This window comes from Macrotis lagotis, chromosome 4, assembly GCF_037893015.1.
Source record: "Macrotis lagotis isolate mMagLag1 chromosome 4, bilby.v1.9.chrom.fasta, whole genome shotgun sequence".
Lineage (NCBI taxonomy): Eukaryota > Metazoa > Chordata > Mammalia > Peramelemorphia > Peramelidae > Macrotis > Macrotis lagotis.
In genome coordinates, this window is record NC_133661.1 from 206522714 (window position 1) to 206796742 (window position 274029).

The 274029-nt window shown below is 38.6% G+C and overlaps 3 protein-coding genes, 1 long non-coding RNA gene and 3 pseudogenes across 15 annotated transcripts; 5 read left to right on the forward strand and 2 right to left on the reverse strand.

Annotated features, from left to right (window-relative positions):
- Positions 1-7162: 7162 nt before the first annotated feature.
- On the forward strand, positions 7163-7989 carry LOC141520288 (very-long-chain (3R)-3-hydroxyacyl-CoA dehydratase 2-like; annotated as a pseudogene).
- A 32605-nt stretch (positions 7990-40594) lies between these two features.
- LOC141522849 (small ribosomal subunit protein eS19-like) lies at positions 40595-58940 on the forward strand (annotated as a pseudogene).
- A 2126-nt stretch (positions 58941-61066) lies between these two features.
- LOC141522154 (sodium/nucleoside cotransporter 2-like) lies at positions 61067-114007 on the forward strand. 8 transcript variants are annotated; one of them, XM_074235320.1, is made up of 23 exons: positions 61067-61208; positions 67661-67755; positions 68074-68160; positions 69564-69656; positions 74514-74719; positions 77783-77919; positions 83416-83505; positions 83611-83699; positions 86090-86181; positions 92250-92433; positions 93513-93654; positions 94915-95028; positions 95835-95912; positions 98406-98486; positions 99567-99647; positions 103192-103317; positions 103842-103972; positions 104496-104664; positions 105015-105212; positions 106133-106214; positions 108953-109051; positions 109281-109395; positions 112533-114007. In XM_074235320.1, the coding sequence occupies exons 7-23, from the start codon at positions 83425-83427 to the stop codon at positions 112645-112647; spliced, it is 1977 nt and encodes a 658-aa protein (XP_074091421.1). In that variant the 5' UTR covers positions 61067-61208; positions 67661-67755; positions 68074-68160; positions 69564-69656; positions 74514-74719; positions 77783-77919; positions 83416-83424; the 3' UTR covers positions 112648-114007. The 8 variants fall into 8 exon arrangements, with proteins under 8 accessions (XP_074091421.1, XP_074091422.1, XP_074091423.1 ...); XM_074235321.1 differs by having other exon boundaries at positions 67664-67755; XM_074235322.1 differs by lacking the exon at positions 74514-74719.
- LOC141522156 (uncharacterized) lies at positions 97434-115483 on the reverse strand. 2 transcript variants are annotated; one of them, XR_012478138.1, is made up of 3 exons: positions 115444-115483; positions 106105-106316; positions 97434-105168 (listed from the first exon to the last, which is right to left on the reverse strand). It is a non-coding gene; the product is annotated as an uncharacterized LOC141522156 (long non-coding RNA). The 2 variants fall into 2 exon arrangements; XR_012478139.1 differs by having other exon boundaries at positions 106105-106248; positions 115444-115474.
- A 12380-nt stretch (positions 115484-127863) lies between these two features.
- LOC141522157 (sodium/nucleoside cotransporter 2-like) lies at positions 127864-156461 on the forward strand (annotated as a pseudogene).
- Positions 156462-158461: 2000 nt separating this feature from the next.
- On the reverse strand, positions 158462-179973 carry GATM (glycine amidinotransferase). Its single transcript, XM_074235328.1, has 9 exons — positions 179867-179973; positions 179426-179641; positions 172191-172386; positions 169221-169411; positions 167823-167960; positions 167543-167707; positions 164351-164414; positions 163648-163764; positions 158462-159673 (listed from the first exon to the last, which is right to left on the reverse strand). The coding sequence occupies exons 1-9, from the start codon at positions 179933-179935 to the stop codon at positions 159561-159563; spliced, it is 1269 nt and encodes a 422-aa protein (XP_074091429.1). The 5' UTR covers positions 179936-179973; the 3' UTR covers positions 158462-159560.
- A 67942-nt stretch (positions 179974-247915) lies between these two features.
- On the forward strand, positions 247916-264223 carry AFG2B (AFG2 AAA ATPase homolog B). 4 transcript variants are annotated; one of them, XM_074235329.1, is made up of 8 exons: positions 247916-249044; positions 250656-250841; positions 256141-256299; positions 257946-258155; positions 258268-258495; positions 260184-260318; positions 262926-263051; positions 263994-264223. In XM_074235329.1, exons 1-8 carry the CDS (start codon positions 247932-247934, stop codon positions 264156-264158), a joined length of 2322 nt encoding a protein of 773 aa, XP_074091430.1. In that variant the 5' UTR covers positions 247916-247931; the 3' UTR covers positions 264159-264223. The 4 variants fall into 4 exon arrangements, with proteins under 4 accessions (XP_074091430.1, XP_074091431.1, XP_074091432.1 ...); XM_074235330.1 differs by having other exon boundaries at positions 260190-260318; XM_074235331.1 differs by lacking the exon at positions 263994-264223 and having other exon boundaries at positions 262931-263045.
- Positions 264224-274029: the final 9806 nt, after the last annotated feature.

The window sequence follows — 274029 nt, forward strand, 5'->3', positions numbered from 1 at the left end:
TTTTGCTTTAGGTCATAATGTCCCCCTCTCCATCCCCTTTTGTCTCAGTAGATAGTCTTGCATCCATTTTAGTTTTTTAAAAAATCAATATCATACATCATGAGTTTCCTTTTCTTTCCTTACTACCTACCTCAAAATCCCTTTGTATCTTCACCCTTCCTTTCCTTTCTCCTACTTTTTCTGAACAGGGGGAAAAAAAAAGTTGGCTTTCTCCTTGTCAAGGATATTCCTTACCTGTGCCTTCAATCTTCTCTCCTCCCAACCATTCCAGAAGCTCTACCCATAGGTATGTGATTCTCCCCTCCTATCTCTCTTGGTTCCTTCCATGCTGCTTACAAACATGCTCCCATCTGTTCCATCCTAAGAAAATCTTCTCTTTACCTGTTATCCCTTCAAGTCTCTCACTGCCACCATCCTAGTTAAAGCCATAATTATGTCTCTTCTAAATTATTCTAATAGTCTCCAAAATGATTTCCCTGCCTCAGGTATCTTCTCTCTACAATTCATCATCTACAGGGCTGCCAGAATAGAGGTTTCACCCTCTCCTTATCAATATTCAAAAAGATCTATGATTTTGTTGATTAGAATAATCTACCCAAATATAAACAAAACAAAATAAGCCATGTCACTCCCTTGCTCCTGATCAATGACTTCAGAAATGGAAATTAAGGCTCTTCATAATTTTGGCTCCATCATCTTTCCAGTTTTATTTCATTATCCTCTTAATGAAATCTATGTTCCAAACAAACTGAACATATTTTCCAGCAATTCCCCAAACTGGAAACTCCCTCACTTACCTCTCTGTTACCCTTACTCTGCCTCTCAGAATACTTGTTTTCTCTTCTAGCATCACTGGACTCAGGGGCCACCTCTTTCTTGAAGCATTGCTTGGTCTCCCTACCCCACACATATTACCAATGCTATCTATTTCCTAAAATTGCTTTATAATGTATTTATCTGTGCTTATGTTGTATCCCCCTCCCCAGAATAAAAATTCCCTGAGGACAAGATGGTATTTTTTAAGTAGGTATTATCTTTTTTTTCTATTAATTAATTAATTTTTATTTTTGTACAAATGATTTTTTATACTTTACTAAAATATTCTTGTTTAAGAGTAAACATAATACCCCCCTCTCCCCCCCAAAATAAAGACCCTCATGAGAAATAAAGTAAAGGAAAGAGAAAAAAAGGTGCTTCAGTCTGTGTTCCAACACCACCAGCTCTGTCTCAGGTGGATCACATTCTTTATGAAAAGTCCATCACAAAAACTACTTCCATATTTTTCACCATTGCTGTTGCTGATCACAGCTCCCTCCATTCGTACTTCCCCACTACTGTATTTTTTCTCTCCTTTAACTCTGTACCTTTTCTAAAATGTTCTGTGGGGTAGCTGAGTGGCACATTGGACTTATCACCCACCCTGGGGTCAAGAGGCCCAGAGCCCACATACCACCCCTAAGGCCCAGCAACCACCCAGCCCAGTGGTCCAGGACAGGCCATCCAATCCCAGCCCCTTGCAAGAAGTAGAAAAAGAAAATGTGTTATATCTGACCACTCTCCCCCTACAATCCACCTTTTCCTCCTTCACTCACAATCCCCCTTCCCCCTGTCCTGCTTCTCTCTTTTTTACTCTAGATGTCTATACCCCATTGAGTGTATATGCTGTTTACTCTCTGAGCCACCTCTAATGAGAGCTAAGGTTTCCTCATTCCCCCTCGCCTTTCCCCCTTCCATATCATTGCAATAAAAAAAATCTTTTTATATGAAATATCTTAGCCTATTCTACCTCTCCTTTCTCTTACTCCCATTACATTTCCCTTTTAGCCATTGACTCCATTTTTACAATATATCTTCAAATTCAGCTCTCTCCTGTGCTTCATTTATAAAAACTCCTTCTATCTGCTTCTACCTTCTACCAGGGGAATTTCAATTGTTCCTGTTGAAACAGCAAGAGCTGAACAGAAAGTTTGACCTTCAAATACAGGACTCAGGTGAAGCATAGAGAATGGAGAAGGGTCAAATCTGAGGGACTTAATTATGATGAACTGCATGTATTCCTGCATAGAAAAATGATACTGATAATATTCATATAAAACTTCTCATTTGCCTTGCAAAAACATAAAAAAAAAGAACCACATCCAAATGCGAAAAAAATCTAGATAGGAAAAAAAGACGTAATTAATCGGGCAACTATTTTTTTTAGGTTTTTTGCAAGGCAATGGGGTTAAGTGGCTTGCCCAAGGCCACACAGCTATTAAGGGTCTGAGGCTGGATTTGAACTCACCTACTCCTGACTCCAGAGTCAGTGCTTTATCCAATTCACCACCTAGCCACCCCTAAAGGCAACTATTTTTTTAAAGATGGTAAACTTTGGTCTGCATTTAAATGCCAAAGTTCTTTCTCTGGATATGAATTATATTCTCCATCACAAATTTTTTAGTATTATCTTTAATTATTGTTCTGGAAAAATGACCAAGTTCATCATAGTTGATCATTTTAAGTCATGTTGTTGTTAGTCTGTATAATGTTCTTCTGGTTCTTTTTACTTTACTCAGCATTGGTTCATGCAAGTATTATTTCTATGCAATTCTGAAGTCCCATCCCTCTTGATTTCTAATAGAACAATAGTGTTCCATTTGAAGCAGAGAGATATACACAGGATAAAGGTAAAAGGCTGGAGCAAAATATATTATGCTTCAGTGGAAGTAAAAAAATCAGGGGTAGTGAGCCTGATCTCAGACAAAAGAAAAGCAAAAATAGAACTTATTAAAAGGGATTTAAAAAGCAACAAAAGCAATGAAGTTACATAATTATTAAACAACCTAGTGGTATAGTATGCAAATTCTTAGAAAAATGAATGAATTAATTCCAAGGAAACATAGATAGCAAAACTTTAATAATGGGGGACCTCAACCTTCTCTCTCAGAACTAGATAAATTTAATCACAAAAGGTGAATAAAATCTCAGAAAACTTAGATATGATAGACTTCTGGAGAAGTCACCTTTATCAAAATTGATCAGATGCTAGGGGATAAAAATCTTACTATCAAATTCAGAGAGGCATAAATAATAAATGTATACTTTTCAGATCATGATACAATAAAAATTACATGTAATAAAGAGCCATGGAAAGAAAACCAAAAATTAATTGGAAACTAAATAACAATTTTAAAGAACAATTGATTCCAACAACAAATCACAGAAATAATCATTTCATCCAAGAAAACGATGAGACATCATACTAAAATTTGTGGGATGCAGCCAAAGCAGTTTTGGGGAACAAATTTATATCTCTAAATGCTTATATAAATAAAATAGAGAAAGAAGAAATCAAAAATTTGGTATGCAACTAAAAAAAGCTAGAAAAAGAACCATTGATGCAAAATTCTTAAATAAAATTTTAGCAAAGAGATTATAGCAAGTTATTACTAGGATAATACAAAATGAATCAGGTAGGATTTATACCAAGTAGGCAGGCATGGTTCAATATTGGGAAAACACTCAACATAATTACACATATCAATAACAAAACCAATGAAATCATATGATTATATCAATAGATTCTGAAAAAGTCTCTGACAAAATATAACATCCATTGCTATTAAAAACAATAGAGTATAGGAATAAGCAGAGTTTTCCTTAAAATAATAAGCAGTATTATCCAAAATCTTCAACAAATATTATATGTAATGGGGATAAAAGGAACATTCCAATAAGATCAGGGGTGAAACAAGGATGCCCATTATCACCATTACTATTCCATATAGTATTAGAAACGTTAGCTTTAGTAATAAGAGAAGTAAAAGAAATTGAAGGAATCAGAATTGGCTATGAGAAAGCCAAGCTTTTACTACTCGCAGATGATACAACGGACACTGAGAACATCATCTAAAAAATTACTTGAAATGCTTAAATTCAGCAAAGTAGCAAGATATAAAATAAAACTATATAGATCATCAGAATTTCAATATATGAATAACAAAGCCCAAGAGCAAGAGATAGAAAAATTCCATTTAAAGTAACTCAGACAACATTAAATACTTGGGAGTCTATCTCGCATGACAAACCCAGAAACTGTATGAACACAATTCCATACTAATAAAGTGAGATCTAAACAATTCGAGTTAATAAAAATGGCAATTCTACTCAAATTAATACTTATTCAATGCCATTCCAATCCAATTCAATAACTATTTTACCAAGCTAGAAAAGATAGTAATAAAATTCATATGGAGCAACAAAAGGTCAAGAATATCAAGAGAACTGATGAAAAAAAGTATAAAGAGGGGTAGCTAAGGTGGCACAGTGGATAGAACACCAGCCCTGGAGTCAGGAAGACTTGAGTTAAATCCAACCTCAGACACTTAATAATTGCATAGCTGTGTGACCTTGGGCAAATCACTTGACCTATTGCCTTAAATAAATAAAAATTTTTAAAAAAAGAAAAATGTGTAAAGGAAGGTGACATAGCTCTAACAGATCTAAAACTATATTATAAAGAGGCAATTATCAAAACTGCCAGGTACTGGTTAAGAAATAGAGATCAGTAGATTAGGATAGGTTCAAAAAAAAAGTAGTAAATGGCTAGAGTTATCCACTGCTTGAGAAATCTGAAGACATTAATTTCTGGGATAAGACCTCAGTATCTGACAAAAAATTGTTGGGAACCTGTAAAATAGTATGGCATAGACCTAACATCCTATACCTTATACCAAAATAAGATCAAAACGGGTACAGGATTTAGACATAAAGGATAATACCATAGACCAATTTACAGATCAAGAAATACTCTATTTGTCAGATCTATGGAAAGGGTAGAAATTTATGACCAAACGAGAAATAGAGTATATTATAAATAACAAAATGGATGATTTTGACTATATTAAATTAAAAAGGGTTTGCACTAATAAAAACAATGCTGCCAATATTAGAAGGAAAACAGAAAGCTGAAAAACTATTTTCTCAGCTAGGAGAACTGACAAAGGTCTCATTTCTAAAATATATTGAGAATTGAATCAAATTTATAAGGTTACAAGTCATTGTCCAATTGGTAAATGGTCAATTGATATGTACAGGCAGTTTTCAGATGAAAAAATTAAAGTTATATATAATCATATGAGAAATTGCTCCAAATTATTACTGATTAGAGAAATGCAAATTAAAACAATATGAGGTTACAACTCATACCTATCAGATTGGCTAAGATGATAAAAAAGGATAACAATAAATATTGGAGAGGTTGTAGGAAGACTGGGATATTAATGGATTGTTGGTAGAGGTGGGAACTGATCCAGCCATTCTGGAGAGTAATATGGAACTAAGCCCAAAGAACAATAAAACTGATCATACCCTTTGACCCAGCAATACCAGTACTAGGCCTATATTCAAAGAAATGATTTAAAAATGGGAAATTTTCACATGTTCCTAAATATTTGTAGCAGCTTTTTTTTAGTGGCAAAGAATTGGAAGTTGGGGGGATGCTCAACAATTGGAAAATGACTAGATAAATTATGGTATATGAATGTGTTATGGAGTACTATTGTTCTATAAGAAATCATGAATGAAGGGCAGCTAGATGGTGCAGTGGATAGAGCACCGGCCCTGGAGCCAAAAGGATCTGAGTTCAGATTCGACCTCAGACACTTAATAATTACCTAGCTGTGTGACCCTGGGCAAGTCTCTTAACCCCATTGCTGCAAAAAAAAATCATGAATGATCAGATTATAGAGAATCATGGAACAAATTTCAGGAACTGATACTGAGCAAAGGGAACAGAACCAAGAGAACATTGTACAGATTAACAACATTGTGAGTTGATCAACCTTTTTTTTATAGTTTTGTTTATTTAAAGCAATGGGATTAAATGACTTGTCCAAGGTCACACAGCTAGGCAATTAAGCATCTGAAGCTGGATTGAACTCAGGTCCTCCTGATTCCAGAGCCAATGCTCTACTGGGCCACCTAGCTACAGCCTTTTTCTTTTTTTTAGTTGATTAGCCTTGATGGAGGGAACTCCTCTCAGCAGTTCAGAGAGCTAGGGCAAGACTAGGAGACCTGCTAGGGACAATGCTATCCCTATTCAGGGGCGGGGGGGGGGGGGGGGGGGGGGGGGGGGGGAACAAAACAAAGCAAAACAAAAAACCCTAGAGAATCTTAATGAGCACTACATTCATTTTTTTAATAATTTCTCCTATGTTTTTCTTTTCTATCTCATGGTTTTCTTTCTTTTCCCTTAATCCTAATTCCTCATACAGAAAATGACTAAATTGTAAACATGTTAAATACAAATGTGTATGTACAATATTCACCAATATTTACCACTGAGGGGAGGGAGTTGGGAAGGGAAGGTGAAAGGAAATTATATAACTTAAAAATATGCATATGCATTTTGATGAACATTGAAAAACTTTCATAACATGTAATTAGAAAAATAAAATATCAATTAAAAACTTAAAAAATAATCATGCTCCATTACATTCATATAATATAATTTGTTCAGCCATTACCCAATTGATGGGCATTTCTTCAATTTCCAGTCCTTTGGTACTATGAAAAGAGCTGCAATAAATGTTTTTGTACATGTGGTTTTTGTCATCTCTTTGAGATACAGACCTTGTAGTGGTATTGCTCGATCAAAGGATATGCATAGTTTTATCACCCTTTGAGGAAAATTCCTAATTGCTCTCCGGAAAGGTTGGATCAGTTCGCAATTCCACCAACACGGGGCAGCTAGGTGATACAGTAAATAGAACACTGGCCCCAGAGTAAGAGGGACTTGAGTTCAAATCTAGCCTCAGACACAATAATTACCTAGCTGTGTGACCTTGGGCAAGTCATTTAACCCCATTGCCTTGCAAAAAATTCAAAGCAAAATAAAACAAAACAACTTCACCAACAATACATTAGTGTCACAGTTTTCCCACATCCCCTCCAACATTGATCATTTTCCTTTTTAGTCATCTTGACTAATCTGATAGGTTTGAAGTGGTACCGCAGAGATATTTCAATTTGCCTTTCTCTTATCAATAATGAGTTAGAGGCCACCTGTCTCTGGGCCGGCCATGCTCGGTGGCATGTTCTCACCACCCTTGACAGCTGGCAATCGGCGCTTTGGACATGGCAGTGGCGGCGGCGAAGCCAGCGGGCCTCAGGAGAAGAAGGGGCCGGGGCCCCTGGCCACCGAGTACCTGGTCATCTACAATGTCGTGATGACCGCGGGGTGGCTTGTTATTGCAGTTGGTCTGGTCAGAGCATATTTGGCTAAAGGTAGCTATCATAGCCTTTATTATTCAATTGAAAAGCCTTTGAAATTCTTCCAGATGGGAGCCCTCTTAGAGATTTTACACTGTACTATAGGAATTGTTCCTTCTTCTGTAGTCCTGACTTCTTTCCAGGTGATGTCAAGAGTTTTTCTAATATCGGCAGTAACACACAGTGTCAAAGAGGTACAGAGTGTAGACAGTGTTCTTCTGTTTGTGATTGCCTGGACAATCACTGAGATTATTCGTTACTAAACCATCTGCCTTATATCATCAAATGGGCCAGGTACACGCTTTTCATTGTACTGTACCCAATGGGAATGTCAGGAAAGTTACTCACAATATATGCTGCTTTACCCTTCGTCAGACCAGCCAGCTTATATTCCATTAGCTTACCTAACAAATATAATTTCTCTTTGACTACTATGCATTCCTTATTCTGATTATGATCTCTTATATTTCACATGAGGAAACTGAAACTCAGAGAAGCCAAGTGAATTGGCCAAAATCACTATGTGGACTTGAACTCAGGTGTTCTGACCCTAAGTCCAGGGGGTCCTCCTCCTCTCCTATACTGCCTCTTTTAAAAAAAAATAGATCTGATTGTATCAATTCTGTTTTCCCCAAACCCCAGTTTTTCCCAGCTATACTTGCATATGATACACCAGAGAAGGAAGGTACTTTCTCATCCTGAGGAACACAAGAAATATGAGTGATTCCTGCTCTTCCCCAAAACTCTCCACAGATCAAAAATGCTGCAGACTTTTTGGAGTTCCCAACATGTTTCATAGAGAAGAATAAGCAAGGACTATTTTTAAATACTAAAAAAAAAAAAAAAAAAAAAAAAAAATGGTGGCCAGTGGACCTGGGATGTGCAGAGTTACTATATGAAACACACTGGAATATCTTGTTGGCATGCTTTTTTCAACCAGAAATTGCAAAAATGTAAGGAGGGATAGGGGATGACATGCTTTAAGTAGCTTCCCCTCTCTTCATGTATCTGCTAAATATTCTTCATACTAAATGCTTGAGAGTATAGTCCAAGTGATAAAAGTTGTACCAAATGAAAAAAAAATAATGAGTTAGAGTACTTTTATATGATTATAGATAATTTTAATTTCTTCAACTAAGAATTGCCTATTCATATCTTTTGACTAATCACTTGGAGAATGATTTGCATTCTTATAAATTTGATTCAATTCTCTATAGTTTAGAAATGAGTCCTTTGTCAGAAACACTAATTGTAAAAGAGTGGGATTAGTTTTATTTGTGGAAAAACTTCAATTTAAGGTAGTCAAAATTAGACATTTTGACTTTTATAATGTCCCCTGGCTCTTCTGTGGTCATAAACCGTTCCCCTCTTCATAGATCTGACAGATAACCTTATTTTCCTACTTGGTTTATGATAATACGTTTTTATGTCTAAATCCTATACCAATTTTAACCTTATCTTGATATGTGGTGCAAATACTGGTTTATGCCTAGTTTCTGCCATTCCAGTTTTCCCAACAGTGTTTTTATCAAAGCAAGAGTTCTTATGCCAGAAGATAAAGTCTTTGGGTTTATCAAATGTAGATTACCATAGTCATTTACTACTGTTTCTTTTGTACCTAATGTATTCCAATGATCTACATCTCTATTTCTTAGCCAGTACCAGACAATTTTGATGAAAGATATTTTATTATATAATTTTAGATCTGGTATGATTAGGCTGCCTTCCTCTGCATTTTTTCCATTAATTCCCTTAATATTCTTGTCCTTTTGCTCCTCCACGTGAAATGTGGACAGTCCCTGCCTACAAGGAGCTTATAGTCTAATGGGGATAGACAACATGCAAGCAAATATAGACAAGCAAAGTTTATGCAACATAAATAGAAATAAGTGAAAGAGGGGAAGCACAGATTGTAAGTACCTCCATTAGATTATAAACCCCTTGAGGGCTGTCTGCTGTCAATTTGTACCTTAGCAGAGGCAGGCACTTAATTCATGTTGATTGATATTGATGGTAGCAGCTAGGTTAGTAGATAGAATCTGGAGGAGCCAAGTTTGAATTTTGCCTCAGACACTTAACTGTGTGACTCTGGGCAAGTCACTTAATGTCATTATGTCACCGTTTTCTCATATGAAAAAATAAGGCATTTCTACAGGTTTTTCTTCCTCTAAATCTATTATCCTTTGAACTTGAGTTTGCAGAGAACATAAGTATCTTGCCTAAAGACACACAGTAAGGGAATCAGCATTCAAACTGCAGATCCTGGGTTTTGTTGCCAATTGTAGAAGAAAAAAGTATCACTTCATAGCTAGATCTCTCCAATTTTCTATTGTCATTTCAGTCCTGATGGATTATTTATGACATCACCAGGAACTTCTATTCTGTAAAAATTCATGTTCATTATTGTTTTCATGATTCTATCTATCTGTCTCATCTACCATCCCCTTTTCCTTTTGCCTTCAGTCTTCCCAAAATCAAGGGGTCCTGTTTTCTCATGTGGTCAAATTATTTAAACTTTGGCATCAATATTTTTTCTTCCAGTATATATGTTGTGGCTTGCTTCAACTTGGGGCCCACAGTGATGACCTCCCTCCCAGAGGGAAGCTGAGAATAAGGAGTCAAGCTACCACTGCCTTATGCCTCCAGCTCAAATTTATTACTGCTTAGCTTCTACATATATACTGTTAGGTCTTTCGGGGTGGAACAAAGAAAATGAGGGAATGGGGGTGCACAAGCAGTGTACATGTAGTGTCTTGCATTCCAGGATAAAGGGGTATGTTGGGGGGAGGTGGTAAAATACAGTTGTGTCCTGTGCCCTTGGGCTGTGGGGCGGAATGTCTAGCTCCCAAGGACTCCGGCGCACCTTATCTCTCAGGGCAGCATGCCAGCTCCTGAGACTGTCCAGGTGGCGGTTTACTTGGAAATGATTGGTGTCATGACTGTTAGAATAGCCTGTGTTTCCATATGTATATATATATATATATATATATATATATATAGCTTTATTTAATTTAAGTATTGATTGATTTGATTTTCTTGCTATCCAAGGACTCTCAAAATCTTCTCCAGGGGCAGCTAGGTGGTGCAGTGGATACAGCAATGGCCCAGGAGTCAGGAGGACCTGAATTCAAATCTAACCTCAGACCCTTAATAATTGCTTAGTTGTGTGACTATGAGTAAGTCACTTAACTCCATTGCCTTAAATGAATCAATTTTTTAAAAAAATCTTCTCCAGCAAACAATTTGAAAACATTCAATCTGTAGTGCCCAGCTTTTCTTATAGTCCATTCCTATAACCATACATCTCTACTGGAAAAACCACAGCTTCAACTCTACTGACCTTTGTTAGAGAAGTTTCTGCTTTTTAATTTGCTGTTCAGATTTGCCATAGCAAGTCATTTTATTTCATGGCTGTAGTCATCATCGGCAGTGATCTTTGAGCTCCAGAATATGAAATATGACACCACTTCCATTTCTTCTCCATTTGTTGGGAAATGATGTGACTAGTTGCCAGGATCTTAATTTTTTGGATGTTAAGCTTCAAGTCAACTTTTACACTCTCTTCTTTTACCCTCATCAAGAGGCTTCTTAAGTCTTCACTCTCTACCATCAGAGTGGTATTGTCAGCATATCTGAGATTGTAGCTATTGGTCCTGTCCACTTTAATTCTGGTATATACTTCATTCTGTCTGGCATTTCACAGAATGTACTCTGAAATTTAGCTCAGAGGAAAGACTAATAATCCACTGTCTGACCACTCTTGAAGTCTTACAGTTTGGAAAAATCAGAGCTCACTCTATTGGAATGGCCCCCAAGAATCAGGAGCCTTTTCCCTCATTCCAGAATGTAGGAATTTATTCAGAAAAGAGTTATGTTAATAGAGGACTCTGGAGAGTAGGAGAAGTGAATGCCTTGGGTCAGTTAGAAGAGAGACATGAAGAATTTGTTGTGTGGTGCTAATTGGGATTTGTACCACCTGTCTTATGGGACTGCTGAGAGGAAAGCATTGAAAGCATTGAAAGCATTTGAGCATTATATAAGTGTGACTTTTGCCAAAAGTCTTTTGTCAGAGTCAGAAGTTCTTAATGATGAATGCCAGTGATTACTTCCCTAAGAATTGTGAAAGGCAATTTGTAAATCTTAAACTGCTATAGAAATGAATTATTTTACTGAGGCCATGGGAATAGGACTAAACTTTAAGAACAGGGCAGAGTGATCAGGTCATAACATTGTAGTTTAGTGTGTCAGATAACCACTAATTTTGAGCATTTCTCTTTTCCTTGACTCCTACTTGATAAATTTACCCATGAGGGTGTTACTGAGGTTTCTCTGGGCCTCCAGTCTTAAAAAGGGAATAGCTTCATTCTCATCTTCCCTTCATAGGATACCTAAGACCTTCATCTTTAACCAGTATCCTCTCCAATCAGAATAATAAGCATCACCTTCCTTCTAGTTTTCTGGTCCTGTAACTGCGGTATTATCTTTCATTTAAAGTTATATAAAAGAAATTCAAAAATAAACATATGGAGCCATAAAATGAATAACAGAGGAACAGAAATAAAGAGGGAGGAGGAGGAATTTCTAGCTGGGGACAAAGTATCCACAAGTGGGATAATGGCATTCTATCCTTAAATCTCCCAGTAATTTCTTTCTATTTCTAATTTCTTTCTATTTCTAATTTCTATTAACTTCTTTTTCTTTGAAAAACCTAACAGTAATTTTGCCTGTTATCCAAGGAGGAAAAAAGGATTAATTGATTAAAGTACAAGGGAGTCATCTGAAAAATGAAATTTGGCCTCTTCTTTTTGGAGAGATGAGATTTCTTTAGGATTTCATCTCTTCCATTTGCTAAGAGGGGAAATATAGGAAGAAGCATTAGAGAAAAGTTCTGGTTTCTTGTGGACTGAGTCAGGGAGATTGTGTCCATCAGATGGCGACAAAGCATTAGAGGTTGTTTTGAAGAGATGTCCTCTGAAATCCATCACTGAAAGTTTTTTTCTATTTAAAAAAAAAGAATATTCATGTCCATCTCTGAAAAAAACTTGAGGTAGGAAATAAGATCAATTTAGACTACAATCTCTACAGTCAAGATATCTTACCTTTGAGCTCTGCTCTGTCTGTCTACCTCCAATAAAGCTCAATCCAAACATTCCTCAGACAATCAACAACCTGGAAAAGAAAGTAAGAAATGTGAGCTATATACCCATTGAAGGTGAGGAGATAGTTCTTGGAGGGAAAAAAGGGTTAGGCAGTTCTGCCAATTGACAACCCACATTTAGTTTAGCAACAACATGGTCAGCCACTGGGGGACAATAGTTGCCACATTATCTAGGAGGAGGAGGACTATTTCAGGTCAAAAAATAGAAAAGGTCAAGCTGCCTTGGCTCACTAGTGGCATTGACTTGCTAGTAACCCCTATGGTTCCAGATTGGGCAAGATGAGGACATCGATCTTTAAAAAGAAGAAGAAGGGGTGGCTAGGTGGCACAGTGGATAAAGCACCGGCCCTGGAGTCAGGGAGGAGGAGGAGGAGGAAGAGGAGGAGGAGGAGGAGGAGGAGGAGGAGGAGGAGGAGGAGGAGGAGGAGGAGGAGGAGGAGGAGGAAGAAGGACTCCTTTTAGATTGTGGGAGTTGATTATTTGGGATCCTCAAGTGCTATGTCAAATGAACACAGTTTTTTCCTAAAACAAGGAGCACAAAATAATACCTTCTAATGTACCTGCGTTAGCTGGGATGCTGTTTGGTCCTGAGTCAGATGGATGTTACTCTGATGTTCTGCTCGATGTTCCTTTTGGTTCAACCAGAATCAATTTGAAGCTTTCTATCAGAAAATTTTCCTTTTATCCCATGAGTCACTCCACTTCTATTGAATGAGAATAGATTCTGCTAAAAGTCACACAACAACAATCCTCTTCTGAGTATGAAAGTGGATGATAATAGTCAAGGATTGTTTCTACAGTGTGTATTTTACATTCTTCTCCAAAGCAAGATATTTCTACAAAGTTCATGTCCAATTGTTTTGGTGGATCCTGCTGGGATAATGTGTATAGATGAGACACTAAATATAGTACTTCCAAAATTCAGGAAAAAATAGAGATTAAAAACACCAGCAGAGGGTGGCTAGGTGGCGCAGTGGATAGAGCACCGGCCCTGGAGTCAGGAGTACCTGAGCTCAAATCCAGCCTCAGACACTTAATAATTACCTAGCTGTGTGGCCTAACCCCATTGCCTTGCAAAAAAAAAAAAAAACATCAGCAGAGTCATTTCTCAAAGATTACTCCCTCCAGCTCCATTCTCTCTTGAGATCCTTTTGGTGAAGTTTCCATGACCTTCCTATACATCCTTCCTTGATGGATTGATGATTGGTGAGAGAAAAATTTTCTTTCTGAAAATTCTCTGTCATTTTATATTCTCTGTTCTTAGACTCATTCTGAAGCATTCTTCTGACCTTTTCTGGAGATCACTATTATTTCTTGTACTAATTACTCACAGGAAAGATTTAAATGAAAAAATAAATGAACAACCAATATTTATTGAACACCTATCAGTTTCAGTGAAGTTTGTCGTGTACTGACAGTATTTCTTCCAAGTAACTATTATTGCTGCCTTTGCCTATTGATTCTGAATGTACTGTACAGATTTTGAAAGACATAGCTTTTTTCTTATTTTTTTATTTTAGGGTTTTTTTTGCAAGGCAAATGGGGTTAGGCCACACAGCTAGGTAATTATTAAGTGTCTGAGACCGCATTTGAACTCAGGTACTCCTGACTCCAGGGCCGGTGCTCTATCCACTGTGCCACCTAGCCGCCCCTAGACAAAGCTGTTTTAAAACTCTCTATTCAAATAAGGAGGTATGACAATGACCAGAGCCATTGGTTTTGTCTTACTTATGATTATCACTTCCTTTACATTTGGAATTCTCCTATAATTTTCAATTCTTTCTGTAGTCTAACCTGAAAAAATCTCAATATTAGATCCCTTCCTCCATTTCTTAAAAAGAATTCAGTTAGTATTGATCATACAACCCTAGTGAAATAAGAATTAAATAGCCTTCTGGAATTTATAATTCAAAAAAGATTCTTCATTCAAATTCCCTCATGTAATACTTTACCATCTCTCACATTGACTTATAGAAGCATATACATTTGACAATATGTGAACTACTCCCATCCCTTGTGATAAGTTTTTATGGTATCTTCCTCAAGAGACAGTAGCTTCTATTTTCTAAAAGTTAAGGTCTCTCAGTATATTTTTTCACACATCATCTTCTAAAGTACTACTTCTGTCAAAATGAAGAGAAGTAAATTAATTGCTCCTTACAAACATTTCAATGTTACCTCTAACTTAGGAATTAATTTTATGTTTTCCCTGTTTTTATTGTGTTTAATTCTTGGATAAATCTGCAAGTTTCTTTATGCATGTCTCCTTGGTGAACTGGAGGAGTCTCCTGGGAAGGTAGTAGCTATTATAGTTTCTGTCTGAACAGTCAAATCTTTCAGAGACTAGTTATAATGGATTATGAAATAGTCTTTTTTCTTCACACATATTCATTGTCTTCCAGCAAATAGGTGGCCTCTGTTGGATAAAAGAGAACCTGTCAGGGAAGAAATTATAGCTGCCTTTTTTGAATACCTAACTCTTCCATTTTCCCTCTTATTAGATTATGCTGACTTCTTGTTGGCTGCTTGAGTCCTGGATTTATAGAGGATTCTGGCCTTGTTCATCATCAATTCTGTGATGTTCTTCTTCCTGTTCTATCAGTCTATTATTTAATAGACTCTTTGGGGAAAAGTCTTGAGGTATCTCAAGTTCTTTGGAAAATCCCACCTGAACTATTGTCTTAAATGGTGAGTAAAAATAGAATTGGGAACTTCTGCCCTGGTAATAGCATGAATGTAGAGCCTATGAGCAAAGTCCATTGTGTGTATGTGGAAATTCTCAGGCCAGTGTTTTTTTAGAGAGAAATTGGGAATTATTCTTGGGTTTGTTACAAACTCCAATGAACAAAATTCCTTAACATAATTGGTTTGCATATGATTATCTGTAGGATCAACTGGAGGGGTCTAATGTTATTTTCATGTAAAGGCAGCAAAAGTTAAAATAACATTGTCAGTTCAATGTTTATAAACAAACATAAATGATAATCTACTCTATCACCTGTTTTGTAGTTGAAATCCTAAATTCTAGTCTGACTCAGCAAGTCTTTGAACCATTGAAACATTTGATTCAACTCAACACATCTGTTGCAGTGATGTTGACTCAAAACTAATTTTTAATTTAAACCTAAGCATGATGATTTAGGAAGATAATTCTGCTATTAAAATCAACCCATATACTTCAAAGCTAAATAATAATTGTTTTGGACTGTTTATTGCTCTTTATAATAAGAAATCACTGTCTGATTTTGATTCCTGGTAAAATTTTAGATCATATGAAAAGATGTGGAGTAGACAAGAGTATGGTTAGGTAGATACAAAACTGGTTAAATATCTAAACATAATGAACTGGATTGTATTGTCTACACTTGTTTACATAAAAGTATTCATTAATAGTTTGATGTCAGAGCAGCTAGATGGTGCAGTGGATAGAGCATTTTTTATCATAAGTCCATCTGAGAAATTGCTTCAACATTTTTTTTCCTACAGTTGCTATTGCTAATTGTATTTCCCTCAATCCTATTCTCTCCAACCCCCGTTTTTTCTATTTTCTCTCTCCTTTCACCCTATCTCACCTCACAAGTGTGTTGCATCTGACTACCCTCTCCCACAATCTTCCCTCTATTCTATCACCTATACTCCCCTCCCCTCTCCCTGTCCCCTTTTGCCCATCCCTTTCCTCTCCTAATTTCCTCTAGGGTAAGATAGATTTTCTATAGAATAATATTGAGGATGAGATATAATATATTACATGTGAAATAACATAAAAGAGGTAACATTTATGAAGTGTTTTGCAAACCTTAAAGTGCTATATATCCATTAACTGTTAATAATTATAACAATGGTTAATTATTATTATTATAAAAGCACTTTGAGAGAGGATTCGTTGAAATATTACATCATCTCTCCCCTCTCTCTGTTCCAAGAGGCATTTTTTTCCTTCCCACTCTTCTTACTCCCAGAATGTCTTATTCCTGAATATAAACATCATAGAAGCATAAAATGTCAGAGCTTGAAGGGATATTAAAAATGTAACCTTGTCATTTTAGAGCTGAGAACACAGGAATGAAGTGAATTTTTAAAATTACTATATATTTTCTTGGATCATACTCATTTTGGAAAAAACCAAAAATTTACAGGTCCTCAGAATTAGCTCAGAAAACAGCAGCATGAAAAACTGAAACTTGGGATGATGCCCCTTAAACTCTAGGAGCAAAGTCCAACTTTAACATACAATTAAAAGTCAAAAAATAGGTTAGAGCAAGAGCAAAACACAAAAGAAGAGCCACACCATAGAAAGTTACTATGGCGACAGGGAAGCTTAAAACACAAAACTCAGAAGAGGACAACAGTATTAAAACAGCCACAAGTGAAACTTCAAAGAAAATGTGAATTGGTGTCAGGCTCCCGTAAGAGATAAAAAAGAATTGTAATAAGAGAAATAGAAGAAAAAATGGTTAAAGAAATGAGAGTGAAGCTACAGAATCATGAAAAAAAAAAGAGAATAAAGAGCTTGGTAAAGGAAACAAAAAAAATTGGGAAAAGTTTGCTGAAGAAAACAACTTCTTAAAAAGGAGAATTGACTTAAAGGAAAATGAGGTTCAAAAATTCTTTGAAGAAAACAACTCCTTAAAATATATAATAAACTAAATGGAAAAGAAGGTACAAAAGCTCAATGAAGGAAATAATTCCTTAATAATTAGGAATAGGGGGGTGGCTAGGTGGCGCAGTGAATAGAGCACTAGCCCTGGAGTCAGGAGTACCTGAGTTCAAATCTGGCCTCAGACACACTTAATTACCTAGCTATGTGGCCTTGGGCAAGCCACTTAACCCCATTGCCTTGCAAAAACATAAAAAACAAGCAATAACAAAAAAAAATAATTAGGAATAGGCAAGTGAAAACTAATGACTCCATGAGACATCAAAAAAAAAAAGATAAAACAGGCAAAGCTAGAAAGCTTCTGTAGCTTTTCCAGAAACTTTGAATGAATTCTCTGAACAGATCCTAAAGCAACAGAACTCAGCAAAAAACAATGAAACAACTTTTCAGTAAGATATCTTGCAGGAACTTCAGGTAAAAGTCTATCCCATGGATAAAAGTATAAGCAGGAGAACTGGGAAGCCAGCAAGTGGGCACAGGGAGCAAACCAGAAACACTGAAAATGCCATAGCGGAAAGCCAAGGACCAGAACCTAACTACCAGCAAAAAAAATCTTGGAACTATACACCCTATTCCACAAGAAAAGAGCTCAATTTAAAAATGACCAAAAAACCCCCCCAAAAAGCACTAATCATTGTCAGCTACTATTCTGTTATGAATGATAAAAATGCCATCTCAGAAGAGGAAAACAACAACAAAATACCTAAATGTGAAGTCTCTAAGAAGTTGATGAATTGTTCTCAATTCCAAAAAAGACCTCTTGGAAGAGCTCAAGCAAGATTTTATAAACCAAAGGATTTAAAAACCAAAGAAAGAGGAATAAGAAAAATGTAGAAAAGGAATGAGTCATGCAGGAGAATTGTGAAAAATTAATTGAAGAAAATAATAATTTTAAAAGTATAGATCAATGAGCTGTAAACAGCCAGAAGAAAGTAACAATGCAAATATCATGGAATTACATTTGGGATTATATGAGATCTGTTAAAGAGAGCGCCATCCACATCCAGAGAAGACACTATAGATTCTGAATGTTGACAAACAAAGCATACTCATTTTAAAACTTCTTTTAAACTTTTTTCTTTCTTTATCATGGTTTTTCCCCCCCCTTTTTTTCACAATATGACTAATATGAAAAAATTTGAAAAACAAAATAAAAAAGCTAACTGAAGAAAATAAAGTTTTAAACACTAGAATTGAACAGTTGCAAATGAATGTCTCTGTGAGAAACCAAGATTCCATCAAAGAAAACCAAAAGATTAAAAAAAAATAGAAGAAAATGTAAAGGATTGCTTAGGGGAAAAGACTGACCTAGAAAACAGATCCCAGGATAGATTATTTGCAAATTACTGGTCTATCTGAAAGCCACAATCAGAAAAAAAAGAACCTAAACAATATCATGCAATAAATTATCATGAAAAACTGCTCTAATATCCTATTTCAAAGAGATAAAAGAGGCCTTGAAAGAATCCATCAATTATCCCTGGAAAGAGATACCAAAAGAAAAACTCCAAGGAATATTGTAGTCACATTTCAGAATTTTCAGCTAATGAAGAAACTATTTCAAGCAGCCAAAAAGAAATTTAAATACCAGGGAGCCACAGTTGGGATTATGCAGGGCATACCAGCTTCAATTTTAAAGTATCAAAAGGTCTGGAATGTGATATTTCAGAGGGCATAGGTGCTTGGATTTCAACCTAGAATCAACTGCTCCCCAAAATTCAGCATATTCTTTCAGGAGAAAAGATGGATTTTCAATAAAATAGAGGACTTTCAAACTTATCCAATAAAAAGACAGAAATGAAAAGAAAATTTGACCTTCAAATACAAGATTCAAGAGTAATATGAAAAAGACAATGGAAGGTGGGGAATGTTAGTTAATAAGACTAAACTGTCTACATCTCTACATGGGAAGATAATACTTGTAACTCTTAAGAACTGTATTTGTCTTAGGACAGTTGAAAGGAGCACAGTTAGAAGGTATGAGTATAAATTGTGCTGTGATCAAACTTTTAGCTCTTGAGGATTGTATTCCTATTGGGTCAATGGAAAGGAGGGTACTCGAAAAGGGGGTGTGGGTATAAACTGTGCTGTGATGCTTTTAAGGACTGTATTTATATGGGGCAGCTAGGTGGCACAATGGATAGAGCACTGGCCCTGGAGTCAGGAGTACCTGAGTTCAAAAAAAAAAAAAGGGATTGGGATTAAGATATGATCAAGCTTATAAATCAATCAGTCCTTGAAAATTGTACTTCTATCAGGACAGAAAAAAGGAGTATACAAGCCAGAAATAAAAACTATTTGGACATGAAAAAGAGATGCTTAGAGAAGAAGGCATTAGAGGAAAAAATAACACTATATGATGAGTCACAAAGGACCTATTAGAGTAAAGAGAAAGAAGGGAGAGTGTGTGAATGGAGTAAATCTTACTCTGAAAGAAGGAAATAACTCTCAAAGAGGAAATAACATAACCTTACAGGAAAGTAGAGTGGGAAGGGGAAAGAATGAGAAGAATGAGGTTGATAAAAGGGAAAGGGAAAGTTAAAGTAAAAAGTAAAGTGAAGTTAAAGTTTTAAATAAGGTAAAGTAGAAGGGGGAATCGAGAAGAAAAGCAAAGGGGATTGGACAAAAGGAGGGCATATTGAGAAATGCAGTAATTAAAAGCAAAACACTGGGGAGGAGGGATAAAGGGAAAGGAGAGAGAAAAGTACAAAGAGGGAAAAGACAGAATGAAAGGAAATAAGGAATTAGTAGTCTTAACTGTGAATGTGAATGTGGGGCGGCTAGGTGGCTCAGTGGATAGAGCACCAGCCATGGAGTCAGGAGTACCTGAATTCAAATCTGGACCTCAGACACTTAATAATTACCTAGCTGTGTGGCCTTGCGCAAGCCACTTTGCAATGGCCTTGCAAAAAAAAAAAACCTAAAAAAAAAGGAATGTGAATGTAATGAACTTTCCCATAAAACATAAGTAGATAGCAGAGTGGATTAAAAACCAGAAATCTAAAAATATGTTGTTTATAAGAAACACATTTGGGGGCGGCTAGATGGCACAGTGGATAGAGCACCTGCCCTGGAGTCAAGAGTACCTGGGTTCAAATCTGGCCTTAGACACTTAATAATTACCTAGCTGTGTAGCCTTGTGCAAGCCACTTAACCCCATTTGCCTTGCAAAACCTAAAAAAAAAAACAAAAACAAAAACACGCATTTGAAGCAGAAAAATACATACAGGATGAAGGCAAAAGATTGGATTAGAATATATCACACATCAACTGAATTAAAAAAGACAAAATTCTGATCCTAGATAAAGCAAAAGCAAAAATAGTTCTAATTAAGGGGAGAAGGAAGGAGAAAGACATTAGGTTAACTAATAGATGTGTTACTGAAATTTTTTTGAAATATTCCTTATAATGTCCATCAATTGGGGACTGCCTGAACAAGCTATGTATGCTATATGAATGTTATGCTGTAATCCTATTAAGGAGAGTGCCATCCACATCCAGAGAATAAATTACAGATTCTGAATGCAGAGTAAAGCATACTCATTTTAAAACTTCTTTTAAACTTTTTCTTTCTTTATCATGGTTTCCCCCCCTTAGTTCTAATTCTTTTTTTCACAACATGACTAATATGAAAAATGTTAAAAATGATTGCACATCTACAGCCTATATCAAATTGTTTGCTGTCATGGGGTGGGGGGAAAAATTGTGGAACCCAAAAGCTTGTTAAAGAGTGAATGTTGAAAACCATATTTGTATTTAATTGGAAAATAATTAAATAAATAGATAATTAATCGGGAGCGGGGAGTGGGGAACAATAAAACAAAATCAAAAGAATAAAAATAGGAAGAATGTGAAATTTCTCATTGAAAAAACAACTGACTTGAAAATAGATCACAGAAAATATGAATTATTGAACTTCCTGAAACATATGACCAAAAAAAAGGACCTGGACATCATATTTCAAGAAATTATCAGAGAAAATGCCTTGATATCCTAGAATCAGAGGGCAAAATAGAAACTGAAGGAATTCATTGATCACCACCTGAAAGAGATCCCAAAATAAAAATTCCCAGGAATATTTAGCCATATTCAAAAGCTCATAGGTCAATGAGCTGCAAGCAGCCAGAAAGAAACAATGCAAATATCATGGAATTGCAGTCAGGATTATATGGGATTTCACAACTTCTATGTTAAAGAACTAGAGGGTTTGGAAAATGATATTCTGGAAGGCAAAGGAGTTAGGATTACAACTAGCAAAACTGAGTAAAATCCTTCATGGAGAAAAATGGATATATAATGAAGTAGATGACTTTCAAGCATTTCTAATTAAAAGACCAGAGGTGAAAAAAAATTTTGATATTCAAATACAACACGCAAAGGAAACATAAAAAAGCAAAAAAGAATACAGAGAAATCAAAGAGATTCAATAATTTTAAAGTTTCTAAATAGCTACATAGCAAGATGATATTCATAACTCTTAAGAACTTTATCACTATAAAGGCAATTGAGTATAGAGAAAAGGAAATTGCTAAGAGGACATAATAGTTTACTATCTCTATATTAGAGTCTATTATATTTAATGCTTAGAGTAGGAGAAAGAAACAGGTATGCATGATGAATGAATCAAGCAAATTGTGCAAGACGTATGAATTCTTCAGTGAGATGCTATGGAATCCATGACTGGAGAGGCATGAACAATATTAGAGTCAGGATTTGTACTGTATGAGCCAAATAGAAGTAGCACAGACAGGTGCTTAATGGGTGTGTTCAACCCAGTTTGTGAGGGATTTGCACAATCTGAGGTGAGTCCTAACTCATTGCTGCCTTCTGCCTATTCTCACCCACATCCCTGGAATTCTTGTATAATCATCTTTGTTCTATAACAAAGTATGAATTAAAGCATGTGTGAGTTTATTAGCATCAAAGGTGCAAAGGGGTAAAAGTCAAAATTGGAAAGATTTCCAAGGTTGAAGCAGATATCCCAAGGGCTATAGTATGATACTGGTTGAATGTAAATTTCTTTTGGAGATTCTTTCCCATACAACAGCTATGGGTTGTCTCTGTTTGTCTTTGGGCTTGGGCTATAATCTATTTACCTCTCAAAAGCAATTGAACCATCCTATCATATTTAAAGAAAGCTTTTCCCAAATCAGTATGGGAAGCTATCCAAAAAGATTCATGTAAATGTTGACCTTAGATTTTTAAACCACCTCAGATTTTTAAAAATTCATGTAGATATAGAAGCAAAGGTAGATAATTTAGAAACCACTTTAGATTTTTAAAAGACATGAATAGACATCAAAAACTAAGTTAGGTATCAGGAATACATTGCATAAAATGAAATTTGCTTGAATAGTAATAGAATTAACTGAATTTTTAATCCTTTTCCTTTAAGAGAAGTCCCACAGGTAAGTTTATCAAATAGGCCTCTTGTTTAACTTAAGATATGTTAATTTCTGCTAGAAGTCCTATACACCTTTGGGATGATACTTCTGAGATACTCAATGTGAGGGATTCAGCAGAGAAAGGGGGTGAGAAAAATTATGTATTTATGTAATTGGAAAATAATAATGAGGTCAATCAGTTAAGGGGAGGATTGAGAACAGAATGTCATATGGTTCTCAGGAGGAGGAGCTCTCCAGGTATAGAAGATGAGTGAGGGAAAAAAATGGAAAAAAGTAATGGGCAATTTTATTTTCATTTTCAAAACTTGGTAATAAACTGACCAGCAAGAAAAATGCTGTTTCTCCTGACTCACAGTCAGCTTGTAGTCTGAGTTCCAGTCTAGAAATACCAGACCCAAAGCATGGACAAATTCAATTTTTACAGACTATTCATAGACAATCTTGGGTCAGCGAGGTAGCTTAGTGGATAGAGTACCAGACCCAGTGACAGGAAGATTCCTCTTCCTGATTTCAAATCTAACCTCAGACACTCAGTACCTGTGTGATCTTGGGCAAATCACTTAATCCTGTTTGCCTCAGTTTCTTCATTTATAAAGTAAGGTAGAAAAGGAAATGATCTGTTTTCTGCCCATCTTTGAGATTCTTTTTGTTGCTGGAAATTGCTAGGTTTGCTAATAAACTTCTTTGCTTTAAACTCTGTCTCTCAGGGGGCAGCTAGGGGACACAGTGAATAGAGCACTGGCCTTGGAGTCATGAGCATCCAAGTTCAAATCTAGCCCCAGACAATAATTAATTACCTAGCTGTAGGACCTTGGGTACATCATTCTTAGCCCATTGCCTTATATGAATAAAATTTAAAAAAAAAAGAAACTGCCTTTCTCAATCAACTTTTATTTTCAAATGCATAGTACTCACATGTAAACTTATATATCATTCCAATCAGGAGTCACAGATAGTGGATAGGCAGCTAGCCTTAGAGCCAGAAAGACTTTGATTTAAGTCCTATTTCTGACTTATACTTCTACTGAGACCATGAGCAAGGCACATACTGTCTCAATGTTGTAGGTAATTCCAGGGTATTTTATGTTATCAACAAATCTTTTCTTTTGGAACTTCCAGTCAAGATGGCAGAGAGAAGACAGGCACAGTTCTAAAGTCTCCTGATCTTTTCCCATCTATCATATGAAACAAACCTCTTAACAGAAATCTGACCCACAAAACCCAGAAAGAAAAGCCAGGAGAAAGAACATCTACCTCAGGATTTGTCTCCCTCAGCAGCATTGGACAAATTCCAGAAGGTGAGTCTGGGTGCAGAAGGCGGATCAGCCCTGGATCAGCCAGATTAGTGACTGAATTAGGGCCAGGAGTCGGAGGGCCCGAGAGCCAGACCTGCTGGATCAGTGGTGGGGCTAGATGGCAGGGGCTTGAGTCAACTAGGGAGCAGAGGCACGCTGACACTCTGGAGCTTGCCAACAGGGCTGAGGGGGAGAGTTCAGGTGCAGGATAGCTGCAGACACACCATCCCTGGGCCCCTCTAATTTGAGGCCTCTTCCCAGAATAAACAATAGCAGACTACTTCTGCCTCAGGCACAGGTGTGTGAGCAGAAGAATCAGCCCAGCTGACAATAGAGAGAGGAATGACCTCTGGTTAGAGTAAAGCCCACCATTGATTGAAGGCTAAAGGATTCGTTAGCTCCAACTCCTCCCTTCAAGCAAAGGGAGAAGGCCTCAATCAAGGTCACAGACACTCCAGAGAAAGCAACCAGCACCTCCTACTGACCAGCCAGAGAAATTGCACTCAGTGAGTAAAGCCTTTAGCGATCCCAAGACCCTGTGAAGCAGCCCCTCCCCAACTCAAGGTTTTAGAAAAATGAAGAAGGGTCAGTAGAAAGGAAGATCCATAGAAAAATTCTTGGAAGGGAAAGGCCCTAACTCAGAGAGACCTAGAACCTCTGAGAAGAATAAAACCTGGTCTTCAGTACAGAAAGACTTCCTTGAAGAAATAAGGAAGCAGTTTAAAAATCAACTGGAAAATTTGGGAGAGACAATTAATACCTTGCAACAAGAAAACAAATCCTTAAAAAATACAATTGGACAAATACAAAATGAGAATAAATCTCTCAGATCATCAATTGGACAAATACAGAATGAGAATAATTCTCTCAGATCCTCAATTGGGAAAATGCAAAAAGAAAACAATTCTCTCAAAAACTCAATTGGTCAAATGGAAAGCTCTTTCAAAAATAGAATGGGCCAATTGGAGAAGGAGTTACAAAAGGTTAATGAAGAAAACTCCTCTCTAAAAAAAAGAATGGAGTCTGCAGAAACTAATGACTCCATGAGACAGCAAGAGTCAGTTAAACAAAATCAAAAAATAGAAAAAAATAGAAGAAAATGTAAAATACCTCATCAACAAAACCACTGACCTCCAGAACAGATCCAGGAGGGGCAACCTGAAAATTATAGGACTTCCTGAAAACATTGAAGAGAAAAAAAGCCTGGACTTAATATTACAGGATCTAGTGATGGAAAACTATCCTGATATCATGGAACCAGAGGGCAAAGTAGTTATTGAAAGAGTACATCGATCCCCTCCAGAAAAAGATCCTAAAATGAAAACACCAAGGAATGTTGTGGCCAAATTTGAGAACTATCAGATAAAAGAGAAAATCCTGCAAGTAGCCAGAAAGAAATAATTTAAATATCAAGAAGCCACAGTAAGGATTATGCAAGACCTGGCTGCATCAACTTTAAGGGAGCGAACGGCCTGGAACAAGATATTTCAAAGAGCAAGGGAACTTGGAATGCAGCCAAGAATCCACTATCCTGCAAAGCTGAGCCTTCTCTTCCAGGGAAAAAGATGGACAATTAACAAAATGGAAGAATTCCAAAAATTCCTGATGAAAAGACCAGAGCTAAATAGAAAATTTGGACATCAAACAGGAAATTCAAGAGACACATGAAAAGGTAAAAAAGCGGGGTGGGCAGAAAAAAAACTGGCTATATTCCAGCATGGGGTAAAAGATTCTCATAAATCTTGAGAATTGTAAATCTAACAGAGAGAATATACCTAGCCAGAAGTGATGGACATTCATGACCTATCCATGAGACTATCCAATGGGATGTAACTGGCTTTAACCCCACTTGGGGGAAAGACTCTAATAACTCTCAAGAATTTTAACTCTATTAGACAGAAAATACTTAGCTAGAAGTGCTAGATACTCTGAATTTTCTATGACTCAGAGAGAATTATTTAAAAAACACTACCTCCTTAAAAAGGGGGACAGGAAAGAGACAGGAGGAGGGAGGGGATTGAATGGGGTAAATCTCATTGCACTAATTGGTACAAAATATCTATGGTAATAGAGGGGGAGGAGGGAGCAGATAAGAAACACCTGAATCTTCTTCTCTTCAGACTTGGCTTAAAGTCAATTTACACATACTTAGTTAACTTAAAAAACATCTAACCTTTCAAGGATTAAAAAGGGGAAAAGGGAGGGGGGATGGAGAAGGGGAGGGGGAGGGGGAAAAGGGGGAACTAACAAAAGGAAGGGAAGGGAAAGGGGAAAAAGGGAAAGGGGAAAGAAAGGGGAGGGGTGATATAGGAGAGCAAACACACTAAAGGGGGTGGTATTCAGAAACAAAATACTGGGGAATACAGATGGGGGGAAGGGGGGAAAATACAAACAGAGGGAAGAAAGCATGGAGTGCAATAAAGAATTAGTAATCATAACCTTGAATGTGAATGGGATGAACTCTCCCTTAAAATGTAAGCGAATAGTAGAGTGGATTAAAAACCAGCATCTGAAAATATGCTGCTTACAAGAAACTCATTTAAAGCAGAGAGAGATACATATAGAGTAAAGGTAAAAGGTTGGAGCAAAATATATTTTGCTTCAGGTGAAGTAAAAAAAGCAGGGGTAGCAATCCTTATCTCAGACAAAGCAGCAACAAAAACAGATAGCATTAAAAGAGATAAGGAAGGAAACTTTATCCTCCTAAAAGATACCATAGACAATAAAGCTATTTCAATACTGAACATATATGCACCCAATGGGACAACATCCAAATTCTTAGAGGAGAAGCTGAAAGAACTACAGGAAGACATAGACAGTAAAACTCTACTAGTGGGACACTTCAACCTCCTGCTCTCAGATCTAGATAAATGGAATCATAAAATAAACAAAAAAGAAGTTAAGGAGGTAAATAAATTGTTAGAAAAACCAGATATGGTAGCCTTAGGGAGGAAACTGAAGGGGGATAGAAAGGAATATACCTTTCTCTCTGCAGTACATGGAACTTAAACAAAAATTGACCATTTACTAGGACATAAAAAACTAATGATCAACTGCAGAAAGGCAGAAATACTGAATACATCTTTCACAGATCACAATGCAATAAAAGTCATATGCAATATTGGGCCAAGGAGATATAGACCCAGAACCAATTGGAAACTGAATAACCTCATTTTAAGGAATGAGTGGACCAAAAAACAAATTATAGAAAGAATTAACCATTTTATCCTAGATAATGATAATAATGAAACAGCATACCAAAACCTATGGGATTCACTCAAAGCAACTTACAGGGGATATATTATAGCTTTAAATGCTTACATGAATAAATTGAAGAAAGAGGAAATCAATGTACTAAACATACAGCTAAAAAAATTAGAGAAAGGACAAATTAAAAATCCCCAATTAAATAACAAATTAGAAATTCTAAAAATTAAAGGAGAAATTAATAAAATCAAAAGCAAAAAAAACTATTGAATTAATAAATAAAACCAAAAGTTGTTATTATGAAAAACCCAATAAAACTGATAAACCCCTGGTCAATTTGATTAAAAAAAGAAAGAAGGAAATCAAATTGCTAGTATCATAAATGAAAAAGGTGAACTCACCACCAATGAGGAGGAAATTAAAATAATAATTCAAAATTATTTTGCCCAACTCTATGCCATTAAATTTGATAATCTAAGGGAAATAGATGAATATTTACAAAAATATAAGTTGCCCAGGTTAAATGAAGAAGAGATTAAATACCTAAACAACCCTATCTCAGAAAAAGAAATTCAACAAGCCATCATTAAACTCCCCAAGAAAAAATCTCCAGGGCCTGATGGATTCACAAGTGAACATTTAAGGAACAATTGTTTCCAATTCTATATAAACTCTTTGGAAAAATAGAGGAAGATGGAACTCTGCCTAACTCTTTCTATGAAACCAATATGGTGCTGTTACCTAAACCAGGAAGAGTTAAAATAGAGAAAGAAAATTATAGACCTATCTCCCTGATGAATATAGATGCAAAAATCTTAAATAAAATCTTAGCAAAACGATTACAAGTTATCACTAGTACAATACATTATGCTCAAGTAGGATTTATCCCAAGAATGCAAGATTGGTTCAATATTAGGAAAACTGTTAATATACTCAATTATATCAACAACAAACCTATCAGAAATTGTATGATCATATCAATAGATGCTGAAAAAGCTTTTGACAAAATACAGCATCCATTCCTAATAAAAACACTAGAGAGTGTAGGAATAAATGTACTGTTCCTTAAGATAATTAGCAGTATCTATCTGAAACCATCAACAAGCATTATATTCAAAGGGGAGAGGCTAGAGGCATTCCCAATAAGATCAGGGGTGAAACAAGGGTGCCTATTATCACCACTACTATTCAATATTTTATTAGAAATGTTACCTTCAGCAATTAGAGAAGAAAAAGAAATTGAAGGAATTAGAATTGGGAAGAAAGAGACAAAATTCTCACTCTTTGCAGATGACATGATGGTCTACCTAGAGAATCCCAAGAAATCATCCAAAAAACTACTGGAAACAATTAGCAATTTTAGCAAAGTTGCAGGTTATAAAATAAACCCTCATAAATATATATATATATGTATATATATATATATTATGTGTATATATACATTTATATATATGTATATATATTTATATATATATATATATATATATATATATATATATATATATATATATATCAAGAAACAGCAGGAAGAACTAGAAAGAGAAATCCCATTCAAAGTAACCTCAGACAATATAAAATACCTGGGAGTCTATTTGCCAAGGCAGACTCAGAAACTTTTTGAAAACAATTATAAAACACTTCTCACACAAATTAAATTAGATTTAAATAATTGGGCAAATATCAACTGCTCATGGATAGGTAGAGCTAATATAATAAAAATGACAATTCTACCAAAACTAAACTATCTGTTTAGTGCCCTACCAATCAAAATTCCAAAAAATTACTTTAATAAGTTAGAAAAAATTCTAAGTAGATTCATATGGAGAAATAAAAAGTCAAGAACTGCCAGGAGCTTAATGAAAAAAAGTGCAAAAGAAGGTGGCTTAGCCCTACCTGTTCTAAAATTATATTATAAAGCATCAGTCATCAAAACTGTTTGGTATTGACTAAGAAACAGAGTGGTGGACCAGTGGAATAGACTAGGTGCAAAAGCAGGAGACAATTATAGTAATCTGCTATTTGATAAACCCAAAAACTCCAGCCATTGGGATAAAAAACTCCCTCTTTGATAAAAACTGCTGGGATAATTGGAAGTTAGCATGGAAGAAACTTAGATTAGACCAACACCTAACACCCTTTACCAAGATAAGGTCCAAATGGTTACAGGACTTAGACATAAAAAACAATACTATAAGCAAATTAGAAGATCAAGGACTAATTTACCTGTCAGATTTATGGAAAGGGGAGTGGTTTATGACTAAGGAAGAGTTGGAGAACATCACCAAAAACCAATTAGATGATTTCGATTACATTAAATTAAAAAGCTTTTGCACAGATAAAACCACTGTAACCAAGATCAAAAGAAATGTAGTAAACTGGGAAACAATCTTTACAACTAATGATTCTGACAAAGGACTCATTTCTAAAATATACAGAGAACTGAGTCATATTTTTAAAACAAAAAGCCATTCCCCAATTGACAAATGGTCAAAGGATATGCAAAGGCAATTTCAGATGAGGAGATCAAAGCAATACATAGCCATATGAAAAATTTCTCTAAATCATTAATTATTAGAGAAATGCAAATTAAAGCTTCTCTGAGGTACCACCTCACACCTCTCAGATTGGCCAATATAACCAGAAAGAATAATGATCATTGTTGGAAGAGCTGTGGGAAATCTGGGACACTATTACATTGTTGGTGGAGCTGTGGACTCATCCAACCCTTCTGGAGAGCTATTTGGAACTACGCCCAAAGGGCAACAAAAATGTGCATACCCTTTGACCCAGCAATACCGCTACTGGGTCTATACCTTGAAGAGATCATGAAAAAGGGTAAAAACATTACTTGTACAAAAATATTTATAGCAGCCCTGTTTGTGGTGGCAAAGAATTGGAAATCAAGTCCTTCAATTGGGGAATAATGGATTAGCAAACTGTGGTATATGTATGTCATGGAACACTATTGTTCTATTAGAAACCAGGAAGGATGGGATTTCAGGGAAGCCTGGAGGGATTTGCATGAACTGATGCTGAGTGAGATGAGCAGAACCAGAAAAACACTGAATAACCTAACAGCAACATGGGGGGTGATGTTCAACCTTGAAGGACTCGGTCATTCCATCAGTGCAACAATCAGAAACAATTTGGGGCTGTCTGCAAAGGAGAGTGCCATCTATATCCAGATAAAGAGCTGTGGAGTTTGAACAAAGTTCAAGGACAATTCCCTTTAATTTAGGGGGAAAAGACAGATATCTTATTGTCTAATCTTGTTACCTCTTAGATTTCTTGTCTTTTCCTTAAGGATATGATTTCTCTCTCATCACACTCAATTTGGATCAATGTACAGCATGGAGACAAAGTAAAGACTGACAGATTGCTTTCCGTGGGGGGGGGGGGGCAGAGGGAAGTAAGATTGGGGGGAAAATTGTAAAACTCAAATAATATCTTTAATAAAAAAAATTTTTTTTAAAAAAATCTTTAAAAATCTATTAAATAAGACATATGTAGAAATAGTTATAATACAATTTAGAAGACAAATAAAAAAGGTAAAAAAGTAAAAAACCAAATCTTTTCTTTTTTTTTCAAAGCAATTAGGCTTAAGTGATTTGCCAAAGATCACATATTAAGTAAATATCTGAGACCGCATTTGAACTCAAGTCCATTTGTCTTCTAGATCAGTGCTCTAAACACTGCACCACCTAAGTGCCTTCCTTTCAAAATTTAAAATTTTTATTTTTTCTAGTTGTTATAAATGGAATTTCTCTATCTCTTCCTTCTAGATTTAGTTGGTAATATATAGAAATTCTGATAATTTATATGTGTTTATTTTAGGTCCTGCAACTTTTAGCTAAAGTTGTTAGTTGTTACTTTTTTGTTTTTGGTTGATTCTCTAGGATTCTCTAACTATACTGTCATAATTTCTTCAAAGAGTGATAGTTCCTCATTGCCAATTCTAATTTCTTCAGTTTATTTCTCTTCTTTTATTGCTATAGCTAACATTTCTAGTATTGAAATATTGGTGATATTGAGTAATATTGGTGATGATGGACATCTTTGCTTCACTATTCATCTGGGAAAGTTTCTAACTTAGCCCCGTTAATGCTTGCTGATGATATTATTTATTAATTTTAAGAAAATTTCCATTTATTTCTATGCTTTCTACTGTTTTAAAATCAGAATTGTTAGTGTATTTTGTCAAAAACTTTTCTTGTATTCATTCAAATAATCATGACTTCTGTGAATTTTGTTTTTGAAATGGTTCATTGTTCTGATAGTTTTCCTAATATTGAATCAATACCGCATTTCTGGTATAAATCCACCTATGATCTTTGTGATATGTTGCTGTAATCTCCTTCCTAATATTTTATTTAAAATCTTTGCATCAATATTCATCAGGGAAATTGCTATATAGTTTTCTTTCTCTGTTTTTACTCTTCCTTGTTTGTGTATCACCATCTTAATTATGCCATAAAATGAAATTAATAAGACTTCTTTTTCTATGTTTTCAAATAATTTATATAGTACTGTAATTGACTGTTCACTAAATGGTAGAATTCACTTGTGAATCCATCTAGTGCTGGGAATTTTTTCTTAAGGAGCTCATTTATTGTTTGTTCAATTTCTTTTTCTAAGATAGGGTTATTTAAGTATTCAATTTCCTCTTGTGAATCAGGGCAGTTAATATTTTTGTAATTATCACCCATTTCACTTCAATTTTTTGACTTATTGACAATTAATTGGATAAAATAACTTTTAATAATTGCTTTACTTTCATTTTCTTCTTTTTAAAAAAAAATCAAACCAACAGTTTGTCATTTTATTGACTTTTCATAAAACTAGTTCCTAGTTTTACTACATCACTGGTTTTCTTGCTTTCAGTTTTATTAATCTCTCCTTTGATTTTCAGGATTTCTAAATTAGTGTTTCATTAGGGATTTGTAATTTATTCTTTTACTAAAATATTTTTTAGTTATATACCCAATTCATTGATCTGCTTTCTTTCTATTTTATTGATGTAAGAATTTGGAGACATAAAATTTCCCCTACATATTACTTTGACTGCATCCTATAAATTTTATGATGTTTTCTCATTGTTGTCATTCTCTTTAATGGAATTAATGATTTTTTTCCTATGATTTTTTTAATCCTCTCATCCTGTAGGATTTAATTTACAATTTAATTTACAATTTATTTTTAATCTGTTTCCATGACCCCTAACTGAATGCAATTTTTCTTGCATTATGATCTGAAAAGGATGCTTTTAATATTTCTGTTTTTCTGTATTTTTTGAGGTTTTTATGCCCTAATACATGGTCAACTTTTCTGTAAGTGCCATTAACTGCTGAGAAAAGGTATATTCTTTTCTATTTCCATTCCATTTTCTCCAGAGGTCTTCCTTACTTAAGTTTTGTAAAATCCCATTCACCTCCTTAACTTCTTTTTTATTTATTCTTTTGGTTAGATTTATCTAGTTCTGATAGGAGAAAGCTGAGGGTCCCCACTATTATAGTTTTACTTTTTTTTAAGAATTTGGATACTGTGCTATTTGGTGCATATATTTTTAGTATTGATATTAATTCAGTGTCTTTTATCTTTTTAATTAAATTTTTCTTCCTTTTGCTTTGTATGAGTTTATGTTTGCTATCCCTCCATTTTTTCCTTCTCCAAAACGTAATAGATTCTACTTCATCCTTTTTGTTTTTATTTTGTCAGTGTCTCTTTCTGCTTTAACTGTGCTTCTTGTAAGCAACATATTGTTGCATTATGGTTTTTAATCCAGTCTGCTATATGCTTCCATTTTATGAATGAATTAATCTATTAATATTCATAGTTATGATTACTGACTATACTTTCTTTCATCTTTTTTCCTCTTTATGCTTCTCTGTCTGTCTCTGTTTCTATGTCTCTCTCTCTGTCTCTCTCCATCTCTCTCTATCATTCTGTCTGTGTCTCTCTCTGTCTCTGTCTATCTCTTTCTCTCTGTCTCTCTCTCACCCTGTCCCTCCTCAAGAGTGTATTGCTTCTCTCCACTGTCTCCCCCAATTCACCTTCTGTTTTCCTCCTACCCACCTGTAGGTCAGATAGATTTCTATGCCCAACTGAATGTTTATATTATTCCCTCTTTGAGCAAATTCTGATGTAAGGTCAAATGTTGCTACCACCCCCATCTTCCTCCTCACTGTAAAATTTCTTCCCTATGCTCCTCTTTTATGTGAGATACTTTAATCCCTTCTGCCTTCTCCCACTGCATCCCAGTTTCTAATTCCTTACTTGTATTTTTTTAAATCATCCCATCATAATACATTCATACCCATGTCCTCTGTCTATGTATATTCTTTCTAACAGCTCCAAGTCTGATAAAATTTTAAGGAATTACAATCATCATCTTCCCATGTAGGAATATAAATAGTAACCTTAATGATTCTCTTATTGTTTTTCTTTTGTGTTTACCTTTTTATGCATCTCTTTGAATTTTGTATTAGAAAGTCAAATTTTTTGACCAGCTCTAATATTTTCATCAGAAATAATTGAAAGTTCTCAGTTTCACCTGAAGTTTCACCTGAAGTTCTCTTTTTCACCTGAAGGATTATATTCAATTTTTCTGGGTAGGTTATTCTTAGTTATAATCCTAGTTCCTTTTCTTTCTGGAATATCACATTTCAAACCTTCCAGTGCTTTGATGTAGATGCTGTTAAATCTTATGTTATAAATTCGATGGTTCCATAAAATTTGAATTGTTTCTTTCTGACTTTTTGTACTATTTTCACTTTGACTCAGAGCTCTGGATTTGACTAGACTTTTCCCTGGGAGTTTTCAATTTGGGGGTGTCTTCTAGAAGTTATCAGTTAATTATTTCAATATCAATTTTTTCCTCTGGTTTTTAGTATATCAAGGAAGTATTCCTTGATAATTTTTTAATAACTATATTTTCTTCCATCTTATTTTCTTTCTCTTTATGCTTCTCTCTCTCTATCTCTGTCTCTTTCTGTCTCTGACTGTCTCTTTCTCTCTGTCTCTCTTGGTCTCTCTGTCTCTGTCTCTATGATGTGTAGACATTTTTATAATCATGACTTTTCAAATAGTACATTAATTCTTAAATTACCTCTCTTCAATCTATTTTCCAGGTCAGTTGTTTTTTTCAATGAGATACTTCACATTTTCTTCTTTTTGTAAGTTTTAAATAAGATAAAGTAATACAATACTGCATATGTTTTAAGTTCTGGATAAATATCAATAATTATTTTTAAGATAATCCTGATGGGGGCATCTAGGTGGCACAGTGGATAGAGCACTGGCCCTGGAGTCAGGAGTAACTGAGTTCAAATCTGGCCTCAGACACTTAATAATTACCTAGTTGTGTGGCCTTGGGCAAGCCACTTAATCCCATTTGCCTTGCAAAAACCTTAAAAAAAAAGTTAATCCTGACAGCCCCAATTTTAAAGGATATTTAAAGCATTCATTCTGTGTAAGACTATGCATTCAGCAACAAGATGAAAAATGGATCATGGTAATGAATTTATAAGCTGTTGGATATGACATTCCAACACCTAGAGGAAATGAATATAATCTTCATGGTATTAATGGAACATAAGAATTTAGTTTACTTTCATGAGGCTGAGATTTTTAAGTCATTCAATTCTGACAGTTATTACTATTTTTGTAGCTTTTTTCTCCTGTAGTCTAATTTTTGATGTATTACCATGTAATTGGTAAGTAGTTCTTCTATTGAAAGGTCATGGTTCTGTTGGTACACAAAAAAACCTCCTCTGATCTCATTACGATACACTCTTGGATAGTGTGAGGTGAACATCAACAATTTAATTTGGCTGTATTCTTGGTGACCTAACTTGGAAAATAGATTAGGAAATAAAGAACTTGTGTCCAGTCCTGTCCAGCTACTTACTATCTGTCTTTCCAAAATACAAGTCCAACAATGCCAATCTCCTCCTCATTGAATTCCAGTGATTCCCTGTTACCTCTAGGAATAAATTAAAATGCCTTGGCATTTAAACCTCTATACAGTCATCATTTCTTTCTAGCCTTACTATACATTAATCTTCTTCATGCACCATTTGATCCAGTCAAACTGACTTTCCTTTTGTTTCTCACACCAAGTATTCTATCTCTTATCTCTTCACTGTGGTATATAGATTGACCTCCTTGGAATTCATTCCCAACTCACCAATGTCTCTTATTATCTTAGCTTCCTTTAAAGGTCGGCTTGAATGTATCTCCTACCTGAGAACACCTTTACTTATCTTCTTAACTGGTAGTATTCTCACAGGCAACCAGGTGGTGCAGTAATACTGTATCTGCATTTAGGAAGAGCTGAGTTCAAATCTATCCTGAGACATTTACTACTTTTTTGACCCTGGGTATGACATTTAGCCTCCTTATGATTATGATGTCTTTGGATCCCCAGAACATAGTATAGTATCTGGGAAGAGTTGCATGAAGTGATACAGAGTAAAGTGAACAGAATCAGGAGAAAAATTTATACAAAAACAGCAATATTATAAAGACAAGCATTTTTTTCTTTTAAAAAGCTATTTACTTAGTTTTTTCTTCTTCCGAAACTAATTTTTTTATTTATTTTTGACAAACAGTTTTTTAAGATTCATTTTAATTCTGTTAATTTTTGTTTCAAAAGTGATGGGTGTATGTTGTGGCTTCTAATTAATTAATTATTTTATTGATTTATTTATTTATTTTTCCAACTACACATTTTTATCACTACCTCTCTTCCTTCCTCTCTCCCCTTAACAATACGCAATCTGATATAGGCTACATAGGATTAGAAGAAGTGATATGGGGAACTCTGAAGGTCTTCTTAAAAATGTTGGAATTGATTGTTCAGCATGGGAGACATTGACACGAGACCACCCAGCATGGAGTGCTCTCATCAGAGAGGATACTGTGCAGTATTAGCAAGGCAGAATGAAAGTAGCTCAAAGGAAACATGAGATGTCTAAGTTTAGAGTACCCACCCCCCAGGGTTCACATCAAGTCTGACACATTCTAACTTGCCTCTAACATAGTGATGTCCTTTTGGTCTTTGATAACAAAGGACAAGAACCATAAGCTACACTTGTGTAGCTGTGTTAAACTTATTTTTCATTTTAGTCATGAATAACATATCATTAAATTATGTTTACTAATTCATTCTACTGACCTCCATTTAACAGGTGAATTCGTTTCATTGACCTTCATGGTTGGGACTTTAGATCCAAATTGTTTTTTATCTCTTTATTGTGTTATATTTCCTCTCTTTGTCACTACATCTCTCCTTCAAAGAAAAAATGAGATGGTGGGCGGCTAGGTGGCGCAGTGGATAGAGCACCAGCCTTGGAGTCAGGAGTACCTGGGTTCAAATCTGACCTTAGACACTTAATAGCCGTGTGGCCTTGGGCAAGCCATTTAATGCCATTGCCTTGAAAAATCTAAAAAAAAAATGAGATGGGACAAGAAAGAGATTGGGATTGAGGCCAATAATCAATCTGACTCTTGCTCAACCTTGACATACCAGTGATCTTTTGCACCGCCTTGCTTTGGAAGCCTACTTTGGTTGCATCTGCTGAGGTAGGCCACTGAAGAACTAGCTAGAACTGGCTGAAACCAGTCCTGCAGTTTACAGACACCCCCTCCCCAACTCTCTGTAGTGGTATGACTCCACTTCTCTGTCCTTTTTGCCTAGTTGACACACAGATCACTGGTACTTTTTTTTTTGCTTTTTAATCCTTCTTTCCTGATCAATCTTTTGTTGTTAAAATTTGTTTTGCTTGTGACTATTCCTTCCCCAACTCTAATTGACCTCTTTAAGTCCCCCTCTTCCCCCTCCCTGTTCCCACCAATTTTCCTCTTGACTCAAATGAATTTCTTCACCAAACTGTGTGTTTTCAACCTTCTTTGACCTGATTCATATGAATGAGGTTAATAACATGTTTTATTCCCCTACTCCCATCATCATATTTATGTATTTTCCTTCTGACACACCCCAATTATAAGAAATAGTAAGTCCTTTATTCTTCATTTCTCTTCCAGTACATTCTTTTTTCCATAGGAGACAATGACCCTCTCTCTTAAAACCTATTCTCCTGTTGTATATCTCTGGTATGCTTTAGCCTTATAATTCCACTTTTTTCATCCTGATTAGTCTTTCCTGTATAATTTTTAGAGACCTCTTCCCTTTTTCTATTGGTCCATGTTCCCCTGACCCCATTACCCGACCAGGATTTGACTACAGCCATTAAAAACCCTTTGTTTGAAAAACTGCAAATTTGGATTTTTTTGTAAATGATATTTTTTCCAATTATATATGATATTTCCCAACATTCATTTTTTAAGAAAGCTTTAAAGGTATAGTAAATCAAGCCTGAAAAATTTTTGAGTTCACCTTTCAAGTTCCTAAATACATGGTTGTTGAATTCAATTAAATCCATAGAGTCATCTGACCAAAAGTTGCATGGAATTCCAATTAGCAGCAGGCCAAGGGCTTTCTTTTAGTAAGACTTCTACATAAACTGAAGGATCACCCAAGAAAGTAAATCCGAATCTGAGTCCAGACTGTACTACTTTATTCTTTGCTGAGTATAGTGAAGAATCCCAAGCTAAATTCTGTTTTCAAACCTTTCCATGGACTTGAACCACTATGGTGGGTGAAGGGAACAAACTCTCTTTTCATCAAGATAGTAATTATAAGCAACTGCAGTTATATAGAGTAAATTCAAATTGTAACTTTGTTTTCAGAGATAAATTGTGCTCTTACTCCCACAGTGTGAGCATCTTTTAACCAGCCAACTGGTTCTTACTCTTTCCTATATCAACCAATTGATTCAGCTCAATCTCCATGGCAAGACAATTTATCTATTTTGTAGGCTTAGAGGCCATCTATTCCAATCTCCATTTGCAGATGAAGTCACTGAGTAATAGCATTTGAATCTGTGTCCTCTAACTTTTTAAATGTCTTCTACCTCCCACCCAAATACCTGATTTTTCTTTTTTACTTTTTTCTCTCTCTCTCTCTCTAGGGTTCTATCTTGTGAATATACACCCAATATTTACCTCTCTGTCTTCCTTGAGTTATCGTATCCCAAAGGATGGGAAGAGGAAGAAGATGGAGAGTCTAGGACCAGTCGATTGCCATTCTGCTCAACCTTGACATACTAGTGATCTTTTTGCACCTCCTTACTTTGGAAGCCTACTTTGGTTCCATCTGCTGAGGTAGGCCACTGAAGAGCTAGCTAGAATTGGCTGAAGCCAGTCCTGCAGTTTGCAGACTCTCCCTCACCAACTCATGATAAACAAGAACATTTGGCTTCTATGTTCTAATGAGTCCTGGAAGGGACTGCCCCTTCCCTGTCTCTCTACCTTTCAATTTAACTGAAAACCCATGAATATCTCAGGCTTTACCTACAGGGTCAGACTCCTTTGTACTCTGTATGTTCTAATTTGTGTGTCTCTGCTTTCTCTTGTAACAGACTAACTTAATAATCTGGTTTTAGTCTCATCTGGACTTGATAACTCAGGGCTAAACCCATTGCTTTTCTCTGTGACTTACACCAACTTTGTACATACTTGTAAGAGGAAGAGTCAAATATTCTAGAAAAAACAAGGAATGAAGATACAGGAATCAACCAGGGGAATGGGTGAGAGCTTTCCACTTTTCAAAGATGAAGTATTAGACTTAATGGATATGAATGTGAAGTCCTACAATAATATATAAAAAAAAACCTACAGGCATGGTTTTCCCTGATTATCTACCATATCTGAAACTTTCTCCCTCCTTGCCCCCCACCTTCTCTGGCTTCATTCTCACTTCAACTCCAACCTTCAGCAAGAAGCCTTCCAGGAGGGGCAGTTAGCTGGTGCAGTGGATAGAGCACTGGCCTTGGATTCAGGAGTACCTGAGTTCTAATCTGGCCTCAGACACTTAATAATTACTTAGCTGTGTGGCCTTAGGCAAGCCGCTTAACCCCATTGCCTTGAAAAATCTTTAAAAAAAAGGTCTTCTTTAATCTTACTGCTTTCATTATGTGACAATCCACAGCTTATCCTGTATGTAGTTTGTCTGAATCTGGTTGTGTCTTGTCTACATCAGACTATGAGTTCATTGAGGACAGAGATTTCTTTTGACTTTCTTTGTTCTCAGTCTGGAACACTGAAGTTGCTAGTAAACTGATTGATTAACAAGTAAACTTAGGGGGTAGGTTTGGTGAAACAAGTGTGAGTGAAATGAGGGATTCTAGGGGTTTCAGTGGCTGCAAGTTGAATATGAGTCTCTAATATGATACAGCAGGCAATGGTTTACTGTCCAGAAGAAGGGAAAGGGAGGTCCTGGTCAGATTACCACCAGGGCTACGGAGCTCGGTTTTGGTCACTACACATTAAGGACACTCACTTAAGTGGAATGAATCCCTAGGAAGATGATGAGATGATAGTAACAGGAGTCAGGTGAGCATCAAATCAGAACTGAAAGATTCCTCAGAAAAGGATGAGAGAGACCAGATTCAATCAATGACCATTTACCATTGCTCCCCATTCGGTGTGGAAGGGCAGACCAAGAACTCCATATCTATTTTTGTGGAGGGTACTATTTCCCACATCTATCCCACTATCTCTTTTTATTCATACTCCTTTAGATCAAATCTTTATTCTGCCCAGAAGCTCACTTTCCTTATCTTAAATTGTAGAACAATCTTCTTGGTTCCAAGTTCCTGGAGACCCTATTGTGCTTTAACCACAAATGTCAAATTATCTTCTTTCCTTTTCTCTCCCCTCCCCTTCCCCTCTCTCCCCCTACTCCTCTTTCTCTTCCTCTCTCTCTCTCTCTCTCCTGTCTATATCTCTGACACTTCTGTTTGTCTCTCATATCTGTGTCTCCTCTCTACTCCTTTTTTTCTCTGTCATTGCTTCTCTTAGTCTTTTTCCTATTGTGAGTTCCATGAGAATAAGGGTGTTTTTTGTTTTTGTTTTTGTTTTTGTTTTATGTTCTGTCTTTTGCTGCTTTTTGTATCACTAGCACTTCCACAGTACCTGGCACATTCTGACAATTAATACACAAAACCCATCTCAGATTTTTAGTAGTGATGTGACCCTAGGCAAGTCACTGAAACTTTCTGTGCCTCAGTTTCTTCATCCATAAAATGAGGGTGTCAGATTGAGTAGTTTCTAACTATCCTTCAATTTTTAAAATTTTAAATCTGAATCTTTTACTATTCCCACTCCTTATGCTGCTTCATTAGTCTTTAAATCAATAATTAAGGAAACTGAGGTCCAGAAAACTTTAGTGACCCTACCCCTTGCAGCTGTTGTTGCATCTCACCCTCATTGAACTGATCAAAGGAGGGAAGCCCCCACATACACCTGGCTAAATACAAAAATACATTTCACTCAATAGAGAAATAGGAAGAAAAGAAAATAGGGAAGGGGAAATAAGAGGAGAGAGCCAAGATTATGGATGAGATTAGTCCCAAGCAAACAAAACTCTAGCTAAAGATGAACAAAAATATTTATACCTCTTTTTTGCAGTGGTAAAGAATTTGAAATTAAGGGTGTGTCCTTAGGTTGGGATCCATAAATATGATGGGGTACTATCGTGCTCTAAGAAATGATGAGGGGGATGGTTTCAGAGAAACCTGAGAAGGTAAGTATCACCAGAGTGAAGTGAGCAGATCCAAAAGATTAGTTTATACAATAACAACAATAGAACAAAGACAAATAATTTTGAAAAGATATAGGAACTCTGACCAGAATAAAGTTCAAACATGATTTCAGAAGATTCACAAATATGCTATTGACCTCCTACTAGATGAGACTTGAAGTACAGAATTTTATATTTATATTCCCTTATCTATCTATCTATCTATATATATACATGTGTATATATATTGTATGTACATATGTGTATGTATATATGTGAATATATGAATCAATATACATATATTTATATATTTTCTTTTAAACATAGTCAATGCAGAAACTTATTTGGTTGATTATACATTTTTGGTAACAACTTTTTTGAAATTTTCAACAAGGGAAGGGATGGAGCAAGGCAGAGAAAGGGCAGATTTTTGCTGATTGAAAAAAATAACCTTTTCTTCCTCCAAGAAAATAACAGATATCTGAGCAACTATGCTTAGGTCCAATGCTGTCTGATGCCAAGGGTCTAAACTGAGCTTGGGAGATTCACTACAGGTTGTTCTTGCTCAGATCCTTCAAATTCATGGCAGATGTTCCAGTTGCCCCCTTGCAAATCTATTTCCTCACCTTTCTCCTTTTCTCTTTCAATTTTCTTTAGCCTTTCCAGAGAGCCCTGACTTTGTTTGTCTTCACCAGTTTGGTGGTCTTCTTGGCTTATAGTTTCATTGAAAAGCATTATGGAAAGAAACTGTTGAGATGCCAGAAGCCGTTTGGAAATTCTAGGCTGTGACTTTGGCCAAAATAGTGAGTGGGCAGAGAGTTTCAATGGTCCCACAATTTTGTTATCTTTGAGATAGATTCCACCATTAATTAAAATTCCAGAATTGCTTTGCTCATTGTTCTTTGTTTTTCTCTCTATGTTTCCTATGAGAGTGATGTTTCCTGGTTTCACTGATGATGTCATGTCAGGGAAGGGAATCAATCTGTTTCACCATGCAAATGTCTGTCAGAGACAAGAGAAAACACAGTCCAGTTTAAGGAAATACTTAAACAATGAATAGAAAAGATTTGGATGGGACATTAATCTGTCTTACTGTGTTAATACCATTCTGTTCTAGAAATTATATACTTTCCCTAGACACCTTGACATTCCCATTCCTATATCATATCCCCAAACTTCCTGGAATTATTGGGAGTTCTGACATATCTGTCTTTTACAACTCTAGAATTTCTAGCAGCAAACTTATTGCTTAGCCAATAGGGAATGAAACATTATTTCCAACAAAATGTTCATGATCTTTGCCTATCTACAAAGGGTAATGTGCAAACCCTGAGACTCCTCCTGGTTTTGGATAATCTCTTTTCTCTTAGAGTTGTTCAATGGAAAGCTAAGGTATAAATGGCCAGTGGGAATTTATATTAGCCTAAATTTGTTTTTTTTATATTTATTTTTATTTTTTGTTGATGTTTTACTTTTTCAAATATGTTATAAAAGTTTTTTTTAATATTCATCCATATGCCTATGCATATTTCTAAGTTACAAAATTTCCTTCCACCCTCCCTTCCCACACCCCTCTCCTCAGCAGCAGTCAGCTTAATACTGTATTTAGACATTTCAGTTAAGCATGCTTACAGATTAATCATTTTTGATCTCATTAATAAGGTTAAGGGAAAGAAATACATAAGGGATATTTTTTTAAAAAGTGAACGTAGGGTGGCTAGGTGGTGCAGTGGATAGAGCACCAGCCCTGGAGTCAGAAGGACCAGAGTTCAAATCCAGCCTAAGACACTTAATAATTACCTAGCTGTGTGGCCTTGGGCAAGCCACTTAACCCCATTGCCCTGCAAAAACAAACCTAAAAAAAGGCTATAAAAAAAGTGAATGTAGTTCCTCAGATTCTGAAGCATTTTGGTTTTGTTTTGTTTTTCTTCCTCTGGATGGGGATAGCATTGTCCAAAGCCAATGTAATAGGAATATCCTAGCTCTCTGAACTGCTGAGAGCAGCTGCTTCCATTACAGTGGATCATCTCACAATGTTGTTATTAATGTGTACATTGTTCTCTTGGTTCTGCTCCCTTTGCTCAACATCGGATCCTGTAACTCATTCCATGCTTCTCTATAGTCTGATCATTTATGGTTTCTTATAGAACAATAATATCACATAGTATTCATGTACCATAACCTGTTTAGCCATTCCTCAATTGATGGGCATCCCCTCAATTTCCAATTCTTTGCCACTTACAAAAAGATTGGCTATGAATATTTTGGAACATGTAGGACTTTTCCCAATTTTTATGGTTTCTTCTGGATATAGGGCTGGAATTAGAATTGCTGGGTCAAAGGGTATGAACAGTTTTATTGCCCTTCAGGCATAGTTCCATATTGCTCTTCAGAATGATTGGATAGGTTCACAACTCCACCAGCAATGCATAAATGTCCCAATCCTCCCACAACCTCTCCAACATTGATCATTTCCCCTTTTTGTCTTCTTAGCCAATCTGACAGATGTGAGGTAATACCTCAGAGTTGCTTTAACTCTAATCAATAATGATTTGGAGCATTTTTTTCATAAGATTACATATAGCTTTAATTTCTTCATTTGAAAACTGTCTATCCATTTCCCTTGATCATTTCAATTGGGGAATAACTTGCACCCTTATAAATTTGATGCAGTTCTCTATATATTTTAGAAATGAGACCTTTATCAGAACTCCCAGTTGTGAAGATTGTTTCCCAGATTTCTTCTTTCCTTCCAATTTTGGCAGCATTGATTTTATTAGTGCAAAAAACTTTTTTTAATTAAACTGCAATTAGGGCGGCTAGGTGGTGAAGTGGATAAAGCACCAGCCTTGGAGTCAGGAGTACCTGGGTTCAAATCCAATCTCAGACACTTAATAATTACCTAGCTGTGGCCTTGGGCAAGCCACTTAACCCCATTTGCCTTGCAAAATAAAAAAAAACCTAAAAAATAATTAAACTGCAATTAAATTTGCAATTTATAATGTACTTTATTTCTTGTTTAGCCATAAATTGTCCCCTTTCCATAGATCACATAATTTCTTGGTCTATTAGTTTATCTAGAGTGTCTCCCTTTATATCTAAATCCTGTACCCATTTTTGGCCTTATTTTGTTATAGGGTGTGAGATGTGGGTCTATGCCTAGTTTTTGTGATACTATTTTCCAGTTTTCCCAACAAGTTTTATCAAATAGAGAGTTCTTATCCCAAAAGCTAATGTCCTTGGGCTTGTCAAACAGTAGATTACTGTAGTCATTTACTGGTTTCTAATCCTAATTTCTTAACTAGTACCAAGTAGTTCTGATGACTGCTGCTTTGTAGTATAGTTTTAGATCTGGTAGAGCTAGGCCATCTTCCTTTTCATTTTTTTTAATCAATTCCCTTGCTATTCTTGACCTTTTGTTGTTCCAGAAGAATTTTGTTACGACTATTACTAGCTCAGTAAAATAATTATTTGGTAGTTTGATTGGTATGGCACTGAATAAGTAATTTAATTTGGTTAGGATTGTTATTTTTATTATATTAGCTCTACCTAACCATGAGCAATTGACATTTTTACAATTATTTAGATCTGACTTTATTTGGGTGAGAAGTGCTTTATAATTGAGTACTTATAGTTTCTGGGTTGGTCATGGGAGGTAGATTCCTAAGTATTTAATGTTCTCGATAGTTACTTTGAATGGAATTTCTCTTTGTATCTCTTGCTCTTGGGCTTTGTTGTTCATATATTGAAATTCTGATTATTTATATAGTTTTATTTTATATTTGGTAGTGATAAGTTGCAGGAGCATGTTAGCTTTACTCTGCTATCTTGGCTCTGCCCCCCCAAAAGTCCAAAATTTATCTAAGTCCTTCATTGGAAGACAGTTTCAGCCAGTGGAAATAAGAGTATTTTGAAATAAGAGTATCTGTCTTTGAATACTGGCTCTGAATACTGGCTTTATTTTAGAACCTGTGTGATCCTGGGTTAGGTATTTAGATTTCTCTTTACCCCAGTTTCCTCATCTGAAAAATGAGCAAGTTCGATTGGATGACATCAAAGATCCCTTCCACCTTTTGGCTCCACTCTGAGTCACTGAAGTATGTAGAACTATAGTATATATACAAGCCAAGGCAATATTTTTCATTAAATTAAATAAGATAATGTGCATCAAGGAATTTGTAATCCTGAAAGCATCATATGTGTTAGCTAATATTATTGTTATTTTTAAAAATAGAAATAGATTTCATTTCATTTCTGTTTGTGTTTTAAAGTTTTCAAAGTGGTTTTTACATATGTCATCCCATTAAAACAAGTACAAAGGGAGGCGAGATGGCACAGTGGATAGAGCACCAGCCCCCGAGTCAGGAGTACCTAAGTTCAAATACAGACTCAGACACTTAATAATTACCTAGCTGTGTAGCCTTGGGCAAGCCACTTAACCCCATTTGCCTTGCAAAAAATCTAAAACACAAAAACAAAACAAGAAGTAGGGGTTGCTTTGGAGTTTGAAAGACCTGAGTTCAGGTCTTGCTCATGCCACATACTACTTTGTATGATCACACAAATCACCCCAAGGAAACCTTAAGATTCTAAAAGACAAGCAGCCTTGGAGCAGCTAGGTGGCGCAGTGGATAGAACACCAGCCTTGGAGTCAGGAGTACCTGGTTCAAATCCAGTCTCAGACACTTGATAATTACCTAGCTGTGTGGCCTTGGGCAAGCCACTTAACCCCATTGCCTTGAAAAATCTAAAAAAAAACCCCAAAACAAAAAAAAAGACAAGCAGCCAAGCTGCATTTGTACTGTGACTTTCAGATTTCCCTGAATCAATGAAATCACAGATCCCTTTAACAAAAGTATTATTAGTAATTGTGAGGAAGAAGTTGGACATTTTTTGTTTAATATTTATTTATTATCATTTTGTACAAACTGTTTTTTATATATTAATAAAATATTCTTGTTTGAGAGTAAACAAAATACCCCCTCCCCCCAAAAATATAGACTGACTTGAGTGATAAAGTAAAGGGGAAAGAAAAAAATTAAAATTAAAATTAAAAAAAATAATAGTAATAATTGTAGGTATGGCCAGGTGGTGCAGTGAAAGGAGCACCAGCCCTGGAGCCAGGAGCACCAAAGCCCATATCCAGCCCTGTACACCCAACAATCACCCAGCTGTGTGACATGAAAGCCACCCCAACCCCATTGCCCTGCATAAACCAAAAAAAGAAAAAAAAAGACCTAAAATAAAATAAAATAGTAATAATAGTAGGGGTGGCCAGGTGGCAGAGAGAGCATTGGTCTTTGAGCCAGGAGCACCCGGGTCCAAATCAGCCCTCAGACATGAACGATCACCCTGCTATGCAGCCCCAGGCAGGCCACCCAGCCCCATTTGCCCTGCACACCCCCCAAAAAAAAAAAATAATAAAAAAATGTGCTTGAGTCTTTGTTCCAACACCAACAACTCTGTTGCGGGTGGATCATATTCTTTATGGTAAGTCCATGACAAAAGTTACTTCCATATTTTTCCACCTTTGCCATTGCTGATCACAACTCCCTCCTTTTGTATTTTTCCACTACCATGTACTATATTTTCTCTCTCCTTTCACTCTGACTCTGCTGTAGGGTATCTGAGTGCGCAGCAGACAGATCCCTGGTCCTAGGGCCCAGAGGCCCCCATACCACCCCTTAGGCCCAGCATCCACCTGGCCCTATGGTCCCAGACAGGTCATCCAATCCCAGCCCCTTGCAAGAAGTAAAAAAGAAAATGTGTTATATCTGACCAGTCTCCTCCCATGGTCCATCCTCTCCTCCATCACTCATATTACCCCCTTTGCCCCTGTCCCCCCCTTCTTACTCCAGATGTCTATACCCCATTGAGTATATATGCTGTTTCCTCTCCTAGCCACCTCTGATGAGAGCAAAGATTCCCTCATTCCATCTTGCCTTCCCCCCTTCCATATCATTGCAATAGCTCATTCTAATAAAGAAAAATCTTATTCTATGAAATATCTTGGCCTATTCACCTTCTCCTTTTTCTTTCTCCCATTACATTTCCCTTTTTTCTATTGACTTCATTTTTATACCACATTTTACCTTCAAATTCAGCTTTCTCCTGTGCTTCAACTATAAAAGCTCATTCTACCTGCTCTATTAAATAAGTGTTCATATGAGTATTATCAATGTCATTTTTCTATGCAGGATTACATGCAGTTCATCATCATTAAGTCCCTCATATTTTCCCCTTCTCCTCTAATCTCCATGCTTCACCTGAGTCTTGTATTTGAAGATCAAACCTTCTGTTCAGCTCTGGCCATTCCAACAGGAATATTTGAAATTCCCCTCGTTCATTGAAAGTCCATCTTCTTCCCTGGAAGAGGACATTCATTTTTACTGGGTAGTTGATTCTCAGTTGCATTCCAAGCTCTTTTGCCTTCTGGTATATTGTATTCCAAGCCCTATGAGCTTTTAATGTAGTTGCTGCTAAGTCCTGTGTGATCCTGACTGCAGCTCCATGATATTTGAACTGTGTCCTTCTGGCTGCTTGTAATATTTTCTCTTTGACTTGGGAGTTCTGGAACTTGGTTATAATATTCCTAGGGGTTGGTTTTTTGGGATCTCTTTCTCGGGGGGAATCTGTGGATTCTCTCCATTTCTATTTTGCCCTCTGCTTCTAGGATATCAGGGCAATTTTTCCTGTAGTAATTCTTTGAAAATGATGTCAAGGCTCTTTTCCTGATCATGACTTTCAGGTATTCTAATAATTTTTAAATTTTCTTTGCTAAATCTGTTTTCCATATCAGTTGTTTTTTTCAATGAGATGTACATTTTCTTCTAATTTTTCATTGTTTTGGCTTTGAACTCTTGAGTCCTGATTTCTCGTAAATTCATCAATCTCCCTGAGTTCTATTCTTTGTCTGAAGGATTTGTTTTCCTCAGAGAGTTTTCTTATCTCTTTTTCCACCTGGCCAATTTTGCTTTTTAAAGCATTGTTCTCCTCAATAACTTTTTGAACTGTTTTATCCATTTGACCTAAGCTGGTTTTTAGCATGCTATTTTCTTCAGCATTTTTTTGGATTTCCTTGACTAAGCTGCTGACTTCATTTTCATGTTTTTCCTGCATCTCTCTCATTTCTTTTCCCAGTTTTTCTTCTAACTCCCTCATTTGATTTTCAAAATCTTTTTTGAGCTCTGTCATAGCCTGAGCCCAATTTCTGTTTTTCTTGGAGTCTTTAGGTGCAGGAGCTTGTGTTTCCTCATCTTCAGACTGAGAGTTTTGATCCTTCTTGGGCTCACAGGCAAAATATTTCTCAGTGGTGTTCCTCTTGTTTCTCTGCTTGTCATTTTCCCAGCCTTAGCCTGTTTTAGGGGGTGCTTCCTGAGCTTTTGGGCCACTCCCACAAGGGTCTCAGTGTGTGAGGCTCTGTCCTCCCTCCTCGTCTGTGAATGACCATATGTGCCCCGCCTCTGCCATGGGGCTGAGGTGGGGGGGGGGCTGCTGTTCTATGGGGGGGCCTAGGCTTCGATCAGGATCTGAATGTAGTCAGAGCCCCAGAGTCCTGTTCCAGGGGTGGAACTCTGCAGTCTCTCTCTCTTCACTACCCTCCCTAGGTTCAATGGGCTCATGCCCTGGGGGCTCCTGCTTACTGGCTATGCCTGCTTCTGTTCCTGGATCTGGGCTGCCTTGGCCAAGCTGTGCTGCTTGCTGTGTGCCCTGAGGGCTGGGCTTCACGTGCTTGCTCTGGCAGTGGTCTCCCAGCTGTTTCCCCAATTTGTGCCCAGTGCTCCCAGGGGCATAGGTCAGGAAACTCCCCTGCTGCTGTGAACCTTGGCTCCCAGCGCCCTGGAGCTGCCTCCAGGAGGCTAAAGTTCTTTGGCTCTGGTCAGCCACCCCTCTGGCAGGCCGCCCCTCCGCCCCCAGGGAGCAGAGCCTTTCTGCTCCTTTCCAGGTTACCTTGAGTAGGAGCACTGCCTCACTGGGTCCCTCTGTGGGTTCTGTCTCTCCAAAATTTAGAGTCCTTAGTTTAGAAGTTTTATGAGAGCACACCTAAGACACAATCCTCTCTTGTCGCTATCTTGGCTCTACCACCCCCCCCAACTTGGACATTTCTAAACTATGTTAAACCAACAAGAATTTTGGAAAATATTTTTATTCATTCATTGTAGTGGGTTCCCAGTAGCTCCCTATTTAAGGAGAGCTTCTTCATTAGTCTGCCTGTAACACCTTTTTATTTCTAAGCTATTCCAATGAATAACATCTTCTCTTTTTAGGGGTCTAATGGAGTTGCCTTGGTCAGTCTCATCCTATGGCTGACCCTTGGCACTGCTCAAAGGCCAAAGCAGCTCATTTCATTTGTTGGAATCTGTATGTTTGTTATCATCCTCTTTGCCTGCTCCAAACACCACTTTGCAGTAAGTCTTGGGTTTGTAGATAAGACTAAGAAAGTCACCCCACTGACTTTCTACTTAATTACAGAGAGGCCCTTCAGGGGGCTACCTGGGCAATGATGTGAACTCTGACTACTTGGTCATAGAACCAATGCTGAATCAAGAAATAAGCTGGTGTCAGGTGGGGAGGGGGAGAATATGAAAGGAAAAATTCAGAAGGGAGATAAGAAATGCCAGGGTTCAATATAAAACCCAATCTGGTTCCTATTTAATTAGTAGGAAATGACAAAGTTAAAGTATTTGGGGGTGGCTTAGGAATTTAGGAAATAATTCAGACAAATCATATGCATGAACCAGAAGAATCTATGTTTAATATATACATATGTATTATATATATATAAAATATAGATATATACTATATAGATATATATATATGGCATGACAGAATCTTTCTGACTAGATTCCTCAAGGACAACAGATTTTCATATCTGAAATTTCTATTTAAGCATACACAGGAATATTTCAGAAGTTATTATGCAAACTTAGCAAAACTTTTTTTCATAATTATCTTATATCTTATGCCTGATTCTGGTATGACCCCAATTCAATCTCAGAGAATAGTTTTAGAGTTCCAGAGGCTCTGGATGGTTGTTATCTAACCATTAACCATGATTTCCAAAATTATTCCAGTTAGTTACCCCTGTGTTTTTCTGTATGATTTTAGCGTAATAGAGATGTCCCAGGCCTGTACCTAAATCTCAGGTTGGCTCTAACAATGGGTCAGCTGTGATATTTGAAATGAAATTACAAGTGTGATGGGCCACTTTATGGGGTAATGGGTTTGCTTTCTTTGGAAGTCTTCAGTTAAAGGCTAGATGACCACTGTTGGCTGTGTTATAGTGTAGATGTCTTTTGTGTATGAGTTAGAATAGATGCCTTTTGGCAAAAGATAATATTTATGTAGTGCTTCTATTGCTTTGTTTTTTTAAATAATTATACTTTGCTTTAACATTCATTTTTTAAATTTTTGAGTTCTCTCCCTCCCTGCAGTCCTTTTTCCACTCAATTACACCAGTTAAGTAATGCAAAGCATTTTCATATTAGCCAGATCAAAAAAAAAAAAGCAAGAAAAATAAATGGGCAAAAAAATATGTTTCAATCTATAATCAGAGTTCATTGGTTCTACATCTAGATATTGATAGTATATTCTTCATGATTACTTTAGAATTGTCTTGGATAGTTATATTGATTAAAGTAGCTAATTTCTCACAACCACCCTGTTAGGTAGGTACTATTATTTGTCTCCATTTTACAGATGCAGAAACTGAGATGGGGAAGTATTATCCAAGGACACGTTTCTAGTAAGTGTTTGAGGAAGGATTCACACTTAGGTCTTTCTGACTTGAAGGTCCATCTCTATCCACTGTGCCATCTGGCTACTTCTCGAATGCAGGTATCATGGAGGGCTCAGTTTTGGGATCCCATGTGAGAATTTCTTCTTGACATTGTAGTCATCTGAATTGATCCTGGATTTGCTGCATTTCAATGGCTTGGTGAACAGATTGAGGTGTGGGAATCTGGACTCTACATTCTATTCTGCCTCAGGATCCTGTGAAGAGAGGGGTTGGGAGAAGGGAGAAAGGGAAATTCAGATTCTATCTTGAGTACTAGGTAAGGGTCACATGAGAGAAATTCCAGTAGGTTGCAAATGAAGTATGAATAAGACCACAAAAAAAAAGAGAGAGAAGGGCAAAGTCAAGAAAGAGGAGTGAGAGCCAATATTTTGGCTTAGTCTAACACACCCTCTTCACAATAGCCAAAAGTTGAAATCTTATTAGGAAAGCCTAGATAGATAGGAAAGGGTTTTTCATTACCTCCCTAAGCCAAGGACAGAGTTCATTGGTTCAAACTTAGAAATGGTAGGACCATTAGGAGTCAGTGAAATCTATTTCACTGTATTGATGTGAATTGTTCTACCAATAAGCTCAGAGCCTGATAACTTCACCAAAAACACAAGCCTTCCTATGTGCAGAGGCTAGAAAGAAAGGCCCGCTCTACTTGGTGGATAGCCAATTGACCAGCAGTATCGTGATCTGGACAGAGAGCATGAACCCACAACATCCACTGATGATTACAAGCACAGCAGATGACCACTGGACACACCAATGAAAGACAAATTTCAACATATAAGACTTAATAATCTCAGCTGTGACCCTGTCTCAAGAAAGTCGAACAGCAATGGTTTGTATGGTTTGTCTATATTATAGAAAGGGAGAATATTAACATCTCCACAGGTGTTGACTGGGTCTTGCTTTGGGTCCCCTTCTAATGATGTGACCTATGAGCACAAGCAGAGTTGAGAAAAAGAGTATAATTAATCCTCTATTCCCATGGGTCTTCATCTTTGTTTTTTCTTTCCCTTTAGATTTACCTTAATTACACAGTAATTGCTCCAGTTTTGTCTTTGAGAATATGCCATCAAGGTTATTTTTGCCTTTCAGGTGACACTTGTCCTTGTGGATAGAAATGGGGAGTTAGGTGGATAGTGGTATAGAGCGTGTGTGTGTGTTGGAAGCAATAATGACTTTTCACAACTTTAGTTTTGGTCATAGAAAAGCCATCCCTGTCATGAAAAAAAGTACACTAAGGGGCTATCTATGAAATCAGATTTATAATAGATTAGCTCAATCTGATAGTATGAGTTTAATAGGCACAAGAAATAGCAGGGTTTTTCAACACTTATTGGTTAAGCTCTTATTCTGTAATAAACAATATACAAAGTACTGAAGTTTCAAACAGGAAAAGTCCTTGTTCTCCAGAAAGTTCTGTCCCCAATTCAAGATAAAACATAAAAAAAAATTGACCAGAATTCACAAGTCCCAAGAGGTTTACAGCAAGACAAATGGCAAGCCCCAGGTATCTTTAGGTCAGATGACAGTGCCAGGGCACTCTAGGGTATGAGGCATAGCATAGGGTAAGGCCCCAGGGGACCTTGGGAGGCAAGGGCAAGGTAGATGGCAAAGCCTGGAGATCTTCCATGTGACAGAAAGACATGGAGTTGTTGATTTGTATCTCATTCAAATCTCATATGAATTCAAGCATGAAGGAGTGGGTAGGTATTGTATTCCATATGAGTTCTGGGCTGAGGAAAAGTGCTGGGAAGGGGGTATGGGGAAAGGGAAAAAGACAAAGGGGCAAATGGCACACAAATTTCCTTTGATGGCTTTCACCCTCAGAAACTAGATTAACTCTCTGTAGGAAATAAGATTTAAATAAGTATGGTTCTATGAGATGACAAATTCTCAGTTTTAGTTTCCTCCTAAATTAGTTTGTATTTAATAGTTATTGTATGGCATGGCATACAGTCATCATATAATCAATCAGCAAACATTTATTAAATATTCCTTTATGCTAGATACTGTACTAAATACTTAGCTATAAAAACCAAAATGAGATAGTCTCTACCCTCAAGGATGTTATTGGCTTTTCTACTTCTCTGAAAAAATATACTTATAAAAAATAAATAAGAGGAAGAAGTCATTGGTGGGAGTGGTTAAAATGAGTAAAAGTTTCATTTACAAGGTGGCCCTTGAGCTTAGCTTTTGAGAAACTAAGCATACGAAGAGACAGAACTGAGTGTATTCCAGGGATGAGGGTCAGCCTATTTGCAAAGATCTTTTGGAGGGTGTCAGAATGCTATGGACTGAGAACAACAATTTGGCTAGTTTGATTAAACTGGATTGTAAAGGGTAATTATCTGCTTTAGGGTGTAGGAATGAAATCTCACTTAAATGTCACTTGCCATTCTCCTTCTAGAACTAGTCAATCATTGTCTTCTTCAGGTGTGTGATGTCTGTTTTTCTACCACCTAGAGCTCATGCAGCAGGTGATTCTGAAGGTGAGTTCTGCTCCCATTTAGGTCATGAGATAAACTCATTCTTTGTGATCTTTGGAATTCAAAGAGGTAGAGTCTTAGGGATGAAGTGCTTTAGAAAATGTCTTTGTCCAGGGGCACAGAATATAGCTGAACAGGCATCAAGTTGAGTAAATATGACAGCCCTATTTAATGTATTTTTAAAAGAAGTAAATTATTTCATTCAATTGACTTTTTCTGTTGTTTAAAGCATCAGATATTCCCAATATAGAATGCAAATAATTCCTCTGATTAAACAATCTTTCTTCCCTACCCCAGTACACATCCTCAATAATAATAGTTCATCAATTATATGGCACTTAAAAGTTTTCAAAGTGGTTTGCATAGGTTATCTTCTTTGATTCTCATAAAACTCCTGACTTTTCTGGGCCCCGATTTCCTCATCTGTGAAATCCACAGTACCATAATGACTATGATCTATGGTTCCTTTTTTCTTTCTAGGTCACCTGACTTTTGCAAAGACACAGAGACCCTGAGTGTGGCAGGAAATAGCTTTGTGGGTATGGTGAGCAACCTCTTGAACTTCGTACAGTTATAGTTGGGTTTGATGTTCTTCATTCAGATGCTGGAGAGTGTGGATAGATACTACTTTGGACACTGTTAGAGTTTAAAGCACTTCCTGGCTCAGGTACCACTTCTGTATCTTTGGTCACAGGTGCAGAGAGAAGAATTAATGGAAAGAGAGAAAAGATTGACCTCCTTATTGTTCTGCCATTAATACAGTTGAACTTCAGCTTTCATGAAGGAGTAACATTCCTAGAAAAATGGCATAAAAGTTAAAAAACATGAATGATGATACATTGAACCCTTGAGAGATAGTGGGTTAGATTTCCATGACTCCCTACAACTGTAATCTTCCTCTAGAGAAAACATACTTTTCTGCATACAATTCTTTATAACAAAAAATTAATTTTGATAATATGAATTTTTCCTAAAGCAGTAACCAGTGAAGTAACCCTTAAAACACAGCACACAAAATTGATAACATACAAAACAGGGGCATATGGTCCAGTAGATAGAAGATTGGACTGGAGTTAGAAGGAACTGAGTTCAAATCTGATCTCAAACACTTACTAGTTCTGAGATCCTGGGCAATTCACATAACTCTCTTTGTCTCAATTTCTTTATCTGTAAAATGAGCTGGAAAAGAAAATGGCAACCATTTATTTGCCACAAAAACCCCAAAAGGGATCACAAAGAGGTCATCAACAACAGCAAACAAAAAATTAAAAACCATGCAAAACATTTTTCTCATAGTAATTCCATAAAATTCTGTGACCTTTTGTGCTAACATTTCAATGAAAAAAAGCCCTCAAATATTCATTTTTATAAGAAATGAAATCCACAGTACCATAAATACTGTGAGACAAATAAAATTCTTATAACTAAAACATTTTTTCAACCTGAATCTTACCTTCCACTATGTTAGATGATGGGATGAGGGCTTTGGTAATTCTCCAAAAACCAAGAGAGAGATTGAGGGGACGTTAGTTGCTGCTGACAGAAGACATCAAGGTCTCAACATCATCTATGACTTTCCAGCTTTTTTTGCAAGGCAATGGGGTTAAGTGATTTGCCCAAGGTCACACAGCTAGGTAATTTATTAAGTGTCTGAGGCTGGATTTGAACTCTGGTCCTCCTGACTCGAGGGCCGGTGCTTTATCCACTCTGCCATCAAGCTACCCCGACTTTCCATCTTCTATGGCTGGTTCATGGCAATGGAGATAATGAAGGACTCCAAGCTGAAATAATCCATCAGCTATGTCTGCTTCATGAATTCTTTGAGATCCTTAGATTATCAGAGTATGGGAGCATAGCTGAATTTATGTTTAAACTTGAGGCTACAGTCAGTGTTGGGTTTAGCAGCCTCTATGTCTCTAACCACCTACTCAATTATGCCAACCTACTATCTAAGCTTAGGAGCCGTGAATGACACAATCTTAGAAACTTATTCAACACTGCCAACTTTGCTACCTCAAAAATCTTCCTGAGGGGGCAGCCAGGTGATGCAGTGGATAGAGCACCGGCCCTAGAGTCAGGAGGACCTGAGTTCAAATTCAGCTCAGACACTTAATAATTAGCTAGCTGTGTGACCTTGGGCAAGTCACTTAACCCCATTGCCTTGCAAAAAAAAACCTTCATTAGACATCTCATCTAATTCCTCATTCATCAATTACTGGAGTCACTGTAGATGTAAAAGACATCTTTTCCCAAAACCTTGAACTTTTCACTTCCAGTGGTGTACACTAAATATATGATTATTTCTATTCACTGCTTCATCAACATTTTTAAAGCCTTCAAAATCCTGGCTACAAACAGGCAGTACATTTTTTTCCTAGCAATTAGTAAAGGTAGCCTGTGAAATGTTTCCCCAGTCTATGTTAATGTAGTCCATGACTTGAAGCACAGTGACAGACTTACAGAAATCCATCAAGGTGGTTTCTGGGTTTGCTTTCAAGTATTCACAGGCATGACAGTAGATTTCCTGGTATAATGGAACTTGAAAGCTTTTATGATTCTCTGATTCATAGACTGGATCAAAGATGTTATGTTAGGTGTCATAAAAAACAGCTTCTACATTTTTGTGGGTCGTTTCCAGCAGCTCACGAATATGAACTGATGCATTATCAAATATTAAAAGATTTTTGAATGCCAAGTTCATTTCTTGCAGTCATTCTACTTCTAGAATGAAGCAATTATTAAACCAGTGCCAGAAAATCTCTGCAGTTATCCATTCTTTCAATTCCAGTGCTACTGCACTAGCATTCTAACATTTTTTTCCTTTCAAAATCAAGTAATTTGGGGCTCAATAGATCATCAATGGCTTACACTTGAAGTTACTGCTGGCATTGGTGCACAATAGACAGTCAAACAATTCTTAAAAGTCTTGAACCTGGGGCCTTTGGCAATGGCGTTCAGTATGTGTGTTTATGCTTTCCTACCTGTTTTATAAACAAACCAATTTCATGAGTGTTAAACTATTATTCTATTGGGTAACCTTTTTTTCCTCAAACAGCTTCTCCAACTTTTTTGAAAACTGGGCAGCAGTTGCAGCATCAGCAGAACCAGCTTCACCAGAAAATTTTATATTTTTAAACCATTCCGTAACTTACAGCAATACACCCCACCGCTTGCAAAAGGTTTCACGTTTTCTTGGGCCATTGTAAAATGCTTTTAGCTTTGTCATGCCTTCAAGCGCGTCGTTGCCTATTGACCACACTTTTTTTTATTCTTCTGCCATTTCATTTACTCAGAAACTTAACCTCTTTTCCATTTTTTCAATTCCCTCATTGCTCACTTGAGAGTTTATTTTACCACTTTCTGGAACAGATGAATGCTTTCCTCCTTTCAGCAGACATAAGAAATCATTGATTCATTGGCTTCATTCTAGCATGAAGTTTATCCAAGATCTTTATTTTCTCACTAAGTTGAATTACTGACTTTGTCCATTTAGGCTTAGAAAGAAAGAACTTGCACTTTTCTTTGATGCTGTAATTAAAACACAAAACTTGAGTTTTAAAGACAATGAAAATTAGCCACAAATATAGAGTAGTTCTTAGCTCTACAATGGTAGGGTAAACAAAAACAATAAAGTAGGATCCTAGCTACTCCACAAGGTTACCCATTGTGCCTCTCATTTTCAAAGCCCCCACAAATGTGTGAGGTTACCAAAGAGAAAGTAAAAATGAAGTTACTAATAAAATCACCTGAATGTTTAAAACAGCTTAAGTTAAATTATGGATGTTCAGGGGTGGCTACGTGGTGCAGTGGATAAAGCACCCGCCCTGGAGCCAGGAGTACCTGGGTTCAAATCCGATCTCAGACACTTAATAATTACCGAGCTGTGTGGCCTTGGGCAAGCCACTTAACCCCATTTGCCTTGCAAAATCCTAAAAAAAAAAAAAAAATTATGAATGTTCAGGACTGACTGACTGATAGGGCTCAAAGTTCATTCCTGTATGAATACTCATGTAGCTAATAAAATTTAATGATTGCTATATACTCATATTCCAATTTCACTTATGGCACAAGAATAACAATTTACCAAGTTTCAAGCTTCATTCAGATAGTTATAGGTTCAAAGAGTAGATGAAGAAGTAAGCATAGTAGCTCAGTCTTAAGAGATTCCCTTAGCTCTGGATATTCCTGTTTTCCTAATATATTTTGTAAGAAGTCTCTTATCTGTCTTGTTCTACCTTGAGCAGAAGGGCACCCTCTCTTCAGCTCTAAGAAAGTAGGAGAAGCCATCTGATCAACCAATTTTTTATCTTGGTTTTGAAACAGCTTTAATCTGAGTGAGTTATCTTGGTTTTTCAAATAGAAGCTTGCTCCTTGTCCCAACATCTACCAAAAATTAATCTCTCCTCACTAATCTTGATTAATTCATTCTTATTCACTGATGGGCTAAATTGATCAATAGAGCACTTAGCTTGAAGTTAGAAGTCTTCTGAACCTCAGACACCTACCTATGTGACCTTGGGCAAGTCACTTAATGGTTCTTTGCCTTATGGATAAAAAGCATTTTCCTCTCAGAGTTGTTCTGAGGATCAAACAAGATAGTGTTTGTAAAATGCTTTGCAAACCTTAATGCAGTATATAAATGTCTTTATTAATTATTACTATTATTAATAATTTTTAATAAGATAGTATTTTCCTTTTTTCTTTAACTCTAAAAGTCAGCCTAAGCTTCCAAGTATGAGTAACTGCAGAAAATGCCTATAAACTAAGTCTTGGTTTCAAATACATATTTTTAATTTATAATTTAGATTTAATTTATATTTATTTTCATTTATTAATTTATTAATAATTTATTGATTGATATTTAATCTATAATTTAATTAAATCATGTTGAGGAAAAAACTAATTTCATACTTTTAATTTTAAATATATGGTCAGCTCGGTGGCGCAGTGGATAGAGCACCAGCCCTGGAGTCAGGAGGACTTGAGTTCAAATGTGGCCTCAGACACTCCCTTACCTGTGTAACCTTGGGCAAGTCACTTAACCCCCACTACCTTGCAAAAACCAAAACCCTAAATATGTATGTATATGAATGCTGTTTTAAAATTAAGCCATTTGGGGGCGGTTCTGTCAGGACAACCTTCAACAGTTTAGAAGTATGTCTGGAGAGGGGTGGTTTGGTAGCGCAGTGGATAGAGCTAAGACCCTGGAGTCAGGAGTACCTGAGTTCAAATCTGGCCTCAGACACTAAATAATTACCTAGTTGTGTGATCTTGGGCAAGTCACTTAACCCCATTGCCTTGCAAAAATCTAAAGAAAATAAAAAATAAAATAAAATTAAGCCATTTTATGCATCATTATTATAAAGAAAAAGTATAAAAATGTCTTCATCTTTCATATGAAATGTTATTTTAACATCTTTTTCTTAACTCTGTATTCTATTATACTGATATATCCTATTGCCATGCCACAAGCTCTAAGCAATGTTCTCATCTCTCCTCATAATAACCTTGGACTTTGCCCTTGAGTTTTCTGGTTCTAATTGGTGAATTTTTGTCTTATAATGCTGGGAAGTATGTCTCTAAGATACTTCCTGGCTTGTTTTTTAATATTTTTATGATGAGTGTCCTAAGACAGAAACTAAAGCCCTTTCCCCTGGCTGGCAGCGAATCTCACACTTTGCTGGGAGTCACAGTGAAAGGGCTTGAGCCAACAGGAGGCCAACTGGGCCCTGGCCACCTTTCTGGAAAAGTCAGGGAAGCTGAAAGACCCTGAATGGGTGGGTCCAGTCACACTGACCAAACACCAGGCATTGGCACCCTCTGATGAGGCCGCTGCCATCCGGGCCTCCCCCCCACCCATGATGGGGTCAGGCCCAGTTGCTTCAGCAGAGGCTCCAAGAGCGTGGTCCCAAGGGGCCTGCAAGTCTTGGAACGCCTCAAGCTGATGGAGAAGTACCCAGATGGGGGCTGGAAGCTGACACCTCAGGGACAGAAAGACCTAGATAGAATTGCGGGACAGGTGGTGGCTGCCAACGAGAAACATTAGGACACATCACATGAGATTCATTAATCAAAGCCTTTTTCTTTCTAAAAACAACAACAAAAAAGATAAAAGCACTTAGTTGGATGATCTGTTTATTGCAGGGGTTCTGCTTTTTGTTGTGAAATTTGTTTCAAGATTTGGATGCTCTTTTTAACTTCAAGGCAGGAGTTGCTTCGAGGTTGGCCTTTTCTCAGTGAATTGCTTAAAACAGTTCTGAATTTTCATATGCACATCTTTGGTTTGTTAAAAAGAATACTTAGGAGGCGGCTAGGTGGTGTAGTGGATAAAGCACCGGCCTTGGAGTCAGGAGTACCTGGGTTCAAATCCAGTCTCAGACACTTAATAATTACCTAGCTGTGTGGCCTTGGGCAAGCCACTTAACCCCATTTGCCTTGCAAAAAAACTAAAAAAAAATAATTAGCTTTGAGGGGAAAACTAATTTTTGCATGATTCTAAGGCTCCATAACTTTCTGCACATTAGAAACTAGTTTCTTCTATTTCTTATTTTTATAGAAAAGTCTTGGGAAATTTAAAATGGTATTTTTTTGATATGGGATGATGTTCTTGATTGCTTGCAGGATTATTCCTTTACTACTGTAGTAGTTTTGAAGCTTGACAATGATATACCATAGTGAATTTAATTTTGAGTTATTCTTTACTAATATTCTATGAATTTTATTTGTTTTCAATCTTGACTTTTGCTTTCAACATTTCCAGAACATTTGCTAGTAACTTATAATGGTTAGATTCATTTCCTCTTCAAATTTTTCAGGGAATTCAATGATTGTTAAATTTTCTCTACTTGATCCGTTCTCCAGGCACATCTTTTAACCACCTGTGCTTCCAATTTCCACCCCCCCCTGCTTAGGGACTTTCTGTTTACTGTTCCTTCTATTAATCTATCTTTTAATGAAAACTGCAATTTTTCATCAGTTTCATCTTCATGTATATATCTATCCTCCCTTCCTTAATAGACATGATTTTTTTTTTAGGGGAATGGATTCTAGGGGAATCTGTAAATGGATCAAGGGTGGTTTTTCACACTAGGGCCTCTTGCCCCCTTCTTGCCCTGACCATCATCTTGCTTTAGGCCATAACGTTCCCCACCCCATCCCCACCCCCATCCCCTTATGTCTCAGCAAATATTCTTGCTTCCATTTTACTTTTTTTTTTTTGCAAGGCAAATGGGGTTAAGTGGCTTGCCCAAGGCCACACAGCTAGGTAATGATTAAGTGTCTGAGACTGGATTTGAACCCAGGTACTCCTGACTCCAAGGCTGGTGCTCTATCCACTGCACAATCTAGAGCCCCCCCATTTTACTTTTTTTTTTAGATTTTTTCAAGGCAAATGGGGTGAAGTGGCTTGCCCAAGGTCACACAGGTAATTTTGTGTCTGAGGCCGGATTTGAACTCAGGTACGCCTGACTCCAAGGCCGGGGTTCTATCCACTGACCCACCTAGCCGTCCCCTATTTTACTTTAAAAAAAAAAAGCAGCATCAGACACCAAGAGTTCCCTTTTCTCCCCTCAGTCCCTTTGCAGCTTCACTCTTCTCTTCTTTTTCTGAAGGGGAAAGCCGAGTTTTCCTCCTTGTCAAGGCCGTTCCTTCAGTCTCCTGTTCTCCTCCCGGTCCCGTCCCGAGCTCCCGGGTGTCCGGCGCTCCCGCTCCCGGGCAGGCCGCCCCGGGCCTCCTCCGAGTCCTCCCGCCCCCGGGCTCCGACCGCCCCGCCCCGCCCCCTCCATCGGACAACACACGTGCTCCGCGGCCCGCCGCGGCCCTCGGAAGTGACAGTTCGGGGCTCTCCCGCCCCCGGGCCCCGCCCCGCCCCGCCCCCTCCATCGGACAACACACGTGCTCCGCCGCCCCCCGCGGCGCTCGGAAGTGACAGTTCCGGGCTCTCCCGCCGCCCCCGGGCCCCGCCCCGCCCCGCCCCGCCCCCTCCATCGGACAACACACGTGCTCCGCGGCCCGCCGCGGCCCTCGGAAGTGACAGTTCGGGACTCTCCCGCCCCCGGGCCCCGCCCCGCCCCGCCCCCTCCATCGGACAACACACGTGCTCCGCCGCCCACCGCGGCGCTCGGAAGTGACAGTTCGGGGCTCTCCCGCCCCCGGGCCCCGGCCGCCCCGTGAGCTGCCCCCTCGGCCTCCGGGCTGGGGGCGGGGCGGCGAATCCTCGCGCTCGTGGCGCCAACAGCCTCCGACGCCCCGCCCCCAGCCCCGCCCCCGGGGAGCCGCGCCGGGCTGCGGAGAGGAGGGGGCGCCGCGGCCCCGGGTAGGAGCCCCAGAGGCGGGGCCGAGGGGGCGGGACGGAGACGGAGCCGGCCCGGGGCTGGGGGGCCCCGGCGGGGCGGGGGCCGGCCCGGCCTTTGGGAGCAGCGCCATCCCGGGGCGGCGTGGAGGACCAGCCTGGGCGGGTGCGGGGAGACGCGGGGGAGACGCGGCGAGCCGCCCGCCAGACGCCCAGAAATAAGCGCCCGCGCGGGGCCCGGGCCGGGGGCGCCCCCGGGCTCATGAGCCCCCCAGGCCGCTGCCTCCGGGCGCCCCCCGACTGGGGGGGGCGCTGGCACTGGGCGGAGTCTGTTGGGGCGGCGTCTGCCGCCTCCCCCGGGACGGTCACGGCTCCCCTGTGTGCAGCCCCTGCGGCCTCCTGGAGCCGCCCGTGGTCCTCTGAACCTGAACCTGAACCTGAACCTGAACCTGAACCTGAGGCTGCGGAGCAGCAACGGCGCTGCCCGAAGGCGCGCAGCAGGGGAGGCTCAGGTCAAATCCCGTTATTTCAACTCCCGACCCTCAGGAGAAAAAGTAAAAAATCACTAGCTAGACCTCTCCAGATTTTTGTGGTCGTTTCAGTAGTGTCTGATTATTGGTGATCCCTTTCAGTTTTCATTATCTCTCAGAATCTGTCCAAATTTATTTTCATGATTTTTCTCATAATATTATCTATATCACACTCTGCCATCCTCTTTTCCTTTAGTCTTCTGTCTTTCCCCAAAATCAAAGTCTTTTCCATTTTTTTCTCGTGTGACCAAAGGATTTAAGCCTTAGCTCCAGTTTTTGTCCTTCCAGTGAACAGCTTTCATTAATTTAAGCATTGATTGATTTGATTTCCTTGCCATCCAAGGGACTCTCAAGACTTCTGTAGGAAACAACTTGAAAACACTCATTCTGTGGTGCTTAGCTTCTCTTAGCCCACACCCATACACTGCTACTGGGAAAACCATAGCTTTGACTATATGCAGCTTTATTAATAAAATGATGTTTCTGCTTTTTAGCTTGCCATCCAGATTTATCTAGCTTTCCTTCCAAGGAACAAAAGTATTTTTTATTTCATGGCTGTAGTTACCATCTGCAATGATCTTTGAGCTCCAAAGTATGAAATCTGACTCTGCTTCCATTTCTTCTCCATTTGTACATAAGTGATGTGACTAGTTACTAAGATCTAAGTTTTTTGGATGTGAAGCTTCAAAGTCAGCTTTTACAACTCTCCTCTTTCACTCTCATCAAGAGGCTTCTTATGTAAATTAAAGCATCTCTGAGGTACCACCTCACACCTTTCAGATTGGCCAACATGACCAGAAAGGACTATGTTCAATGTTGGAAGGGATGTGGGGAAATCTGGGACACTAATATATTCTTGATGGAGCTGTGAACTCATCCAAGCCTTCTGAAGAGAAATTAGGAATTATGGCCAAAGGGCAATAAAAATGGGCATACCCTTTGATCCATTATTGGGGCTATACCCTGAGGAAATCAAGAAAAGGGGTAAAAACATCATTTATACAAAAATATTCATAGCAGTCCTGTTTGTGGCAGCAAAGAATTGGAAATGAAGTGAATGTTCATCAGCTGGGGAATGGCTGAACAAATTGTAGTATAGGTATGCTGTGGAACACTATTGTTCTATTAGAAACCACGAGGGATGGGATTTCAGAGAAGCCTGGAAAGATTTGCATGAATTGATGCTGAGCCAGATGGGCAGAAACAGAAGAACATTGTACACCCTAACAGCAACATGATCAGTCTTGATGGACTTGCTCCTTCCATCAGTGCAATAATGTTTTCCTCAAGGACAGGATTTTTCTTTCAACACATTCAATTTTGATCAATGTATAGCATGGAAACAATGTAAAGATTTATCAGACTGACTTCTATGGAAAGGAAGGGGAAGGGAAGGGATAGTGGGGGGAAAATGTGTAAAATTCAAAACCTTGCCAAAAAAATGATAGAAACTACTATTGTATATAATTGGAAAACAAATAAAATATTTATATAAAGAAAAATAAAAGAGGCTTCTTAAGTCTTCACTTTCTACCATCATACTGGCATTGTCAGCATATCTGATTTCTCCCTTCTGCCTTAATTCTGGTTTATGCTTCATTCTGTCTGACATTTCAATCTGAAATTTAGTTCAGAGGAAAGACTAATAATCCACTGTGACCACATTTGAAGTCTCTCAGTTTGGGAAGACCAGAGCTTACACTCTATTGGCATGGCCCCCAAGAACCAGGAGCTTTCCCCTCCATACCACAATGGGATACATATGTAGGAATTTATTCAGAAAAGTTAAGTGGGGCGGCTAGGTGGCACAGTGAATAAAGCACCGGCCCTGGAGTCAGAAGTACCTGGGTTCAAATCTGGCCTCAGACAATAATTACCTAGCTGTGTGGCCTTGGGCAAGCCACTTAACCCCATTTGCCTTGCAAAAGAAAAAAACTAAAAAAAAAAAAGAGTTATGTTAATAGAGAACTCTGGAGAGTAGGGAGAAGTGAATGCCTCAGGTCAGCTAGAAGAGACAGGAAGAATTTGTTTTGTGGTGTTGATTAGGATTTGTTCCACCTGCCTCATGGGACTGCTAAGAGGAAAGCATTTGAGCATTATACAAATGTGACTTCTGACAGGCAACTCTGTCAGGGTCAGAAGTTCTGAATGCCAGTGATTAATTCTATAAAGGTCAACTTCCATATTTGCAAAATGGGTATAAAACAAGTAGTACCACCTTACAGAATTGTGAGAGGTAATTTGTAAATATTAAACTACTATAGAAATGAGCTATTTTACTGAGGCCATGGGAATAGGACAGGGCAAAATGATCAGATCATAACATTGTAGTTTTGTGTGTCAGATAACCACCGATTTTGAGCTTATCTCTTTTCCTTGACTCCTACTCGCTAAATTTGCTCATGGGGGTGATAGGTTTCTCTGGGTCTCCAATCTTAAAAAGGGAATAGCTTCATTCCCATCTACCTAAGACCTTCATCTTTAACCAGTACCCTCTCCAATCTGGGACTCCAGAATACCATCCCTGTCAAATTTACTAACCACTCTTCTAAACTATCTTTTTGGTGTCTTTGCTAATGATTAGATGATCTCCTTTGGAAGTCTTTCTCACCTCAGCACCCTTCAGGTCACTCTTTTTGCTAGTTCTAGGCTCTAGGCTTGTCACCTGCTTCCATTGATTCAATTATATCTCCCATAGCTTTCTCTTATATGTGTATATCCTATGTTGTTGTTCTTCAGTTGTTTTTCAGTTGTGTCAGACTTTATATGAGCTGGTGGGGTTTTCTTGGCAGAGATCCTGGAGTGATTTGCCATTTTCTTTTCCAACTCATTTTAAAGATGAAAGAACTGAAGCAAATAGAGATAGGTGACTTGGCTAAGGGGCACACAGTCACTAAGTGTCTGAATCCTGATTTGAAATCAGGGAGATGATCTTCCTGATGCCAGCCCCAGAACTCTATCCAATGTAGACCTATCTGCCTTCTTTTGCATGTTACCAATTTTAGTGAGTACTGCATTTTATAGGTTATTTCATGGTTAATGTGTTAGGAAAAGTGCATGTTATCAGAATTAATGTTTTATTAGAAAACCTTGTATGTAAAGTATATGAACAAAAAGAGTATGAAATAAGACTAGAAAGGGAGAATGGCTCTGAAGATTTTTATATGGAAAGTAAGGAATTAAAGAGTTTGGCAAAGTAGTCAATAGAGAAATATTAAAATGTTTTGAGCAGAGTAGTGATATCCTAAGTATATGGAAGATTCATCTGACAAATCTATATAGGAGTTAGAGGAGGGAGACAGTAAAGACCCAAAAATCTGTTAGGACCCATTGTGATAAGGTGGATGGTAATGAGGCCTAGTCTCTCTCCTGAACTTCAGTTCTGCATTAACAATTATCTAATGGGTATTTTGAAGTGAATATCACATAGTCATCTTAATATCCACATGTCCTAAACTGACCTCATTATCTTATGCCCAAAATCTACTACTCCTGAATAAATGACTGAAAAAATATTTTAAATATTTTTATGAGAATACTATGCTAAGTATTGGGGAAAAATTTTAAGATGAGATCATCTTTATTCTCAAGGAGCTTACAATCTCATAATAGAAGAAATAGATAGGATTGCTTCAGTCACAAGGTACATAGGAAGCCCTGATGGTCCTTAGTCTCTGATGGAAGGACAGAGTAAATTCCTGGTGGTCCACATGACAAATAATCCAGTTTGACAGGATTATAGTAGAGAAATAAGATTAATGAATGAATATTTTTAGTGTCATTTGGATAACCCTAACCTTATTTGTTTCTGATATTGAGCTATTTGATAGTGCCAAGTACTTTGATACTGGCAACTTTTTTTTTCTGGAATCTTCAGTAGAGAAGAGGCCAACTACAGTTTCTTAGAAAAATCATTTTAGTAGTTGTATGGAAATTGGATTTGGGGGAGGGCGGAGACTTGAGATAAAGGAGACTAATTAGGAAGGCATTTTATTAGGCACAGGTAATAAGAGTGTAATAGCATAAAAACCACTGCCATTGCCAAGAGACCAGTTTTTGTACCTTCTCCCTCTCTCCTGAGAGCTTCCTCTGCTCAGGACAAATGCACTGGGTAGATCAACCAAGTTTGATCTGGCAGGATCTAACCCCATTTAAGAAGATTCAGACTCCTTTTCTTGCACTCTGCCTTATTATGCCTCTGTCCAAGTATCCCAGGGGGAAAATTACATATGTCTTGGCTTTGGCTTAAGTCTAGGCTCTCCCCAAGTAGGGGAAAGAAAGGTACTCAAGGCACAATTGTAAATTAGGTATGAGATAAATATTTCCTACACAAAAAAGAAATGCTAACAAAAAAGACTCTCACAAACTTAAAACAGGATAATGACCTATCACCACTATTATACTCACCTAGGAAGTTGACACTTAAACATTAGAACAAGATATAGTTTTCAGGATTATTTAATACTGAATAGGCATCTTTATATCTCACTTGATGTCTGCACTATCAGTCTCAAAGTCTGTCTTATGACAAGCCAGGAGTTAAATTTATCCTCTAGCTAGTACTCATCTTCATAAGTCCTGAAGAAGTTGTTGGGGATTCCTCCTGAAGTGTAACCAGCCCTGACTGAGGACTCCAGACCATTCCAATCTGAATATGTCCGCCTCAGGATTGCTCTTCAGTCATCTATATTTAGGAAGGTATCAACAGGGGACAAGCAAAAAATCCAGCACAACTTGCCTAATCAAGTAGCTACTTTAGTTCCCTAGAAGGAGCAATCACTATTTCTGCCAGGGGAAGAGAAGAGGGGGCTACCTTCTTTCCCCTTCAGGATAGGCTCTAATAGACCTGATATGATCTGTAGCTGGCAAGAGAACAGAAAAGATGACTGACCCATGGAAGAGCACTTGCTTCAAAAACTCACCTGCTCAATGACCAATAAACAGATTGTTTTGTCATCTCCAAAGCAGCCTTTAGTGCAGCCAGAGGCCAAGACATTCCTAAAACACCCAAGTCTGAGCTAGAGTGCATGGTCATTCAGAAGCAGACAGGTAGTTTTACATATGCCTTGATGCACAGACCTAGACTGGTGTGGTTGCTATAGGCATAAGAAGGTCACAGATGGGAGAGAGGTTGTGGGGCAGAATTAGTATCTTAACACTGATGAGATGTATGGGGTAAGTGAGAATAAATGATGGAAGGTGGATCAAAACTTGTGACCTTGGGTGACTACCCTTAGCAGAAAGAAGAAAGTCCTAAAGACAAATGGGTTTGGAAGTAAAATAATGAAATTCATTTTTGATATATTAAATTTGAGATACATTCAGTACATTTTAGAATATTTAGCTTCCCTCAAAGGTCACTTCAAATACTAACTTCTATATGAGTACTTTACTGCTCCCCCTTGACTACCACTGCCCCCTGACCCCACTTCCCAAAATTACCTTGTATTTTTTCTTTTGTGTGAATATATATATATATATGTTTGCATTAAAATATATAAATATACACATATATAAAACTTGTATGGGAAAAGCAAAAACAAAAAAAAGGGGAGGTGGCTAGGTGGCATAGAGGATAAAGCACCGGCCTTGGAGTCAGGAGTACCTGGGTTCAAATCTGGTCTCAGACACTTAATAATTACCTAGCTGTGTGGCCTTGGGCAAGCCACTTAACCCCATTTGCCTTGTAAAAATCTAAAAAAACAAAAACAAATAAAACTTGTATGGGTATATTTTATTTTCCCTTAATAGACTAGTTTTTGTCTTTATATACCTTGTGCCATAGAAGGTACTTAAGAAATACTTCGTGACTGATGTTAAATTGTACTTCCTGGACAGAAGCATCTTTCTTTTTTAGAATGACTTGTTTAAAATATATAATTTGTTCCTTGATAATGTTTCATTTTCATTCAACCTTGAATTAAATTTTTAAACATTTTTACCTAGAAGTTGTAGGAGATGGAAGACAAAAAGAGAGAAAGAGAGCTTATTTCTTTACTTTCCATGGACAACGGTATGGAAAATCTAAGCTTGGACTTGAGGTAATTTTGCCTTTTTTGCTCATGTGTCTCTGTATAATAGTTGAAAAGCACCCTTTTTCTTCTAGTTTTCTAGTCTTATCACTATGGCATTATCTTTCATTTAAAGTTATATAAAATAAATTCAGAAGCAACTGTATGGGACCTATAAAATGAGTAACAGAGTGGTAAAAATAAAGAGGAAAGAAGGAGAAAGCTCCTGCTGGGGATAAAGTATTCCCAAGCATTACTTAAATTTCCCAGTAATCTCCTTCAAATTACTATAGTAATTTAATGTCTTTTTCTTTGAAAGCCTAACAGTAATTTTTCCTGTTGTCATAGGAAGAAAAGCAGAATACAAAAAGAACTGAATTGATTAAAGTAAAGGGAGTCTTCTGCAAAATGAGATTTGATCTTTCCCTTTTGAAGGTATGAAATTTCTTTAAAATTTCTTCTCGTGGCGGCTAGGTGGCATAGTGGATAAAGCACCAGCCCTGGAGTCAGGAGTACCTGGGTTCAAATCCAGTCTCGGACACTTACCTAGCTGTGAGGCTTGGGCAAGCCATTTAACCCCGTTTGCCTTACAAAAACCTAAAAATAAATAAATAAAATTTCTTCTTTTTGATAAGAGGGGAAGTATAGAAGAGACAAGTCCTGGTTTCTGGTGGTCTGAGTCAAATTGTGTCCATCAGATGGCAACAAAGCTCCAGGGGTAGTTTTAAAGAAATGGCCTCTGAAATGCATCATGGAAGTTTTTTGCTCTCTTTTTTTTTAAAGATTCAGAGCAGCTAGGTGGCATAATAGAGCATCAGCCCTAGAGTCAGGAAGGCTTGAGTTCAAATCCAGTCTCAGTCTCAAATCTGTCTCAATAATTACCTAGCTATTTGACTTTGGGCAAGTCACTTAACTCCATCACCTTGCAAAAACCAAAAAAAAAAAAAAAGATTCCTGGTATTTCTCCAAAAATGATTTAGGTAAGAAAGACCAATTTGAGATACATTCTCTACAATCAAGACATTTTAGCTTTGAACTCTGCCTCTGTCTCCTAATAAAGCTCAATCTAAATCAATTCCTCACATATCAAAAACCAGGAAAAGAAAGTAAGAAATGTGAGCTGTTTGCCCATTGAATCAGGGGAGACAGCCTTGGGAAGGGGGACCTTGGGAAGAAAAAGAGAGACTAGACCTGCCTCCTATATGGCAACCCACATGAGTCTCTTGAGCTAGGCAGTTGAGCTGAATGCTCTGCCAGTGGAGTCCTCATTAAGTTTAGAAACAATATGCAGCCCTGGGGGCAGTGGTGAGTTACAACCTTGTCTAGGAGAGAGACCTAGCCCAGAGCAGAAATACAAAAGGTTAAACTACCTTGGCTCAGAAGTGGCATTGACTTGCTAGTAAAGTCGAGAATTTAGGCAAGATGGGGATGTCAGTCTTATAAAAAGAAAAGAGAGAGAGAGAAGAGATTGATTCCTTTTAGAATGTGGGAGTTAACTATTTGGTATCCTCAAGTGACAGAAGGCAAATGAACACAAAGTTTTTTCCCTAAAACAAGTAGCATAAAATTATACCTGAATTAGCTGGGATGTTGTTTGGTCCAGAGTCAGATGGATATTACTCTGATGTTCTGCTCAATGGCCCTTTTAGTGCAGCCAGAGTCAATTCGAAGCTTTCTATCAGAAAGTCTTCCCTTCATCTCATCATCCCCTTCCTTTCTCTTGAATGAGAGCAAATTCTGCTGAAAGCCACACAATGATCAATCCCCTTCTAAGTGTGAAAATTGATGAGAATAAGCCAGGGCTGTTTTTACATTGTACATTTTACATTCTTTCTCAGGAGGAGCCTGAAAGTTTAGCTCCAAGGCAAGACATTTCTACAAAGTTCACATCCAGTTGTTCTAGTGGATCTTGCTGGGATTCATGTGTATAGGTGAGACACTAAATGGCTCAATTCCAATTGCAAAAAAAAAGTAGAAATTAAAAATATCAGCAGAGTTTTAACTATTCTCATGGCCCAGGGTCAGTTCTGAAAGGAAATTCCCTCCAGCTCTGTTCTGCCTTGAGATTCCTTTGCTAAAGTTTCCATGACCTTCCTATACTGTCCTACTTCATGAATTAATGATTGATAAGAGGAAAACCCCAGTTCCAATCTATCTTTCTGAAAATCCACTTACATTTTATGTTCTCTGCTTTTGGACTCATTCTGAAGCATTCTTCTGACCTTTTCTGGAACTCGCTATCATTCCTGACCCTAACCACTCACAGAGAAGGCTTAGATAAACAAAATAAATGAACCACCAATATTTATTGAACATCTGCTACAAGCAAAGTAGTATCAATGAAGTTTGTTATGTACTGGCAGAATTATTTCTTTCAAGTATCTGTTATAGCTTCTGCCTCTGCTGTTTAATTCTGTGTGTATCATCCAGAATTTTGCAAGCCAAAACCTTAGTTAGCTGCTTTTAAGCTGTCTATTCAAATAAAGGATTATGACAATGACCAGAGAACATAGATTTTGTCTTACTCATGATTGTCACCTCCTTTGCATCTGGGATTTCCCTATGATTTTTCCCTTCTTTCACTCTTTGTAGTCTAACCTGAAAAATCTCAACTTCCTCCATTGTCCTTAAAAAGAATTCAGTTAGCATTGCTCATACAACTCTAGTGTATTAGGGGTTCAAGAACTGCCTGGCATTCTGGAATAGCCATTCATTCAAATTCCCTCACATATTATATGGCCAAATCTCACACTGGCTTTTAGAAGTATATGCATTTGAAGTAAATACATCCCTTCTGATAGATTCTCATGGGGTCTTCCTCAAGAGACAGTAGCTTCTGTTTTCTAAAAGTTAAGGTCTTTCAGTATATTTTTTTCACACATCCATTTAAAGTATTGCTTTTGCCAAAGAGAATAACTGAAGAGCAGTAAATTATTTGGTTCTTTACTAAGATGTCATGTTTCTTCTAATATGAGAATTTTTTGTTTTCCTTATTTTTATTGTGTTTAATTCTTGGGTGAATCTGCAGGTTTGTTTGTGCATGCCTCCTTGGTGAACTGGAGGAGTCTCCTGGGAGAATAGTGTCTATACTAATATCTGTCTGAACAGTCTAATCTTTCAGAAACTAGTTCAAATGGACAGCGAATTAGCCTTTTTTCTCACACATATTCTTTGTCTTCCAGCAAGTAGGTGACCTCTGTAGAATAAATGGGAACCAGTCACAGCAGAGGTTATAGTTGCCTCCTTTGAGTCCCTGACTCTTCTGTTTTCCCTCTTATTAGTTTATGCTGCCTTCTTGTTGGTTGCTTATATCCTGGATTTCCAGAGGTCCCTGGCCTTGTTCATCCTCACCTGTGTGATGTCCTTCCTGTCCCTCAGCCTGTGTTTAATAGGATCTTTGGGATGATACTGATGGGGTATCTCAGGTTTTTTTGAAAATCCCAGTTGAATGTGAATGTCCTGCCCGAAATGCTGAGTACAAAAAGAATTGGGAAATTCTACACTGGTGGCATGGATGTTGAGCATACGAATAAATTACATTGTGTGTATGTGGAAAGTCTCAGGCCAATGGTTTTTTAAGAGAGAAATTGGGAATTATTGTTGGATTTCAACTTCCATTGAACAAAAATGCTTAAGATTGGTTTACATATGCTTAGCTGTGAGATCAGCTTGTGGGAATCTAATATTATTTTCATGTAAAGGCAACCGAAAGTTAATATAACATTGTCATTTCAATGAATATAGACAAACATAAATGATAATCTACTCTACCACCTACTACCTTGTAGTTGAAATTCTTAGTTTTAGTCTTACTCTGCATGTCTTTGAGTCATTGTAATATTTGATATCTACTCAAGAAACCTGTTGCAGTGATGGTTACTCTAAACTCATTTTTAATTTAAGCCTAAACATCACTATTTAGGAAGGCAATTCTGCTATTAAAATCACACCATTCACTTTTGTAGAATATGATATGCTTTAAATTAGAATTACAATATTTCTGACAAAAGTTGTTCTATAAGCTTCTAATCGAGGTCTGTAAGTTTGGAATGGTCTATGTCTCTAGTTATAAATCTGAAGGGAGGCTCTTTCTGTGTAAAAAACTGCAAAAGCTGTGTAAACAATCAGTGAAGGACCATCCTGAGAAGGCAGGAATCTACTCTGGTTATCTAAATGAGAACCTGAATAAATTCTTATACTTATGATATTTTGTAAAGGAAGAAACTCCAATGTTTTATATGTCTATATCATATCTAATAACATGTAAAACATAGTGTCAGAAGAGGAGATGGTAGTCCTGGGATAATTGGATCTTTGTCAATTTTGACATGGCTCATACTTTGTGGATAGGTTAGAGAATCATAAAGCAATCAATGACACCTTTATGTACAAATGTGTAACCTGATTGGTTGACCACCAAATTTTATGATCCTTTGTGAAAATTCCATAAGTGTCGATTATTCAGTTAGTTAGGTTGCTGGCATTTTCAAGGATGCCATCCACCCATGAGTTTTGGTAAGATCCTAGAGAATTAAATTTCATTTATAAAACTAACTTTGGGGGCGGCTAGGTGGAGTAGTGAATAAAGCACCTGCCTTGGAGTCAGGAGTACCTGGGTTCAAATCCAGCCTCAGACACCTAATAATTACCTAGCTGTGTGGCCTTAGGCAGGCCACTTAACTCTATTGCCTTGCAAAAAAAAAAAAAAAAAAACGAATAAAAAAAAATAACAACTAACTTTGCTGTTTCACTTTTAGCCTAAGGGAAATTAATGGTTCAAATCCAAATAATTGTTTTTTGGACTATTTATTATTCTTTATTGCAAGAAGTCATTGCTTGATTTTGATTCCTGATAAAATTTTAAATAATATGAAAGGATGATTTGTAATCATTTAGAAATGTAAGTAATGATTTCTAAGAACTAGTTGAGGCTATGTTAAGAATAAGTCAAGGCGAATCAGGTCTCTAACACTTAATAATTACCTAGCTGTGTGGCCTTGGGCAAGCCACTTAACCCCATTTGCCTTGCAAAAACCTAAAAAAAAAAAAAAAAGAATAAGTCAAGGCAGACAAGGGTCACTGGCTTAGGGAACTGCTATAGATAGTTTTTACCTCAATATTTGTAATTCATTTGAGATAGCTTTTTATGCTATTCCTATGGATAAGACAAAATGATGTGGAGTAGACAATGTATGGTTAGATAGCTACCAAACTGGTTAAATATATGATGCCAAGGAGTATGAATTAATAATTTAATGTCAGCATAGGAGGACATCTCTATGCCCCATGGATTTTTATCCTAGGCCTTCGTCTATTTAAAATTTTTAGCAGTGACTAACAAAAGCACATATTTGTATATTATGCTTTACTTTTGTATTGAATTAATACAATCAACAAAAGAATAACAACCATGAAACATTATAATATATATGTATACACACACATACACACACACACACACACACACACACACACACACACACACACACATACACAATGTTTATCATGAAGTGAAGACCCTCCAATGATATATTAGCTACTTTGAATTGAAGACTTCTAGTTCAGTTTGTTTCTCTTCTATTGCTTCTCCTGCAAATAGGCAAACAAGTATAGACAACACAATCTAGTCCATTTTTGACTCAGATAAATTTTCTCCTAACTGCCTCGGTGGCATCCCAAAATTTTGGTATATTGTCTCTTTTATGAAACAGTTGTTTCCAAGGTTGAAGCAGATATCCTGAGGACTATAGTATAATATTGGCTGAATGTAAATTTCTGCTTGAGTCCCTTTCTCATAAAAGAGACATGGGTTAATCTGTCTGTCTTAGGGTTTGGGTTGGAATCTAGTTATTCCTCAAAACCATCTCATATTTTTAAAAATTTATGAATGGGGGCAGCTAAATGGTGCTGTGGATAGAGCACTGGTCCTGGAGTCAGGAGGACCTGAGTTCAAATGTGGCCTCATATACTTAATAATTACCTAGCTGTGTGACCTTGGGCAAGCCACTTAACCCATTGCCTTGCAAAAAAAATAAAAAAAAGTATGAATGGACACAGAAGCAATGGTAGCTCATTTAGAAACAATTTCAGATTTTTTTAAAGACATAAATAGACAGCAGAAGCAAGGATAGGTATCAGGAATATATTGCATAAAAGGAGGTTCACCTGAACAGTAATAGAACTAACTGAATTTAGTTATTTTCCTTTAAGAGAAGCTCTACAGTTAAGTTTATCAAATAGACCAATGGCTCCCTATTAGTCAAATTTCTCCATAAACTGAAGGACACCCAAGAAAGTAAATCCAAATTTAAGTTCAGGCTGTTCCACTTTATCCTATGCTGAGTATGGTGAAGGAACTCAAGAGGAAATTCCACTTTCAAACTTTTCCTTGTACTTGAAACCCCCCAGAGTGGGCAAAAACTCTCCTTTCATCATGACTGTAATTAGGCAATTGCAGTTACATGGAGTAAATTCAAAGTGCAACTTGTTCTGGTTTCAGAGATAAATCTTGCTTCCATGATTTGAGCATCTTTTATCTAACCAACCAGTTTTTATTCTCACTTAGACCCTAGAGGCTTCTACTGACTCTTCTATTGCAACCAGTCGATTCAGCCCAATTTCCAAAGCAAGAAAATTTAGTTCCCTCTCTTTTTAGTAGACCATCTAGTCCAACCTCATTTTACAGAAGAGACTAAGAAATAGGGTTTGAATCTGGGTCCTGATTTATTAAATATCTTCCACCTACACCCAAATAGCTGACTTTACTTTTCACTTTTCTCTTTCTCTAGGGTTCTACTTTGTGAATATACACCCAATTTACCTCTCTGTCTTCCTTGAGTTATCCAAAGAGTAGAGGAGAAGGAGGAGGAGGAGGATGGAGAATCTAAAGGAATGGACCAGTCATTTGCTAATCTGACTCTTGCTCAGTCTTGACTTACCAATAATCTTTTACACCTCCTTACTTTGGAAGCCTACTTTGGTTGCATCTGCTGAGGTAGGCCACTGAAGAGCTAGCTAGAACTGGCTGAAATCAGTCCTGCAGTTTGCAGACTCCCCCTCCCCAACTCATGATAAACAAGAACATTTGGCTTCTGTGTTCTAATGAGTCCTGAAAAGGACTGCCCCTTTTCCCTCTCCACCTTTCATTTTAACTGAAAACCCATAAATATCTCAGGCTTTGCCTGCAGAGTCAGACTCCTTTGTACTCTGTATGTTCTACTATAGCCATTGGCTACTTGAGTTGGGTTCTGCCTATGGGGAATCATTATTCAGACTCGGGAAAGCAAGGGTGGAAATAAAACAAAAATTTATTTAAAAAAAGTTACAACACATAGGAAGGGATAGGTAGAGAGGGAAGGAGAGAGAGAGAGAGAGAGAGAGAGAAAGAAGGAGATAAAAGAACAGCCAAGCAGCATTGGCTGGGCCAATAGATCAGAGAACACTGCAGCCCTGAGCAGGAATCCAACCCAGGTTTTTATGTCTTGCCTCACATCCAGAGGGCAAAAGGTGAACTCCCTTTTTCTTACTTACTGAGCTAGGAATTAGGTAGAAAGTGAAGTCTGAGGAAATCATACAAATTTTACATTAAACAATGGTAATGGGGATCTCCACCCAATTTGTGCAGTCTTTAAAATGATAAATTTTGTTTCTATTGCAATCATAATTCTCTATTTCTAGCCAATTCATATCTCCACGCAATTTCTATATTCATAATTCTCATCTTTCCCTTGCATCACTACCATGTGTGTCTTTGCTTTCTCTTGGAATAAACTAATGGTACTCAATCTAGTTTTAGTCTCATCCAGTCAATAGCCTCCACTGGTTTGTCCTAGAGGTAGTATATGGAAAGTCTGCTGCACTGGGAGTCAGAAATCTCACCTACATTTCTGAATATCTGTGTGACTTTGAGCAAATCCATTCCCATGTCAGGAAAATAAGACTTTCCCTATTTACAGGGAAGGATCATTGTGAGAGTAGGATGATGTCATTGAAAACCCTTAAAAGAACTTTCGTGTTTCATAAAATCATACAGGTATTATGATGCCTTTTTTTTAGGTTTTTGCAAAGCATTTGGATTAAGTGGCTTGCCCAAGGTCACACAGCTAGGCAATTATTAAGTATCTGAGTTTAGATTTGAACTCAGGTTGGCCTGACTCCAGGGCCACCTAGCTGCCCCTATGATGCCTTTCTTTTTATTATTTATTTTTATTTTTGTACAAATGATGTTTTTTTATACATTACTAAAATATTCTTGTTTAAGAGTAAACTTAATACTTCCTCCCCTCCAAAAAATATAGACCCTCATGAGCAATAAAATAAAGGAAAGAGAAAAAAATTAAAAATAATAACAATAATAAAAATAATAATGATAGGGGCAGCCAGTTGGCACAGTAGACAGAGCACCGGCCCTGGAGTCAGGAGCACCTGGGTCCAAATCCAGCCTTAGACACCCAACAATCATCCATCTGTGTGGCCCCAGGCAAGCCACCCAACCTCACTTGCCTTTTAACCCCCCCCCAAAAAAATAATAATAATAAATGTGCTTCAGTATGTGTTTCAACACCTCCAGCTCTGTCATGGGTGGATTACATTCTTTATGATAAGTCCATCACAAAAGTTACTTCCATATTTTTCCACCGCTGCCATTGCTGATCACAACTCCCTCCATTCGTACTTTCCCACTACCATATATTTTCTCTCTCCTTTCTATCCCTCTTCTTAAATGTGCTGTAGGGTAGCTGAGTGGTGAGGCAGACAGATCACCCGCCCTGGGGCCAAGAGGCCCCGAACCCACATACCACCTCTTAGGCCCAGCAACCACGGGGCCCTGTGGTCCCAGACAGGCCATCCAATCCCAGCCCCTTATAAGAAGTAAAAAGGAAAATGTGTTATATCTGACTACTCTCCCCCATGGTCTACCCTCTACTCCATCACTCACATCCTCCCCCTTCCCCCCCTCCCCATCCCCCTTCTCTCCTTCCTACTCTAGATGTCTATACCCCATTGAGTATATGTGCTATTTCCTCTCTGTGCCACCTCTGATGAGAGTGAAGGTTCCCTCATTCCCCTTTGCCTTCAACCTTCCATATCATTGCAATAGCTATGATGCTTTTTTTTTAGGTTTTTGTAAGGCAAACGGGGTTAAGTGGTTTGCCCAAGGCCACACAGCTAGGCAATCATTAAGTGTCTGAGGTCGGATTTGAACTCAGGTACTCCTGACTCCAGGGTGAGTGTTCAGCCACTGTACCACCTAGCCACCCAGATGATGCCTTTCTTAACCATTACAAATCAATTCAACTATTCCATGAACATTTTGAAATATAATCATTTAGTATAGATAAACAGAAACTCCTATCTTGACCCCTTTCTCTGTTTTCTCATTTATAAGATGGATCAGTTGAACTCCCAGCTCTAAATCTATGATCTGTTGATAACTGTCGTAGGAGAGCTCCTGAAAGAGATGCATTTATTTACAAATAAATAGATTTTGATGCTCAGAAAGTAACCTTTGGACATTTTCCCTTGGAGCAGAAACAGAGGAAAAGAATTGAGGGTTTTATTGGGGGGTTGGGGAAGGAGGAGTGTAGTAAAGGATTGGGTATCTACTCAGGGGTTACAGAGTTCAGAGCCCTGGTCACTTCTTCCTAAGGTGAGAAAGGACCTGACAAAGGAAATCCAAATTTGGAGTCAGGTTGTCCTAAGATATTCTAATTGTTTAAAAGAGTTCTAAAAGCAATGGTTTGTATTTGTGTCTATTTTAAAAATGTTTAAACATATTCTACTATAAAAAAATTCTTTTTTAAAAAACCTGGTTCTGGATGCAATTTGTGATTATTGCATTTTTACAACCAAGTTTTTGTTTATTAAATTTCATTTAAAGTACAGTCCAATGTATAAAATTAGTTGCAATTTTTCTGTGAATCTCTTTGCTAATATTGATTTGTATAATCATCATATGACACATTTTGATCCTTTAGAGCTAAATCCACTTAAAATTCTGAGTAGAAGAAATTGGTATGAAGGCCTAGTAACTGATTTGGTCTGTGTCTGATATCAGGTACTTTAATCAAAGGGACACCACTGAGCCAATGATGCATTTGATGTGCATACCATAATGGGGTTTGATATGCATCACTGCAGGTGGAGCACCCATGAGAAAATTCCACTGAGGGAATGACCATCAGCACAGCTGAGGTAGGTTTCTCTTAACTGGCCACAATGTTTTACCTGGCAGATCTGAAGCCTGGCTCATTGCAATGGGTTGTCTGTGACACTACATGACCTCTACCTGGAACAGATATCTAAATACATAAGGAAATATATCCTCTTATGTCCCTGCTTGCTCTATATAGCAAGTTACTATAATCAGGTCAGGTGAAGTGGGTTGCTGATTGAACCATTGTCTTCTGGTGGGGCAGCTGAGAGCACAACCTGGAAACACCCAAGACCACCCAAAAAAGACCCCTCCCCAAAAGGCAAAATCTCCAATGAGGAACTTGGGTTACTCCCAGGTCACCACCCCTCCCATGAACTCTGAAGGAGAATTTAAGGAGATCTAGGAATGGGCTCCTCTCTTGTATCTTCCAGACTCCTGTTGAAGCCCTGGTCAGCTGGCCTGACCAGTTCAATCAGAAACCCACATGGTCTACTCTTTAAACTCTTCTTAACTTTTCTATTACCATTCTTATGTGTTGTAAACTTCTTTTTAATAAATCTCTATCTTCTTTTTAAAACCTGCTTTCCCGAATCTGAGTTGGGATTCATCTCAGGGCAGTTATGGAACTTGAGAAACAACCAGCGGCAACAATACATCTCAATCTAGTGGCCCAAGCAAATTGTATCCTGTACCAGAATCTGGGAGCCAGCACCTCTTGGATCCTGTCTCAGCTGATTCTTGGATTCACCCCAACTCCCCCCCACCATTGAACTTGCTAGTCAGGGACAACTTTCAACTTGGAAGTAGCTTCTGAAGAAAAGAGACCTTCATTCCAATTTCCATATGAATTTGATCCTGATGCAGGGAATTATGGGCATAGAGGAATATTGTAATGGAAACAAATTTTGTAATCTTTTTCTGCACTTGACCTTTACTTTAACTCTGACCATGTGCTCACTGCTACAACCACACACCTCCTACAGCAATCTCTCCAATCCAAGACCCACACAACTCCCAAAACCTCTTCATGGACTCTGAGTAGGATATTAAAAGAGAAACTGGAGTATTTCTCCCTCTCTCTTACTGCCCTTACCTCTCTGATTTTCTAATGCTCCAGATAGTCAGCTTCTGGCCTGCCTGGTTAAACTGTTGCACCCAAAACCATGTGGCCTTATAGAACTTTAACTCTCTTAATCTTAAGGTCTCTAATTTTAAGAATTTTAACTCTCTCTTAATCTTATTATTTCTAACCTCCTAAGCTCCAGTTAAATCAGCCATTGGCCTGGCTGGTTAAGCTACTGGGCCCAAAACCATGTGGCCTTTAAAGAACTCTTTCTTTTATGTTGTAATGATTTTTTTTTAAATAAATCTGTGTTTTCTTTTAACCTGCACTTTAGGGTCAGAGTCATGAGTTCTTCACAGGGAAGCTAGCAACTCCTACAACAGTCTTAAGATAGTTGAATTGGGCATGAAGTTGGGAAAATATTGGACAAATATGTTTTATAGTTTCTATACCCTTTGTACTAACCTCTCCCATCCTGTTGTTCAAAGTATGAACTTTTAGTAAAGTACCTTGCCCTTCCCATGCAAAACATGCTTTAAACTTCTATCAAGATCTGACCTAGCACCCTTCACCTACATACTTTACCTCAGCTCTGTTCTCTGAGCTGCAACTCCTCATCAATGCCTCCCCCCCATTCTCCTTAAAAGCTTACTCCTCTGGGGTGCTAGGTGGTGTAGTGGATAAAACACCGGCCCTGGAGCCAGGAGTACCTGAGTTCAAATCCGGTCTCAGACACTTAATAATTACCTAGCTGTGTGGCCTTGGGCAAGCCACTTAACCCCATTTGCCTTGCAAAAACCTTAAAAAAAAAAAAGCTTACTCCTCAGTAGAGCTGTTGTCTGCCTTTGGAGGGTAGCCTGCTCTGGGGTGTGACATCCCTGACTCCTGTTACCCTTCTTTACTATTTAAGGCAGCTTGCCTTCCTTTGGAGAATAGCCCACTCCAAACTCTCCTACCCCTTTGTCCCCTGTTTCTCATCTCCAGCTTGTCTTCCTGGGAAGCCAAACCCCTCTGGTGGAGGGTGATTCCCCAAACTCTCCCACCTCTTCTTATTCTATTGAAAATCATTATCAAGCTACTTCTCCAAAGAATTTAACCTGTGAACCTTTTGTGCTAAATTGCAACCTTTGGATTTAAGTCTAAACCTTTCCTACAAAAAAAAAAGAGGGGAGAATAATGGAGCAGGTACTTTTAAGCGTAATCTCTTTTCCTTGGAGACTCAGTCTTTGCCTAAAAGATGAATTATGGTTTAGCCTCTAATAGGGGATGGAGTGCTAAGACAGCTGCTTAGCAGTTCTACAATCCATCTGAATGAAATGGTTATATTAATTTCTTATTCTTTTACTTGGGTTGTTCAAGGAAATTAAAATTTCTTTCATAATAAGCTGGTTTTTCAAGTGTTGTGGGTGGATCATTGGTTCTCCATGAATAATTCATGATTCTGACCCCTAGAATGTGGATATACAAAGAAAATACAGATTTATTAAAAAGTCATTACTACACAAAGAGAGAAAGTGAGAGATAGTTAAAAGTTCTTTAAAGGCCACGTGGATTTTTGGGTGGGGTAGTTTAACCAGGCTGACCTGGGAAAGGCACTAGCAGCTCTCCTTAAATGTCCCCTCAGGGCCCATGGGAGGGCAGCACCCTGGGAGTGGTTGGGTCTTGTTTTGGAGAAATTGCTCTCTGATTGTACAATCTAGCATCTAGCTTGACCCACCTGTGAACCCAAGGCCAGGATCAAAATAAAGGTCAAAAGGAAACATTTTTAACTGTGCAAAGAAAGTTACAAGGATTAGTTCTCTCTCTCTCTCTCTCTCTCTCTCTCTCTCTCTCTCTCTATATATATATATATATATATATATATATATATGTGTGTGTGTGTGTGTGTGTGTGTGTGTGTATGCATATATAAGGTTACAGGATTTAAATATTTTAACTGCAGAAAAAGATTACACAATTTGTTTACAATGATAATATTTCTCTGTGTTCATAATTCCCTGAATCACAAGAAAAAAAGAAAGGATAGAGATGGTACATCCATTTGGTATCATTCACCTTGTATTGGACATCAGGAGCTGCAGTGTTTTCTCAGTTCTACTCTGGAGCAGGAATTAGAATATATATATATATATATATATATATATATATATATATATACATATATATATATGTATTTAACAGCGAGCAGGGAAGGGGAGAAAAAGGAAGGGACAAAATCAGGGAGAAAAAGGAAGGAGGGAGAGAAGGGAGAGAAGGGAAAAAAAGTCATTTTGAGATAAGAGTCTGTCTACTGAATGATGGAAAAGGATGGTCCTTTCAGTGAAAGAGATTTAAGATTAGGATTCCTTTAAGTGAAAAATTCTAAAACTGAGCCAGAGATAAGAAAAACTCAGATTTTAATTCACTGGTGACCATAAACAGTTTACAGATTCAACTCTTTGGCCAAGGCCTAGAGCTAGTGAGCTACTTAAGGATCAACTGATTAACAAAGGACCAGGCTAGAATTTCTGAAAGAAAAGGGTACAACCACAGAGAAGAGTCTTCACTTTGACGAGGCCTGGGTCTAGCATAGAGGGGGATGTGGGCCAGACCATAGAGTCTTGTCCACTTCCCATGCAGTGAGGAGTCAGGGGAAGGGGTGGGCAAAGAGTGATACCCCTTCCTTTGTGACTGGGTCAAGTATTCACCTGGGAAGTCTGAGATCTGGAAGGTAGAGTAGGAGAATGGGCTGTGGTGGCTGGACTTCACCTCCCAAAACTGGAGTCACAGTCACCTCCCATACCTGGAGGCTTCTCTTCAGAACCACATGACATTCTGTTCTCTTCTGGGTCCTCACATTTACTCCTTCAGAGGTGCTCTCCCAAAGGTGTCCAGGACATCCAGCAGAAACTAACATATTTGGGTAAGCAAGAGAACTAATTGATAAATTTATGTATAGGGGCTTCTATTAAAGGAAAATGATTAAATTAAGTTAATTATTAGAATTTTTGGCAATGTGTTCCTTAGAACTTACTTCTGCTGTCTGTGTCTTTTAAAAATCTAAAGTGGTTTCTAATTACCTGCCCTTGCTTCTCTTATCTATTCATGAATTTTTAAAAATATGAGATGGCTTATAAATCTAAGGTAGACATTTTTGTGGGTCTTTTTGGATAGATTCTCAGACTAATTTGCCATAAAACTTTCCTTAAATATGATAGGATAGCTCTGATGCTTTTGAGGGGTAACTAGATTCCAAGCCCTAATGTAAAGATACTATACATAGCTGTTGTATGGGAAGGGATCTCAAGTAGAAATTTACAATCAACCAATATTATACTATAGTCCTTAGGGTATCTGCTTCAACCTTGTATGCCTTCCCAATTTTGACTTTTACCCCTCTGTATCTTTTATGCCAACTTAATTACACACTCCTTAGTAGTTCATACTCAAAGGGTCAAAAAATCTTACAGAACAAAGATGATCATACAAGAATTCATATTTATTGCACTATTTATTTGATTCATCATGCATACCTGTTTTCTAACTGCTATTCTAAGCAGTTAAATATGTTAAACCTTAACATTTAGATAGCAAACTATGTCCTTTTAGCATTTTTTTGTTTCTTCTTTCCTTTAACCATCTCAGCCCCCGGTTCCCTTAACTCTTTAAATCCCTTTGACTTCATTGTCTTAGTTTTCTCAGTCACTGTCCCTCACTTCCTCTGTCTCTTGAGCTTTCCTCAACACCACTTTCTTGCCTTCTTACTCTTCACATCTGCTGCTCACCATGTACTTTGTGATCCAGTGACAATGGTGTTCTTGCTACTCAAACAAGACACTCATTTCCCAATCATGGACATTTTCACTAATTCTCTCCTTCATGACTATCTCCTGCCTTCCTTCCTTGCTTCCCAGTCCCAGCTAAAACTTCAGCTTCTACAAAAAGCCAGTCCTCTTTATTCCTTGTTCTTTGCTTCTTTTCTTTCCTTCCCTTTTTGGGCAGATAGGTAGTTTAGAGCATAAAGTGTTAGAAATGGAGTCAGGAAGACCTAAGTTCAAATTTGTCCTCAGGTAGTGTGTGACCCTGGGCAAGTCACTTAGCCTATTTGCCTCAGAATTCTTTCAGGTTCTTGTGAGATTAATATAAGAAATCTGTAAAGTATTTTGCAAACTTTAAATAACTACATAAATTCTAGCTCTCTTGCTCTGTGTGATGATCTTCAGTTGATCCTGTATACATCTTGTTTGTATATTGTAGTTTATATGTTCTCTCTCCCATTAGACTGGGAATTTCTTGAGAGTGGGAACTAATTTTTTTTTATAGCCTGTCTGGATCCCCAATGCTTAGCACAGTTCCTGACAGATGCTTAAATAAATGTTTGTTGACTTGATTTCATGGGTCAGTGACCCTAATTGGAAAAAGTTTCTGTTTCCAAATCTGTGTTGTTCATTCTCAATCTTTAGTCTTGTATTTTTTTGTTTGAAAAAAACAGTAACAAGAGATGGAGAAAGAAAAAGAGAAAGAATCTATTCCACTCCCTCCAAAGAAAAACTATATGGACAACCAGGGACTGGATATCATGGTAATTCTGTTTCTTCTTATGCAGAAATATATGTGCTAGTCTCAACTTCAGGTCTAAATCATTGCTCTTCTCTTTGACTTACACTGACTTTGTGCATGCTTGTAGGAGGAAGAACCAGAAATTCCAGAAAAAAAAAAGCATGAGGATACAGAAATCAACCTGGGGAATGGGTCAGAGCTTTCCACTTTCCAAAGGTGAAGTATCAGATTTAATTGGGATGAATGTTAAAGTCCTCTAAGAATTAAAAAAAAACACAACACCAATAGTTTTCCCTGGTTATCTCCCACATCTGGAACTCTCTCCATCCTTATACCCACCTTCCCTGACTTCCTTCTCAACTAAACTCCCACCTTCAGCAAGAAGCTTTTCCTGATCCTCCTTAGGACCAGGAGCTTTCCTTAGGAGACAATCCACAGTTTATCCTGCATGTAGTTTGAACCCGGTTATATCTTCTCTTCATTATACTATGAGCTCATTGAGGATAGAGACTTCTTTTGACTTTCTTTGTCCTCAGCCTGGAACATAGAAGTTTCTAGTAGACTGACTGATTGATAAGTTAAACCTAGAGGGTAGGTTTGAAGAGACAATGAGGGATTCTGGGGGTTTCTGTGGCTGCAGGTTCAATATGAATCTGTAGTATGATAACAGCAGGCAATGGTTACTGTCCAGAAGAAGGGAAAGGGCGGTCCTGGTCAGACAACCATCAGGGCTCAGTTCTGGTCACTACACATTAAAGACACTGACCTAAGTGGAATGAATCCTTAGGAAGATGATGAGATGATAGTGACAGGAATCAGGTGAGCATCAAATCAGAACTGCAAGATTCCTCAGAAAAGGATGAGAGAGACCAAATCTAATGATGACAACCATTGCTCCCCAATCAGGTATGGAAGGGCAGACCTAGAACTCCACATACAATCTTGTAGCAGGTATTATTTTCCACACCTATCCCACTATCTCATTTTTATATGAATTCCACGCCAAACTTTTATTCTGCCTAAAAGCTCACTTCCCCTACCTAGACTTTAGAACAGCCTTTTGGGCTCTAAGTTCCTGGAAGCCCCATTGTGCTTTAACCACAAATACCAGTTTATCTTCTCTGTGTGTGTGTGTGTGTGTGTATGTGTCTCTCTGTCTCTGTTTCTTTCTGTCCTCTCTTTCTCTCCCTCTCTCCCTCTTTCCCTTTTCCCATCCCCCCTCATCTCTCTCCTTCTCTCCTCTCTCTCTCTCTCTCTTTATATATATATATATATCTCACTCTCTTGTGTTTGTCTCTCATATCTGTCTCTTCTCCCTATTCCTTTTTTGGCATTGTCTCTCATCTTTGTCTCTTTCCTGTCCATCCATTAGAATGTGAGTTCCATGAGAATAAGGTGTTTTTATTTCTATCTTTTGCCCCTCTTTTTATCTCTAGCACTTCTACAGTGCCTGGCACATTCTGACAATTAATACATAATTATTGACTATTTATTTCTCTCTAGAACCTTTGATTTCAGCCCTATTCAAAAGCAATTTGTTATAATGGAATGTGTATCTGGGTTGAAATGCCCTCTCTAATGCTTCCTTATATCACCTTGGACATAGTTCAAGTTCAAGTTAATTCTTTTCTTTTTTTAATTTTTAAAAAATTTATTTTAAGGCAATGGGGTAAAGTGACTTGCCCAAAGCCACACAACTAGGTAATCATTAAGAGTTTGAAGTCAGATTTGAACTCAGGTCCTCCTTACTCCAGGGCTGGTACTCTATCTACTGCACCACCTAACTGCCCCTTAATTCTTTTCTGAACTTCAGTTTATTCAAGTTAAAAGAGGGAACTTTTGATGTCCTACGATCCTATGATTCCTCCCTCTTCCCCTTTAGCTCCTCCTCCCCCCCCAAGCTGGTACTGTCTGAGTTGCCTAGGGACACTGAGAAATTAAACACTCTTCTATTCTCCACAACAAACGCTCTACTGGAAAAACCACCATCCTCAAAGAGTGAACAGTTGGTTTTAGAGAAACAAGGAGGTCTGCTTATAGGGCTCCAGTTGGAAAGGAAGTTCAGCGACATCAGGGACAAATGAGGAGATGGGGTCATTCTGAAGTCCTCCTCCTATTAGGCTATTCCTTACAACCCCAACAATTTGGGAAGACCCTTAGGAGTTTTCTAGTCTGTAAATTCATTTCTGATGGGCTGTTAAGGGGGTGACTCTGGGGGGAGAATTCCCAGAAAAGTTTCTTAGGACACCATCACTTTCCCCTATTTCAGAATGTGACTGCTGTATTCAGTGACCTTAGGAGGATAGTGAAGAGTGAAAACCTTCTTGTTATTCACTTTCCTGAGTCATGAGGGTTAATCTGGAATACCTCTGGATCCAGGATAGGCTGAGTTTGCTGTGATCTTTGACCCAAAAAGGGTAGATTTAACAGGACCAAGATTTGTTTTTTGTCATGCCAAAGATCATCATCTTCTGAGTGCATCCATTGAACAAAGACATCCATCTATCTGGAACCAAGACATCTATCTACCTGGGTGTCCCTCCTGGGTTGAGCATGTGAGAAGTAAAAAGGTAATTCTAACTTCTTTCTATTTTATCTTCAATAAGGGAGAACCAGCAGCCTTTCTCCAAGGCAAGACAATTCTACAAAACTCATGCCCAGTTGTTCCGGAGTACTCTAGTGGGCCTCCTGTGTACAGGTAAGACTTTCTAAGTTTAGTTTTTCTTCATATTCTAAGAAGTGAAGGATTAAATCACTGTGGAATTGATGGTATATCATTATAAATCATGCTGCTAGGTGTAGAGTGGACAGAGTGCTGGGCCTGGAGTCAAAAAGACCTGAGTTAGAAACTTACTAGCTGTGTGATCCTGGGCCAGTGAATTAACCCCCTTCATAATAGCCCCTACAACACACAGGGTGGTTGTGAGGCTCAAATGAGATAGAATATATAAAGTACTCTGAAATTATTTTTTAGATTTTTCTGGAATGTCCTTAGCTACAGTTGAAAGTCGTAGTATTGAAATCATTAGTTCTCTATAAATATATGGGGAAGTCACTTAACCTTGTTTGCCTCGGTTTCTTCATCTGTAAAAATGAGCTAGAGAAGGAAATGGCAAACCACTCAAGTATTTTTGCCAAGAAAACCCCCAAATGGGGTCATGAAGAGTCAGATATGACTGAAATGACTGAACAACAACAAAATGAAAAAAATGAATCATTTTATAATTATTAACTGAGTGGTTGCCATCCCTTTTTACATAATGTTTAATCTCTCTCTATATATATATGTATCTTACCTCCCACTCTTTCCCTGAACCTGCTCTCTATCTTTTCAGTGTACAGCACAAAATTATGTGAAATTATAAATATCAACAAAATTTATCTGGAACAATAAAAGGGAATTAATGCAAAAAATGCAAAGAAAGGTAGCCTAACTGCACCAGTTCTGAAAAACTATATTATAAAGTGACAGTCATTAAAACTTGACTGGTAGTGACTAAGAAATAAAGAAATGGATCAGTGGAATAAATTAGGTACAAAAGAAGAAGTGGTAAATAACTTTAGTAAACACTGTTTGATAAACCCCAAACAGTAACTTCTGAGATAAGAACTGGAAAACAGTATGGCAAAATCTAGGCATAGACTCATATCTCACACCCAATAAAAAATAAGGTCTAAATGAGTACAGGATTTAAACATAAAGGGTGATTCCATGGACCGATTAAGAGAACAAGAAATATTCTGTCAAGTGTGTGGAGAGGAGTGATGTTTATGACTATACAGGAGATAGAGAACATTATAAATTGCAAAATGGATGATTTCAACTATATTAAATATATGGAATTGAATCAGACTGTTCACCACCATGGGGAGGAGGGAGAGAAGGGAAGGTGATAGAAAAATGTGGAACTCAAATTTGCAAATGGATGAATATTGAAAATATTGTTTTGCATGTAATAGGAAAGATAAAATAAACTTTTAATTTAAAAAATGTCCCAGAGTTGTTTTAATGGTGATATCTGGTTACCTAATCATTCCTGATATTTTAGGACAATTGAGATGATAATCACCTGCCAAAAGTAAATGGAAACCAGAACCATGACAGCCTTCATTTGGTATCCACACTACCACATTTGTTTTCAAAACTATTGCATTCTCTGATGCATAGCTTATACAATTTTTCTTCTCTTTCAATTATCTTTTTAATGTTTTCTGTATGACACCAGTTACTTTCACCTGATTCCCTACATGCCTAATTTTATCATTCTGTGGTCCAAATCTTTCTTTTTTTAAAAAAATTATTTATTTAAGGCAATGGGGTTAAGTGACTTGCCCAAGGCTAAACAGCTAGACAATTATTAAGTGCCTGATGTCGGATTTGAACTCAGGTCCTCCTGACTCCAGACCTGTGCTCCATCCACTGCATCACCTATTTGCCCCTGTGGTCCAAATCTTGATCCACAGGGAGTCAAGGTGGGAATGGGTTCTAGGGGCTAGAGAAGGGAAAAGAAGGAAGGAAAAAGAAGGGGAGGAGGTGGAGGAGAAAATAGCCACAGGATTGGACCTAGCTTTAGTCATTCTGCTACTCTGATCAGTGATTCTCCTCCCCATTGTAAATCTCTTTTTTTAAATAGTAATATTTTGTTTTTTCTAGTTGCGTATCAAAATATTTTTAACATTAAAAGTTTTGATTTTCAAATTTTCACTCTCCTTCACCTGCCCCTTCCCTGAGAGAGGAAGCAATTTGATAGGGTTATACATGTTTAATCATACAAAACATATTACCATATTAGTCATATTGTTAAAAAAGATTCAGACTCAAAGGAAAAAAATCCCATGAAATAAAAATACAGAAAGTGAAAAACAGTATACTTCGATCTATATTTAGACACCATCAGTTCTTTTTTCCAAAAGTGGATATGAGTTGGCTTTTGTTATTTTTAAAAATAGTAATAATAATGACATAGTTTTCATTTTTGTTTGCACTTTAAAATTTGTAAACTGCGGGGAGGGGAGCCAAGATGGCAACAAGAGCGGATCTTGTCTTAGGCACTCTCTCATAAATCTTTGAAACTAAGGACTTTAGGGGAGGCTAGGTGGTGTAGTGGATAAAGCACCGGCCCCTGAAGTCAGGAGTAACTGGATTCAAATCCAGTCTCAGACACTTAATAATTACCTAGCTGTGTGGCCTTGGGCAAGCCACTTAACCCCATTTGCCTTGCAAAAAACTTAAAAAAAAAAAGAAACTAAGGACTTTAAATTTTTGAGAGACAGAACCCACAGAGGGACTCAGTGAGGCAGTTCTCCTACTCAAAGTAACCTGGAAAAATAACAGAAAGGCTCTGCTCCCCCAGGTCAGAGGGTTGGCCCACCAGAGCAAAAGAACTTTAGCCTCCCAGAGGCAGCCCCAGGGCACTGGGAACCGTAGCTCACAGCAGCAGGGGAGTTTCCTGAGCTACACCCCAGGCACAAATTGGGGGAACAGGGTGGGGACCTCTGCCAGAGTGAGCACATGAAGTCCAGCCCTCAGGGCACACAGCAAGCAGCTTGGCCACTGCATTCCAGATCCAGGAAAAAACAGCAGGCCAAGCTGGTAAGCAGGAGACCCCAGGGCATGAGCCCACTGAGCTGAGGGAGGGGAGTGAAGAGAGACTGCAGAGCTCTGTCCTCTGCCCCTGGAACAGGACTCTGGGGCTCTGACCACATTCAGATCCTGATCACAGTCTAGCGCCCCCCCCCCAGAACATCAGGGGCCTCCTCCACCTCAGCCCCACAGCAGAGGGGGGGCACATATGGTTATTCACAGACCACGAGGGAGGACAGAGCCTCACACACTGAGACCCTTGTGGGAGTGTCCCAAAAGCTCAGGAAGCACCCCCAAAACAGACTTGGGCTGGGAAAATGAACAAGCAGAGAAAAAAGAGGAACACCATTGAGAAATACATTATCTGTGATCCCAAGAAGGATCAATATACTCAGTCTGAAGATGAGGAAACACAAGCTCCTGCATCTAAAGACTCCAAGAAAAACAGAAATTGGGTTCAGGCTATGACAGAGCTCAAAAAAAAACTTTGAAAATCAAATGAGGGAGTTAGAAGAAAAACTGGGAAAAGAAATGAGAGAGATGCAGGAAAAACATGAAAATGAAATCAGCAGCCTAGTCAAGGAAATCCAAAAAAATGCTGAAGAAAATAGCATGCTAAAAACCAGCTTAGGTCAAATGGATAAAACAGTTCAAAAAGTTATTGAAGAGAACAATGCTTTAAAAAGCAAAATTGGCCAGATGTAAAAAGAGATAAGAAAACTCTCTGAGGAAAACAAATCCTTCAGACAAAGAATAGAACTCAGGGAGATTGATGAATTTACGAGAAATCAGGACTCAATAAAATGAAAAATTAGAAGAAAATGTACATGTCATTGAAAAAAGAACTGACATGGAAAACAGACTTAGGAAAGAAAATTTTAAAATTATTGGAATACCTGAAAGTCATGATCAGGAAAAGAGCCTTGACATCATTTTCAAAGAATTACTACAGGAAAATTGCCCTGATATCCTAGAAGCAGAGGGCAAAATAGAAATGGAGAGAATTCACCGATCCCCCCCCGAGAAAGAGATCCCAAAAAACCAACCCCTAGGAATATTATAGCCAAGTTCCAGAACTCCCACGTCAAAGAGAAAATATTACAAGCAGCCAGAAGGACACAGTTCAAATATCATGGAGCTGCAGTCAGGATCACACAGGACTTAGCAGCAACTACATTAAAAGCTCGTAGGGCTTGGAATATAATATACCAGAAGGCAAAAGAGCTTAGAATGCAACCGAGAATCAACTACCCAGCAAGGCTGAATGTCCTCTTCCAGGCAAAAAGATGGACTTTCAATGAACCAGGGGAATTTCAAAGGTTCCTTTTGGAATGGCCAGAGCTGAACAGGTTTGATCTTCAGATACAGGACTCAGGTGAAGCATAGAGATTGAAGGAGAAGGGGAAAATATGAGGGACTTAATGATGATGAACTGCATGTATTCCTGTATAGAAAAATGACACTGATAATACTCATGAACCTTCTCAGTTAATAGAGCAGGTAGAAGGAGCTTTTATAGTTGAAGCACAGGAGAAAGCTGAATTTGAAGATAAAATATGGTGTAAAAATGGAGTCAATAGAAAAAAGGGAAATGTAATGGGAGAAAGAAAAAGGAGAAGGGCAATAGGCCAAGATATTTCATAGAATAAGATTTTTCTTTATTACAATGAGTTATTGCAATGATATGGAAGGGGGAAGACAAGGGGGAATGAGGGAATCTTTGCTCTCATCAGAGGTGGCTAGGAGAGGAAACAGCATATATACTCAATGGGGTATAGACATCTGGAGTAAGGAGGGGGGAGCAGGGGGAAGGGGGGGATGTGAGTGATGGAGGAGAGGATGGAGCATAGGGGGAGTGGTCAGACATAACACATTTTATTTTTTTACTTCTTGCAAGGGGCTGGGATTGGTCCGGGACCATAGGGCCAGGTGGATGCTGGGCCTAAGGGGTGGGGGGGGCTCGGGGTCTCTTGGCCCCAGGGCCAGGGATCTGTCTGCTGCACCACTCAGATACCCTACAGCAGAGTCAGAGAGAAAGGAGAGAGAAAATATAGTACATGGTAGTGGAGAAATAAGAAAGGAGGGAGTTGCGATCAGCAATGGCAATGGTGGAAAAATATGGAAGTAACTTTTGTGATGGACTTATCATAAAGAATGAGATCCACCCGTGACAGAGTTGTTGGTGTTGGAACAAAGACTCAAGCACATTTTTTTATTATTATTATTTTGGGAGGGGTGCAGGGCAAATGGGGCTGGGTGGCCTGCCTGGGGTTGCATAGCAGGGTGATTGTTGGGTGTGTGAGGCTAGATTCGGACCCAGGTGCTCTTTTTCTTTATTCTTTTTTCTTTTTTTTTTTTTTTTTTTTGGTTTTTGCAGGGCAGTGGGGTTGGGGTGGCTTGCATGTCACACAGCTGGGTGATTGTTGGGTGTATGGGTCCAGATATGGGCTCAGGTGCTCCTGGCTCCAGGGCTGATGCTCTGTCCATTGCACCACCTGGCCATACCTACAATTATTACTATTATTTTTTTTTATTTTATTTTTTTCTCTCCCCTGTACTTTATCACTCAAGTGAGTTTATTTTTTGGGGGGGAGGGGGTATTTTGTTTACTCTTAAACAAGAATATTTTATTAATGTATAAAAAACATTTGTGCAAAATGAGAGTAAATAAATATTAAATATTTAAAAAAAAAATAAATAAAATTTGTGAAGTGTTTTTACATATATTGAATCCATTAAAAGAATAAGTACAGGAGAAAGGCTGCCTTGGAGTCCTTTGGAATTGTCTTTGATTATTGTATGGCTGAAAAGAATTCAATCATTCAAAGTTGATCATCATATACTATTGTTGTTCTTGTGTACAATGTTCTATTGGTTCTGCTCACTTCACTTTGTATCAGTTCATATAAGTCTTGATTTTTCTAAGTCAGCCTGCTCATCATTTATTAATGGCACAATAATATTCCATTAGAATAGTTTGCATATCATACATGTATATAATACATATATATAACACATATGTATATACATGTAATCATAATTTGCTCAACCATTCCCCAGTTGATGGGTATCCCTTCAATTTCTATTCTTTGCCAGCACAAAAAGTGCTGTTATAAATATTTTTGGTACAAATAAGTCCAGTTAACCTTTTTCCTTATCTCTTTCAACTTTTTTTTTTTTAGTCTATGCTGCCTATGTCCTGGGGGCCTGTATTCTGAATTTCCAGAGAGCACTGGCTTTACTTGTCTTCAGCTGTTTGGTGGTCTTCTTCATGGCTTACAGTTTCATTAAAAGGCATTATGGGAAGAAACTATTGAGATGTGCGAAGCCCTTTGGAAATTCTTGGCTGTGGCTTTGGCTAAAATGGTGAGTGGTCAGAGAGCTTCAGTGGTCCCACAATTTTGTTATCTTCCACTATTTATCCAAATTCTAGAATTTTTTGCTCACCTCTCTTTGTCTTTCTCTCAGAGTCTTTGTCTTGTCTCTCTCTGTGTCTCCTATGAAAGTAATTACTGCTGTTTTCCCTGGTAATATCATCTCAGGAAAGGGAATCATTTCCAACAAAATATCTGTGGTCTTTGCCTATTCACACAGGGTAACCTACAAATTCTCCTGTGTTTGGATAGTCTCTCTTAGAGTTGTTCAATAGAAAACTAAGGTTTAAGTGGTCAGTGAGAATTGTCTGATTCTACCTAAGTCCTTCATTAGAAACAATTTAGTCAAGTGGAAAGGGTGATGCTTTGAAAGAAGAGTGTCTGGGTTTGGAAAATGGCTCTGAAAATTACAATCTGTGTGATCCTGGGCTAGGCACTTAGAATTCTCTTGACCTCAATTTCCTCATCTGTAAAATGAGCAAGTTAGACTAGATGATGTCAAAGATCCCTTCCATTCCTAAATCAATGATGCTTTGAAACTCCACTCTTAAGTCAATGAGGTATGTAGCATATACATGCAAAAAGAACATTGTTCCTTTAGGTTAAATAAGATAATTTGCATCAAGGGATTTATAATGCTGAAAGTATCATATGTGTTGGCTGGTATTTTAAAATTAGTAATTATAATGACATAGTTTTCATTTCTGTTTGTGTCTTAAAGTTTGCAAAGTGTTTTTACATATGTTATCTCCTTAAAAGAAGTACAGGAGAAGTGCTGCCTTAGAGTCTGGAAGCCCTGAGTTCAAACTATGCCTAAAACTAGCTTATGTTACTATGACAAATCACTCCAAAGAAAGTTTTGACAAGTTGCCAAACTTCATTGTAGAGGGACTTTCCACATTCATATTTCCCTATACAAATGAAATCACAGGTCCCTTCATCAAAAGTATTATTAGTAATTGTGAGGAAGAACTTAGACTTCTCTAAACTGTATTAAGCCAACAAGGATTCTGGAAAGATTTCATTAATCTTTTTGTAACACCTACATATTCTCTTTCCTTCTCTTTTTAGGGGTCTGAAGGCAGTTGCCTTGGTCAGTCTCATCTTATGGCTGGCCCTTGACACTGCTCAAAGGCCAAAACAGCTCATTTCATTTGCTGGAATCTGTATGTTTCTTATCATCCTCTTTGCCTGCTCCAAACACCACTTTGCAGTAAGTCTTGGGTTTGTAGATAAGACTAAGAAAGTCACCCCACTGACCTTCTACTTAATTACGGAGAGGCCCTTCAGGAAAGTGATGTGAACTCTTGACTACTTGGCCATAGAACCAATGCTGAATTAAGAAATAAATGGTGAATGGGGAGAATACCAGAGGATAAAGTCAGAGGGGAGATAAGAATGCCAGAGATCCTTATGAAACTCAATCTAGTTCCTCTTTAATTAGAAGGAGCCAGCAAAGCTAAAGTATTTGGGAATGGTTTGAGAATTTAGGAAATAAATCAGACAAGTCAGATGATTGGACCAAAAAAAATCTGTTTTTAAAAAATATGTAAATGACGTGAGTAGAATCTTTCTGATTAAATTCCTGAAGGAGAACACATTTTTCATTCTGGAATCTGAAAGTACTATTTGTACTTAAGAAATATCAGAAGTGTAATTTTATCATATAAACTTAGCAAAATTTACAGTTAGTTACCTCTGTGTTTTTCTATATGGCTTTAGCCTTTAGAGATATCCCAGGCCTGTACTTAAATCTCAGATTGGCTCCAACAATGAGTCAACTATGATATTTGAAATGAAATACAGGGGTGATGGGTTCCCCTTCCCTGGAGATCTTCAGTTAGAGACTGAATGATTTCTGTTTGGCTGTGTTATAGTGTAGATTCCCTTTGTATATGAGCTAGATTAGGTGCCTTTTAGCAATAAATAATATTTCTATAGTGCTTTAAGGTCTGAAAAGAATTTTATTATGTTTCTTTAAAAATAATTATACATTATTTAAACATTCATTTTTAAAATTGTTGAGCTCCCAGTTCTCTCCCTTCCTGCAGTCCTTTTCCCACTCATTGCCAAGGCAAGAAATAGGATATCAATTACACATGTTAAGTCATGCAAAATATATTCATATTAGCCAGGTTGAAAAAAAAAGCAAGAAAAATAGAGTGAGTGGGGGGAAAAATACGTTTTAATCTGCAATCAGAGTTCATTGATTCTTCCTCTGGATATCAATACCATTTTCTTCATGATTTTTTTAGAAAATTTTAAGTAATTGATTAAAATAATTTAGTCTCTCATACTCATCTGATACAACCATTCTGTTATTATTATCTCCATTTTACAGATAAAAAAACTGAGAAAGGAAGGTATTGCCCAAGGTCACATAGCTAATAAGTGTCTCAGAAAGAATTCACACTTAGGTTTTTCTGACTTAAAGGTCTTCTTTATCCACTGTGCTACCTCCTCTTAAACCCAGGTATCTTGGAGGGCTGTGTTTTGGGGTCTCATACTGGAATTTGTTCTTGGCATCGTGGTCATCCGAACTGATCTCGGATTTGCTGCATTTCAGTGGCTTGGTGATCAGATTGAGGTATGGAAATCTGGGTTCTAGGTTCTATTCTACCCCAGGATCCTGGGAAGAAAAAAGTTGGGAGAAAGGGAAATTAAGATTCCATCTTAAGTACCAGAGAAGGATCTCAGGGCAGAAAATTCAAATGTAAAGTGTATATAAGAACACAAGACAAAAAAAGGAGAAGGGCAGAGGTAAAATGGTGGAGTGAAAGCCAACATTTTTACTTAGATATTCCAAACATATCCCTCCACAACAACTAAAAACATAACCTCAATTCTGATCAGGAAACCCAACATAGATAGGGAAGATTTTTTTCAATACTTCCCTAAGCTAAGACAAAGTTCATTGGCTCAAATCTAGAAATGGAAGGACCTGTTAGGAATCAGTGACATCTATTTCACTCTATTGATGTGGATTGTTTTACCAAGGAACCTTCCTATATACAGAAACTACAAAGGAAAGTACTTGGTGGATAGGCAAGTGACACACAGTATCTATGATCTGGCCAGAGAGCATGAGCTGATGATTACAGGCATGGTAGATGACCATTGGACACACCACTGAAAGGTAGTTTTCAACATATAAGACCTTTAATAGTTTCAGATGTGACCCCTAACTCAAGGAAGTCCAACAGCAATGGTTTTGTATGGTGTGTACATACTGTGGAAAGGGGTAATATTAGCATCTTCATGGGTCTTAACTGCTTTAGGTTACCACAAGAGAACTTTATGGCCTATGCATACAAGCAGAGTTGAGAGATGAGTATAATTAATCCACTGTCCCATGGGTCTTCCTTATCTTTGCTTGTTTTTCTTTCCCTTTAGACTTTCCTCAATTATACAATAGCTGGCTCCAGTTTTGTCTTTGGAAATGTGCTCATCAAGGATATTTTTGCCTTTCAGGTGAAACCTGTTTTTGTTTGTGAAATGGGGAGTTAGGAGGATAATGATTGAGTGTGTGTGTGTGTGTGTGTGTGTGTGTGTGTGTGTGTATTGGATACAATAATGATTTTTCACAATAGGCTTTAGTTTTGGCCATAAAAATCCTCACAGTCATGAAAAAAGTAAGCTAATGGGATATCTATGAAGTCAGGTATACAATGGATTAGGTCATTCTGGAAGTATGATCTTAATTAAATTAGGCACAAGAAATAGCAGGCTTCTCATGCCCTTAGTGGTTAAGCTCTTATTCTGTGCTAAGCAATATACAAAGTACTGGTTTCCAATAAGAAAAGTGAAGTTCTTGCTCTCCAGAAAGTCCTCTCTAATTCCAGGAGAGAAGATATAAAAACTCAATTAATCTGCAGAGTTCTTATGATCCAATGGGTTTACAGCAGGGTAGAGGGAAAGCTCCAGGTAGCTCTGAGTTAGATGACAGTGCCAGGGTACAGAAGCAGAGCATAGGGTAAGGCCTGAGGGACCTTGGGAAGCAAGGTCAGGGCAGATGGCAGGGTTTGGAGATCTTCCATGTCTCTGAAAGAAATGGGATTGCTGACTTGCATCTCATGCAAATGTCATATAAAGTTAAGCATGAGAGAGTGGGTAGTGACTGCATCCCATATGAGTTTCAGGCTGAGGGAAAGTGCTCAAGTGGAGGAGTGGAGAAGGAGGAAGAGGAAAGACAAAAGGGGAAATGGCCCACTTGGGTTTCCTTTGATGTCTGTCTCCTTCAGAAATTAGATTCACTTTCTGGGAGAAATAAGACGTAAATAAATTTTAGGTCTAGTTTCCTCCTAAATTGGCTTATGTTTATAGTTATTCATATATTCATCATCTAATCAATTGGCAAACATTTATTAAATATTATTCCTATATTCTAGGTACTGTACTAAGTGCTTAGTTATAAAGACCAAATTGAAAGTCTACCCTCAAGGACATTATATATTGGCTTTTCCACCTCTCTAAAGAAATAAAATGTACAATTATTAGTATATAAAAAAATAAATAATAAAATAAAAAGGAGTCATTGGTAATAGGGATGGTTGGAATCAGTAAAGGTTCAATTTATAAAATGGCCCTGGCTTTTCCACCTCCAAGAAAATAAAATGTACACTTATTAGTATATAAAAAATAAATAATAAAATAAAAAGAAATAATAGGAAAAAAAGTCATTGGTGGTGGGGATGGTTGGAATCAGTAAAGGTTTAATTTACAAAGTGACCCTTGAGCTTAGCTTTGAGAAAAACTAAGCATACAAGGAGATAGAGTTGAGCATTCCAGAGATGGGAGTCAGCCTCTGCAAAGGTCCTTTGAGGTGTGACAGAAAGGCTATGCACTGGGAACAACAATTTGACTAGTTTGAATAGACTGGACTGTAAAGCAGGTGAAGGGAAATTATCTGCCTTAAGTTGTAGAAATGAGATCTCTTTTTTTAAAGGTATTTATTTTGAGTTTTACAATTTTTCCTCCATTCTTGCTTCCCTCCCCCCACCCCAGAAGGCAGTCTGTTATTCTTTACATTGTTTCCATGGTATACATTGATCTCAGTTGAATGTGATGAGAGAGAAATCATACCCTTAAGGAAGAAAATTAAAGTATAAGAGATCACAAAATTACATAATAAGATAATAGGGTTTTTTTTCCCCTAAATTGAAGGCAATAGTTTTTGGTCTTTGTTCAAACTCCACAGTTCTTTCTCTGGATACAGTTAGTATTCTCCATTGCAGATACCCCAAAATTGTGACTGATTGTTGCACTGATGGAATGAGCAAGTCCATTAAGTTTGATCATCACCCCATGTTGTTGTTAGGCTGTACAATGTTCTTCTGTTTCTGCTCATCCCGCTCAGTATCAGTTCATACAAATCCTTCCAGGCTTCCCTGAATTCCCATCCCTCCTAGTTTTTAATAGAAGAATAGTGTTCCATCACATACATATACCATAGTTTATTAAGCCATTCCCCAATTGATGGACATCCCCTCAATTTCCAATATTTTTGCCACCACAAAGAGAGCTGCTATTATTATTTTTGTACAGGATTTTGCCTTTTTTTTCATGATTTCTTCAAGGTATAGACCCAGTAGTGGTATAGCTGGATTGAAGGGTATGCACATTATTGTGGCCCTTTGGGTGTAATTCCAAATTTCTCTTCAGAAAGGTTGGATGAGTTCACAGCTCCACCAATAGTGTATTAGTGTCCCAGATTTCCCACATCCCTTCCAACATGGATTATTGTCCTTTTCTGGTTATATTGGCCAGTCTGGGAAGTGTGTGGTGATAACTTAAAGATGCTTTAAATTGCATTTCTGTAATAATTAGTGACTTAGAGCAATTTTTCATATGACTGTGGATCATTTTGATTTCCTCATCTGTAAATTGCCTTTGCATATCCTTTGACCATTTATAAATTGGAGAATTGAGATCTCTCTTAAATGTCTCTTGCCATTCTCCTACTAGGTCTTGCCAATCATTGTCTTCTTCAGTTGTGTGATGTCTATTCTCTACTACCTGGGGCTCATGCAGTGGTTGATTATGAAGGTGAGTCCTACTCTCAGGTCGTAAGATACCCCATTCTTTTTGATCTTTTGAATCCAAAGATGTAGGGTCTCAGGACTGAAATACTTTAGAAAGTGTCCCTAGGGAGTAGCTAGGTGGTACAGTAGATAGAGCACCAGCTCTGGAGTCAGGAGGTCCCCAGTTCAAATCCAGTCTCAGACTCCTTACTTAGTTGTATGACTTGGGCAAGTCACTTAACCCCATTGCTTTGCAAGAAAAAAAGAAAGAAAATGTCCCTGTTTGGCACACAAAATTTTTCTGAACCAGAAGTCAGTGTTATATTCCTCCAAATAGCATTGGCACCATCAGACTGCTGTGTCTTTAAAAAGAAATAAATTATTTTATTCAATTGACTTTTTTTCTGTTGTTTAAAGAACCAGATATTCTCAAAAAAGAATGCAGCTGATTCATGTGATTGAACAAATCTTTCCTCCCTGCCCCAACACACATCCTCAACAACAACTCACAATTTATACAGCACTTAAAGTTTGTTTTTGTTTGTTTTTTGCAAGGCGGTGGTGACTTGCCCAAGGTCACACAGCTAAGTAATTTTTAAGTGTCTTAGGTTAGATTTGAACTCAGATCCTCCCGACTCCAAGGCCAGTGTTCTAGCCCCTGTGTCACCTAGCTGCCCCAGAACTAAAATTCTAAAAGTGGTTTACATAGTTTACCTTCTTTGATTCTCATAACTACCTTTGACCTTTCCAAACTCCAATTTCCTGATCTGTGAAATGATGTTAGGGAGATGATGACATGAAATGCACATAATTTGTGTCTGAGTCAGGGGTTACTGGGCTAAGTCAGCAGCCTCACTTTCTCCTCCAGTCATCTGGGTCCAATGGCCAGATATGAATCAGGATGACTGGAGATGGCTCTGGAGTGAGGCAATAAGGGTTCAGTGACTTACCCAAGATCACCCAGCTGGTAATTGTCAAATGTCTGAGACTAGATTTGAACTCCAGCCCCCTGACTTCAAGATCAGTGCTCTATCCACTGCACCACTTAGCGGCCCTGTTCTGTGAAAAGAGGGAGTTAGACTATGTGCTTCTTTTTTCTTTCTAGGTTTCCTGGCTGTTGCAAATTACCTTGGGTACTACAGCCACAGAGACTTTGAGTGTGGCAGGAAACATCTTTGTGGGTATGGTAAGCACAAACAACCTCTTGATCTCTTCATAATCATAGTTTGATTTGATGGTCTTCATCCAGCAGCTTTACTTCCTTAAAGAGTATGGATAGATACAACTTTGGATACTGATAAAGCTCTTTTTTACCCAGAAATCTCAAAGCACTTCCTGGCTTCAGGTGTCATTTCTATATTTTTAGTTACTGGTACAGAGGGATGACTAATGGGAAGACAGAAAAGATTGACCTCCAAATTGGTCTACCATTAATACTTGTAGCCTCAGATACAAGTCATACATTTTTTTCCTAGTAGTTGATCAAAGTAACCTGTGAAACGTTTTCCTAGGTTATATTAATGTAGGCCATGACTTGAAACACAGTGACAAATTTCCCAAAATCCATCATGGTGGTTTCTGGATTTGCTTCCAAGTAGGAAGCAAATTATAAAGTATTATTATTATAAAGTATTATTATTACTTTATTATAAAGTAAAGGTATAAAATTTCTCCATCATTATTGTGAAATAATGTTATTTTAATGTGTTTATTATCTCTATATTTTGTTGTACTGATAAGTCCTTACAATCTTCTTGCCATGCTATCTAATCTCTGACCATTGTTCTCATCTTCTCCTTTAACAACCTTCATTTTTGTCCTTGGGTTCCAACCTGCCTCTAATAGATGAGCTGTTGCCTTATAATGCTGACAAGTGGGTCTTTAAGATACTTCCTAGCTTGTTTTTTAATCCTCCTTTGTTTTTTAATCTTTTTATGAAGATAGCAACTAATCTATCATAACAAATAAAAAGCACTTAGTTTGATGATCTGTTTATTGCAGAGGTTCTGTCCTTAGTAGTAAAATTCATTTTAAGATTTGAATGCTTTTTTTAACCTCAAGTCCAGAGTTTCTTCGAGATTAGATTTTTCTTAGTGAATTGCTCAAAATAAATCTTGATTTTATGCACATGTTTTGATTTTTTGAAAAAAGAATGCTTAGCTTTGCTTGTAAACTAAATTTAAGCATGATTCAAATGCTCCCTAACTTTCTACATATTACAGATTAGTTCAATTATTTCTTTTTATAGAAAAATCTTATGAAATTTAAAATGGCATTTTTTAATCTGTGATGATGCTTTCTTGATTACTTGCAGGATTATTTCTTTGTTACAGTAGTTTTGAAGCTTGACAATGATATGTATGATATGCCAGAGTGAATTTAATTTTGAGTTATTCTTTACTAACAGCCTATGAATTTTATTTATTTTTCAATCTTGACCTTGATTTCTACATTTCTGGAACATTTTCTAGTAACTTCCTGAAATTTAATGGTCAGATTCATTTCTTCTTCACATTTTTTAAGAGAGTTAAATGATTCTCAGATTTTTTTCCACTTGATACATTCTCTACTTTTACCAGCAGTGCTTCCAAATCTTTATTTTCAACTTGGGGATTTTCAGAATTTGCTCTCTTTGTTTACTGTTTCTTCTATTACCTATTTTTTAGTAAAATAAGGCAATTTTTTTCATCAATTTCATTTTCATGTAAATATTCTCCAGGCACACATCTAAGCTACTGAGTCTTGTCCTGACATTCCTCAGTTACATCTAGTTCTGTATTTCTATCCTAACTTTTTTTTTAACTAATTCTATTTCCTCCCTAATTCCTTCATTGTTTCTTTTATCTACTTATTGTATCTTGAGAAAATTCTAGGTTTGTTTCTTATAATCTTGCTAATGTCATTTCAATATCTTTTTGGTCTTTTTACCTCTTTTCGATTTATAATATGGGATGTCCCAAAAGTCTTGGTGAAAAGTTTTAGTTTAAGAGAATTAACTTATAGGACATCCTATATTTCATCATTGTGTTGGAGATTTTCTTTGGTTCATCAATTTTTAGTGGATTCTTACATTTTATTTTTTGAAGATTCTGAGCATTTTCTTTTGTGTTTCTATGGTTGTTTTTAAGGGGGATATTGATAATGTTGGCTTCCCTATGATCTTTATTTTTTTTCTATCATTCTCCATGTCTCTAAAACTATGCATACATTTAATTTTAGTTTCAACTTATCCTCAGACCAGTTTTCTCAAGTACAACAAAAGTAGTATGTAGGTTTTCATAGGTTTTCCCCATGTTTGGTCATTTATTTGTTATTTATAAATGTTTATAGTTATTAAAACTTTCTAATCATTCCTGTCTAAGTCTTCTTTCCTTCTCTTCCTCCTTACTTTTCTTTTACAAAGATTTATTGGTCATCTTCTATGTACTTCATTTATCACAGATAATGTCTTTTCTTCCCCAAATGTCTATGAAATTAATTGATGTTCAATACATGTTTCTGATGGAATAATTGGAAAATAAGAATAGTATCTCATCAAAAGACAGAATTAGGAACTTCATTCATCATCCAGTGAACATTTGTTAAATGCCTAGTATATCCTTAATTTGTATGACTGTGTTGTTGGAGCCCCAGTATTGCTGAAAAGCTGAGGTACCTTGTTGTTATGCAAGGAAAAGCCATACTGACAATTAGTCCTTTGATTAACAGTCACTAGCATGTTGCCAGATATCCCATACTGGGTAGTGCTGGAACACCAAGTTTGTCTTGATGACCTGGGAGAGGAAATCATACCCAAAGGCCAAGGACTCCTGAAGCATCCAGATTATCACAAGAGGTCCTCTTTCCTATCAGATCAGGTCATAGGATAAAATGGTTCTGGAAAAGGCAAATGAGAAGGATATCTTTGATAAACATAATGTGCAAGTCATGCCTCCATAAACTTGGTTGGCATGATTCTTTTCGAATATGAAGGACAACTATGCTCAGAAGGTATAAAAGAAGGTATTTAAAAAGATTGATTGATTGATCCTATAGCACCCATTTCTGAAACTCTTTCAGAGTCAGGCTCACTGAGGAGGACTCTGAGTGTCCCTAACGATCTAAGGCAGCATAAGATCATAGGTTCATACATTCAAGATTTAGAGGTAGAGAGAACCTTAGGGGCTATCTGGTGCAACCCCCTCATTTTAGAGGTGAAAAAACTGAAGTCCAAAGAGGTTAAATTGCCTTGTTCCAAATCATACTGGTTACTAATAAATAGAAAAGATGGGATTCGAACCAAAGTTCAAACTTGGTCCAAATCCATTGTTCTTTTCACTCTACCATGCTGATTAAATGTCACAATGAGTTAGACAGAAACAAGAATGCTAGGAGATTGCTCAAAGTGGTTCCTAGTTCTGCACATTACCCTCCTGTGTTGTTTCTTTTCTGAGTATGGTAACCCAGTGAACAAGAACTCAGTGAATAATAAACCTATGACTAAGAGATTGTCCTCATCCCAAATATTGCCTTCTTAATTTACCATTGTTTCTTTGTTTAGATCATTGGGGATGATAATACTTGAAATATCTACCTCACAGGTTTATTGGGAAGAAAATGCTTTACATACATTCTCCTTGGAGGAATATTCTCCTGACTCTTGGAGTGTCCCTCAGGCACAGTGATAAAGATGATAATTTTCATTGACCACTTATGTCTCCAAACCTTAAGTGAATTTTTCTTCTTTCCAGACAGAAGCACCACTGCTGATTCGACCATACCTGCCAGACATGACATCCTCAGAAGTCCACACTGTTATGACTGGAGGTTTTGCTACCATTTCAGGCTCTGTGATGGGAGCCTACATCTCTTTTGGGGTGGGCATAGGTCTCTTAGCCCCTGTGTAAACCAGACTGTCATGTTCTCTTTCACAGAACCAGTGGCCATTCCCCACAATGTCTTTCAAGTAGCTTTTCTAGTTGTGGGATCTACCCGCTCTTAAATGGTTTAGTTCTGGGCCCTAGGGAGCTTAGTAAGGTCCTAAGACATAGTATAATAACCCAATGAACACACAAAGAGAGATTGTCCTCTTCTTGTCATCCCAAATACTGCCCTCTCAATAGATCATTGTTTTTATTTCTAGGTCAGTTGGTATAATAATACTTTCAATACCTACCTCATAAAGTTGTTGGGAGGCAAGTGCTTTAAAAATATTTTTTAAAAGCTTTTATAAATGTGAGCTATTATTATCATATTATATTCCCATCTGCTATGGTTCTTGGTTGTTTTCAGTTTATTTGTAGATAACAGAATCCCCTGGCACTTAGGGGCAGTTTTTGTCACCAATTGACGGGCAGTGGTTGGTTCAGAACAGACACTGAACTTGAATCTAACTTTTCAGATTGATCCTGCATCCTTGGTTTCTGCCTCCGTGATGGCTGCTCCTTGTGCTCTTGCCCTGTCTAAGCTGGTCTACCCAGAAGTAGAAGAATCAAAGTTCAAGAATCAGGAAGGAGTAAAACTGTCCCGTGGGTGAGTCCAGTGAGACACATTACTCAGGAGATTGTGGGGTCAGGGCCTAGAACAAAGGGAGGAGTGGGTGATAGAATAAGGTTTCATGTCTTCTCTGGCTGAGGCACCATAATAAGAAGAGCCTTCCTCCTTCTACCTCATCACTGTTTACAAAGAATCCAGTTGCTTTCTTTTCTAAAATTGGCAGGTCCTCCAGTATGTTGTTTGTAGTTTAGCATCTCAAGAGTAGTTGCTTAATAAATATTTGTTGATTGATTCTGAAACACTTATTTCAGATATTGTTCAAGTCAGTTTTACTGAGGAGGAATCTGAGTGTTCTTATCCCTCATGGAGCTAGCTCTCTACTCCTTTCCAAGACCAGAGGAGACATCCTTAGCAGAGTGAGAGATGGGGAGTCACAAGAAAAATTCAAAGCTAGTTCCTCTGAATGAAACCCTTTCCACCCCTCCCCAAACACACACAAAGTTGTCAATACTGTAGCCCTACCTTCTTTTTTATCTGTTATCTTTGATGACAATCACAGAAATCAGAAGAATGTTCTAGAAGCTGCTACTAATGGTGCCTCAGACTCTATAGGACTCATTGCTAACATTGCTGTCAACCTCATCGCCTTCTTGGCTGTGTTAGCCTTTATCAATGCTGCCCTTTCCTGGTTTGGAGAAATGGTGAATATAGAGGGACTCAGCTTCCAGGTAATGTATGTCATTACCCATCACAGTCCATTTTCCTGGGATGTGGTCAGTCAGGTTGGTATCTGTTCCCTTGACCCTATATAAAATAAAGTGAAAATTGGAAGGATGGGAGAGGCTGAGCCCTGGCTTAAAGGGATAGATGTCCTTTCTTTTGAAGGCAACTAGGATTAAGTGCCAGTCATTAGTAAGTATCTTTTTAATACTTTTGATTTGAAGTCAGATCCTCTTGACTAGAGAGGCAGTGCCTCTGTATCACCTAGCTGCCCCTGGGATAGATGTTCTTACATGGCCTTTGCCTTCATTTCTCCTTTTTCTTGGATAGAAACGAATTCTCATTCTCTCTCTCTCAGGTCATCTCTTCCTATATCCTGCGGCCCATGGCTTTTATGATGGGTGTGGACTGGGAAGACTGCCCGATGGTAGCTGAGATGCTGGGAATGAAGTTCTTCCTGAATGAGTTTGTAGCATATGAACGGTTGTCTCAGTACAAGAAGAAACGTCTCTCTGGAATAGAGGAATGGATTGGGGGTGAGAAACAGTGGATTTCTGTAAGTATTCCGACCAAAAACATAGAGAACGCTATGGGGTCTCAGCCAAGGTTGTCCATGTGTAGAAGGGAACTGCCACAGAAATTGCTGGAGTAGGCTTCCAGGTCCCTCTCCTCCAGATTCCTAGGACAATTCCTGAAATAAGCTGTAAGATGATGCTCAGTCAGAAAGGCAAACCCAGTAGGGGCCTTCTATCTTAGGCCTTTGAGCTTCCTGGGTGTATTTTTTGTTTCTTCTTCACCCTTTATCATTTTTTTTCTCTCAAGTCTAGCACTAGTTCTATTTAGCATGGTTGATTGTTAAGAGGGATAATTTTCTGGTTTTCTGATAGAAACTAACTCTTTAGGTTTCCTTGATTTATAATTTGGTGATCTCATATTCTTTCTCCTTCCCTTCCCTTTCATTCCCTCTTCTCTTTCTCCTTCCCTTCTCTTTTCTTCTCCCCCCCCCCCACTTCCTCAATTTCTCCTTCTCTCTCTTTCTGTCTTTTTTTATATAGCACCACTATATGCCAGGCCCTTTGCTTTATAAATATTATCTTATTTGATCCTCATAACAAGTTAGGTGTTGTTAATGTCCTTATTTTATAGAAGAAGAAATTAAGACAAACAGAGATAGTAGGTGTCTGAGGCTGTATTTGAACTCAAGTCTTCCTGACTCCAGGCCTAGTACTCTGTCCACTAGGCCATAAATACATACATGTATGTATATAGACAACTTATATATGCCACATATATATGTATATGTACATATATATGTGTATATATATATATATACACACATGCATACAAACATAACTAGATGGCCTGTGTGTGAATATTCACACACACACACACACACACACATACAAACACACACATATACATATATGCATACGGAAATGAACACTTACACGTGTCTGAAGTTCTTTTTTCTTCCAGGTGAGAGCTGAAATCATCACAACTTTTTCACTTTGTGGATTTGCCAATCTCAGTTCAATGGGGATCACATTAGGAGGATTAAGTGAGTTACAGGAAATCCCGTTGTCTCTTGAAGGCTATAACCAAGCAGCCAGATACTAAAAGTCTTGTAATTTGCAGCCCTCATCCTAAAAATCAGGTGTACCTAGGCAGAGAAATTGTAGACCATCCAATTGGAAATACCAGAGTAGTAGGTAATTACAGTGAGAGAAAAAATGGATTGGGGGGATTTTTGTATATCCTTAGAGATGTCCGATATGAAGTCACATGCAGCCTAAACTAAATTAAAATTTAACTGGGAAATACTTAAAATATATGAAAAGACAATAAAAATATAGATGATTTATATTTTAAAAACTTAAGTCAATATGCTGCTGGCAGGAATGATTAATAGCTCCAGTTTCTAGTCGAATTTGACTCCTAGATTTATCATTATTTTGTAGATGAAATACTTTTAAATTAAAAGGAATTTCCCTCTCCCCAATTCCTTCTTCCTCCATTCTTTAATATTTTTTCTTTAAATACATTGGGTCAAAGATAGATATGCCTTATAATGAATTCTCATCTATGATACAAAGCATTATAATGATATTTATATTTTTTTTAGTTTTTACAAGGCAATGGGCTTAAGTGACTTCCCCAAGGCCACACAGCTAGGTAATTATTGAGTGTCGGAGGCTGGATTTTAACTCAGGTACTTCTGACTCCAGGGCCAGTGATCTATCCACTGCACCACCTAGCTACCTGACATTTATGTTCTTGACACTTAGTGAGTAAAATGCTAATTGCATGCAAATTTGCATGCTCTATTTGTGATCTGACAACTAAAGAACTTCCTGTGTTTAGATTACAGCCATGTTTATATGCCTGTCTTAAGTTCACAGAGAATCTGCTTCAAAGACACATAGAAGGAAAACTACCTATCCATTTTACCTAGCTTATTTTCTGGAACAGAATCATAGCTTCATTGATTTGACTGCTTATTGAATTATATTCATTAGAGAGTGCAACATTTTTTTTAATGCATCTTCCAACTACCTGAGATCCTGTGTGGCCTCAGAAAGGTTTGAAAAAGAGTTTATATGATATTTGCTGCCCAAGAACTCCAGGAGAAATAACAAAAGCAGAACAGGGGTTTGTATATAATATTTGTAGATCTGATCAAGGCCTTTGATATGATCAGTCATGAGGGATTATGGAAAAGTATGCCAAAATTTGGTTGCCTAGGGAAATTCATAACTGTCATCAATTTGACAGCATGCTTACCCGGGTTCTGGATAGCAGACAATACTCTCACAATAAACTCATCAGTGGAGTGAAACAAGGCTATGAACTTGCATGGGATTTTCAGTAAAGTTTTCAAATACCTCAATTGAGAATGGACACAGAATTAAGGATGCCAGAAAATTCTTCAACTTAAAAAAGCTATAAGCCATACCAAAGTGGAGGGAGTGTTGATGCTTGATATTCTGTTTGCAGATGATTGTGTACTCAATGTAGCCTCTGAAGCTGAGATACAACAAAGTATGCATTGATCCTCTACTACTTGTGATAACTTTAGCCTAACAACACAGAGAAAACACAGGTGCTCCATCATCAGCAACACACCATATCTGGAACCATTGGTTACCATAAATGGAGGAGTTTTGAATACTGTGGATAATTTACATTGTTAGTACATTTTTCAGGCATATATATATATATATATATATATATATAGATATAGATATATATATATATATATATACATTGATTATGAGGTTGACACATGCATTACCAGAGCTAACTCAATATTTGGGTGGCTCCAAAACAAAGTGTGGAGAGAAGAGGCGTTAGATTTGACTACCAAACTGAAGGCTGATCCCATTGCTATAGGCCTGTGAAACCTGGACAGTCTACCAGTGCCATGCCAGGAAACTGAACCATTTCTAATTAAATTGTCTTAGGAAGACTCTGAAGACCACCTGGCTAAGAAACCAGAAACTGAGGTCCTTTCTCAAGCTTAACTGCCAAGCATTCAAGCATTATTACAGAGAGCCACTATAATGAGCTGCTCATATTGTTTGAATGCCAAATGTACACTTTGCCAAAAAAGTATTTTATGAAGAACTCACAGGCTATCAGAAAAAGTGATACAAAGATACTCTCAAAGTCTCTCATCAGAAAGGATGCTGTGCTCTATGAACAAGGCGGAATGGAAACAGCTCAAAAGAAGCATGACATGTTTTTAAAGAATTCATCCCAGGTGTTCACAGGCATTATTTGTGCCCATCTTGTAGTAGAGCTTTTTGAGCTCATATTAGTCTGATCAGTCACAGTCTGACAGATGTACTATAACTTGTATCTAACATAGTGGTGTCGCTTTGTTGTTGTTTTTTTCAATAATGAAGAACAAGAACCAACCAGCCAACTAACCACTTAGAGCAGATACATAGCAACTCAGAACCACTCTGGGTCACTTTTTGTGTCTGCCTTATAATGATGAGAGTGTCAGAGATAAAGATAGTTTTGACGTATATGTTTTATTCTTAAGCATTTTTCTGGGGCAGCTAGGTGGCACAGTGGATAGAGCACCAGCCCTGGAGTCAGGAGTACCTGAGTTCAAATCCGACCTCAGACACTTAATAATTACCTAGCTATGTGGCCTTCTGCAAGCCACTTAACCCCAATTGCCTTGCAAAAACCTAAAAAAAAAAATTTCTGTGAAGGTTCTCAGTAGGCTTAATTTTCTAAAATACTGAGTTCCAATAGTAAGCCCCTTTCCTCTCCTGTTTTCTGCAGCTGCATTAGCACCCAGTCGGAAGAGTGACTTTGCCAAGGTGATAGTGAGTGCCCTCCTGACAGGAGCTTGCACATCTCTAGTCAATGCCTGTATGGCAGGTAAGTACTGCTGTCCACCTTCCTCATAGTCATTTTGTAATTTGGAACCAGACATATCCAAGAATAGTTATTAATTGTATCTAATTATCCAAGAGTAGAGAAGGTCACTCAATCCTGTAGGATTAAGGAAATTCCAAAGGTTCTGATTTCACATTGCAAAGGACAGAGAAGCTTCAAGACTATGTTTAGGGCCTGCTTAATGTCTGATATTTTTATTTCCCCCATCCAGGAATCCTCTATGTGCCCAGGGGGGCTGAGGCCAGCTGTGCCTCTTTCTTGAGCACAGCAAATTTCACCAATTCCAGCTATGATATCTATGTGTGCTGTAGAGAAGCCTTCCAGAGGTGAGAACCCTGTGATTCCTGGCTCCTTCTGCATCTCCTTAAAGGAATTTCTGTGGCAGAAGAATTTGTCAGGGGTCGGGTACTAAGGGGGAGGTAATAATCCTGAGAATCAGATGAAAAGAAGCTTAGAATCCATAAAGTCAAGTTTACCCACCTCTTTTCCTATAAAAAAGAGGGTGTACATTGAAGCTTGAAGGTAGTTTTGGGATACACAAAAGCATTATATTAAATCTATATAGTTCAGTAATCTCAAGGCATAAGGCTGAAAAGATGAAAATAGTTTAAGTTTAAGAAGTGAAATCTATACTAAGATATTAATGGAAGTTAGTCCTTGATCCCAAATATCTTTCACCAAAATATCTTCTACAGTTGTCAAAGGCAGATATCTGACCTAGAGAGATTGCTAGTCTTAGACAGTATCACTATTTGGCAGTCTAGTAAAAGCAGAATTTCTTAACCTAGACTCCTTTATTTTTAAAAATACTTTGATAACAATTTAAATGAATTGGTTTCCTTTGCATTCCTGTAAATTCCTATAAAAGCATTATTTCATGAAGCAGACAGGCTTCTAAGGCTTGCTAATGTTACAATGTCCGTGATACAAAAAAGATTAAGAAGTCCCATGTCATAGAGGTCACCTCGAAAGTAAAAACTAGGTAGGTGACTTTGATTTTAGCTAAATTGTACTCTCATTGATGAATATCACCCAAATGAATGAATGAAGTACTTTTTTTTCTTTTTTGCTCACCTAAGCCACTGTTGATATTGCACTAGAGTTCCCATCCTGGAAGTGATTTGGAACTAGAATAAGGCACAGGTTCCTATCTCACTGATTTACATTACTCCTTGAACCACTTTCTCCTTTCTTTGTCTCCCAAGGGGAAAGAGAGTTGTGTTCAATTGAATTCTGCCAAAATCAAGCATAGTTATTAGATATATAAGACTAGTAAATAAGTGACACAGAATTCTAGTTTTCAAAGCTATATTAGCTAAGAACTTTTAACTAGGAAGCTTCACCAACTTTCTCAAAGACATATGTGTAACACGGACATATACCCCAAAATACTCAGAGACCATATAGTTCTTCACTGAATACATTCTCTTTCTTTGGGGCCTAAGCCCCTGGAAGCATCATAAAGAAAGGTTGCATTTTCAATGTAAATCACTTTGTAAAGGTTCCATTTCCTTGGGTCTTTATGATGTTAAAAGGGATTCACCAAACCTCTGCAGAGCAAAGTTCTTTTGGGGTTGTTTGTTTGTTTTCCCCAATGGTTGTAACTGATACTTTGGACCTCTACTCATCTCCATATATTTTCTTTCTTACTGTCCCAGTATCTAGAACCTGGGTTCAAATCCTGTCATTTATTACCTGTGAAACAACAAAAAGATGGATGTATATATATTTTGTGAAGGCTGCTGAGCCATTTTCATGGGTACTTTCCATTTTTGGTGTCTATCACCCAACTATCACCTGTGACTCTTGAGAAGCTATAGAATGTGTAGTAGTCATACTGTGGTAAAAGTATCTAGACAGATGGGCTCATCCACCTTGAGGGAAACTGATAAACCCATCAATGAGTCTTTCTGATTCCAGGATCAGCACCCCACCAGCTGCCCTCATGGTAATAAGTGAGTCTGTTGAAACTGGAGTTAGGAAGGCTCATCTTCCAGAATTCAAATCCAGCCTCAGACATTTACTGGCTGTGTGACTCTGGGCAAGTCACGTAATACTATTTGCCTCAATCTCCTCATCTGTAAAATGGGCTGGAGAAGGAAATGGCAAACCAGTACAGCATCACTGCCAAGAAAACCTTAAATAGGGTCAACTATAACTGAAAAGACTGAACAAAAATTATTATGGGAATTATAAAATTTAGATAGGTTTAGAAACCTATCAGAGGGATAAAGTACTAACAGGATACTTTTATGCATAAAATGACATGATAAGTCAAGAGTGAATTGTAAAACAAAGTTATCTGTGAGTCTAAAGGGGATTTGGGAAGACTTCATGGCAGAAATATTTGCATTACATTTTTAAAAGAGTTAAAATGTCCTTCAATTGATGTGAGATTCATTTTACTTAACTATTAAAATTACTGCCAATTACCTCAATATATCTATGATTTCACTAGTGTGACTGTTCCCCTCTCTTAGACAATTCATAGAACTTTCCCATTCCTCTATACCTTAGGACACATTTGCCTGTGTTGTTGTGATCAATAATGTTTACAGCCCAGACCAGCCTGTGGTGATGAATTCTCAGACTCCCCTGCCATGCTGGCCTTGACCAAGAGATGTGTCATCAGGCATCAAGCTTTACTCTAGGCTCCTCTAGCTTTCTAGGACCTGTCAAACTTCATGCTAGTCTAACCTAGCCTTGATGTATTCAGGGTCATCTCTGGGCCATCATGAGGCACTGGAGCAGGCCTTTTGTGGAAAATCTACCTTAAATTATGATTTATACGTCTGTGTTTTTAACTCATAGCATCCTTAAGTTATAAAGGTACATTAGGACACAAAGTATCTTTTCAGGACAGGAAGACTCTTACTTTCAGGATTCTGGGTCTCTTAAGTTATGGTTATGAAGTTCATTTCCACCTAGTTGTTCTAGAAATGGATTCTCAAAGATCATATCTTGGCATTGGTGTGTGATTCTGTTACCTACCTGTGCTCTGGAAATGAATGCATGATGTGTGACATGATCATAAAACTTTCCTGGGCAGTACCCAAAATTATCAGCAGGTAGGACATTTTTTTCTAGTCACATGAAACTCTGGAGGGAAGGGAAGAATATGGGAAAAGATGATAAATCTAGAGTTGGAAGGGACCCAGAAGAGTTCATTTAGTCCAACCTTATTTTACCAATGAGAAAACTGAGGCCCAGGTAACATAAATGACTTATAGAAAGTTCTACATGGAGTATCAGAGATGAAATTTGAATTCAGGCCTCTATCTCCAAATTCATGAAGGTCATCATGAGATTCAGCCCTTGGTTTGAAGATGATAAATTTGGCTAAGTAATCTGATTATTTTTTATTGCTTCATATTTCCTTCTTTTTTCAGCTTTTTGTCTTTTTTTTCGTCAATAGAAACTCAATTCTAACGAAATGTCAAATTTCTCTGGCTTTTGATTTCAGCATCACACTCAGCAACACTGACCAGCTCTCTCTAAACTTCAGTGCTAAGACCCTTGCCAACTGCTGTGGACTTTACAACCATACCACCTGTATTGGAAACAGCCTCTTTGTGTAACAATATTTGATCTAGAACTAGAAAAACCTTTAAGATCATCAAGTCCAGTGGTAATCCCTGCAACTACATATGAAACCACAAATTAATATTACCTGTGTTCTCTTATATTTTTAATCCTTTTGTTAAACGTTTCCCAATTACATTTTAATAAAGTTCAGGTTATACTGAAGAATTCCCAGAACCATAAGTTTGGTACATAGTCACCCCTATCATTTTACAGTTAAAGCAAAATGATTTCAAATTTTTTATTAATGTCCAGATTGATTTAATACATGATTCTGTGGGGTTTAAAATTGCTCAATCCATGATAAATGAAACTGAGGCAGAGCTCTGAACCAATGCACATTATTAAAGAGTCTATGGTATCCTCTAATGAAGTAGATCTCAGATCTTCCTCATGACCTGAGATGCCCCCTTATTCCAGTGCCTTATTTTTATAAATTTTGATACCATGATTAATACCTGAACACTGGAGGGGCCATGCAAAATTACTGAATGCACCTTGCTTTGAGGGCCAAAAATAATGGGTCAGCCAAAAGAATAGTATATCAGCAAGAGTAGGTGAAGCTTGGGGTGTTTCCACTGATTCAATGATCATAAAATGGTTACTTGCTCATTCGGGAGGAGAGAGAGTGCTGCAGAGGTACAATAATAAGTTGGAATTTCCATGTAATTGAGTCTTCTCTGTCACTCTGGTTTGATCACCATAAGAAGAAAAAACAAAGATGGAGGCCTCTAGCTTCCTCTGATTTAGTAAGTGAATTTACAGTCTATACTTCCCAGTTCTAGGGCCTAATATTCAGGAGTTAGAATCATTACCCCTATGGAGTCATATCAAACTTGATTAATACTGATTGGCATAGGGTAGGGGGTACAAATGTATCATTTCTCACAGTTCCTACCTTATAATGAATTCATCCAAGCCTTTACGATCAAAATTCAAAAATTTCATTTTGATTCACAGTTCATTGATGGAAGTGAATATCCATGTGAGCCCAGACAAATTTTTTCCCCTTGCCAAATTAAATCCTGTCCTAAGAATGAGCTTGGTTTTGAAAGTAAAAATATTTCACAAAACAAAACCTTAATATTGGAAGCTATCATGGAAATTGTTGGACGAAATACCAAAGGCAAATATTATTTAATATGTAAATGATTTGAGGCAAGTGAAGGAATGTTTCTCTGAATTTTGTGGTTTAGTTGAGCTTTATGAATTTCTGTAGACATGTTTGGAAGTTATATGCACATTAAGAGAGCTAAAGTTTCCTTTAAAATATTCTCAAGGTCACTATATTCCCCAAGTAAGTGACTTTCTTATCTTAATAAAAACTTTTAATGAACAGCTCTACCTGTAACTCATGATTTTATTTCTGAATGGAGATGTCCTTCATTGGCTCCATGAAATTTCTCTTCCCCTACCGGCAGCTTAGATAGAGTACTAGGCCTGGAATCAGGAAGACTCATCTTCCTGAGTTCAAATCTGACCTCAGATACATACTAGCTGAGGCACCCTGGGCAATATAATTGACCCAATCTGCCTTAGTTTCCGCACCTTTATAGTGCCTGGGAAGCAAATGGTGAACCACTTTAGTATCATTGTCAAGAAAACTACCTATGGAGTCACAAAAATTGGACATGACTGAAACCGACTCAACACAGCAACCAACAGTCACCTCTCTCCTCTATGGCATCCTTTCTGTTTTCCTGCTCTTTGTATTTGTGTTCCATGTGCTTCCATACATCCTTCAGAGGATCTTCTTGGTATGCTAGAGTTCTCCTTTTAGGTCTTTTAATATGCTGCAGGTGAATGCAGCCTTTGGGAAATTGCATGAGCCTCAAGTTTCTCCTTGAAATAAGAACCCTGGAGATACACAATGGCTGTGAGTCATCCAGTAAAGCAATATGTGGAGAAGAAGGTACTGAAGAGGCACATAGTGAGTGAGAAAGTAGGCTGCATCATCTTATTATGGAGGAACTAAGCTACAATAACATACAGGATTTTATAGACCTTATGGCCAGAAAAGGGAGTGGGCTGCTAACTTCTAACTCTCAACACACTGTCAGAAGGAGGAATCAGTCAACTTTTTGCTCCCCACTGCTTCATATAGACAGACCATCCCTGTGCTCTGATCATTCATTCAGCAAGTTCTCTTCTTTTGAAGCTCACTGTGTCTATTGACACCACCTGGTGCACCTCCTTACAGTTGGTGTCCAGATGGCGCTTGCAGCCTCTCCCACCGCAGCCCCTGCTTATACATCCACCACTTTCTTTTTCATGACCTAGAGCTCAGCTACTCACAGTGATAGATCAGAGTTCCCCCATTGCTCATAATTCTAAACTCTTTGATCATAATCTCTCATCCTCCTATCTCTTCCTCTGCCTTGCTCTTTCCACACTCATCCTTTATCCACACTGCAACCACTATTTTATCCATCTTTACCTCCCAGTCTATCACCCGAAGCTGTGACTTCACTTCCTAATAGTCTTGACGACAGTTTATTGATTTTCTAGGACTATCTGTTGGCGGATCGAAGGTGGTTTTTCATTCTAGAGACACTTACCCCTTGTCTTTTTGTTGAACGTGCTCTAACGATCTGCTGGTTTTAGATTATAATGCCCCCCCCCCATTCCCTTACATCTCACAAGTTATTCCTGCATCCATTGTTCTTTAAAAAATCACTATTGCACACCTTTTCTCCCCTTACTACCCAACTCCAAATCCCTTCCCACCTTCACCTTCCCTCTCTCCGACTTTCTCTGAATAGGAAAAAATCAACAGTTGCCTTTTCTCCTACCCGCGCCTTCAGTCTTCTCTCCTCCCTCCGGGTGTCCGGCCCTCCCCGCGCTCCCCCCGCCATCCCGACAGGCCGCCCCGGGCCCCTTCTGTGTCCTCCCGAGAGGGTCCGCAGAGAGACCGCCCCCGGGGAGCCGCGCCGGGCTGCGGAGAGGAGGGGGCGCCGCGGCCCCGGGTAGGAGCCCCAGAGGCGGGGCCGAGGGGGCGGGACGGAGACGGAGCCGGCCCGGGGCTGGGGGGCCCCGGCGGGGCGGGGGCCGGCCCGGCCTTTGGGAGCAGCGCCATCCCGGGGTGCCGTGGAGGACCAGCCTGGGCGGGTGCGGGGAGACGCGGGGGAGACGCGGCGAGCCGCCCGCCAGACGCCCAGAAATAAGCGCCGGCGCGGGGCCCGGGCCGGGGGCGCCCCCGGGCTCATGAGCCCCCCAGGCCGCTGCCTCCGGGCGCCCCCCGACTGGGGGGGGGGGCGCTGGCACTGGGCGGAGTCTGTTGGGGCGGCGTCTGCCGCCTCCCCCGGGACGGTCACGGCTCCCCTGTGTGCAGCCCCTGCGGCCTCCCGGAGCCGCCCGTGGTCCTCTGAACCTGAACCTGAACCCGAACCTGAACCCGAACCTGAACCTGAGGCTGCGGAGCAGCAACGGCGCTGCCCGAAGGCGCGCAGCAGGGGAGGCACAGGTCAAACCCAGCGAACAGCTTTCATTAATTTAAGCATTGATTGATTTGATTTCCTTGCCATCCAAGGGACTCTCAAGATTTCTGTAGGAAACAACTTGAAAACACTCATTCTGTGGTGCTTAGCTTCTCTTAGCCCACACCCATACACTGCTACTGGGAAAACCATAGCTTTGGCTATATGCAGCTTTATTAATAAAATGATGTTTCTGCTTTTTAGCTTGCCATCCAGATTTATCTAGCTTTCCTTCCAAGGAACAAAAGTCTTTTTTTATTTCATGGCTGTAGTCACCATCTGCAATGATCTTTGAGCTCCAAAGTGTGAAATCTGACTCTGCTTCCATTTCTTCTCCATTTGTACCTAAGTGATGTGACTAGTTACTAAGATCTAAGTTTTTTGGATGTGAAGCTTCAAAGTCAGCTTTTACAACTCTCCTCTTTCACTCTCATCAAGAGGCTTCTTAAGTCTTCACTTTCTCCTTTCAGAGTGGTATTGTCAGCATATCTGGGATTGTAGCCACTTGTCGTCCACCTTAATTCTGGTTTATGCTTCATTCTGTCTGGCATTTCACAGAATGTACTCTAAAATTTAGCTCAGAGGAAAGACTAATAATCCACTCTCTGACCACACAAAATCTTTCAATTCTGAAAGATCAGAGCTTAACACACTATTGGCATGGCCCCCAAGAACCAGGAGCCTTCCCCTCCATGTCATAATGTGGCACATATGTAAGAATTTATGCAAAAAAGAGTTACAATAATAGAGAAAGCCGGAGAGTAGGGAGAAATGAATGCCTCAGGTCACTTAGAACATGAAGAATTTGTTGTGTTTTGTTTATTGGGATTTGTACCACCTGCCTTATGGGACAGCTGAGAGGAAAGCATTTGAGTATTATATAAGTGTGACTTTTGATAGGCCACACTGTGCATTGTCAGAGTCAGAAGTTGTGAATGCCAGTGTTCAATTCTTTTTTTTTTTAGTTTTTGCTAGGCAATGGAGTTAAGTGGCTTGCCCAAGGCCACACAGCTAGGTAATTATTAAGTGTCTGAGGCCAGATTTGAACTCAGGTACTCCTGACTCCAAGGCCAGGGCTCTATCCACTGTGCCACCTAGCCGCCCCTCAGTGTTCAATTCTTTAAAGGTTAATTTCTATATTTGCAAAATGGGCATAATACAAATAGTACCACCTCACAGAATTATGAGTGGTAATTTGTAAATCTTAAACTACTATAGCAATGAATTATTTTAACTGAGTAGGGCATGGGAATCAGACCAAACCTTAAGAACAGGGCAGAATGATCAGATCATAACACTCTTGCCTGACTGCCAGATAATCTCTGACTTGTAGCATGTCTCTTTTCCTTGACTCCCACTTTCTAAGTTTACCAATAAGGAAAATAACAGGGTTTTCCCTGGGTCTCCAGACTTAAAAAGGTAATAATTTCATTCCCATCTTTCCTTTCATAGGAAATCTAAGAGTTTTATCTTTAACCAGCTTTCAGTACCCTCTCCAGCATGGAACTTCACAATACTATCCTGGTCTAATTTGCCAATCACCTTTTTGAAGTCTACTTTAGTAACTGTTAGATGATCTCCTTGTTATTCTCACATCAATACTCAATCCTTCTTTCTTCAGGTCACTCTTTTTTCTAGATCTAGGCTCTAGGCTTGTTATCTTCTTCCATTGATTGAATTAAATCTCCCATAACTTTTTCTTCAATGTGCATACTCCATGTTGTTCTTCAGTTGTTTTTCAGTTGCGTTTGACTCTATATGAGCTCATGTTGGGTTTTCTTGGTAGACATCCTGGAGTGGTTTGCCATTTCATTTCCTGCTTATTTTACAGATGAGGGAACTGAGGCAAATAGGGTTAAGAGTGACTTGCCCAAGGTCATACAGTTACTAAGTATCTGAACTCAGGGAGAAGAGTCTCCATAACTACATAGCCCCAGCATTCTAATCACTGTACCACCTATCTGCCTCCATTTTGCATGTTAAAAATTTTAGTATATACTACATTTTATAGGTTATTTAATGGTTACTGTGTTAGGAAAAGTGCATGCTATCAGAAGTAATGTTTTGTTATAAAGAATTGCATGTTGAAAATTGTACATGGACAAAAGGAGTATGGAATAAAATTTGAAAGGGAGAATGGCATCAGGTTCTGGAGAGTTTATATAGGAAGTAAGGAGTTAGAACTTAGCATGGTAGTCAATAGAGCAATATTAAAATACAGAGTAGTAATTATTATGTGTGTATATGCAATAATTGCTCTGGCAACACTATAAAAGACAGTATGGAGGAGGGAGACAGTGGAGACCCAAAGATCCTTTAGGAGATTGTTGCAATAATGTGGGTGGTAATGAGTTCTTTTCTCTCTGCTGAACTCTTGTTCTGCATTAACAATTATCTTTTGGATATTTTGAAGTGAATTTCAAAATGTCCCAAATTGACTTCATTATTTTCTCCCCTCTGTTTGATTAAGGAGTTTGGATTTCTATTTGCTCTTACAAAATGACACGTTCACACCAACAAAACAAAAAAAAGTATATTTAATAAAGTGATTATAAAACAGGTAGAAATAAATCAGGTTTACAGCAAAAGTAACCAATAAGTCCTAATATAATAAAAAGAAGAGCAAAGCCTACATAAAGATAGATATTAAAAGAAAACATCACCAAATGGGAGAATACCAGCATCTGAATCCACAGTGGCTAGGGAGTTGCAAATCACAGCCTTTCTGAGTCACAACTGGGAAAATGTCCCAGGCAAAGCATCCATTCCATGGGCAAAACTCTGAAGGGATGGCCAATGTTAGGGATTTTTAAGTGGTCCAAGTCAAAGGTGGCACATTGCCAATAGGTTTGTATAAGCTTTTTTGGCACTTAATCAGGACATGTGAAGAGTATGCATGTGACCATGTCAAGAATACATGCATAGGGTGGCTAGGTGGCACAGTGGATAGAGCACCAGCCCTGGAGTCAGGAGTACCTGAGTTCAAATCCGACCTCAAACACTTCATAATTACCTAGCTGTGTGGCCTTGGGCAAGCCACTTAACCCCATTGCCTAGCAAAAACCTAAAAAAAAAAAGAGTATATGCATGACCTGGGCAGACTCGCAGCCAAGGTTCTGAAATTAAACGTTGAACCTCTGGGCAGGTAGCCAACCCTCCCAAGATTCAACCTCCAGGAGTGGCTAGTTCCCAGAGGGAGTATCTGTCTCACCCAAAGACAACCAAGTTCATGCAGAGGTGATGGGGGACCTTGGATGGGGGAGCCAGCATATGGCCTTGCCCAGGATCAGAATGGGCATTAACCCTTCATTTGGCCTTGATACTGGAAAGGGCATATGTGGTTCCCACTAATGGAGAAACATGAAAAATTATTCTTATCCTAACATCCATGTAGCAATTACATATAAACAAGAAAACTAATATTAATAATAATAAAAATATAGGAAGAGCTATAGCATTACAATATCTAGTAGTCATAGGAGAAGAAAACAAGAAATCATATCAATGGTGATTAGTATCAATAGTTTCAAGGTGAGAGACCTCAAGTAATTTACCAGCAACTATGTGGTCTGGATTTGGTTTCATTAAGAGCTCTTTCATTTTTCTCCAATAGTTGCTTTGAAGAATCAGAATCACTTAATATTTGTATTAAGAGATTCTAAAGACAAATATATATTTGGAAGAAGTAAAGATTTGGGTACCAGTTAAGAGTTACTTCATCTATTTGGTCAGGGGAAAAGTAAAAGAAAATCATCACCCTACCAGTGGAGACATGAACTCCATATAACATAGAGAAATTAGACTGAAGGTATATTGTCAAATCACAGAGATTAGAGGAATGGTCCAAAAGACAGGGCTCCAACTGCCATGTAACCATTCTACACACTTCCTGAATTACACACAATATGATCATCTAGACTATGAATGCAAAGTAATCATATAGCACAAAAGCAATAACATGAAAATTACACATGATTATAGAAGTATTGACCTTAAAATGAGTAATAGTGCCTATATAGGAAGTATAAGTACAATGAGGAGAGGTTACAGATGTTACAATCTAATGATCTCTAGGAAGATAGTTCTTAAAAGCATTTTCCCACAATTTGGCATTTCCTGATTGTAGTAATCACTGAGCATTTTCCTTTTGCAACAGCATATACATGTTTTCCAGGGAACATCAAGTTCAGTTAAATAGGACAGGGGTATTGGCATCAACATGCAAGTTAGCTAAGGTAGAAGCATTAAAAATGGTTAAAAATTGCTTTTCAGATCCTAGGGTTAGTTGGTGGAATAGGACTGTCGTGGGCAACCATTGAGCATTAATTGTCAAAGCCTGAGTGACATCCTGTCCAGCACTGCACAGTCTGCTGGCCAGGGCCTCAAGATCTACTGAAAGCCCAAACCAGTTCCAGCCCCACCAAGTAGGGTATCATACCAAGCACATTTTTCCCTTTTGCTAATACAAGTCTTTAGCATGGGGAAAGTGATATTATAATACAACAAAAATTTTTGGGAACTTTGAGATACATTAACACAGCTACAAGGAACTCTAATCATTGAAGGAAGACTTTGTAATGGCTTTTGCCACCATAATAATTTAACATTCCACATATAGATATCAATTTATAGTGTTGGTAAAATTACAAGTTATTTGTCCTGGTCCTTGGTGAGACTGAATGACAAACTAGTTTCATGGGTAATTACCCATGTAGAACAGTTTTATATGACAGTGTCAATGTGGGGAAATCTAGTCTGTGGAGTAGTAAATGGAATGGCCTTAAGGCACCATGAGGTATTTACCTGAGAACATACAGTAATATTCACTATAGGGGTATTATCAGTACAGTTCACACAGAGGAAGATGTGCTGCATATGCAGCAGTCCAATTAACAATGTTGCATGGTTGGTTAGAAGGACAGGTAAAGTTATTTTGTTGTCTGGAAGATGTGGAGTTCCTCCACCACAAATGGACACGGGTGTGATTGAATTTCTGGAGGGCTCCAGGAGTCCATGAGACTGATCCATGCAGAAGAAATCACAACAGGAGTCACTCCCTGAATAACAAATTATAATAGTATCATCTTTGCCTTTAAAATGTGACTCATTATCACTCTGTATTTGCATAAAAGAATCATAATATAAAGTTATAACATCTAATCTTTTACAGATGTTCTTTTGAGTAGCTCTTCTATAGGGGCAGGCTATGAGTACTCCACAATAGGTGTCCATGCAGGTGCAGGCATATTGACACCCTTGACTAAAAGGCAAAGGCCCATTAGAATCAATTTACCAAATTTGGGCAGGCAGAGTGCTCCTTCCTATTTCCCCAATAATAGTGTTGGGAATTGATCTTTCTTTAAATAATTGACATTGGGTACATTGATCAGTAATTTTTCTTAACAGTGAAGGGGGGGGGGGGGGGATTGGTATGCCCTGAGCAAGGGCCCACTTGTGAGAGGCTTGGGGTCCTAGATGTCCTGCAGTTATGTGGAGCCATCTGGTTAAATTCAAGAAATCTTCAGGTTCCTTAATTTCTTTAGGAGGAATTGCATGATTCCAGTCTTTGCCAACCCATCTACATATGCATTGTACTCACATTCTGGAGTGTCCACACTGGCATGGGCATCTACATGAAAGACTGAGACATTAGTATACTAGACCCAAATACATATATCTTTCCACATTTCATGACCTCAAACTTGTTTCCCATGAAAATCCCAAATTTTTTTTTTGCATGCCACATGGACATCTAAGTGGTTAGGCCATTTGCTACTGCCTAGGTATCTGTAAAAAATACGACATTGTCTCCCCTTCTCCTGTTTCAATACTTGAAATATAGCCATCAGTTCTGTCCACTGACTGCTTTCCTATTCTTTCTAAAACATTATTTGCTACAGCCTTCCAGTGCCTAATTTGTCCTAAATATTTAGCAGAGCCATCCATGAACCAAATGTGTTTCTTTTTTTCAGGACTCAAGGCATCAAATCCTTGATTCCATTTGACTGGTGAAACCCCTTCTGGGGGGGAGTGGTCAGTGGAGACTGCACTGAGGTTAATTCAGACACCTTCTCAAGCAGGGGAGAGACACCAGATTATCCTGGTTTAGCTCTGTTCCTGGTTTAGCTTCTGTCCATTTCCATTTAATAATACTGACTTCTGTGCATGTCCTATTTTATGAGAGACCGGAGTCCCCATTTATCCAGCTCATAATAGATATTTGGGGTCTTAACAGAACTTTATGATTTAAAGGGAGCTGTTCAGTTGTACTAATGCCCAATATGCAGCTAATAATTATTCAAAAGGAGTATAGTTCTCTCATACAGGTAGCAGTCTAATGTAAATTTTTTTAAAATTGCCCCAATCACTTTTAAGAACACATCGCAATTTAATACAGATGTGGGTTGCACAATCTGAGAAGAAATTCCATAACTTATTAGTTGATTCACAGCTCTCTATATTCTTTCCTACTTTACAGTTTTTAAATCAATTTTCAAAACTTCCAAAACCAATATCTTATTTATACAAAGTCAAACTTGCTCATACCTTCATTCTACATGCTTTAGCTTCCATAAATTTTATATACTTCCAAAAAAAAGCCAACCTTCTCTATGCCTCTTCATTTTTCCTTGCACTCCTTGCACCTCTCTTCACAGGTCCTTAAATCCAGTATTCAGACTGCATAACTTTCATTTTCTCTTAACATACTATTTAAGCATATTTCAGACTTTATTCGCCCCCTTTCTTCTTTTATTTTAACACATACTATTCTTGACCAAATCCAATGACATTTAAAACCTTACTTTTACAGCTAAATAGGCATAGTTCTATTTATGAGTTCTTGGGCAAGATTTTTCTATATGTCCCTGATTCCATTGTATACATAAAATTTTACAGATTGTGATGGTCCTTCTACTTTAGCAAGAATAATTTCTCATCAGGCAAATTTAGAGTCACCCCCTTAAAATGCACTAAAATGTACTCCAGGAAAAAGGGAACAATCATCACTGAGTACTCCTTTTTGGGTAATAATTTATCTTCAGGGGCAGCTAGGTGGCATAGTGAATAAAGCACCGGCCTTGGAGTCAGGAGTACCTGGGTTCAAATCCGTCTCAGACACTTAATAATTACCTAGCTGTGTGGCCTTGGGCAAGATACTTAACCCCATTTGCCTTGCAAAAACCTAAAAAAAACCCAACTAAGTAATAATTTATCTTCATCATTATTTTAACTTGTTTTACCTAAATTTCTTTTCCTCCCAAGCCTGTAATTTTAACAGACATTCCATTTCTAAAGAGGATTGCCATACATCAAAGAGGTCTTGCCCCAGTATCAAAAAAAAAAACTTTAGTAACAGTTGCATGTCTATTTTTCCAATTTATAATTAATTAACCTTATGAGAAGCTGATAATTCCTCTGTCTGATCTCTCTTACTGGGATTTGGTCCCTATCTACGATTTTCCTTTAAGATGGATCAAATATAGGGGTGGCTAGGTGGCGCAGTGGATAGAACACCAGCCCTGCAGTCAGAAGTACCTGAGTTCAAATACAGCCTCAGACACTTAATAATTACCTAGCTGTGTGGCCTTGGGAAAGCCACTTAACCCCATTTGCCTTGCAAAAACCTAAAAAAAAAAAAAAAATCTTAAAAAAAAAAGATGGGTCAAGGGTGCCAATGGAGTGGCCCTAATTTCCCTGTTTCCACTTTCTTATCCTTTCTTCTGTTTATTCATCTTGAACAAGTCAGGAGTAGGGAATCCATCAATCTTACTCCCATCCACCCCTGCTTGTAGCAGGGCAATAAAATCTTTTCGGGACATTCTATTTTTGTACTTATCTTGAGACTGACCAGCAACATGTTCATCACTCCTATCATGAGATTTATTGCCATCAGTATACTCACAGTTGCCGGAGTTCTCAAATTGGGAGATTTTGTTCAAAAGGCTTGCCTACTTCATTAAGAAACAATGTAATTATCAAATTTTTGTATCTGGGGGGCCCCTGTGGTCTAAAGTATTATAGTGGGCCATTCCAACCAAAGCCAAATCATATGTATCTGCATCCCCCACCATAGTATGAACTTTCTTTTTATCAATCTTCCCTTTTTTCTTCCCAAATTTAAACTGTGACACTTCCACAGCCTTATCTCTCTGATCCCACCCCCCTTCTACAGACTCCTGCCATTCCTTTGCCTTTTTCCACAGTTATTTGCTTCAAGTATTCAGTTACTTCTTGTTTCATATGGCTTCCCCTATCTTCACATGACTCCGTGCCATATGCCCATTCTCTAGCAAGGGATGAATATTGTAAATCTTTCCAACTCTGTATATACATATTTTCTTTCTTTTTCTACATTTTTCTTAAAAAACGGCATTATGTAGAGCAATCCTGTTCATGACACCAATTATGTTTGATTAAGGAGTTTTGGTTTCTGTTTGCTCCTACAAAATGACACGTTCACACCAACAAAACAAAACAAAAGAAATATATTTAATAGAGTGATTATAAAACATGTATAAATAAATCAGTTTTACAGAAAAAGCAACCAATAAGTCCCAATATAATAAAAAGAAGAACAAAGCCTACATAAAGATAGATATTAAAAGAAAACATCACCAATTGGGGGAGCACCAACATCTGAATCAACAGTGGCTGGGGAGTTCTGGAGTACAGCCTTTCAGTGTCGTGATTGGGAAAATATCCCAGGCAAAGTGTCCTTTCCATGGATGAAACTCCAAGGGGCTAGCCAATTTTAGGAACTTTTAAGGGGTCCCAGACAAAGGTGGCACGTTGCCAATAGGTTTGTATAAGCTGTTTTGGCACTTAACCAGGACATGTGAAGAGTATGTGCATGCATGACCTGGGCAGACTTGCAGCCAAAGTTCTGAAATTAAACATTGAACCTCTGGGCAGGTAGCCAACCCTCCCAAGGTTCAACCTCCAGGAATGGCTAGTTCCTAGAGGGAGTATCTGTCTCACGCAAAGACAACCAAGTTCATGCAAAGGTAATGGGGGACCTTGGGCGGGAGAACCAGCATATGGCCTTGCCCAGGATCAGAATGGGTATTAACCCTTCAACCCCCAAAACTTACTTCTCTTGAATGAATGAATGAATGAATGAGTGAATGAAAAAAATGCTAAGTGTAAAAAATTTTTAAATGGAATAATCTTTGCTCTCAAGGAGTTTTGAGTCTCATATGAGGGGAAATATATAGGAGGATTCAACTGCAGGTAAATGGAAAGCCCTGGTGATGATCCTTAGCCTCCAGTGGCAGGTAGAGAGTAAATTCCTGGTGCTCCAGTTTGACAGAATTATAGTAGAGAAATAAGATTAATGAATGAATATTTTTAGTGTCATTTGGGTAACCTAACCTTATTTGTTTCTGATATTGAGCTATTTGATAGTGCCAAGGACTTTGATACTGGCAACTTTTTTTTTTTTTCTGGAGTCTGCAGTAGAGAAGAGGTCAACTTCAGTTTCTTAGAAAAATCACTGTGGTAGCTGTATGGAAGTTGGATTGGGGGGGGGTGGCAGCACGTGGAGACAAGACAAAGGAGACTACTTAGGAAGGCATTTTTATCAGGGACAGGTAATAAGAGTGCAATAGCATGAAACCCACTGCCATAGCCAAGGGACCAGTTTTTGCACCTTCTCCCTCTCTCCTGAGAGCTTCCTCTGCTCAGGACAAATGCACTGGGTAGATCAACCAAGTTTGATCTGGCAGGATCCTGACCCCATTGAAGAAGCTTCAGACTCCTTTTCTTGCACTCTGGCATATTATGCCTCTGTCCAAGTACCCCAGGGAAAAATTACTTATGTCTTAGATTTGGCTTAGGTCTAGGCTCTCCCCAAGTAGGGAAAAGAAAGGTACTCAAGGCACAATTGTAAATTGGGTATGAGACAAGTATTTCCTATACATAAAAGAAATGCTTAACAAAAAAACTCACAAACTTAAAACAGGATAATGACCTATCACCACTATTATACTCACCTAGGAAGTTGACACTTAAACATTGGAACAAGATGTAGTTTTCAGGATTATTTAATACTGAATCGGCATCTTTATATCTCACCTGGTCTCTGCCCTGTCAGTCTCAGAGTCTGTCTTATGACAAGCCAGGGGTTAAATTTATCCTCTAGCTAGTACTCATCTTCATGAGTCCTGAAGAAGTTGTTGGGGATTCCTCCTGAAGTGTAACCAGCCCTGACTGAGGACTCCAGACCATTCATAAGGTTGCCTTCAATCTGAATATGTCTACCTCAGGATTGCTCTTCAGTCATCTATATTTAGGAAAGAATCAACAGGGGACAAGCAAAAAATCCAGCACAACTTGCCTAATCAAGTAGCTACTTTAGTTCCCTAGAAGGAGCAATCACTACTTTTGCCAGGGGAAGAGAAAAGGGGACTACCTTCTTTCCCCTTCAGGATAGGCTCTAATAGACCTAATATGATCTGCAGCTGGCAAGAGAACAGAAAAGATGACTGACCCATGGAAGGGCATTTGCTTCAAAAAATCCCATGAATCATGGGCTCTTCCTACTCAGTGACCAATAAACAGATTGTTTTGTCACCTCCAAAGCAGCCTTTAGTGCAGCCAGAGGCCAAGACATTCCTAAAACACCCAAGTCTGAGCTAGAGTACACAGTCATTCAGAAGTAGACAGGTAGTTTTACATATGCCTTGATGTACAGACCTAGACTGGTGTGGTTGCTATAGGCATAAGAAGGTCACAGATGGGAGAGAGGTTGTGGGGCAGAATCAGTATCTTAACAACTGATGAGATATATGAGGTGAGTGAGGATAAATGATGGAAGGTGGATCAAAACTTGTGACCTTGGGTGACTACCCTCAGCAGAAAGAAGAAAGTCCTAAAGACAAATGAATTCGGAAGTAAAATAATGAAATTTATCTTTGATATATTGAATTTGAGATACATTCAGTACATTTTAGAATATATTCCTTCAAAGGTCACTTCAAAGACTAACTTTGATATGGGTACTTTACTCCTCCCCCTTGACTACCACTGCTGCCTACTGACCCCACTTCCCAAATTGTCTTATATTTACTTTTTTGTGTGTGTATGTATTGTGTGTGTGTGTGTATATGCATATATATATATGTGTATGTGTGTGTGTGTGTGTGTTTTTGTATGGTGTTTGTCCATTCGCAATGAAAGCTATGACATCAGTGAGGTGATGCCATGACAGGCACATAAACTGCATTTGAGTGGGGGATGTTGTGCTAAGTCACCAGCCTCACTTTCTCCTCCTGAGCCCTCTGCTTTCAATGACCAGATAGAAATCAGGGTGACTGGAGATGGCCCTGGATGCAAGGCAGTCACAATTAAGTGACTTGCCCTCTCATAGCTAGTAAATGTCATAGTTTCTGAGATCCAATTTGAACTCCTGTCTTCCTGACTCCAGGACCAGTGCTCTATTATTTACTGCTCCACATTGCTGCCCTGTTTGTATACATAAAACATATGGCATATTTTGTTTTCCTCAACAGACTTAGGTTTTTGTTTCTTTACACCTTGCACCTAGCATTCTGTTTGGTTCATAGAAAATACTTGAGAAATACTTGTTGAATGATCTGAAATTGTAGTTTCTGTACAAAAGCACCTTTCTGTTTTAGAATGACTTGTAAAATATACAGTTTGTTGCTTATAGCAATTTTGATTATCACTGAATCTTGAATTAAATTTTTTTGCATTCTTACCTAGATATTATAGGAGATGGAAGAGAAAAAGAGAGAAAGAGAGCCTTTTCCTCTAATTTCCATGGAAGAGAAAAAAGAGAGAAAGAAAGCCTTTTTCTTTAATTTCCATGGAAAATGGGGGCAGCTAGGTAGCACAGTGGATAGAGCAGTCAGGAGGACCTGAGTTCAAATTTGGCCTCAGACACTTAATTACCTAGCTGTGTGGCCTTTATCAAGCCACTTAACCCTATTGCCTTGCAAAAAACCTAAAAAAGAAAAATTTCCATGGAAAAATGGTATGGAGAATCTAGACTTGGAACTTATGGTAATTTTGCTTTTATTACTCATGTATCTTTGTATAATAGTTGAAATACTGTTAAAAATATCACTTTCCTTCCAGTTTTCTAGTCCTGTTACAATGGCATTATCTTACACTTAAAATTATATAAAAGAAATTCAGAAACAACCATATGGGTCCAAAAAATGAGTAAATGAGAGGTAAAAATAAAGAAGAAGGAAAGAGGAAGTTCCAGCTGGAGACAAAGCATCCCCAAGTGGGATAATGGCATTCTACCCTTATCTTTCCTTGTAATCTCTTTCAAATCACTATACCAATCTAGCATCTTTTTCTTTGAAAGCCTAACAGTAATTTTACCTGTTATCATAGGAGGAAAAACAGAATACAGAGGGAACTATATTGACTAAAGCACAAGGGAATCATCTGAAAAATGAGATCTGGCCTCTTCTTTTTTGGAGGTATGAGATTTCTTAAACAGTTCGTCTCTTCTATTTGATAAGAGGGGAAATATATGAGAAGAAACATAAGAAAAAGTTCTGGTTTCTGTTGGCCTGAGTTGGGGAGATTATGTCCATCAGATGGCAACAAAGCTTTAAAGGATTTTTTTTTTTGCAAGGCAATGGGGTTAAGTGACTTGGCCAAGATCATACAGCTAGGTAATTATTAAATGTCTGAGGCCAAATTTGAACTCAGGTCCTCCTGATTCAGGACCAGTACTCTATCTACTCTACCACCTAGCTGCTCCTAGAGGCTGATTTAAAGAGATGACCTCTGGAAATCATCATTGAAAGGTTTTTCTATTTAAAAAAAAAAGATTCATATATTTCTCCCAAAATGCTTTAGGTAAGAAATAAGATCAATTGGGACCACATTCTCTACAGTCAAGGTATCTTAACTTTGAGCTACTTCCAATAAAGCTCAATCTAAACTTTCCTCACACAATCAACAATCTCTAAAAGAAAGTAAGAAATGTGAGTTGTTTGCCTACTAAATCAGAGGAGACAGCCTTGGGAAGGAGGACCTTGGGAAGAAAAAGAGACTAGACCTTCCCTGCATGGCAACCCACAATGAGTCTCTTGAGCTAGGCAGTTGAGCTGAATGCTCTGCCAGTGGAGTCCTCATTAAGTTTAGCAAGAATATGATCAGCCCTGGGGACAGTGGTGAGTTACCACCTTGTCTAGGAGGGAGAACTAGCCCAGATCAGAAACACAAAAAGTTAAACTACCTTGGCTCAGAAGTGGCATTGACTTGCTAGTAGACTCTAGAATTTGGACAAGATGGGGATGTCAGTCTTTTTTTTTTTAAGAGAGGGAGAGAAGAGATTCCTTTTAGAATGTGGGAGTTGACTATTTGGTATCTTCAAATGACAGAAGGCAAATGAACACAAAGCTTTTTCCCCTAAAACAAGTAGCATAAAATTGTACTTTGTAATGTACCTGGAATAGCTGGGATATTGTTTGGTCCATAATCAGATGACATTACTCTGATGTTCTGCTCAATGGTCCTTTTGGTGCAACCAGAGTCAATTTGAAGCTTTCTATCAGAAAGTCTTCCCTTCATCCCATCATCCCCTCCATTTCTCTTGAATGAAAGCAGATTCTGCTGAAAGCCACACAATGATCAATCCCCTTCTGAGTATGAAAATTGATGAGACTAGGTCAAAGCTGTTTCTACATTGTGTATTTTATATTCTTTCTCAGGAAGAGCCTAAAGTCTATCTCCAAGGCAAGACATTTCTACAAAGTTCACGTCCAATTGTTCTGGTGGATTCTGCTGGGATTCATGTGTATAGGTGAGACACCAAATGGAGTACTTCCAATTGCAGAAAAAGTAGAGATTAAAAAACGAAAGCAGAGTTTTAACTATGCTCAGGGTCCAGGGTCAGTTCTGGAAGGAAATTCCCTCCAGCTCTGTTCTGCCTTGAGATTTCTTTGCTGAAGTTTTTATGACCTTCCTATACTGTCCTACTTCATGGAGTGATGATTGATTAATAAGAGGAAAAACTCCAGTTCCAATCTATCTATCTGAAAATCCACTTACATTTTATGTTCTCTGCTTTTGGATTCACTTTGAAGCATTCTTCTGACCTTTTCTGGAACTCTCTATCATTTCTGACCCTAGCCACTCACAGAGAAGGCTTAAATAAACAAAATAAATGAACCACTAATATTTATTGAACACCTACAACAAGCACAAGCAGTATCAGTGAAGTTTGTTATGTACTGGCAGAATTATTTCTTCTGGGGCGGCTAGGTGGCACAGTGGATAGAGCACCGACCCTGGAGTCAGGAGTACCTAAGTTCAAATCCAGCCTCAGACACTTAAAAATTACCTAGCTGTGTGGCCTTGGACAAGTCACTTAACCCAATTGCAAAAACCAACATATGTGTGTGTGTATACATACATATATATGCACATATATGTATATGTATATATGAACCACTCCATCCCTTCTGATAGATTTTCATGGGGTCCTCCTCAAGAAATAGTAGCTTCTATTTTCTAAAAGTTAAGGTCTCTCAGTATATTTCTTTCACACATCATCTTCTAACACACTGCTTCTGTCAAACAAAATAAATCATATTACAAATTAATTGGCTCATTAAAAATATTTCACGTTTCTTCCAACTAGAAAATCAATTTTTTATGTTTTCTCTATTTTTATTGTGTTTAATTCTTCGGTAAATCTGCAGAAGGTTTCTTTGTGCATGTCTTCTTGTTAACCTGGAGGAGTCTCTTGGGAGGGTAGAAGCTATTCTAGTATCTGCCTGAGCAATCACATCTTTCAGAGACTAGTTATAATAGATAATGAATTAGCCTTTCTTCCTACACATATTCATTGTCTTCCAGCAAGTAGGTGACCTCTGTAGGATAAAAGAGAACCAGTCACGGCAGAGATTATAGTTGCCTCCTTTAAGTCCCTGACTCTTCCGTTTCGCCTCTTATTAGCTTATGCTGCCTACTTGGTCTGCTTGTGTCCTGGATTTCCAGAGGGCCCTGGCCTTGTTCATCTTCATTTGTATGATGTTCTTCCTGTCCCTCAGCCTGTTATTTAATAGAATCTTTGGGAAGACACTGATGAAGTATCTCAAGTTCTTTGGAAAATCACACCTGAACTATTATCTGAAATGATGAGTAAAAAAAGCATTGGGAAGTTCTGCCCTGGTAGTACCATGGATGTGGAGCAAATTCCATTGTGTCTATCTGGAAATTCTCAGTCCATTGTTTTTTTTTTAAGAGAGAAGTTGGGAATTATTATTGGGTTTTGTTACAACCTGCAATGAACAAAACTGTTTAAGATGATTGGTTTACAGGGGTGGCTAGGTGGTGCAGTGGATAAAGTACCGGCCTTGGAGTCAGGAGTACCTGGGTTCAAATCCAGTCTCAGACACTTAATAATTACCTAGCTGTGTGGCCTTGGGCAAGCCACTTAACCCCATTTGCCTTGCAAAATCCTAAAAAAAAAAAATGATTGGTTTACATATGCTTAGTCATGGTATCAACTTGGGGGAATCTAATTTTATTTTTATGTAAACTCACCAAAAGTTAATATAATATTGTCATTTCAATGTATATAGACAAACATTAATGATAATCTACTCTACTGCCTACTACCTTGTAATTGAAATTCTTAGTTCTAGACTGATTCAGCATGTCTTTGAGCCATTAAAATATTTCGTATCTACTCAAGAAACCTGTTACGGTCATGGTGACTTTAAACTAACTTTTAATTTTAGCTAAGCATGATTATTTAGAAAGGTAATTCTGCTATTAAAATCACATCATTCACTTCAAAGTTAAACAATAAGGGGCTGCTAGGTGGTGTAGTGGATAAAGCACCAGCCCTGGAGTCAGGAGTACCTGGGTTCAAATCCGGGCTCAGACACTTAATAATTACCTAGCTGTGTGGCCTTGGGCTAGCCACTTAAGCCCGTTTGCCTTGCAAAAAAAAAACAAAAAAACTAAAAAAAAGTTAAACAATAATTGTTTTTGTACTATTTTATTGTTCTTTATAGCAAGAAATCACTGCTTGACTGATTCCTGGTAAAATTTTAGATCATATGAAAGGATGATTTGTAAACATATTTAGAAATGAAAGTAGTGATTCCTCAGACCTTGTAAAGCTAAGTTAAAAACAAGTCAAGGCAGACCAGGATCAATAGGTTAAGGGCCAGCTATAAACAGTGTTTACCTTGATTTAAGCAATTCATTTGACAAAACTTTTTTGTGCTATTCCTGTAGACAAGATGAAATGACATGGAGTAGACAAGAATATGTTTAGGTAGCTGTATTCATTCATTAGTTTGATGTCAGCATAGAAGGAGATCTTTATTAAAGTGCCCCATGGATTTTTGTCCTAGGCTTTCCTGTTATCTAAAATTGTAACAATGAGACAACATATCAGAATTTATGGGATGCAGACAAAGCAGTACATAGGAGAAAATTTATCTGAGTCAAAAATGGACTGGTCTATACTTGTTTGCTTATTTGCAGGAAAAGCAGCAGAAGTAAACTTAACTGAAAGTCCTCATTTCAAAGTAGCCAATATGCCATCTCAGGGCCTTCACTTCATGATGTGTATGTGTGTGTGTGTGTGTGTGTGTGTGTGTATGTGTATACATACATATATTAATAATGTTCTTTGGTTGTTATTTATTATTTTGTTTATTACATTGATTCTATAACAAAGTGAAGCATAGCATCCAAATATCTGCATGAAGAGGTTATTCCCCCAAGAATTCAAGGATGCTTCTATTCCATCTCTATAAAGGTAAAGGGAATAGATTGTCCTGTGACAATCACAGGGGTATTTCTTTTTAGTCATTGCTGGTAAGATTCTTGCTCTGGCAGTAGGTTGATCCTTCACCTGGAAGATGGTCACCTCCCTGAGAACCTGTGTGGCTTCAAAAAGGGTCAAGGAATGGTCAATATGGTGTTTGCTACCCGACAGCTCCAGGAAAAATGCCAGGAACAGAACAGAGATTTGTAACAACATTTGTAGATCTGATCAAGGCCTTTGATATCACCAGTCATGAGGGTTTACAGAAAATTGTGTCAAAATTTGGTTGGCTGGAGAAGTTCATCAGTATAGTATACCAATTCTATGATGCCATGTTTGCCCAGGTTCTGGATAGTAGATAATGCTTTCAAGATTTCCCAGCCACCAATGGAGTGAAACAAGGATGTGTCCTTGCTCCCATACTTTTTAGCATGATGTTATTAAACACCATGTTATCAAACACCTTCACTGAGGAAGGGTGCAAGCCAGGACCAAAGTAGAGGAAGTGTTGGTAAATGATACTCTGTTTACATATGATGGTGCACTCAATACAGCCTCTGAAGCTGAAATGCAACAAAATATGGATCAATTCTCTGCTGCTTGTGCTCATTTTTAACACCAAGAAAACACAGATGGTTCCATAAGCCAGCACCACACCATCTATATGTGTAATCATCAAGTACAACAAATGGAGTTTTGAATACTATGGACAAGTTCACTTACCTTGACAGTGTCCTTTCCAAGGAGGTACACATGGACAATGAGGTTGACACTCACATTGCCAGAGTGGCTCAGTATTTGTCAGACTCCGAAAGAAAGTGTGTGAGAGAAAAAGTATGAGACTGACTACCAAACTGAAGGTCTACAGAGCCATTGGGCTGACCTCGTTGCTATATGCCAGTGTAGCCCAGACAGTCTACCAGAGCCATGTCAGGAAACTGAATTGTTTCCATTTAAATTGAAGATTCTGATGATCACCTGGCAGGAGAAGATATCAGACACTGAGATGCTTTCTCAAGCTAAACTGCCCAGCATTCCAACATTACTACAGAGAATATAACTACAATGGGTTGAATATGTTGTTAGAATGCCAGTTATATGCTTGCCAAAAAAAAATATTTTATAGAGAACTTCCATAGGGCAAGCACTCACAAGGAGGTCAGAAGAAGCAATACTGAGACATCCTAGAGGTCTCATTGAAGAAGTTTAGAATTGATTGTACAAGGGACAGCCAGGTGGCACAGTGAATAGAGTCCTGGCCCTGGAGTCAGGAGGACCTGAATTCAAATTCCATCTTAGACACTTAATTACCTAGCTATGTGACCTTGGGCAAGTCATTTAACCCCATTGCCTTACAAATCCCTTCCCCCCCCAAAAAAGAATTGATTGTACATCATGGGAGACACTGGCACAGGATTGCCTAGTATGATGTGCCCTCATCAGAAAGGGTGCTGCACACTAAGAGGAAGACAGAATTGAAGCAGCTCAAAGGAAATGTGATATGCTTGAGTTTAGAGTACCCACCCCAGGTCTTCACATGAACTATTTGTGCCCAATATATGGTAGAGTGTTCAAAGCTCATATTGGTCTGATCAGCCACTGTCACACTGTAATTTGTCTCAAACATAGTGATGTCATTTTGGTCTTCTTCCATAATGAAGGACAAGAACCAACCAATATGATCAGCCCATGTTCTTTTCCTGTTGTAATTTCCCTGATAGTATTTTCTTCCTGATTTTGAAAGCTCCAAATATATTACAGCTTCTTCTTATTCATTATATGCCTGACCATTACTTTCTATGTGATAATATTGTTTAATGATTTGGAAACTGTGGTGTTCTAAGTCTCACAACTATAGAGGACACTGGTAGAATATTGGTATTAAAAATGATGGGTCTTTGCTTATGATAATGTATAAAGATCTTTGCAATTTCCCAAAGATAATCTAATCCATTCTTTTCATCCTGCTTAATTTGGGTCCAAATCATTATTTATTTGTACTGCTTATTTGAGATACGTACACTGATGGACAAGTTCTATAAGTTGTTCTAACTACATATGATAATCTATGCAATAGATATTCATTCACTTGGAATTTTTGATATCGATGGTCAGCCTAAACTCTTTTAAGTTGTTTCTGATCTCTTCTAGGAGGTTCTACAATGTTCTAGGACATGTAGTATCTCATCAATCATAAATTATAACTTTGTGCTGGATCTCTTTTGGTGATCACATTAGTTGAACATGCATCTCCTTTTCTCATTGAACAGGATTATTTTTATTGTTATATCATCTAAAAAATCTTGAAATATTTTGATGTGTGGATGAGAGATATCTTATTTGAAAAAAAGAACCTTTAATGTTCTACCCTTCTAAAGCTTTTAACATACTCAAAACAATTAACCACAGTCTTCCTGTTGAATGCAAAATAGTAAAGATATGGTTCACTGTAGAATCATTTGTTAAAGCTTTTCTTTTCCTTTGGATATAAATAAGTCTTTGATTTGTATATAGATGAGTCTCATAAAAATTTGTACAGGTAAAAAATAAGACTATATTTTGATATTCACTTGATCACTTTTTTCAGTATCAATACAGTTTTATGCCTTTGTTACTTTCCTGCATACATCTTTCCTTTATACATTTGATCCAGTCTTTCAGTTGTTCCTATCTTTGTTCCCTTTACTCCCATATGAGCACATACAGAATTGTAATGTTTAAATTTAGTATGGTGGTTCTGCTATTCTAATGGTGCAAACAGTTTGTTATAAAGATGTTTACAAGTCTTTTTCACTTTTCTTCTATTTGTTATCCCACCACTCAACTCTTCAGCTAATTTTGCTCAATTATATACTATACCAAGCTTTCTTTAAATTGGTTTTACCTTCCCCTGTTGTTCTCTCCTTTTTGAGGCAATCAATATTAATTATAATCATCCATAAAGTTTTTATAAAATTTTGCAAGTGAATTTGTATTCCAATATGTTATTGCCTTTGGCTACCATCTCTTTCCCCTTGGTAAGTGAGTTGCTCTCTTCTCCCCTTTTCTTCATCCCCCAAATTTACCCCACCCCTGCTTCAGCTGAGGACCTTGCCTTTTTATTTAATTGGGGAAATTGAAGCCATTTGCCACAATCTCCCTCTCGTTTTCTTCATCTTGAAACCCCTTGACATCATTTCTCACTTCCTCCTCTTTTTCTCCAGTCTCTGACAAAGATGTGCAACTTTTCCTAGCCAAGGGAAATCACTTAATCTCATCTCTTCCCATCTTCTCCAACAGATTACATGCTCAACCATTCTCTGTCTCACAAATCTTCAACCACTTTCTTTTTACTGGTTCTTTCCTTTTATCATCAAATATGCCTAGGTCTTCACTAACCTTGAAAAATGATCAGTAGGCCTTACCATACATCCTCTCAAATTATCCTTTATTTCTACTTCCTTTCTCAGCCAAATATCTGGGAAATGCCATCTATATTTGCTGCCCTCTACTTTCTCTCCTTTTACTCACTGCTCAATCCTTTGCAGTCTTGTCTTCTGATCTCCACTCAGCTGAAGTTGCTCTCTTCAAAGAGTTCTTAATTGCTAGATCTGTTGGCCTTTTCTCGGGTCCCCATCTTTCTCTGCATTTGACATTGTTGACATCCTATCCCAGATACTCTCCTCTCTAGATTTTCATGACACTTCTCTTTCATAGTTTTCCTTTTCCCTGTCTGACTGCTCTTTCCTATCTCCTTTGCTAATTCATCATCTATTTCATCCCTTCCTCCCTCTTCCATTTCCACTCCCAACTGGGGGTGTTCCCCAAGCTTTTGTCTTAGACTCTCTTTTCTCCTCCCTTTATATTCTCTCCTTTGGTAACCACATCAGCTCCCATAGATTTAGCTCTTATCCATATGCAGATGTTTCTCAGATGTATATATCCATCCCTATTCTTTCTTGAGCTTCAGTTATGTATCACTCTTTGCTTATCAATTATTTAAAACTAGATGTCTGGGGGGTGGCTAGGTGGCACAATGGATAGAGCACCAGCCCTGGAGTCAGGAGTACCTGAGTTCAAATCCAGCCTCAGACACTTTATAATTACCTAGCTGTATGGCCTTGGGCAAGCCGCTTAACCCCATTGTCTTGCAAAAAACAAAACAAAACACTAGATGTCTCTAAAGACATCTCATATTCCAAAATTGAACTTTTTCCAAAACTCTCTTTTCCTCAATTCCCTCCTTTCTTCTAAATGTCTCTACTTATTTCAAAGGTACCACCATCCTTCCAGACTCCCAAGTTCAAAACCTCAGCATTCTCTTCAACTTCTACTGTTTTACCCCACATAGCTAATTAGTTGTCATATCTTACAATTTTTGTTTTAAAAAAATTTGTCATTATCTTTTATTTTTACATCTCCTTTATTTCCAAATATACATCTCTCTCATCCCCTATCCCCAGAGTCATCCTTTGAACAAGTCTTCCCTAAATTCTGTTTTCTGTCAGTTCCTAGGAAGAAAAAATTTGGTTGATATCGAATCATTGAGGTTTCTTTTTTCCCCTAAGCTGAGCATGTGATTGCTTTAGTGGTTAAATATATAACTTTCAGTGTATACATTTAGAATGACATTCATTGAAATATAAATGTTATTTGTATTAAGTGAAGGACAGAAACATGGATAGAATATTGCATTCTGGGCCCAAAGAGCCAAGTTGGAATAATGACTGTTTCTCACTACCTTAGATGACTTTTAAGTCCCTTCTAGCTCTAAATTCTGTGATCTTAATTCTATTACCTTAATACCACATATAGTCATCTAAAATAAGGCTAAGAAATGTCCGACCTGTGGGCCTTACAAATCATTTGGTTTGTCACTGCTAGGGTAAACACAGGAGGGAATTGAAATTCAATAAATCTAGGAAATATTTAAGGGTGAATTAATTGTTTGACTTGTATTATAAATATCCAAATGGCTCTTGGTAGAAAATAGGTTCCTCACTCCTGATCAAGAATCTAACCCATAGAACTGGCCATTTAGTCAATTTTCTTCTAAGAGTGAGCAAAGAATTCATTTTAGTTGAGAACACAAGGAGAGATCAGTTACTTGTAACACCAACATGATTCAATGACCCCATATAGTTTACAATCTTGTCTAAAGTCAAGGGGATTGATTGGGTGATTACTGAATTATTTTAAAACGAATTCTTTCTTTCACTAGACTAGTTAGGCAACTAAGGGTCCAATTATATAAGTGAATAATATGTTTCCTCTACAGGGGAATGGGGGCAACCATTCTGATCAACTTGATTTCATGGCTAATTCTGGACACTTCACAAAGTCCAAAGCAGCTGATTTCCTTCACTGGTTTGTGTCTAATGATCACCATCCTTTTTGTATGCTCCAAATATCACCATGCAATAAGTTCCTAGGTGCAGGCTAGACTGACTTCAGGGGACTGAGAAAGGCATAATGAAATACCCCAGTCCAAGAAGTTGCTTACTAACACAGAGGCACAAGAATGTGAGTATACACTCCCTATGGTTGGTAGAAGGCATTGATAGTTGATTGATAGGTTCCCAAAGATTAGTGAAGCTCCTGTCATTATCTAGGTGGATGTGAGTATGGAGGTATTCTCAAAGGCTTGTTGAATAAAGACATTTCTCAAATAGGGCAGGAATCCTTTAAGTAGAAGGTAGGTATCTGTTCTATTTAGATTGGCCATCCATAGGGCAAGGGTCAGACAGTATAGCTATGATAGCAATTTCTTTAGGCTACTTCCACCCAAATCCTGAACCTTGAATTAACACAGAGTAATACAAACACTTTTAGGTGGAGAGAAAGAGAAAACCGATCACAATCTTTTTGACTGCACAGATATCTTGAAAAGAAGGATTGAATGTTATGAAACTATAAACCATTCAAATCATTCAATTTTAGTTTTTCTTCTCTTCTGTTTCCTTGTTACAGAAAATGTTTTCTTAGAAATTTGTGATAGGATTCTAAACTAAGCTGGTGAAATAGTCAATAATGGGATTTGATTCATTTAGAAAAAGTTCAGAAAATATAATTGTGGGAAAAACATTTTCCCCAGGGGTGGCTAGGTGGCGCAGTGGATAAAGTGCTGGCCCTGGAGTCAGGAGTACCTGGGTTCAAATCCAGACTCAGACACTTAATAATTACCTAGCTGTGTGGCCTTGGGCAAACCACTTAACCCCATTTGCCTTACAAAAAAAAAAAAAACCTAAAAAAAAAAGAAAAAGAAAAAAAAGAAAAATATTTTCCCCAAAAGAGGTTTAGTAAATGGCTACTTGTCATAGTAGAATCCAAGTTGAATATAACAGCAGCATGTTGTTACTGAAAAAATTAGTAATTTTCTATGATATTAAAAGTATTATATACAAGAATTATGGAGGAATCTTCAATCTTGATGAGTTAAAAAATTGTGTTAGAATATATTAAAGTAGTATATATGTGACATCCCAGGTATCTTCTAGGACAGTGCTGTGGGGCCTTGGACTCCAGTTTTCTCTTGGGATCTTTATCATCAGAACTAATCGTGGATTTGCTGCATTTCAGTGGCTGGGGAACCAGATTCAGGTACCAGGAACCCATACTTTTGGATCCATAAAGACTGGAGTTTGGGAGAAAGCTCAAATTTTGTCCAATTAATACATAAGGGAATTGATTGGATAGCAATGTGTTTTTTTAAAGTCCATTTGTGGGGGGCGGAGCCAAGATGGTGACAAGATCAGATCCTGTCTTAGGCACTCTCTCATAAATCTTCAAAACTAAGGACTTGGGGCGGCTAGGTGGCGTAGTGGATAAAGCACCGGCCTTGGAGTCAGGAATACCTGGGTTCAAATCCGGTCTCAGACACTTAATAATTACCTAGCTGTGTGGCCTTGGGCAAGCCACTTAACCCCATTTGCCTTGCAAAAAAACCCTAAAAATAAGTAAATAAATAAAAAAAAAGACAAGCAAATTAAAAAAAAAAAAACTAAGGACTTTAAAGTTTTGAGAGACAGAACCCACAGAGGGACCCAGTGAGGCAGTTCTCCTTCTCAAGGTAACCTGGAAAAGAGCAGAAAGGCTCTGCTCCCTGGGGTCGGAGGGGCAGCCCGCCAGAGCTGTGGCCCGCCAGAATGAAAGAACTTCAGCCTCCCGGAGGCAGCCCCAGGGTGCTGGGAACCACAGCTCACAGCAGCAGGGGAGTGTCCTGAGCTACACCCTGGGGAGCACCTGGCACCAATTGGGGGAACAGCTGGGGGACCTCTGCCAGAGCAAGCACTTGAAGCCCAGCCCTCAGGGCATACAGCAAGCAGCTCAGCATGGCCAAGGCAGTCCAGATACAGGAAACAGAAGCAGGCAGAGCCAGTAAGTAGGAGCCCCCAGGGCATGAGCCCATTGAGCTGAGGGAGGGGAATGAAGAGAGAGAGAGATTGCAGAGCTCTGTCCTCTGCCCCTGGAACAGGACTCTGGGGCTCTGACCACATTCAGATCCTGATCACAGTCTAGGCCCCCCCGTAGAATAGCAGGGGTCCCCCCCACATCGTCCCCATGGCAGAGTGGGGTGCATATGTTTCATTCAAAGACCAGGAGGGAGGACACAGCCTCACACACTGAGACCCTTGTGGGAGTGTCCCAAAAGCTCAGGAAGCACCCCAAAACCAGGCTCAGGCTCGGGAAAATGAGCAAGCAGAGAAAAAAAGAGGAACACCATTGAGAAATACATTATCTATGATCCCAAGAAGGATCAATATACTCAGACTGAAGATGAAGAAACACAAGTTCCTGCATCTAAAGACTCCAAGAAAAACAGAAATTGGGCTCAGGCTATGGAACAGCTCAAAAAAGACTTTGAAAATCAAATGAGGGAGTTAGAAGAAAAACTGGGAAAAGAAATGAGAGAGATTCAGGAAAAACATGAAAATGAAGTCAGCAGCCTAGTCAAGGAAATCCAAAAAAATGCTGAAGAAAATAGCATGCTAAAAACCAGCTTAGGTCAAATGGATAAAACAGTTCAAAAAGTTATTGAGGAGAAGAATGCTTTAAAAAGCAAAATTGGCCAGATGGAAAAAGAGATAAGAAAACTCTCTGAGGAGAACAAATCCTTCAGACAAAGAATAGAACTCAGGGAGATTGATGAATTTATGAGAAATCAGGACTCATTACTTCAAAACCAAAAGAATGAAAAATCAGAAGAAAATGTGAAACATCTCATTGAAAAAGCAACTGATATGGAAAAAAGATTTAGGAAAGATAATTTAAAAATTATTGGAATACCTGAAAGTCATGATCAGGAAAAGAGCCTTGACATCATTTTCAAAGAATTACTACAGGAAAATTGCCCTGATATCCTAGAAGCAGAAGGCAAAAATAGAAATGGAGAGAATCCACTGATTCCCCCCCCCGCCGAGAAAGAGATCCCAAAAAAACAACCCCTAGGAATATTATAGCCAAGTTCCAGAATTCCCAATTCAAAGAGAAAATATTACAAGCAGCCAGAAGGACACAATTCAAATATCGTGGAGCTGCAGTCAGTATCACACAGGACTTAGCAGCAACTACATTAAAAGCTCATAGGGCTTGGAATACAATATACCAGAAGGCAAAAGAGCTTGGAATGCAATCGAGAATCAACTACCCAGCCAAAATGAATGTCCTCTTCCAGGGAAAAAGATGGACTTTCAATGAACCAGGGGAATTTCAAATGTTCCTGTTGGAATGGCCAGAGCTGAGCAGAAAGTTTGATCTTCAAATACAGGACTCAGGTGAAGCATAGAGATTGGAGGAGAAGGGGAAAATATGAGGGACTTAATGATGATGAACTGCATGTATTCCTGCATAGAAAAATTACACTGATAATACTCATATGAACCTTCTCAGTTAATAGAGCAGGTAAAAGGAGCTTTTATAGTTGAAGCACAGGAGAAAGCTGAATTTGAAGATAAAATACGGTGTAAAAACGGAGTCAATAGAAAAAAAAGGGAAGTGTAATAGGAGAAAGAAAAAGGAGAGGGGGAATAGGCCAAGATATTTCACATAATAAGATTTTTTTTATTACAATGAGCTATTGCAATGATATGGAAGGGGGAAGACAAGGGGGAATGAGGGAACCTTTGCTCTCATCAGAGATGGCTAGGAGAGGAAACAGCATATATACTCAATGGGGTATAGACATCTGGAGTAAGAAGGGGGGGACAGGGGCAAAGGGGGTAATATGAGTGATGGAGGAGAGGATGGACCATGGGAGGAGACTGGTCAGATATAACACATTTTCTTTTTTACTTCTTGCAAGGGGCTGGGATTGGATGACCTGTCCGAGACCATAGGGCCAGGTGGATGCTGGGCCTAAGGGGTGGTATGGGGGCTCGGGGCCTCTTGGCCCTAGGACCAGGGATCTGTCTGCTGCACACTCAGATACCCTACAGCAGAGTCAGAGTGAAAGGAGAGAGAAAATATAGTACATGGTAGTGGAAAAATAAGAAAGGAGGGAGTTGCGATCAGCAATGGCAACGGTGGAAAAATATAGAAGTAACTTTTGTGATGGACTTATCATAAAGAATGTGATCCACCTGTGACAGAGTTGTTGGTGTTGGAACAAAGATTGAAGCACATTTTTTGTTATTATTATTATTTGGGGGAGGGTGCAGGGCAAGTGGGGCTGGGTGGCCTGCCTGGGGCCACATAGAAGGGTGATCTTTGGGTGTCTGGGACCGGATTTGGACCTGGGTGCTCCTGGCTCAAGAGCCAATGCTCTATCTGCCACCCAGCCACCTCTACTATTATTACTATTTTATTTTATGTCTTTTTTTTCTTTTTTGGTTTTTTCAGGGCAGTGGAGTTGGGGTAGCTTGCATGTCACATGGCTGGGTGATTGTTGGGTGTACAAGGCCGGATATGGGCTCAGGTGCTCGTGGCTCCAGGGCTGGTGCTTCGTCCATTGTGCCACCTGGCCATACCTGCAATTATTACTGTTATTTTTTTAAATTTTAATTTTTTTCTCTCCCCTTTACTTTATCTCTCAAGCGAGTCTACATTTTGGGGGGGTATTTTGTTTACTTTTAAACAAGAATATTTTATTAATGTATAAAAAACATTATTTGTAAAAAAATATATATGCATACCCTTTGATCCAGCATACCACTCCTTGGGCTATACCCTGAAGAGATGATGAAAAACTGTAAAAAAACATCACTTGTACAAAAATATTCATAGCAGCCCTGTTTGTGGTGGCAAAGAACTGGAAATCAAGTAAATGTCCTTCAATTGGGGAATGGCTTAGCAAACTGTGGCATATGTATGTCATGGAACACTATTGTTCTATTAGAAACCAGGAGGGATGGGAATTCAGGGAAGCCTGGAGGGATTTGCATGAACTGATGCTGAGTGAAATGAGCAGAACCAGAAAAACACTGTACACCCTAACAGCAACATGGGAGCAATGATCAACATTGATGGACTTGCTCATTCCATCAGTGCAACAATCAGGGACAATTTGGGGCTGTCTGCAATGGAGAATACCATCTGTATCCAGAGAAAGAACTTCGGAGTTTGAACAAAGACCAAGGACTATTACCTTAAATTTTTTTTCTTTTTTTTTTAAATTTATTTTTTATTCTCATTTTGTACAAATGTTTTTTTACATTAACAAAATATTCTTGTTTACAAGTAAACAAAATACCCCTCCCCCATGAATATAGATAGACTTGCTTGGGTGAAAAAAGTAAAGGGGAGAGAAAAAAAATTAAAATTAAAAAAAATAATAGTAATAATTGTAGGTATGGCCAGGTGGCACAATGGACGAAGCACCAGCCCTGGAGCCACGAGCACCCGAGTCCATATCCGGCCTCGTAAACCCAACAGTCACCCAGCCATGTGACATGCAAGCCACCGGATCCCCACTGCCCTGCAAAAACCAAAAAAGAAGAAAAAAAAAGATCCAAAATAAAATAAAATAGTAATAATAGTAGGGGTGGCTGGGTGGCAGACAGAGCATTGGCCCTTGAGCCAGGAGCACCTGGGTCCAAATCCAGTCCCAGACACCCAAAGATCACCCTGCTATGTGGCCCCAGGCAGGCCACCCAGCCCCACTTGCCCTGCACCCTCCCCCAAATAATAATAATAACAAAAAATGTGCTTCAGTCTTTGTTCCAACACCAACAACTCTGTCACGGGTGGATCTCATTCTTTATGAGAAGTCCATCACAAAAGTTACTTCCATATTTTTCCACCGTTGCCATTGCTGATCACAACTCCCTCCTTTCTTATTTCTCCACTACCATGTACTATATTTTCTCTCTCCTTTCACTCTGACTTTGCTGTAGGGTCACTGAGTGGCACAGCAGACAGATCCCTGGTCCTGGGGCCAAGAAGCCCTGAGCCCCCATACCACCCTTTAGGCCCAGCATCCACCTAGCCCTATGGTCCTGGGCAAGCCATACAATCCCAGCCCCTTGCAAGAAGTAAAAAAGAAAATGTGTTATATCTGACCAGTATTCCCCCATGGTCCATCCTCTCCTCCTTTATTCACATCCCCACCCCTTCCCCCTGCTCCCCCCTCCTTCTTACTCCAGATGTCTATACCCCATGAAGTATATTTGCTGTTTCCTTTCCTAGCCATCTCTGATGAGAGCAAAGGTTCCCTCATTCCCCCTTGTCTTCCCCCTTCCATATCATTGCAATAGCTCATTGTAATAAAAAAAATCTTATTATGTGAAATATCTTGGTCTATTCCCCCTCTCCTTTTTCTTTCTCCCATTCCATTTCCCTTTTTTTCTATTGACTCCATTTTTACACCGTATTTTATCTTCAAATTCAGCTTTCTCCTGTGCTTCAACTATAAAAGCTCCCTCTACCTGCTCTATTAACTGAGAAGGTTCATATGAATATTATCAGTATCATTTTTCTATACATGCAGTTCAGCCTCATTAAGTCCCTCATATATCCCCCCTCTCCTCCAATCTCCATGCTTCACCTGAGTCCTGTATCTGAAGATCAAACCTTCTGTTCGGCTCTGGCCATTCCAAAAGGAACATTTGAAATTCTCCTGGTTCATTGAAAGTCCATCTTTTTCCCTGGAAGAGGACATTCAGCCTTGCTGGGTAGTTCATTCTTGGCTGCATTCTAAGCTCTTTTGCCTTCCTGTTCCTGTATATTGTATTCCAAGTCCTCCGAGCTTCCAATGCATTTGCTGCTAAGTCCTGTGTGATTCTGACTGCAGCTCCACGATATTTGAACTGTGTCCTTCTGGCTACTTGTAATATTTTCTCTTTGACTTGGGAGTTCTGGAACTTGGCTATAATATTCCTAGGGGTTGGTTTTTTGGGATCTCTTTCTCAGGGGGATTGGTGGATTCTCTCCATTTCTATTTTGCCCTCTGCTTCTAGAATATCAGGGCAATTTTCCTGTGGTAATTCTTTGAAAATGATGTCAAGGCTCTTTTCCTGATCATGGCTTTCAGGTATTCCAATAATTTTTAAATTATCTTTTCTAAATCTGTTTTCCATATCAGTTGTTTTTTCAATGAAATATTTCACATTTTCTTCTAATTTTTCATTCTTTTGGTTTTGAAGTAATTGATTCCTGATTTCTGGTAAATTCATCAATCTCCCTGAATTCTATTCTTTGTCTGAAGGATTTGTTCTCCTCAGAGAGTTTTCTTATCTCTTTTTCCATCTAGCCAATTTTGCTTTTTAAAGCATTCTTCTCCTCAATAACTTTTTGAACTGTTTTATCCATTTGACCTAAGCTGGTTTTTAGCATGCTATTTTCTTCAGCATTTTTTGGATTTCCTTGACTAAGCTGCTGACTTCATTTTCATGTTTTTCTGGCATCTCTCTCCTTTCTTTTCCCAGTTTTTCTTCTAACTCTCTCATTTGATTTTCAAAGTCTTTTTTGAGCTGTGTCATAGCCTGAGCCCAATTTCTGTTTTTCTTGGAGTCTTTAGATGCAGGAGCTTGTGCTTCCTCATCTTCAGACTGAGTATTTTGATCCTTCTTAGGCTCATTTGCAAAATATTTCTCAATAGTCTTCCTCTTATTTCTCTGCTTGCTCATTTTCCCAGCCTGGACCTGGTTTTGGGGTGCTTCCTGAGCTTTTGGGACACTCCCACAAGGGTCTCAGTGTGTGAGGATCTGTCCTCCCTCCTGGTCTGTGAATGACCATATGGGCACCCCTCTGCCAAGGGGATGAGGTGGGGGGGCCCTGTTGTTCTATGGGGGGGCCTACACTGGGATCAGGATCTGAATGTGGTCAGAGCCTCAGAGTCCTGTTCCAGGGGCAGAGGACAGAGCTCTGCAGTCTCTCTCTCTCTTCACTCCCCTCCCTCAGATCAATGGGCTCATGCCCTGGGGGCTCCTGCTTGCTGCTCCACCTGCTTCTGTTTCTGGATCTGGGCTGCAGAAAGACCAAGCTGCTGGCTGTGTGCCCTGAGGGCTGGACTCCACGTGCTCACTCTGGCAGAGGTCCCCCCCTGTTCCCCCACTTTGTGCCCGGTGTTCCTCGGGGTGCAGCTCAGGAGACTCCCCCGCTGCTGTGAGCTGAGACTCCCAGCGCCCTGGGGCTGCCTCCGGGAGGCTGAAGTTCTTTGGCTCTGGCGGGCCACCCCTCTGGCGGGCTGCCCCTCCGACCCTGGGGAGCAGAGCCTTTCTGCTCTTTTCCAGGTTACCTTGAGTAGGAGAACTGCCTCACTGGGTCCCTTTGTGGGTTCTGTCTCTTGAAAGTTTAATTAGAGTCCTTAGCTTATGAGTTTTATCAGAGAGCTCCTAAGACTCAATCCCTTCATGTGGCCATCTTGGCTCCGCCCCCTATTGCCTTAAATTTAGGAAAAAAAAAAGACCCTGATATCTTATTGTCTGATCTTGTTATCTCTTATATTTTATGTTTCTTCCTTAAGGATATCATTTCTCTCTCATCACACTCAATTTGGATCAATGTTTACCATGGAAACAATGTAAAGACTGACAAACTGCCTTCTGTGGGGGTGGGGGGGTGGGGGGAGGGAAGTAAGATTAGGGGAAAAATTGTAAAACTCAAAATAAATAAAATCTTTAATAAAAAAATAAAATAAAAGTATTACCCTCACCAAGTTTACTTCTGAAGACAGCATAGCCAATAGATGTTATTCCCTTGCTTTCAGGGCACTGTCTCTTGGCTGCCTAGGTGATTGACTGCTGGGTTGTCAAGCTAGGTGCAGTCCTCAGAGCTAGTTCCTTGCTGGGCATGGCCACTGTGGCTAAGTCCAGACTCAGTTGTCAACTATAGTGGGTGGACTTCTGGTGGTTTTTGTGACATTTTGAAAAATCTGGTCCTTTTTTTGTCACATATTCATTCATCTAAGATCAGCAAAAAACAGGCACAAGAGAGATAGAAATTTCTAACCACATGATAACCTGGTTTTGAAAGTAAACCAGGGATAGCTAGGTGGCGCAGTGGATAGAGCACCTGCCCTGGAGTCAGGAGTACCTGAGTTCAAATTCAACCTTAGACACTTAGTAATTACCTAGCTGTGTGGCCTTGGGCAAGCCACTTAACCCCATTGCCTAGCAAAAACCTAAAAAAAAATATGAAAGTAAACCAGCTGCAATAGCACTTGCCTTTGGGGCTATAGTGAACTCTCTACCCATTCAAATGGCTGTGGCATTTCATCCTCCTCCTCATTTAAAAATCACCAGGGAGAAAGATTTTGTTTGTTCATGCCTCCTGTGCATACTCATTTCCAGTTCAGCAAACAGTAAAAAGCCATTTCATTAGCACAAAATAAATTGACAGGCAACAGTTAGAGAATAACTTTATATGCTATGAAAGACTAAAGCCTTTCCAAAATTCATGCTCAGAAGCTGATGGGTTGATACTAGGTAGAATATTTTGTCCATGTGCTAAGGACTAGGTCTTATAGACCAGTTCTTGTTCTAGGGAGAGTTTCACACTGTGGAACCATATTTAAAACCTTTTAAATTCATTAGAAATATTCAAAAATAATACTTCCCTAATCCTAAAATCCCCTTCCAAACTTGTTCCTTTTGGAAAGTGGGGTTGGACCCAAGACAGTGGTCTTTTTTTTTTTTTTTTTTTTTTTTTTTTTTTTTTTTTTAGTTTTTGCAAGACAAATGGAGTTAAGTGGGTTGCCCAAGGCCACACAGCTAGGAAATTTTTAAATGTCTGAGGCTGTATTTGAACTCAGGTACTCCTGACTCCAGGACTGGTACTCTATCCACTGTGCCACCTAGCTGCCCCGACAATGGTCTTTTTTAAGGAAATAGATTAACAATAGTAACTAACCTCTCAACAAATGTACTTCTGGCTTCCTCACCTACAAAAGTGATTGACTTATACAAGGGCAGTATCCCTTTCCCCCATCCCTTGAAATGACTGGCACTTTGACCCAGCCCTCTGTGTTTAGAGGGAAGTGCCTTCTTATTCAGAAAGGATCGCATATGAAGAACATGAATGGTAACTGTTCTGGAATATTCTAATCTTGTTCTTGTTCAAGATGTCTATAAAGGTTACTAAAAATTGTGCTCAATTGCATGGGGTGAGTTGGGGGGCATATGGGGAAAAGGGAGAATCAGCAATTATGCAGTTTGGACATATTTTTAAGTTAGAAATGATTAGATCAAAATTAAATTGAATAAAAGTACTTTCTAGCAGACCTGTGCCTAAAACAGAGTACAGAATTTTTTCTTCAGCAACATGTTTTATAAACTTTTCTTAATGAAGCTTCATTAAATTATTAATCCATTTAAGAACAATTTGACACTACATTGTTAGCATTTATGACCACTGAGTTGAATTCCCTCTTAATCTCGGGGGACATGGATAGATTTCAGTAGGTCCATAAACTTGAATGGGAAAAAAATCTTTATCAGTATAATTGATTGTTTTGTAAACCTATCTATAGGGGCAGCTAGGGTTAGGGTTGGCTAGGTGTCGCAGTGGATAAAGCACCGGCCCTGTAGTCAGGAGTACCTGGGTTCAAATCTGGTCTCAGACAGACACTTAATAATTACCTAGCTGTGTGGCCTTGGGCAAGCCACTTAATCCCATTTGCCATGAAAAAAACCTAAAAAAAAGTAAACCTATGTATATATGCATTTAAAACATTATTTTAAGAAAGTGTTCAAAGACTTCACCAGACCACCATGACACACATAAAAAGGTTTAAGAACTCTTGCTCTAGGAGAAATCTGGGAGAATTTTTGTTGTTCTAGTCCCAGTTTTATCATTTTGTTTAGTCAGTTTTTTTCAGTTGTGTCCAACTCTTTTTGACCCTATTTGGGGTTTTCTTGGCAAAGTTATGGTTGGAGTGATTTGCCACTTCCTTCTCCTGCTCATTTTATAGATGAAGAAACTGAGGCAAACAGGGTTAAGTGATTTGCCCATAGTCACTCAGCTAGTGTCTGAAGTGACCTTTGAACTCAGGAAGATGAGATGCACTATGGCACGACCTACTTGTCCAGTTTTATCACTTACTGGATCTATAACCTTGAACAAATCATCTAACACCTTTAGGTTTCTTTCTTTTTGTTTTGTTTTGTTTAGCAAGGCAAATGGGGTTAAGTGGCTTGCCCAAGGCCACACAGCTAGGTAATTATTAAGTGTCTGTCTGAGACCAGATTTGAACCCAGGTACTCCTGACTCCAAGGCTGGTGCTTTCCACTCTGCCACCTAGCCGCCCACCTTTAGGTTTCTTAAGACCATAGATTTTGAGTTAGAAGCTTAGAGATAACCTAGCCTAGTCCCTTCATTTTTTGGTAAGGAAAATTAGGTCCAGAAAAGTTAGACTCATGGGGGTAGTAGTGGAGCCAGGATTCAGAGCCAAGTCCTCTGATTCCAAATACAGTGGTCCTTCCATTGTACTACACAGCAGCTTTAAAATAAGGCATTTGGAAATTCTTCCTATATTTATGTGTACAATTAAACTTCATAGTGATGCTACTGAGAAGTGTCTTTGGGAAAAATACATCAATTTCCCCTGAGAGTCAATATAGCTTAGAGCCTACAAACTTAAGGTCACTTGACAGATTGATTTAACAAAAACTTGAAGTTAAAGTCTTTAAATTACATATATCTCTTGGTTTAATGAACTCTCTTAGATATTGTGCAAGATATATTTGTCTTTAATCTATGGTGCCTTGTTCTGTTCACAGGTTTTACCAATAATAGTTTTCTTCAGCTGTATAATGTCTATCCTCTACCACATGGCCCTTATGCAGTGGGTAATCCAGAAAGTAAATGTCTGCTCCTCACCCCACAACTACCTCCCAAGTTAGATTTCATTTAAAGTTGTACAAATGGCAACTCCTGAGTTTGCTGTATTGTAAATAATGTGTATATGTTTTTGTAGATCTCTCTAGATACTATCATCACCAATCTCAATAATCAATGGTTTATTTCTGGAACCTGAAAAGTCAGCATTAAGTTTAGAAATTGAGAAAATAGTTGTTAGGATGTATATTTCACTCAGTTCACAGAGATTTTGTTGAATACACTCTTTAAAAAAATTTAATAAATATTAGTACAAGTAACATATTTCTTTTTTCAAATGTAAAAAAGATAATACCAAAAACAATTCAAAATAATGGATTACCAATCTGGAAACATGGAAGTATCTGAATCGTAAATTTAGAAAACAAATAACAAGAGAGCTAAGAAGCTAAGAGATAGCGAGAGGGAAGAATTAAAGGAGAGGTAATGAATTCAGAACTTCCCACCACCATTTTACAAATCTCACCTCTAAATATTCCTTTACTTATGCTTATCCAGAAGATATTATTAGTGGGAAAGTAGAACTATTTGATGAACAAAAAGAATAGATTGAACCTCTTAAAGTCAGCTTTTTAAGGAACATCCAAATCATCACATCAGGAGTTTATTACTATCACACCCTCTCTTTTCATCTTTACTCACCTCTAGTCCTTTAACCCAATTGGAGTCAATGTAAAACTTATATATAGAGGCTTCAAAGAAATTTTAGACTCACATCATGTAGGAGATATGTTAAGAAAAAATATGGGTATCCAGTTCTTATTTCACCTGATTCAACTGAAAAGTTTATTTTTCTATTATAGATTGCTTGGTTGCTGCAGGTCATCATGGCTACCATAGCCACAGAGACTCTGAGTGTGGTAGGAAATATTTTTGTGGGTATGGTAAGCAGTATACAATTTCTGGCAGCTTCAGAATAATTTTTAAGATTTAGATGGGAAAGCAGTCATTCAAAACTCATCTTTAGAAATATACACATTAGTGGCAACCGTTCCTTGTTTATTTAATACCTTCTTGATTTGTGACATTATTTTGCAAATATAGATAACACAAATTACATTTTTCTATTAAGCTGTTTCATAAAGTAGTCAAAATCCACTTTAGTTTCTAGTTTTCCACATTAAAAGTCTGACTTCTCTTGTTTACAGACAGAGGCACCTTTATTGATCCAGCCTTATCTTGTAGATATGACTCTCTCTCTGAAATCCATGCCTTGATGACTGGAGGTTTTGCCACAATTGCAGGCCGGCGTTATGGGAGCCTATATGTCTTTTGGGGTAAGATGTACTGTCTCAGTCTTGTGTAAGTAAAAGCACCAGGCTATAATCCAGTGAGGGAGCACAAGTTTCCTAGGTAAGTTTCCCATGCTTGTGATGTTAGCTTCCGTTCCTTTATCCTCTGTGACAGAATGATGATGTTTGTTCTTCATTCTCAAACAGGACCATGACATCAAGGCAGTTATGCCATGACGAGCATATGAATTGGATTTGAGTGAGGTGCTAAGTAGCCAGTCTCACTTTCTGCTCCAGAGTTATGTGGGTCCAGTGACCAGATATGAATCAGGCCACTTAAATGTGAGGCAATCAGGGTTAAGTGATTTGCCCAAGGTCACACAGCTAGTAAGTGGCATATGTTTGAAGCTGAAGTTAAACTCCCATCCTCCTGACTTCAAGCCCAATACTGTAGCCACTGTGCCACGTTACCCCCAAATGTAGGCAAATACCCTTTTGGAAAGCCAAAGGAGAGAAAATAAGAGCTTCAGGAGAATTTCCTATTTAATTAGTTCTGGAACCTCTGGAAGTTCTCAGTATCTCTCTTAACCTATTTCTAATTCAGGCCCAAGGAACATCATATGCTTCCTGTGATAATAAATTTGGGAGCAATGACAAGAAAACATTTCTTAAAGAGTACCTAATTTTGTCATATTTTACTCTATGACATAGATCAATTCCACAGGGAAATTAAACACACATCTCATTTCACCACTTATTTCTTCCACTATTTGTGGGGGGGGCACAACTATCAGCATTAAAAACCTTGAACTTCTAACATCCTCCTAGTCAAGACAAAGGTACATTCAGGAAGAAACCAAAGACTTTTGGAGTGAGGTGAGAGATTAAAATTCATAACCTGACTCTAGTTTGATGTCTTCTAGGGAGTCAAATTTATTTTGGTGTCTTTTGTGTACTTCATTCAGCTCTAAGAAAAGCTTAAGAGATCCCTCTGAATTCCAAATTCTTTTAATGGACCTGGGTTTAACTTGTTAATGGGAGAAAAGAATCTTCTGATTATCTGGAATTGGTCTGGCCCAGGGGATGCTCCCTTCCTCCATGGCAGCTGCAGGCCAAAATTGTTTCCTAAGTCAGTTCTTCTCCCATATCTTACCTTAATAGTAAGATTACATTTACATGATTACATCAGTTATAATCTTACTGAGCTCACAACAATTGCATTATAAATCAATACTGAACTGAGGAGGATTGGATCTAGTAGGAAAAAAAAGGAAAGGAAATCTAAATTTGAGAGTAATATTGTATCCAATGTTTCTTTTTCTTCTATTTTTCTTAAATATAAACTCTATGCAAAGACTTTTCCAGCTTGGTTTGGGAAAGCAAAGTATACCTTTCATCCCCACATTTGGAACTTTTTGGCATAAGAACTAATCCCTGTTAAACAGTATTTCAGATTGACTCCACATTTTTGATTGCAGCCTCTGTAATGGCTGCACCTTGTGGTCTTGCCCTATCCAAATTGGTTTACACAGAAGTAGAAGTCTCTAAGTTTAAGAACAAAGGTGATACTGAGACATGGGTAAGTTCAATAGGAGTGTTAAAGAGTTTTCAGGGATAAAGACAGGTTTGGGGAAAGGAATGAGAGTTTTAATATATTAGTGGCAATATGGTTACAATCTCAGTGTAAGTAGTTGCTCCCATAAAATATTGATATTTGGGGAAGAAAAATATGGTTTTCATATGAACTGCTCAGGAAGCAGCTCTCCTTTCTCTTATTTAATGTAATTTGTAAAAGTTGGTTTCCTTTTCATTACCATTTTCTAGGAATGCCACCTTACCAATCTCCAAAATTTTCCTTTACTATTTTTCTCTGAATTGTAAAGATGTTTCATATTATCCCATTGCTTCTTCCTGCTTTATTCACTTCTATTCTGTACATGCTCATTTTTCTCCTTTCATTTTTACCTTTAAATATTCTCTGCATTATTCCATCCTTTCTGAACTATCAACTTTTCTATTTCCCATCATTATTCTCAAGAAACCAAGCTGTCTATCATATGTTCTTTATAAATATGTTTAGTCAGGAAAAGAGATTATTGATACTTGTCTTCAGATATCTAAAGGGCTGTTATGTAGAACTTGGTAGATGTAGAAGAGGCAGGTTTAGATCTTATAAGGACAATATTTATGGCCATTCAAATAGGAAATGGTACGCCTCAAGAAACAGTAGTATCTCATCATTGGACGTCATCCAAAGTTGTAGAAGGTATACTTGTACAGGTATAGGTTGAAATAAACAGCTCTGGAAGTACTTTCCACTTCTGAGAATCTGATTTTGTGATCTCTTGGCTCCTCATATCATTTCCACTTCTCAGGTTTTCACTATGTAGGAATTTCCTGTTTGTCCAAATCCTATGAACTGACAAGGCAGGGACAGAACACTCTAGTTTCTAATATTTAAAAAGAATCCAGAACAAATAATTCCTGATGCCAACAGGGAGGCGCAGAACCTTTTTTTTACCAATGGAGCAGCAATGTCAGTGGGAGTTATTGCCAACATTGCTGCCAATCTGATCACCTTCCTAGCTATCTTAGCCTTTATCAACACAGCCCTCTCCTGGCTTGGGGAGATGGTGAACATAGAGGGACTCAGCTTCCAGGTAATAATATATTACATAATCATCATAAATGATTAGTTTTCCAAGTAGTCATTTTATGCCCTAAATCCTTGACTTCTTTTTTTTAGGTTTATGCAAGGCAAATGGGGTTAAATGGCTTGCCCAAGGCCACACAGCTAGGTAATTAGTAAGTGTCTGAGTCCGGATTTGAACCCAGGTACTCCTGACTCCAAGGCTGGTACTTTATCCACTACACCACCTAGCCACCCTAGTCCTTGACTTTTGAATCAAAGGAGCTAGTCCTTTGCCAGTGTGAATGGCTTCACAGTGGAAGAGATAATGCTTTCCAAGCCTGTGATAGAAATAAATTCTAATAGGACCTTGATGCTAGTTTCATAGGCCCTACCCAGAGTAAGATGACCAGTCTTGAAGAAGGGAAGTCTTTCCAAGGGTCAGTCAAGAAAGGAGCAAACCCTGCCTAGAGAAAATTTTTTTTATCATTTTCTTTTTGCTATTAATTTTCCTTTACCCTAGACTCTCTTTCTCAGGTCATCTGCTCATATATCCTGTGACCCATGGCCTTTATAATGCATGTAGACTGGGAAGACTGTCCAATGGTGGCAGAGATATTGGGAATAAAGTTCTTTCTGAATGTGTGGCCTATAAGCAGTTGTCTGAATACAAGAACAAACGACTCTCTGGAATTGAGGAGTGGGTCGGGGGTGAGAAACAGTGGATTTCTGTAAGTGTTATAGCCAGAGAAGCATCTGAAGTTTCAGAAATGGTGGTTTCCTTTAGAGCAAGAAATTATCTTTAGAGCAGGATTTAGGGTAAGAATCCCTTTCCTGTGTTTTAGAATTAATATGGAGAGAAACAACATGAAATTGTTTGTCAATATCTAACATGGTCTTTTAGACCTAATTTTTTTAAGGTTTGTATGATCCAAGCTTCCTTGCTATAATTTCCTCAAGTTCTTGTCTGTCCCTCTATAGTCAGAGTGTTTTACCAAACACTGGTTTGGTAAAAAGAAAAAAGTTATTTGATAGCCTTAAAGTACTATCAGCTAGCTTACAGGTCCAAACACTCTATTTCCTTTTACTTGTGATCAATCCTGATAACCTCATTGTGTTAATCTACTTTGTTCATGCTGAATTTTTGGAAAAATTCAAGTCACACATCATTAAATACTGCCTAAGCCTTCTATGGGGAAGAGCATCCTAATGATGACTAAGAAATGGTGAACAGTAGCCTGATGATCTGAAAATGTCTTTCAACCTTATTTTACCAGAATTCTAGTTGACTGTTCCCTATGGAAAGACTTTATGTGAAAGGATTAACAAAATGATCTTTTTGCCACTTAAAATTTGGGACAATTCATTATATAGAAAGAACTCTATTAAATATTCCCCTTAAAGAAGTATCCTAATACAACTCTGAATGAATTTAAGTAGAATCCAATACTTAGTAGCTGAAATGTTGCCAAAATAATAAACTAGATTTATAGATTTAGAGCTGGAAGGGATTTTAGAGTAATCTAGTCTAATCCCCTTATATTACAGATGAAGAAACTGAGGACCAGTGTCCCAAAGCAGCAGTCAAAATCTTGTACCACATTGTACTAGTGTTAAACTTTGCTGGACAGGGATAGCATAAAGTTAGATCTCTATCTGTGCTTAAATTTTAGTTTTTAGCTAAAACTTTTATCGAACTTTTTAAAAACATAGCTGGTACAAGGAAAAATGTTTACTAATTTTGAGTTTTAGTTCTTTTCCTTGTTCTTGGTGAAAGTCTTATCAACAGTCTTAACTAAAAAGCAAGTTGGGAAAGGTCAGTAGAAGAAAAAGTGAGGATCATTCACAAACTTGATTGTATATTCTTTAGTCATTCTATGAGTTTTCCAGAGAATTAGAAATTTTAATATCTCACTAAATAATATCTATCTCCACTGCTATTTTTCTTTGACTTTTTCTCCAAATGCCAAAAAAATCAGTTTGAGAAACTCAGATATCTTAACAAAGGGGCTGCTGCCCTCTCCTGCCACTGAGGGGAAGAGCACTTACTCGTGTTTTCCCATGTAAAATTCTTCAGCTTTTGTATTACCTATGTTTAAAATGGAAAGACTAGAAACACCAGGTTTTATGAAGGTATGAACAGTACAACTTCTCCTAAATTTATTTTTTTTTTAGGTGAGGGCAGAAATCACAGCTTTTGCTCTTTGTGTATTTGCCAACCTGGGCTCCATTGGGATCATATTAAGAGGCCTGAGTAAGTGAAATATATTCTCTTTCCCAGTCCTTTATTAAAACTCCCTGCAAGCGTTAATAGGATCTTAGAGATTCTAGAGACCATGAAGGAACTGAATGAAAGAAATAAATGGACATTTTGTTGTGGCATCGCTTATCTATAGAATTGAGTGTAGATGCCATATTGAAATATAATGGAGGAGCGGCTAGGTGGTGTAGTGGATAGAGCACCGACCTTGGAGTCAGGAGTACCTGGGTTCAAATCCAACCTCAGACACTTAATAATTACCTAGCCGTGTGGCCTTGGGCAAGCCACTTAACCCCATTGCCTTGAAAAAAAATCTTAAAAAAAAAAAGAAATATAATGGAGATCAATGGAAAGCTCAACATTAAATAGCTATGATTATTCAAAGTGCTATGCTAAGTTCTGGGAATACAAAGAAAAGATGAAAAAATTCCTAGTTACTGAGGTAACAATAGGTATAGAGATAAGTAAATAAAAAATTTGAGGAAAAAGGGGTACTAATAACTAATAGAAATGAGGAAAAGGTTTTCTTTTAGGAAAGGATCAAGTAAAACTGATAGCCCTTAGATCATGTGCATATCTCAGAATATAGTAAAGTTCTGCCAAGCCATGGCACATGAAGATTATTATTATTATATACTACAATACAGATAAGCTTCAAGAGATGAAGAGTGATACATAGTATCTTACCTCATGGCCCAAACAGCCAATTTATATGAGATTTGCATGCTTTTCATTCAGAAACTAAAAACTAAGTATAATGAAATTAAAAGAACACTAAGGTATCTTCACCAATCTTCAATTGGCTCCTATCTCTAATCTAAACCTGCTTTTTGTCAGGTTGTAGAGAATAGTTTTATAACCTGAAGACTTCTTCAATTTAGACTCTCCACAAGCAGATTAGCAAAAATCTCTTAAGATTTCTTCTCCTATGGCTCTAATTCCTCTAGTGAAAGAATCCCTTCTATTATTTTCCTATTCTTTTTCTAAGAAAAGATTTAGGTCCTTTTCATATAGTCTTTCTCAGGATCTCTGAGGAGTAAGAATTCTGGGTCCTTTTCCAATTAAAATAAAAGACAGCCAGAGTTTGCTGCGTTGTTCTATGATTGCCATTTGTTTAGGCAAGAAGGATTTCCTTCATCTGATCACCTTTTCATTCTTTTAAAACTAAGACTTAATTCTCATTTATACTGAAAAACATTAAATACATATTCACTGATTGGATTTAACAGACTTTTAGTTCACAAACATTATTTTTAAAAGTAGCTAGATTCCTGTCTTTACTATATTTTAAAACACATTTTAGTAAAGGAAAATATGTTTTTGAGGCCACAAGACCCATGATCTGGAACGGAACCCAACCTTTACCTCATATGCCACCTCCATTTCCTCACCCTCAAGCAGATCACCTTGCAGTTGCTGGTTCTAGTTAAATTCACTGATCCAGAGAAAAAGTTTACCAGAGAAGCAAAAAAAAACTATTTCTCCTCTTCAAAGAGTGAAAGAGAACACATCCTAGATGTCTCTTTTTCAAAACAATTAAATCTTGAAAGTAATGAATAAGGAAATAAGATTTACTTTAGCAAATACACCAATTGTTTGACTTGATTATGAACAGAATGAAAATTCCGTCGTGCATTTTAAGTATATATCTATTTATTTAATCACATAAAAATCCTTTCTTCTGGTGTCCCTCTGTTCCTACATTTCAGTGGTACTACACAATCTTAAGGAAAAAATTACCTGCACATAAACACAACCCAAGCACTCTTGTACCTGGTAAAGGAGCAATAAGTTTATAATAAACTTAATTATTTAAACTTCATTAGATTTGTTCAAGGGCAAGTAGGTGGCTCTATGGATAGTGTGCTGGGACTGAAGTCAGGAAGATTCATTTTTCGGAGTTCAATCCACTTAGGACCCAGGACATGTCATTTAATTTTATGTGCCTCAGTTTCATATGTGAAATACTCACCTTGCTGTAACATGAGCTAGAGAAGGAAATGGCAAACCAATCCAGCATCTCTGCCAAGGAAATTGCGAATGGAGTGGAGAGGAAAAAATTTCATAATTAGAATTCTTCAAAAGTAGAATGGGTTCCCTTGGGAAGTATGTTTTTTGCCTTCACTGGAGGCTTTAAGTAAAGCTCTGAAGACTTCTCTTCAGTCAGAGAGCAAGGCTGTCCAATCTTACTTTTTAAAAGTTTTTATTGAAACAGACAATATATTTTGATTTGCCATAGTAGCTGGCATTTTAAGAAGCAAATATTCACCCTTGATTGAGAAGTTCAGTCTCTATAAACCCTTCTGTATTTTAAAGGATTCAGTCAATACCAAATTAGCACAAATTTTTTTGAACACAAAAATTTTTATTAGCATAAAAAATATATGTCTAGTATCCAACATTAAAACCAGGTCATATATATGTATGTAGATTTTTTTTTTTGCATCAACTACTGAATGCTCTTATCTCTCAGCTATGCTTTAAAGAATTTGCACTTATGTAAACAAATCTTAACTTACCAAAGAAAGGGAACTTGCAGAGTAGTAGTTAGTGTATAGTACACCAAGAAGTTAAGAGTGGGAAATTACTATTATAGCTTACTACATTGAATATTTCTGTAAGAACCTTAAAATAACAGAAAATGTGGCCAAAATATTTCAATTGAAATGAGGTAAGTCATATGAAAGTGTTTTTAGAAGCAAATAATACTAATGTTGAATGTTGAGATGAGAATATTAACAGAATTCCTGGAAAATTCCCTTTGATGTTTGCATAGTTTAGCTTATCTTAAAAAAAAAGAAATAAAAAATTAACCAAAACATATAAAAAAGAGGCAATTATCTGGTACCACTTAAAATCTGAGTACTTAAGTATTTTTCTTACTTAGAAAAAAAAGTGACATATATATATAATACTACTTAACAGAGAAAAAGAAGAATGTTAAATTCAGGGCTATCATTCCAAAGCTGCCTTTCGGATAGAACATTAAACAGAGGTAGATGGTTAAACATTAGTGGCCAAGTTATTCTAGCAGCTAACCTTTGTCTTGAAACACATTCTGTCAAGTGTTCACAAAGTGTTTCAAAAAGTCAGCCCAAAGACTAAGCAATTAAGTTTTTTTTCTTTTATATGGAAAGAGAGTGAGAATAAACTGTTAAGAATATGATAGCTTAAAGCACTATATAGCTAGCTCATGCATTTATTTTAGCAGTAAAATGAAGCTTATACCTAAGCTTCCTAGGCTTATTTCAATCTAAGCAGCTACCACCACTCATCAGGCCAATTCTAGTCAAAGTAGGATTGCAGGGTGCCACGCCGCCGGACATCACAGGTCCAACAATGGAAACCTCCTCCCAGTGAATTGGCATTACGAATATTAACTTTAATTGTTGAAATACCTGCATGAAAACAGACAAACAAGATATACTGTATCTTACAATATTTCTTCAAGCAAGAAAACTGAAAATGAAGACCACATATTATAGAAATCCTGTCTTTTTAAGTCTACCAGTAAAATATATGGTGGTGGTGGTAGTGGTGGTCATATTTATCCTTCCTCCTCAGAGAAGGCCATGACATCAGGGAGGTGACAAGCACATGAACTGGATTTGAGTGAGAAGGTGCTGTGCTTAGTCACCAGCCTCACTTTCTCCTCCAGAGGCATCTGGGTCCAGTGGCCAGATTTAGATCAGGACGACTGGAGATCGCCCTGGATGCAAGGCAGTCAGGATTAAATATCTTGTCCAAGATCACATAGCTAGTGAGTATCAAATGTCTAGGCTGGATTCAAACTCTCATCTTTCTGGAGTCCTCCTGACACCAAGGTCAATGCTCTGTCCACTGCCCCACCTAGCTACCCTGAAATATGTAAAATATCTGATGGTTGCTAGGTGTCCCAGTAGGTAGAGCACTAGACCTGAAATCAGGAAGACCTGGATTCAAATTGAACCTCAGACATGGGACCTGGACAATTCATTCTGTTTGCCTCAACTGTAAAAAAAGAGATAATTAATAGTACCTACCCTCACAGAGCTATTAGTAGCAAATGAGACAATATTTGTTAAAAAGTGTTTATCAATAAGCACAATGCCTGGCACACAACAGGAACTGATAAGCACATATGTGTACATGTATACATGTATACACATACACACATACACACACACACACACACACATATATGCACTTATTCTCCCTTTCTTCACTCCTCCTTCCCTATCCACCTCTCAAACATCTATATCACAATAATATATGGAATAATGAAACCACTTGATACCTGCTTTTCTATACTTTTTTCAATTTTATATTCACAATTCAAAATAGTGTGAAGAATGCCATAGTATAAATATGACTTATTTGTTAATTAAACCTGTTATGTTATTAGCTAACTAATAATAGCCAATATATCCCTTAAGCATTTTAAATTTTTTTGTGAGGAATTTATTGAAGAAACAAGATAGACATAAAAATAGTGAAAACATATAAAATTAGGTGATGAAATTGTGTGGCAATAAGTACAACAAGTAGAGAGAAAGACAAATGGAATTAGGGAAGAACTGACATAAATCATCAGCATTTCTATATATTGCCTATAAGAGCTCGGCAGGTAAGCAATAAATTCCATTTAAAATAACTGTAAACAATATAAATATATTTGGGAGTCTACATGAATAATTACAAAATGGCTTTCACACAAAGTCATATCTAAACACTAGAAAAATATCAATTGCTCATGGACAGGCTGAACTAATAATAAAAATGTTGATTCTAAATCTACTTACTAAGTGCCATCTCAAACTACCAAATAATTATTTTATAATGCTAGAAAAAAAATCATAGGAACAAAAGGTTAAGAATATCAAGGAAATTAATGAAAAGAATGCAAAGAAAGGTGGCTTAGCCATACCAGATCTAAAATTATTATAAAGCAGTAGTCATCAAAACTATCTGGTACTGGCCATGAAATAGAGAAGGGGATCAATGGAATATATTAGGAGCATAAGACATAATAGTAAACAACTTTATAATTTATTGTTTGATAAACCCAAAGACTCCAGCTTCTGGAATAAGAACTATTTGACAAAAACCTGCTGGGTGGGAGCAGCTAGGTGGTGCAGTGGATAGAGCACTGGCCCTGGAGTCAGGAGTACCTGAATTCAAATCAGTCCTCAGACACTTAATTACCTAGCCTTGGGCAAGCCACTTAACCCCAATGCCTTGCAAAAAACCTAAAAAAACCCAACCCGCCAGGAAAACTAGAAAATAGACCAACATCTCATACCCTATACCAAAGTAAGGCTAAAATGGGCACATGATTTAGATAGAGGGATACCATAAGTCAATCTGAAGAGCAAGCAATAGTTTACCTATCAAATCTATGGAAAGGGGAAGAATTTATGACTAAACAAGAAACAAATAAAATGGAAAACTTTGATTTATGTTAAATTAAAAAAGGTTTTGCAGAAACAAAACCAATGCAACCAATATTCAGAATAGGAATACACACACAGAAGAATCTGAACTCAGGTTTTCCTGACTCTAGGAATGGCATTGTAAACACCTAGCTGCCCCTACAAAGTTATTAGGAGAGGAAATACCAATAGGGTATCAGGAAAAGTTTCATGGAGGAGGGGGGAAGACACTTGAATTGAGCTTGAAAGAAGACTAAGGATTTTAAGATGTGCATGTATCCCAAAGCAAAGTAACAGCCTGTGCAAAGGCACCCAGATATTGTATGCAGAGCTAGTAAGGAGGCCATTTGAGATAGATTCTAGGGCACATGAAGGGAGCTAATGAAAGAAAGGTGCTGAGGACTTGGTCCAGGGCAGTGGCTGTAAATGGAGAGATACTTTCAGAGGTAAAACTGACATGATGTGGTAGCCAAGGGAGAATAAAGCATCAATAGTGACTGGGTGGCAGCAGTACCCTTGATAGAAGCAGGAGTTAGGAAGAGGGTTTGGGTTTTGGGGGGATAATGAATTGTGTTTTGAACACATTGCAGTCTGCTTTCAGGACATCCAGATAGATATATCCAATAGACAGGTCATGAGAGTGAGACTAAATACATAAACCTGGAAACAACTTTCATAGAGGAAATAGAATTCATGGAAATCAATTACTAAGAGAAAGGGCAGAGATAGGACAGAAGAGGAAAACATGGGAGAACTGGAGTAGTGTCAGGAAATCCCAAAGGAAAGGATATGAAGGTAAAATGGTAAACGTGCCAACATTCAGCATCCTACAACATTTTGGGTTTTCAAAATAAACTTTTGTAGACTTGAGAAGCACAAAGAATCAGATATTTGATTAAAAAGACAGAAACAATGGGGGTCAAGTATTATGAAGAACTTAAAGCCTTAGGCTCAATTTAAAATTGAAAGACTGTGAGACCTAAGAAATGTGTGAATATATAATTTAGTAAGATTCAAATCATAAGTCAAGTGACTTTGAAATTCAACCCTCCCATAGGAAGCAAAATTCATAGGTATTAAGAGCCATATGAAGACTTGTATCCTTCAATTCAAAAATCCCTTTTCAAAACAAAAACAGCAGGCATAAGCTTCAAAGAGTATCAAGTTAAACCCTGACTAAAATCAAAAGATCTTTTTCTTTCCAGTTTAAATATCTCAGTGTCAATACTTTATTTCACACATCAAACATTAAAAAATTCCATCCTAATAAGGCTTATTAAAAGAGCATGGGGGGGGGGGGTGGCTAGGTGGATAGAGCACCAGCCCTGGAGTCAGGAGTACCTGAGTTCAAACCCGGCCTCAGACACTTAATAATAATTACCTAGCTGTGAGGCTTGGGCAAGCCACTTCACCCCATTGCCTAGCAAAAACCTAAAAAAAATAAAAATTTTAAAAAAATTTTAAAAAGAGTATTGAGGGGCAGCTAGGTGGCGCAGTGAATAGAGCACCAGCCCTGGAGTCAGGAGTGCACCTGAGTTCAAATCCGGCCTCAGACCTAGCTGTGACCTTGGGCAAGCCACTTAACTCCATTGCCTTGCAAAAATCTTAAAAAAAAAAGCATTGACAATTTTAAATAGCATTTAATGTTTCATCGATTTAAACATAACTAATCAATCCACAGGGCTAGCAACAAAGTAGTTGTTCCCACAAAATGAGCTATAAGTTTTCATTGGTTCCTGAGGGTTTAGAGACCTATCTCTGAATGGGTTAATAAAGGAAAGTTTCATGTATTTGAAGACATGTAATTTTTCAAGTTAAGCTCATGAAGGGCAAAATATATTCTTGCAAAAAAAATACGCCACAGTTGGATATAAAATATAGAAGGATGCTTTTTAAGATCTCCTTTTATGTTAACTGTTTCATATGTAATTTTAAAAAAATTCTGATAATACTGAACATACCTAGTTTTTCGAACATTTTTTGAGTTGGAATTTCATTGGCATCTACCATAACACGTTTTTCATCCAGCATTAAGACATTCATGGAGAGCCATTTGGATGACATCCAGAGTGGGTGGTCTAAAAAAAAACAACAACAAAGTCAATAATTATGTCTCAGTACCCATTCTTATTTCCACTAAATGAGAGATTCTTGAGAAAGAGTACAAGAATAAGGTGATATGTGTTTTCTTGCTAATTTCCCTTCCCTAGGAGGCCTTTGTACTTTTTTCAGACTCTGAATACAAATATAATATGTATCAATCTTTAATAATTACACATTTGGGGGAAGCTAGGTGGTGCAGTGGACAGAACACCCACCCACCTTGGAGTCAGGAGGGACTTGAGTTCAAATCTGACCTCAGACACTTAATAACTGCCTAGTTATGTGATCTTAGACAAGGCACTTAACCCCCCCCCCCGCCTTAAATAAAAATTAAAAAAATTTTTTTAAATAATTACACATTTGGATTTCACAATAATATATTTTAAATGATCTTTTACACCAATTTTCCTCTACTTAGTGGCCATTTTTCCCCCCCTTTTCAATCTGTCCTAAAAACAACTTAATTTCTTTTGGGGGGAAAATATTTTCCCAAATTGCTAAATTTTATACTCCATAAGTTCAAAATCCAGAGTTAATCTCCCTATAGAAAAAAATTCTTACCATCTGGGATGATTGGAGTTGGAGGAGTAACTATAGTCCATCCTGCTTTCTTGAAAAGTTCAATCTAAAAGAAAGATTCAAAAACTTATATTCTTGCTCCCTGTCAGCTTTTCTACAAAATTTTACCTGAAATCTCAATATTTCCCATCTTAACAGTTATTTTTCAAACATTCAGATTATAACTAATGATTATACTGAGTGTGATACAAATTGTATGTTACAAAGCAAGAAAAATTTGACCCAATGTTTTGAAACTGTTAAGTCTAATTAAAATTTTATGTGAACTTGTACTTTTTATATTTCCCATGTTTCAAAAACATTTGGAAAAAATGTTTCTGAATAAGATTGACTTTTATTAACTAATGATTAGTCATAAATCATGAGAATATCTTCTATTTACATATTATGTCATAGTTTACACAATTTTTTTTTTTGCAAGGCTATGGGGTTAAGTGGCTTGCCCAAGGCCACATAGCTAAGTAATTAGTTAAGTGTCTAAGGGCAGATTTTAACTCAGGTACTCCTGACTCCAGGGCTGGTGCTCTATCCACTGCGCTACCTAGCTGCCCCTTCACAATAATTTTAAAATATATCACCTATATCCCTACAACAATCTCTGAGATGGACAGTATAGGCAATTATTCTTGCCATTTTGTAGAGAAGGAAACCAAAACTCAAGAAACTTATTCAAGACTACACATCTAAAAGTGGCAAAACTGGAATAGCTAGGTGGTGCAGTGGATAGAGCACCAGCCCTGGAGTCAGGAGTACCTGAGTTCAAATCTGGCCTTAGACACTTAATAATTGCCTAGTTGTGTGGCCTTGGGCAAGCCACTTAACCCTACTGCCTTGAAAAAAAACTTTTAAAAAAATAATAATAATTGCCTAGTTGTGTGACCTTGGCCAAGTCACTTAACCCCATTGTCTTAAAAAAAATTAAAAGTGGCAAAACTAAGACTTAAGCCCAGACTGTTCTATGCCTCTTTTTCATCATGCCATGTCCTAGTCACCCTAGACCAAGTCTAAAGCCCATCATTGTCAAGAACAGTGATATCATGAGATATGTTGTACAAGTTGTACTGCTGAACAGGGAGTAAAGAGTAGGGCTTGTTAGAATAGCATTCTATATTTAAAAAAGATAAGCTCAAATGAGGAAATTTAAGAACCCAAGTAAGAAAACATGGAAAGAACAATTGGATGAAAAAGATCAACTGAAACAGAAACAGAAGCAATATTGCCTTCAAAGGATATTACAGACTAGACTGACAGAAAGAAAAAAGGAAAAACTAGAAAACAGATTATAAACTTGGCCTGGAATTATGCCATCATTACAGTAAAGGACTCCCAATAAGAAGTCATCTGCTGAAACCCTCTCTGCCAAGAGCTGAACAACCTTTCAGCAATTTTTTATTTGCTAAAATGGCAATTTCATTATTCAAAAAGTTGTGAAAATCACATGAGGTGATTCTGATTTTGGATATGAGGTATCAACAAGGAGAAGCCGTTTCCTAGGGTGGAGAGGAATTTGTGAAGAGAAGTGTTCACTTATTTTAGAAGTGACTTACTCACTTATTTTAGATAAAGGAGAGAAAAAAGTTCAAAATAGTTTAAAAGACATCGTAGATTTAGGGGAAGATCTCAAAGTGTTTAGGAAAAGAGCAATTGGGATTTCATGGCTTAAACACCTTCAGGAAAATGAACCTAAAAATGATGAGCTTTCAATAATGAAATTCAGAAAAATACACAAAGAATAATTCCTTTGAGTAGGAAGAAGGAACTACTTGAAGAGACTGATCTGGCTATAAATTGAATTCATTTACCAACTTACAAGCAAGAAGTGACATAGGAAGAATACAAAACACAGCAAGGGATAGTACAAAACATGTCAGGAGCACAAATGTTCAGAATGTTCCCCCCTCCACCCTAAGTCACATTGAAAAAGGAGGAATATCAAAATCCTTATGAGGTCATTGAAGGGTTGTAACTGAAGAGAAGGCAGAAGTTAATATTTGATGATCTGTGGCCTACAAATTTCAGAACAAAAATTGCTAATGAGTTGATAATCAAGGTAAGCAGAGAAGTATGAAGAGAACACACAGATATCCTTGTTGGGGTAAAATCCCAGGACTGGAAATATTACATTTCCAGGGTATTGAAAAAAATGGCAACTGGGATTGCTGATCTTTGAAATATCATGGGGAATTGGGAGGAATAGTATGACATTGGAGACAAGAAATATCAAAAATTTACAAAGAATTGAGTATGTGAACCTTAGGCCAGAAATCAAAGGGATGGTTAGTGAACATCTGGCAAGGAAACAGTGATCACAAGGAGGAAGCATAGCCTCATAAAGACAAGTTTATAGACCAGGAGATCAGGAGATAGCATTTGACAAAGGGTATCATACTATTTTTGTGGGAGTTAGGGTGGGAAGAGATATCAAAAAGGAGGAAGAGACTGTTGGCCATAAGAATGATTTGGTAGATCTAAAACTGGCTAAGTGGGCAAGACCAAAGAATAGTTAGTATCTACTGGGAAGGCAATCCACCATCTGCACTTGGCCTGGATAAATGCCTATTTTTCCAATTTGTAGAAAACACAAGAGGGATAGCTAATGGATGATAAGATTCAAGGAATATTGCTGGAACATTAGGATAAATCAAATAAAATTAACTTTATTTAAGTTTTTATATTTGGTTTCAAATTTATATATTTAATTTTATTTTATATTTGGTTATATTTTATATTTGGTTTCAAAAAATAAAAGGTGGAGGTAGTATAGTTAGACAGTAAAAAAAGACTCAGGATTTTAGGGTGCTTGAACCTCCAGGAAGAGACTGGGGACTAGAAGAGAAAAGTGTTGAATACATTGTGAGACCTAGTCACTGTATTGATTGCTTTGATTTAAAGGACACATGTACACATGTGTCTGCACACATACAAATGAACCTAAAGTTCTGAAAAAAGTTAAGGGTTAATATTCCAAGTTGTACTGATGATCACCAGCACCATCATGCCATAGTAATATACATGCCATCTTCAATCCAATGTTTGAACATGATAAAGAGAAACCTAATTCAACAACAGCATTAAATTAGAAATGTACAGTTTTCATAGATGTGCTATTTGAATTAGTATTATGTCAGCTGCTAGTCATAGTTGTTATTTCCAGGGTCATTAATTTTCTCTTACCTGATGACACGGCCGGTCAGGGTTGGAAAGCACAAGGCCAGGTCCAATGATATTGAAGGTGGCATCAATATGCATTGGATTGGGATCTTTAAAGGAGATGATATGCACCCTGTAGTCTGGAGCAAGATGCCTACGCATCCACTCAATGCCCAGGTAATTTGTTACCTGAAAATAAGAAGAAAATTATAAAGATATTCCACTAGCAGTGGCCTAATAACTTATGTCAAAATAAAAAATATCCACAAGAAAACATGGCATTTTAGATATAACTTTTCTCTACCTGGCTTCTCTGTGCAAAAATATCTCTTCCAGCTCGAATGAAGTCAGCAGCATCAAAACATGGCTCATATTCAGTCGTCACAAATTTTCCCTGAGCAGCCAATTTGTGTCTGTCTTCTACGGAATAGATTGGATAATCCTAACAGGAAAAATAAAACACCTAAATAAATGTGCTTGTTTAAGGAAAAAAATAAGGCAACTAATATACCATGCTACTCATTTCTGAAACAAACGAAAGCATGTGAATGGAAAACTTGTATCTGTGTGAACAAGGAAAAAGAATGAGGGTAGTCAGCAGTTTTCTGATATTCAGAGACAGGTGGTGTGAGGCCAAGAACAGCAACTGATTCCTCTTGAATACATTCCATGAGCCGTACATTGATTTATATGTGGTTAGCTATAATCTTGGGAATTACCAGAATTAAGTCATTCTATCCTATTTTTTAACAAAAGGAATTCGTTATTGGTACATGGAATAAATTTTCTGGATCCCTTATACTTCAAAGGTTTGAATTGTTTTTTTAGGGTATCCTCTCCAACAATGCAAATCATAAGTTTCTTACTCCTCCTTAGCAGGTTTTGAAAGATGCTGTAATCTCAGCAGCTGTCTAGTCTAACTCGTATCTGAAAAAGAATCCCCCTATAACATGCTCAACAAGGAGTCATCTAGTCTCCTCAAAGACCTCCCATGAAAATGGTCATACAAAATGATCCATTCTAATTTAGATAACACAATGGTTAGGAAATTTTCTGACATTAAGCCTAAATTTGCCTTTTTCCAACTTCTAGTCAGTGCTTCTCTCTTAAGTGAAACAGGACAAGAATCATTTTCCATTTGACAACATCTCTAGTTTAATCATTTTGTCCTCTTATTGGACTCAAGACCCTTCTACTTAGGTTTTTCTTCCTCTGATTACTTTCAGTTTATTAACATCTTTATTAAACTGTGGTAGCCAAAACAAATCACAAAACTCCTTGTGCTACCAAAATTTATTTTTAACTTCTAAAAGTAAAACTTTAATTTAGGGCTTCTATTCAAAAAGATACTTTAATAAAATCTATTAAATCCAATCAAATAAAGATGGCTGATAAGTTTTTCTCCCTACCTAAACAGACCCTGCAATCTCTTACCTCCCACGAACTACAGAAACTTATGGAATTGATCATTTGAAGAACTCTTCAGTGATTTTAAGTATCAACTTAGATCTATAGGCCTAAAATGAAATTAGAAATGTGGATAAATCTATAGTTTTGAATTTTGTAATTTATACTAGAAAAATCACTTCAATAACAGTAAATAGGTAATGATTTAAGAGTCTTTATTTTAGAACCTACTCATGTATCTCTAATGGGCTATGTAGAAAAAAAGATGCAATAATAAACATGGTCATGAAAGTACCTGATCATAAAGCTCATTGGCCATTGTGGGTTTAGGAGCAGTTGTCCACTTAGCCCCACGATGGAAATAATCTTTGATAATTGATCTGTATGCTCGATACTCAAAGAAGCGTGCACGCCATGCCATGGGAGCTTCAATGATTTCATTTCCAACTACTATCAGAATGTCTCTGGGCATTGCACCATACAAACCTGAAAAGATAAAAAAGTCTTAAAATAATCTTAATAGCAAATTTTCAGAAACAGCTACTAAAAATGATTTATAAACAAGAAATCTGAACAGTTCAAATTTGGGGTACCAAATTATCTCATGACTTTTTTTTCTTGAACTGAATGAAATTTCCTGCTTCTGCATTATCAAAATCCCAATTCTTTATGTTTCAACAATAAATCAATCAAAAAGTAGGTACTATGATAGAAGCCTTTGGAGGACAATACAAATTATAAAGTAATCTTTACCCAAAAGGTACTTATATTCTAAACCAGAACCTCCAAATCAACTATCAGCCCCAGCAATCCTCTAGATATTTGGGACTAACTAGTTCAGATGCCTCTTGCACCACCCATGGCTATTGCCCTCCACCACCAGCTACATTTATTTTGTATATACTTATAAATGCACCCCAGCAATCAAAATACTTCTAAGTAGTAGAAAGTTTAATAGATAAAATAAAACACAAAGATGAGGATTCTACTTAGCTCTGGAACTATGCATTTTCCATCTTGAAAATGAGGAATGTAGTGTAATGATGACAACAATAATATTTTACATTTAAATAATGCTTTAAGAATGGGGTAAATGATTTTATCTTTTTTCAAATAATAAGAATTCATTTTTTCTTCTCTCCTCCCTCCACCCCCACTGGAAAAAAAGAAAAAAGAAAAACAAAACTTCTGAACAAATATACACAAACGCAAGCAAAACAAATCCCCACACTGGCCATAATCAAAAGAAAGTGCATGAATCTGCATATTTAATCTCTCTTCTCCATCAGTAGGGGGATATGTGACATCTTTACTTTTCAGAGGGTCTCTGAGGCTAAAAAGGCAGGATTTGAACAAGTTACTTTGTAATCACATCTAGTGCTCTAACCCAAGCCGCCCCCTTCCTCTGCTACTTATTTTTCAGTAGTAGGAGCACTGAAGTTGTAGGAGCTATATAGGTCAAGTGTGGACTCTGCTATTTATTAACTGTATTTTAGCTATGTCAAGGCAAGTTACTGTAGACAATAACATCATTACTTATTTCAAAGGACTGTTGAAAGGAAAGCACTTCAGTAAATGAAGCCCTATGTAATAAATGAGTTACTAAAAATTTAATAAACTGTACTTGATCAATAGTTTAGCCACTAAGAAGCAATATAACATTAATAAAAAAAATCATCTTCTGGGGGCGGCTAGGTGGCGCAGTGGATAAAGCACTGGCAGGAGTACCTGAGTTCAAATCCAGTCAATAATTACCTAGCTGTGTGGCCCTGGGCAAGCCACTTAACCCCATTTGCCTTGCAAAAAACCTAAAACAAAACAAAACAAAAAAATCATCTTCTTGGTACAACAGATCACCATCCCTCTCTGGACCTCAGTTCTTCATCTCTAATGAGGGGATGGGACTAGATGATCCCTAAGGTTTGTTTCAGTCTTAAATTCTATGTTCTTCTAAAGAAGCTTATTTATAAGGCTAGAAAGCTATCTCCAGGTCTCACTGTACAAAACTGTTTCTATCTTAAAACTCTGCATTTCTTTATATCATGTCTTTTATGATAAAGAACTCATTTGTAGAACTAAAAATGAGAATATTTAACTCATGCACAAGAATAATGTAGCAGTGATTTTTAGCCAAGAAGGAAACTATTTTCTTAAGGAAATTCCCAAATAAGCTCTTTATCTAGGGGTGCCCTAGATATCTGGAAACATAGAGTATTTCTAATTTTTTTCTTAAAAAATTATTAGCTAGATAAAACAGAAGACTAGTTCAGTAAACATCTTTGCTTCTATGATTAACTTATTAATTGTTAGACAAGTCATTTCTACTAAATAATTTAAGGGCCACTGTTCTAAGGAAAACAAGAAATTCCACTGAATGTAATGAAATAATAATAGTGCTTAATAGGATTTACCTGTTCACACATGAGCTAAAGAAATATATGAATTAAATATTTAAATAAACAAGTTTTCAATGATTAAAAATATTAACCCTGATCTTCAGATTTAATGAAATACAATCACACACCCTTAGAATACTTAGAATTTTACTGTGACTTCATCTGTATCAACAGTTATTAAACAAACTGGAGATACTCTTTGCACTTTGCTTTCTACAGGTGGGATTAAATTGAAAGCTGTAGTTCTTAGAGTACACATTGTTATATATAATTTACAGTTTAAAAGATTTTTCTCCTAACAACCCTTTGAAGTAAGGTGGTGTCAATATTATTATTATTCCCTTTTTATAGCTGAAGAAACTGAGGCTCAGAGAAGTGAAAGGGCCTTAATCAGGGTCACCCAGTGAAGAAGTAGTAGTTGAACCAGGACACACATTCATCCTCGTATTTCATCACACCCTAATAGCAGAATTTAGGAAAAATTTTGCTTTTCCATCAAACATGTTTGATTTGGAATGGCCTTAAAAATTTGGTACAAATAGATCAACTTAACAAAGTTCCCAGCTGGGGCGGCTAGGTGGTGCAATGGACAGAGCACCGGCCCTGCAGGCAGGAGTACCTGAGTTCAAATCCAGCCTCAGACACTTAATAATTACCTAACTGTGTGGCCTTGGACAAGCCACTTAACCCCATTTGCCTTGCAAAAAACCTAAAAGAAAAAAAAAAGTTCCCAGTATTTTTCATCGCTGTAAATTATTTCTAAGTTAGTACATAATTTGTGAAGACCACCAGAGTAGGAGGGAATTTCATTGATGCCTTCCCTTTGGCTAGAACTTCATGAGATAAATCAACTACAGAATACCACTCACCTGTAGACTCAAAATCTGGTGTTTTGTACTTTAAAGACCAATCAATGGGATCAGGTCTCTTAACAGTAACTCCTTCCATTTTCAAAATATTGCACATTTCTTCAATTTCAGCAACAGCCTTTTTCAAATGCTCCTTGGGAAAGTATTGGCCTCCATGCTGCTGATAAAATGGCCAATACTTTTCATATGTGTTGGCCTAGAAGCAAAAGAAAGTAAATCACTTTCTTGGGAAGAAAAAGTTTGTGATAGATTAGACCAGTCACTGAAGACACTGTGCAACTTGAGGTAACAAAATTTAACTGGGATGGCTTTCCTTATCTAATGTTTGGTACCATCTTTTTTTCCTGTGTGATATTATTATATCCTGTCATCCTATCATCCTATCATCCAGTTTGGTCTTAAGAATACCCCAGCACTCTTGGCCAGGCCAGTTTCCATGTTTCATAAGCACTAACTGAAGTGTTTATGAGTCTCCGCGGAAGACACAATGGATAATAATAAACTTCACTATACTAAGCCTGCCTCAGGGGTCATCCAGACTCAGTTTTCTGCTATCAAAGGATGTTTAGTGGGATTGTAAGAATCTCTGAAGGCAACATTGTTTTCCTTAATAACAGATTGATGGACAATCTATATGGGGGGGGGGGGGTAAAGATAGATGAGAGGAGATGACTGTGACTAGTGGTTCTCCATATATTTCCAGGTAAAGAATGGTCAGATTCAGAGCCTGAAGACTTGGAATCAAGAACTTACTTAGGACAAATAAATAACTATCACCCTGATGGGTCCCAGTTTTCTCATTTGCAAAAATAAAAGAGCTGAACTAGATAACCTCTATGGTTCTTTCTAGCTCTAGAAATGTGACCCTATGAAATTATTCTACATAGGTGTAGATATAAACTCTTCATTTCATGAAGTTAGTAAGTGCTTTACTATCAATTATGAAAAGTAAAGCTTTTTGGTATTTGTAACTTACCTGTTTTCAAGCTTCAACAAATATCTACTGGTTTGAACACTTCATTATTTTGAGGAACATACCCTTCATATACATCAGGTCTATTATTCCATGTGGTGTCTCCCAATGTGTCATAACCTTACAGTCCCACTAAGGATGTGGAGGACTGACTGCTTTATCCACACTCCCAAAACCTGTTCAACTCAATTCATAATTAAACCAATTTTAGTCATATCCTTTCAAATGGAAGGGGGTACAGTTTTTTTCCCATCATAAAGTGACTTCATAATGTATCTAATTACCTTTTCCTAAACATCTTCCAGTCTTAAGGCTCACTGAAAGGCAAATTGTGGTTTTGTATGAGGACATACTTTGTGGCTCCCTATTGCAGTTAGTAAAAAATCCAAACCTTTAGCCTGTCATTTCAAGCCCTTCACTGTTTAGCTCTTGCTTTAAATGTCCTGTGCAAATAGCAATTGCTTAAAAAAAAAAAGCTTGTAGAAAGGAACTGACTGCCAATTCCTTTTTCTTCCTTTCCTCACTCCACTTCCTTGGCTCCTTTTCACATTCTCACTCATTAATGTTGTGAAACTATTAAAAAAAATCCAAACAGTTCATCACTTAAATCAATTTTGCCAACTACCTAAATATTTTAACTCCAAATTAGAATTGGAATTAACAGTAAGGCCCTTCCACTACAGAAATCCCATTTGATCTCAAAATTAAAGGTCATCTATTTTAATCAAGAGTTGTTTCAAGTCAGAGGACCTGAATTCAAATTCTGCCTGTCAGTACTTGTGTGACCTGGATGCAGGCCTGCTCCTCCAATTCATAGTCCTAGAGAGCACCCAAGCAGTGAGGGTTAAGAGAATGGAATCACTTGAATTTAGCTGTTAAGCAGAGCAGCTTGGACTAGAGCCTGGCTGGCACAAAGGTTGGGCTCCAGCCCTGAGAGGGGATCGAGAGCAGATGTCAGTCAGGAAGGAGGCTGGAGAGGACCCTCAGCAGGGCCCTGCGCCTACTGTCTTCACCACTACTGCCCAAAATCAGCAGCTATTTGACTTCATCTTGAGGACTGAGCAAACCACAGAGACCACTGCTGCCAAAAACAATCTATGAAGGCAAAACAGTAAGAACAGAAGTGATTAGGCTCGCCATAACTCCATCCAAAACCTGGCCAGGTCAGGTCCCCCAGGTGGAAGTGGTGAGTTTATTTCATCCTCCCCCCACCAAAGAGGAAGCTCATACTGCGGCAGCTAACAGAAAAGGGATAATAAATTGTCTTCACAGTCCTTCCTGTGCTATAGCACCCATTCACTTTTGCTCCTTTTCATGCCAAGCACATCTCTTGCAGGCCACAGCCAAAGCACAAGCAAGCTTTTAAACGTCAGCCAGGCCGCCAGTAGAATGGGCTGCTGGCTGCCATGCAAGTCACCATCCTAACAAGTCTTCTGTAAGGTTTTCTGTGTGGGGTGGAATTTTCCTAAGTAGATATGGATCAAATTGCTCAGGGAGAGAGAAATGTTTGAACAAGTGTGAGCAGGACTTGGTGGGGCTGTACTTGAAAAGCAGCTGGACAAGGTCCAAGTGCTTGGCATATAATATTTTTTTCCAAGAGTGAGATAGAAACTATTTGCACTTCCTTTATGAACCAGCTAATTCCTTAACAATCATTTACACAGTGTCTGTGGATAAAGAGCACCACATTACGTGCTCAGCACACAGCTCTTTTAATAGAGGGCAGTGAGAACAGAAAAGCTGTTGGTGTTCCGGGGCTCTCAGTCTGGTGCCTTCAGAGTACACTAAGATTTTCTGCATCGATAGCTAAGTAAAGGTTAAAGAGCTATTTGCTCTCACTGGAAATTTAAGGAACTTCAGCAGATGTTTTGTTCCTTATTTACCCAGCTGGAAACTGAGTGAATTTTAACTTTGGAAACAGCGAATTTTAACTTTGTGATTTTAAATACTTTTTGGATCTATCCTGAATCTTACTTACACACATGGAGACATGGACACACACACACACACACACACACACACACACACACACACGCGCGCAAGTACTGATTCTAATGAACTCTGTAGTACCATACAGAGTTCTAAGTTCAAAATAGAGCTCAATAAATAGCTGCTTATGGGTGAATTTTTGTCCTCTGAACAAAAGGATACTATAACTGACCCATTATTAGAAGACAGGCAATTTGTTTTGCTAATAATTAGGATACGTCTGGTGTTCCAAGCAGTTTATATTCTCTAGCCCAATTCCTTTCTTCTTTATTTACCACCCTCTTTTGCAAGATGGCTCAATGAAGTTAAGAATCAAGTGTAAATCTTAAAAATCATTTTCAAATCTCTAGCTAATGTGGTTACTGGCAAAAAGTTTCCTTTATTAAATAGCAATCCTAGCAATGTAATTCTGTAATGTATTAGCCAACAGATCTGTACTAATAAGAATTAAAACATGAGTTACACAAAACTACACTTAATGCTTAAAATCTTTAAAAATTACTTTCACTTGTTAGCTCTTTTTGGTCTTTTTCTTTATTTTTTCCCCAAAAGATTGTTTTCAATATTCATTTCTGTAAGATTTTGAGTTCTCTCCCTTCCCTCTCCCCTTTCTCTTTGACAATGAGCAATCTGATCAGTTATACATGTACAACTATGCTAAACATATTACCTATTAATCATGTTGTGAAAGAAAACTCAGAAAAGGGGAAAAATAAACCCCAACTCCTCTCATCATATTTTAAGGTAGAAGTATGTCTTCATTTAATAGGTGTAGAAAGCAAGACCAGGAACTATGAAGTAATTTGCCCAAGGACACAAAGCTAATTAGTCAACAAGACATCCAATAAATACTAGATAATTGGCCAATTCAAGTCTCCCGACCTCCAGCCTAGTGCTCTTTTCACCAGACCATGAAACTTCAAATTGAATTGTCTAAGTTTATGATATAGAGCAAATCAGAACAGAGACAGTAATAAAACCTAAGTAGTCTGATTCCAAATGATTACATGGCATAAGACTAAGGGTCAGCACTTTCAAAGACAATTAAAAAAAACCCCAATGTCTGAGTGATTTGAGTCTTATTTAACAGAAATGATGGGGGGGGCAGCTAGGTAGTGCAGTGGATAGAGCACTGCACTGGCCCTGGAGTCAGGAAGACCTGAATTCAAATCAGTCCTTGGACAATTAATGATTACTTAGCTGTGTAATCTTGGGCAAGTCATCTAACCCCACTGCCTTACAAAAAAGCTAAAAAAAAAAAAAAGATCCAGGGGACAGTAACTTCCCTTGTAGAAGTATGCAAAGGACTACTCAGAAATAAAAACTGAAGGGTGTTGGAAGAAACAATTAAGGTCTTTAAAATCAAATGAGGGCACTAGAGAATTTGTTTACAGAATTTCCTCATCAGGAATATCTGGAGGAACCTTAAGTGTTTCAGATATCAAGTACTGCCCTTCTCCATAACTTGTTGCCATCCTACTTCCCTCAGGAAGCTTGCTCTGACCACCTCACCTGCTAAAGATCATTTAATACCTTGAATTCCAAAGGTCCTACATCTAGTGGAATAGTAAATACAAAGGTCAGGCTTTCTGTGCATCTATCCTGAAGTCTCTTAAAGCCAATACAGACTTCCTGTTTGTAAAAAATAACCATAACCAAAAATAACAAAAATAGAGCTGAGAAAATGTCACACTTTGACCCCGGGATACCAAGTCACTCAATATTTACCAAGCACCTAAAAAAGAGATCATCCCTGCCCTCAAGAAGTTTACAAATCTAATGATCCCGAGTATATTCCTGAACGAGGTAAAAGACAGGAAGGGTTCAAAGTAACCCTTTTTGTGGTAGCAAAGAACTGAAATAAAGTAAGCCTTTACAGCAGGAGTCACGTTATATGAACATAATGGAATATTTTATAGAAAGCAATAACTAAACCAATAGAAACATAAGTCCAATGCAACAAGCTGGTGCAGAAGAATGGCATTCTTGGTGATTTCAACAATAGGAATGAAAATATGATTTAAAAAGTTCAAAGATTATAATTCTGTGCCTAGAAGGGACCATCACAGGCCATCTAGTCCAACCCCTCATTTTCAGATTTGAGAAAAACTGAGACCCAGAACTCAAGTGACTGTCGAAAGGTCATGAAAGTAATGAGCAGCTGGGCTGGAATATAAACCCAGAGCTTCTGCCTCCAACATCCAGGGCTTTTCCCATCCTGTGAAGAGCCTCTGAACCTGGGGCAACATAGGGCATTGTCGAGTCAGGACTTAATATGAAGAGGGAAGGTGGAATGCTTCTCTTATTTGAATATGGACTGATACCTACTCTCTCTGAAATTTATGTACAGATTGGACAGAGAGTGTTCCACCTAGCACAGCCCAGAGTCAGGGTTTAATAAATGCCCATTAATCATTTGGAGATTTATGCTAGACTAACACCCCAGTAACAACTGTACTTTCTGTTTACAGAAAAACGATACTCCTACAATCTGGAAATTGCAATTAAGGGAAAAAATATTCATACAATTACAGAAAGCCTTAGTAACAAACCTTAAAATCAAAAAGTACAATGGCCTGCCTTAGAAGGTAAAAGGGTTACTCCTCACTGGGGGACATTCCAGGTTGCTCATGTTAGGTATGTAGCAGAGTTTCCTGCTGATGTAAGGACTGGAGAAGATGGCCTCTGGGGTCCCTTTCCATTCTGAGATTCCATGGCTTTGTCTTCAGGACAGTGTGACAAGAGATAATCAGTTTACTTTTTCTTTCATCCTGTAGGATGAATTTGCAGAAGAACCACTTTTCCCAGGAGACTACAAGTCTCCATTTCAATTCCCCATCTGATACCTCTCTCATAAGTCTAGATCTAAAAGTCATATGTGAACATATATTGTCATTTTGCAGTACAGGTAAACTTCTGCAATGGACTATTAATAAAAAAAGAAATAGAATTTCTTTATAGGCATTTCCTTCAGCAATGCAATGGCAGATTGTAATCCTGCTTTAAGTAGATGTTCTTTGAGAGTTAAATCAAATCACCTAAAATTATTCCCCCAAATCAATGGAGACTCCCCACTTTGCTGGGCGGCTCCTCAGATGACAGACCTACAAAGTGTATGGTTACACCTACACTTAAAGCCTTTCTAGCATAAGACCTGACAGTACTTATGCTTGGCTGACAGCCTCTAGGAACTCAAGATCACCTCCCACACCAAAATGAGGCAAGGAAAGTTAAGACTATGGTAGGAAACGCTAATAATCCTAAAAATTAAGCATATTTTCTCCTAGTAACCTAGAATTTAGCTCAGAATGTTTTACAATATGGGCTAAAACGTCTTGATGAACCAGTGTGTTGATAAAAGAGGAGTGGGAGTTGGATGAGGTGAAGGGAGTTAAAAAGAATAAGGAAAGATATGAGAAAGAAGGGAGAAAAAAGAAAAACAATATAGCTGGAAAAAAATTGCATGGATAGATTCAAATCCTTGCTAGCTGTGTGACCCTATGTCACTTAATCTCCCTGTTATCTGCTTCCTTTTCTATAAAATGAAGACTTAAGACTCTGTGGCTTCTAAGATACTGAGCTTAATGATAGTAACTTAGCTCTAAGGGTAACTAAGTAAGGGTGGCTAGGTGGCACAGTGAATAGAGTACTCCTGTACCTGGGTTCAAATCCCACCTCAGACACTTAATAATTAACTAGCTGTGTGGCCTTGGCCAAGGCACTTAACCCCGCTGCCTCGCAAAAAAATCTTAAATAAAAAAAAAGAGTAACTTAGTAGTATCTAAGCTCTGTCTTCCAACTACCCAACAAGATGAGAGTGCACCAAGAAGTTCAGAATTTGAAGGGATCTTAGAGAACCTCTGGTTTAACATCTTCATATTATAGATCCAAGAGTGGAAAAGGTTGAGCGACTTGCCTAAGGCCCCTGAAGCAGAGGGTGGCAGATCTAGGCTTAAATACCAGGGCTGTGACTAGCAGAGCTAGAGGACGTGCAAAAAAGAGCAGCTTAAAAGTAATTCCTGCCATCCCTCTTCACTTCCAACAAAATAACCAAGTCGTGGGTTTCAACAGCTTGAAAAGCAAAGTAGCTTTTGCTGGATTTGGGGTGATTTCCCAAGGGAAACTTGTTGTTCTGGGAACAAGTGCCTACAAGGAGTTCTGGCACAAGAAGGGTAAGGTGTGTCTTGAAGAGACACATGGGCAGTACATGCTCCTGCGTGTGTGTGCGTGCCAGCAGCACCCCACCCGGCGCCCCGCCCGCCCCCAGCCTCACCTTGACTTCCACGGTGAAGGGGGGCACGCAGGCATTTTCTGCCCTCCCCACAATCACCTCCTCCAGCGGGTCCCACTCGTTGTAGGAGGACACGGGGCAGTCCTCGGCGGCGGGCTCCGTGGCCTTGTCCTCAGCAGCGAGGGGCTTCCTGGGGGCTGCCGCGGCCTGGGTGCTCCGGAAAGTTCGCTGCACCCATCCTGTGAGGGCTCCCCCCAGCTTCGGGGGGAAAGGACATTGTTGGCTGTGCCCCGAGCTGGGGATGCGCGTGGCGCGGGGGTCCCCAGCCCCCCCCCCCCGGGTCACGGGCCCAGCCCCCTCCGGGCCCCCTGCCCGGGCACCCCCCTCCAGGCCCGCGGCGCCCCCGGGGGCGGGAAGGGAGGAGCGCAGGGGGCGGGCAAGGGGCGCCCCGGGAGCGGGCTGCGGGGGGCGGGGAGGACGCACCCGAGACCCGATGTAGTGCACCGCCTCGGCGCCCCGGCTCCCGCCGCGCAGGCAGCGGACCCGCAGCATGTCCCCGCAGCCGCTCGGCGATGGCGAGGTCCGCAGGGCACGCGGCGACACGCGTGGGGCCCGCGCCCGGGCCGCCTTATGTACCCGCGGCCCGCCTCGCCTCCGCCCCCGGCGCCGCCCATTGGCTGCCGCCAGCAGGTGGCGGGGCCCGCGCCCAGCCAAAGGTCAGGGGGCGGGCCCCGAATTAGGGGTCCTGCGGCCGGGAACACCCCGGGCAGCCGTGCGAGCCAGCCCCGTGCCTGGGGTCCGTCCGCTGGGCGCCCCGCCGCAGGCCAGCTGCGCCCAGCCCCGGGCCCGCCCTCCCGCCCTCCCGCCCCGGGGATGGGCGCGATGAAGCCCCCCGGGTCCGCCCTCCCGCCCCGGGGATGGGCGCGATGAAGCCCCCCTCCTCCCTCCCGCCCCGGGGATGGGCGCGATGAAGCCCCCCCGGGTCCGCCCTCCCGCCCCGGGGATGGGCGCGATGAAGCCCCCCGGGTCCGCCCTCCCGCCCCGGGGATGGGCGCGATGAAGCCCCCCGGGTCCGCCCTCCCGCCCCGGGGATGGGCGCGATGAAGCCCCCCTCCGCCCTCCCGCCCCGAGGATGGGCGCGATGAAGCCCCCCCGGGTCCGCCCTCCCGCCCCGGGGATGGGCGCGATGAAGCCCCCCGGGTCCGCCCTCCCGCCCCGGGGATGGGCGCGATGAAGCCCCCCGGGTCCTCCCGCCCCGGGGATGGGCGCGATGAAGCCCCCCGGGTCCGCCCTCCTGCCCCGGGGATGGGCGCGATGAAGCCCCCCCCCCCCCCCCCGTCCTCCCGCCCCGGGGATGGGCGCGATGAAGCCCCCCGGGTCCGTCCTCCCGCCCCGGGGATGGGCGCGATGAAGCCCCCCCCCCCCCCCCCCCGGTCCTCCCGCCCCGGGGATGGGCGCGATGAAGCCCCCCGGGTCCGCCCTCCCGCCCCGGGGATGGGCGCGATGAAGCCCCCCGGGTCCTCCCTCCCGCCCCGGGGATGGGCGCGATGAAGCCCCCCCCCTCCCGCCCCGGGGATGGGCGCGATGAAGCCCCCCCCCCCCCCCCCCGGTCCTCCCGCCCCGGGGATGGGCGCGATGAAGCCCCCCGGGTCCGCCCTCCCGCCCCGGGGATGGGCGCGATGAAGCCCCCCGGGTCCTCCCTCCCGCCCCGGGGATGGGCGCGATGAAGCCCCCCCCCTCCCGCCCCGGGGATGGGCGCGATGAAGCCCCCCCGGGTCCTCCCGCCCCGGGGATGGGCGCGATGAAGCCCCCCGGGTCCGCCCTCCCGCCCCGGGGATGGGCGCGATGAAGCCCCCCGGGGGCCCCTCTTCCACCTGGAAGCAGGGACCTCCCAGTGCCACCCCGGGAGCCCGCCGGAGGGCCTTGCCCACTCCGCGCGGCCACTGGGCCAAGCTGCAAGGCTTCCGTTGGCATCGGCTCTTATCTATACAGTGAGGTGCCTGGACTCCACGGCTTCTAGGGGACCCTCGAGACCCGAGTCTCACACCGTGCCCAAAAGATAGTTTAATGTTGCAGATGTGGGAGCTGAGATACAGGAAGGCTATGGGTGGGCATGTGCTGATAATAAGGCCGGCTGCGGGGCAGGAGGGTTGTCTAGACTTCATGGATCCTTGAGCTCCTTGGAGAAAATAAGAGTGGTTCACCTTTGTTGGTACTCTCAGAAGTACCCCTGAGGGAGGTGGTATTGTTTTCATTTCACAGAGGAGGAAACTGAGGCCCCCAAAAATTAGTTGACTTACCCAAGGGCAACTCTTCCACCATCATACAACAGTTACTAACTTGTAGCCCTGGTAACAGAAAGGTAACTAGGTGAGAAAAAGTGAAAAATGCTGTTTATAACTCACTAGCATATGAAACATAATTCAAATTGAGTTGCCTTGGGGCGGCTAGGTGGATTAAGCACCTGCCCTGGAGTTCCAGTTGGGTACCAGGGTCTCAGACACAATTAGCTGTGTGGCCTTGGGCAAGACACTTAACTCTATTTGCCTTGCAAAAAACCTAAAAAAAAAAATTGCCTTTTTTTCCCCCTTCTACATTGCCTCAAGCTTAGCTGCCTGTTTGCCTTTTTTCTTCCATTAGACTTTAAACTCCTTGAAGGCAGGGTCTGTTTTGTTTTTCAATTTTTTTTTTATATTCCATGACTGCAAATATACTGCAGTATTTGCACAAAACAGGTGTTTAATACAAGTGTATTGAATTTGAATATTCCCCATTCCCTTTCTGATTTTCCCACAATATCTTGCTTGTACTTCTCTTATGACCCTTATATTAGTTGTATTTATTATATTATATCATATATCACATATTATATCGTATCATATTATTTATATTAGCCTTGTGTTAAGTCATTTGTCTTAACTATTATTAGATGGTAAGCTCCAGTTACCTCTCTTGTCAGAATCTAATATGCTATCTGCACTTTCCATCTGCTATGACCAGAACCTGAATACAAATCCTCTTTTAGACATTATCAATTCCTAATTAAAATATAAGATCCTAAGAGGGAAGGGTCTCTTGATTTCCTATCTCTGTCAGCCACCCCCACCCTGTACTTGATACAAGGCAAGCACTTAGGTGACTTGCCTTTCTCTTCATTTCAGTACTGATGAATAGCAAAAGGAGAACATATCAAGGTGAAAAGGGATTCTAGAATGTTAGTGTATAGATCTTGCATTAGTTGACCAAGGAGATCAGCCTCAATGGAGAGACTAATAGACTGGATAATCCAGAGATGTTGAGATGTTGAGAGACTGGAAGTCACAATGAGACCAGGAGAAAATTCAATATGAATCTATGAGAGAGGAGGATATGGCTGGTAGGCAGTCATCAAAAAGGGAAATTTAAGCAATTCTGAATGATTATAAATTTTATGGTTGGGCCATACTGATAGGGTAGCTGAGTCAGAGTGGAGATGAAGATCATTATAGTTCAAAAAATATGTATTCAGGGTGTTAGGAAGGTCCTCAATTATGATCATGCATTAACTAAGCTGGATAGTAGGTCACAGATTGGAGAAGTTGCTGTTTAGAGGAAGAAGGAATTGAGCAAAGTTATCCTCAAAGTCAATAACCAATGATCACACAGATGGGGAGACAATAGTATAAGGTGATGCTGTAAATTTCCAAGAGGAGAGGCTTTGGAAAAAGGCAGAAGAACAGTGGTTAGAACATAGAAGTGGGAAACAAGTAAAATGCCACAACTTCCTTCTTCCTCAGGGAAGAGATATTGTTGGGAAAAAGACAGGGTTCATTTTAGGTGAAATGGTTAAAGGAGTGATGGAGGATGTGTGGGAATTTGTTCACCACAGAATAGATTCCCAAGGGCATTGTGAAAAAGGATACAGAGAAACTAGGGTAAGGGGAGTATTAGACTGGATAGGGATGGTATTCCTGGAAGAGATAGCATCAGGGAGGGATGACAGTGTATGATTTTTAATTAGGAAAATGGGAGGTGGGGAGGTAGGCTGGAGACACATTTTGGCAATAGGAAAGGGGGGGAGGGTTAAGTAAGTAGAATCCTGATATAGGAGTGTATAGAACTAACCAGCCCCAAGATTGCAAAAGAAATGCTCATTTGACAGTTTGTGCCTCTGTAAAGTTTGTTCCCAGGGAAGTAGGACTGGCCTGGTGATTTTGTTCCCAGCCTCTGGTGGGTGGGTGGAGAGAGGTTTGATGGCTTATGCCCTGCCTCCACAAAAAATGAATAAACAATGGAACTTTATTATAACGCTATTTACTATTTTACAGATTTGGATATACCACAGAGCACACTATGTCCCCTGAAATGTGTAGGCTCCCAGAAAGATGGCATAAGCTTAAGGCTAATGAAGGGGGAGTAGGGAAAGGGAGACTAATTGTCAGTAACAAGTTGTATGACATTAAAGAAGTAAATCACTTAATTTTTCTGAGACTCAGTTTCCTACAAAGTCAAACAGGGCTGATAATAACTTTCCTGCTGTCATGGGGCTCTGGAAGTAGAATCATAGTGTTATCAATTGTAAAAGACCTCAGGAATTATCAAGTCTTGTCAATCAATAAGCAATTTTTAGTATGTAAGTATCAATTATTTCTGTCTTGGCCAGAAACCCTGAGTGGCTTGCCCTTGCAGATTTATTTTTTCCTCCTTTTCGACTATGCAGAAAAGGCTTTTAACTTTTTTCTTTCTTACCTGCCTTAATCATTGAGGAAATCCCGAGGGTCCTAGCTTCATTTTTTTAAAAGTAATCATTCTTGACCTCTTTTCCTTCTCTCTTATCTACCTTTAATCACTGGATAGATTTCAGTCAAATAGATTCAGAAAAAGACCTTAGCTTACAAAGGCCAAAGTCTCCCACTGCTCCCAGGGCCATCTCTAGTAGTTCTGATTCAAGTTTGGTCACTGAACCAGATGACTCTGGAGGAGAAAGTGAGACTGGTGACTTTGCACAGCCCTCCCTCACTTAAATCCAATTCATGTGCTTGTCATGGCATCACCTCCCTAATGTCATTGTCTTCTTCAAGGATGAAGGATAAGCATCATCAATCAACTATTAGGCACTGTGCTAGATATAAAGAAAAGCAAAAAAAAAAACCAGCCCCTGTTTCACATTCTAATGGGGGGGGGGGGGTGACAGCATGTTAATGAAGGAGGACTGGAAAAAAGAAGTCCAACTGTTTTTTACTCTACAAAGAGGCATTTGAGATAGGAAAAAGCTGAGAAAAGTATAAAACCCCCTGGAGCTACCATATATAGAACCTAGGTTTTGATAGAGGATAGAAGTAGAAGGAACTTTAGTCTATCCCTTGTTTTATAAAAGAGAAAAGCAAGACCCACTAAAGTCAAATGACTTGATCAAGGTCATAGAACAGAATAAGGTCACCGAACAACACAGGACTGTAAGAGGTAGAACTCAAACCAGAGTCACTGATCATCCTTCTGTACCAAAGTAATTAGTAAAAGTCTAATGTTGTCCATGTCCCTTGACTCCAAAACTAGCTAGGAAGCCAATGCTAAGGAAAAAAATCTCTACATACACCAAAATATTTATAACTGTACTATTGCCATAAAGAAAATTGGAAACAAAGTAGATGCCCATCAATTGGAAAATGGCAAAACAAACTGTGGTGACTTAATGTTATGGAGCATTACTGCTTTGAGAAACGATAAATATGATGATTAGAGAGAAGCATGGAAAAATCTACATGAACCGATGAAGAGTGAAATAAACAGGACCAAGAAATCAATGTGCACAATGACTAATCATTTACCAACGCAGTGATCAACAACATAAGCACACTCACACACATAAATTCCCCCCCAATAAAAAAATGAATTTTGCAAAATAAGAATGAAAAAGCATGGCTCCAAAGAAGAGATAGGAGAAGATACTCTTTTGCAGAAGTGAGAGATCTACCAGTTTGACACTTTTTTCTGACTTTTTCAGTGTATTAAAATCAACTTTGCTGATTTTTTTTCTCCCTTTTTTTTGCAAGGCAGTGGAGTTAAGTGACTTGCCCAAGGTCACACAGCTAGGTAATTATTAAGTGTTTGAGGTCAGATTTAGACTCAGGTACTCCTGACTCCAGGGCAGGTATTCTATCCACTGAGCCACCTAGCCTCCCCTCTTTTTTTTTTCTGTTTTTAAAAATATTAGAGAAGGAGTGATGGTGATGGAAAAAATAAAAGACATCAATAACAATTTTTAAACTCAATATAATGGGATTAGAAGATCAATCCCCTAGAAGCCTTCCTTCTACTCTTTCCTTTTTGCCTGAATGTCTTTGATTACTTGGGCTGTCCATCTGTTCCCACATATGTAACTCCATCTTCCCATGCTAGAACCCCTAGCTTCCTTCAAGTCTCAGTTCAAGAACTTTACCGACCCTCATCCCCCTTGCTCCTGCCCATATCACTTTGTACTTATTTTCTGTGTATTCCATATTAACAAATCCATGGGCATCATATATCCCCCTCTTTGTATTTATATACCCTGTAAGTAGGGACAGAAAGTGCTTAATAAATACTTTCAATTTCTGTAAGTAATGGACTCCTTTTCTGATCATGCCTGCCCTTGATTATATATTTTCTGCATTGTACCAGTCTTCATTAATATTGCTTCACAGGTTAGCACATTTCTATTTCCAATAAAACAAAACTCAATGAAGATCTCTCCTCATTTTGGGGAGTTCCCTCTCTCAGTCTTCAAGAACTCAAAAAGACAATGTTATGATTGATTTCGAGCTAAGTTTAGCTTACATTTGTCTCCAAATTAATCTGACTTTGAGAAAACTATAAACTTTTTTGATTTACCTTGTTGACAATTTTATGTCTGAGAGAAGGAAGAAAAAGTGATTTGTGTAAACTGCTGTGTTGGATTTAATTCTAACAAGCATTGGAAGAACTTATTAGGTTGAAATGGAAGCCATTGGCACTATTAGAGTTCCTAGTAACCAAGGAAGGAAATGTGAACATAATCAAGCATGACCAATTGATGAAGATTAAACCTTAGAAAAATCACATTTCAAAAAAGTTTAGAGAAATAATAGAAATTAACTCATGAGCAATGATTCGAAAAGGGAAAGTGGCTCAAGGGGATATCAAAATAAAATTCTTACAATATAATTGCAAATGAGCTCAATGAGGAAGGAAATATTGTGGTGAGGGAGCAGTTGACTTTTAAAAATAATGATGTGGCTCTGAGAGTTTTTCTGAAGTGCTGAATGTAGGATATTTATATTCATGGTGCCCTAGAAATAGTTATTAGTAAATAAATATACAGGAGGGGGAAATTACTCCACCTTCTGTTTCATCATATTCATCAGTTCCCAAGCAATCATTCAATGAGCATTTACCTATAACTCGGCCAATAACAGTTTAGCTAGGGTGCAGCTGGGTGTTGCAATGGATAGAGTTTGAATCCACCTCAGATACTTGACAGTTACTTAGCTGTGTGATCTTGAGCCTGACTACCTCACATCCAGAGCCATCTCCAGTCATCCTGATTCCTATCTGACCATTGGACCTAGATGGCTCTGGAGGAGAAAGTGAGACTGGTGACTTACCCCCTCATTTAAATCCAATTCATGTGCTTGTCATGGCATCATCTCCCTGATGTCATGATCTTCTTCAAGAACCAAAGTCAAACATCATCTTCATTAGTTAGGGACTAGTTATAGGTTATACTGGAACACTGAATTGTGCTGGACTTTGATTCCATGAAAAGAAATTCAATTCAATATATATTAAGTGTATGCTATATGTAAGACACTGACAATACTGTTTGGGTATGGTGAGGTGGAGAGCAAGGTATCCTAGGAGAATTCAAAGACTGGCTATTTTCAAGTTCAGTAAAGGCATTTTTGAGGGATCACTAGCCCCAAAAGCAGGCTGGTCTCCCAAAGAGAGATAGCAACTCTACTGAGGAGGATAAGCAAAGGGTAGAAAAGAGGTAATCAGGGACACATAGATGGTGGAGGTGGTGTTATAGTAGTTCAGAGAGAAAGATGAGATAATTAGGGATATGTTGATGATGATGTTTATCTTTTGTTCTTGAAGAAGACTATGGTATTAGGGAAGTGAGGCCATGATAAGCATGTGGGCTGGATTTGAGTGAGGGGTTTGCTGTACTAAGCTAGCAGTCTCACTTTCTCCTCTGGAGGCCCTAGATAGACAGGTAGATAAGGAATAGAAGCTCAAAGATTTTAATCCTTTTAGGTCAGCGCAGGGATTTATTGACTTGTTGATAGGGGTTCCTCCTATGGCTGAGGGCAGAGATTTACCAATTTTGGGGTGAGGGACAGGTTTTAAAGTACTCCACTGAAGTTCAGAGACCTTACCAATATAAAAAAGGTGACAAAGTCCATGCCCTCAGGGAGCTAACTTTCTACAGAGGAGACAGAATGTAGAGGCAGATAAATTTGCAATTAGGAGGGAGTAGGAAGGAATCAGAAAACACCTGAGTTGAGTCTTGAATAATAGTAAAAGAGGAAGATTTCTAGACCAGGGTGACAGTTTATAGCAGATAAAGTAAGGAACAGCTAGTAATCCAGTTAGTAGATCTGGGTCAGTAGTCTGAAGACAGAGAATGACTATTGCTGTTGTGAAAATGGCTCCACCCTTTTCATCTCCACCTTGGGACTTTCCCAGTTTCCTTCGGTTAAATCCCACCTTTTCTAAGAAGTCTCTCCCAATTCCTCTAATGAGACTACTTATGAGACTACTCCCAATTTCTTCTCTGCTTATGGCATTTCTACATAGTTGTTTGCATGTAATCTTCCACATTAGATTGTGAGCTCCTTGAGGGAAAAAATTATTTTCAATTCCCTTGTATCCCCAGAGTAACTTAGCACAGTGTTTAGCTTATGGTAAGTATTTAAATAAATACTTCTTGACTTAGCTAAATCCTTAGACTGCTTCTTGGAATCCATCTTCTATGTAAGGAAAGAGGTTGTGAAAGTTCCCTGGGGACCCAAGGGAACACAATTAGGAAACTGATCTCAGATGTTTTTGTGTGTGCATGGTCCCATTCTCTAAAAAATTGAGGACAAATTTTTTAAGTAATGTGATCTTATGATCAGGTTGATGTTTGCAAAAGTGATAAGAACTATGAAAATAATTTTCCTGGGGTTTTTGTTCAGAAGAAGGAGGATGCAGCAGAGACTGAAATGTTAATTGTTGACAGAAAGAAGACTTTAGAACTCAGGCTCATGAAAGGATTTTTAAAATAGTGATTTTTACAGGTCATTGATTTGAGCTTAGAGAGCATCTACTGCAATACCCTTATATAACAAGCAAAGAAGTTGAGGCCCAAAGATATTAAGTGACTTGTCAAGGTCAAAGAGAAAGTGGCAGAGCCAAGATTCAAACCCAGGCTTAGAATTAAAATTTAGTTGTCCTCCCACCACATCTAACAGGTCCTCACTCAATTTCTTTGTCATGAAATACCATCCTCATTCTGGAAAGTGTCAAACAGACATGATTATAAAGCAACTAGAGTTCAAAATAGGTAAGGAGATAGGAAAAAAAAGATTGCAGAGACAAATAACCTATTTTCAAAAATGCTGACTCTGACTCTAGACAGATCACTTAACCTCTCAGTGCCCTTTAATTCTCTATTTTTTTTACTTTGAAATAGAATTTTTTTTCCTAAATATGTGTTAAGACATTTTAGGTTTGTTTGTTTTTTGTTTTTTTTTTTTGCAAAGCAGTAGGGTTAAGTGGCTTGCCCAAGGCCACAGAGCTAGGTAATTACTAAGTGTCTGAGGTCACATTTGAACTCAGGTACTACTGACTCCAGGACCAGTGCTCTATCCACTGCGCCACCTAGCCCCAAGACAATTTTTTAACATTCATTTTAAAAAAATTATTGAATTCCAAATTTTTCTCCCTTCCCTCCACCCTCCCTAAAACAGTAAATTTGATATGTTATATATGTACCATCATGTAAAATATTTTTCCATAGTAATAGTATTGTGAAAGATGATGACAATGTTTGTCCTTCATTAATAAAGAAGACCATGATATCAGGGAGGTGATGCAAAGACAAGCACATAAATTGGATTTCAGTGAGGGATTGCTATGCTAAGTCACCAGTCTTACCTTCTCCTCCAGAGAGCCATCTAGATCTAGTGACCAGTTATGAAGCAAGACTAGAGGCGACCCTGGATGCAAGGCAAAAGTGACTTGCCTAAAGTCTCACAGCTAGTGAGTGTCTAGTGTCTAAACCAGATTTGAGGTCCACCTGACTCCAGGGCTTTTGCTCTATCCACTGTACCTCCTAATGAGCTGAATCTAAAAAGTTCATATTTTTAGCCCTGGAAGACACCTTAAGAGGTCATCTAGTACAACTCCCTCATTTTTATGTCCGAGAAACTGGGGCACAAGATCACACAGGTAGTAAGTGGAAGAGCCAAGATTCAGGTCCCGAGACTCAGGATCATTGCTTCCAAACTGATGAAATGAAACAACAGAGCTAAATGTAACATCCCCTACTCAGGTTAAAAACAAACAAACAAGCAAGCAAACAAATAAACTAAAAAAAAAAAAAAACCCTAAAGACAGAACCTGGGTTAATAACAGTTCATATGAAAATGTCCTAGGAATTACTATTTTCTGTCAGTTCAATAATTAAATGGTGTGTTATGGCTACCCAGGAACCTCATGATGCATTATCATTTTTATAGGTTAGAGGCAGAATGTGAGGAAGAATAGAAGTAATAATATTACTGTTTTCTTCACCAGTTGATTCCATTCTGGGTGTCATGCTTATTGGAGGAAGGCAGCCAGGCTGGTTAGTGGACTCCTGGTCCTAGGACTAGAGGGAGGGATAACAAGAAGAAATACCTAACTGCTTTACTATTACCCTCACAATGTCTTCAGAAAGTGCACCAGGGGACTGCAGAAGTAGTGTTCCTTCTCCTGTATCTTAGAAGAACTGCCTAATGATGGTGATGTCCAAAAATGGAACTGACATTTATTTTAACAAGTCTCTTCTCACTGAAAATATCAAAGCAGAGTCTAGATGCTTATATGTCAGGGATATCAGAGAAGATATATTCTTTTTTTTTTAAGTTTTGCAAGGCAACGGGGTTAAGTGGCTTGCCCAAGGCCACATGGCTAGGTAATCTGTCTGAGGTCAGATTTGAACTCAGGTACTCCTGACTCCAAGGCCAGTGCTCTATCCACTGCGGAGAAGATATATTCTTGCAATGACCAAGAACATCCAGTGTAATCTTTAAGATGTTGTTGTTGAGTTGTGTCTGACTCTTCATGACCCTATTTGGGGTTTTCTTGACAAAGATACTGGAGTGGTTTGCCATTTCCTTCTTCAGCTCATTTTACAGATGAGAAAAGTGAGGCAAACTGGTTTGGTGACTTGGTCTGGAGATACACAGCTAATAAGGCTAATTGCTCCATTCCTAAAATACTATGAAATTAAAAAAATAAATCTGAACCAGAGAGTTTAAGCTGTTTTCTCATTTCTAAGCTCTCTTTCTCTCTCTCCCTCTCTCTTTCTTTTTTTGATTTATTCTGGCTCACTTTGGGGGTTTGTCTAAAAGCCATAGGTACTGTCTTCCTCTTTTCTGAACCAAATAGTGAGGTTGGCCTTCTCAGCTAGAAATACCTCAGACTCTGGGGTGACAGCACTGTAATCCATTATTTTTCCCACAATTCATTAATGAAGGTGAATGTGAATTCATTAATGAATTGTGAATAAATCTGTGATCTGGTCAGTTTGGATATTCCCCTGAAATGATGCAAATTATTATTTGGCTCTGAGTGATTAGTATCCAGGTCCTCCCCTAGTGGGGCAGTTTACTCTCCACTTGTTAATACTGGCTCTTGCCAAAAAATCCATCCCTCTAATTGAACTTAAAGTTTCTCTGATGTAAACAATGAATTTTGCCCTTGTGATATACATATATATATAGATAGATAGATAGATAGATAGATAGATAGATATAGCTATATGATTTATTTATGTGCCTCTAAGACAAGGAGATTGGGAGATTATCATTCATATCATCAAATCAATTTAGCAATTGAATAGGTGAATGTACTTATAGAGTAAGCTAGTCTCTCTAAATTCTGTCAGATAAGACCTACACCCCTCCCTCCAGGTTTTAATAAGATCTTTCCTCAAGCTTTGTTTTTGCTTTTTTGGGGGGGGGGTTGTTTGTTTTTTGCAAGACAATGGGGCTAAGTGACATGCCAAAGGTCATACAGCTAGCTGTCTGAGGCTGGATTTGAACTCAGGTTCTTCAGACTCCTGGACTGGTGCTCTATCCACTGCATCACCTAGTTGCCCCTCCTCATGTTTTATGAAGATCTTTTAGCATAACTGAAAACTCCAGGTCAGGGAGGAAGGATGGACCATTTCTGAAATTAATAGAATTATTGGGCGCGGCTAGGTGGCAAGGTGGATAAAGCACCGGCCCTGGAGTCAGGAGTACCTGGGTTCAAATCTGGTTTCAGACACTTAATAATTACCTAGCTATGTGGCCTTGGGCAAGCCACTTAACCCCATTTGCCTTACAAAAACTTAAGAAAAAATAGAATTATTGATAATGATCCTTCCCCCTTGGTGCAAGTGACTCAAAAAGATGGACCAAGTATCAAAAATCCCACATAATAAAGACTAGTGTAATAAATATATTTCCCCAAAAAGCCTTCTTAGAGCTCAGTTTTTTGGAGTTCCCTTCATGCATGATCAATCTATGAACCTAAGTGAATACAAATATATGTGTCATTATACTAACTCTGTTTTTTATTAAGCCAAACTCTTAGATCCTTTTCATTGATGATATACTTTATTCTGGTCCCTCTTCTAAATTCCTGATTGGTTGTCTCCAGACCCTTATCATCCTGCAAAATTACATCAGCCCAGTGCTGGCTAGGTGGTTCAGTGGATAGAGCACCAGCCCTGGAGTCAGGAGTACCTTTGTTCAAATTTGGCCTCAGACACTTAATAATTACCTAGCTGTGTGACCTTGGGCAAGCCACTTAACCCCACTGCCTTGCAAAAAAAAAACCACACACACACCTGGTGCCCCTGTGCTCTTCTGTCAAGAGAGGAGAGCTCCTCCCAGATCCCCCATTAAAGAAGGGCACTCATTTCCCAATCTCATCATTCTGTACCTCTCCCCAACTCCTGGACTTCATTATGGCCCCAGCTAGGACATCTGCTCCTCTTCAACTTGTTTTTATGTGTTGACTCCTCTATCAAGATGGTGAGTGTAGGGACTGTCTTTTGCTTTTCTTTATATGCCTGGTCCTTAACATATAATGAGCCTAACTCACAATGGACACTTAATAAATGTTTATTGACTGTTGCAGCCTGATCACACTGTTTCTCCATTTGTAACCTCACTAATAAGGAGACTCCATGAAACATAAACCATAAAAAGAATATTCACATTTTAAATGATGGGCCTTTTCAGAAGAAACTTGAGTCTTTAAAGGGACTTCGCAATTTTCTGAAGGCAATAGTTCCAACCTCATTTCCTATGCCAACTTAAGTCTAAGCTTCAATGAATGTGTCCATTTCTATCATTATACACACATATACATATGTGTATACACACTCATGGGTGTATGCATGCATGTGCATATATAATAATTCAATTACAGACATCTAATATAGCAGTGAACAACATCTATGGGTTGTTCATCTAACTATATATCATAATCTAGGTTTGATACATGGACATACCAAATACTTGTGGATTGACTAGATAGATAATATATAATCTTCAGCCACTTGACTGAACTATATGACTGGATAGGTCAAACTCTTTTGGGTGTTTGCAGATCTCTTCAATGTCTCTGGGCTTGATGCAATCAGCACAATGTCATCTGCAAAGAAAAGTATCTGGAGGACCTCTTAACCTATAAGAAATTCCTTTTAAATTTGGATTCTGCACTAGGTCTCTTCCATCACCATGGTGAAAACTTGGCAAGCAAATTTCCCTGTCTTATGCTTTACCTTATATTTATGACTAAAAAGTCATAGGAATCATCCTATTGGAAGAAAACATTTAAGGCAGTATTTTCACCTACTGAATCAAATATTTTTAAAATAATCAACAAATAAAGAGCACAGGGCCAGACACATAGCTTAATAAGCACTTAATAAGAATATATGAGGATTGGGGCAACTAGGTGGCACAGTGGATAAAGCACCAGTCCTGGAGTCAGGAGTACCTGGGTTCAAATATGGTCTCAGACACTTAATAATTACCTAGCTGTGTGGCCTTGGGCAAGCCACTTAACCCCATTTGCGTTACAAAAACCTAAAAAACAACAAAAAAAGAATATATGAGGATTGATTGCTTTCTCTACCTCTTGGTCAGTTGAAAAGAAATCAGAATACTATCACATAAGACTTTTATGACATTTTACTGAAATCAACTATTTTACTGAAAACAAATTGACTTTAGATTAAGATTGAAGCACCTGAGGATCTGAATAGGAGGAGAAAAAAGGATCAGGAAAGCAAAATGAAGAGGAAAAGAAAGAGAAAGAAATGGAGAAGAGGTGGAGGAGGAAGAGGTAAAGAAGAGAGAGAAAGAGGAGGAAGATGACTGTGAGTTTTAATCTATGTGGGTACTACATCAAAACAGATTTCAAACCATCTATGGCTTAGTGAATTATTGGCTTGGCCAACAAATTCAGCAACTAGTAACTAATCTTTTGGTATGAGCTTCTCTGAAATTTCCTCAACTGATCCTTAGACAACAATTTATCTATCACTGGGTCTCTCTCATTGCCTTTCCAATTTGGTAGGATGTTCAAGAACTTAGGAACTCAGGGGCATACCCTTTAAGAGCCTAGGGTCACCAACCCCCTCTCTCCCATACACAATGAGACATTTGATCAAGATGTTGAAGACCCCACCCCACTTATCTAGCTGAAACTAAAATTTTTTTCAGGTAAAGGAAAATAGTTATTTTAAAACTCAAAGGCATTTTTAAAAATCACCAAATGCAGCCCACTGGATATTGAAATTAAGTCTCCCCCCACTTTAAAAAAAAATCAAAAACAAAAATGCCATCACCCTTGAAAGTGACCTCAGGAATAAATGATCAAGAATAAAAATGTTCCTTTAGCCTAGATAAGCAGGAGGCAATGGCTGTTCACACTTAAATGAAACAATAGGCTTTTCAGAAACTTTATCATTAACCTTGCTCTGTCAGTTTAGTAGTAACCATTCAGACAAACAGACTTAACTTTGTGAAAAGTGTAACAGTTTCAGATCTTTGTGGTTAATGCTATAATTTGGTACAAATGGATACAGAATTCACATATGAAAATATGTAGATACATAAAGTATGTGTGTGTATATGCATGCATCTATAGGTATCTATGTAAAGGTACCTATAGATGCATGCAGACATATATACATATATATCAAATTGAAAAACCATTAATTCAATTCAACAAGTACCTGTGATAAACAGCAAGCAGACAGATGGCATGGTGTAGCTGCTAGGAAATGATCTCAAAACAAGGAATAATGAGGTTCTTGTTCTGCCAGTGACACATACTGGCTGTGTGACCTTGGGCAAATTTATCTAAGACTGTGAGTTGGGAAGAAGGTTCAGACCTGCCTTAGTGGAGGGAATTTCCTCACTTAGAAGTTCCCAGTGCTGATAAATTCACAGGTCCAGTCCTAATCCCTATATACCAAGCACTATACAAAAAAATTAAATGCCCTGACAGAAGTATTCCCATTGGAACTCGGACATACTAACACAGCTAATAGCCAGAGCAGTCATGGTGGGAGTGGGGAGGGAAGTCAATACTGACACATTAGCCAACATCTCATAGTTTTGTGGCATTTTTGGAACCTTGGTCCATGACCATATTTGTAATTTCATCAGCACAGGAACTCCCTCCACTGATGCAACCTCCTTACAAATTCTCATTCGGTGTGATTTCTATCACTGTTTTTCCTACAGATTTTTCAAAGTTCCTCCTGTGGACATTTCCTAGGTAGTTTTCCAGGTAGGATCATGTGGGCATGTGTGGAGGGCAAAGGTGGCAGTCCTCTGAAAACCATAAGTAGACTTTGCACAAAAATTTTTTAGGGGTTTTTTTGCAAGGCAATGGGGTTAAGTGGCTTGCCCAAGGCCACACAGGTGGGTAATTATTAAGTGTCTGAGATTGGATTTGAACCCAGGTACTCCTGACTCCACAGCCGGTGCTTTATCCACTGCGCTGCCCCATCATGAGTAGACTTTGGAATCATAGAGTGCGAACTTCTCATTTTACAGAGTCCTCCTGCATCTAGAACACACTCCATCCTCACTGTAGCCTCCTAGAATCATCCCTAGTTTCTTTTAAAGTTCAGCAAATAGTTTAGAGGAAATCTATCTTGATTCCCTCCCCTCCTCCTTACCCCAATGATTAGTGTCCATTGACTCTGTATATACATCCTGTTTACATTTCCATGTTTACATTTCATTAAAATAGAACTCCTTGAGGTCAGGGAAATTCAGTCTTTGCCCCCACTTAAATCTAATCCATCTCCATGTGGAACATCAGCTCCCTGATATTATAGTCCTCTTGGAGAACAAAAGATAAACAGCAACCTAACGTAATGTTTGACATTCAATAGGCACTGGACAAATTAATAATAATAATAATAATATGTAGTTTATTTATGTAGTAGTTCCCAAATACCAGGAAATGTGTTAAATGCTTTGTAATTATTATCTTATTTAATACAACCACCCTAGGAGGTAAGTACTGGTATTATTCCCATTTTATAGATGAGGCAAGCAAGAGGTGATTTGCCCAGTCATGTGGCCAGTAAATGTCCTAGACTGGATTTGAGCTCTGATCTTTCTGACTCTAAGCCAGGCACTCCATCTACCTAGTCATCTAGTTTTTGGAATAAATGAAAGTGAACCCCTCAGAAAGCCTTGGGAGTTTCAGACATTTCTTCCATAGTTGGGCACTTTCCATAGTGTCAAAGACAAAAAGGCAATGTTTTGGAAGAGAAGCCTCTTCCTGGAACCATCTCCAATTCCCACATTCAGTATACTTGCAAGAATGGTGGGAAATTTAGTGGAGGAAATTATTCTTATCTGTCTCTTTTATGCTAATTGGCTATCCACCTAAAGCATGAGCTGATCTCTCTCTCCCTACCCCCCCCCCACTTCTTCCTTCTCTCTTTACCCCTCCTGTCTCTTGGTGTTTCTCTGTTTCTGTCAGTCTCTTTCTTCTTCTTCTTCTTCCGTTTCATACCAGTTGTCTGTTTCTCTGTCACACTGGTTGGTTTAATTCTATTTCTTTTTTTTTCAGCCCTGGGCTGGTTGCTAATATTTCTTTCACCATTCCCTCATCTTTCATTCTGAAATTGCAGCTCCCTTGGGAGAGGTCTGTTTTGGCAGGGTTTGCCAACTCCCAGGTTTTGCTAGTGGTCTCCTGGGAAATATCCAAGAGGCTCCTGACTCCCAGAAGAAGCATTTTTATCCTGGGTAGTGAAAACTTGGAAGAGTAGTTCTTTCCTGGCACACTTCTCCCCAAGCCTTATTCCCTTTGGTCTTTGGAATTCTAAGAAAAGGTAACAGTCCCACTTACACAACCTTTCTCTTTAGCCAGAAAGTTAACAATAATTATTGATACGCATGTAAATAACTTATTTAATCCTTAAAACAACCCTTTGAGGGTCTGCTATTATCATCTTTCTTTTACAGAAGGAAAAATATTGAAGCTTAGAGGTTAAATGGCTGGCCTGTGGTCAAGCAGCAAGTTACGTGTTAGAAGTGGGATTCAAACCCCAGTCTTCCTGACTCCAAGTCTGGCACGATCTATGACTCCAGGCTATGGTGTGGCCTGACTTTCAAAAAGGAGTCTCTTCAAATTAAATTATGATTCCATCCCTGAATTGCTGGCATGCCCAAAGGGTAGAGTGAGGCCCTTAATCACACACACACTATTTGTTAAGTACACTCAGAAACTTCTGCCAGAGACTGAGAAAATCATTTACTATGCTTAGTTGGCAAACTTAGGGTCATAATGGGGGGAGGAGTTCTTTCTTTGTGTTTGCTTAGGAGGCCAAATATTCTTGCTAAATGATTATATTATATTTAGATTACATAGAAACACAGACACACACACACACACACACACACACACACACACACACACCTTTGCTAAGTAAAAATCTGCAAGGTTTGACAAGTCAGAAATGCTAAACCAGATGATGAAAGCAAAATTAGGGAGTGAACTGATCATGAAGAACTGATTTAGTAATTACAGACTAAGACATTTAATACATTGCCTTTTCTAGAAAGCTGTGCTGTTCACATGACTCAATTAAGCCCTTTCCACTAGTTGCATGTTGTTCAACTAACCCTCCCTAGAGAGGTTGTACTTGAAATATGAGGACCCTGGGCATCCCTGTACAGGGTCAATACTGTAACAACCAGATTTTTTCTCTCTGATGGCAGTCTTCCTCTGGGTTTTGGGAACAGCTGAGGATTATTCCCTTCCCCACAAATTCTCATACACAGCCAATAAAACTATAGACTTGCTATTACAGAGCTAACTTTTCCACTCTCCTGTTTAGATCAAGTCATTGCACTATTACTGTACTTCTTGAGCTTTCGTTGTCCACATCTAGCCTAATATTCTCTTTTTTCTTTAGTGTTGACACTAAAGAAACTTTGGGACAGTTAAAAAATAAAAATTAATTTTTAAATGCCTCATATCATAGAACTGGAAGGGTTCCCATAGGTCATCTGGTCCAGTATGTGGCAGAGTAAGGGACTAAAACTGAAATTTCCTGACTTCTTTTATAGCTTTTTCCATGAGATCATGAGTCTTAGTTATTGTAGTTTTATGTGATTATTACAAAACTGCCCCCTGGGACTGAAAAAAGAAAAAAAAGAAAAGGGAGAAGACATTTTTGAAACTCAAAACTGGGTCAATTTCTCAGCTTGAAATTTAGAGAGCAACAGTCTTCATTTATTCAGTCATTCTGTTCAATAAGTTCAACAAGTATTTACTAAGTGCCAAAGATGAGGCTGTCCCTACCCTCATGGAATTTACCGCCATAATTTTAACGTTGGAAAGAACTTTGGTGGTATTTGATCCAAACCTCTAATTTAACAGATGAGGAAATGGAGAACCAGAGAGGTTAAGTGATTTGTCCAAGTTCACACCAGACATGCATGGTAGAGTTGGAATATATGTCCTATGCATATCTTATTTCTACATAGTTGTTTGCATGTTGTTTCCCATTTATTTATTTTTATTTATTTTTATTTATTTATTTAGGATTTTGCAAGGCAAATGGGGTTAAGTGGCTTGCTCAAGGCCAGACAGCTAGGTCATTATTAAGTGTCTGAGGTCGGATTTGAACTCAGGTACTCCTGACTCCAGGGTCAGTGCTCTATCCACTGTGCCACAAAGCCACCCCGATGTTATTTCCCATTTAGAATGAGCTACATGAGGACAAAGAATGGTTCCTTCCTTTTTTTTGGGGGGGGGGGGACTAGAAGGGTTTTTGTTTTGCCTTTCTCTGAATCCCTAGGGCCAAGCCTTAGTAAACACTTAATCACAGTTTGTTGACTTGACCAGGACCTCTGATTTCAAATCTAGCATCTGTTCCACAGCACCACACTGTTTTTTCCTTTAAGCCCTGATTTTATTAGCTGGGGTATGACACCTTAAACTTGTGAAGATAACCAAAGGGCAGACACAGAGTCAGCAAACTGGTGTCCAAAAATAACCTCGGTTCCTGATGTTAACTCTATAATGATTTTAAAGAGAAAAAAAGGAAAGAGAAGGATCAGGGAAGCTTTATCTTACAGATACCCTAGACAGCATCTGATTACATGCCTCCATTTTGTGGTGGGTAAAGTCCTTAACAATATGGACTATCTGCTAAGTACACTCTGAGACTTCTGCCAGGAGGATTGAAAAGGTATTCACTAGGTAGTACAGCAAACCAGTCCAATTCTCAGGAAGATTTTGGGGAAAGAGGATCTATGTGTATACATGGAATTCAGCCTATCAGAACTTTTCCTTAGGCAATATAGTAAAAACCATATCCATTATCCTCCAAGTTCTTAGATTATGGCTCAGGAAAGGCCATACCCAGCTAACATGAGAAAGACAAGAAGCTAGTTCTGGGAGGACAGAGTTCATTGTTGAGGATACAAAATCTGCAAAGAATCTGAGGTTGCATATTCTAACATGATAGCTATAGGTTTTTATGAGGCTCAGGAATGCATCTGATAAAACAAATTCAACTGCCTTCTCCCTCACATTTAGATAGTGAATTTCTCTCAACCTTAAGTTTTAACTCTAGCTTGGGAAAGGGGCTAAATTGCAACACTTCCTGTGGAGATGGACTTCCATCCTTTGGTTACATAGGATACATGGACTCTGGCCCCTAACTAAAGGGAATGTGAAACCTGATGCTTCCAATTGGTCCTAAGGTCCCGTGATAGGGAGGAGAGGAAGATGGTGCGGTGCCAAAGAGCATCAGCAACTAAATCAAGTAGAGCCACTAGGAGAAATGACTTTTCAGCCTCCTTCCAGCTGGCCTCTTTGCTAGAGGGAATGGCCAACATTGGCTCTCCCTTGGATTTCCCAGTGTTGGGAAATGTTTCTTTCCCACCCCTCTCCAGCCCCTTCCCAGCAGCTACTATGGTTTCCTGCGTATGACAGTGGGAACAAGTGCTTGATAAGTTGAGGCTGAAACTGGATTGCAAGTTGATGTTGGGCTTCCTCTGCTTTACATTTCTTTCCCTGAGCACAGATGACTGAATAATAATGCCTGCCTCATAGTTTCAAAAGATCAGGAGCCGGGGCGGCTAGGTGGCTCAGTGGATAGAGCACCAGCCCCAGAGTCAGGAGGAGTACCTGAGTTCAAATCCGGCCTCAGACACTTAATAATTACCTAGCCGTGTGGTCTTGGGCAAGCCACTTAACCCCATTGCCTTGCAAAAACTAAAAAAAAAAAAAAAAAAAAAAAATCAGGTGCTCCTGGGTGCTGACTGGTCAGAACAAATGTTTCCTCATGCAAGAATTCAAGGTATGCATGTCCAGGAATTTGATGAACTGACTCACTAATATACCAGCAATGGGACACACACAAGAGTGGAAAGCATGGAGGACAATCTTGAACTGTTTTCATTCTGAACTGATACATTATGGTCAAAGTAAAGATAAAGTCAAAACTTTTCATAGAAAATGCACAAAGAAGTAATGTTAATTTCAGCTGAAACAGACCTTCAAAATTATCTCATCTAACCACTTTATTTCACAGATGGAGAAACTGAGGAATGGAAGGAAGAATAGAATGTCCTGATCAACAGCTACACAGCTAGTCAGTGATAAATGCAGATTTAGAATCCAAACCTCCTAAGTCTTGATCCAACACTTTCAATTTATTTATTTATTTGTTTATTCATTCATTTTCTATCTACTTATCTATCTATCTATCTATCTATCTATCTATCTATCTATCTATCTATCTATCTATTTATTTATTAGGTTTTTGCAAGCAATGGGGTTAAGTGCCTTGCCCAAGGCCACAGGGCTAGGTAATTATTAAGTGTCTGAGTCAGGTTGAACTCAGGTACTCCTGACTCCAGGGCCAGTGCTCTATCCACTGCGCCACCTAGCTGCCCCCGTTTGTTTTTTTAGTCATGTTTAATTCTCCATGACCCCATTTAAAGTTTTCTTGGTAAAGATATGGAAGGTTTGCATTTCCTTCTCCAGGTCATTTTATAGATGAGGACATTGGGACAAACAGGGTAAGTGACTTACCTAGGATCATATAGCTAGGAAATGTCTGAGACAGGATCTGAACTCAAGAAGAAGAGTCTTTCTTGCTGCTGGCCTGGCACTCCATCCACTGTGCCACAAATTGCCCTCTACAACCCTACTACATCTCATATTATAAATAAAGAACAGATTTAGCCAGAGCAGCTCTTCCAATGAAAGTTCTAAAGTTTCAGGTTTACACAGCACTTTCTTCAACATAACCCTGAGGCCAAGATATTATAAACCACATTTCACTGGATGGGGGGAGTAAAAAATGAGGCTCAGAGAGGTCTCAGGTCTAAAATAATGGAACAAAATAAGTGTTGGAGTCAGGACTTGTACTTCTGATCATGCAATTAAACATTTTTTAACTAAGTTTTTTTTCAACCTGCTGATATGGTTATATATGAAAAATTGTGTAAAATTATATTCAGGAAAGTGGTCTATCCTTATCTTTTTAGGACTGCTTGGCAAGATGATGGGTTTCATCATACTTTTTATCTCTGATAATTTTGAAATGCCATTTTAAAAGCTGGTTTTGTTAACTTTGTTTCCCAATTCTGTAACAAACAACTGCCTAATCTTATACTAAGGATGGTGCTGGGTCAGTGGAAAACTACTGGGATGATTATTTCTTTTTTGAGAACAGATTTTCTAGGGTTGCAAGCTGGCAAAGGACTCAGTTTAGTGATGCAGGGTCATTGATAACTTCTTGGGTTTTTTTTTAAGTTTGCTACTATAAATCAAATAGTTTGTAGCATGAATTATCACCAATTGGTAAGATCCAGCCCATCCCTTCACTAGATAGCAAAAGCATGTTAAAGTTGGACTCACTTCTCACGCTTCTCCCCCTCATGTTCTCTGTGTTCAGGCCAAACAGGATGACTTGCTGTTCCTCAAAGACCTCCTGGATTTTCCACGTCCCTGCTGATGAAATAATATTTGCAAAACACTTTGCAAACCTTGGAAGTGCTATATAAAAATGCTAGTTATTATAATTGTTGTTCTTATTTATTTTATTCCCTAAGTCAGACAAGCCACAGAGTGAATTCTTTCTAGTCTCTACTGTCTGTGTTTGCCTTTCTTTGTAAATCCATTGTTTAGTATGAACAAGAAATACTTCATTAAGTGTCACCTGATCAATTGATGGCTGATGTGTCTTTCAAGACCTGAATCAATTACTATCTCCTCTATGAAGTCTTTCTTGATTTTTCAGGCAGTAGTAATATATTTTAGAATCATAAATTTAGAGATTAGAGGGGTTCTCAGAAATCATATAATTCAATCTCACATTTTATCAGTGAAGAAGCTGATCCAGGTCAAGTTCTGATCAATGAAATATGTTAAGTCATACAAGTAGTAAAGGAAGAGAGACCACTGGGTGGCTCAGTAGATAGAGCCCTGAGCCTGGAGTCTGGAGGACCACAGCTCAAATATAGCCTCAGATACTTACTAGCCATGTGATACTGGCAAAGTCATTTAACCTCTTGTTCCTCAATTGTAAAATGGAGGTGATAGCAGCATCTACCATTCAGGGTTGTTGTGATCTAATATCTGTAAAGTACTTGGCATTGTGCCCATTCCCTTCCCCCAATAGAGCCAAGATTCACATCCATGTGCTTGGGCTTCAGGTCCTATACTGTTTCCATGAAATCATGTTGCCTCTAGGGATTTAGTAGAGTCATTCTGAGAGATATTAAATTTTCAAAGTATTTACACCTTGGAAACACACAAAGTTACAAATCAGAGCTTGAATTATTACTTTATTGACCATCTAAACTTAGAAAGCAATGGAGAAAATCTTAATAAAAGAAATTAAACTTAAAGTATGTCATGGATACAAATTTTTTAAAAAGAGAATCAGGTGCTAAACTTATATAGGCACCACATCCTTTTTATTATGTATTTAATCAGTCCACAGGCATTTGTTATATTTCACTAAGATTTTATCAAATACTAACTTTGTGACTCAACCTCTTTGGATCTCAGTTTCTTCATCTGTAAAACAAAAGACTTGGACTAGATGATCTTCAAGGTCTAGTCCAATTTGAAATGGATTAGATTATCTTTGGGAAATTGCAAAGATCTTTATACATTATCATAAGCAAAAACCCATCATTTTTAATACCAATATTCTACCAGTGTCCTCTATAGAACACCACAGTTCCCAAATCATTAAACAATATTATCACATAGAAAGTAATGGTCAGGCGTATAACGAATAAGAAGAAGCTGTAATATATTTGGAGCTTTCAAAATCAGGAAGAAAATGCTATCAGGGAAATGATAACAGGAAAAGAACATGGGCTGATCATATTGGTTGGTTCTTGTCCTTCATTATGGAAGAAGACCAAAATGACATCACTATGCTTGAGACAAATTACAGTGTGACAGTGGCTGATCAGACCAATATGAGCTTGGAACACTCTACCATATATTGGGCACAAATAGTTCATGTGAAGACCTGGGGTGGGTACTCTAAACTCAAGCATATCACATTTCCTTTGAGCTGCTTCAATTCTGTCTTCCTCTTAGTGTGCAGCACCCTTTCTGATGAGGGCACATCATACTAGGCAATCCTGTGCCAGTGTCTCCCATGATGTACAATCAATTCTTTTGGGGGGGGAAGGGATTTGTAAGGCAATGGGGTTAAATGACTTGCCCAAGGTCACATAGCTAGGTAATTAAGTGTCTAAGATGGAATTTGAATTCAGGTCCTCCTGACTCCAGGGCCAGGATTCTATTCACTGTGCCACCTGGCTGTCCCTTGTACAATCAATTCTAAACTTCTTCAATGAGACCTCTAGGACGTCTCAGTATTGCTTCTTCTGACCTCCTTGTGAGTGCTTGCCCTATAGAAGTTCTCCATAAAATATTTTTTTTTTGGCAAGCATATAACTGGCATTCTAACAACATGTCCAACCCATTGTAGTTATATTCTCTGTAGTAATATTGGAATGCTGGGCAGTTTAGCTTGAGAAAGCATCTCAGTGTCTGGTATCTTCTCCTGCAAGGTGATCATCAGAATCTTCAATTTAAATGGAAACAATTCAGTTTGCTGACATGGCTCTGGTAGACTGTCTGGGCTACACTGGCATATAGCAACGAGGTCAGCACAATGGCTCTGTAGACCTTCAGTTTGGTAGTCAGTCTCATACTTTTTCTCTCCCACACTTTCTTTCGGAGTCTGACAAATACTGAGCCACTCTGGCAATGTGAGTGTCAACCTCATTGTCCATGTGTACCTCCTTGGAAAGGACACTGTCAAGGTAAGTGAACTTGTCCATAGTATTCAAAACTCCATTTGTTGTACTTGATGATTACACATATAGATGGTGTGGTGCTGGCTTATGGAACCATCTGTGTTTTCTTGGTGTTAAAAATGAGCACAAGCAGCAGAGAATTGATCCATATTTTGTTGCATTTCAGCTTCAGAGGCTGTATTGAGTGCACCATCATATGTAAACAGAGTATCATTTACCAACACTTCCTCTACTTTGGTCCTGGCTTGCACCCTTCCTCAGTGAAGGTGTTTGATAACATGGTGTTTAATAACATCATGCTAAAAAGTATGGGAGCAAGGACACATCCTTGTTTCACTCCATTGGTGACTGGGAAATCTTGAAAGCATTATCTACTATCCAGAACCCGGGCAAACATGCCATCATAGAATTGGTATACTATACTGATGAACTTCTCCAGCCAACCAAATTTTGACACAATTTTCTGTAAACCCTCATGACTGGTGATATCAAAGGCCTTGATCAGATCTACAAATGTTGTTACAAATCTCTGTTCTGTTCCTGGCATTTTTCCTGGAGCTGTCGGGTAGCAAACACCATATTGACCATTCCTTGACCTTTTTTGAAGCCACACTGGTTCTCAGGGAGGTGACCATCTTCTAGGTGAAGGATCAACCTACTGCCAGAGCAAGAATCTTACCAGCAATGACTAAAAAGAAATACCCCTGTGATTGTCACAGGACAATCTATTCCCTTTACCTTTATAGAGATGGAATGGAAGCATCCTTGAATTCTTGGGGGAATAACCTCTTCATGCAGATATTTGGATGCTATGCTTCACTTTGTTATAGAATCAATGTAATAAACAAAATAATAAATAATAACCAAAGAACATTATTAATATATGTATGTATACACATACACACACACACACACACACACACACACACACACATACACATCATGAAGTGAAGGCCCTGAGATGGCATATTGGCTACTTTGAAATGAGGACTTTCAGTTAAGTTTACTTCTGCTGCTTTTCCTGCAAAAAAGCAAACAAGTATAGACCAGTCCATTTTTGACTCAGATAAATTTTCTCCTATGTACTGCTTTGTCTGCATCCCATAAATTCTGATATGTTGTCTCATTGTTACAATTTTAGATAACAGGAAAGCCTAGGACAAAAATCCATGGGGCACTTTAATAAAGATCTCCTTCTATGCTGACATCAAACTAATGAATGAATACAGCTACCTAAACATATTCTTGTCTACTCCATGTCATTTCATCTTGTCTACAGGAATAGCACAAAAAAGTTTTGTCAAATGAATTGCTTAAATCAAGGTAAACACTGTTTATAGCTGGCCCTTAACCTATTGATCCTGGTCTGCCTTGACTTGTTTTTAACTTAGCCTTACAAGGTCTGAGGAATCACTACTTTCATTTCTAAATATGTTTACAAATCATCCTTTCATATGATCTAAAATTTTACCAGGAATCAGTCAAGCAGTGATTTCTTGCTATAAAGAACAATAAAATAGTACAAAAACAATTATTGTTTAACTTTTTTTTTAGATTTTTTTTTTTGCAAGGCAAACAGGCTTAAGTGGCTTGCCCAAGACCATACAGCTAGGTAATTATTAAGTGTCTGAGACCAGATTTGAACCCAGGTACTCCTGACTACAGGGCTGGTGCTTTATCCACTACACCACCTAGCAGCCCCTTATTGTTTAACTTTGAAGTGAATGATGTGATTTTAATAGCAGAATTACCTTTCTAAATAATCATGCTTAGCTAAAATTAAAAGTTAGTTTAAAGTCACCATGACTGTAACAGGTTTCTTGAGTAGATGCGAAATATTTTAATGGCTCAAAGACATGCTGAATCAGTCTAGAACTAAGAATTTCAATTACAAGGTAGTAGGTAGTAGAGTAGATTATCATTAATGTTTGTCTATATACATTGAAATGACAATATTATATTAACTTTTGGTGAGTTTACACAAAAATAAAATTAGATTCCCCCAAGTTGATACCATGACTAAGCATATGTAAACCAATCATCTTTTTTTTTTTTAGGTTTTTTGCAAGACAAATGGGGTTAAGTGGCTTGCCCAAGGCCACACAGCTAGGTAATTATTAAGTGTCTGAGGTCGGATTTGAACCCAGGGTACTCCTGATTCCAAGGCTGGTGCTTTATCCACTACACCACCTAGCAGCGCCCCCATACTGATTCTTTAGGTTGTGCTAGTTGACTTCTCTAACCCTGCTCCTTTGCCATACAAAACAAAAGCCAATTTTTTTCTTCCAGTCATTTCATTGTAACTATAAATGTTTTTCTAAGTTATCTTTACAGCCGAGCAATCTCCAAATGACCTTTAGTCATTTTAAAAAAATAAGTGTATCTATATAAAATTTTAAAGTTTTAAACAAACAAAAGCAATGAAGAATTAGAAATTAGAAAGGAAGCAGGCAACTAGAAAAAAATCTTTTCAAAGAAGTTTCTCTTAACCTCATTTCCAAAATAAATACTCATTTAAGTTTATGAGCTATATGCCCCAACTAATAAATGGTCAAAGAATAAAAATAAGCAATTTTCAGAGGACAAAAAAATCCAAGCTGTATTAAAAAAAGTTCCAAATAATAAAAATTAGAGAAATGTGAAATACAACTCTGAGGTACTACAGCAAATTCATCAGATTGGAAAAGTTGACCAAAACAAGGAAAATGGCAAATGTTGTTTATAAAACAAGTATATTTATATACTACTGGTAGAGCTATTAATTGGTCTAGCCTTTCTGGAAAGTCATTTGAAACTATGCCCAAAAAGTTATTAAATTGTATATCTTTAACCCAGTAATACTTTTATGAGGTCTCTCTGCCCCAAAAAAAGATTTAAAAAAAAAAATAGAGGAAAAGGACTTTTAGATACATAAATACTTATAGCAGCTCTTTGTTTTGTGGCAAAGAAATAGAAATCAAGGGGGTGCCCATCAACTGGGAAACAGCTGAGCAAATTATGGTATGTGAATATAATGAAATACTATTGTGGTAGAGGAAATGAAAATGGATGGGTTTCAGAGAATCATAGGAATAATTGTATTAACTAATACATAATGAAGTAGTAAAGCAAACAACTTTGAAAGACTTCAGAGATCTGATCAATGCAACAAACCAACCATGATCTAGAAACATATTACCCACCCCTTTACAGAGAAAAGATGGACACAGGTTGCAGATTAAGACATGTTTTTTTTGGACATAACCATCATGGAGATTTGTTTTGCTTGACTATACATTTTTTTTTTTGAGGTTTTTGCAAGGCAAATGGGATTAAGTGGCTTGCCCAAGGCCACACAGCTAGGTCATTATTAAGTGTCTGAGACCGGATTTGAACCCAGGTACTCCTGACTCCAAGACCAGTGTTTTATCCACTACACCACCTAGCCACCCCTCAATTCATTTTAATCAAAAAAAAATTTCCTAAGCACATTTTCTCTCTGAAGCCATAAAAGGACATGAGTTTGCAAGCTAAATCATCAAAGCTGTCCTTGTGGATCAGTGCCTCAAAACCACTTCATATAAAATCGGCAAAGAGAACTAAAAATGTCTCTGTGGTGTTGGCATAAAATGAACAGAATGATTGGCCATTCTACTGTTCTGCCTCAAGGAATCTGGATTGGCAGCAGCTGCTGGCTGGTTCTCTAGGGCAAAGGGAAGCTATTCAACATGGGAGCTTGTGGACCATCTGTTTACCAGAAGGTGCTACAAATTGATCAGATGGTATGACAGAAAAATTGTTGGTGCCCATCCAGATGCAAAGCCACTGATCGTTTCTGAAGCATTATGCTGTTTATAATGTCTGCTGATATTACTAGCTAGCAGCAATGCTGTTAACTGATATACTACTAACAGCAAGCACAGAAGCAAAGGGTTTCCTGATAGAGAAAGTGAGACATGAAAAAGTGATGTGTCTTAAAGTAAAAAATTCAGAGTTGGGAGAGACTTTGGAAGTCATCTTGTTCTGCAGAGGAGGAAATAGAGGCTCAGGGAGTATGCCCATGGTCACATAGCTAATGAGCAGCAAAGACTGGATTCAAACTGCCTTATACCATTCTCAAATTTATTACCCTCATATGTATTACTTGCTCCTGGACCAGTGCTCCTATTGTCCTGATGAGGACTAACTCTTAGAAATTTAATCCACATTCTGTCCAGTTCTACCTAGACCCTGGAGAGGAGAATATCATACAGTAGATGTATTCCTTTCCCAGAGATGCCAGAGAAAGTCCAAAAAAGAAAAGGAGGAAATGAGGTGTGCAGGAAGCTATAGATACTGCTGAATTCTGGAGTCTTTAAAAGAGATTTCTCCATAGAAGTCAAGATGGGACTGAGAGAGGAGTGGGTCAGAATGCAGCTCTAGGAAAGCACTGTGGCCAACTGGCCAGGAAGTATAGTTGCTAATCAGAGTGTTCAAGGAAGGTTCAGGCCTGAGCTAGAGCTGAGTCACAAAGAAAAGATCAAACCAAGCAACAGACATGTGTACATTGAGATGCCCAAGTTCTGTTCATGTGGCGGTTCAGGCACATCTGTCTCTTGATGACCCCATTTGGGATCTTCTTGGTAAAGATCCTGAAGTGGTTTGCCCTTTTCTTCTCCAGCTCATTTTATAAATGAGGAACTGAGGCAAACAGGGTTAAGTGACTTGCTTGGGGTCCCACAGCTAAGAATCTGAGGCCAGATTTGAACTCAGGAAGACTCATCTTCCTGACCCTAAGCCCTGCAGTCTATCCATGGAACCACCAAGCTGCCCAGGTCACAGTCCTTTGCTTTTCTCCCCCTTTTCCCTGGAGTATTGTCTAGGGAAGCACTATCTCTGATCTGATTATTCCTTATATCCCATCTCTGATCTCCTTACTTCTCACTTTCCCTCCAATAAGTGGAGGGGGGGAGGGGACATTCTTTCTCCTCCATGGAATTAGTCCTGGAACAGCTCAAAGGAAAAATCCTCTGCAGGTTTATTTCAGGTGGAAGGGAAAGAAAGAAGAGGAAAAGAAATGCATGTAGAATAAATATCCTTTCCTCTGCAGGGGCAAAAAAATTTCTATTTTCCTATTATCTGTGTGTCACAGAGAGGCAATACAAGTCTCACATTGTTGAAGTGATAGGAAAAGGGTCCTAAGAACATCATTACTGTTTCTCTGTGCATCTCTAGGAACAGTGAATCTCCCTTGGAAACTAAAGGAATAAGAACAATTATGGATTTTGAGTTGGAAAGGATCTTGGAATAAGGAAACTAAGGATTGTAGTAGTCAGAAGAGCTGCACTGGCTCTGGAGTCAGTTTGATCTCAAATTGTCCTCTGACACTATCACTATGGCCTTGGATAAAGACACTTAATTTTCCTCTACCTCTGTAAAAGCTCTAATTTTGTGATCCTATGAACTCAAGTTTCTAAACTTTAAAGTTCCCTCAACACAGCCCAACCAAGAAAAAATTTCTGTTTACTTACTGATTTTTTTTAGTAAATATAGAAAAATTAATGACTTTTGTAGGTTTATTACATAGCTTGATATTTTACTGAATTAGTTATTGTGAATGCATTTTTCTTTGAATTTCTGAGATTTCTTAAATAAAATATTTTATCGGGGGGGGGGGGGAGGAAAGAAGTGTCCTCAGCAATATCCATAAGACCAGAGGTGACAAATATGTGATTTTTGAGACCCAAGTGGCCCACAGCACTCCAAAGAACAATGAGAACCAGATTAAAATGTGACTGGGGAAATAGTTAACAAAATAAATAAAAATACAATAGAATACAGATAACTTTAATATGTAGTTTTCTAAATCAAAATGTAGCCTACAGGGATCCCTATGTAAAGTTTAGTGGCCCCCTTATCATTTGAGTTTGACACCACTGTGTTAGAAAACCCATTTCTGATCTAAAGGACACTAATTGTCATATCTATCTGATGAAATAGCAAAGAATCACTAACAAGGGGATATTTAAGCTAAAACCTAACTATATAGCTCAATATATTTCAGTTCCAAATGACAGCATTTCCTGAATAATCTTCACAATGAATATAAAATATAATTTTTTTCTAAAAAGGAAAATGTTTTTTCTAAAAAAAGAAACTGTCACAATTGCCTGCCTTATTTTTCCTTTAATATAATAAAAGAATCATATCATAAATCAGAGTTATTGGGTAAGGATACAGAATTGGAAGCAGATTGATCATATTACTTAAGGGCACTATCACATCAAAGTTGTAAATGGAAAACAGCAAGCAACTGAATGTCACTATTCCAGGAAAGGTAATTTAATATTATGCTTAATCTTCCCTAACCTCTGATGCTTTGGCTCAAGCCCAGAAACCTACTCTAATTCAACCATTTATCATCAGGGCTTGAATAGGATGAGGTTTCAAAGAATCTCAAATCAATCTCTTTGTGTCTGTCTCTCTGTCTCTCTGGAAATATTTATTTTTGGTAGGGTATAGGAAGGAAGTATTAATAGCTTAGAAAGGTAAAGGAGTCCTGAAAGAAAGGGAAGCCGAAAGTGATTTATGATTATTTTTGGTTCAGACCTGTGAAATGTCATTGTAGTACAGATAAAACTTTGAGACAAAAGAGTGTCAAGTCTGCATTAACCCAACCCCTTACTCTCAAAGGGTGATCATGGACACTGGACATCTATGGTTTAAACAAAGGACACAAAAATCCTTCATGCACAAAGCTGCCAAATCCTTATATCAAGAATGAAGGGAACTCCTGGGATGGAATCACCTGCCCATGGAGGTAGACCAGCAAACTAGAAGTCATACTATCAAAGTGCTGTCCAGGACATTGTAAAGTGAATTCAGTTTTCCAGGGTCACATAGTTTTTATGTGTTAGAGGTAGTCTTCTTGACCCCAAAGTTGGTCCCCTATCTACTATACTATATTATATTACCTGTCAATAGCTGATAGATGAAACAAAGGGACTGGGCAATTTTAGTTGGATAGGTCACAGCAAGAATTATTTTAATGGCTCATGGAATCAGTTGTTTCTCTTCTGCCATTTTTTTTTGTCTGTTTTAACCATAAGAAGTAGAGTTAAAAAGATATGGCTCTGGCACAGTCCCATGAGACACAGAGAATTTATGTGGCTATACAGATTGCTTCTATATTCTCTGGTTACTGTTCTTGTTGCTCTGGGGCATAGGTCAGGGATATTCAAGAGGTAGCACCTGAGAGATTCTGATTGGAACTACATTAGAGGGGCAGCTACGTGGCTCACAGAGCACCAGCTCTGGAGTCAGGAAGGACTTGAGTTCAAATTTGATCTCAGACACTTAATAATTACCTAGCTGTGTGACCCTGGGCAGGTCACTTAACCCCATGGCCTTGCAAAAAAGTCAAAAAAGGAACTCCATTAGAGACAATTGTACAAGGGAATCCTATACTAAATTCAAAATGAATTATATTTGCCACTGTCCCCAAAAGGTTCTTTGAATTAAAAGATTTTTTTTCCATTTTGACCTATTGATTCCTATTGCTGAGACATTTCAGTCGTGACCAACTCTTTGTAACCCCATGTTTTTGGCAAGGATACCAGAGTGGTTTGCCATTTCCTTCTCCAGTCTGCTTGACAGATGAGGAAACTAAATGACCCAATCAGTCTCACACAGATAATAAGTATCTAAGGCTAAATATGAACTCATAAAAATGAGTCTTTCTGACTCTAGGCTTAGCATGCTCACCCTTGCTCACATAAAGTTCATCAACAGTATGGCAAAGAGACAAGCATACTGCCTATTAGGGTAGGAGGATGTGGGTTCAATTCCTGTGTCGGACGTTTCCTACCCTTATAAGGTTGGGCAAATCACTTAATGTCCCAGGCTTTAGCTTCCTTGTTAATAAAATGAGAGTCTCTTAGGTCAGTTTTATTTTATTATCCTGTGACTGAAATCTCCTTCTAATTGCAAATGGTTTACCTTCCTACTCCCCTCTCTAGCTAGCTGTCTGATTTATTTCCATCAGCAAACCTAAGGCAACCTTGCTTGAGGATTGGCCTCTGCCATCACTGGAATCACATGAAATCTGAAGCTTCAGTTCAGTTCTTAAAGTCTTTCCTTGTCATTTGTGTTTTAAATTTCTTTTCTTGTTGCTATGCCATTTTTATTTGGTGCCAGATTTGCCTGATTATTTGGCCCATCTACTGGTGCTCTGTTCCCCTTCAAATCCTCTGAATTCTTGTTTTTTTATCTGAATTTTAGTCCTTCTCCTTTGTGATGCCCTCTGGTTCTCTCCTATCTACCTGATTTCTGACCCACTGTTTTCCCTGACTTATACTCTTTGCATAAGCCATGACACTGGCTTAAGACTCTCCATTCTTAGCCTGTAACTTGACCTAGAAACTAAGGTGTTTCCGATCTGATCTGATGGTTGTGTATTTTCTTTTAGTGGGGTATAGGGTATGCATGCATTTCTTCTCAAAGAGCCAAAGTGTACATGCCTAGTTCTGAGGAAGGTGCCCCAGTCTAACAGATCAGGTGGTTTCTCCTAAGCATCTTTATGCTGTGATTTCTTAAGTAATTTCATCTGTGACAATCTACTTTTGTGTGGCTGGGACTATCTCATGCATCAAATATATGGATCTGTTGCTGCTCACATTCCAGTAGGTCATAGGTGGAGTTGCCATGGATACAGTACAAAATAGTGATTTTGTCTTTTTATTCTTTCAGACTAATTTTTAAAATTATATCAGAAAAGGGGCGGCTAGGTGGTGCAGTAGATAGAGCACCGGCCCTGGAGTCAGGAGTACCTGAGTTCAAATCTGGCCTCAGACACTTAATTACCTAGCTGTGTGGCCTTGGGCAAGCCACTTAATCCCATTTGCCTTGCAAAAACCTAAAAAAAAAATTATGTCAGAAAGCAATGATGACTTAGTTGATTGAATTCATCTTTCTTCCTCTAAAATTTTCTCTTCCTCTACTTTTCATATTGATCACATTATCTTTCTCTGTGTCCTGGGCTCAGTTTCATCTTTGTCTCTTCCTTTCCCCTCACTCTTGGATTCAATCAGTTCTCAAGACCTATCATTTATCTATCTTGATATCTTATTTTTTTCCCCTCCTTTCCACACCTGCTGCCACCATTCTAGTTTAGGGCTATATTATCCCTCACCTGGTCTACTGTAATAAGATATAATCTGTTCTTTCTGTTCTGGCCCATGCTTTATACAGTTGCAAAAATGATCTTTCTAATGTATAGGTTCAAGTGGACATGAACAGGCTGCAACTCATTATCAACAAGAAATTACACAGGAAAAGTCATATAAGGATGTCATAAGAGATACATATGATGGAGGGAAAAGATGGGATGGCCAGTCACATAGTACAAGAGAGACGACAGATGAATAGCCCATTTACACTATTAATATCTGTGAAATTTCAGGAATATGCACGGAAGACCCCCAAAGTAGACCCCTATTCTAAGAATTATAAGGAGCCATGGACAAGGGTAAAATAGGATGAGCAAGCATGCATGGGTTGCAATCTGCATAACTGGAGAAAATATCTACCAGGTCAAGATCATTGTAGTACACTAGGAAGATCTAATCATATCATTTCCCAAATCAAAAACTTTCAATGGGTCCCCATCTCTTGAATATGATACCATTTGAAATAATAAATGGAAGTTAGCTAGCCTGGCCAAAGACAGAGAAGGAAAAAACAAAACTTAAGGATAAGTTGTATTCATTTCACCAGTCCCTCTAGGACCTTCTAAGTCTCTCCTGATTCTACTAATAGCCATTGGTATGCTCCAAGCTGCTAGCATGACTACACCCTTGAAACCACCTTTTGACTTCTCTCCAGAAATCTGTTTAAGATGAAGGCAAGACAACCAGAACCTCAGGAACCCTTTGCAAGTCCACCATTCTTGCAGGCAAGAATGTTGGTTGCTACATTTCCATAGTAATGACTCTGCGGGAATGGCAAGGTCAGGGTTAGATTTAATATTCTTGTACAAGACTGTAGAAGAATGAGAGAAGATAAGGGATGCAAAATACTTTGAAAAAGCACAAACTAATCAATCCACAAACATTGAAAGCACTAAATAGTAGCAAGTATATTATAATAATATATGACAATGATCATTATGACCAGATCAAACTTAAATGAGGACTATGGGATTGGTTAAACATTAGGAAAACTAAGAGCGTAATTGAACACATAATAACAAAAGCAATAAAATTCATATGATTATCTTAAAAGGTTTTTGACCAAAAAAAAGTTTTTGACAAATGCAACACCTTTTCCTATTCAAAACACAGAAAGCATAGGAATAAATAGAGTCTTTTTAAAATGATAAAATGCATCTATCTAAAACCAAGGGTAAGCATTATCTGTAATGGGGATGTTAGCAGCCTTCTCAATATGATCAAGAATGAAGCAAGGATGTTCATTATCACCACCCTTATTCAAAATTAAATTAGAAATGCTAGCTACATTCACATATATATATATATATATAATTGGAATCATATTGTTTGTTTTCTCAATAAGTGTAGGTCAGAAGGAAGAAAATAATTTGGAACTCAAATTTTTTAGACATTAATAACAATCAATTAAAAACAAACACTAAATATTAAATATAGCAACAGCTACAGCTACAGCTAAGGAAAGGGAAAAGATTAAAGGAATAAAATAGTCAATAATGAAACAAAATATGACTCTTTGCATATGATGTGTGATAGCCTAATTAGAGAAATCTAGAGAATCAACTAAAAAAAATAATTGAAAAAATTAACAGCTTAAGAAAAGTTGCAGGACAGAAAATGAACCCATATAAATTATCAGTATTTCTACATATTACCAGCAAAGTCCAGCAGCAAGAGATAGAAAGAGAAATTCCATTTAAAATAACTACAGACAATATAAACTATTTGGGGGCCAATTCACGAAGACAAAGTCAAGAACTATAGAAAAACATTTAGAGAACATTTTCACACAAATAAAACAGCTCTAAACAACTGGATAAATATTGTTAAAACAATATAATAAAAATGATAATTCTATATAAATTAATTTACTTTTCAGTGAGATACCAAACTACCAAATAATTATTTTGCAGATCTAGAAAAAAAAAAAGATAAAGACTATCAGGGCAATTCATAAAAAAAAAAGTGAAAGAAGTCAACCTAATAGTACCAGATTTCAAACTTCATTACAAAGCAGCAATCAACAAAACAATCTGGAACTGGTTAAGAAATAAAGTGATCAGTGGAATAGATTAGATTATACAATACATAGTACTAAATGATAGTAATCTAGTGATCCAAGCTTTTAGGGTAAGAACTCAGCATTTGACAAAAGTTTCTAGGAAAAATGAGATAAAGACGGCTAGGTGGGGCAGTGGATAGAGCACTGGCCCTGGAGTCAGGAGTACCTGGGTTTAAATCTGGTCTCAGACACTTAATAATTACCTAGCTGTGTGGCCTTGGGTAAGCCACTTAACCCCATTCCCCTTGCAAAAAAGAAAAAAGAAAAAAAAAAGAAAATGAGATAAAAACTAGGCATAAAACCCACACCTCAAAATGTAGACCAATAAAAGTCAAAATAGTAAATGATTTAGACAAAAAGAATATTTTGACAAAAAGAGCATTAATAAATAAATAAATTAGGGGAGCATGAGAAAATTACCTGTCACATCTATCAGAAAGGAAAAAATTGACAACCAAATGAGATAGAGAGCAACACAGAAAGTGAAAATGAATAATTTTGGTTACAAGAAACAATATCAATGTAGCCAAAATTAGAAGGAAAGCAGGAAATTGTTTTTTTGTTTGTTTTTGTTCTTTTAGATTTTTCAAGGCAATGGAGTTAAGTGGCTTGCCCAAGGCCACAGGGCTAGGTGATTATTAAGTGTTAAGTGTCTGAGGTTGGATTTGAACTCAGGTACTCCTGACTCTAAGGCCAGTGCTCTATCCACTGCACCACCTAGCCACCCAAGTTTCTTTAATAAAGATCTAATTTCTCAAATATAGAGAGAGCTGCATCAAATTTAGAAAAATAAGAACTATTCCACAACTGATAAATGTTCAAAGCATATGAACAGGTAGTTTCAGAAAAATAAAGTTATCAATAGTCACATAAAAATGTTCTAAATCTCTATTGATAAGAGAAAGGCAAATTAAAACAACTCTGTGGTACCATCTCATAACTATCAAATTGTCTAACATGATAAAAAAAAGAAAAATGACAAATGTTGGAGGAGATAAGGAAAAATTGGGATATTAATGTAATGCTGTTGATGGAGATGTGAACTAGTTCCAAAGCTTCTGGAAAACAATTTGGAACCATGTCAAAAGGGCTTTAAAACTGTATATATACATACCCTTTGAATCAGTAATACTAATAATAGATCTGTATCTCAAAGAGAACAAAGAAAAGGGAAAAAGACCTATTTGTAGCAAAATTTTATAGCAATTCATTTTGTGAGGGCAAAGAATTGGAAATTGAGGAAATATCCATCAATTGAGGAAAGGCTAAACAAGTTGTGGTTTATGATTGCTATAAAAATGAATAGGATGTTTTCAGAAAAACTTGGGAAGTCTTAACTGAATTGATGCAAATTGAAGTGAACAGAACCATGAGAACATTGTATGCAGTAAACGTAACCATGAAAGACTTGGCTTTTCTGATCAATATGGTACTCCAAGACAACTCTGAAGGACCCATAGTGGAAAATGCTATCTACCTCCCAAGAGAAAACTGATTATGCAGAATGAAGGGCAGTGTAAAGCATTCTTTTTTTCATTTTATTTTTCTTGTACCTTTTTTAAAAATATGACTAACATTGGGGCAGCTAGGTGGTGCAGTGGATAGAGCACCGGCCCTGGAGTCAGGAGTACCTGAATTCAAATCTGGCCTCAGACACTTAATAATTACCTAGTTGTGTGGCCTTGGGCAAGCCACTTAACTCCATTGCCTAGCAAAAACTAAAAAAAAAAAATATGACTAACATATAAATATGTTTTGCATATATTCACATGTATATTGCATTCTCAATCAGTGGGGGAGAATCAAGAGGAAGGGAGAGAATCTAGAACTCAAAAAGTTTTTAATATGAATGTTAAAAATAAAAAAAGAAAAGTGGTATGAACATATTGGAATTAGGGTTCAAGCTGATAGTTTTGGAGGATTCAGGTATCCCCTAATGGGTACCTGAGATATTTATGACTATTTTGCTAGTATACTTATGACTAAGGAGATTATGGAGAGAATCTCAATATATCTCTACTTTCATAGTCTTTAAAAATAGCCTTTCAGGCTTTCCTAACCTTTCTGCTCCAGGAGTAGTTAATCTAGTCATTGTTTCTCTAACTCCTGACACATAACAAACAAAAACCCTTTTATTTTCCTAAGTATTTTTCTCAAGTTTTAATTTATTTTGAATCTCAGACCTCCTAACCTTCTTAGAAAGTCATGTTGTTTTTTGTATTCTATCCTATGAATGTTGAGATTTTTTTAAGGCAAAGACTCTCCATTTATCCAAGTTGATAGCAAAATAGAAATCATATAAAATATACATAAGAGAATATATACTAGATCATACAGTATGAAGGAATTCTCCTATTGGGACTGAGGGAATTCAATTAAACAAAAAAAGAGTCCTGCTTCTTACCCAGGAAAATGATGCTTCCATGTTGCAAATATTCTTTTAAATCTAAGCTCAAAGAAGTCTTCATCTGCAAGCATGCCATAGTTTTAGCTTTTTCTTACTTAAAATATGTTTTTAAATTTTTGATTTAGTGATTCAAAAAAAAGAAATATTGAATATGTGGCTAATGGGGTGGATAAAGTTATGAGCTCTGGCATTCTAAGAGTCTCTTGAAGGCTAAAATGGCTGAATTGATGCTGGACAGCTTAGAAATTCTAGTACTAATATTAGTGAACAATACATCTTCTAACATATAATTAGGTGAAAACTCTTTTTTACTCTTTGAAATGTCAGCAGGAATGACAGTCTATTTACTTTAGACTTCATCTGAGTCTATTCCTTCATCCCTTTTCCTTCTCCAGGGCTGTGCTCAGGATGCTTCTCCTTCCCCCCCCCAAAATGCCTTCCAGTCACTGAAATGACAGCTCATGACAATGAAAACTCACTTCCCTTGGGGAATTAACCACTTGGGATTTTTCAGACTTCTCACAATTCCTTTAAGATTGAATGGGAGTTTCCAAGAATAAGCACTCAAAAAGAGACCCTCACTTCACTTAGTCAATCAAGGGTCAAAGCAACACTGAAGTAGCCCAAAAAGAATACTAAAAAGTTGCTTGGCAACACACACACATGCACTGTCTAGTCCTACACTTTTTTGCTCATGGGTGTGGGAGCAGTGACCTTTATTTCAGTGAACAAAAGAGGTATTCAACACAAAGTACAAGGATGTTATTCTAATGAGAGCTTGGTAGCAGTATGAGGAAACTTGAGCATGAGTATTTGTTTTATTAGTTTGGCTACTTTACATTCTCATGGATCAGTTTCCTTCAGATGTAAGAGTCTTACCCTCTTTCTCAAGATTTTGAGTTTTCTAGAAACAGATTTACTGAAAGGTGGGATATTGGTAGTGCTGGGGAGAACTGTGCAAGAGACATTTCTGAACTCATTCTTCCTGATCCTAATTCTTTCCTTAGTAAATAAACATCAAAATTCCATTCCATTCTAAATGATCTCCAGCAACTCAAAATTATCTGCAATATGCAAAGCACTGAGTTAGGAAATGAGGATAAAAATATTGAGGTTCAGGGAAACTGTTGAGCTTCAGGGCATAAGTCATCCATCTCTCAAAAGAATTCAGACTCAGGGGGTGGCTAGGTGGTACAGTGGATAAAGCACCTGCCCTGGAGTCAGCAGTACCTGGGTTCAGATCCGGTCTCAGACACTTAATAATTACCTAACCTAAAAAAAAAAAAAAAAAAAAGAATTCAGACTCAGATTTTCTCCAATTCAAGTGAAGAATTTCTTATGGAGATCATGATCCCCAGGAGCAGGCTGGCCTCTCAAATGAGGAGAAAGTGGGCTTTTAGGATAGAGATGAGGTAATCAGAGGCACAAAAACAGAAAGAGCAAAGATGAGGTAATTAATCAGAAGGGGTAACTGAAAGATTCAATTCTTTCAGTCTACACCAGGGATTTATTGTCTTGTTGATAGGGGTTTGTCTTGTACTTGGGGACAGGTAAGATACTTCACTGAGGTTTAATAACCTTATCATAAAGATGAAAATCAAACCAGTTCTAACCCTCAAGCAGCTTACAACTTAAAAAGGAGGATAAAATAAGAATATAAATTAATTTCCTCATCTGTAAAATCAGTTTTAATAATAGCACCTACTTCCCCCATTTGCTGTAAAGATAAAATATTTGCAAATCATTTTGCTTACCTTAAAGAGCTATATAAATGCTAGCTATTATTATTTAGGGCAAAGAATGGATCTAGACAAAGTAAGGTAAAAAACTTGAGGAGGAAGAGATTACTTTCATGTTGTGGGAATCACAGAAAGCTTCCTGGAAAATGTGGTACCTTAACTTGGCCTTAAAGGAAAGAAAGATTTTAGCAAGTAGAGATGAATTATATTCCAAAAATGAGGGAGACCAGAGTGGGCAGGACAAAATCAGTGAATGGTGAATGGTCTAGGTTTGACTGGATAATAGAGCACATGATGGAAAGAAGGTTGGGGGGGGGAGGCAAAGTAATAATAAGGAATAACAGTATTTCTCCTCCTGAAGGGTGATTTGGTCCTGGCTCCCGGTTTGGGGAACCATAGGTCCCAGTAAATACTAGGCTTAAGTCCTGTTACTGACACCTTAGGTGGGTGACCCTGGGCAAATCTTTTTAATCTCTCAAAGTTCCAAGGCAACTTTTCTAAGTTACAGAACTATTGCTGATCTGCCTTATGAAAATCCCATACCAGAAATTCCTTATCAAAATGAAGTCAGAGGACCAAAAAAATAAAAAAAAAACAGTAGACTTAGTATTTGTATAAACTAAAAGAAGTTTAAGATATGACCCCAACCCTTAGACTAGATTAATAATCTCATCTGGGGAGGTAAGTCACACAAAATAATAAAAAAACAAGTTAACATCTAAATGAATAAATGAATGCATGGCAGTAATTTAGATGTAACCTTGTTAACCCAGAGGGATCAAACAAGCTGCCTGCTGACTGTCTGCCTCCCATAATACTCCCTGATGTGCCCCAAAACAGATTAAAATGTAATTGGGAAATATTTATTAAAATACATAAACATCATAAAACAGAGACAATATTGTGTGATTCTATAGGCCAATTAGGGTCCACAGGGATCCATATGTATAGTTTCATGGTATCTGTTTCTATTTAAAATTTTTTACATGAAATTGTTACATTAAAAAGAAAAAAAGTATGAATGAGTGAGACCACCTCCCTATTTATAAATATGTCAATCATAATTTAACAGAAGAAAGTTTTATTGAAAGGAAGAAAACAAAATAAAGTTGTTGGTGTGAGTGCCATTAGTTATAAAGATGTATGTAAATCTTCAGTCCTTCACAGTCCCTCACATAAAGGTTCCTCTACCAGAAGACTGCTCCCACACCATCCAACTACAAATCCTGTTGGGGAGCATTGCCTCCCCACAATTACTCCAAGGAGAGGAGGAAGGAATATGTTACTTGCTTTCTCTTCCCTACTTGGGCCATTCTTTATGGCTTTTTAATATGACCACTCAGGCACACCCCCCCCCAGTTTCTCAGGCAAGGTGAATTCAATCTAATAGGGGGAGACAACATACAAACAGTTTTACACAAACAAGATATATTCGGTTTAAACTGAGAGATAATATTAGAGGGAAGGTAACTAAAATTAAGGATGCGGGGCAGACTTCTTATAGAAGATGAGATTCTAATTGGATTGAACAATGCCAAAGAAGCCAGGAGGCAGAAATGAAGAGGGAAAGAATTTTAGGTATGGAGGACAGTCTTATGAAATTGCCTATGTGTTACTGGATCACAGAATTTGGGCAGGGAAGTTTGGTGTAAGACAGGAAGGAGACAAAGTGTGAAGGACTTTTAAGGTAACATGGAGTTGGTTGGCTGTGGGGAGAGGGTAAGGTAAGGGTCTGAACCAGGCTTTAGAAAGATTAGTTTGATAGATCAGAGGATGAGCTACAGTGGGGAGACTTGAGGCAGAGCTCAGAAGTGAGGGAGAAAAGATCATCAGTCATCACCTGGGAAAAGCTGGGCAGACTCTGAAGTGGGATACAAGAGGATGGAACAGAAGGCCAAGGGAGATAGGGAAACCTGCCACCAGAATCTCTGTGGATGCCAAAATGAAGGGGAAGTCAAAAGATGGGGTGCAGGTTCCAAAAGAGGCAGTCAGAACTGGATCAGAAAGTAGGAAAGAAGGTATCGGGTAAACTGACTGATAAATCTTTAAAGCTTTGGCTTCTATGGCAGTGGGGTGTGTGCCCATTAGGATGATGTGCATGGTTGAGGGGGCAGGTCTGTGCTCCCTCATCTGATTCAATATGCCAATATGGCCAAGGACTTTTATAGGAGGAACCTTTAGAATTTGGTTTTGAACATTTCAAATTTGAAATAACAAAAGATATGAAGGAGGAATTGTCTAGTAGGAAGCTGGAAATACAGGATTAGAACTTGGGTCCAAATTGAGAGAGAGAGAGAGAGAGAGAATACAATTTGGACTCCTCATGGAAGACAGGCAGCAATTAAACATACAAGAAAGACAAAAAACAGTCCTTTACCTCAAGGAGCTCATCTTCTAATGGGGGATCCCACAAGCTAGGTACATACAAGATGATTCCCCAGAGTTGATGGAAGGCAATCTGAGGCGGGAAGGCATTAGTTGTTAGGGAAAGGCCTCCTGCCGAACATGAGATTTGTGAGGAATCATAGGAAGTCAGGGAGAAGAAGAGATCAAGGTGAAGAGGAAGAACATTCCAGGCATGGAATGGTTGATCTCTGTCTGAGCTTTGGGCAGTGTCTCCAGTTGGGGTATCTAAGAGAAGAGGAAAAGGAGAGTGAAGGAGCAGTCCAAGAGGTCGAAAGAGAGAACCAGGATTGTGTCCTGCAAATCCTAGCTGAGGCATTTATTGGTTTGGGTGTGTCAATCCAGTCTTCACCACTTGAAGTAGTTTACTTCTGTCCAAAATAGCAATGGATTAACATGGGGGTGATGTTCAACCTTGAAGGACTAGCTCATTCCATCAGTGCAACAATCGGGAACAATTTTGGGCTTTCTGCAAAGGAGAGTGCCATCTGTATCCAGATAAAGAGCCATGGAGTTTGAACAAAGTTCAAGGACAATTCCCTTTAATTTAGGGGGGAAAAACCAGATATCTTATCGTCCGATCCTGTTACCTCTTAGACTTCTTGTCTCTTCCTTAAGGATATGATTTCTCTCTCATCACACCCAATATGGAGCAATGTACAACATGGAAACAAAGTAAAGACTGACAAAGTGCTTTCCATGGGGTGGGGTGGGGGGGAGGGAAGTAAGATTGGGGGTAAAATTGTAAAACTCAAATAATATCTTTTTTTATTATTTTTATTATTTTATTTTATTTATTTTATTTTTTATTTTTATATTTAATATTTATTTATTCTTATTTTGTACAAATATTTTCATACATTAATAAAATATTCTTGTTTAAGAGAAAACAAAATACCCCTCCCCCCAAAAAATATAGACTCGCTTGAGTGATAAAGGGGAGAGAAAAAAATTTAAATTAAAAAAAATAATAGTAATAATTGTAGGTATGGCCAGGTGGTGCAATGGACGGAGCACCAGCCCTGGAGACAGGAGCACCTGAGCCCATATCCGGCCCGTACACCCAACAATCACCAAGCCGTGTGACATGCAAGCCACCGCAGCTCCACTGCCCTGCAAAAACCAAAAAGAGAAAAAACAAAGACACAAAATAAAATAAAATAGTAATAATAGTAGGGGTGGCTGGGTGGCAGACAGAGCATTGGCCCTTGAGCCAGGAGCACCTGGGTCCAAATCTGGCCTCAGACACCCAACAATCACCCTGCTATGTGGCCCCAGGCAGGCCACCCAGCTCCATTTGCCCTGTACCCCCCCAAAATAATAATAATAATAAAAAATGTGCTTCAGTCTTTGTTCCAACACCAACAACTCTGTCATGGGTGGATCACATTCTTTATGATAAGTCCATCACAAAAGTTACTTCCATATTTTTCCACCGTTGCCATTGCTGATCGCAACTCCTTCCTTTCATATTTTTCCACTACCATGTTCTATATTTTCTCTCTCCTTTCACTGACTCTGCTTAGGGTAGCTGAGTGGTGCAGCAGACAGATCCCTGGTCCTGGGGCCAAGAAGCCCTGAGCCCCCATACCACCCTTTAGGCCCAGCATCCACCTGGCCCTGTGGTCCTGGACAGGCCATCCAATCCCAGCCCCTTGCAAGAAGTAAAAAAGAAAATGTGTTATATCTGACCACTCTCCCCCCCATGGTCCCTCCTCTCCTCCATCACTCACATTCCCCCCTTCCCTCTGTCCCTCTTCTCTCCTTACTCCAGATGTCTATACCCCATTGAGTATATATGCTGTTTCCTCTCCTAGCCACTTCTGATGAGAGCAAAGATTCCCTCATTCCCCCTTGCCTTCCCCCCTTCCATATCACTGCAATAGCTCATTGTAATAAAGAAAAATCTTATTCTATGAAATATCTTGGCCTATTCCCCCTCTCCTTTTTCTTTCTCCCATTACATTTCCCTTTTTTTCTATTGACTTCATTTTTATACAATATTTTATCTTCAAATTCAGCTTTCTCCTGTGCTTCAACTATAAAAGTTCCCTCTACCTGCTCTATTAACTGAGAAGGTTCATTTGAGTATTATCAGTGTCATTTTTCTATGCCGGAATGCATGCAGTTCATCATCATTAAGTCCCTCATATTTTCCCCTTCTCCTCCACTCTCTATGCTTCACCTGAGTCCTATATCTGAAGATCAAACCTTCTGTTCAGCTCTGGCCATTCCAACAGGAACATTTGAAATTCCCCTGGTTCATTGAAAGTTCATCTTTTTTCCCTGGAAGAGGACATTCAGCCTTGCTGGGTAATTCATTCTTGGCTGCATTCTAAGCTCTTTTTCTTTCTGGCATATTATATTCCAAGTCCTAGGAGCTTTTAATGTAGTTGCTGCTAAGTCCTGTGTGATCCTGACTGCGGCTCCATGATATTTGAATTGTGTCCTTCTGGCTGCTTGTAATATTTTCTCTTTGACTTGGGAGTTCTGGAACTTGGCTATAATATTCCTAGGGGTTGGTTTTTTGGGATCTCTTTCTTGGGGGGGATCGGTGGATTCTCTCCATTTCTATTTTGCCCTCTGCTTCTAGGATATCAGGGCAATTTTCCTGTAGTAATTCTTTGAAAATGATGTCAAGGCTCTTTTCTTGATCATGACTTTCAGGTATTCTAATAATTTTTAAATTATCTTTACTAAATATCTTTTCCACATCAGTTGTTTTTTCAATGACATGTTTCACATTTTCTTCTAATTTTTCATTCTTTTGGTTTTGAAGTATTGAGTCCTGATTTCTCATAAATTCATTAATCTCCCTGAGTTCTATTCTTTGTCTGAAGGATTTGCTCCTCAGAGAGTTTTCTTATCTTTTCCATCTGGCCAATTTTGCTTTTTAAAGCATTTTTCTCAATAACTTTTTGAACTGTTTTATCCATTTGACCTAAGCTGGTTTTTAGCATGCTATTTTCTTTAGCATTTTTTTGAATTTCCTTGACTAGGCTGCTGACTTCATTTTCATGTTTTTCCTGCATCTCTCTCCTTTCTTTTCCCAGTTTTTCTTCTAACTCCCTCATTTGATTTTCAAAGTTTTTTTTGAGCTCTGTCATAGCCTGAGCCCAATTTCTGTTTTTTTTTCTTGCAGTCTTTAGATGCAGGAGCTTGTGTTTCCTCATCTTCACACTGAGTATATTGATCCTTCTTGGAATCATAGATAATGTATTTCTCAATGGTGTTCCTCTTTTTTTCTCTGCTTGCTCATTTTCCCAGCCTAAGCTTGTTTTGGGGGGTGCTTCCTGAGCTTTTGGGACACTCCCACAAGGGTCTCAGTGTGTGAGGTTCTGTCCACCCTCCTGGTCTGTGAATGACCATATGCGCCCCCCTCTGCCACTGGGCTGAGGTTGGGGGGGGGTCCTGCTGTTCTGTGGGAGGGGGCCTAGACTGTGATCAGGATCTGAATGTGGTCAGGGCCCCAGAGTCCTGTTCCAGGAGTAGAGGACAGAGCTCTGCAGTCTCTCTCTTCACTCCCCTCCCTAGGTTCAATGGGCTCATGCCCTGGGGGCTCCTGCTTACTGGCTATGCCTGCTTCTGTTTCCTAGATCTGGGCTGCCTTGGCCAAGCTGCTTGCTGTGTGCCCTGAGGGCTGGGCTTCATGTGCTTGCTCTGGCAGAGGTTCCCCCCCCAATTTGTGCCAGTGTTCCCCGGGGCATAGGTCAGGAAACTCCTCCGCTACTGTGAGCCATGGCTACCAGCGCCCTGGGGCTGCCTCCGGGAGGCTGAAGTTCTTTTGCTCTGGCAGGTCGCCCCTCTGGCGGCCGCCTCTCCAACCCCAGGGAGCAGAGCCTTCCTGCTCTTTTCCAGGTTACCTTGAGTAGGAGAACTGCCTCACTGGGTCCCTCTGTGGGCTCTGTCTCTCGAAAATTTAGTTAGAGTCCTTAGTTTTGAAGATTTATGAGAGAGCGCCTAAGACAGGATCCGTTCTTGTCCCCATCTTGGCTCCACCCCCCAAATAATATCTTAAATAAAAAAAAATAGCAATGCTTGTACTTGCTCTGCTGGTGCCTCACAAGGATCACAGAATTGAGAATGGACTCTAGAAATCATTTAGAAATCTAGAATATAGAAATCAACTCTCTTATTGGAAATGAGGTCCAAAGAGGGGAACCTCAAGTCATAAATCTAAAAACCAGAAGAGTGGGAACCAAACACTGGTTAAATCCAGTGCTCTTTTCATAAGGAAAGTATTCTGGAAAGGTTTACAGAGGGAGCTTTAACTATTATCATAAAAAATAAGTGGAGAAGGAATTTTTTTTTAAAAATGGGGATGGTCAACAATATCACATAGAAAGAGTGATCAAGGAAAGTAAGGTCTGGGAAAAGACTATTGGATTTGTCAAAGAGGTCACTGGTGTACAATAATACATTAATTGCAATTTAATGGGATTCTGATGGCAAAAGGTTAAGGAGGGAATGTATGGTGAGGAATGCAGGCAGGTGTAGACACTCATCAAGAAAATTAGCAGTGGAAAGAAGAAAATGAGAAGTAGGGAGAGCTAGGATCAAGTTTAAGGTCCTCTAGCCTGATTTTTTTTAAACAAGGGAAATTTTTTTTTAAGTTTGAAATCAAAATAAGAAGGTAATAAATGTTTGATGAGGGAAATAAATATCCAAGATGCATAGGGAGTAACATAAATATAATACCAACAGCCATTCACCAAGGTATGAAATGTCGAAGGATATGAAGCAGTTTTCTAAATAAAAATTTGAAATTGGTGATATCCATGTGAAAGGCTGCTCCAGGTCACTAATAATAAGAGAAATGAAAATCAAAACAACTTTGAGTTTCCATCTTACATATAGCAATGAATAAAGACAAGAAGATGGGAATGGTCAAGGTCACATGGGCTATGGAAAATATTAGGGGAGCTGTGAATTTGTCCTGCAATCCTGGAAAGCAATTTAAAATTATTCAAATAAGATTGTCTAAACACTCATACCCATTGACTCAAGGATCTCACTTTCTATAATAGTAAAGAAGTAGAAAAAGAGTTGATGCCTATCAATTGGGGAATGTCTAAACAAATCATATTATATTAATATTAATATTCTTGAAATATGAAGAATATAGAAAAGCATGAGAGTATTAAACTGTTGCAAAGTGAGGTAAGCAAAACAAGAAAACAATATATGTATTGTCTTTTTATACAATGCAAGTGGAATTTTAAAAAAATGAAAGCTGTCTAAGAATGATGTAAGTATAATTAGTTCCAAAGATAAGAGATGAGAATGTAAATCCCTTCCTTCTTTGTAGTATATGGTGTGGGATACTTCCATGCTTTTTTAAAGACCAAAAAACAATGCTTTTATTTCTGTTGAATGACTTTTTCCCTCCTTTTTCTTTTCTTTTTTCTATTTTTTTAGTTTTATTTATTTTAGGCAATCAGGTTAAGCCTTACTGGTGCTCTATCCACTGCACCACTAGCTGCCTCTCCTTTTTCTTTTTTTAATAAGTGGATAGACATTGTTGGTAGGGTTGTGGGACACTATTACATTGTTGGTGGAGCTTTGAACTCATCCAACCTTTATGAAGAGAAATTTGAAACTATGCCCAAAGGGCAACAAAAATGTGCATACCCTTTCATCCAGTAATACCAATACTGGGTCTATATGCTGAAGAGGTGATGAAAAAGGGTAAAAACATCACTTGTACAAAAATATTCATAGCAGCCCTGTTTGTGATGGCAAAGAATTGGAAATCAAGTAAATATCCTTCAATTGGGGAATGCCTTAGCAAACTGCGGTATATGTATGTCATGGAACACTATTGTTCTATTAGAAACCAGGAAGGATGGGAATTCAGGGAAGCCTGGAAGGATTTTCATGAACTGATGCTGAGTGAGATGAGCAGAACCAGAAAAATACTATACACCCTAACAGCAATATGGGAACAATGGACTTGCTCAATCCATCAGTGCAACAATTAGGGACAATTTGGGGCTCTCTGCAATGGAGAATACCATCAGTATCCAGAGAAAGAATTGTGAAGTTTGAACAGAGACCAAGGACTATTACCTTTAATTTAGGGGGGGAAAAATGATATCTTATTGTCTGATCTTGCTATCTCTTATACTTTATTTCTTCCTTAAGGATATGATTTCTCTCTCATCACGTTCAATTTGGATCAATGTATACCTTGGAAACAATGTAAAGACTGACAAATTGCCTTCTGGGGGGGGGAAGTAAAATCAGGGGAAAAATTGTAAAATTCAAAATAAATAAAATCTTTAAAAAAAAATAAATGGATAGAGCATGGACCCTGGAATCAGGAGGACCTGGGTTCAAATTGGACCTCAGACACTTAATAATTGTCTGGGTGACCTTGGATACTTGCTTAACCCCATTGTCTTGCAAAAAAAAGAAAAAAAAATAAGATGTGGTCCTAGCACTTAATGTGAGTGTCTTCCCACTACAGATTCTTTGCATTCTGTACATATCTATACTTGTTTGCATATGGTCTCCCCCAATAGATTGTGAATTTGAGAGAGCAGGAACTATTTTATGGTTCTCTGTATCCTCAGTACTAAACAGAAGGTTTGATTGGTACTTGAATGACTTTTTTTTTTTTTTAGGATTTTGCAAGGCAATGGGATTAAGTGGCTTGCCCAAGGCCACACAGCTAGGTAATTATTAAGTGTTTGAGGCCAATTTGAATTGTAGTACTCCTGACTCCAGGGCCAGTGCTCAATCCACTGTGCCACCTAGCTGCCCCCCCTTGAATGACTTTTAATAAATGCTTAGTAACCTTTAGTTGACTTGATGGAAACAATAGACTAACCACCACCACCCCCCAACCCCCCCCCCCCCCAATCCCATTCAAATGAAAGCCCATCCTCAAATCCTTCAGGGGCCCAGGGAACTAATGGTTCAGGCTAGTCACATCTCATACTAGTAACCTGAGTACAACAAAATAATCAGTAGGCACTCCAGTGGTGGACAATGATGGCAACCCAGAGACTACCAGGAGATTTGCTCAGCTGAATCAGCTCAAGGTATCATCCTCTACATATATCCTACATCCTTCTCTTCTGAGGACTGAGTAAATCTTGTTAACTGTTCAATGACATATTTAAGTGTCTCATATAGTTCTAATACTGAACTTAAACAATTAGGGGCCTGGCCTCAATGAAACCCAGGACAGATTAAAAGGGAAAGCTCTGTGGGTAGCACAAAAAATGAAGGTGATATAAAATCAGGACATCAATAGTTTTTTAAAGACCAAAAAAAGAAAATGTGACACATGGCTGGGTGGAAAAAAGAAAGCAAAGGAAAAACTAAAAATATAAGGAAAAGGAGGAATAAGGGAGCAAGGTAGGAACCAGAGCCCAAGTCAAAATAATTCTGACTCTCATTTGCTTTTTAAAATGTATAAAGGGCCTTTGTCTCAACAGACCTGTGAGGTAGAAAGAATTATTATTACCTTTGCATTTAAGCAGGACCAATGTCTCTGAGAGGTTAAGTGGCCTGCCCAATCAGCTTTAAAGAAAAGAATGTCAAGACAAAGAAACCTAGATGAATTGTTTATTAAGATGACCAGTGACCAGGGCTGCTGTTAGGTATGACTGTAGGAAAGCCACTAAATATGGCACAGTTCTTACAAATAGTCTACTGTGATATCTTTTCATTCAAATACATTCATATCCCAATAAAACATGTTCTAAAGTCCAAGGCTGACCAGTGAGAACCTATTGATTTCTTTATCATCTACACAGTACCATTTTCTAAATTGGGGTTTTTATTAACTTGTTTTTCTGTTTCCCTGGGTGGGAGCTGGGATAGCTACTAATCTGAGACAGTTCTAAAGTTATGAAGGTTTTTCTTATCTTTATTCTTTTTGTTGTTCTTTTATCCACTTGTTCTTCACAATCACTTTAATGATGTAAATAATATCTAGTACAGTATCCTGGCTATCTGAGAATGCTTAACTGATGATAATGTTAAATCCAGGAAATAATCAGTAAAAAATAGTAACTTATTAGTAGTGCAGTACAAGATATTTATTAATTGGTTTTAAAAATGAGTGACGTGACTATATGTGACTGTGGAATGACTCAGCTCCTATAGGCTATTCTAAGGCAGGGGTTATTAACCCAGGATCCATAAGCTTGTTTTAAAAAAAATTTTTTTTGATAACCTATCCAATGATGCTGTCACTGAAGAATGGTGTTCAGAGAACTGTCACAGTCCTTGGAATTTTCTCAATAGCAACATAGATTTGCTTTTTATTTGGGGAATAGGTCCAAAGTCATTTGGAATTAAGTCTGGTGAATAAGATAGATGATAATTACTTATCTCACATAGCTAGAGTGAGGCTCAAATGAAACAATATATGTATAGCTCTTGGGCAACCTTAAAACATTATGTAAATGCTAGCTATTGTTATGATTAGTCCAAACAGTAAGGAGTTATATAAGAAAAGTCACAGAACTACTGAACTTTGACCTAGTGATACTACTACTGGTACCAATCAAGGTGGTCAAAGACAAAAAGTAAGGTCCCATGTGTACATAAATGTTTATAGCAACACATTTTTAGCAGCAAAAACTAGAAGTTAAAATGGTTGAAAATTATGTGACATATGAATGTAATGAAAATTTCTTATTGTGAGATAAGAAATAAGAAATATGATGAATTCAGAATGATTTATGAAGACTTTATTAACTAATACAAAATGATATAAATAGAATCAGGAGGACAAACAAAAACAGAGATGACAAATATGGTCCCCTGAATAAGGAATAAGATTAAATGTAATTGGGAAATAGTTAACAAAATAAATTTAAAAATAATTATCATAGATAATGTTAATATGTGGTTTACTAAGTCAATACACAGTCACAGGGTTCCTTAAGTGATTTAGTGGCCCCAAGTCTATTTGCGTTTGAAAAACATCATAAATCAGAGATAACTTAGCTTGACTCAGAACCACTAACTGTGAAGTATGGCTACCTCTTCATGGCAGAGAGGGGTTGGACCACAGCTGAGAAATGAGATAAATACTCTCAGACAAAGTGAATATGTTGGTTTGGATTGCTCAGCTATTCTTGGTTCTTGTTTACAAAGAAAGATTCTGTAAGAGATTGATGGAGGAAAGGTAAGCATAATTGGGAAGACACAATGTTATAAGAAAAAAAAATTCGCAAAGCATTTGCTTTTTTTATTTGAAAAAATAAGGTGAATGATAAGAGTGAGATGCCGAGTCTAAAATAAAGCATGCCTGCCTGTAAATGTGACTTCTGTTCTGTGACTTTTAAACCAACTATAAATGCAATTCAAAGAGTTTTTTATTTGCAACATAGGTCTAAAGTTATTTAGATCCTAGTAGGATCACAAGATTATAAATTTAAAATTGCAGGGCCTTTTTGAAGATAACTAGTTCAACCCCTTCATTTAACAGATGAGAAAACTAAGAAAGGCTAAGTAATTGTCATAAATAGTTAATAAGCACAAAGATGGTAAATAGATGGGTTGGGATTTGAACCTGGATCTCATCACTCTAAAGTCAATATTTCCTCCATTACTACTGATATGTTAGTTAAAACATAAACATACAAACAATCTCAATCAGTCCTTCTATAAGCATTTATTTCTCAGCCAAGTGCTATACTGAGCACTGGGGGACAGAAAGAAATACAGGCCCTGCCTTCAAGGAGCTCACAGTCTACTAGAAAAGACAACATGCAAACAACTATGTACAGACAAGACAGATAAAGACTAAATTTGGGGGCAGCTAGGTGGAGTAGTGGATAAAGCACCCGCCTTGGAATCAGGAGTACCTGGGTTCAAATCCGGTCTCAGACACTTAATAATTACCTAGTTGTGTGGCCCTGGGCAAGCCACTTAACCAACCCCATTGGCCTAACAAAAAAAAAAAAAAGAATAAATTTGGAGATAACCTTAGAGGGGAGGTACAAAGATTAAGGAGGATTAACTGTCAAAAGTTTCTTGCAGAAGGTAGGACATGAGCTAAAATTTAGGAAAGTATGTAATATAGTTTTACTCTATAAATATTCTCTTTTTTTTGTTTGTTTGTTTGGGTTTTTGCAAGGCAAATGGGGTTAAGTGGCTTGCCCAAGGCCACACAGCTAGGTAATTATTAAATGTCTGAGGCCAGATTTGAACTCAGGTACTCCTGACTCCAGGGCCAGTGCCCTATCCACTGCACCACCTGGCTGCCCCAATACAAATTCACTTTTCTATTTCTTTGACAGTTTTGATGATTGCCGCTTTATGGTATAGTTTTAGATACGGCACAGCTAGATTACCTTCCTTTGCATTTTTTCCATTAATTTCCTTATTATTCTTTTTTTATTTTTTTTTTAGGTTTTTGCAAGGCAAATGGGGTTAAATGGCTTGCCCAAGGCCACACAGCCAGATAATTAAGGTACTGACTCCAGGGCCGGTGCTTTATCCACTGCGCCACCTAGTGGTCCCTAATTTCCTTATTATTCTTGACCTTTTGTTATTCCAAATAAATTTTGTTACTATTTTGTTCTAGCTCTGTAAAATATTTTTTTTTGTTTTGTTGGTATGGCACTGAATAAGTAATTTAATTTAGGTAGAAATGTCATTTTTAATTATAGCAGCTCAGCTTACTCATGAGCAATTGACAGTTTTCTAATTATTTAGATCGGACTTTATTTGTATGATAAGTGTTTTGTATTCATTCACTTTCTGGGCTTGTCTTAGGAGGTAGATTCCCAAGTATTTTATGTCGTCTACAGTTACTTTAAATGGAATTTCTCTTTCTTTCTGTTGTGGTGGGACTTTGTTTTTCATATGCAGAAATGAGTTTATTTTATATCTTACCACTTCGCTAAATTTGCTAATTGGGAAAATAGTATGCCAGAAACTAGGCATAAGCCAACATCTTATACCCTTTACCAAGATAAGGTAGAAATGACAGGATTTAGACATAAAGACAGGCCAATTAGGAGCACAAGAAATAGTCTAGATGTCCGATCTATAGAGAGGGGAGAAGTTTATGTCCAAAGAAGAGATAGAGAATATTATACATTGCAAAATGGATAATTTCAATTTCATCAAATTAAAAGTTTTTTCAGAGACAAAACCAATGCAGCCAAGATTAGAAAGAATGCAGAAAGGAAAATAATAAACAGCTAATGTTTCTAGTAAAGGATTCATTTATAAAATACATTGTACATATACAACTTTTACCAAATTGTTCATAGATATGTAGAGGAGGGAGGAAATGGAGGGTGATAGAAAAATGTGGAGCTCATAAACTTGCAAATAGATGAATGCTGAAAACTACTTTTGCGTGTAATTGAAAGTAATTAAATTAAATTTTAAAAAAGAATGTTCTAATTCCCTAAGAAGCAAAATTTGTAGCACCATATTTGTCAAGAAGCTTTTCCTGACTCCTTCAACTGCTGATGCCCTCCCTCCCAAACTACTATATATTTTGTATATAAATATATATTTTATATACATGTTATTGTATATGCCTCCATAATATATTTGTATTTATTAACTTTATATTTATACTCTACGTTTTCATTTATGTACTAGTTGCTTCCCCTCCCCCTTGCAAGAAGAGATTATTTCTTTCTTTGTACTTCATATCCGCATTAGCTTAGAAAAGTGCCTTGAACATAGTAGGAACAAGTAATAATTCAACGAATTATTACTGATTGGTCATATATTGGTCATTTTTTCTCTAAGTTCAAAATTAGATAGAAATATTATCATTTCTCCCATTAGTAAAAATAGAGAGTGGGGTGGCTAGGTGGCACAGTGGATAGAGCACCAGCTCTGGAGTCAGGAGTACCTGAGTTTAAATCCAGCCTCAGACACTTAATAATTACCTAGCTGTGTGGCCTTGGGCAAGCCACTTAACCCCGTTGCCTAGCAAAACCTTAAAAAAACAGAGAGGAGTTGATATTATCATCCTTAATCTTTTTTTTTTTTTTTTTTTTTTTTGCAGTAGCTTGGCTTCCATTTATTAAACCCACAGGAAGTCACATTTTGGACAGCCCTACCTTACACAATGTAGTTCACACTGCTAGCCAGCTTAGGCCATAATCAACCCATACCAACAGTTAGCACAGGTTTGAGGGCAGGAAACATCCTTAATCTTTCAAACAGAGAATCCAACACCCAGGGTAATAAAGTAATATTGGAACTATTTTCTGTAATTCAGTTTAGAGATCCACATAACCCACAAACTTGGTCTATCAACCCTACTATTTCAAGTGATAGATTCAGATCCAGAAGGGACTTTGGAAGTAATTCCATTTTACTGTGACCCTCAGAAGAATCCTAGTGCAGGCCACTATTTCAGCACATTAACATACTGCAATTGCCTTTGTGTAGATGTCAGTGGACTCCCTCTAGTGTCTAGTGTTGAGTTCTTCTTTTCCTATACTAATGTCCTAATTCCTGCCCAGAATAATTTGTTATGTTTAATCCAAGAAAAGATATTATTGGGGCGGCTAGGTGGCATAGTAGATAAAGCACTGGCCCTGGAGTCAGGAGTACCTGGGTTCAAATCTGGTCTTAGACACTTAATAATTACCTAGCTGTGTGGCCTTGGGCAAGCCACTTAACCCTGTTTGCCTTGAAAAAAACTAAAAAAAAAAAAGATATTATTGATGCATAAAGCAAATTGGATTGTTAAAAATCTCTAGAATGACAGTACTTGAAAGTAGAATGTTCTTAGGAGGCAGAAAGGATTCTTAATCTCACTACTGATGAGGTTCCATATAATCCTATTGGGAGTAAGCAAGGTAAGGTCAATTCATGTCTCCTTATGATTCAGAATTAAGAACACAAGTGATACATAAGGCCCTTCTAATTTCCATATAAGTTAGTGGGGTGTGTATATATACCTTGTGTAAGGCTGATTCACCAATAGTTTACATGGTTTCATAAGGGTCAAAGAATGACCTGGTAAATTAGAGATAGGAATCTAATTTGAACACTTATGTAGTATCAGGGATGGAGTAAAGGGTCTAAAATCAGGAAGACTTATTTTTACAAGTTCAAATTTGGCCTAGTGTATGACCCTGGGCAAGTCATTTAACCTTATATGCTTCAGTTTCCTCATCTGTAAAATGAGCTGTAGAAGGAACTTGAAAACCACTCTAGTATCTTTTGCCAAGAAAATGCAAATGGGTTCACAAAGAATTGGACACACTCACTACAACAACAATAAAAACAATTATTTGAGTTTCCTCAAATATCCATTTAATATGTTGTAAGGGATTTGCAGGAGTATTGTATGGCCAGCATGACAGGCTGGGCTGTTGCTTCAGGTTTGGAATCAGAATGCAGTGAGATTCTTGCAGATCATCTAATTGTTAACAAAAAGTTTTATTTAGTCATAGCAGGGGAAGGGGAAGGGGATACAGTAAGGATAAAATACTGATTCACTTGGGTGTAACTTTACTACCTCTGTTGGCCATGATGATCTCTCAGTCCAAAGGAGGAACTACTCTTGTAGAGTCTTTCTTTTTTTGGTGACCAGAAAACTATGTCAAAGGCTAAATCTTAGTTCCCTCAACTTATTGTTTTAAAACTGATTTTAATAGTTTTTAATAAAAAAAAAAAACTACACCTGACAGATAGTGTTCTTACCTCAAACTATTATCAGGGGAATCTGTGATTTGCCAGACTGGGATACCTGCCATGGGACTGCATATGTACTCTGGTCCCTTGATGAGGAGTGGGTCTGCCTTGCTGGAAAGTCATAAGGAACTGCCAATTGTTCCTTGGTTACTACTGCTTTGAGAAGATGATTGTCAAGAGGATGGGTTTTTGTTGACAAGAGCTGCCCCCTTTATGATCAAAAAATTGAAGAGAAATGCCTTCACCTAAAATAGAGGGAAAAGAGAGTAATTTACAGATATAGAGTATTGCATATATATTGGCAAAAAAAAATTTATGTATGTTTAGTTTTGTTCTTTTTTCTCTTTTTATTTTTTCTCAAATGTCATATGGGATGACCCTTTGGAAGAGGGGGAAATAGGAGGGGAGATGCAGAAGGAAATTTAGTTAGGTTATGTTAAAATAAAAGTTATCAATAAAGTTTTTTTTAACGCTCACTGAAAAAATAACAAAGCAGAAAAGGAAAAGAAATGGCTTTGCCCTCTTTTGTGATGCTTCCTACTATCTCATTTTCTCTTTCTCTCCCTTGAACTTCCAGGAAAGACTAAAGTAAAGGGAGGGGATTTTTCCCCTCTCTTTTCTCCTCCCCAACCAAGGCTGTCTGTAGCACAAGTACATCACATTCTCCCCCTCAACGTTCTGGAAATCCAAGGGAGGAAAAGTGGTAGGAAAAAAATCACAAAATTAGACAGAGATGATTCTCCTCGTTCCCCTTCTAGACCATGTAGCTACATGAACAGGAATCCATCTTCCCAACTCTTTCCTGACTCAGCTGCCAATAATCTTCAAAAAGGGCTTATCACTGGGGACAAATGTGAAATTCCTTGTATTATTACAACATGATCCATGTCTTTCAAGATCATGCAGCTCCATGGGAGGTCCCCTGGTCCAGCACACCAGGAGTACCCTAATTATCCCTGTTATGAATAAATCAAATCTGGAAAAGCATGTCCACTGAGAAACCTTCAAGTCACCTTCAGACCTGGGCTCATGGATGAATTACAGGCTTGTACAGGCTTAACCTTTTTGCAGAAATGAATTTCCATCCCTAATAGTTAAACTTCCCTTTAACTTGTTATAAACCATCAGGCTAACTTTTAAGATCTGAAAGCCTAAGGCATATAGTAAATCTTACTCTGTTGCTGCCTCTCCTGGGTTCACAGATTAGCCATGCAAGCCCATTAGTTTTAAGAAAAACTTAAAGCTTACTATAACATTATGAGCCCTTGTTGACCTGCCTTGATCCCCCAGGGTACTGACTTGGCCTATGTTTTTGAACTTCTGATTGTCTCCTTCTCACCTGTGTCAAATACCATTTTTAAGATGCTCCTTTATAGTATAATGTCTCCTAAGCTAGACTATAGGAGATGACAGGTTCTATCTTGAGAATATAACATGCAGCATACTCTTTATTAATTCAGGCTTCCCTGAATTAACATAAGTCAAAAGGTTAGAGCCCTTTCTGTAAACTTCATCATAATTTGAATTTTAATGCTGTTTGATATTATAGCCAGCATTGACTAAGTCAAATTATGACAATGTTGTTGAATATAAGAGACTGGAAGAGAAAACAGACAAAGAAAGGCAGTGCCAGAATTATAATTTTCAAGCATTAAATTTCTTTTTTTTTGGTTTTTGCAAGGCAAATGGGGTTAAGTGGCTTGCCTAAGGCCACACAGCTAGGTAATTATTTTTTTTTTCAGATTTTGCAAGGCAGTGGGGTTAAGTGGCTTGCCCAAGGCCACATGGCTAGGTAATTATTAAGTGTCTGAGGCAGGATTTGAACTCAGGTACTCCTGACTCCAGGGCCAGTGCTCTATCCACTGCACCACCTAGCCACTCCTCAAGCATTAAATTTCAAGCAGTATTTGTTAAATGGTAAGTTCTTATCCCAGAAGCTGGAGTCTTTGAGTTTACCTAATAATAGGTTACTATAGTCATTTACTACTGTTTCTTTCATACTTAATCTTAACCAGGATCAGATAGTTTTGATAATTGCTGTTCTATATTGCAATTTTAATTCTGGTACAGCTAGGTTATCTTGCCTTGTATTTTTTTTTCACTAATTCTCTTGATATTCTTGATCTTTTGCTCCTCTAGATGAATGTTGTTACTATTTTTTCTAGTTCTACAAAATGATTTTTTGGTAGTCTAGTTGGTATGGCCCTGAAAAAGTAATTTAATTTTGGTAGGAGTATCATTTTATTATATTAATCCAGCTTACCCTTGAGCAACTGACATTTTCCCAGTTGTTTAGATCCAACTTTATTTATGTGAAAAGTATTTTGTAATTGTATTCATACAGGTCCTGATTCATATCTGGCCACTACACTCAGATGGTTCTGGAGGAGAAAGTGAGGCTGGTGATTTAGCAGAGTACCCCCTCACTCTAATCCAATTCATGTGCTTGACATAACCTCCTTGATGTCATGGTCTTCTTTGAAAATGAAAGACAAAATCCAAAAAAACCCAACAAACAATGTCTTGGCAGGTAGACTTTCAAATATTTTATGTTAACTACAATTACTTGTGTTTAGGCTTTGTTGTTCCTATATAGAAATGCTGATGATTTGTATGGGTTTATTTTGTAGCTTGCAGCTTTGCTAAAGTTGCTAACTGGGGAAAACTGGAAAATAGTATGGCAGAAAGAAAAGAAAAAGCCAGGAGAAAGAACTTCTACCTCAGGACCAGACTGGAAAAAGCCTGGATCTACTCAGATTAGCCTGATTAGCAAAGAGCCTGAGGGTCTGAGAACTGGACTGGCTTGATCAGTGGTAGGGCTATAGCCTGGTGGGCTCACAGGGGCTCAGGCTAACTAGGGAGTAGAGGCATTGGTTGTGGTGCTGACCATCTGGAACTTGTGGGCAGGGCTGGAGAGAGAGTTCCTGTGCAGGAGAGCTACAAACAATCCCGGGCTCCCATTACCATTAGCAATAACAATAATTTCAATAATAACTCACCTTTTAAACAAATTTTCTATTTAGATCTGGTCTTTTCATCAGGAATTGTTGGAAGTCTCCCATTTCTTTAAATGACTATCTTTTCCCCTGAAAGAAAAGACTCAATTTTGCTGGATAGTGGATTCTTGGCTGCATTCCAAGTTTCCTTGCTCTTTGGAATATCTCATTCCAGGCCCTTTGATCCCTTAATGCTGATGCAGCCAGATCCTGAGTAATCCTTACTGTGGCTCCTTGGTATTTAAATTGTTTCTGGTTGCTTGCAGGATTTTCTCTTTTATCTGATAGTTCTGGAATTTGGCCACAATATTCCTTGGTGTTTTCATTTTAGAATCTCTTTCTGGAGGGGATTGATGTGTTCTTTCAGTAACTATTTTGCCCTTTGGTTCCATGATATCAGGGCAATTTTCCATCACTAAATGCTGTAATATTAAGTCCAGGCTTTTTTTCCTCTTCAATGTTTTCAGGAAGGCCTATAATTCTCAGGTTGTCCTTCCTCAATCTATTCGTAAGGTCAGTGGTTTTGCTGATGAGGTATTTTACATTTTCTTCTATTTTTTTCTATTTTTTGGTTTTGTTTAACAGACTCTTGCTGTCTCATGAAGTCATTAGTTTCCACAGACTCCATTCTTTTTTTTTTTAGAGAATTTTCTTCATTTATCTTTTTTCTGTTTTTTAAGGCAAATGGGGTTAAGTGGCTTGCCCAAGGCCACACAGCTAGGTAATTATTAAGTGTCTGAGGTCTCATTTGCACTCAAGTACTCCTAACTCCAGGGCCAGTGCTCTATCCACTCCTCCACCTAGCTGCCCCTCTTCATTTATGTTTTGTAATTCCTTTTCCAATTGGTCAATTCTGTTTTTGTAAGAGTTTTCCATTTGACCAATTGAAGTTTTGAGAGAATTGTTTTCTTGTTGCAAGGTGTTAATTTTCTCTCCTAAATTTTCCAATTGATTTTTAAACTCCTTCCTTATTTCTTCAAGGAAGTCTTTCTGTGCTGGAGATCAGATCATATTCTCCTCAGATGTTCTAGGTCTCTCTGAGTTAGTGTCTTTTCCTTCCAAAATTTTTCTATGGACCCTCTTTTGCGCTGGCCTTTCTTCATTCTCCTGAGACCTTGAGTTGGGGAGGGGCTGGTTCACAGGGGTTTGGTGTTGGAATCCCTAGAGGCTTTACTCACTGAATGTAATATTTCCAGTTGGCCAGCAGGAGGTGCTGGTTGCTTTCTCTGGAGTGTCTGTGACCTTGATTGAAGCCCTCTCCCTTGGGCTGCAGGGAGTGGTTGAAGCTGTTGAATCTTTGATCCAGGGTGGCCTCTAATCTGGGGTGAGGTCATCACTCTCCCTATTCACAATGGAGGTGGTTCTGCTGCTCTGCTTCAGCCTGGGGTGGAAGGTGGGCTGTGATTGTGTTTGTTCTGGAAAGAGGCTTCAGCTGAAATGAAGGTATGGACTCTTGACTTCCTCCAGACTGGCTATATCCCTAATAATCCCTAAGACTCTAATAACTCTCGAGAATTGTAACTCTATTAGAGAGAATATAATTAGCCAGAAGTGATGGATACTCATGATTTTCTGTGACTCAGATAGAATGATTTAAAAACACTACCTCCTTAAAAAAGGAGGACAGGAAGGAGACAGGAGGAGAGGAAAGAAAGGGAAGAAAGGGGTGGATATAGGAGGGCAAACACACTGAAGGTGGCAGTATTCAGAAACAAAATACTAGGTAATATAGATAATGTGAAAAAGGGGGGGAAATACAATATAAGAGGGAAGATAGCATGGAGGGATGATTTCTCTCTCATCACATTCAATTTGAAACAATGTATACCATGGAAAGAATATAGAGACTGGCAGATTGCCTTCTGTGGGGTGTGGGGGAGGGAAGCAAAATTAGGGGGAAAATTGTAAAACTCAAAATAAATAAATTCTTTTTTCCTTTTTTTTCTTTTTAGTTTTTGCTAGGCAATGGGGTTAAGTGGCTTGCTCAAGGCCACACAGCTAGGTAATTATTAAGTGTCTGAAGCAGGATTTGAGCTCAGGTACTCCTGACTCCAGGGCCAGTGCTCTATCCACTGCGCCACTTAGCTGCCCCTAAATAAAATCTTAAAAAAAAAAAAAGAAACAATGACTGGGTAGATTTCAGAAAAGCCTGGAAAGACTTACATGAACTGATGGTGAGTGAAGTGAACTTAACAGGAGAACACTGTGCAAGTTGACAGCAACATTTATGTGGTGATCAGTCATGATAGACTTAATTTGTCTCAGCAATTCAGTGACCAAGTCAATTCTAAAAAATGTGTGATAGAAAATGATATCCAGAGAAAAAAAACTATGGAGTCTGAATGCAATATTATTTTCACTTTTTAAAACTGGTTTTGCTTTATTTTTTCATTTTCCTCTTGTTTTTCCCCCCTTTAGTTCTCATCTTTCTTCCCAACATTGCTAAATATATAAATACATTAAATACAATTGTACATATGCTACCTGTATGAGATTACTCACTATCATGGGTAAAGTAGAGTAAAAGAAAGGAGATAGAAAAATGTGGAACTTAAAAGTTTACAAAAGCTTACTAAAAGATGAATGTGCTGGGAAAAAAATTAAATAACATTCAAATAAAAAGAAATAGGGGAACTGGGAAATGTTTAATAAAATAAATAAAAATACAAAAGAATGTGAAAAAATTTCAAGTAATAGTTATTAAATTTATGACTACTAATAAACACTCAATTGAATTCAATAAAGCTTTGCTAAGCTTCCACTAGGATATAGAACTTTTTACTAGATTCTAGAAGATACCAAGTTTATCTAAGATATGGTTCTTGCCCTCTTGAGATTTATAATCTAGCTAGGAAATAATTAGTTTACAACTGTGTCTGGAGGCTGCAGGTTGGAATTCTGAAAAGACCTTCATTCTACACTGCATTTTGCTCAAAAGATCTTTTGTGTCATTGATCAATCTTGTCCCACAGATGACAGGGTAATCAATCTTTCTGTTTTATGTGAGATAGGTAGGTTTTCAGTTGAATGAACAGTGAAGGAAGGGTAGATTGGTCTTCTGTTTCTGAATTTTCTTCATGAAATGGCCTTAATTGGATTTGTAGAGTTATCTCTATTCTTATGTCTTTGATGTTTTCTAGGTAGATGGAACCTAATCATTTATTTATAGGAAAAGAAATGATATTGCTTGCTTGTAAGAAGTCAGGACAAAATTTGTCTATTTTGCCAGCTTTTTACTGGTGTCCTCTACTTGAGTGTTTCTTCTGCTGAGCCCTTGCTAAGCTGAACCTGTTGGTTTATTCTTGGTTGCCATCTGCCAATACTCTGTTGAACCATAGCTGATTCCTTAGGGAAGGACTATTTCTGCACTTGGGTGAGTCAGACCTAAAACTAGCAACTGCCCTACTCTTAAATTAAGTATGCCTTTTGAAATTCTTTGCTGCTGTCTTAACTGCCATTCCCTGAAATCAATAAGCATTTAAGTGTTTACTATGTGCCTGAGGCGAAGTCCAATAACAAGACTAAAGTCAGAACACCTGGTGATGACCCGGGACACAGTTGCTGACTTTAGGGCTCTGATGCCTGTCCAAGTTTTAAGCACTCCATGGCTGCTGGAACAATTTGTTCTCATCTGCTCATGTCTTCACATATCTGGGGCAGACATTCCCCTCACTATGGGTTTGAGGCCTGCCAGTTGCCTTCAACTTGATTGTGCTCATCTGCTGAAAAGGTTTTCCACTAGTTGTGGTCCACTGCTCATGCCACAGCCTTTTGAAACTACAGGTAAGAGTTGGGTGATGGGTGCACACCCAAGGTGGATGAGCAGTACTGAAAGGGCTTGACAAGCCCTCACACCAGGGGGTTAGTCTTCCCTGAATTCCTCATAGAGATGATTCTGGAAGAAAGAGTGAGGCTGATGACTATGAAATTATGCCTCTTTTAAATCAAATTCACAAACATGACTCAGTCTATCATCTAGTGATGTCATTGGTCCTCTTTGAAAAGTAAGGTTGAGGGGGGCAGAGCCAAGATGGCTCATGAAGGCAGCATTTCTGGAGAACTCCAACCCCCCCAACCCCCCAAGAAACAAAGGCCAAGATAACTTAGAAGTTCCACGGAAAAGGTCTGTTTCACTAGGACCGGGAGTTGGGAAAAAAAGCTGTGGTGCAGCCCAGCTCAGCCCAGCACAGCCCAGAGATCAGCTTGAAGGGGTGGGGAGAGAAATCTGCTCCACTAGAATGAGTATGGAGTGAGGAGCTCGGCCTCAGAACCTGCAGCAAGAATCTGGGGAAAGCAGCTTGCACCCCCAGAGACAGTAAGAGAAGTCTGCAAAGATTTCTCTGCTTTCCCTGGGGTAGGACTCTGCTGTTTGCCTACACTCACATATTGCAGTTTGGGCTTCCATACTAAGACAGCTGTATCTCTTCTTATAGCCCCAGGGCAGAAGGTAGTGCTGTGGTCATTTACATATCAAAGCACAGACTAGAGAGCATAAGACCTTGGAGGAATAAAGGTCCCAGTGGGGTGTCCCACGCAAAAAAACCAACCCCAAAACCTTGGAAGTGCTATAACTTAGTTTGGGGCTGAGGAAATGAATAAACAACAGAAAAAGAAGAATCTGACCATAGAGAATTACTTTAGCCCCATGGAAGATCAAAACACATACGCAAATGATGACAAAATTGAACTTTCCATATCCAAAACCTCCAAGAGAAATAGAAAATGGGCTCAGACTATGGATGAGCTAAAAAAAGACTTTGAAAAGCAATTGAGGGGCAGCTAGGTGGCGCAGTGGATAAAGCACCGGCCCTGGAGTCAGGAGTACCTGGGTTCAAGTCCCGTCTCAGACACTTAATAATGACCTAGCTGTGTGGCCTTGGGCAAGTCACTTAACCCCATTTGCCTTGCAAAAACCTAAAACAAAACAAAACAAAAAAAGAAAAGCAATTGAGGGAGGTGGAGGAAAAATTAGAAGGAGAAATGAGAGCGATGCAGAAAAATCATGAAAACCAAATCAAAAGAAGAAAGTAATATGCTAAAAACCAGTTTAGGTCTAATGGAAAAAGCAAAACAAAAGGTAAATGAGGAGAAAAATGCCCTAAAAAGCAGAATTGACCAACTGGAAAGGGAGATTAAAAAAGCTCTCTGAAGAAAATAACTCCTTCAAATGCAAAATGAAACTAAAGGAAACTAATGACTTTGCAAGAAAGCAGGAGGAAATAAAACTCTGCCAAAAAAGCCAAAAATTAGAAGAAAATGTGAACTATCCCACTGGAAAACAACCCGACCTTGAAAACAGATCCAGAAGAAATAATTTTAAAATTATTGGGCTATCTGAAAGCCACAACCAGGAGAAGAGCCTAGACTTCATTTTTCAAGAAATAATACAGCAAAATTGCCCTGAGATCCTAGAAGCTGAGGTTAAAATAGAAATCGAGAGAATTCACCAGTCATCCCCTGAAAGAGATCTCAAAAGAAAAACTTCCAGGAATATTAGAGGCAAATTCCCAAACTCCCAAATCAAAGAGAAAAATTCTAAAAGCTGCCAGAAACAAACAATTCAACTACCGAGGTTCCATAGTCAGGATTACACAGGATCTAGCAGCATCTACATTAAGGGCTTGTAGAGATTGGAATATGATATTCTGGAAGGCAAAAGATCTTGGTTTACAACCAAGAATCAACTACCCAGCAAAACTGAACATCCTCTTTCAGGGGAAAAGATAGACTTTTAATGAAATGGGAGACTTTCAAACTTTCCTATTGAGATGACCAGAGCTGAACAGAAAGTTTGATCTCCAAGTACAGGATGCTGGTGAACCATAGAGGGAGTGGAAGAGAAGGACTAACTATGAGGAACCTGATGATGTTGAACTGTTTGTATTCCTGTGGGAAGATGATTTTGATAACTCATATGAACTTTCTCATTTATAAGAGCTGTTATAAGGAGCATATATAGACAGGACATAGGAAGGAGCAGAATATGATGGTATGATGTGGTAAAGAGATGGAGTCAATGGGCGATAGGGGAAAGTACTGGGAGGAAGGAAAAAGAGATGAAGAAGCTGAGAGATTTCACATAAGAGTCAAGAAAAAGTTTTTTCAATGGAGTAGAGGGAGGGAAGGCAAGAGGGGATGAGTGAGCCTTCATTCTCTTCAGAAATGGCTCAGGGAGGAAATAACATACATACTTAATAGATTGAGGAAATCTATCTTGCCCTGGAGAAGGATGGGAGGAAAGGGATGGGATGAGGGGGAATGGGGGGAATAGGTGATAGAAGAGAAGGAAGATAGAGGGATAGGGTACTCAGATTCAACACACTTTAGGACAGGGCCAGGATGAAAGGAGAGAGAGGGAATAAAATAAATGAGAGTGGGGAGAAATAGAGTGGGGGTACAGTTAGTAATAGCAACTGAGGGAAAAATATTGAAGCAACTTCTCTGGAGGACTTATGATAAAGAAAGCAACTCACCTCAGAGACAGAGCCATTGAAATCTGAACACAGACTGAAGTATAATTGCTCTCTCTCTCTCTCTCTCTCTCTCTCTCTATTCTTGAGGTTTCTCATCTTCTTGGGGGGTTAAGTTTATTCTTATGTTTACTCTTATAATATTCAATTTACATCAATGTATGGCATGGAAACAATGTAGAGACTGTCAGATAGCCTTGGGGGGGGGGGAGGGAGAAGGGGGGAAAATTGTAGAATTCAGAGCCTTGTAAAAAAATGATGGTTAGGGCAGCTAGGTGGCGCAGTGGATAGAATACCTGCCTACCTGAGTTCAAATGTGACCTCAAAACTTATTAACTGCCTAGCTGTGACAGCTTGGGCAAGTGAAGCCATGAAAATATGCCTTTTTTTTTCCACCTTACTTATCACATCCCCCCAACTTTATTTCCTCTCCCTTCCCTAACCCAGGTTCAAGAAACTAAAAATCAGGTTACAAGCAGTTCTTAAACTTTTGACAATTGGGTAAAACCTCACAAAAATATTTTTAAATATTTGAAGGAAATGCTAAATTCACTTAGAGTTTAATGAAAATAAAAATAAATGTATATTATTTTGTTAAAATAATATTTTTAAATGTTGTAATTAAATGATTAAATAATAACCTGATAAATTTATTAAATTTATAATTTTATTTTATTAAACTTATTTCAATGTTAACACTTAACATTAACATTTATTAATAATAAAATATTTAGAAATATCTTTAACATAATATTCATTTAAATTTAAATATTTATAAACGTGCTTTTATGGAAAAAAAAGTGGGGTTTTTTTCCCTCTCCAAATTCATGTATTCTTTGAAATATCTTTACAAATCACTTGGGAAGGTCTCTGGCCCCCAGATTAACAATCTTCCAGTGCAGCAACTAGGGCAATTGATGCTACATAGTATTTGTGGATTATATGACTACTTCTTATTCCTGTCCCTAGGTTTCCAGTTTCATCTTTCACAATGTAATCAATTTAAGAGTTGGAAGAAGTCCAGGAGATGTAAGTAAGCACAAGGCATTATCTTCTATTTTGTTACTCTTTCAATCAGTCAATCAACTACTAAATATCTATTAGGTGTTTACTTACTATTAAACTCCAGATACTTGACTATTCTGATGAGGATAATAAAAAAAAAATCTCACAGGTATGATCTTGGAGAAGTCAACCTCTAGGCTTTGATGTCTTCATCTTAGAAAAGATGAAATAAGGTAGGTGTGGGCTTCAAGTAAAATATTGCTGGTGGAGCTGTGAACTCATCCAACCTTTCTGGAGAGCAATTTGGAACTTTGCCCAAAGGGCAACAAAAATGTGCATACCCTTTGATCCAACAATACCACTACTGGGTCTATAGCTGAATAGATAATGAAAAAGGGTAAAAACTTCACTTGTAAAATAATAGATGCAAAAATCCTTTAAAACCTAATCCACAGTGACAATTAGGGACAATCTGGGGCTCTCTGAAAAGGAGAATACCATCTATAACCAGAGAAAGAACTGTGGAGTTTGAACAAAGACCAAGGAGTATTACCTTAAATTTAGAAAAAAAAAAACCTGATATCTTGTCTGATCTTGCTGTCTCTTAAGTACTTTGTGTTTCTTCTTTAAAGATGATTTCCCTCTTATCACATTCAATTTGGATCAATGTATACCATGGAAACAATGTATAGACTGGCAAATTGCCTTCTGTGGGGGGGTAGGGGGAGGGAAGTAAGATTAGGGGAAAAATTGTAAAACTCAAAATAAATAAAATCTTTAATTAAAAAAACATAATCCAATAAAATAAAAAAATTAAAAACACCAGTTGGTGAGCAGTTAGATGAGACTAGAAAAGTCTTTCTTAAACCGTTGCTCTGTGCTGAGCACTGAGCCAAAGAAATGAATGGAAAGAGATTGTATTTCTCATGAGGGACCCAGAACTAAAGGGGAAATTTCGTAGATTTGGAGTCAATAAGCGTCTGTTTGGGGGTGACTGGTTCCGCCCTTTAACCTCTTGGCCTCAGTTTCCTCAACTGAAATGAAGAAACCGGGGGATTCTATGGGAATCTCGGCGGGGCCCGCACAACAGGAAAGGCCAAGCAACATTAGCACGGGTTTCTCATGACAGCTGGCATTCGTGGCCGAGGCTCGCGCAGCGCCACGCGGGCCTCACAGCAGCCTGGGCGCCCCAGCGGGCATCCGAACTGGGTCTTCCGGGAGACTCGGGCCCTGGAGCGGCCCACCTTGCGGCTTATTGGCGGAGTTACCGACTCCGCCCCCAAACTACAGAACGAGGCTCCTGGGAGGAGCCAGGCGTGGCGGAACCAATCAGAAGCCAGACGTAAATGCCGAGCCTATCACAGGCGAGCAGAGGCCGACTCGATCTCGTTCGTGCGTGCACCCCGACTCTGCGTGCGCTAGTCTGAGAGCGCGAGAATGGCTTGGCGCGTGCGCAGCGCCGTTTTCCGGCCCTCTCGCGGGGACTGCGGGTGAGGGAAGGAAGGACACGTCATCGCGCCGGGACGCGATTGGCCCGCCCGTGAGCGCTATGGCGTGCCGTTCCCCCGCTGCCTCGGCCCGGCCCGGCGCCGCGGCCCCAGGTCCGGGGCTCCCGCCGGCCGACCCGCTCCTGAAGCTGCTGCCGCCGGACCCCGGGGACCGCGGGACGCAGCGCTGCCGCCTGGGCCCTTCCGCGCTTCGCGCGCTGCGGGTCCGCCTGGGCGCCGCCCTCGAGGTCACGCTGCCGGGCGGCGGCTCCTGCCTCTGCACCGCCTGGCCGCGGCGCGACTTGGCCGACGGCTTCGTGCAGCTGGACGCCGCGTGCGCCAGCTCCGAGGCGGCGCCGGGCCCGGGCCCGGGCCGCGGCCTCCGCCTGAGCCGCGTGCGCGCCGTGGCCTGCCCGCCGCTGCGCAGCGTCACCGTGGGGCCCGTGCTGCGGGAGCCCCGCGCCGCCGAGGGGGCGCCCGGCCGGGCCTCGGTCCTGGAGGCGGCGCGGGAGCTGCTGCGCAACCGGCCGGTCGGGCTGCGCTCCGTGCTGACGGCCGCCCCGGGCGCGCCCGGCCCGGTGGCCGCGGTCCACGTGCTGGGGGGCGACCCCCGGCCGGAGCCCGCCGGGCTGGTGACGCCGCGCACCCTGGTGGCGTTGGCCGAGCCCCCCGCGCCGCCGGCGCCGCCCGCCGAGGAGGCCCTGGGCGGGCTGGGGGAGGCGGCGGCCGCGCTGCGGGAGCTCCTGCGCCCGGCCGGCCCGCTCCCCGGCCTGTCGGCCCCGCGCGGGCTCCTGCTGGCCGGGCCGCCCGGCGTGGGCAAGACGCAGCTGGTGCGCGCCGTGGCCCGGGAGGCGCGGGCCCGCCTGCTGGCGGCGAGCGGCCCCGAGCTGCAGGGCGCGCGGCCCGGCCAGACGGAGGAGGGCCTGCGCCGCCTGTTCGCGCGGGCGCGGGAGCTGGCGCGGAGGGGGCCCGCCCTCCTCTTCGTGGACGAGCTGGACGCGCTGTGCCCGCGGCGGGGCGGCGAGCGCGGGGCCCCCGAGAGCAGGGCCGTGGCCCAGGTGCTGGCGCTGCTGGACGGCGCGGGCGGCGAGCGGCGCGTGGCCCTGGTGGCCGCCACCAACCGGCCCGACGCCCTGGACCCGGCGCTGCGCAGGCCCGGCCGCCTGGACCGCGAGGTGAGCCGGCGGGGCGGCCGGGGCCCCCTCGGAGCCCTTGGACTCCTTTCCCGCTTGCAGCGGGACGCCCCTGCACAATTAACCCCTCAGGGGCGGCGAGGTGACGGTGCACCGGCCCTGAGTTCAAATGTGGCCCAGCTGTGAGGCCTTGGGCAAGACACTTAACCCCATTGCCTTGCAAAAACCTAAAAAAAAGAAAAAGAAAATTAAGCTACACAAATGAACCCCTCCAGGCGCTGGTTACTTCATCTGTAAAATGGGAATCCTGGTACCTCCTGACTGTCAGGATGAGGTGGGCTCCGGTGAGATTGTAAACTTCACTTAATTAGTATTAGCATAATATTGCAAATTGGGTTGTAGTTGACATTACCTTTTCTGCAGATGAAAAATTAGAAGCCAGGACATTTGCTGCAGAATCAAGTAGTGAGCGAGGGTCTGAGGCTGAATTGCAACCCTGGTCTTCCTGACAACAAAGCTGGCATTCTAACTATACAATTTTGAAACCTTCTGCAAAGAGTCCTTCCTAGCCCTTAAACCCATTTCAGTCCAGTTACAGAGGACTGCTACAAAAGAATTTTTACCCTTAGGGTTTTGATCTGAAATTCCTCTTTAATTTTTAGAGACCGGGTACCAAGATAATAAATGTAATCATTTACATTAAGCAAGGATTGCATGCCACTTATTTCTCAGGCACGCAATGCATTACTTACCCCATTTTTAAGATGAGGAAAATGAAGTCCATGTCACATGTAGTAAGTGGCAGAATCAGAATAAAACAAATTCTGACACCAGATCCTGTGTTTTTTGACTACTAGCAAATATTAAATGCTTATTTCCCTGTGGAACTTAAATGATCCTCTAAAGTTAAAATATACATTTCCCAGCACATGAAAAGAGTTCAAATGCTAGGTCAGACACTTAACCACCTGTATGATCCAGCACAGGCTTATTTTCAAGATAAAGCTGTTTTGTTCATTTTCCAGCTATTTGTTCCCCATCAATAAATAAAACTATTGAAAATTAAGTTGACGTACACAACACTGCTTTTTGAAATTGTCCTTTTCTATATTTTTCTCTGGATGTATGGAATATTATACTTTCCACAGTATCTAAAGATATGAACCAGTGATATTTTGATTTGTGTCTCATCACATGGAAAGAGGGAAGGGTTTCTAAAACTGGATTCCCTCAGTGCAGATTTGTTTTACTATCCATTGGGGAAATTTTTAAAACTATTGTTAGCAAATTCTTTGTTATAGCAGATAGCTCCCTGTCACAATTTCATTTGCAGAATTTTCAGCTAATGGTCTTTTTTTTTAAGATTTTTTTCAAGGCAATGGGGTTAAGTGGCTTGCCCAAGGCCACACAGCTAGGTAATTATTAAGTGTCTGAAACCAGATTTGAACCCAGGTACTCCTGACTCCAAGGCCAGTGCTCTATCTACTGCGCCACCTAGCCACCCAGCTAATGGTCTTCTTATAGAATTGGAATTTATAGTGGGTGCTAAAATGTCTTTTGATTGGAACTGTCCCCAAAAAAAGGAAAATTGAAAATCTATAACATTAAAAAACCTGTATAAAGAAACTTCAAGTTGTGGGGGTTTTCTTTTAGATCATCATTGGGACACCCACACTTAAGCAAAGGAAGGATATTCTGCAAGTAATAACTTCAAAGATGCCTGTCTCCAGTAATGTGGATCTACTTCACTTGGCAGAAATGACAACTGGCTATGTCGGAGCTGATCTTAGAGCACTCTGTCGAGAGGCTGCCATGCAAGCGATGCATCACACTGGTAAGGTATGGAGTTACTATTGAATGATGGAGTCTTTTGTACTGAAGACTTCAGTTATTCAACTAACACTTATTAAATACCTACTATGTTGTAGGCACTATATTGAGAACTCTTATGGAACTCACAGTCTGGAAGAGAAAACAAACACAGAAAAGCATACAAACTTATTTTCAGGATAAATTGGAGATAATCAGTGGAGGGAAGGTTGTATCATAAAGAGAAATCCATAAAGACTTTTGTAAAAAGTGGGCTCTTGGCTGGAATTTGAAAAAGTGAGAAGCTGAGAGAATTCCAGGCATTTGGAGGGAGTTGGCCATCAGGAAACAGGAGATAGTGTTTTGTGTATAGAACAGGGGGAAAAAAACCCAACAACAAACTAATGACACAAAATCACTGAGGGAGAGTAGAGGGTGGGGTATGTAAGAAAATTAGAAATATTAGGAGGGAGGTTGGCTGGTTAATGTATTTTAGATGCTTTTCTCATTAGGAAACATGGTCAGAACTACTGTACTTTTAAGAAGCTCAATTTTACAACTGAATGGGAGATGAATTGGAGGGGAGAGACTTGAAGTAGGGCGACTAGGCTATTGCATTAGCTCAGATATAAATAATGAGAGTCTGGACTAAGATGGTGACTATGTCAGAAGAGAGAAAGGGGGTATACATGAAATGTGAATGTAGAATCTCTAGGATTTGGCAACGGATTGAAAAACGGGAGTTTTAATTTAAATTTATTTTTATTAAAGATGTTATTTGAGTTTTACAATTTTCCCCCAATCTTGCTTCCCTCCCCCCCACAGAAAGCACTCTGTCAGTCTTTACTTTGTTTCCATGTTGTACATTGATCCATATTGGGTGTGATGAGAGAGAAATCATATCCTTAAAGAGAAGTCTTAAGAGGTAACAAGATCAGACAATAAGGTATCTGTTTCTTTTCTAAATTAAAGGGAATAGTCCTTGCACTTTGTTCAAACTCCACAGCTCCTTATCTGGATACAGATGGTACTCTCCTTTGCAGACAGCCCAAAATTGTTCTCCGTTGTTGCACTGATGGAATGAGCAAGTCCTTCAAGGTTGATCATCACTCCCATGTTGCTGTTAGGGTGTATAGTGTTTTTCTGGTTCTGCTCATCTCACTCAGCATCAGTTCAGGCAAATCCCTCCAGGTTTCCCTGAAATCCCGTCCCTCCTGGTTTCTAATAGAACAGTAGTGTTCCATGACATACATATACCACAGTTTGCTAAGCCATTCCCCAATTGAAGGAAATTTACTGGATTTCCAATTTTAGAGAGAATTATTTAAGGTAACTTTGAAGATCTTTATCTTAATACAAGTTAATCAATAGGCATTTAAAAAAACTAGATGTGAGACATTAACTCATACAAAGAAAGACAAAAACATGGTAGATCTCAAGGAGTTCATACTGAAGAGAGACAACATTCAAATAGCTATGAACATATAAGATTTTTGCAGAGTGAATGGGAGATAAACACTTTATTATTATTTATAACAGTTGGGTGAAAATAATGCCTTTTCAATAGAGCCACACATTTTTCAGTAAATAAATTGGATGAGGAGTAAACATCATTCAGTTCTGCTTGGGTGGGTTGAATGTGTCAAAATTAAAAAACTTTTGGGCAGCCATTCAAAAGTCTAAACACTAGGTAGGCAGGGCTTCACGTTTAATTTTTTTTTCTCCCTTTCTGTAAAATATTTTCTAGTTTTATTTGGGTTTTCTTCAGAGTTGAAATATAAAGTTTGACTTAGATTTCACACCTATATAACAAATGGTCATATCCCAGAATTCAACTAACCAAAAACTTGGTCCCCTTGGTTCTGAAAGGAATGGTTTGAGGGGAAAAGTACCAGAGATATTTAAAAACTAGGTCTGCACATGGAAACAATGTAAAGACTAACAGACTGCTTTCGGTGGGGGGTGGCTGCTTTCGGTGGGGGGTGGTGGGGAGGGGGAGGGAAGCGAGATTAGGTGGGAAATTGTAAAATTCAAAAGAAATAAATTAAAACACTAGGTCTGTACAAGGAGAATGGGAAATCAGCTTCATATCTGCTTTCTTCTCTTGGTGCTAAAAAGTCTCTCTAGCATACCTTCCTTTCTCAAACTTGTCCAACTGCCCTCTCTCAATCAGAATATAAGTTCCTTGAGAACAAGCACTGTTTAACTTTTTTATTTTAATTCCCAGTGAGCATAGTGCTTAACATTGTGCTCTAGTCTTTTCATTCATTTATTCGTGCTGAGTTTTGGCCTCTGTGTCACAACATATGGTGCATAAACGTGGCTTGTTCTCAGTCATTTTGCTAGTCCCTCATTTTACCATCTCCATTGGTGAAATAGTAGTGTTCATTTATGATTTAGCAATTTTTTTGAGAGCCTTCAAACCCATTTTCCTTATCTCTAGATTAGGAGGACAGCTAGTGTTTTTCTTGGATTCTGGAAGACCAAAGTTCGACTCTTTGCCCTTAGACATTTAAGTGATCTAGGGCAAATTACTAAAACTCACTTACCCAGCCCCACTTCTTTATCAATAAGATGTGGATAATAATAATAACACCTATTTCCCAGAGTTATTTTAAGTATCACATGAGCTATATCTGATTCTTTGAAAATAGCTATATACGTGCTAGCTATTATTAGAGGAATAACATAGAATGAAATATCAATGGAACAGAAAGAAGCATGTGGAACCTCTCTACTTCTCCCCAAGGAGACTTTCCCTTACTCCTTTTATGACCACTATTTACTGGCTGGTTCTTAGAGTAGCTGTTTATAAACATGGAAGATTTACTTCTTTCAGTCTATTTGAAACAAGTGGCTTATGAGAACCAGACCAAGTTCTCAGCAGTTTTTATCTAGATTGTGTTTTAAGGTCTAATCAAAGAAGATTTAGCTGATCCAATTATGGGGGGGGGTAATCAGGAAAAAGTGGTCTTATACCACTCATGCTAAAGAAAAGAACTAGCAGAGCCCCCTCTCTCCATCCTTCCCTCATTTCTCTATGCTTTACTTCTGTTTCATCTGGATGATAGAAGGAGGAGGTCATTTAAAGATGTAAAGACAAAGACTTGATACAGTGCCTAGTTTTTGGCCAGATACACCAAGAAAGTTGAAGTCTTTTCCTTCTCAAGTTGGTTATCTAGAAGACTTCAAATTATTTTCTTTTATTGTTTTTGAATTTTACAATTTTCCCCCCAATCTCACCTCACTCCCCCACCCTCCACAGAAGGCAGTCTTGTAGTCTTTACATTGTTTGCATGCTATATATTGATCAAAATTGAATGTGATGAGAGAAATCATATCCTTAAAGGAAAAAAATAAAATATAAGAGATAGCAAAATTACATAATAAGATAATTTTTTTTTAAATTAAAGGTAATAGACTTTGGTCTTTGTTTAAACTCCACAGTTCTTTCTCTGTATACAGATGGTATTCTCCATTGCAGATACCCTAAAATTGTCCCTGATTGTTACACTGATGGAATGAGCAAGTCCATTAAGATTGATCATCAACCCCCTGTTCTTGTTGTGGTGTACAATGTTCTAGTTCATCTCCAAGTTATTTTCTTACACTCTATCCATGCCTTATTGGTATATTTGTGAGTAGCAAGCTAAAGTGGATCAATAATTTTTACTTTCATTTGCTTAAGATTTACAAGTATTCTATCAACTGTCTTAGTTGGTGCCCCATTTGGACAAATACTTGAATTGTTCCAGGTCAGAGACCTTGCTAAATGGAATAAATAAAAAATCTTAGCTTGGCTAAGAGCTACCCATTTTTATTTTCCTCTTTAATATTCTTCTTCTAACTTTTTTTCCCCAAGTACTTGATTGTATTTGAGTTACACACTTGTTTTTACTGTAGGTAGTAATGAAAATCTGGTTTTCTCCAGATGACTTAGAAATTGAAACTGTGGAGGGAACTGCTCCTCCCACCCTAGTGCTAGTGACTGTCCAGCAGTTGATGGTAGAATCAATTATATGGGAGTTAAGACAGAATTGAATCTCATCATTGAAAAAAGTAATGTGGTTGTGGCTTATCAGACTGGGAATTTTGAGTCTATGAGTTTATTTCTCTGCATATCTTTTACTTGAGTACGGAATATAGTTAAAAGGATACTAGACCCACTGTCAGCTGACCTGGATGCTGACTCTGGCTCTGCCCCATCAAAACTTTGAGCTAGGAATTTCACCCCTCTGGACTTCAGCTTCCTAAAACAAAAGGATTGACTAGATCTTTCCTTTAACTCCCAAAGTAATTAATACTCTTTTATTTTGAGCTGTTTTCCACTAATGAATTGTTATAAAATGAAAATAATATCTCACCCTAAATTGTGAAGATGATTTCTATCTACTTGTATAAGGCACACATTTCCATGCTGTATTACTTTCACTCAAAAAGTGGAAGAGAAGGGATTGAATTGAGTCTCAGTTGAGTCTTGATCTGTTCCAAATAAAGAGGAAGGACAAAGCATTTGAAGAAATTTATATGGATATTTCATGTATGAAGATTTAGGAATTTATAAGGAGGAGAGAGAGAGAAAGTACAATCAATTGTCTTATGTTTCAGTAGAATTTCCTGTCCTTAAAGTTTCAGGTTGGGAACTTAAGCATCTTTTTGGTCCAGGGAAAGGAGGATTGAGCATCTATCCCAGTGTCACTTCATGAGGTTGGTAATGGATTGGGAACTTAAATAAATGCCTTATTAATGGCAATTACCACAGTTCATTGCTGATCAGACTCAGGAATATCCAGGGTGGAGGGAAAAGAGAGAAAGATGACATGGAAAAGAGGCAAGTTGGCAAATATCTAAAAATGTCTATGGCATTCCTATTTCCAATACAACTGGACGGTATTTGTTACCTTATTAATTTGCCCTTTGTTTTCAGGAGACATAAATAAAGCTTTATGTGAAGTGTCTTTTAATGGAAATCAAAAGTCACTGTAGAAATACAGTAGGAATTGCCAGATAATAAAAACTGACATTTTTTAAGATCTCAGGAAGTCTTTGCTGAAAGTCAGTTGTTGTTGGTTTTTTTTTAGTAGAAATAAGGGGGGAGTAGAAATTTATTGTGGGTGGCATACTTTTCTTGATTTTCTTAAAAATTGATTAGCAACAAGCTGTAAGAGAATAATACTTGAGTAATTATAGAAATCAAAAATCATAGTGACAAATATACAATAGTTTTCTGTTCAAAGAAGTTTCAGCAGGGACTTCCCAAAAGATTGTTTATTTTACTAGCTCTAATCTTGACTATAACATTGATGGTTGTGCCTTCTTCTCCCTACAGAATTCTGGAAATCCTGTGATTGATGCAGCAGATTTCTTTGAAGCCTTTAAAAAGATTCAACCTTCTTCCTTTCGAAGTTTCATTGGACTAACAGACATTAAACCTGTTAGCTGGGAACAGATTGGTGGCCTTGATGATGTAAAGTTAAAATTAAAACAGGTAAAACAGAATCATTTTAAGATAGGAAAAATCATTGGGCATTTTAGTTATAATGAATGAGTAGTAGAAACAAATTTAAATAGTCTTAAAAGGAGCTTGAGCTGAAAGAGATCTTAGGAACCATGAAGTTCAGCCTCCTTTTACAGATGAGGAAACTGAGGTCATAGGAGGTTTAAAGGTTATGTTCAAGGTAATTAATAATCATCAAAGGTGGAATTTGAACCCAGACCATGAGTGTCCTCCACTGCTCTCTTTTGGACTCTCTCCTCTTTTCCCTCTATCTCACTTGTAATATGAGCCTTCTCAGGGTACCAGCTGTCATCTCCATGCATATACTTCCCAGATCTCTATATCTAATCCATATTCTCTCCTGAGCTCCACTTCACATCATCAGCTTTTTAGAAAATATCTCAAATTGGATGTTCCATGGCCATCTCCACTTCAGTGTTTACAAAAACAGAACTTAGCTTCTTCTAAATCCCCCCCCTTTTTTTATATTGAGAGCACCATCATTCTTCCAGTCCCCCAAGCTCTTTGTGTTGGTGCCATCTTAAATTCTCAGTCACCTGGCAGATCCATTCTATTGTCAGATTTTGTGAAATCTATCTTCACAAACATCTCTGGTGTTTGTTCCCTTTTCTCTCTTCACTCAACATCACCCTTATACAAACCGTCATCACTAGGCCCTGAAATAATTACATTTGTCTACTTTCCTCAAATCTCTTCTCAGATTGATTCTTTTTCCACTCAGTTGCCAAAGTGATTTTCTTAAAGCACAAGTTTTTCTCTACTAAATACAATCCAGTAGTTCCCTTTTAGTACCTCAAGATCAAATATAAATTATTCACTCTGGTATTTAAAAGTCTTCACAACCTTTGCAGTCTTAAGGTTCACCACCACCCCCCCCCCCCATTTTTATTTTCAGCAGTCTTTTAAAGTTTTCTTACCTTTACATATTTGGTGATACAGTGCCATTGCTCATACATCATATGCCATTTCCTAGCTTTGCATTTTCAGGCTCTCCCTTGTGCCCTGTAAGACTCTTTCCTCACCTTGGAGCTCCCTGTCTTAAGCCTCAGCTTATATCTCATCTTGGTTTTTTTTTTTAAGGTTTTTTTTTGTAAGGCAAATGGGGTTAAGTGGCTTGCCCAAGGCCACACAGCTAGGTAATTATTGTCTGAGACCGGATTTGAACCCAGGTACTCCTGACTCCAGGGACAGTGCTCTGTCCACTTCGTCACATAGCCACCATATATCTCATCTAGTGCAGGAGGCCTTTCTTGCTTTCTTCTCCATTTCATCCTCCTTCTCCCCTGTCTTTCTCCTTTGAGATTTCCTTCCATTTGTATTTCATGTCAAGCATATATACCATTATTTGCTTGCTGTCTCATCTATTAGGTTGTGACATCCCTAAATTTTTCCCCTTTATATCCACAGCATTTAACACAGAAACTTGTGACTAAGATTCATTCCAGAACTAGTGTTCTTTCCACTATACCATGTTGTCTTCCTTCTTTTTAGATAAGGAACCTCAAATTTGATCTTATTGGTATTAATACCTTTAAATATTAATTTGAATTGTTTTAAAATATTATTATCTTATTGTTTTATGCTAATCTTCCCTTTTGTGGGATGTGTATTTTCAGTGTGTCGAATGGCCTTTGAAATTCCCTAGGGAATTTGCTAGGATGGGCCTGAATCCCCCTAGAGGTATTCTCCTTTATGGACCCCCAGGATGTGCTAAAACCACTCTAGTGAAGGCAGTGGCCACAAGCTGTCATTGCTCTTTTGCATCTGTAAGTGCAGCTGATCTCTTCTCACCTTTTGTTGGTGATTCAGAAAAAGTCTTGGCTCAGGTATGTTTGTTATCTGTGATTTTTTTTTTCACAACTTTACTTTTACTTCATTTTCCCTCTTTATTACAGTATTTATAAAATACATTTTAATAAACAATTGTTTTCTTAAAAGGTTTTCCAACAAGCAAGAGCTAATACTCCAGCAATTGTATTTTTGGATGAAATTGATTCAATCTTGGGATCCCGAGCCATCAACAAAACTGAAAATGGTATTCAGGAGAGAATCCTTTCTGTCCTCCTCAATGAATTGGATGGTGTTGGACTCAAGACAATAGAAAGAAGAGGAAATAAATGGAGGTTACAGGATAACTATGAAGAGCAGAGAGAAAATGAAGAAGAGGTAATCCTGTCTGTGTGTGTGTGGGTGTGTGTGGGTGTGTCTATGTCTATATACGTAAAAGCTATACCAAATATTTGAAATATAACAAAGCTTTTTCTCCTCTCATTCATCATATTAAAACTGAAGTAATTTTCTTCCAGTTTAGCCACATCAGCTTTTACATAAAATGTGTGAAATGGATTGTAATTCTTCTAAAATGGCAGGGGCAGATTTTATAACACATTTTATTGGTACCATCTAGTTGGGCCTTTGCTTTTTCTAAAGGTTTAAAAGCAGAAAGTGCTGTGTAAATATAAGCATCTTTTAGGAGAATCAGCACAGGGTAGAGGAGAGGAATATGAACTTGAGTCTGAAGACCCAGATTCAGTTTTTTAGGCAAATTACTTTCTCTTTAAACTTGTGTTTCTTCATCTGTAAAATGCAGACAATATTTGTGGTACTATTTCTCTGATTTGTTGGGAAGAAAGTGGGTTTTTAATTGTAGCCATAAAGCTCTATGCCAATGCAAAATGTTTTTATAATCTAGTTAGAAGCCATATTCCTGCTGTTTTTAGTTTCTGCTCTTTAGAAGGGAGACTTTGTTCCTAGTCTGATGGACTGTGGAGTTCTGGATTATGATTTATTTGAACAATTTGTTGGGGGGGGGTTTAAAGGAGTGTCCCACAGAGTTATAATAGTTAAGGAATCTTGTAATTTGAAGAAACTTTAGAATACTCATTTAATGTAATCTTTTTTTTCCTATGAAGTCCTTAAGGGATGATCACTAGTGTCTACTTAAAAGACCTCTCCAGGTTAACTGAGGATAACTCTGTAAAAGGAAAACTTTTCTAAAATCTGTCACCTTGGAACTTTCACCTATTAGGAGGTCTAGTTCTGCCATGTGAGATAATAGAGACAATTTCTTCTCTTTTCCATAAAGCAGCTCTGCAGTTATGTACTTTCCTTCTATTCATATCTAGTCTCTCTAGGATAAATCTTCAGCCTTGTGTTTCCTTTTGTTTTTTATTCTGATTCTTAGCACAGTACCTGCCTGGCACATAATAGGTACTTGCTAAATGTTTATTGAGTTGATCAATATTCTACTTATAATATTGTCAATAATATGTTTATTCTCTATAACCTCCTTTGATCATTGCAGTAATCTTGTAATGTAGAGCAGGCAATGTTATTACTATATAGGTAAGATAAGTGAAGTGTAGAAAAGTTACTTGAATTCCTACAATTAAAGTAAAGGAGCAGTTCTTTGGGTATCATGTTCAGTGCTTGCCTAACCATACTGCCTTTGTTCACAGAAGTAAGCGCTGATCTTATCAATCAAATGTATCTGGTCTAATCATATTGACATTTATTCTAGTGCTTTAGAGGACTTTTAAGAATCATTGAATGAAATCTTTTATGATGTTTACAAGTATATTTCTAGGGGCAGCTAGGTGGCGTAGTGGATAAAGCACCAGCCCTGGAGTCAGAAGTACCTGGGTTCAAATCTGGTCTCAGACACTTAATGATTACCTGTTTAGCCTTGGGGAAGCCACTTAACCCCATTAGCCTTGCAAAAAAAAAAAACATAAGTATAATGTTTCTTCCAGGATACTTCTTTCTACTAATTTAGTACATTTTGCATGTTTGGGTGTATGTGTATGTTTTAAAATTTGGTGACTTTTCATCTATCTATATGTGTTATCTTTCAGCTAGAGTTTCAAGAGATGTTTAATCAGAATGTCATGATAATTGCTGCGACAAATCGACCAGATATATTAGATGATGCCTTGTTGCGACCAGGAAGACTAGACAAACTTATTTATATTCCACCTCCGGATCAGAAGGTAGATTATGTCTGTGTGTACCGAACTAACTAAATTTCAGATGTTTTTGTTTCAGTGGTTGTGTCTGGGGTCTTACTCTACTGGTTTATATCCTTTCACCTAGCCTTTTCTCAGATTACATTTTGTTCTGCCTCTGTTGGTTTTTCTGTCATTATTTGTGTTAGAGAGAATCAAACACAGAAGTTGGGGGATTAACTCCTTCCAGTCCTGGAGCAGTATTTTACAACTAGAATGGAGAATTGTAGAATCAGGGAATGTTGGCACTAGAAAGTCCTTAGGGATAATATGGGCTCCATCACTTCATCATTTTATAAGTGAAATAGAGCCTAATAAGTTTCATTGATTTACTCCAGGTCATAAACTATTTAATCCCTTTGAGATAGAAATATTACCTGGTATTGGAGGTTTTATTCACTCTTGACAATAAATGCTAAAAATTCTTTTACCTAGAATAGGCCTTACTTGGTTAATAAAGGAGGGATTAAAAAGTAAATTAAAATCAATAAGCATTAAGTTCCCTCCTATGTGTCTGGCTCTGTGAGGTGCAAGGATACAGATACAATGAATGAAACTAAGATAAGTGCATTTAGAAGTATTTACTGAATAAATACAAAATAATTCACTAGAATTCATGTAAAAAACCCAGAGGTCTAGAATGTTAAGAGAAAGTGCAGGGAAAAATAGGATTGAGGGAGGCATTACCTTTTCAGGTTTCCAAACTAGTCAAGTACTGGTAAATAAGCATAAGAGCAGAGTAGATCAGTGAAACAGACTAGATCTCCAGTTGAATATTTCATCCATCAAATGAGCAAAAATGAAGACTGAAATGAAAGAGTTGGAGAGACAGTGAGAAGATAGGAGCTCTAATGTGAATTGATCTGGCCATTCTGAAAAGTCTTTTGAAATTATTTGAAAAGCCTTCAATCTGCTTGTACTCTGATCCATGCCTGAGCATATACCCCAAAGGGAGGTCAGTGAAAGGTGTCATGTCAAAATGTCCATAATAACAAAAATTAAAGATACAACAAAGGAAACTCAGTAGTGAATATTGGAATATTTCTGGAGAAATTACAATATATGGATATACTGGGATATAATGGAACACTTTTAAGAAAGAAATGATGTGAGGAATTCAGAAAAAAATAGCAGATTTGTAGTATTTTAAAGGTCTGTAAAAGTACTTTATTTAGATGGATCAAATAGATGAAACTTAGCTCTCTACAGAAGTGAGAGGGGAATCATTTATTCACAATGGTTGGTAAACAGAAATTTAGTTGCGGTGTCCCTTGCATTTGCTTAACTTTATTTTGTGTGTAACAAACAAGGGAGTGAAATGAGAGATGTATAATTTGGGGTGAGGGATAATGATAAAAAAAACAAGACACCTATTTTTTAACAGAATAAAAAATTGTATTTGTTTTTTCTTACATTGATTTCATAGCATTTGTCGACAGAATAATTTATCTTGAAGGGAATCCTTTCCTAAAAAGTAGAGTATTTTTAAAATTGACTTAAAAATGAGAGGGGATTTTTTGGTGGTTGTTTTTGTTTTTGTTTTTTGCAAGGCAGATGGGGTTAAGTGGCTTGCCTAAGGCCATACAACTAGGTAATTATTAAGCATCTGAGACCGGATTTGAACTCAGGTACTCCTGACTCCAGGGCTGGTGCTCTATCCACTGCGCCACCTAGCTGCCCCCAAAATGAGTTTTTTTAAAACAGTTATACAGTGCTGTTTGAGTTTTTTATTTTATTTTATTTTATTTATTTTATTTTTTTTTAGGTTTTTTGTCAAGGCAATGGGCTTAAGTGGCTTCCCCAAGGCCACACAGCTAGGTAATTATTATTAAGTGTCTGAGGCTGGATTTGAACTCAGGTACTCCTGACTCCAGGGCTGGTGCTCTATCCACTGCGCCACCTAGCTGCCCCCAAAATGAGTTTTTTTAAAACAGTTATACAGTGCTGTTTGAGTTTTTTATTTTATTTTATTTTATTTATTTTATTTTTTTTTAGGTTTTTTGTCAAGGCAATGGGCTTAAGTGGCTTCCCCAAGGCCACACAGCTAGGTAATTATTATTAAGTGTCTGAGGCTGGATTTGAACTCAGGTACTCCTGACTCCAGGGCTGGTGCTCTATACACTGTGCCACCTATCCACCCCTGCTGTTTGAGTTTTAAATACATTTTTCTTACAAATTAATCCAAGTAAAATGAAGCATTGACATTTTTTATATATGAATTCTCCATCTTTGGAGTGGGTAAATTGTTGAGCTCAAATCAGGAAAGACTTGGGTTTGAGGTCAACCTCCCTTTTAACCAGCCATGTAACCCTGACCATGATATTTAGCATCTCTCAGCTTCAGTTACTATAAAATGGAGATAATAATAGTGCCTATTTCACAAGGTTGTTGCAAGAATCAAATGAAATGCAAAAATGTCAATCCCTTTGAAAATATTAACATGCTACATAAATGTTACCTGTTACAGTGATTAACATAAATAATGATCTCATTTTTTTGTGCCTGTGGTAGAAAATGCAACTGTCAGTGGTAAATTACTATATGTTCTTTGAGAAAGTTAATATTTTTGTATTTTTTTAATCTCTGCCTTAGAACAGACTTTGTATTTTGAAAATTTGCACTAAAAATACACCTCTGGGTCCTGATGTGTCTTTAGAAGACTTAGCAGCAAGAACCTGTTTTTTCTCTGGAGCTGATCTTGGAAATCTCTGCAAGGAAGTAAGTTTAATTTGGTATTCAGATTGGTGTGTAATGATTTGTACAGATCATCAAGTATAGTTCAGAAACATTTTGACAAGTTGTGGAGTACATAATATAGTGATCTACCTGTCTCAAAAGGGCAAGGTTTGATAGTTTGTCCCATATCTCTTTGCTTGATACTTCCAGAAAAAGAACCACCATCTTTCAAGCTCACCTTATGTCCTCTTCTTGCTCAAGACAATTTCCTTTGGTCATAGAATAGGGTTAAATTAAGGTAAAATGTAGCCCCTCACAAACCGTAGTGATGGTACCCATCCTTAGAAGACAAACAGTTACAGCATAAGTTGTCTAAAGAAAAAACTCTGCTTACCCAAGCTTCATACCTATTGTTATTCTCTTTAGTTTTCATCTACTTGCTAAGTGTAATAATGAAAAAAAAAGGTAGTAACTTCATTTTAGTTTTCTTACATTATGATGTTAAAAAGAATTTCAAATTTAATTTTTTTAAAACAATTAGTGGTTATTTTAGGTCATTTTCCTGAATTACAATAGCTCTTCACAGCAAACCTAACTAGCACTTCTGTTGTGTTAAGGCCTTCTATCTGTTCCCACTTTAGTGTTGTTTAACCAATTTATTGACATACTTCCCTGTATGACTGCAGTGGAATAGCAGACTTCCAATTCTCTCATTCAGCTCCTTTTACATAGGTAAGATCACTTCTCCTAAGAGGCACACACATACACAGACACATATATTTTCTTCTGTCACCATTTATTAATTATTTCTTCCCATCTTGCTCCTCCTCTCCAAAAGTGAACCCATAATAGAGCGGCATCACACAAACATAGGGAATGCAGCATACATAAGTGTTTATATACAATTAAATTTTAAGTGTTTATGGCAGAAAATGTTCTGAATACTTTCCTTATATAATATGAATAATTTTTTTGTTTTTAAAGGCTGCTTTGATGACTCTAGGAGAAAATGGACTAGAAGCAACCACAGTGAGTCAGGAGCACTTTCTGAAATCACTGAAGACTATAAAACCATCCTTATGCCATCAAGATTTGACTCTCTATGAAGGATTTCAAAAGCAAGAATTCTCCAGTTTAGAGAATCATTAGATTACTTTTAGTCTTTCTTCAGGAATGAATTAAAATATGTGGGGTTTTTTTCCCCTTACATTTTAGATGGCTTTGTTATGTTTGTGTGTTTGGAGAGGATGGGGATTTGGGTGTAAGATCACCAATTGTTTCTTGAGAGGGCTCTAAGCATAAGGTAATCTTGCTCCAGTGGTTATTTATCTTCACCCACTGTTGAATTAGGTCATGGTGTGGGGAAAAGACAGTAAATGGAACCTAAGTTTAAATAACAACAGTCTGTGCCAGTGGATGTGGGCAAGACTCTAGACCTAGTGGGTCCCATTTCCTTCATCTACAAAATTGAGGGAATTGGACTGGATGACCAGCACTCCCTTCCAGTCCTTTCAGACCTACACTGTGTGCCTATATGTCAGCCACTTTCCCCCAACAACTAACTACTAACCCAGTGTGTGTAATCCTATTTGGAGGCAGTGGCAACTTCTAGAAGGAGCAAAGCCCATCTATTCAGGTTAAGAGAAAAGGGATGGCAACCGGAAGTGAGCTGGTCAATACCCAACCTCCTGTGGTTTCTCTGAGAAGACTGAACCTTTTTGGAAGATACAAATCAGAAGCATAGATGTCCTTAGAAGGCTGTACCTTCAGTGGTCTACCCTTTCCCCTTAGGAAGAAGTAGTGACTTGGTGCTGGCACATGCTTTGTCTAGGAATCTAGCTGAGTAGCCAGAAGTCCAAATAGTTCAAAACAAGTTATCTTGACTACTTCAGAGCACTAAAATCATGCATTTTAAGTGTGCAAAAAAAAAAGTAAGATATATCTCAAGACCTATTCCAGAGAACTTAGCCTAAGCAATTCCTAGTCCCTTCCCCAACTCCCAATCTTTTTGACTTCCTCAAGTGTAAGTTATAGTCTAAGTCTTCTTTCCAGAGCTTTGTGGAACAAAGAAATACTGGGGAAAAGGGTACTTTGCCTTGTCTTCCCTGTAGCCTATCAACTCTTGTGGCTTCCAGAAGCTTAATCCAGGCTGTTAACTCCTGAAACCTCTGCATTACATGTGAAACATGCTGGCTATCCATACTTAACCATAATCTAAGGATGACAACTTGCTTTTTGAGGTCTGGACCTTAACTCATGCTAATTCTGCCACATCCAAATCTTGAGCCATAGTTTCAAGTGTCCATGACCTAAAAAAAATTTAAGTGCCTATTGTGTACAAGTACTGTTAAACTCTTGGAATAATAAGAGAAAGAATATCTTCTAATGAAAGGGAAGGGCATATAAATAACCAGGTACATATAAAATATATACAGAGTAGTAGGGTGGAAGACATTAGTATTGGAAGGGATTGGAAAAATATTCCAACATCTCAGCCAATACATAATTATTTAAACAATTTTACTAAAATAATTGTAAAAGTAAACATAATCCCCCCTGCCCCCCACAAAGACTAAGAAACCTCAAACAATAAAGTGAGAAAAAAAATACTTCCATCTGTTCAGATAACATAACCTCTATCTCTGGGATAGGTCTCATTCTTTTTCAGTAGTGGGTAAGAAAAGTGTCAATATTTTTTCCCCACAGTTACTGTTGCTAATTGTATTTACCTCCATCAGTTCCTTCCCATTCCCATTTATTCTATTCTCTCTCCTTTGACTTTTTTTTACTTTTATTTACTTTTTTTAATCTTTTTGTACAAATGTTTTTTTACATTAATAAAATATTCTTAAGAGTAAATAAAATACCCCTCCCCTCCATAAATACAGACTTGCTTGAGCGATAAAGAGGAGAGAAAAAAATTAAAATTACAAAAAATAATAATAATAATTGTAGGTATGGCCAAGTGGACGGAGCACCAGCCCTGGAGCCACAAGCACCCAAGCGCACATCCGGCCCCGTAGGCCCAACAATCACCCAGCCGTGTGACATGCAAGCCATTTGAACCCCACTGCCCTGCAAAAACCAAAAAAAAAGAAAGACCCCAAATGAAATAAAATAGTAATAGTAATACAGACAGAGCATTGGCCCTTGAGTCAGGAGCATTCAGGTCCAAAACCGGCCTCAGACAACCAACAATCACCCTGCTATGCTGCCCCAGGCAGGCCACCCAGCCCCATTTGCCCTGCACCCCTCCCCCCAAATAATAAAAAATGTGCTTCAGTCTTTGTTCCAACACCAACAACTGTTGCGGGTGGATCACATTATTTATGGTAAGTCCATCATAAAAGTTAATTCCCTATTTTTCCAACGTTGCCATTGCTGATCGCAACTCCTTTCTTATTTCTCCACTACCATGTACTATATTTTCTCCCTCCTTTCACTCTGACTCTGCTGTAGGGTCACTGAGTAGTGCAGCAGACAGATCCCTGGTCCTGGGGCCAAGAAGCCCTGAGCCCCCATACCACCCTTTAGGCCCAGCATCCACCTGGCCCTGTGGTCCTGGACCACATCCAATCCCAGCCCCTTGCAAGAAGTAAAAAAGAAAATGTGTTATATTTGACCACTGTCCCCCCATGGTCCCTCCTCTCCTCCATCACTCACATTCCCCCCTTCCCTCTGTCCCTCTTCTCTCCTTACTCCAGATGTCTATGCCCCATTGAGTATATATGCTGTTTCCTCTCCTAGCCACCTCTGATGAGAGCAAAGATTCCCTCATTCCCCCTTGTCTCCCCCCTTCCATATCATTGCAATAGCTCATTGTAATAAAGAAAAATATATGAGATATCTTGACCTATTCCCCCTCCTTTTTCTTTCTCCCATTACATTTCCCTTTTTTTCTATTGACTCCATTTTTGCACCACATTTTATCTTCGAATTCAGCTTTCTCCTGTGTTTCAACTATAAAAGCTCAGTCCTGTGAGATCCTGACTTCAGCTCCACGATATTTGAACTGTGTCCTTCTGGCTGCTTAATATTTTCTCTTTGACTTGGGAGGTCTGGAACTTGGCTATAATATTCCTAGGGGTTGGTTTTTTGGGATCTCTCAGGGGGATCAGTGGATTCTCTCCATTTCTATTTTGCCCTCTGCTTCTAGAATATCAGGGCAATTTTCCTGTAGTAATTCTTTGAAAATGATATCAAGGCTCTTTTCCTGATCATGACTTTTAGGTATTCCAATAATTTTAAAGTTATCTTTCTTAAGTCTGTTTTCCATATCAGTTGTTTTTTCAATGAGATATTTCACATTTTCTTCTAATTTTTCATTTTTGTGGTTTTGAAGTATTGATTCCTGATTTCTGGTAAATTCATCAATCTCCCTGAATTCTATTCTTTGTCTGAAGGATTTGTTCTCCTCAGAGAGTTTTCTTATCTCTTTTTACATCTGGCCAATTTTGCTTTTTTTAAGGCATTCTTCTCCTCAATAACTTTTTGAACTGTTTTATCCATTTGACCTAAGCTGGCTTTTAGCATGCTATTTTCTTCAGCACTTTTTTGGATTTTCTTGACTAAGCTGCTGACTTCATTTTCATGTTTTTGCATCTCTCTCATTTCTTTTCCCAGTTTTTCTTTTAACTCCCTCATTTGATTTTCAATCTTTTTTGAGCTGTGTCATAGCCTGAGCCCAATTTCTGTTTTTCTTGGAGTCTTTAGAAGCAGGAGCTTCTGCTTCCTCATCTTCAGACTGGGTATATTGATCCTTCTTGGGATCATAGATAATGTATTTCTCAATGGTGTTCCTCTTTTTTCTCTGCTTGCTCATTTTCCCAGCCTAAGCCTGTTTTTGGGGTGCTTCCTGAGCTTTTGGGACACTCCCACAAGGGTCTCAGTGTGTGAGGCTCTGTCCTCCTGGTCTGTGAATGACCATAAGCGCCCCCCTCTGCCACAAGGCTGAGGTGGGGGGGGCTGCTGTTCTATGGTGGGGCCTAGACTGCGATCAGGATCTGAATGTGGTCAGAGCCCCAGAGTCCTCTTCCAGGGGCAGAGGACAGAGCTCTGCAGTCTCTCTCTTCAGTCCCCTCCCTCAGCTCAATGGGCTCATGCCCTGGGGGCTCCTGCTTACCGGCTCCACCTGCTTCTGTTTCTGGGTCTAGGATGCTGGCTGTGTGCCCTGAGGGCTGGGCTTCAAGTGCTTGTTCTGGCAGAGGTCCCCAGCTGTTCCCCCACTTTGTGCTGGTGCTCCCCGGGGTGCAGCTCAGAAGACTCCCCCGCTGCCATGAGCCTCAGATCCCAGTGCCCTGGGGCTGCCTCCTGGAGGCTGAAGTTCTTTCGCTCTAGCAGGCCACCCCTCTGGCGGGCCACCTCTCCGATCCCAGGGAGCAGAGCCTTTCTGCTCTTTTCCAGGTTACCTTGAGTAGGAGAACTGCCTCACTGGGTCCCTTTGTGGGTTCTGTCTCTTGAAAATTTAGTTAGAGTCCTTAGCTTATGAGTTTTATGAGAGAGTGCCTAAGACCTGATCCTTTCTAGTTGCTCTCTTGGCTCCACCCCTCTCTCCTTTGACTTTGTCCTTCCTCAAAAGTGTGTTGGGGTGAACTGTGAACAGAGCACTAGCCCTAGAGCCAGGAGGACCTAAGTCCAAAATCAGCTCCAGACACCCAACAATCACCCAGCCAGGTGACCCCAGGCAAGCCACGCAACCCCACCACCCTGCAAAAAAAAAAATGGTGTATTTGACTACCTTCTCCCCCCCCAATCTTCTCTCTCCTCTATCACCCCCCCCCCCCCCCCGTTCCCTTCCTCTTTTTTTTAAGGTTTTTTGCAAGGCAAATGGGGTTAAGTGGCTTCCCCAAGGCCACATGGCTAGGTAATTATTAAGTGTCTGAGACCAGATTTGGACTCCAGGGCCAGAGCTTTATCCACTGCACCAACTAGCTGCCCCCCCTCTCCTTTTTTTCCCTAGGGTATTGAATGTGTATGTTATTTCCTCTGAGTCATTTCTTATGAGAATGAAGGCTCACTTAATCCTCGCCTTCTCCCCTTCCATTCCATTTCAAAAGCATTTTCTTGCCTCTTTTATGTGAAACATCTTAGCCCATTCTACCTCTCCTTTCCCTTTCTCCCAGTACTTTCCTTTATCACCACTGACTCCATCTTTGTACCATATTATAACATTCAGCTCCCTCCTGTGCCGTGTGTGTGTGTGTGTGTGTGTGTGTGTGTGTGTGTGTACTCCTACCTGCATTAATAAATGAGAAGTTTCATGAGTTATCAGTATCTCCTTTCCATGAAGGAATACACACAGTTCAACATCATTAAGTTCCTCATAATTAGTCTTTCTCATCCATCCTCTCTGCTTCACCCAAATCCTGTACTTGGAGATCAAACATTCTGTTCAGCTCTGGCAGTTTCAACAGGAAAGTTTCAAAGTCCCCTATTTCATTGAATTTCCATCTTTTCCCCAAAAGAGGATGTTCAGTTTTGCTCTTTTACCTTCTGGAATGTTAAATTTCTTTTTTTTGTTTTTTTTTAGTTTTTTGCACAGCAGTGAGGTTAAGTGGCTTGCCCAAGGCCACACAGCTAGGTAATTAGTAAGTGTCTGAGGCTGGATTTAAATTCAGGTCTTCCTGACTCAAGGGCCTTTGCTCTATCCACTGCTCCACCTAGCTACCCCTTTTCTGACATAATTTTAAAAATTAGTCTGAAGGAATAAAAAGACAAATCACTTTTATACTGTATCCATGGCAACTCCATCTATACCTACTGGAATGTGAGTTTTTGGGACACTCTTCCTCCAAGAAACCAAACCCTCCAAGGTCTTATGAAAGGCTCTGACTGCTCTCCTGCCTGTACTTTTGTCTGTGGATGACTACAAGCTTTCACCTCTGCCCTGGAGCTGTGAGCAGGATCCTTGCTCTGTGGCAATATGGGACCCCAGACTGCAACCGGGTTCTGAATATGGACAAAGCACCAGTCCTATCCCAGGGAGAGCAGAGAGACCTCAACAGTTTCCCTCCACCCGCTCTAGAAGCAGCGGCCAGTGGCTCCCTGCTGGGTAGCTCCACAGGTCTGCTTCCATTTCCCAGCTTCACTGGGCTCCACATTTTCCCACTGACCTTCCAGATTGTCCTTGGTGATCCCTGGCTTGGGAGGTCTATAAACCACTTGGCTGCCATGAGCCCAGGTACCCCATCAGGCTGTTACTGGAAGGCTGGAACTTATTTGCTCTGGGAGGACCCTGACTACACCCCTTCTGACCCTGGGGGAATAGAGCCTTCCCTTGGGTCTTCCAAGTTGTTTTGGGCTGGAAGATTGTTTCACTAGGTCTTTCTGTGGTTTTTGTCATAATTGTAAGCTATTTAGAGCATTTTGGAATAAAGCATCTGGGAATTCCTGCTTCCCCTCTGTGCCATCTTGGCTCCACCCCCTCCCAATATATAATTGAAATAGATTATTAGCCAAAACTAAAACCAGCAAAAGGTGGATTATGAGTTGAGGCTTGAAGGACACTAAGGCAGAAGGAAGGAGGCAGAGCACCATAAGGGACAGCTGATGGAAAAATACATTCATAGGAGTTGGAGAATTTCATGTATTAGAAATACAAGTAGACCAATGTAGCTAGATCAAGGAATGCTAGGAGGAGAATGAGGTATAAGGTATAAGAATGAGGGTCCAGGGATGGCTAGGTGGCGTAGTGGATAAAGCACCGGCCCTGGAGTCAGGAGTACCTGGGTTCAAATCCAGTCTCAGACACTTAATAATTACTTAGCTGTGTGGCTTTGGGCCAGCCACTTAACTCCGTTTGCCTTGCAGAAAAAAAAAAAAAACCTTAAAGAAAAAATAAGGGTCTAGTTTAGAAAATTACTAGTTTACTTTTCTAGTCAAGTGCATGAATAAATTAAAATAGGACTGCTCAAAATGCGGCTGCAGTGCAATTATGCTTTAGTAAATGAAGCCCAGCTACCACAGAACTCTTAATAAAATGGCAAATCAAAATATATCTTTTATTGTTTCAATAAAAAGTAAGGTTGGACAGCCTTGAATTAAAAATATGTGGGGTTTGTTTCCCTTACATTTCAGATGACTTTGTTATGTTTATGAGTTTGGAGAGGATAGGGACTGGGTCTGAGAACACCCAACTATATCTACAGAGGCCTCTTAATAAAACATAATTTTGCTCCAGTGGTTATATCTTCCCACCCACTACTCATGCTGTTGAATTAGGTCATAGTGCAGGAGAGGAGACACTAAAGCCTATCTAGAAAGGGGAGTTAAAATCACCTCCATAGCCAAGTGGAGAATAGATTGGAGAGGAGATAGAATTGAGACAGACTCATTAGAGGGCTACTGCCCACCTAGTGGTCCAGGTGATGAGAGCCTGAACTAGGGTGGTGGCTGTGTATAAGAGGGCAAAGATAAATGTAGAAATGACTAGATTTGGCAATGAATTATCTGTGAGGTGAGGAAGAGTGTGGGGTCAAAGATGATACCAAAATTGTGCACTTGGTGACTGGTAGTACGGTGATAACTTTGACATTAATAAGATTTTTTCTAAAATCTGTTTCACAGTGGAAGGAGTTCTATCAGACCTGGATTATAATTGTAAATGAACTCAAACTTAACTACTTTCATGAGTTCAGTATTTTAAATTCCTTTAATTAGTAGATTAGAATAATCTATCATTAGCATAGTTTATGTAAGTTAATGTTGCTTGAGTGGTTTTATAATACTTAACAACTGTTTGTCCCTACAGTTAAGTAAAACATACATCTTCCCACAATTTTTCTCATGTTTCAAATTACCATGTTCCAATTAGCAATAACTCCAAATTGGTGAGATACAAATGAATTAGGTTTTTACTCTCATTAAATTCAGATATTAATTTGATGGTTCTGAACTATATCTTGCAATATGGTATTTTAAAACATTTTTTGTGACTTGTTTTTATATCACCTATATTTTTTTGAAATTTTTTTCTTTATTTAATATTTATTCTCATTTTGTACAAATGTTTTTATACATTATATATTCTTGTTTAAGAGTAAAAAAAATACCCCCTCCCCCCAAAAAATATAGACTCGCTTGAGTGATAAAGGGGAGAGAAGAAAAGTAAAGTTAAAATTAAAAAAAAAAATAATAGTAATAATTGTAGGTATGGCCAGGTGGTGCAGTGGACGGAGCACCAGCTCTGGAAACAGGAGCACCTGAGCCCATATCCAGCCCAGTTCACCCAACAATCACCCAGCTGTGTGACATGCAAGCCACCCCAACCCCACTGCCCTGCAAAAACCAAAAAAAGGAAAAAAAGACCCAAAATAAAATAAAATAGTAATAATAGTAGGGGTGGAGGGGTGGCAGACAGAGCACTGGCCCTTGAGCCAGGAGTACCTGGGTCTAAATCCGGCCTCAGACACCCAATGATCATCCTGATATGTGGCCCCAGGCAGGCTACCCAGCCCCATTTGCCCTGCACCCCGCCAAAATAATAATAATAAAAAATATGCTTCAGTCTGTGTTCCAACACCACCAACTCTGTCATGGGTAGATCACATTCTTTATGATAAGTCCATCACAAAAGTTACTTCCATATTTTTCCACTGTTGCTATTGCTGATTGCAACTCCCTCCTTTCATATTTCTCCACTACCATGTACTATATTTTCTCTCTCCTTTCACTCTGACTCTGCTGTAGGGTAGCTGAGTGGTACAGCAGACAGATCCCTGGCCCTGGGGCCAAGAGACCCTGAGCCCCCATACCACCCCTTAGGCCCAACATCCACCTGGCCCTATGGTTCCAAACAGGCCATCCAATCCCAGCCCCTCACAAGAAGTAAAAACAGAGGGGTAGCTAGGTGGCGCAGTGGCTAGATCACCAGCCCTGGAGTCAGGAGTACCTGAGTTCAAATCTGACCTCAGACACTTAATAATGACCTAGCTGTGTAGCCTTGGGCAAGCCACTTAACCCCATTGCCTTGTTTAAAAAACCTAAAAACAAAAAGAAGTAAAAAAGAAAATGTGTTATATCTGACCACTCTCCCCCCATGGTCCATCCTCTCCTCTTTCATTCACACACCCCCCCCTTCCCCCCTGTCCCCCCCTCCTTCTTACTCCAGATGCCTATACCCCATTGAGTATATATGCTGTCTCCTTTCCTAGCCACCTCTGATGAGAATAAAGATTCCCTCATTCCACCTTGCCTTCCCCCCTTCCATATCATTGCAATAGTTCATTGTAATAAAGAAAAATCTTATTATATAAAATATCTTGGCCTATTCCCTCTCTCCTTTTTCTTTCTCCCATTACATTTCCCTTTTTTCTATTGACTCAATTTTTACACCATATTTTATCCTCTCCAAACTCATAAACATAACAAAGTCATCTGAAATGTAAGGGAAACAAACCCCACATATTTTTAATTCAAGGCTGTCCAACCTTATTTTTTATTGAAACAATAAAAGATATATTTTGATTTGCCATTTTATTAAGAGCTCTGTGGTGTATCTACCTGCACTGTTAATTGAGAGGGTTCATATGAGTATTATCAGTGTTATTTTTCTATATAGGAATACATGCAGTTCATCATCATTAAGTCCCTTATATTTTCCCCTTCTCCTCCAATCTCTATGCTTCACCTGAGTCCTGTATCTGATGATCAAACCTTCTGTTCAGCTCTGACCATTCCAACAGGAATATTTGAAATTTCCCTGGTTCATTGAAAGTCCAACTTTTTCCCTGGAAGAGGACATTCAGTTTTGCTGGGGAGTTGATTCTCGGTTGCATTTTAAGCTCTTTTGCCTTCCGGAATATTATATTCCAAGCCCTATGAGCTTTTAATGTAGTTGCTGCTAAGTCCTGTGAGATCCTGATTTCAGTTCCACGGTATTTGAATTGTGTCCTTTTGGCTGCTTGTAATATTTTCTCTTTGACTTGGGAGTTCTGGAACTTGGCTATAATATTCCTGGGGGTTGGTTTTTTGGGATCTCTTTCTTGGGGGGATCGGTGGATTCTCTCCATTTCTATTTTTC

Coding starts and splice junctions, on each gene's coding strand:
- LOC141522154 (XM_074235320.1), top strand. CDS start 83,425: ATGGAGAAAGAAAAAGAGAAAGAATCTATTCCACTCCCTCCAAAGAAA. Junction 83,700..86,089: donor GAGCTTTCCACTTTCCAAAG/GTGAAGTATCAG, acceptor ATCTTCAATAAG/GGAGAACCAGCAGCCTTTCT. Junction 105,213..106,132: donor GTGAGAAACAGTGGATTTCT/GTAAGTATTCCG, acceptor TTTTTCTTCCAG/GTGAGAGCTGAAATCATCAC.
- GATM (XM_074235328.1), bottom strand. CDS start 179,935: ATGCTGCGGGTCCGCTGCCTGCGCGGCGGGAGCCGGGGCGCCGAGGCG. Junction 179,642..179,866: donor TGCACTACATCGGGTCTCGG/GTGCGTCCTCCC, acceptor TTCCCCCCGAAG/CTGGGGGGAGCCCTCACAGG. Junction 159,674..163,647: donor AAAAATGTTCGAAAAACTAG/GTATGTTCAGTA, acceptor GTTTTCATGCAG/GTATTTCAACAATTAAAGTT.
- AFG2B (XM_074235329.1), top strand. CDS start 247,932: ATGGCGTGCCGTTCCCCCGCTGCCTCGGCCCGGCCCGGCGCCGCGGCC. Junction 250,842..256,140: donor CGATGCATCACACTGGTAAG/GTATGGAGTTAC, acceptor TTCTCCCTACAG/AATTCTGGAAATCCTGTGAT. Junction 263,052..263,993: donor TTGGAAATCTCTGCAAGGAA/GTAAGTTTAATT, acceptor TTGTTTTTAAAG/GCTGCTTTGATGACTCTAGG.